General features: G+C 41.3%; 6 protein-coding genes, 2 long non-coding RNA genes and 1 pseudogene across 27 annotated transcripts; 4 read left to right on the forward strand and 5 right to left on the reverse strand.

Moving 5' to 3' along the window:
• Positions 1-4,255: 4,255 nt before the first annotated feature.
• Positions 4,256-108,361, reverse strand: SYCP2L (synaptonemal complex protein 2 like). 3 transcript variants are annotated; one of them, XM_019830249.3, is made up of 32 exons: positions 108,213-108,361; positions 106,089-106,157; positions 104,114-104,251; positions 103,606-103,725; positions 100,530-100,634; positions 99,478-99,502; positions 88,056-88,141; positions 87,850-87,938; positions 85,379-85,413; positions 84,365-84,507; positions 82,039-82,091; positions 81,382-81,427; positions 79,633-79,725; positions 79,475-79,535; positions 74,074-74,219; positions 71,831-71,924; positions 71,222-71,322; positions 70,435-70,492; positions 70,259-70,337; positions 43,243-43,291; positions 41,565-41,712; positions 40,896-40,945; positions 38,182-38,311; positions 37,094-37,167; positions 36,870-36,939; positions 23,056-23,157; positions 21,865-21,971; positions 20,879-20,970; positions 18,764-18,863; positions 18,611-18,669; positions 11,561-11,623; positions 4,650-4,788 (listed from the first exon to the last, which is right to left on the reverse strand). In XM_019830249.3, the coding sequence occupies exons 1-31, from the start codon at positions 108,219-108,221 to the stop codon at positions 11,599-11,601; spliced, it is 2,556 nt and encodes an 851-aa protein (XP_019685808.2). In that variant the 5' UTR covers positions 108,222-108,361; the 3' UTR covers positions 4,650-4,788; positions 11,561-11,598. The 3 variants fall into 3 exon arrangements, with proteins under 3 accessions (XP_044913057.1, XP_044913058.1, XP_019685808.2); XM_045057122.1 differs by lacking the exon at positions 18,611-18,669 and having other exon boundaries at positions 4,256-4,788; XM_045057123.1 differs by lacking the exons at positions 18,611-18,669; positions 85,379-85,413; positions 100,530-100,634; ... (2 more) ...; positions 106,089-106,157; positions 108,213-108,361 and having other exon boundaries at positions 4,256-4,788.
• Positions 74,244-76,216, forward strand: LOC102900987 (annotated as a pseudogene).
• A 3,550-nt stretch (positions 108,362-111,911) lies between the features above and the next one.
• GCM2 (glial cells missing transcription factor 2) lies at positions 111,912-120,918 on the forward strand. Its single transcript, XM_003985808.3, has 5 exons — positions 111,912-112,440; positions 116,495-116,747; positions 116,861-116,973; positions 117,375-117,500; positions 119,158-120,918. The coding sequence occupies exons 1-5, from the start codon at positions 112,351-112,353 to the stop codon at positions 120,091-120,093; spliced, it is 1,518 nt and encodes a 505-aa protein (XP_003985857.1). The 5' UTR covers positions 111,912-112,350; the 3' UTR covers positions 120,094-120,918.
• A 30,912-nt stretch (positions 120,919-151,830) lies between these two features.
• Positions 151,831-218,779, forward strand: MAK (male germ cell associated kinase). 16 transcript variants are annotated; one of them, XM_045057127.1, is made up of 17 exons: positions 152,010-152,123; positions 154,140-154,225; positions 156,637-156,961; positions 165,047-165,101; positions 165,764-165,885; positions 170,255-170,334; positions 173,176-173,308; positions 176,773-176,944; positions 177,928-178,095; positions 181,014-181,319; positions 185,702-185,874; positions 188,737-188,885; positions 193,658-193,789; positions 196,456-196,530; positions 198,997-199,116; positions 200,659-200,882; positions 202,907-203,037. In XM_045057127.1, exons 3-16 carry the CDS (start codon positions 156,861-156,863, stop codon positions 200,865-200,867), a joined length of 1,995 nt encoding a protein of 664 aa, XP_044913062.1. In that variant the 5' UTR covers positions 152,010-152,123; positions 154,140-154,225; positions 156,637-156,860; the 3' UTR covers positions 200,868-200,882; positions 202,907-203,037. The 16 variants fall into 16 exon arrangements, with proteins under 16 accessions (XP_019685811.2, XP_044913059.1, XP_044913064.1 ...); XM_019830252.2 differs by lacking the exons at positions 152,010-152,123; positions 154,140-154,225; positions 200,659-200,882 and adding exons at positions 151,831-151,961; positions 200,431-200,460 and having other exon boundaries at positions 202,907-204,458; XM_045057124.1 differs by lacking the exons at positions 152,010-152,123; positions 154,140-154,225 and adding an exon at positions 151,831-151,961.
• Positions 157,642-159,301, reverse strand: LOC123385304. 2 transcript variants are annotated; one of them, XR_006597572.1, is made up of 2 exons: positions 158,580-159,301; positions 157,642-157,885 (listed from the first exon to the last, which is right to left on the reverse strand). It is a non-coding gene; the product is annotated as an uncharacterized LOC123385304 (long non-coding RNA). The 2 variants fall into 2 exon arrangements; XR_006597571.1 differs by having other exon boundaries at positions 158,576-159,301.
• On the reverse strand, positions 175,514-181,098 carry LOC123385305. The gene is made up of 3 exons (XR_006597573.1): positions 180,961-181,098; positions 177,429-177,434; positions 175,514-175,524 (listed from the first exon to the last, which is right to left on the reverse strand). It is a non-coding gene; the product is annotated as an uncharacterized LOC123385305 (long non-coding RNA).
• A 1,862-nt stretch (positions 218,780-220,641) lies between the features above and the next one.
• Positions 220,642-227,795, reverse strand: LOC101094418 (transmembrane protein 14C). The gene is made up of 6 exons (XM_003985812.4): positions 227,660-227,795; positions 226,600-226,667; positions 226,205-226,281; positions 225,262-225,363; positions 222,087-222,174; positions 220,642-221,142 (listed from the first exon to the last, which is right to left on the reverse strand). Exons 2-6 carry the CDS (start codon positions 226,620-226,622, stop codon positions 221,088-221,090), a joined length of 345 nt encoding a protein of 114 aa, XP_003985861.1. The 5' UTR covers positions 226,623-226,667; positions 227,660-227,795; the 3' UTR covers positions 220,642-221,087.
• Positions 227,796-235,176: 7,381 nt separating this feature from the next.
• PAK1IP1 (PAK1 interacting protein 1) lies at positions 235,177-247,739 on the reverse strand. Of its 2 annotated transcripts, none has more exons than XM_003985813.6 (10): positions 247,581-247,739; positions 245,165-245,330; positions 241,553-241,673; positions 241,403-241,477; positions 240,817-240,869; positions 240,261-240,406; positions 240,069-240,166; positions 237,626-237,725; positions 236,521-236,641; positions 235,177-236,139 (listed from the first exon to the last, which is right to left on the reverse strand). In XM_003985813.6, exons 1-10 carry the CDS (start codon positions 247,662-247,664, stop codon positions 235,940-235,942), a joined length of 1,164 nt encoding a protein of 387 aa, XP_003985862.2. In that variant the 5' UTR covers positions 247,665-247,739; the 3' UTR covers positions 235,177-235,939. The 2 variants fall into 2 exon arrangements, with proteins under 2 accessions (XP_003985862.2, XP_023109457.2); XM_023253689.2 differs by lacking the exon at positions 247,581-247,739 and adding an exon at positions 247,488-247,541.
• A 4,970-nt stretch (positions 247,740-252,709) lies between these two features.
• CB2H6orf52 (chromosome B2 C6orf52 homolog) lies at positions 252,710-261,612 on the forward strand. The gene is made up of 4 exons (XM_003985816.4): positions 252,710-252,945; positions 253,162-253,339; positions 257,796-257,841; positions 261,256-261,612. The coding sequence occupies exons 1-4, from the start codon at positions 252,875-252,877 to the stop codon at positions 261,402-261,404; spliced, it is 444 nt and encodes a 147-aa protein (XP_003985865.2). The 5' UTR covers positions 252,710-252,874; the 3' UTR covers positions 261,405-261,612.
• The last annotated feature ends 26,746 nt before the right edge of the window (positions 261,613-288,358 follow it).

Raw genomic sequence — 288,358 nt, forward strand, 5'->3', positions numbered from 1 at the left:
AGATAAAGTTTCCCAGACAAACAAAAGATAAAGTAGTTTCTTACCATTAAATCAGCTTTACAAGAAATGTTAAAAGGACTTCTTTAAGTGGAAAAGAAGTGGCCATAATTAGACATACATAAAAGAGGAATAAAAAGATGTGAAATGTGACAACATATACTTAAAATGTGGAGAAGCAAGTAAAAAGAGAAGGGGGAATCTTTTTGTTTTTAAGAATGTGTTTGAACTCAAATGACCATCAAATTAACATGGAATGCCATTTAGTTAGGATGTAAATGGTAACCTCATGGTTACCATAAACCCCAAACATATGATAGACACACACAAAATAGAAAGAAAGCCAAATAAAACACTATAGATATTCCTCGATCACAAAGAGAGTAAAAGAAGAAAGAAGAACTACAAAAATAACCAGAAAACAATTTTTAAATGACAATAGGTACATACCTATCAATAATTACTTTAAATGTAAATGGCCTAAATGCTCCAATCAAAAGACAGAGTGGTGGAATAGAAATAAAAAAACAAAAAACACACAAGACCCATCTATACACTGCCTACAAGAGGTTCAGCTCAGATGTAAAGACACATACAAACTGAAAGTGAAGGGATGGAAAAACATTCCATATGCAAATGGAACTGATCAAAAAGCCAGGGTAGCAATACTTATGTTAGACAAAATAGGCTTTAAAACAAAGATTTTAACAAGAGACAAAGAAAGCCATTACACAATGATAAAGGGATCAGTCCAACAGGAGAATATAGTAACTGTAAATATCTATGCACCTACCACTGGAGCATCTAAATACATGAAGCAAATGTTAATGGACATAAAGAGATAAATTGATGATGATACAAAAGTAGGGGACTTTAATACTCTGCTCACATCAATGGATAGATAATCTAGACAGAAAATCAATGAAGAAACAATGTCTTTGAATGACACATTGGACCAGATAGATACAACAGATATATACAGAACATCCAACCCCAAAACAATAGAATCCACATTCTTTTCATGTGCACATGAAACATTCTGAAAAATAGATCACATGTTAGGCCGTAAAACGAGCCTCAATAAATTTAAGAAGACTTAAATCAAACCATGTATCTTTTCTGACCACCACAGTGTGAATCTAGTAATAATTCACAAGAAAAAAAAACTGGAAAAAATACAAACACATGGAGACGAAACAACATGATACTAAACAACCAATGAGCCAATGAAACAAAGAAGAAATTAAAAAAAAAAAAACCACATGGAAACAAATGAAAATGGAAACATAATAGTCCAAAATCTCTGGGGCACAGCAAAAGCAGTTCAAAGAGCAAAGTATATGGCAGTACAGGCCTACCCCAAGAAACAAGAAAAATTTCAAATAATCTGATCTTAAGCCTAAGAAATTAGAAAAAGAACAACAAAGTCTGGGGTAAGCAGAAGAAAGGAAATAATAAAGATCAGAGCAGAAATAAATGACATAGACACTTAAAAAAGAAAATCAGTAAAACAAACAGCTGGTCCTTTCAGAAGATCAACAAAATTCACAAATTCTTAGCCAAACAAATCAAGAAAAAAAAGATAAAGGACCCAAATAAAATCAGAAATGAAAGAGGAAAAGTAACAACTCACATCACATAAATACAAAAAAAATTATAAGAGATTACTGTGATAAGATACATTCCAACAAACTGGACAACCTAAAAGAAATGGATAAATTCTTAGATATATGTAATCTTCCAAAACTGAACCAGGAAGAAATATAAAATCTGAATAGACTGATTACAGGTAATGAAATTAAATCAGTTATTTAAAAACTACCAAAAAAAAAAAAAAAAGTCCAGGATCAGATGGATTCACAATCGAATTCTATCAAATATGTAAAGAAGATTTAATACCTATGTGCCTCAAACAACTCCAAAAAAATAGAAGAGGAAGGAAAACTTCCAAATATATTCTGTAAGACCAGTATTACTGTGATACCAAAATCAATGACACCACAAAAAAGAAAACTACAAGCCAATATCTCTAATGAACACAGATGCAAAAATCCTCAACAAAATACGAGCAAGCCACATACAACAAAAAAATTATTCATCGCAATCAGGTGGAATTTAGTTCTGGGATGCAAGGATGGTACAACATTCCCCAATTAGTCAACATCATACACCATATCAACAAAGCAAAGAATAAAAAAATCGATAATCCTCTCAGTAGATGCAGAAAAGCATTTGACAAGGTTTAACATTCATTCATGATAAAAACTCAACAAAATGAGGTTAGAGGGAACATACGTCAACATAATAAGGGCTATAAATGACAAACCCACAGCTAACATCATCTTCAGTGGTGAAAAATTGAGAGCTTTCCTTCTAACGTCAGGAACAAAACAAGGATGTACACTCCCCCTTTTTAGTTAACATAATCCTGGAAGTCCTAGCCAAAGGATCAGCCAAAACAAAGAAATAAAAGGCATCCATACTGGTAAAGAAGTTAAATTATAACTATTTGCAGATGACATGATACCATACATAGAAATGAATTCAGTGAAATGGTAGGATACAACATTTATACCCAGAAATTTGTAGCATTTCTGGAAATTAACAACAAAGTTGAAATTCTTTTAAATACCATTTACAATTGGACCACAAAGAACACCCAGAAATAAACTTAGCCAAAGAGGTGAAAGACCTATATTCTGAAAACTATAAAACACTGATGAAAGAAATTGAAGATGACACAAATGGAAAGATATTCCATACTCATAGAAGAATTAATATTGTCAAAATATCCACATTACCCAAAGCAATCTACAGATTCAATGCAATCTTTATCAAGATACCACAGCATTTTTCACAGAACGAGCACAAATAATATTAAAATCTGTATGGAACCAGGGGCACCTGGGTGGCTCAGTTGGCTGGGGACTGACTTCAGCTCAGGTCATGATCTCACAGTTCGGGAGTTCGAGCCCCGCGTCGGGCTCCGTGCTGACAGCTCAGAGCCTGGAGCCTGCTTCGGATTCCGTGTCTCCCCCTCTCTCTGCCCCTCCCCTGCTCACCCTCTGTGTCTCTCCGTCTCTCAGTAATAAATAAACGTTAAAAAAAAAAAAAAAAAACCTCTTCCTTACCTACCATGTTCATTTGTCATTCTCATAAAGTCCTTCTAATCAAGCCAGTAAAAGTGCTTCCATTTGGGTCTGGACAAACTTTTTTTCAAAAATTTTTAACGTTTATTATCGAGAGACAGAGCATGAACAGAGGAGGGGCAGAGAGAGGAGACACAGAATGCGAAGCAGGCTCCAGGCTCCCAGCTTGTCAGCACAGAGCCCGACACGAGGCTGGAACTCACAAACTGGGAGATGGTGACCTGAGCTGAAGTTGAACTCTCAACCGACTGAGCCACCCAGGTGCCCCTGGGCCTACACAAACTTAATTTCCACTAATACTCCATAGTATTACAGGCTCGGACCATTCCTGCATTTCTCTGCCTGTTCCAGGATTCACGTTAGTCCCTCTGTGCTAACCCTAGAGAAACCCACCCTATCCTTCAAGATCTCATAATGGCACTTTTCCTCCAGGAAAAGCTGATACCCCAACAAAAATGACCTCTCCCTCCTCACAACCCTGCTTGTGCCCAGTTTACACTTCACTTAGGACCCTTGTCACACACAACCTTGAGATTTTTCAGTTACCTGGTGTCTTAAGACTAACTTCTTACTAGCTAAGATCATGCCTTACCCATCCTACCCTGGGAGCTGACCGAAGGCTTTGGAGGGAACAGCTCTCAGATATATGTTTACCAGTTACCAAAAGTCATATACATTCTTTAGCTGTTGTTCACTGAAGATGGTCAATGTAATGGCACTGAAATCCACAAAACTCCAGGTCACCAGGAACTGTAAGCCCTAAACTGGATATCCCCACATGAGATGAAGTGAATTAGATCCTATGGACTTAACTAAAAAGTGTTCTTATACTCTTTTATAAAGCTTACAATAATATACTAAACCATAGCTCATTAAAAAATTCTAAAGAAAAAAGATGACCATTAAATTGAGGCTGTAAACATTTGTTTTGGCAGACTAAATTTACACAGCACATAAGATATTATGTCACGATCATATAAGTTAACTGTTTTCAGTCCGTAGTCTTTAACTGCACTCATCCAATTATGAACAGAGTTCGTTTGTAGATGGCCTCAAATTACATAGGTTTTATTTTTCCAAAATAAATTCACTCAACTGTGCATGCAAACTTCACGCATTCAGACTTTATTAGAGCACTTAGGAATTGTCACATAGGCATCTCTCCTCCGCTAAAGCTGGCCGTTTTGTTTAAGTGCCAAAGAAACTAGAATATTTGCAGATGCAATGAAATAATAAGTATTTCAAAATACAACACTGTTTTCATCTGAGCTATTTGCATCACAAATTAAATTTTCCCTCTAGGAGACAGACCAAACAGCAGGTATACAGATGCTAAGATTTTTCCCCCACAGAACTCGAGGACACCTCAAATAAAAGACTGATTTTACTTTAAAATCATTAAAAAAAAAAGCAACACCCCAAGTTAGTAAACATCCTAAGCTTATTTTCTGACCAAATTTTGATACAGAACACTAACATTTATGACAACTGGACAATAACACAACTACAAACTACCAATGTATCCTGTCCTATTTCCAATTCTGCAGTTCTCAGGGATGCCATTTGGAGCAGAGCAAAATGAAGAAGCCAGGGCCACCGCTGTGTGACCCAAGCCAGCTTTGTCGTCTTCAGGTGGCTCAGACTGGTGGGGGAAAAAAAAAAAAAAAAGAACAGCAATTAGTTGAGCCTGAACTACCCAGCTCTTGGTCCCTCAGAACTCGGTGAGCCAACATGAATGTCACTCTGTTTTATCAGCTACGTCCCTAACTCAGATATCCAGCAAAGTTCTGTCTTCCATGGCCACTGGAAGCTAAAGTCAGTTCATTGCGGGAGAACTGGCCGGAGTCAAAAATCACCCTGCAAAAATGTCTCGAACGTGTGACGCTTCGAGGATGTGCCCGCCATCTCTCAACAGTCCAGCACAGCAAGTTATTTTTTTCCTCCCGTGTTGAAGAAAAGACCAGTATTTCTTGGGTGGAATACCAAAGGCAGTGGCTGGGCTGGCTTTCGAGGCCATGCTGTGTGCAAAATGCATGTTTGTTAATACACAGATTGGGACTGAGCCCAACGTGATGCTCATAAAACAAGATGTAGGTAAGAGCTGATATCAACGAGGGAACTGATTTTCCCGTCCTAAAGCGTCCTAGGCGCAGGCTCCTCTGCAAAGAATGGCAGACAGAATCACCTGTGTGATTTAAGTTATTTCTCTTTTTTCTGTGTTCAGCTCGGGTAATTTGACTTGGGCATGATAGACAGTACTAGATACCTACCCAACATCTGTTCTCCCTTTCTTATTTACAGAACCCCACTTGTTAGGAAGACAGTAACAGTTAAATTCTCCCCCAACTCCCTTTCAACCAGGGTGGGCTACTGACCCAGTCAGTGAGATGGAGACAGACTTCTGTTGGTTTGGGCTCCCACGAAAACAGTTTTCTTAATTTAGAAAAAAAACGGAAGGGGAAGGTAGATTTTCCTGGCACACGTCTTTGACCTTTCACATTTCACCTATTCTCGTCCTTCCTACCTGGAGTGTAGAAGAGATACCCAGAAGTAGAGTGGACACTCTGTCGAGCCCAAAGCCATATGAAGGATGGCTGAGCAGGAAACTAAAGGGACCTGGGTCTCTGATGGCTCTGTTACCGCGTCACCGGCCCTGGATAGCCTCCCTCCCTCTGGGCTGCCGCTTACAGGGAAAAAATAAAACCCCTATTTGGTGTAGCTGCTGCAGCCTGATTCCTGTTACATGTGACCAACTGTAACACGTACATTTAATTCACATTTGATCCAGTTCTCCAGCAGAGCTGGGAATTAGGCCAATATTCTTAGCCCAGATTTGTCTTTTTCCTATATCCTCTTTTAGTGCTATTTTGATGTGAAGATTTGTTATTTTTGTTTCTCTAAATTTTGGGGGGCCTTCCCCAATTTTTTCCTGATAATTCAAGTGATTCAAGATATAGGCCAAGTGATTCAAGATACAGGTAAAAGGATGATCACTACAAAATTATTTGTAATAATAATTTAAAATAACCTGGATGTGCATCAATGGGGAATCAAATGTATAAGTTGTAGCAGGTCCACAACCTAGAATATTTTATAGTTATTAAAAAATAATTCTGGACTTGGAAAAGAATCCTTTTATTGCTCAGAGAACGAACAAAAATACACATAATATTTAGTATAACATTTATGTTACTTAAAGACATACACATGTACACTTATACAGACATTTGTATACATTCTTCTATAAGTATTGACAAAGTGTCTGGAAGAACATATACCAAACTATAAAGAGGTGGTTACTTCTAGATCACAGGTAAGAAGGAGGGTTAAGGAAAGGGGGAAAAAATAACTCTTTATAAATGTTATGCTGTTTGAGTTTATTCCACGAAAGTAATTCGTATCCGGGACTAAAGTCGAAAAATACAGAAGTAATCTAATATAAGAAGATTCACCTAAAATGTCACTACACAGAAATACCCCAGTTTGGGTGCATATCTTCTAGAATCTAGACCTCTCACTGTGTACACATGCACGTACATATGCGCAAACTCTCTTGTCACACCATCCTCCTTGTTATCTCATTGGTCAACTGGTTCTTCTCTTCTTCTCGCTTCATCTCCCTGGAGCAGCCCAAGAGCTTTGTCCTGGCCCTTCTCTCTACGCTCAGTCCCTAAGTCAGTTCAGCCAGTCTTATGCTCAGCCTTCAGCCATGAGTTTCAGTCTCAAATATCCAATCACCCACTAGACAACTCCATTCAGATGCTGAAATCACACACTGAATAGATGTTCCCAATTAAACTTTTAATATCTATCCACAACCTCCCCTTTGCCCTCCCAGCAAAACCAGACCTTTCCCAGTCTTCTCTATCTCATTAAACGACACCAATCTTTACCAGGCTGCTCAAACCCCAACTCTGGATGTGGTCCTTTTCCCCTCCCACCACATCTAACTCATCAGCCAGCCTTCCAGCTCCCTCTCTGCTGCCTGCGTCATCCAATCCCCCATCCCAACACACAGAGGGCATTAAGAGGAGTCCTTTACTGGGGCGCCTGGGTGGCGCAGTCAGTTAAGCGTCCGACTTCAGCCAGGTCACGATCTCGCGGTCCATGAGTTCGAGCCCCGCATCAGGCTCTGGGCTGATGGCTCAGAGCCTGGAGCCTGTTTCCGATTCTGTGTCTCCCTCTCTCTCTGCCCCTCCCCCGTTCATGCTCTGTCTCTCTCTGTCCCAAAAAATAATAAATAAACGTTGAAAAAAAATTAAAATCCTGTTCCCCTTCCATAGCCCATGACGTGACCACTGCCATCACACAACCTCATACTACTCTGCCTCACTCCTGTTGTTTGGCCCCCACCGGAACATACCAAGCTGCATATGGCCTCAGACATCCATCTCGGCCATTCCCTCTTAAATGCCCTTCCCTGCTCTCCCCACAGCTGGCTCCCTCCCACCTTCCAAGTTAGCTCAAATGTCACTTCCTTAAGAGAAGTTTGACTGGACTCTTTCCACACCGAATCAGTCTCTTTCATCACACTTTTTTTCTTCTTACCACTGTCACGAATTTTTATCTATTTACTCTTCACTCTCTGTCTATCCTACTAAAATGTACCCTCTAGACGGTCAAGGACCTCTTGGGTATCATTCTAACCCCAGCATTGAAGACAATACTTGGCACCTAATAGATGCAGCAGTTTGTGGAGTGAATGAACATAATACACCCTCATCGAACATTTAAAACAAGTGGGATCTGGGGCGCCTGGGTGGCTCAGTCAGTTGAGCATCCGACTCTTGATTTTGGCTCAGGTCATGATCTCACAGTTCAGGAGGTGGAGCCCCACTTGGGGCTTTGTGCTGACAGCACAGAGCCAGCTTGGGATTTTTTTTCTCTCCCTCTCTATTTCAGAATAAATAAATAAACTTTAAAAAAATAAAACTAAAAAACCAAATGGGATCACGTGATATACAATGCTTTTCAAGAGGCTTTTAACTTTTTACTCACGATCAAGTGTCTTCCCGAATCAATTAATCTAATCTAATTCTTTTCAGTGGCAACGCGACATATCATGTAAGTGTATCGATCTATTTAACCAAGCTCCAGCTAGGCATTCAGGCACTTTCCAACAGCTCCTCATCAGAACTGTTATACATACTACTCTACATATCCTTGCGTAGTCCAATTTAATCTTTAAGAGAGTTCTCTGGATCCCAAAGGAGTTCTTAAAAATCAACCACTTTTTTTTTTTGATAACTACTATACTCTAAGATATATGGAATTACATTCTTAATGAATATATTTTCATTATATGGTCTACTTAGGGAATCTACCTTAGACCTCTAAATTGAAATTTTCAAGTCGATAACTGTATAAAAAGCCCCATTATTAAATGCTGTGGGAAAGAAGCAAACAGTATTCAAAGAACCCAACCGGGTGAGAGGGTTGCTATCTTTAAAGCGACTGCATCCAAGAACAGGATAGTTCATAGTTGTTCAACACATTCCGTATTTGTTTACTCCGTGAGCCTCCCAATTCTTCCAGAAAGCTCACAGGGTGGTAGCCCCACGAGCTGCTGGGCCATCTAGAGAAGCATTAGGGCTCATAGTAATACTTCTATAAACTTCTTCCTTGAAAAATCTCTCCAAATCCATCCCATCCTGTCTCCAATCCTCGGCCTTCCCAATATCCTCGGCCTCTTCTTGAAAGAAAATGTCTCCCTCCCTTCTCCTTCTCACTAAAATGTGGTTGACTTCTGAGGGTGCCACCTTCCCCAACACCCTCTCTCAATTAAAAGTTTTCTTGTCGTTGCTGTTGTTCTTTTTAACTCTGTTATCCCATTACTTCCTGGCCAGGCAGAGAAACAGGTATTCTCCTTGCTCCAAAATGCCAAATATAGGAATTGCTCTCCTGCAGACACTTCTCTGCTGCTTACGCCAACCATCTGAATTATCACCCGTCACCCATCATCTTGGCCCCTCTGTTCACTTGGCCCTGCTTCCTGTCAAGCCTTAGTAGTTACTGCAACTCCGTCATGAGGGACCCACCTTCACTCTCTGGCTTCTCAGTTCTTTCACTTCCTCACCTCGTATAGGATTTTCTTCCATTTCACCATAGCTACACTCTCTCGGATGTTATCATTACAGAAATCTTGATTCATAACATCCCGTTTTCTAACTGCATTTTTCGGGCCTCTCCCAGCCACCTGCGCTCCTTCCCTCACTGTCCTAACTTTTGATCCCACTGAAACTGTCAATCCATTGGCACGATTTATGGACGGAATGTCTGTAGCACCCCCACTCCATCCAATTGCTGAAACTCCCCCCATCCCCGCCATGTGATGGTGTTAGGAAGCAGAGCCTCGGGGAGGTAATCAGGATGAAATGAGGTCAGGAGGAGAGCCCTCACAAGTGGATTAGTGCTCTTAGAAGAATCAGGACAGAGTTTGCATTCTCTGCTCTCCACCTTGTGAGAACGGACATCTTTATGTTACTGAGTCTCCCCATCTATTGGTCCAGAAATTAGTAATAATGCATTTAGAGTTTCTCCATTAAGCATGATACTGGCTTCTGGACTGATTTATCATACTACAGAGTATCTCATCACTACTCTTTTATGTGGGCTTATACAAATTCAGACACAGATGTAGACTTTTTTCAAACACCTTTTGAAATCTATGAAAGAGAGTCACAACGATTTTTCTCCCTAGGTCTATCAGCAATCAATGTATTGATAGATTCCCTAATATCACACCATCTTTGTATTGCTGGAATAAATCTCCCTTGATCGTGACACATTATTCCTTTCATAAGGTGCTAAATGGTGTTTGCCGATATTTTGCTTAGAATTTTGCCTTAATTATTTTGAGGGAGATTTGTTCTATGGTTCTCTGTGTAATTCTTGTTGGATTTTAGTATCGTCACACAAGGTTCATTTAAAAATTGGGTAATTTTTAGTCTTCTGTGTGCTGGAACAGTACTAACGTTACCCTTTAGTACCATTTAGTCAACAGCACCGGAGTTATCCTTTCCTGAAGGATAGAAGAACTTCGTGCACAATCTGAACCATACACATCTCCATGGTAGTTCTTTTTGACTCTCCACTTCTTCTATGAATAGTTCCCATCCCTGCAGGAGTCCATTTTGTTAAATTGTAGTTTCCTGGAAAATTGCCCATGATTCCAAGTCCTCATCAAAACCAGTTAACACATGAACAAATAAACTCTAGTCCCTGCTTGAGCCACACATTCCTTCCACCCCAGATCTCCCCCATCTCCCTAACTGGCAACGCCATCCATCCAACTGCTAGAAAACAGAATCCCAGGAGTCATCCTTACTTTATGCATCACTTCCATCTATCAATGATTTATAAACCCTGGCCCCAAAAGGTACCTGGTGTCTCCCCATTTCTCACCGTCTCCAAAGCCCCTCCATCCAGTTCAGCTCCTCTCCTCTATTCTCACTTCCCCAGTCAATTCTTAACAAGGCAGCTAGGATGGGATTCTTAAAATATAAATCAGATCACAGTACCCTCACCCCCAATGCCTTTGCTCGAACCCACCCATATTTCCCTTCACCTGTAGTACGAAATTCAAGCTCCTCAGCCTGTTCAGTGAGGCCCTGACCTCAATGAGACTCAGTCATGCTCCCAGCTTCCTTTCAAGTAACTGTCCCCTCAAACACCACTGAGCTAAGAACTTTCAGTTTTTCAAATATGTCATGTTCTCCCCTACCCAATCCTGTTGCCTTAAACTGTTCCTATGTCTGGTTCCTTCCTATTCTTTTTTTTTTTTTAATGTTAGTTTTGAGGGAGAGACAGAACATGAATGGGGAAGGGTCAGAGAAAGAGGGAGACACAGAACCTGAAGCAGGCTCCAGGTTCTGAGCTGTCAGCACAGAGCCTGACACGAGGCTCGAACCCACAAACCGTGAGAACATGAGCTGAGCTGAAGTGGGATGCTTAACCGACTGAGCCACCCAGGCTCCCCTGGTTCCTTCCTATTCTTGAAACCCTATCTTAAATGTCACTTCCCCACAGAGACCTTTGATGACCATCCTATCTGAAACTGCACACCCTTGCTCTCGGCCACAGCACTTGTATCCCTCAAAAGCACTTTGTAAACTTGTGCTTAGTTTATTTGCTCACTTGTCTCTTTCTTTCTTCAAGGAATTTATTTGCAATGGGGGCAGGAACATATCTGTGTGTTACCAATTGTAGCTCCATGTTTAGCCTGTTGCCCGATGCAGAGCAAGCACTCAATTATAAATATTTGTTCAATGAAAGACCAGATCCAAAAGGATAATTTCTAGCATGGAAAATATCATGAAAGAGGAGAAAGCTTCTTGGAGCCCAGAGCGTTAGAACATCTTTCACTGCTTACTTTCCCCCATTCCAATTCCATCGAAGCAATCCTTTGCACCTACCCCAGGAATGCAGTCGTCATACAGGACTCTGGCTTTCCTCATGAAGACTGATCTGGATTGAGCCTGGAAAAAATGGATCCATCTCATTATATTTGGCCAATTTAAGACTATACACAAACGTACATACATACATCATAAGGTTATTTCATAGATCGTTACATTCCTGGATGTCAGCTGAGGAGAATCAATGGCCAATCCAGAATACCATTCTAAGTAATTGATATTTTCACTTGATCCTATTTCATGCACTGCATCTGTCAACACCACTAGCCCGAAACACAGGTAGAGGGATCTCATGACAACCATTCAAAGTATTAATCCCTACTTCCTTGTAGCACTGTGCTAGGGGCTGAAATAATCTAGTCTGAGGAACGGCCTTCTCCTTTCCCTAGCAAAATATGTGAAAACCATCACTGATGCACAAACATGCCAAGAGGGCAGCCACTGGGTACCCATCAGATCCAGATACTTGATCTTGACCAAGTCCAGCCTGGTGCCCAGTAAGCACCCAGCATGAGCTAAGAGCATCATTATCATCTCTCCTCTACAAGCCACGGGGTGGTTTCCTTAGGTGACTGGAAGAGTGGAGAGCAAAGGCAAAACCCTGGGAGATGTGTATTTTGGAGGGATTTTTTTTTTTTTTTGAGTATTCTAAAGTCATACAAAGGGCCTATTGTCAAGGGAGGTGAAAGCAAATTGTAACTATTCCTACAATGTAATCTGTATGAACTGAAAAGACAGTTGTCTACAAGCTGAGGTTTAGTCAAAATAAGTGAATTCTCCAGGTTTCAGAAATCTAGGGGGTATAATCTTCTCTACTTCTTAATCTAGTATTGCTTTATATCAGCAGTTCTCAAAGTCTGAACCTTTGGGACCCCCTAAAGGACCCCTTAAGTTGGAGACCCCTAAGCTTCCAAAGGTTCCGTGAGTCCAAAACTACTTTGGTAATAATGATAAGTAATAATAAGACATCATTTGCTTTTTTTCATTCTTTCTCGCACAAATATACAGTGTCTTCCAGAGGCTACAAGATATGTGATATCACGGCAGACTGAACTGAGAAGCAGATATGAGAATACAGCTATCTTCGGTGAAGCCTGATATTAAAGAAATTTGCAAACACAACCCAGTGCTGTTCTTCTCACGTTTGTCTTGAAAAATCTGGTTATTTTTCATAAAAATATATTACTCATATCAATATGTAAAGTTTGTTATTTTTTTCATTAGTCATTGTATTTTTTTTTTATTTTTTTTAATGTTTATTTATTTTTGAGACAGAGAGAGACAGAGCATGAACGGGGGAGGGTCAGAGAGAGAGAGGGAGACACAGAATCCCAAGCAGGCTCCAGGCTCTGAGCTGTCAGCACAGAGCCTGACGCGGGGCTCGAACCCACAGAGTGTGAAATCATGTCCTGAGCTGAAGTCGGACGCCCAACCAGCTGAGCCACCCAGGCGCCCCAGTCATTGTATTTTTACAAACCAGTCTTTTGAATACATTCAGCCGTGAGTGAAAAAAACTCATTATCATATGAATTGTGAGCTACATATATCATGACAAGACTTTTGGAGAGTGAACCCAGGATAAACCCATACCAATAAAACAAAAACCACTAAAAAAAAAAAAAAGAAAAACAACAAAAACAACAACAAAAACCTCCCGAACATAATATATAATATATATACATATTAATTTAACATAAAAATATTATTGGAAATTATGTATTATCCTGAGTTATTTATGTCAAATTCTATTTTTTAAATGTTTTTCTTTCACATTTTTAAGGTATAATTGATACACAATGTAACATTAGTTACAGGTGTATACAACACAGTGGCTTTAACAACGCTGTAGGTTATGCTATGCTCACCATAGTGCGGCTACCATCTGTCACCATACGATGCTACTAAAATACCACGGACTGTATTTCCTGTTGTACCTTTCATCCCCATGACTTATTCCTTCCATAACTGGGAGCAGGTGTCTCCCACTCCCCTTCACATATTTTGACCGCTCCCCCATACCCCTACCTACCCCCATACCTCTGACAGCCACCAGTTTGTTCTCCGGACTTAGGAGTTCTTTGATTTGTTTTGTTTTTTAGATTCCACATACAAGTGAAATATGGTATCTGTCTTTCTCTGTCTGGCTTATTTCACTTGGAATACCCCCTAGGTCCCTCCGTGTTTTCATACATGGGAGATTTCATTGTCTTTATGGCCGAGTAACAATCCGTTGTGCGTGTATATGCATATACACACATACACCCCCATCTTTACCCATCCGTCTGTTGATGGACATCTAGGCTGCTTCCGGATCTTGGCTACTGTAAATAATAGGGGTGCATGTATCCTTTTGAACTTGTGGTTTTGTTTTCATTAAATACCCCGTCGCAGAATTTCGGGATCATATATTTCCATTTTAAATTTTGTTGAGAAAGCTCCAAACTGTTTCCCACAGTGACTGCATCAGTTTACATTCCTACCAACAAGGGTTCCTTTTTTTCTCATCCTCACCAACATCTATCATTTCTTGTTTTTTTGATACCAGCCATTTTGACAGGTAGAAGGTGATAACTCATTGTGATTTAGAATTGCATTAACGATTAGTGATGTTGAGTATCTTTTTATCTGTCTGCTGGCCATCTGTACGTCTTCTTAGAAGAAATTTCTATTCGGGTCCTCTGCCTATCTTTTAATTGGAACATTTGGCTTTTTGGTATGGAGCTATCTACGCCCTTCGTATATTTTGGATATTAACCCCTTAACAGATATATCATTTGCAAATATCTTCTCCCATTCAGTAGGTCGCCTTACATTATGTTGATGGTTTCTTTTGCTGTGCAAAACCTTTCTATTTTGATGTAGTCTCAATAGTTTATTTTTGCTTTTGTTTCCCTCACCTGAGGAGACACAGGGTTGTGTCAAAGAGATTTCCGCCTATGTGTTCTTTCAAGAGTTGTATGGTTTCAGGTCTCACAAGGGATTAAGTCTCTAATCCATTTTGGGTTTATTCATATGCATGGTGTAAGAATGTGGTCCAGTTTTTCCAGCACCACTTATTGAAGAGATGGTCTTTTCCCTAGTGTATATTCTTGTCTTTTTTGTCATATATTAATTGACCATAAAAGCATGGATTGATCTATGGGTCTATCTTTGTGCCAGTACCATACTGTTTTGAATACCATAGCTTTGTAATATAGTTTGACACTAGGATTGTGACACCTCCACCTTTGTTCTTCTTTCTTAAGATTGCTTTGACTATTCAGGGTCTCTTGTACTTCCGGATATATTTTAGGATTATTTGTTCTAGTTCTGTGAAAAATGCCGTTGGTATTTTGCTAGGGATTATATTGAATCTGTAGGTTGGGGTAGTATGCACATTTTACAAATGCTAATTCTTCCCGTCCATAAGTATGTATATAGTTCCATTTGTGTCCTCTTCAATTTTTTTCATCAAGATTTTATAGTTTTCAGAGTACAGGTCTTTTCTCCACTTCTTTGGTTAAGTTTATTCTTAGGGATCTTATTCTTGGTGATGTAATTGTAAATGAGATTGTTTTCTTACTTTCTCTTTCTGCTGCTTCATTATTAGTGTAAATATATGTAACAGATTTCTGTATATTAATTTTATATTCTGTGACTTTATTGTATTTATAGGTTCTAATAGTGTTTTGATGGGATCTTTAGGATTTTCTGGATATAGTATCATGTCATCTACAAATAGTGACAGTTCTACTTTTTCCTCCCCAATGTGGTGACTTTTACTTCTTTTTCTTCTCCTATTGCTGTGTAAGACTTTCATTACTATGCTGAATAAAAGCGGTGAGTGGGGACAACCTTATCTTGTTCCTGATCTTAGAGAAAAAGTTTTCCATTCTTTACTATTGAGCATGATGTTAGATGTGGGTTTGACATATATGACCTTTATTACGTTGAAGTAGGTTCCTCTAAACCCACCTCATTGGAAGTTTTTATCAGTAACAGAATTAGAATTCTGTCAAATGCTTTTATACTGTATCTACTGAGATGATATGATTGTTATCCTTCATTTTATTAATACAGCGTATCATGTGGATTAATTTGTGGATATGGAACCATCCTTGAGTCTCTAGAATAAATCCCACTTGATCTTGGAGGATGATCCTTTTAATGTATGGTTGAATGCAGTTAACTAATATTTTCCTGAGGAGTTTCGCATCTATGTTGATCAGGAATATCGGCCTGTAGTTTTCTTGTTTTGTAATATCTTTGCCTAATTTTGGTATCACAATAATGCTGGCCTTGTTGAATGTATTTGGAAGCTTTTCTTTCTCTTCCATTTTCTGGAATAATTTAAGAATGGTATTAATTTTTTTTTTTAATGTTGTTGGAACTCACCTGTAAATCCATATGGTCCTGGACTTATGTTTGTTGGGGCTCTTTTCACACACAGTGTTATATTCATTTCAGGTGTACAATGTAGTGATTCAACAATTCCATATATTACTCAGCACTCATCAAGTGTGTTCTTAATCCCCTTCACCTATTTTGCCCATCCCCCCACCCACCCACCCCCTCCCATAACCATCTGTTTGTTCTATGTTTGTTTTTTGGTTTGTCTCTTATTTTTTCCTTTTGTGTGTTCTGTTTCTCAAATCCCACATATGAGTGAAATCATATGGTATTTGTTTTTCTCTGCCTCATATTTTGCTTAGCAGTATACTCTAGATCTATCCATGTTATTGTAAGTGGCAAGATTTCATTTTTTTATTAAGGTCGCTTCCATAAAGTAGCTATTATAAATAATGTGGCAACACATGTAGGGGTGTGTGTATGCCTTTGAATTCGTGTTTTTATTTTTGGGGTAAATACCCAGTAATCCAACTAGTGGATCATGGGGTGGTTTTATTTTTAATTTTTGGACGAACCTCCTTACTGTCTTCCACAGTAGCTGCACTAGTTTGCATTCCCACCAAAAGTGCACGAGGGTTCTTATTTCTCCACAGTCTCATCAATTATTGTTGTTGTGTTTTTTATTTTAGTCATTCTGACAGGTATGAGGTGATATCTCATTGTAGTTTTGATTTGCACATCCATGATGACTGATGTTGAGCATCTTTTCATGTGTCTGTTGGCCATCTGGATGTTTTCTTTGGAAGAATGTTCGTGTCTTCTGCACATTTTTAAACTGGATTCTTCGGTTTGGGGTGTTGAGCTGTATACATTCTTTATATTTTTTGGATACTAACCCTTTATCAGATATGTCATTTTCAAATATCTTCCACTATTCAGTAGGTTGTCTTTTAGTTTTATTGGCTGTTGCCTTCACTGTGCAGAAGCTTTTAATTTTGCTGTAGTCCCAATAGTTTATGTCTGCTTTTGTTTCCCTTGTTTCAGGAGACATATCTACAGATGTTGTTATGGCCAATGTCAGAAATTACTGCTTGTGCTTTCTCCTAGGATTTTTATGGTTTCAGATCTCATATTTAGGTCCTTACTCCATTTTTTGTTTGTTTTTGTGTATGGTGTAAGAAAGTGGTCCAGCTTCATTATTTTGCATGTAAGTGTCGAATAGAATGTCTTTTTCCCGTTGTATATTCTTTCCTGCTTTGTCAAAGATTAACTGACCATATAATTGTGCATTCCCCCCATTCCAAAACCAGATAAAGACCCACAAAAAAATGAAAACTACAGGCTAATATCTCTGATGAGCACAGATGCAAAAATCCTCAACAAAATTAGCAAACGTAATCCAGCAATACGTTAAAAAAAAGCATTCCTCATGACTGAATGAGATTTATTCCTGGGATACACAGATGGTTCAATATTTGCAAACCAGTCAATGTGATACATCACATCAATAAGAGAAAGGATAAGAACCATATGATCATTTCAATAGATGCAGAAAAAGCATTTGACAAAGTACAACATCCATTCACGATAAAGCCCCTCAATAAAGTAGGTTTATACAAAACCTCGGAACAAGGTTTATACAAAACTCAGGAACAAGACAAGGATGTCCACTCTCACCACTGTTATTTAACATAGTACTGGATGTCCTAGCCACAGCAATCAGACAAGAGAAAGTAATAAAAGGCATCCAAATTGGTAAAGAAGAAGTTAAACTCTTTCTGTTTGCAGATGACATGATACTATATACAGAAAACCCTAACGACTCCACCAAAAAACTATCAGGTAAACGTATTCAGTAAAGTTGCAGGATACGAAATCAATGTTCAGAAATCTGTTGCATTTCTATACACCAATAATGAAGCGGCAGAAAGAGAAATTAAGAAAACAATCTCATTTACAATTGCACCTAAAATAATAAAGTACCTAGGAATAAGCTTAACCAAAGAGGTGAAAGATCTGTACTCTGAAAACTAGAAAATGTTGATGAAAGAAATTGAAGAGACACAAAGAGATATTCGATGCTCATGGATTGGAAGAACAAATACTGGTTTTTAAATTTTTTTTGATGTTTATTTTTGAGAGAGAGACAGGCAGAGACAGAGTGTGAGTGGGGGAGGGGCAGAGAGAGAGGGAGACACAGAATCTGAAGCAGGCTCCGGGCTCTGAGCTGTCAGTACAGAGCCCGACGTGGGGCTCGAACTCATGAGCCCTGCGATCATGATCTGAGCTGAAGTCAAATGCTTAACCGACTAAGCCACCCAGGGACCCCAAGAACAAATACTGTTAAAATCTCCATACTGCCCAAAGAATATATATAGAGAGAATATATCCTACGATACCACAATTCACTATATATCTAAGTGTTTTTCTCAGGATGGACTCAAGTTTTTAAAATTATTGCTTAAAAGAAAACAAACTGGATCAAAAACACGGACATTTGTATGATCCTGCTTATGCTTTTCAAAATTGACACTTCTAGAATGCCCTAAGCCACACTCTCTGCTCAGGGAGTGCCACAAAAGTAGTTGGTTTGAAAGGATGCTGCTACGTAGCTGCTTCCGTGCAGTTTCACCCACATCGATCGCCCATACTACAGCCAGCGCACTACCCTCATTCTTCAACTAAGATACTTCTAGAAGGAATACTTTGAAAAAATACCTCAGCACTTGCAGATCACAGAATGATTTCAGGGCATCAGACTGTTTCCCCCAAAATTCCTAGAATTGAACAAAAGTTTTAAGTATTTGGCCGTTACTCTACTCTGGAACAGATCCTCGTAAGTCACAGAGGATATTCAAGAAAAGGACTTACCAGGGCATCCTTCTCAAGGTGTTTCAGAGCCTGAATATCCTTCTCAAGATTGCTCAGCTCTTGAAGGACAAAACTGTGAAACTTCTCTAGTTTATCCAGTCTGATAAAAGTAAAAAGCACCAGATTTCATTGGGACTGCTTGAATAGGACAAAAGACAATCCTCTTATTGCAAGGATACTTATTCTTCTCCAGACGTTTGTTTTAAGGACACATAACTCAGGGCACCCGGGTGGCTCAGTAGGGTGAGCGTCCAACTCTTGATTTCAGCTCAGGTCATGATCTCACTATTTGTGAGTTCGAGCCCCACGTCAGGCTCCAGGCTGACAGAGCAGAGCCTACTTGGGATGCTCTCTCTGTCTCTCCCCAACTTGTGCACACTCTCTCTGTCCCCTCCCCCCCAACTCTCCCACCCCTGCGCTCAAAATAAATAAACTTTAAAAAAAAAGAACACCTGTCTCCTCTTCCCTCACTGCCTGACCATCCTCATCCCTTAGTTCTGCAAACTTTGATTTAGCCTTTCAACAGAAGACTGGAGAAAGCTAGTATTACAGAGCAAAGAAGAGATAACTCCAGGGAAAAGGACATGGAGGCCAGAGCTGTCCTGGAAGCTACTAGACCACCAATCATGGCTCCCCATCGCTTCTTACCTTCCATTTTCTCCCCTTTCTCTTGCCTTAAGCTGGTCCTGAAGGCTGAAATTGGCTAATAGACTCGTCTCTCCTCTACATGTTAGTTCTAAAGTTTCCAACAGTTGCTCTTCTAATGACCCCATAAACTGCTTTTTTCCCTTGTTTATGGTCTGTCTTCTCCATTAGGCTGGAAGTTCTATGAAGGCAAGAAGCTCCCAAAGCTTGTCACTGCTCTCCTGCACTTAGACGGGACCTGGCACCTGGTGCCACTCAGCGTGCATTTGCCGAATGAAAAATGCATGCACATATAACCCCTAAAAGACAATGGGAGTTCTAGAAGTCCAAAGTCCTTCATGGGCTTGTTTTGAGAACCAAATGACATTGCATGTAAGCAAGTTTGAAAAACATCATAAATTTCTAGTCACATTACATTTTCTGCCCTAAGAAACATCCTCCTTCAGTTAAGCAAACCGACCCGCCATTGTTTTCTTCCTCTCCTTCGTTCACAGGTCATTCTCTTCAACAAGGAACGATCTCTATACATACCTTGCTTATACCATTCAAACCTTTGTTTCCAAAACCTCACTACAGAAGCACTTCCGTTGTAATGGCTCTGGATTAACTCTAATCACTACAGAATCCCATCTCCACTCACCTTTCCTAACCTTCACGTCTCTCTGAAATCTTACGCCTTTGTCGTTCTTGCTCTATGGTCATCAAGATATGTTTGTACACGTGTGCGTGTGCGTGTGTGTGTGTGTGTGTGTGTGTGTGTGTATGCATGAGTGCACAGCACTTTTTATTGTGGCCATATATGTAACATAAAATTTACCGTTTTAACCATTTCTAATTCAGTGGCAGTAAGTGCATTCACAACGTTGTGCAACTGTCACCACCATCCGTCTCTAGAACTTTTCCCTCATCCCAACAGAAACTCCGTTCTGATTAAATAAGAATTCGATCCCCACTCCCTCACCCTCTGGTAATCTCTACTCTGCTTTCCTTCTCTATGAATTTGCCTCTTTTAGGTACTTCCTACAAGTGAAATTGTGTAAGACTGGTCCTTTTGGATCCGGCTTATTTCACTGAGCATAATGTCCTCGAGGTTCATCCATATTGAAGCACGTGTCAGAATTTCATCCCTTAGGGCTGAATAATATTCCACTACATGTATTTAACACATAGCACTTATCCAGCATTTTTACATAGATGTCCGTGCTTCCTCTGTCTTCACAACCGGATTATAAATTTTTTGAAAAGAGTGTTTTAGGATCATACAATGGGAGACCATGAAGAGGCTTCAAGAAGGCTTTAACCCGTCATGTTATGAAGGAGGAAGGAGAAACCTAGGAAGGTTAGGTGAGGGAGCAAACCTCACACATCTGCTCAAGCTTCGGCTCCTCGTGACCCCAGCACAGTGGTCATGACACAAAAGCTTGTGAGCGATCCCACTTTCACAAACTTGTTCTGAAGCCCAACACTTACCTGCATTGGTGTATCTGGTTTAAAAGTTGGATTAAGCAATCTGGTGCTTGCTTTGCATTTTTTGAATCAAGCGGACTCCCTTTGTACCTAAGCTAAACCATAACAACAACAGCAAAAAGATCACATTTGAGTTAACCATAACTACATAAATTCAGTTCAGGTGTTGCGTGGAAAAGACGTTGTATAGCAAACGTTACTGCTAAACGATTGTGATGAGACACCATGCTATACGCGTTCTATGCATTACTTCAGGGTCAGTGCCAATAAAGAACAATAAGCTAAAATAGGAAAACCTATAGTCTCCCTGTCACAATGTATATTGAATATTATGAACAAATTGCCATTATAAGCGACCTTACATTGGTATTGAAGAAAATATAAGACTGTGGAGGCTTCCCATGTTAGTTAAATGAATGTATGTCAGGGTAAGAGATTCTTCCCAAATGTGCAAAGAAATAACTCTTTAGGGATTTAGGAACAATAGGACATCAAAGGAGGGAACTGAAATTCTTCCAGAGTTCATCCTGCAGACAAGATTACGGGATGGCCTACGTGCACATCGCTCAAAGATACACCACCACTCAGCTGACCATCTACCCAAAGCCCACCTCCGCCCTTATCCCAGATGCCTCTCTCATCCAGATGGTCCCCCGCTCCCCTCTCCTCCCGTCTATCATTATGACCGAATCATTGCTTCTGGTAGTTCAGTTGTCTGAGAACACTACCAATGAAACCAAACCACGAGTCTGATTTCCATAGACGTGCATCTGGTCCCACCGTAGCAAATGCACAGGTAATAGCAGTCTCATAAATACAAGCCATAATTCACAAAGGCACTGAAATCAGTGACCATGGCTAAGGCAAACGTACCTCCCCAAAAGAGTGCGGAGAACCCTCACACATGAAGGATATCAACAGTACTGATGGATAACAGGAACTTGTTAAACTCGTAACAAGCTAGCTTTTCATTTTTAGTGGAAAATTACCTCAGTTTTTCTTCTCAGGTCTCTAGTGAAGGTTTCGAGGGTTGCAATAATAGCAGAACCGTCTGAGTTCTCCGGCGCAACTGCTGGGGACGGAGTGGAAATGCCTTCTGAACAATAAAGAGAGAACATCGGGTAAAACGAACACAGTGCTCGAGGTAGATGTGCTCAGTCTATCAGCTGCTCAGAGGAGGACGGGCAGCGAAGAAGCACAGATATGAGTCGCAGAAGTCCCACGGGGGCCTGGCCGTGACTGCAGCCTGGCCAACTCTGGCCGACAAGGCCAGCTTGATCCGAGAGTCCTCGTCGTGAGCACTTCATGCCGCTTCCCACCGAACCTCACTCAAGTGCTCACCTCCTCCAAACTCTCCCAGAATTTTAAATCAGAGCAACTCTGCCTAAGCAGCAGGCAGAGAGAGGTGTTGTAAGAGGTTTTAAAGAGGATGTGATGGGTGGGACATTTCTATGGGGCAACACTGGCATGATGGCTTCCGGGCGCCCCAAGTTTTAGGAGGGCTCGCGAGGGCTCCGGCACTATTAAGGGACTGGCAGGTTGTAGCTCATTTCAGCCTCACAAAAGCCATGTCAAATGGGCTCCGTTGTTCCCCATATTGAACAGAGGGGTCCAGTAACTTGTGCAAGCTCACACCAACAGTGCCAGGAGTGGAACCCAAAACAAAAGGCTCCAAGAGAGCCAATTGGGAAGACCAGAGGCACTTAACCACCAAACTCTAGTATCTCTGGGCTTCCCAGTCTGCTCTCTTGGAGCGTTTCGTTTTGAAATATGGTGGCCTCACTTACGCAGAAGGCCATCCTTCACTGGGGTAGAGTGGATATCTCTAACACAAAAACCGAGCTAATAGCTACCAACTAAAGCAGCGACCCATAATTTTAGGAGCTTTAGGCCCTGAAAATTGCCATCAAGAAGAGTAAAGAGGCAGACATCAACCTGCTAGAAGGACTAGAACATGCTAGAAGTACTTGCTTTGATCTCTAATTTGTGCAACAATTTACTTGTCTTTGAAAGGACAAAATGCTCCAAAATGCTTTGAAAGGACAAAATGCTTGTCTTTGAAAGGCAAAAGCCACTGTGATCTTCAAACCGTAACCCCCTTGGAGTGCGTGCAGGAGCATTCAGTGCTCACAAATCTGTCCCATTCTTGCTTGAATGGCTGGCCGGGCACGTAATGTCACCTGCTAAGCCCGTTTCTTCCGTCACCGAGGAGGGGGATTCCGGAGCATCGCCTTCTTCCAGTTTTGACTGTTTGGACTTAGCGAAACTGCCTCCTGATAGGTCTAAAAGCAAGCACAGCACATTAACGATGGCACACCCGTTCCTTCTGTCCCAAATTTTATCTCGTCCTCTTCTTACCAGTTAATACCCAACCTTGGTGAGCAGCCAGCGACACTTGTTTCCTGTGACTCATTACTTACCGGTGACAGCACCGGCATCAAAGCAGGACGCGTACTGATGCCAGAAAGAGGACACATGGGAACAGGCACCCCTTCGACGAGCCCTGTAACATTTAGGAACGGCCCGCTTAGCAAGCGACAGGCTGATCCAAATGAAAAGCAGCAGTGGTTAGCATCAAAAGCGCTGCCAGGGCTCAGGCTGAACGGGGAGGTAGCAAGGTAATCTGAGCAGATGGGCCTTCAGAAGCTCATCAGATGGCCCCGCGGAGCGCGCCACCTGCTGGCGACGCTGGAGCTTTACTGCCGCGCTGAGTGTCGCCTCCTAGAGGAGGTCATCTTGGCTGCTCACCAGCTGCCGTGACTCTGAGACCTTCAGCTTCTGAGATGTAAATATAGATCCTCTTTTCAATTTGGCAATTACTCGGTATTTTCTATCTGATGTCCGCTTTCATCCCACACATGTCCTTGCTCCATCTGAGCCCTCCCAGTCTTAGCAGTGGCACCACCCCTGTCAACAGAACCCTCGAATCAGGCTCAACTCCTGTGTTTCCTTACCATCCACGTCTCCTCCATCATCGAGGTCCTGCATACAGAACGAACCCATCCCTCTTTCTACATTCCCACACCGTGACCCTGGTCCAAGGCCATCCTCCCCGGAGGACCTCATCAGTCTCATGCCTCCAACGGTATTGCCTCCCAAATCTCTCTCCTCCCTGAGCTCCACGAAGCAGCAAACTTGTGTTTCCAACTGCTTGGTCAACCACTCCATCTCAAAACCCACTCTATTCTATTCTTCCCATCCCAAGCGCTTTCTTCCCCACCGTGCACTTAGCCCCGCTTAGCTGTGAAGTCATGTGGCTTTGCCCCTTCTCCTCACTGTTTTTCCCCTCTGAAGTGGAAAAATCCAGATTCATTACTCAATAAATACTGTATGTAACGAGATGTACGATATGGTGCTGTAGGGGAGAAGCAAAGACACGAATTTCTCTTTCCGTGCTCTGCTTCTATACGTGGTCTCCCTGGGGGGGGGGCCTCAGACACCCCACGCATGTTCTCATCTCAAGGTCTTTGGTTCTTGCTGCTCCTCGGACTTGAATCCTTTCCCTCATGGATCTGCCCTGAGCTTTCCTCTGGGCGACCGACGTAAAGTTTCAGTACAACCCCCCAGCTTTGAAATCTCTTTCCATGTTTTTCCTAGCCTCTATCACAACGTAACACAGTGCGTGTTTTACTTTTCTTGTATATTACCTGCCCTCCCCGCCCCTCCTCCCAACACACAGACACACTGGAAGGTAAGCTCCACTGAAAGCGGGCATGTTGTCTTTTTTTTTTTTTTTTTTTTTTTCCCCATCAGAATAACACTTAGCAAAGTGCCTGGTCTGTAGCGGACACTCAGGAGATGTTCATTGAATGCGTAAATAAGCGAATGCCAAAAATATCTAAGTTCCTACAAAAAAAAACCAAAAAGATGTAAGATACCTTAGGAGTTCCTAAGACGGCAACGGAGGGAGACCCGGAACTCCCTCCTTCATAGACACACACACATTTCCAGAGCAATTCCTTCTAAAGAATGGTGGGCTGACTAAACAGCTTTTGCACAGCAAGAGAGAGGGAGACACGGCAATGAAGGGACTCCCCTCTGCAGTGGGGAGGGAAAGTACTAAGGGAAGGGGAACAGATTTGTCTGCTCCGGGGCACAGAATAAAAGCTGTGGTTTAAAAGGGCAACTAGAATATAAAAGATCTAGCCTTAGGAACCTGCCAAACGAGGGGGGACAGGGCTGCTGAAACTCACTCTGGATCAGAGGGGCTGGTGAGCGCCATGGTTTATGTTCCCCTTCTACCTTGATAGCACAGATGGAAGCGGGGTTGGGTTGCCAGAGCTGACCTACCTCCACACCAGCCGCAGCCCCAGCCCTCCCATCAAGGGGGTGCCAGTGGAGCACACAGCAGACACCCCTGATCAGCAGGCACTACAGCTCTGGCGGTCTCACCAAGACGCAAAACGCCCTGGAACACTCCAGGCCTGCACCACTTCACCTCCAGACAACTTGCCGGGGCACCTCCCTCAACTTCTCCCCCTCACGGAGAGTCCCGAAACCTCCGGGCCCTTGCCTGCTTCGGCTCCGGCTGCCCCAACAGAGTACCTTCTGCGTGGAGGCACCCAGGACACCCCAGTCTGCACCCACTTCGGTTTCAACTATCCTGCCGGGGTGGCCCTCTACTTACAACGCCTGAGGATGTAGAGAAAAAGGAACCCTCTTGCACTGTGGGTGAGAAGGCAAACTGGTGCAGCCCCTGTGGACAACAGTATGGAGTTCTTCAAAAAGTTAAAAACAGAACTACCTGATGATCCCGTGATAGCACTATTGGGTATTTACCACCAAAATACAAAAACACTAATTCAAAGGGATACATGCACCCTTATGTTTATAGTCAAATTATGGAATCAACCCAAGTGCCCATCAATTGATGAATGGCTAACGAAGAGATGATGTACACACACACAGACACACACACACACACACACACACACACGCACAATGGAATATTAGCCATAAAAAAGATCAGCCATAAAAAAGAATGAAATCTTGCCTTTTGCAATGACATGGATGGAGTTAGAGAATACAATGCTAAGCAAAATAAATCAGGCAGAGAAAGACAAATTTCATATGATTTCACTCATATGTGGAATTTAAGAAACAAAGGAGTAAAGACAAAAAAAAAGAAAGACAAACTAAAAAACAGACTCCTAACTATAGAGAACAAACTGGGGCACCTGGGTAGCTTAGTTGGGTAAGCATCCAGCTGTTGATTTCAGCTCAGGCCATGCTCCCAGGTTCATGGGATTGAGCCCCACCATTAGGAGGCTTTGTGCTCACAACAGACAGCCTGCTTGGGATTCTCTCGCTCCCTCTCTCTCTGCCCTTCCCCTGCTCACATGCACTCTCTCTCAAAATAAATAAACTTAAAAAAAGGAGAACATCCATAATGTTTACCTCTGTTTATATTGAGCAGTTTTGGTATTACAGGTATAATTATTTTATATTATCTATCAGCAGATTTCTCATCAGATAATTTGCAGGCCAAGAAAAATGGAATGCTATGTATAAAGTGCTGAAAGAAAAAAAAGGCCAACCATGAATACTTGACCTAGAAAAGTTGTCCTTCAGAAAATGGAGAGAGAGATTAAGACGCTCCCAGACAATTAAAAGCTAAGGGAGCTTATCACCACAAGATCTGCCTTACAAGAAATGCTGAAAGTAGTTCATCAAGACAAAAATGAAAGGATACTAATTAGTAACATGAGAACATGTGAAAATATGTCACACTTTCAAGTATGTATATAGTCAATATCAGAATACTGTAATATGGTGGTATGTTAATCACTTAACTCTAGTACAAAGAATGAAAATATCGGAAATAACTATACCCATAATGTAATGTGTGCCCAATAGGAACAGAGATAAATTCTGATGACAAAAACATAAAATTTGGGGGAATTTGTATGGAATAAAACTTAAGTTGTTACCAGCTTGAAATAGACTATTAGATATCTAAGACCTTATATGTAAGCCTCATAGTAATGACAAAGCAAAACCTATACAAAAGGGAATATACAAGCATCACCAATTCACAAAAGAGAGGAAGAGATTAACAAAGGAACTACAAAGCAGCCAGAGAACAATAAGATGACATTAGGAATTCCTTACCTATCAATGGCTAAATGTAAATAGACCGATTTAAAAAATGGGCAGAGGATCTGAATACACATTTTTCCAAAGAAGACATCCAGATGGCCAACAGACACATGAAAAGATGCTCAACATCAGTCATCGTCAGGGACATGCAAATCAAAACCACAATGAATTATCACCACACCTGTTAGATTGGCTAAAATCAGGGAAACAAGAAACAAGTGTCAACAAGCAGATGGACAAAAAGGAATCCTCATGCACTGTTGGTGAGAATGTAAACTGGTACAGCCACTGTGGAACCAGTATGGAGGTTCCTCAAAACATTAAAAATAGAAATACCATAGGATCCAATAATTCCATTACTGAGGGGCATTTACCCAAAGAAAATAAACTGGAAGAGATCTATGTACCCCTATGTTTATTGCAGCATTATTTACAACAGCCAAGAAATGAAAGCAACCTAAGTGTCCATCAATAGACAAATGATAAGGAAGGTACGAGGTGTGTGCATATTATATGTGGAATTCAAGAAACACAGCAGATGAACATAGGGGACGGGAAGCAAAGATAAGATAAAAACAGAGGGAGACAAACCATAAGAGACTCTTAAATGGAACAAACCGAGCGTTGCTGGAGGGGTCGGGGGATGGGTTAAACGGATGATGGGCATTAAGGAGGGCACTTGTGGGGATGAACACTGGGTGTTATATGTAAGTGATGAATCGCTAAATTCATCTTCTGAAATCATTATTACACTATATGTTAGCTAATTTGGATTTAAATTAAAAAATAAAAAATACAATATATAAAGAAGTTATAAAACTCAACACCCCCCCAAACAAATAATCCAATTAAAAATGGGCAGAAGAATCCCCGCACTCAGCCAGCAAGGAAACAGAAGACCAAACCCTCCAGCTATGTGGAACTGAATTCAGCCAACAACCTGAATGAGCTTTCAAGTGGATTTTCCTCCAGAACCTCATCCTCTGGCACCTTGTTCGGCCTTGGGAAACCCAGAGCAGAGAACCCAAGGCAGCCCCCACCCTCCTGATCTACAGAACTGTAAGATAATAGATCTGGATGGTTCCAAGCATGTATTTGATCTGAGTTGTTTTAAGTTTGTGGTAACTTGTTATGGTAGCAATAAAAACCTTATGTGTAGAAGACTAAAAAAAAAAAAATTTTTTAAATAGGCCAAAGAAATGAACAGATATTTCTCTGAAGAAATACAGATGGTCAACACACACATGAAAGATTCTCAACATCACTCATCAGAGAAATGCAAACCGAAACTACAATGAGGTATCACCTAACACCTGTCACAATCGCTACAATCAATAACACAAGAAACAAGCGTTGGCGAAGATATGGAGAAAAAGGAACCCTCTTGCACTGTTGGTGGGAACATAAATTGGTGCCGCCACTATGGAAAACAGTATGGAGGTTCCCCCAAAAGTTATAAATACATACATACGTACATACAAACATACATACACATACACATAAATAAAAGGGAGGCCTGGGTGGTTAAGTCAGTTGAGTGCCCAACTCTTGATTTCGTCTCAGGTCATGTTCCCGGGGTCGTGGGATCAAGCCCCACATCAGGCTCTGCACTGAGCATGAAACCTGCTTGGGATTCTATCTCTCTTTCCCTCTGCCCCTCTCTCCTGATTGCACACACTCTCTAAAATAAAATAATAATAGTTAAAAATAGAGCTACCCTACAATCCAGTAACTACACTACTGGGTATTTGTGAAAAAATACAGAAACACTAATTCGAAAGGGGTACATGCAAAAAAAAAAAAAGAGAGAGAGAGAGAGAAGGCCAAATGAAGAAATCTACTCTTAACTATAGAGAACAAACACGGTGGCCAGAGGGGAGGTGGGTATGGGGATGCATGAAATGGGTGATGGTGCACTTGTCACGATGAGCACTGGGTAATGTATGGAAGTGTTGAATCATTATATTGTCCATGTGAAACTAACATAACACTGTATGTTAACTATACAGGAATTTAAAATAAAAAAGTTCTATTAAACACTTTTGATTAAAAAATAAAATGAAAATCATATCAAATGTCATTTCCAACTATAATGGTATAAAACTAGAAATCAATTACATCAAATAAGGAAAAATAGAAAAAACAAACACATAGAAGCTAATAACATGCTATTAAACAACCAATGGCTCCATATAGAAATCAAAGAAAAATTCAAATAATGCTTGGCGACAAATAAAAATGAAAACACAAGGATCTAAAATTTTTGCATTGCAGCAAAAGCAGTTCTAAAGGGGAAGTTTATAGTGACATAGATCTACCTAAAAAAACAACAAAAATCTCAAATAAAGAGTGAAAGATTACACCTAAAGAAACTAGAAAAAATAAAGACCAAAGTAAACAGAAAAGGAAGATTAGAGCAAATATAAATGAAGTACAAGCAAAATTTAAAAGCTCATTGAAACCTAGAATTGGTTCCTTGAAAAGACAAATTGATAAACTGTGAGCAAGACACATCAAAAAACTTGAAAAATATGGAAAAAGAAACCCCTACTGACACCACAGAGATTAAAACAAATTATAAAGGGATACTATAAAAGGTTCTATGAAAACAAATTGGGCAAACCAGGAGATGGGTAATGCCCAGAAATACAAAATTGAGCAAAATTGAGTGAGGAAGAGAGAAAATCTGAAGAGATTGATTACAAGTAAGGAGATCAAACAAGTAGCCCAAAACTTCCCAACAAGCTAAACTTTATGACTACATGACTTTACTGGTAAACTCTGTCAAAGAATATTAATCCTTGAGGTGCCTGGGTGGCTCAATAGGTTAAGCACCGGACTCTTGATTTCAGCTCAGGTCATGATCTCACTATTGTGAGACTGAGCTCCATATTGGACTCCAAGCTGAGCAGGAAGCCTCCCTGGGATTCTCTCTCTGCCTCTCTCTCTCCCTCTGCTCCTCTCTTGCTTGCGGTCTCTCCCTCTCTCTCAAAATAAACAAACATTTGGAAAAGGAAAGAATATAAATCCTCCTCTCAAACACTTCCCCCAAAACAGAAGAGGAGAGCACATTTCCAAATTCATTTTATGAGGCCAGTGCTACTATAATATCAAAACCAGAAAAAGAGGCCACAAGAAAATTATAGGCCAGTGTACTTGATGAACATAGATGCAAAACTTCTTAGCATCGTATTACCAAACCGCATTTACCAACTCATTAAAATGATCATCATGATCAAGCACGATTTATTCCAGGGATGCAACAGTTCAATATCTGTGAACCAACAGGATACGTAACATTCACAAGAGGAAGGATCAAAACCATATGGTCATCTCAACAGGTGCGGAAAAAGCATTTGACAAAATACAACATCCATTCATGTTAAAAAGTCTCAACAAAGTTAGTTTGGAGGAACATACCTCACATCACAAAGGCCGGTCATGAAAAACCCACTGTTAACATCACACTCAATGGTGAAAAAGTGAACACTTTTTCTCTAAGATCAGGAATGAGACATGGATGTCTACTCCTACCACTTTCATTCAACCCCGCACCGGAAGCCCTAGCAGTCGCAACTGACAAGGAAAAGAAATAAAAGCCTCCATACTGGTAAGGAATAAAACTCTACTCACAGATGGCATCAAAGATACTAGGTATATAGAAAACCCAACAAAGCCTCTACCAAATATGCTCAGAATGACTAGATTTAGCACAGTTTCCAGAAATGGAATATATGCAAATCTTCTGCATTTATTATACACTCATAAAGTAGAAGAGAAATTAATAAATCAATCCCATCTATAATTATACCACAAAGAACTTACCTAGTAAAACAAACGTAACCAAGGAGGTGAAAGACCTGTACACTGAGAACTGTAAGACATCGATGGGAGAAATTAAAGACAACATAAATGCCAAGATATGCCATGTTCATGGACTGGAAGAATTAATATTTGTTAAAATGTCCATACTACCCAAAGCAATCTATAGATTCAGTGTAATCCCTATCCACACAGCAACAGCATTGTTCACACATCTCAGAACAAATAATCCTAAAGTTGATATGGAACCACACAAGACTGCAAAGCCAAAGCAATCATGAGAAAGAAGAACAAAACTGGAGGTATCGCAACAAGGTACAAATCACTATCTTTAAGAGATACTTTCACTCTCATGTTCACTGCAGCATTATTAACAATAGCCAATGGAAATAATGAAAGTGTCCATCAGCAGATGAATGGACAAGGAATATGTGGCATATATACACTATGGGATATCATTCAGTGATTAAAAGATGGAAATCCTGGCATTTGTGACAATATGGTTGGAACCTGAAGGCACTATGCTAAGTAAGCCAGATAGAGAAAGTATTGTATGATCTCTATCGCTATATGATGATGCATGTATAATCTAAAAAACCGAACTCCTCAGAAGATGAATTGTTGGTTTCCAATAGTGGGGGTAGGGAGGAAATGGATGAAGTTGGCCAAATGGTATATACTTCATGGTCAAATGAGGTTATAAGATGAATATGTTTGGGGAATGTAATGTATAGCATGATGACTACAGTTAGCAATACTGCACTGAATATTTGAAAGTAGCTAAAAGAGTAGATCTTAAAAAAATTCTCACACACAAAAAAACTATTTGAAGTAACCTATGTATTGACCTTATTGTGGTAATCCTTTTGCAACATATACATATATCATATTGTATACCTTATTCATTATTTGTCAACTAAATCTCAATAAAGCCGGAAAATAAGATTTATAGAAGCATAAAAGTTCCTTGAACAACTATGTCAACCTTAAAGAAGAGTCAAGAGGATCAACTCTCCCTATTAGATAGCAAGATGTGCTATGAAATTAGAGTAATAAAAAAAAGATAGTATTAGTGTGATAATCCAGACAGACCTATGAAAAGCTAAAGAGCTCCCAGAGATTGACCTACATTTATATGGGAACTTAATATTTGACAGAAAGCATTTTAACACCAGGGGAACAATAAAAATTATTTAGAGGTGACACAAAAGACTTAAAATCACTAAATGATTTTAACATCTGGATCATTACTAAAGCCATATGAAACTAAGAAATCCACCTGGATAAGAGATTTCAGTGTGTAAGACAGAAGTCTAAAATTAAAAGAAAATTAAAAGAGTATCTTGGTTATCTAGGGAAACAGATAAGCATTACCAAAGGGGGGGGGGAGAGAAAGCAAACAAACCCAAATAATTGGGTTACATTAAAGTTGAGCAAACCTGCCCTGTAAAGAAACTTAACACAATTTTAGTAGGCAGACAATAGATTGGAAGATGTTTGCAATACTACAAACAGATACAAAAAGATAAAGCAAAAGAGATTGACATCTAGAATATTCAAGCAGCTACTTTAAAAAAAGACAAGACAGAAACCTCAATGAAAAAGAGTGCAAGAGATATCAAAAGGAATTTACAGAAGAAGAAATCCCAAAGACACACAAGCATATAAAGAGATATGTAGCTTAGTTATCAGAGAAATGGAAATGTAAAACAATGAAATATCAGGTTGCCCTATTAGACTGACAAAACTTGGAAAGCTGCATAATGCCAACTATTAGTGGGGGTACAGAAATTTAGAAACACTTTGCACTTCTTGTGGGAATTTATAATCATACCATTCAGGAGAGCAATTAATCTCATTAGGGTGCATAAGAAGATACACATAATGGTGTCCATTACTTTTGGTGATGACATGGAATTAAAAGTCATTGGTATCCATTACAGAGAGAGGATAGGCAAAGTGTAGTAGATACATAACAGGAGTACTACAGCAATGAACATAGATCTTAAAAACTGCTGAGTAAAATAAGAAATGAGATATAACAATACCATTTACATAAAATTACATGCATTTACTTTACTATTTTATAAGAACACATATAAACAAAAGTTGAGTATTCAACATTTTACAAGGTGAGGGAAATGGGGAGATATTGGTCAAAGGGTACAAACTTCCAATGATAAGATTAAGAAATTCCGGGGATCTAATGTACAGCATGGTGATTTTAGTTAGCAATATACAGCATGGTGATCTCAGGTCAGATTTTAGTGTTATATACTTGAAAGTTGCTAAGAGAGTAGGTCTTAATTGTTCTCACCACAAAAAAGAAAATGGTAAACGCTCTGATGGTAATCATTTTCCAATATATAAGTGTATCAAATCAATGTGTATTCTACCCAGTGAAAATTTATTCAAGAATAAGAGGCATTTTCATACAAGCAAAAATTGAGACATTCATTCCTACAAGCAGACCTTCACAAAAGATGTATTTTAGGCAGAAAGAGGTCCCCAAAAATGTGGAAGTGTAAGACACAGGAAAAATGTAAGCAAAATGGTAAATATATAGGTGTATAAACATGGACATTACTACATAAAACAATATCTTAAGGTTTAAAATTAAAATAAAGGACACTACCACATGTTGTGGTTGGGGCAGGCTAATGGGATTCAAGAGTCTTAAGTTCCTATACATAATCTAGGAGGAAAATAATGTTATTGATTAGACTTTAAAAAGTATGTATGTTATGATTTCTAAGTTAACCAGTAAATGAAAAGAAATAGAGTATATAAATGATTAGAAGGAGAAATAGAATTAAGAATAAAATACATAAAATGCTTAAGCAAAATGAGAAACACTCAAGCAAAATAATATGAGAAACAAACAAAATGTTTGGGTCACACAGAAAGTACAAAATAAATTGGTAGATACAACCCAAATACAGGAGTATTACATTAAATGTAAATGGACTAAATACTCCAGTAAAAATACATACTATTATATGAGGGCTGGGGGAGTCCAATTATAGGCTGCTTACAAAGGATATCTGTAACATGAGTATATATATATATATATGTTACGCATAAAAGGATAAAAAACTTATACCATGCCAATGCTTAACAAAAGAAAGAAACTTCAAGACAAAAACATTACTGAAGATAAAGGCAGTCACTTTGTAATAAAAATTTCAGTATATTATGTGGATACACCATTTTATATTCATAAGAACCTAAATATATTTTATACAAAGCAAAATTGAATAGAACCAGAAAGAGAAATTGGTGAGTCCACAAACATAATGAGAGGTTTTGACATACTACTCTCAACAACTGATAGAACAATTAGACTGAAAAAAATTAGTAAGAATATAAAATTTGAAGAACATAGTTAAGAAAAGTGGCTTAATGGATGTACATTTGTATAGATATTACAGTAACTGTGAAATATACTCTCTTAACAAGTTAGCTTTTTAAAAAGGTTGACATATACTGTGTCAGAAAGTATATCTCAAAATTTCAAAGGATTAAGTTATACAGACTCTAGCCACAATGTGTCCTCTAGCCACAATGCACACAAACCAGAAAAGAGTAACAGAGTCATAGCTAAAAAAAAAAAAAAATCCCCTGCCATTGTGATTTAGGAAATACACATCCAGAGCACCTGGGTGGCTCAATTGGTTAAAACATCTGACTCCTGATTTCAATTCAGGTCATGACCCCACAGTTTGTGATTAGAGCCTGAGTCAGACTCTGCACTGACAACATGGAGACTGCTTAGGATTTTCTCTCTCCCTCTCTCTTTGCCCCTCCCCTGCTCATGTACATTCTTTCTCTCTCTGTCTCAAAATAAATAAACTTAAAAAAAAAGAAAAGAAAAGAAATACATTTCCAGGTAATCTTTGGGTCAAAGAAAAAAATTTTAAAAATAGAAAATACTTCAAAGTGATAATGTATGTTACAATGTGTGGCACTCACCTATAATGATAAGAAATGTACACCATTAAAAATATAGAACGTAGGAAATCATGTATGAGACTATCTTTGACTTTTTGGTAGGGAAGAATTTCTCAAGACTAAAAAGTGCTAACCATAGAGAAAAGATTAATAAATTAGAATTCATCAAAATTAAAAACTTTATCCGAAAAACCAGCCATAAAAACCTACAGTGAGAGCATCACAAAAAGAGAAGGTGCAAACCACATAGTGGAAGAAGACATTTACAAGACCTATAACCAAGTCCTCAACATATGAAGAGTTCCTAGGAAGAGATATAAAAAGACCATCCTTTAGACAAGTGGGCAAGACATTTTAGACACTTCACAAAAGAGGAAATTCAAATGGCTAACATACAAGATGATGCTTAATCTTATTCGGGGATATTCAAATGAAAACTTCAACGTGTGTACATACATAAACACACACAGAAATTTTAAAATCCCAAGGGTTGGGTAACATGAAGCAACACAACTCTTGTACACAGCTGATGAGAAAGCAAATTGATACAACCAGTTTGGAAAACTGGTTTGGCACATCTTCAATAGTTAAAGATATATAAACTCTGTGGTCTACCAATTCTTTTCCCAAAAATATACCTAGAGAACATTTTACACATAGGTACCAGGAGAAACGTGTGCAATTCTGCACGGTGGCATTATTTAGAAACAACCCAAACTGTAAACAATCCAAATGTCCCACCGCCCTAGGACAGATGAAATATGCTCTATTCATATAACCGAATGCTATGCTGTGATTAAAATGAATACGCTTTCACCCACACCCATCAGCATGAATAGATTTTACAAATGATATTCACCAGAAGCAGGCCACATGAAATTTACACAGTATGACCCCACTTGTTTGTATTTTACGTGAGATAAAACTACACTACATAGGGGCGCCTGGGTGGCGCAGTCGGTTAAGCGTCCGACTTCAGCCAGGTCACGATCTTGCGGTCCGTGAGTTCGAGCCCCGCGTCAGGCTCTGGGCTGATGGCTCAGAGCCTGGAGCCTGTTTCTGATTCTGTGTCTCCCTCTCTCTCTGCCCCTCCCCTGCTCATGCTCTGTCTCTCTCTGTCCCAAAAGTAAATAAACGGTGAAAAAAAAAATTTTTTTTTAATTAAAAAAAAAAACTACACTACATATTATTTAGGGATGCATACCAAGAAAGAATAATAAAGAAAAGCAACAGAAACCTTTTCACGAAAGTCAGGACTGTCATGATCTCTTCAAGGGATGGAGGGAAGTAACAGAACATGATCCAGTGTGGAAGGATGCTAGGTCAGCGACAATATTCTAGTTCTCGCTCTGGGTTGTGGTTACACACATGTTCGCTTTAGAACCATTCTTTAAACTGTGCACATATTTCACATTCTCTTCTGAAGGTAGGATATGTATCACAATGTAGAAATGAAAAAAAAAAAGAAAGCACTGGAATCCAACACAAAATTCAGGCTAATGGGCTCCCATGAAGGGGGAAAGGGCAGGGATGGATTTGGGGTGGCGCCTACCAAGATTGTGAGACAGCAATGTTCTTTTTCTTAACCTGGATGTTGATTCACAGATGTTTGTTGTGTTGACATACCGCACATAATATATGCTACGTATAGTATATAGCCATTTGAATCTTCCGGATACCTCATTTAAAATGTAAGGAGAAAACAAACTATTCAGGAACATCATCAACAGTGGCTAGGTACTATCCTAATTCACAGCACTGTGAACAGGCCTGCCTGAAAACCTTATCATAAACTGTAAGTGACCAACTCACTTGGGAGTGGAAAGAACCCCTGGACCAGATCCTTAGCAAAGTGCCCCCACTGAGGCCTCCTTTGAGGATGGAGAAGAGGTAGCTGGCCCCAAGCTATATGCTTCTTGAAACTTCTTGGTCCTGAACAAACCACCCCCCGCCCCCGTCTCTCCTTGACCTTCATGCACTTTTTGAGCAGGTAAGCAGATCACAGTGCTCTCTCCAACACTCTGTAGAGTGATTTTTCTCTGCTGCAATTAGAATAACAGCCCAGCCTGTCAAAAGCAAATTAATTTTGCTTTATTCTGCAAAGATTTTAGTGTTCTCTCACCTCTGTCTTCCAAGTTTTGCAGCTTATGTTTGAACCCAGTACTTTTCGTCAACGATTCTTGGTCCACCGTCTCAAAAAAAAAAAAAAAAAAAAAAGAAAAGGCCATAAATGTCTATTAAAATAAGAAACAAATGGTGCTACATCATCCCTTAAGAAGGAATAAGTACATTATGCAAGCATAATATTAGTTCTGGAAAACCAGTTGAATAACAATTAAATAGTACCTTAGATACATTTTCTTCAACTTCTGAGTGCTCCAAGGAAGACAGATCGCTCAGTGGGTGGGGACTTTGAAGTTCTGAGTGTTAGAACAGTTTCAAGGGAATAAACAAGCTTAGAAGCAACTTCAGGTAATAAACGTCAGTCTCTATATTAAATATGACCATCCAAAAAATCGTACTAAATGAAAACAAACAAACAAAAAAAACTTGCACCTTTCAGGGCATGTATGGTTATTAGGTTTGTAGATCTGTAGATAAAATCAAGAGCCTCAACTAAATCAGCCCCTTTCATAGCTGCCCACCACCTGGCCCCAAATATACAGGCAAGGCTCCTACTACCTCAAGTTTGTGACCTTTCTTCCTCCTCTCATAGTTCCACTTCCTTATTTCCTCTTACTCTCTAACAGTATATTTTTCTTTTTCTCTTCTCCTTACTCCTTTCCTCCCGGTGGCGGCCAAGCTAAGAGGTTGTCAGTCACGTCCTCACGGACTGCTATCATGTGCTTGGCAACGTGCTAAGCTGCAGAATTGATCAAGCAGAACAAACCAAAATCCCTAGCCTTACAAAAGATGTGAATAGTTTTTCATAAAACACAGTGGAGGTTAAGATACACCTAGCGGAACAAAGGTTGGCAAACTGGCCCCTCAAGTCAAATCCAGTCTACCACCTGGTTTTATAAAGTTTTACGGAAACACAGCCATGCCCGTTGGTTTACATCTCGTCTGTGGTTCATCTGGGGCTACAACTGCCGAGCTGAACAGTTGCAACAGAAACTATAGGGGCCAAAAAGCAAAAAAAAAAAAAAAAAAAAAAAAAATTTACTATCTGGTTCTTTACGGAAAAAGTCTACCAATCCCTGTTACAAGTCATCACCTAAGTTTTTGTGCTTCTTTAAAGATGAACACAAGCTAATCTCAAATGTTAAAGCAAAATTAAAACAATATCCTCTGTTTTTTGCTAATGAGGAAATTAAGGAAAAGATAGTATTTGTACTTTTAACAGATATTCAAAACAATTTTTTGTTCAGTTCTAAGTATTTTTCCTAAAATATAAGTTTTTTTTCTATGTAAATCAACAGAAAATCAGGTACCTGCTTTCTGGGCAGAATCTTCAGGAGTTAAAAGGGCAGAACCACTCGGAAATTTTGTTCCAGAAATTTTTGGAGGTATGGAATTATTTTGGTTGGAGGTATCTTTCCATAGCGGTATTAGAAGTTTAGCCTAAAATATAGTACCTTTTTAAGAGTGTTAACATTCATAACCCCTCAAAATAGTTTTTAGAAACTCCAATACATTTCTAATAACTTTTAACATAATTTAAGGGGGCACCTGGGTCATGATCTCATGGTTTGTGGGTTCAAGCCCCGTGTTGGGCTCTGTGCTGGCAATGTGGAGCCTGCTTGGGATTCTCTCTCTCTCCTTCTCTCTTTACCCGTTTCCCCACTTGCTCTCTCTCAAAATATATAAACAAACTTAAAAAATAAAAAAAAAAAAATTAAATGCTCTAAGTGTTGGATTTGCTCCATTTGAAAATAAACACTAAGACCATAAGATCCTAGAATTGGAAGCACATGGTCATATATCAATTCATAATTCTAACTCAAAGATAAGTCTAATCAAAGTTCTCAAAGTAGGGAACACAGCATCGGCAGCACCCCAGAACTTGACAGAAATGCAAATTCCAGAGCCCCATCTATTATTTACTCAGTCAGCAACAATGGGATGGAACCTAGCAATCTGCATTTAAACAAGCCTTCTTGGTCATTCTGATGATCCCTGCAGTTTGAGAACCACGTCTTATAAATAAAGTTTTATTGAAACGCAACACGCCCATTCACTTTAGGTATTGTTCATGGCCGCTTTCACGCTATGGTGGAAGAGATGTATAGTCACCACAGAAAATATTTACAATCTTCTGTGTCTAGAATGTTAACAACATTTACATCTAACCCTTCACAGAAAAAGTTTGCTGATTCCTGCCCTAAATTATCCTCTTATACTCCAACACAGAGAAATGAATTTTGGATGCTAATATTTGTACAAACTCAGTAACGCCCTTGCCGGAAAATAAACAGACTTCCTGTCAGTTGCAGAGCTTAAATGTATGGATTCTCAAAGCTTTGATGTTTGAGGTTATTTCTTTTTTTTTTTTTTTCAACGTTTATTTATTTTTGGGACAGAGAGAGACAGAGCATGAACGGGGGAGGGGCAGAGAGAGAGGGAGACACAGAATCGGAAACAGGCTCCAGGCTCTGAGCCATCAGCCCAGAGCCCGACTCGGGGCTCGAACTCACGGACCGCGAGATCGTGACCTGGCTGAAGTTGGACGCTTAACCGACTGCGCCACCCAGGCGCCCCTGAGGTTATTTCAAACAAAAGCTGTACGTACTTTAAATTTTTCTTTTGGCCTATTGCTAACGGATAACTCCTATTAGTTTGAACTATTCAAACAAATATTTAGGTCCTCACTCTGGCTCACAGGTTTAAACTATGAACTATCTTCGTCGGTATAGAACAGGACAGTCCCTTAGATTCACAGAGGACAGTGGATGGAAGGGGGCAGGTGGGGACAGATAACTAGCTGTGATGGGATTACTAAGCACATTAGATTTCTGCACGGGTGGGCACGGTGCTGCTGATGCCCTGAGAATCCCAGAAGCCGCCCCCTTAGAAAACTCACATACGTGGCACTATATGTGTAGCCTATATAGTTCATTTGACAAAGAACAAAAACCAACTATTTAGAGGAGTAATTCAGCTATGAACAGGAAAAATTGGCTTTGAATTTGTCTGGACAACACTAGTGTCCAATTTTTTTTTTAAACGTTTATTTATTCTTAGAGAGACAGAGCATGAGCGGGGGAGGGGCAGAGAAAGAGGGAGACACAGATTCTGAGGCAGGCTCCAGGCTCTGGGCTGTCAGCTCAGAACCTAATGCAGGGCTCAAACTCACGAACTGCGAGATCATGACCTGAGCTGAAGCCAGATACTTCACTGACTGAGCCAACCACATGCCCCAGGGTCCAATATTTTTAACTATGTTATTTTGTTATTTTTTTAACGTTTATTTTTGAGAGACCGAAAGAAAGAGAGAGAGACAGACTGTGAGAGGGGTGGCAGGGAGGGGAGGAGCAGAGAGAGGGAGCCACAGAATCAGAAGCAGGCTTCAGGCTCCAAGCTGTCAGCACAGAGCCCGACACGGGACTGGAACTCACAAGCTGTGAGATCATGACCTGAGCCGAAGTCAAGACGCTTAACCGACTGAGCCACCCGGGTGCCCTCTTAACTATGTTACTTTAAAACAAGAATAACCAAAGTGAATTCAGAAACTTTGAGGGTTTATTCAATATTTATGTAAGCCTGAAGTCATTTCAACCACTTACAAAGATTTAAATGTTTAAGTCATTAAAAGCTTTAGAAATAACAGCCACCTGAAAACCAAGGGAAGAATTAAACCAAGAAGTTTATTTCAAAGTGTTAATTCAGAGAGCATATATTTACAGGAAGTCAGGATAGCCCAGATTTTAGCATCATTTGTAATAAACATCTTTCAACAAATTTGGCAACAATGAAGAAAGATCCTTAACTGTTTACCCAAGATTCACGCTAAATAACCATTTATAAGACCTTGCAATTTCTATTGACAGCGATTTATGTACCAACAAACTACTGGTTATTCTCCTATTCCTGAAAGAAGATTTTTTTTTTTTTTTTGAGAAATAAATGACATTTAACCCTAAACAGATTGAACTGTTTCATGCTAATGCCCTAGGGGCACATGGCAGCCCAGATCAAATTTACTTACTTCGTCCTTCTCATGGTCACTGCCGCTGCTGGGAGGGGAAAATGGCAAAACTAAAAGAAAAGAAGTGTACAACGGGGAAGTTTGCTTATGAGACATACAAAAATTCATTTCTCCCTCTCTCCCGGTTATACATGCCCATACTAGAAGTGATTCCCACATTCTGAAGCGTGCTCACATGTGTAGCTCTTAAGATCCCTTTGTAATATCCACCTTGTTCCTGAGACCTCACCCCCCGACATGAATTTTATGCTCCAGACCCTACCTCTGATGCTGTCCTCACGTCAATTTGTCCTCATAATTTTACCTCATTTAAACCATTTCCTCTTCTGCACACCTCTCTGAGTGCTGGTCTTTCCCAAGGATTAGCTCAAATCCCACCTGCCTCTTCCTTGAAGCTTCTCCTAGCTCCTTCTTCTAGCTCATGTTAGATGATCCTTATCTGAACTCCTGCCCCATTTATCTGCAGCTCATATTTAATTATCGGTCAATTCTACATTCTCTCGTATGGTTTCGTGGACGTACATGTTGGCCTTTCCAACGTAATCATAGCAAGGAAGGGAGGGCACATAATCAGTTTGTCTTTGGTACCCTCCCTCCTTCCGTCACATAACTGAAAAATGCCCGATTTATTTGAAAAACGACTTGAAAGAAGACACGGACCAAACTCACTTCTCACACTACTTCTAATTCTCGTCTTTTTTCTCCCGGAATACGGTCTTAGGGATTTCCTTTTTTGGTTACTGGTCCAAGATAGTTCACTGGTCCCAGTACTCGAATCCTGATCACTCTCTGAGAAGAGGTGTTTCCTGTAATTAAACTTTCACAAGCACAGATGAGAAATGAGCACTATTCACAGGGTGTTAGTGTCCTTTATGTACAATTTAAACGTATCGCTACAGGGTCAGACAAAAGACCGGTAACTCCTTCTAGAAGACTGCGCTCTCCTGTAGTGTAAAGGCAGAGAAGTAAGGAGAGGGGAGAAAAAGAACAGGTTTCATCAGTCAGTTCTCAACCAAACTGCTGTTGTGAGGGATGGGAGTCCTCTCTCATCAAAAATAGTTGCAACTGAAGAGACCACAGGTGACTGTTCAGAAGCTGACATACCTGAATATCATCCCAACACTTTTAACTTCAAAATATTATTGCAAGTGACAGAAGAATTTATAAAAATACTTTTTGCAATGACAAGCATTTCATTTAGAGTACCTAAAGTCAAACAAGGGAGTAATTTCTATTTAAACCTCAAAGTATTTTTGAAAGTAAGACTAGCCTGGGGCGCCTGGGTGGCTCAGTTGGTTAAACATCGAACTTCGGCTCAGGTCATGATCTCATGGTCCGTGAGTTCAAGCCCCGGGGCCGGGCTCTGTGCTGACAGCTCAGAGCCCGGAGCCTGCTTCAGATTCTGTGTCTCCTTCTCCGCCCCTCCCCTGCTCAAATCGTGGGGGTGGGAGAGCTTTAAAAATTTCCAGGGCCTAAACATCACCCTAGATCAGTTAAGTCAGAATCTTTGGGGGAAGGGACCCAGGCTCCAATAGTCTCATCAGCTTTCCTAGCGTGTTTCCAGTTCAAAGACTGAGCAGCAGAGAGTGAGGACCATTGCTAAAAGCAAGCCAGATGGAGACTTAACTTGATGAAAGCCCATGATCTCAATTTAAAAAATTTCATTTAATGTTCATTATAGAGTTTTTAAAATGCACTGACTATGGACTTGGAGCAGTGTGCTTCCTGAAATGAGAGACACACAGAAAGGGTGTAAGTTGGTGCAAATAGGAATGAAAAAAAACCACGTTATGGACTCACAGTAAAGAATTTCATTTCAGTTCATCAACACTTCTGATTCAATTCAGGATAAATAAAACAGGTGCTAGAGGGTCCTTAACACTTTTCTCCTACTTAATCTTTTTTAACAAAGCAAGAACTGACTTTCGTTTTAAAAGGGAAATACTTTTTTTATGATAAGTCTCAGATCAATTTAATTAGAGATAATAAGTGACCAGGGCGGGGACACATTTTTTTTTTTTTTTTTTTTTTTTTTTTTTTTTAAATTTTTTTTTTTTTCAACATTTATTTATTTTTGGGACAGAGAGAGAGACACAGCATGAACGGGGGAGGGGCAGAGAGAGAGGGAGACACAGATACAGAAACAGGCTCCAGGCTCTGAGCCATCAGCCCAGAGCCCGACGCGGGGCTCGAACTCACGGACCGCGAGATCGTGACCTGGCTGAAGTCGGACGCTTAACCGACTGCGCCACCCAGGCGCCCCACGGGGACACATTTTGAAGACGACTTGCAAATAACTGAAATTTTGAAAGTGACTGCCTTAAGACAAGTAAAGTTACTCCATTACCGACATCCTTGTTTCTGGCTTTCTCTCCGCCTCGGAAGCAGAATCTGCCCTAAAACAAAATAGGTCAGATGAACAGAACTGTATCAACACTGCCTTCTCCCTCCCTTCACTGCCCAGCCCAGACATTTTTCCCCCCTTTCTGTGCCCTTTGTCTGATTGTGAGCCCAGTGTGTGGGAGGTACCCCCCACCCCCAATCCTGCAGACCGACTTCTTATCTTATAACCCATTTCTATAGATTCTCTACCAGACAACAACTGGTTCTTTAAAGCAAAGGAATCTTTGTTGGACTCTTCTCTGCCAGGCATACAGAGAACTGGGAAGGCCAAGTTAAAACCAGCAGGGAAGCAGGGAGGTGTGGCAATGCTGCAGAATGGCATTTCCTGCCCGGCTCTTCCTTAGAATCAACAAGGAAGCTCAACAAGAAAGCTCTTCCCAATAATTAGTGAATATTGAACAATTTCTCATATACCTGCTGGCCATTTATGGTCTTCGGAGAAGTGTCTATTCAAGTCCTTTGCCCGCTTTTTAAATTGGGCTGATTTTATGGCTATTGAGTTGTAGGAGTTCCTTAGGTATTTTGGTAATTAACTCCTTATTGGATATATGCTGTGATTTAAAAAAAACAACCACACCCAAAAGATAACAAGTGTTGGTGAAAATGCGGAGAAATTGGAACACTTACAAATTGTTTGTAGGAGCGTAAAATGGTATAGCCACCATGGAAAACAATATAGAAATCCCTCAAAAAATTAAAAGTAGAACTATCGTATGATCCAGCAATTGTATTTCCGGGTATACACCCAAAAGAATTAAAATCAAGAGCTTGACGAGATACTGGCAATCCCATATTCATTTACGTATTACTTACAATAGTCAAGTTATGGAGACAATATGGATAAAATGTGGTATTATATACATTACTTACAGACAGACACACACAAATACTATTCAGTATTAAAAGAAAATCCTGAAATATGTAACAACATGGATAAACTTGGAAGGCATTTTGATAAAATAAGCCAGCCGCAAAAGGACAAATAGAGCATGCTTCTACTTCTAGAATATCTAACGTGATATCTACATATCTGATATTTTAGATATCCGATATCTAAAATAGTCAAACAATAGAAACAATAGAGAGGTTACTGAAAGGAGCTGGAGAGAGAAATATGGAGTTATTTTTCAATAGGTATAATGTTGTGTAAGACGCAGGATAAGTTTTAGAGATCCATTGTTTCACACTGTGCCTACAGTTAACAATACTGTGCTCTGCACTTAAAAATGTGTCAAGATGGTAGAACTCACGCTAAGTGTTTTTGTCATAATGAAAACCAAAATCAAAGACAAACGAAAAAGCTAACGCACCATATTTCTGGGTAACCATTGATCCACTTTCTGCCTCTATAAATTAGTTGGCATTTTCTAGTATCTTATATGAATGGAATCATACAACGTGTACTCTTTTTTGTCTGGCTTCTTTCATTTGGCATGATTATTTGGAGATTATTCAGTTGTGTGTATCAACTTTTTATTTCTTTTTATTTCTGAGTAGTTCGTCATATGGATGTACTATAATCTGTTTATGCACTCATCTGTTGATGGGCATTTGGGTTGTTTCCAGTTCAGGATAATTACAAATAAAGCTGCTCTAAACACTCATTTGTGTGGACATATGCTGTTCCTTCTCTTGGGTAGACGGCTAGGAGTGGAGTAGCGAGACTGTAAGACACGTACATATTTAACATTTTAAAAAACTACCAGCAGTGTATAAAGTTCCAGTTGTTCTTCATCCTCACCAACACTTGGCATAGTCTGTATTTCTCATTTTAATCACTGTACTACATGTGTGCTAGTATCTCATAATTTTAATCTTGATTTCCCTAATAGCTAATGACATTGAACAAGTACTTATCTATCATCTGTAGATCTTCCTTACTGAAGTGACTGTTCAAATCTTTTGCCTATATTTTTACCGGGTTGTAGTTTTGTTATTGAATTTTGAGAGTACTTAACATATTTTGGGTACAAGTCCTTTAATAAGGACAGGTTTTACCAGTTTTTTCTGCAAGTGTGTATCCTTTCCCTTCATTCTCCTAGATTTTTTTTTGAAAGTTTTAAATTTTGATTAAGTTCAATTTATCGATTTGTTTTTTTATGGCCCGCACTTTGGTGTTATATCTAAAAAATCTTTGCCTAATGGAAGGTCACAAAGATGTTTTCTTATGCTTTCTTTCAGTTAGGTTTTTACATTTGGATTTATGATTGATTTTTAGTTATTTGTGTGTGTGTGTGTGTGTGTGTGTGTGTGTGTGTGTGTGTGTGTGTGTGTTGGAATGTAAAGACCAAATACCATCGATCTTGTTGCATATACAGAGAGTCAATGGTTCTAGCACCATTTGTTGGAAAAAGTGATTTCTCCACTGAATTGTCTTTGCATTTTTGTCACATGGCAGTTGTCCATATAGGCATAGGAAGACTTCCCGCTCTGTTCCACTTATCTATCTACCTTTATGGCAACAACATACTCTCTTGATTACTGTTAGCTTTATACAAAGTCTTGAAATACATAATATATTAGTCACTTTGTATTTCTTTTTGAAATTTGTTCTGGGAGTTACAGGTTCTTTAAATTCCCATCTGAAATCTAAAAATACCTTGCCAATTTCTAAAAACAAAAACACAAATCTCTGCTGGGATTTGAACTGGGTTTGTATGAAACCTATTAGAGATCAATTTGAGAAAAATTGGCATCTTATCAACATTCAGGCTATCCCATGATGAGAGAGAGTTATCTCTCTCCATTTATTCAGATCTTCCTTAATAGCTCTTAGCAATACCTTGTACTCTTCAGTGTAAAAGTCTTGCAAATCTTTTGCCAAATTAATCCTTATCTATGTCATTTTTAATACTATTGTAAATGGTGATGCTAAAAAGTTTGATTGTTGCTAGCATACAGAAAGAAACTTGATTTTTTATATCAATCTTGTATGCTTCAATTTTGTTACATTTACTTATTAGTCCTTTAATAATTAATTTCCACCAGGGGCTCGCTCCTTGGGTTGCTCAGTCGGTTAAGCATCTGACTTTGGCTCAGGTCATGATTTCATGATTTGTGAGTTTGAGTGCCATGTCTGGCTCTGTGCTCACAGCTTCGAGCCTGGAGCCTGCTTCAGATTCTGTGTCTCCCTCGCTCTTTGCCCCTCCCCCACTTGTGCTATGTCTGTCTCTGTCTCTCAAAAATAATAATCAACATAAAAAGAATAATTTCCACAAAGTTGCAGGATACAAAATGAACACAGAGACGTCAGTTGTGTTTCTATACACCAATAAAGAACAATCTGCAAAGGAAATGAAGAAAATAATTCCATTTACAACAGCATCAAAAACAAATTATTTAGGCATAGACTCAAGGAGGTGAAAAATGGAAAGATATCCCATGTTCATGGATTAGAATACAATATTATTAAGATGCCAATACTACACAACGCATTCTACAAATTCAATACGATCCTTATAGAAATCCTAATTTTTTCAGAAAGAAGAGAACCCATCCTAATTGTCATATGATATCCCAAAGAACTCAGAAATGCAAAAAAAAAAAAAAAAAAAAAGTCTTGGAAAACAAGAACAAAACTGAATACGTCACACTCCCTGATTTCAAAACTTACTACAAAATGACAGTCACAACACTGCGGTGCTGCCACGAAGACAGACATACAGACCAATAATAGAAGGGAGTGCACAGAAAAAAAACTTTCTCACATATGGCCGAATGATTTTTTGACAAAGATACCAAAACTATTCAACGGGGGAAAGAATAATTTCTTCAACAAATGGTGTTGAGAAGCCTAGAAATTCACATTCAAAAGAATGAAGCTGGACCTTCTACAAATACAAAAAGAAACTCAAAATAGATCCAAGACTGAAACATAATCATTGAAACAATAAACCTCCTAACAGAGAAAAACTTAAATGACGTTGGACCTTGCCGGCAACGATTTCTTAAGTATGACACCAATAACATAGCCAACAAAAGAAAAAAATACATTGGACTTTATCAAATTAAAAACTTCTGTGCACCAAGATATATAATCAACGAAGTGAAAAAATAGCCCATAGAGTGGAATATTTTCAGATCACATATTTGATACAGTTAATATCTAAAATATGCAAAGAACTCCTACAACTCAACAATAAATAAGCAAATTTAATTACTTGGCCATTTCTCCAAGTAACATATGCAAGTGGCCAATAAGCACATGAAAAGAATCTCAACATCAGTAATTATAAAAGCAACTCAAACCCCCAGAAAGATACTGTCTTATGTGCATTAGCACGACTATTATCAAAAACAACGGTGTTGGCCAGGAGGTGGAGAAATTCACACCCTTGTGCACTGTTAGTAGGAATATAAAATGATGCAGTTGTTCCGGAGAATCTCAAAAAATTAAAACGAGACTGTTTGACATAAATTCCACTTCTGGATACATGCAAAAGAATTGAAGGTAGGAATTCAAACAGATATTCAAACACCCATGTTCATAGCAGCATTATTCACAATAGCTAAAAGGCGGAAGCCACCCAAGTGTCCACTGAAGGATAAATGGATAAGCAAAATGTGGTATGTGTGTATATTCAATCTTCAAAAGAAAGGAAATTCTAACAAAAGTTACAACACGAATGGATCTTGAAAACATTATGCTAAGTGAAATAAGCCAGACACAAAAGGACAAATTTATATGGTATACCTAGGCTAGTCATATTCAGACTAGGGGATGGGGGAGGGGGAAATTGGGAGCTATAGTTTAATGGTACAGAGTTATATTACAAAAAGAAAAAAAAAACAGACCAATATTCCTGATGAACATAGATTCAAAAGTCCTCAAAAAAAATATCAGCAAACTGAATTCAGTAACACATGAAAAGGATCGTTCACCACAATCAAGTGGTATTTATTTCAGGAATGCAAGGATGGTACAATAGCCACAAATCAATCACCGTGATACACACATTAACAAAATGAAGGGTAAAAGTAATATGATGATCTCAAAAAATGCGGAAAAAAACATCTGACAAAATTCTACATCCATTTGTAATAAAAACTCTCAACGTAAGTTTAAAGAGAACATACCTCAACGTAATAAAACCACATATGACAAACCCACAGCTAATATCCTACTCCACGGTGAAAGGCCAAAAGCTTTTACTCTAAGATCAGCGACAATAAGGATGCCTACTATCATCGCTTTTACTCAACATAGTACTGGAAGGCCTAGCTGCAGCAGACAAGAAATAAACACAAATTCATGAGGAAGAAGGAAAACTGTCACTATTCGGGGCACCTGGGTGGCTCAGTTGGTTGAGCACCCGACTTCAGCTCAGGTCATGATCTCACAGCTCGTGAGTTCAAGCCCTGTGTCAGACTCTGTGCTGACAGCTTGAAGCCTGGTGCCTGCTTTAGAATCTGTACCTCCCTCTCTCTCTCTCTCTGCCCCAACACACTCACATTCTCTGTCTCAAAAATAAATAAAACATTAAAAAAAAAAACCTGTCACTATTTGCAGATAGCATAATTCTGTGTATAGAAACCATAAAGACTCCACCAAAAAACTATTAGAATAAATGAATTCAGTAAAGTTGCAGATACAAAGTGTACAAAAATCTGTTGCATTCTTATACACCAATAATGAACTACCAGGGAAGTTGTTAAAACAACCCATATAAAATTACACCAAAAAAAACACCTTAAATTTAACCAAAGTAGTGCAAGACCTATACTCTGAGAACTGTAGAATGTTAATGAAAGCTAATGAAAATGATATAAATAATGGAAAGATATACTGTGCTCATGAATTGGAATAATACTGTTAAAATGTCCATGCTATCCAAAGCAATCTACAGATTCAATACAACTTCCATCAAAATACCAGAGTATTTTTAACTGGAATAATTTGTATGGAACCCCAAAAGACCCCCAATATCCAAAGCAACCTTGAGAAAAAAAGAAGGAAAATGGCAGTATCCCAGTCCCAAATTTCAAATTATATTACAAAGCTTTAGTAATCAAAACAGTATGGTACTGGCCCAGATACAGACACACAGATCAATAGAACAGACAGTCCAGAAATAAACCCACAGTTATATGGTCAAGTAATCTACAGCAAAGGAGTAAAGAACACACTATGGGGAAAAGACAATCTCTTCAATACGTGGTGTTGAGAAAAATGGACAGGTACATGCAAAAGAATGAAACTGGACCACTTTCTTACACCATACAAAAAAATAAACTCAAGTGGAACAAAGGCCTAAACAGAAGAACTGCAACCATAAAACTCCTAGAAGGAAATAGGCAGTAAACCCATGGACATCAGCTATAACAATATTTTTCTTGGTCTTCTCAGGCAAGGGCAACAAAAGCCAAAAACAAACCATTGGGACTACACCAAAATAAAAAGCTTTTGCCCAGCAAGGGAAACCATTGACAAAAGGAAAAGACAACCTACTTAATGAAAGAAGATACATGTAACTGATTTATCGGGTAAGGAGTTAATAACCAAAATATATGAAGCACTGATATAAGTCAACACCAAAAAGACAAGTAATTCTAAAATGTGTGGAGGACCTGAATAGACCTTTCCCAAAGATGACATAAAGATGACCAACAAACACATGCAGAGATGCCACTAATCAGGGAAATGCAAATCAAAACCACAGTGAGATATCACCTCACACCTGTTGGAAATGCAAGTATCAAACAAGAAATAACAAGTGTTGGTGAGGATGTAGAGAAAAGGTAGGAATGTAAATTGGTGCAGCCATTATGGAAAACAGTATGCCGTTTCCTCAAAATTAAAAATAGAAATACCGTACAACCCAGCAATTCGACTTCCAGGTATTTACCTGAATAAAACAAAGACATAATTTGAAAGACACATGTGCCCTGTGTTTACTGCAGCACTATTTACAATAGCAAAGATATGGAAGCAACCTTCGTGTCCGCTGACAGATTAAAAAAATAAAGAAGATATGGTACAATATGCAATGGAATATTACTCAGCCATAAAACGATTAAATCTTCCCATTTGTGATGGATGGAACTCGAGGGTATTCTGCTAAGTGAAAGAAGTCAGAGAAAGAGAAATACTATGTGATTTATATAACGTATCCAATTTATACATAAACATATATAATTGTTGAATCACTAGGACGTACAACTGAAATACTGCATGTCAACTATACCAAAAATGGGTAAAGAGTTTGTTTTGCAAGATAAAGAGTTCCATGGATTGACTAGTGGGGATGGTTGTACAAAGTACATGTACTTAATGCTACTGAAGTATACACTAAAAATTATCTCAACCATTTCTTTGTTCTGCATATTCGAAATTTTTTTTAATTTTATGTTAAAACTTATTAGTTCACAAGAGGACACCTGGGCTGCTTCCATCGTTTGGCTATTGTAAATAACTTCCATAAACATACGGGTGCATAGATAACTTTGAATTAGTGTTTTTGTGTTTTTGGAAAATACCAGGTGGGTGATTGCTTGATCATAGGATAGTTTTATTTTTAACATTCATCCATTCATCTGTTGATGAACACTTGGTTTCCATATCCTGGCTATTGTAAATAGTGGTACAATAATCATACGGGTGCATATATCTTTTCAAATTAGTGTTTTTGTTTTCTTCAGGTAAATAACCAGTAATGGGATTACTGGATCATATAGTATTTCAGTTTTAATTTTTTTGAGGAAACTTTATACCGTTTTCCACAACGGCTGTACCAGTTAGCATTCCCACCAACAATGCAAGAGGTTCCCTTTTTCTCCACATCCTCAACAACACCTGCTGTTTGTGTTTTTGATTTCAGCCATTATGACAGGTATGAGGTAATATCTCATTTTGGTTTTGATTCGCATTTTTCTGATGAATGATGTTGAGCATATTTTCATGTGTCTGTTGGCCATCCAGAGGTCTTCTTTGGAGGAATGTCTGTTCATGGCACCTGCCCATTTTTAAATGGGATTGTTTCTTGGGTGTTGAAGTTTATCAGTTCTTTATATATTTTGGATACTAACCCTTTATTGGATACGTTATTTGCAAATATCTTCTCCCATTCTGTAGGTTATCATTTGGTTTTGTTGAACATTTCACCACACACTAACTTTATCTTGCAGTAGTCCCAATGGTTTATTTTTACTCCATAGTTCTCTTGCCTCTAGAGGCGACAAACAGAAATTTTCCTAAGGCTAATGTCATATTGCTCTCTGTGTTCTCTTCTAGATGTTTTTGGTTTCAGGTCTCACATTTAGGTCTTGAATTTATTTTTAATTTATTTTTGTATATGGTGAAAGAAAGTGGTCCAGTTTCATGCTTTTGCAAGTGGCTGTCCAGTTTTCCCAACACTATTTGTTGAAGAGACTGTCCTCTTCCCACTGTATATCCATTTCTCTTTTGTCAAAGATTAAATGACCACATAATTGTGGGTTTATTTCTGGGTTTTGTTCTATTCCATTGATCTGAGTCAATTTTTATGCCAGCACCATACTGTTTTTATCACTACTGTTTTGTAATATAACCTGAAGTCTGAAATCGTGATACCTCCAGTTTTGTTATGTTTTAAGATTGCTTTGGATATTCACTATCTTTTATGGTTTCATACAAATTATAGAATTGTTTTAGCTCCATTAAAAATGCCATGGGCATTTTAATTGGGATTGCATTAAGTGTATAGATTGCTTTCGGTAGTATAGACGTTTTTAACAATATTTGTCCTTCTAACCCATGTGCATGGAATGTCTTTCCATTTCTTGGCATCAACTTGAAATTTTTTATAAGTGTTTTATAGTTTTCAGAGTACAGGTTTTTCACCTCTTTGGTTAAGTTTATTCCTGCCTATTTTAGTGTTTTTGGTGTAGTCGTCAATGGGGTTGTTTTCTTAATTTCACTTTCTCCTGCTTCATTATCACTATAAAAGAATGCAACAGATTTCTGCATATTGACTTTACATTTATCAGCTCTAGTAGTTTTTGGTGGAAACTATAGGGTTTTCTATATCTAGTATCATTTATTTTTTCATCATTATAAATGTATTTTTTGTTTTATTTATTTTTAAATTTATATCCCAGTTAGTTAGCATATAGAATAAACGCACTTTTCGATAGGGGATGGGGATTAAAGAGTACACCTATTTCCCCCATCTCCTCTCTGGTAACCATCAGTTTGGGGAGTTGGCTAGGAAGATAGTAGAGTAGGAAGACCTTAAGTTCATCTTGTCCCGTGGATACAAGGGGACAAGAACCATGTCAGAATAAACCCCCAAAACAACTCCAAGACTGACAGAACAAACTACACAACTAAAGGTAGGGAAGAGGCCACATCAAAGGTAGGAAAGGCAAAGACAAGTTCTGGGAGTAAAATGGACAGTGGCCATCTGCAGCAGGAATAGGACCAATGTTGCAGAGAAGGGCAGAAAACGGACTTCGGCACTGGGCAGCCCACAAATAGGGAGGACAGATCTCTGTAACATTTGCCTTTGAAAGTAAGAAACTGAATTTATAAGTTTGTAAAATCAGCCAGACTTAAAGCCTGGAATTTTAAAAATTGGCAAGCTTTGATCTGGGGGAGCCCAGATGACATTAGAGAGACAGCATTAAAGAGACGACAGGAGGAAAAGCCTGTGTATATACAGCTAGAACTAGGAATATGAATAATGCTGGGGGCAGGTGGGAGGGTGATTTGCTCATTTCAGGGAGCAGCCTAGAGGGACAGGGATCATGAGGGTACCCTTCCAACAACAAGGGAGCTGGCAGATGCTATTTCCCTCCCTCATGCCCCAGCATAAACAATGGTCACCTAAGTGGCCCTGGCACTCCTTATTTAACTTGCTTGCACCAAACCACAATATCCCATACCCCCAACCCCACATACTTCAGTGCATCAGCCCTTCTGAGTCACTCTGGTCTCAGCCCCATCGCGACAGACCCCTTTCCCCAGAAGACCAGCACAAACACCGCCAATACCACATCTCCTGACTCCCACATTTTGTGGGAATTCAGTTCCAGTAGCGGCATGGGTGGGTCTCATTTTGCAAGCAGACCACCAAACACCTTGCTGGCCCACATTAGGGCAGGAGAGATCTGCAGAGATCTGGACTAAAGGTAAAAGAGGCCAAGATTCAATAGCAGAGCATATGCAAAACAAATAAGAGACAATCCCTGAAGTCCCAGTCCCTGGGGAACAAGGGACACTGTAGTACAGGGCACTACAGAACAGAACCTCCTAAGAACAAGAGAAGTAGCTGACTTTTCTAACACATAGAAATAGACACAGAGTCAGACGAAGTAAGAGAAACATCTCCCAAGTGAAAGAATAGGACCAAAACCAAGAGACCAAAGCAAAACAGACAGAAGTAATATGCCTGATAGAGAATTTAATGTAATGATCATAAAGATACTCACAGGACTTGAGAGTGGAGAACATCGGTAAGACCCTTAACACAGAGACTAAAAAGAACAGAGATGAACAACTCAATAAATGAAATTTGAAAAATATACTTGATGGAATAAATAACAGTCTAGATGCAGCAGAAAATGAATTAATGACCTGAAAGACAGAATAGAAAGTCTAAGCTGAATGAAAAACAACTATGCAAAATGAGAATAGACTTAGGGAACTCTGACTCCATCAAGCATAGTAACATTCATATTATGGCAATCCCAGAAGAGAGAAAAGGGAGCAGAAATTTGAAGAGATCATGTCTGGAAACTTCCCTAATCAAGGAAAGGAAACAGATATCCAGATCCAGGAGGTACAGAGATTCCATCCTAAGTTCAACCCAAGATCCCTCCCAAAAATTCAATCACCTAAAATTCACAACAAGATGCATATTAATTAAAGTGACCAAAAGTAGCTATAAAGAAAAAATTTAAAGCAGCAAGAGAGAATTGGGGTAGAGACAAAGAGGAGCTAAGATGGTGGAGAATTAGGGGGACCCTGGCTATCCTTGTCCCTCAAACACAGCTGTATTGAGGTCAGATTACTTGGGACACCCAGGAAATAGATCTGTGAAGTGGCAGAAGGATCTCCACAGTTCGAGGGAGATAGCTTGGCAGGAGTGAGGTATGTGATGTGAATTGGGCAAAAGAAAATGGCAGAGCCATGGAGGGGAGGGAATCCTTTCTATGGAGAGATAAAAGGGAGAGCAAGTGAAGGAGGCATTGAGAAAGTGTGGCATATAGTTACCACAGGAGGAAAACCTCTCTGGACCATGGACTGGGGAGCAAGAAGTGCTAATGTCCTAGTTCATTTTTGCAAACATCTTTTGGAGATCAAACTCTGAGGTTTCGGAAGTGTGTGACTCTCCAGAGTGGAGCCATGGTGCGTGTTGGTAAGGAGGGAGCTGGCCATGGAGTGCATAGCGTGGAATAGAGAACTCTGGGGCACACTGGGAGAGAACAGTCCCCTTCCTGGAGTACCTTTGGGAGACTGTTTATTGGCTCCCCAAAGACAGAAGACCCTGCAGGTGTCAGCCAAAGTCCTTTCATCAGCAGCGTGGAGAGGCTCCACTCAGGAGAGGAATGGATCCATGCCAAGTCCTTTAAAACTTTGGGTTTTGAATCCCCGATGTGTGCCAAAGAGGAAGTACAGGATCGTTGTGATGCAGGGCAAGGTGACTGCCCTTGCTATTCTGGGAGGGCTACCAGAACAGTGGGGGTTGAGAGCCCTGGTCTAGGGATGAGAGAGTGGGGTGGCACAATTTTCCTTCTCAAAACCAAAAAGGTGGTACTTCAGGGAGGAGCACAGTGGACCCCAGCGGAGGCAGGATCCACTTACATCAAACCCTGCCCCTCCATGTCTGGCAACTGCTTATTTACGGGGGCGAGATGGACACTGAGCCAACATAGCCAACTTCCTCTTCAGACTAACACAGCGAGCATCCCTAGGCACCAACAGACAGCTGTTTCTTTTTTCCTCATTTTTTTCTTTTGCAATCAGGCTCATAGTTTGATTTGTTTTTTGTCATCTTATCTTTTTTTTTTTTTCTTGGACCGGGCTTTTTTATTATTTTCTTTTTCCTTATCTCTTTTTTTTCCCTTTCTTTTCCTTGAAATCAGCCTTAAAGTTTTTTGATTCCCTTTTTGTTGTTGTTCCCTTCCCTTCTCTCTTTTTATGGGATTAGGCCTCCCCACCTCACCGCCATTTTTTTCCCAGGGTTATTTCAATAAATAAAAGTACACTTAATTAAAAGTCCAAACACCCTACCAATGCAAACAAGGAGAAACTCTGCAGAGGACTGACCAGTGGGATAGAGCAGCCAAAAGCCAACAGCAGAGTGCATGCAACATACAACAGAAACACTTCCTGGAATGCTAGGCCCTGAACAGCATATAACCCCTTTCTAATATAGTAGTACTCTCAGGTGCAGGACACATAACAAGCTTTTAAAACACAAAAGACATAAGCTTAGTCAAAGTGACAAGATAGAAGAATTCTCCCCCAAAGAAAGGTCAAGAAATCATAACCAGGGACTTACTGTTAGAAGTTAGAACAACAGTCATAAGACTAATAGCTGGGCTTGAATAGAGCATAGAAGCCACCAGAGAAACCCCTTCTGCAGACATCAAAGATGTAAGGACTAGTCAGGATGAATTGAAAAAAAAAAAAAAAGCTATGGCTGAGATGTAAAACAAACTCGATACAGTGACGGCGAGGATGGAAGAAACAGAAGAGAGAATAGTTGAAATAGAAGATAAAACTATGGAAAATAATGAAGCTGGAAAAAAAAAAGAGGGAAAGGAAGTTACTAGATCATGAGGGGAGACTTACAGAACCAAGGGATTCCACGAAATGAAACAGTATCTGTATCATAAGAGTCCCAGAAGAAGAGCCAGAAAGAGGGGTAGAAGATTTATTTGAACAAATTATAGCTGAGAACTTCCCTAATCTGGGGAAGGAAGCAGGCATTCAAGTCCAAGAGGCACAGAGAACAGCCTTCAAATCAACGGACCAGGTCAACACCACAACATAGCATAGTGAAACTTGCAAAATCTAAGGATAGAGAATTCTGAAAGCAGCTAAGGACAAAAGGTCCTTAACCTACAAGGGTAGACACACAAGGGTAGTAGCAGACCTGTACACTGAAACTTGACAGGTCAGAAGGGAGTGGCAGGAAATATTCAGTGTGAACAGGAAAAATGTGCAGCCAAGAATCCTAACCCAGCAAGACTGTCATTCAGAATAATAAAGGCTTTCCCAGAAAAACAAAACCTAAAGGAGTTTGTAAACACTAAACCAGCCCTGCAAGAGATCCTAAGGGGGACTCTGAGTGGAAAGCAGAAAAGACTACAAAGGACCAGAAAACATCACCACAAACATGAGATCTACAGACAACACAATGGCACTAAATTCATATCTTCTAATCACTCTGAATGCAAATGGACTAAATGCCCCAGTCAAAAGACACAGGGTAGCAGAATGGATTAAAAAAACAAGATCCATCTTGCTGCCCACAAGAGACTATTTTAGACCTGAGGACACCTGCAGATTGAAAGTGAGAGGATGGAGAACCATGTATCATGTTAATCGATGTCAAAAGAAAGCTGGAGTAGCCATACTTACATCAGACAAACTAGATTTTAAAATGAAGATTGTGGGGCGCCTGGGTGGCGCAGTCGGTTAAGCGCCCGACTTCAGCCAGGTCACGATCTCGCGGTCCGTGAGTTCGAGCCCCGCGTCGGGCTCTGGGCTGACGGCTCAGAGCCTGGAGCCTGTTTCCGATTCTGTGTCTCCCTCTCTCTCTGCCCCTCCCCCGTTCATGCTCTGTCTCTCTCTGTCCCAAAAATAAATAAACGTTGAAAAAAAAAAATCTTTAAAATGAAGATTGTAACAAGAGATAAAGAAGGGCATCATATCATAATTAAGAAGTCTATTCATCAAACAGAGCTAACAATTGTAAATAGTACTCCCAACTTGGTTTATATATTTGGGTGCTTCCAGTTAATCACAAACATAAACTGATTGATAAAGATACCATAATTGTAGGAGACTTTAATACTGTACTTACAACAATGGACAGATCATCTTAGCAGAAATTAATAAGGAAACAATGGCTCTGATGACACATTGAACCAGATAGACTTGACTGAAATATTCAGAACATTTCATCTTAAAGCAGCAAGAATACATATTCTTCTCATGTGCACTGAGAAAATTCTCCAGAATACATCACATATTGGGTCACAAATCATCCCTCAACAGGTACAAGAAGACTGAGATCATACCATGCAGGTTTTCAGACCACAATGCTATGAAACTTGAAATCAGCCACAAGAAAAAAATTTGGAAAGCCCTCAAAGATATGGAGATTAAAGAACATCCTACTAAAGAATGAGTGGGTTAACCAGCAACTTAAAGAAACTAAAAAATACATGGAAGCAAATGAAAATGAAAACATGACAGTCCAAAACCTTTAGGATGCAGCAAAGGCAGTCCTAAGAGGAAAATACATGGCAATTCAGGCCTATCTCAAGAAGCAAAAAGGTCCCAAACTATACAACCTAACCTTATACCTAAAAGGGCAGCAAATAAAGTCCAAAGCCAGCAGAATAAAGGAAATAAATATTAGAGTAGAAATAAATGATACAGAATAAAACAAAAAAAAGGTCAGTAGAACAGATGAACTAAGAGCTGGTTCTTTGAGAGAATAAATAAAATTGATAATCCCCTAGCTAGAGTCCTCAAAAGGAGAGAGGACCTAAATAGATCAAATCACAAATGAAAGCAGAGATCACAACCAAAACCACAGAAATGCCAACAATTATAAGACAATACTATGAAAAATTATATGCCAACAAACTGGACAACCTGGAATGGATGAATTCCTAGACACTCTCATACTACCAGAACTCAACCAGGAAGAACTAGAAAATTTGAACAGGCCCATAACCAGCAAAGAAATTGAATCGGTTATCAAAGGTCTCCCAACAATTAAGAGTCCTGGGCCAGATGGCTTCCCAAGGGAATTCTACCAGACATTTAAAGAAGAGACCTATTCTTCTCAAATTGTTACAAAAAATACAAATAGAAGGAAAGTTTCCAAACTCATTCTATGAAGCCAACGTTACCTTGATTCCAAAAATCAGAAAAAGACCTCACTAGAAAGAATTACAGGCCAATATCCCTGATGAACCTGGACGCAAAAATTCTCAACAAGATAGTAGCAAATCGAATTCAACAGTACATTAAAAGAATTACTCACCATAATCAAGTGGGATTCATTCTTGGTCTTCAGGGCTGGTTCAACGTTTGCAAGTCAATCAACATGATACACCATATTAATAGAAGAAAGGATAAGAACCATACGATCCTGTAGATGCAGAGAAAGCATTTGACAAAATACAGCATCCTTTCTTGAGAAAAACCCTCAAGAAAGTAGGGATAGAAGGAATATAACCTAACATCATAAAAACCAATATGAAAACAGTTAACATCATCCTCAATGGAGAAAAACTGAGAGCTTTCCCCTCAAAATCAGGAACATGACAGGGAGGTCTACTCTTACCACTGTTGTTCAATATAGGACTGCAAGTCCTAGCCTCAGCAATCAGACAACAAAAAGAAATAAAAGGCATCCACACTGGCAAGAAAGAAGTCAAACTTTCACTCTTTGCAAATGAGACGATACTCTACATGGAAAATCTAAAAGACTCCACCCAAAAACTGCTAGAGCTGACACATGAATTCAACAAAGTCACAGGATATAAAATCACTGTATAGAAACTGGTTGATTTCTATACACCAATAATGAAGCAACAGAAAGACATATCGAGGAGTCAATCCCATTTACAATTGCACCAAAAACATAAGACACCTAGGAATAAACCTAACCAAAGAGGTAAAAGACCTGTGTGCTCAAAACTATAGAAAGCTTATGAAGGAAACTGAAGAAGATACAAAGAAATGGAAAAATATTCCGTGCTCATGGATTGAAAGAACAAATATTATTAAAATGTCAATACTCCCCAAAGCAATCTACACATTGAGTGCAATCCCTGTTGAAGTAACACCAGCATTCTCCACAGAGCTAGAACAAACAATCCAAAAATTTGTATTCAGGGAAAGACCTGAATAGCCAAAGTAATGCTGAAAAAGAAGACCAAAACCTGGAGGCATCACAATTCCAGACTTTAAGCTGTATTGCAAAGCTATCGTTATCAAGATAGTATGGTATTGGCATTGAAACAGACACATAGATCAATGAAATAGAGAACCCAGAAATGGACCCACAAATATATGGCCAACTAATCTTTGACAAAGCAGGAACGAGTATCTAATGTAGAAGATGACAGTTCCTTTAACAATGGTTCTGGGAGAACTGGACAACGACATGAAGAATGAAACTGGCCCACTTTCTTATTCCATACATAACAATAAATTCAAAATGGATGTGAGACAGGAAACCATCAAAATCCTACAGGAAAAAACAGTCAACAACATCTTTGACCTCAGCCACAGCAACTTGTTACTTGACAGGTCTCTGGAGGCAAGGAAAATAAAAGCAAAAATGAACTATGGGGACCTCAAGATAAAAGCTCTGCACAGCAAAGGAAACAATCAACAAAACTAAAAGGCAAATGATGGAATGGGAGAAGAATATTTGCAAATGACATATCAGATAAAGGGTTAGTATCCAAAAATCTATAAACTACTTACCAAACTCAACACCGGAAAAACAAATAATCCAGTGAAGAAATGGGCAGAAGACATCAAAGGCTGCTTTTCCAAAGAAGACCTCCAGATGGCTAACAGACACACAAAAAGATGCTCAATGTCACTCATCATCAGGGAAATACAAATCAAAATCACAATGAAATACCACCTCACATCTGTCAGAAAGGCTAAAATTAATAACTCAGGAAACAACAGATGTTGGCAAGGATGTGGAGAGGGGGGAACACTTTTGCTCCGTTGGTGGGACTGCAAACTGGTGTAGCTACTCTGGAAAACAGTGTGGAGGTTCCTCAAAAAATTAAAAATAGAACTACCCTATGACCCAGGAATTGCACTACTAGGTATTTATCCAAAGGATACAAAAATGCTGATTTGAAAGGGTACGTGCACCCCAGTGTTTATAGCAACACTATCAGCAATAGCCAAATTATTGAAAGAGCCCAAATGTCCACTAACTGATGAATGGACAAAGAAGATGTGGTATGTATGTATGTATGTATGTACACACACACACACACACACACACACACACACACACACACACTGGAATACTACTTGGTGATGAAAAAAGAATGAAATCTTGCCATTTGCAACAATATGGATGGAACTAGAAGGTATTATGCTAAGTGAAATAAGCCAGTCAAAGAAAGAGATATCATATGATTTCACTCATATGTGGAATTTGAGAAACTCAACAGATGAACACAGAGGAAGGGGAAAAAAATAAGATAAAGGGAAAAAAACAGGAAAAGGAAAAAACAGAGGGAGGCAAACCATAAGAGGCAAACCATCTCTTATGTGTCATATGTAAGAGATGAATCACTGGGTTCTATTCCTGAAGCCAAGACTACACTGTATGTTAACTAGCTTGAAATTAAATTTAAAAAACAAACAGTAAAAAAAATCACAATAAATTAAAAATTCATATGTAAGCTGTACGATATAGGCTAACACGTAGAATTGGAGACCTTGAAGGACAGGAAAAAGCGAATAAGACTAAATCTTTCAAGAAGTAATGGCTAAAATTTCCAACATTTAATAAAAAAAAAAACAAAAACCTATAAGCCAACATATCCAAGAAGCTCAACAACCCCTAAGCTCAAGAAACATGAAAACAAAAACAAAAAACTCTACCAAGACACATCACAATGAAATTGTTTAAAATTATTAATAAAGAGAAAATCTGAAAAGCACTATCAGGGAAAAACATCACCTTACACATAAGGGAATAAATAAGAATTATAACGGACTTCTCATCAGAAACAATCAAGTGAGAAAACAGTGCAGCAGCATCTTTAAATTATTGGAATAAAAAACTCAGCCTAGAATTCTATATCCAGTGAAAATATCTTTCAAAAACAAAGTTGAAGCAGACTTTATCAGACATGTAAAAATTGTAAGAATTCATCAGCAACAGACCTGCACAAAAGTATTGAAAATCTTTAAAGGGAAATAATAACAGATCAAAATTTCTACCTGTACAAAGGAATGAAGAGCAGAACTAGTTAGTATGTGACAAAACATAAATTCTTACTTTTAAAGTTTTTACAAATTATAACAATTAGAAATAATAAAATTAGAAGTTTATAGCCTATGTAGAAGTAAATTGCATGATAAAAGTAGCAAAAACTCAAGTCATGTTTAAGGGCTGATGTGTAAAGCAATATAATATTCCCTGAAGATTGAGGATGGTAAGTTAAATGTGTATATAGATCATAAACTATTAAAAACCACCAAAGTTATACCAAATAAACTGACAAAGGAGATAAAATGGAGTCATTAAACATACTCCATTTATCTAAAACACATCAGGAAAAGTGGAACAAAAAACAGACATGACAAATAGAAAACAAATAGCAAGGTAACAGAATACAAATACAACCATATAATCATATGAAATGTAAATGGTTTATCCCAATTAAAGAACAGACCATCATACTGAGATAAATAGCAAAGCACAACCAAATCCTGCCTATAATAAAGCCGCCTTAAATATACAGACCCAAAGAGGTTTAAAGCACAATGATAGGAAAAGATTTGCCATACTTACACTAATAAAAATAAAGCACACTAACATCATACTAAATAGTTCTCAGAACAAAGAATATTGCCAGAGGTAATTCTGACATATTTGGCCAACTAATATTTGAAAAGGGGGCCAAGAACACTCAATGAGGAAACAGTCTCTTCAATAAGTGATGCGGGGAAACTGGATAACCACATGCAAAAGAATTAAATTGGACCCCTTTCTTCCAATATTCAAATATTAATTCAAATGGATTAAAGACTTAAGTGTAAGACTTGAGACCACATGTCTCCTAGAAAAACACACACACACACACACACACACACACACACACACACAGGAAGAAAGCTTCTTGACATTGGTCTTTGCAACAGTTTTTTGTACGGAACACCAAAAGCAACAAAAGCAAATATTTAAAAACTGGGACTACATCAAACTAAAAGTCTTCTGCACTGCAAAAGAAACACAAAATAAAAAATGCGGTTTACAGAAAGGAAGGAAGTATTTGCAAATCCTGTTCTGGTAAGGAGTTGATATCCAAAATACATGAAGAACTCCTAAAACTCAATAACAGAAAAAAACAAGCAACCTCATTTAAAAATAAGGCAGGGGATTTGAGGAGAAATTTTTCCAGAGAAGATATTCAAGTGGTAAATATGTATATGCAAAGGTGCTCAACACCACTACTCAGGGAAAGAAAAATCAAAACCACAAGGAGGTATTACCTCGCACCTGTTAGAACTCCTATCAAAAAGACAAGAGAGTACAAGTGTTGGTGAGGATGCGGAAGAAAGAAAACCCTGGTGCCCTATTAGTGGAAATGTAAACTGATACAGCCACTATGGAAGACTGAACAGCTAGTATGGAGGTTTCCAAAAAATTAAAAATAGAACTACTATACGATCCAACAATTCCACTTCTGGATATATATCCAAAGGAAATAAAATCACTGCGGAAGCGATATCTGCACCCTCGTGTGCATTATAGTGTTATTGACAATACCATATGGAAACAACCTGCCTTTTGACAGATGAACAGATAAAGAAGATGTGGGACACTATTCAGCCATAAAAATGTAAATCCTGCTATTTGTAATGACACAGACGGACCTTGAAGACATGCGAAGTGAAATAAGTCAAAGAGAGACAAATACTATAGTATGTTATTCATATATGGAATAAAAAAAATCAACTTAAAATTGCAACACTAATGCCCATTTATAGATGAGGAAAAATGTGGTGTAAATATACACTGGAGTATCACTCAACCATAAAAAAATAAAATCTTGCCATTTACAACATCATGGATGAACCTAGAGGGTATACGGCTAAGTGAAGGAAGTCAGAGAAAGACAAATACTGTATGATTGCAACGCGTAGGTTGAATTTAATAAAGGAAACAAAAAAACAGACTCTTAAATATAAAGAGCTGGTTGTTGCCTGAGGGGAGGTGGGGAGGAGGAGGAGTGAAAAAGATAAAGGGGGTTCAGAGTGTGGTTATCTTGATGAGCACTAAGAAATGTACATAATTGTTGAATCATTATACAGTACTCCCAAACCTACCCTAACCCTGTATATTAATTATACTTGAATGAAAACAAAAGTAAATAAAAACGCACTCAAACCCAGAGAAAACAAAGAACAGTTTTGTGGTCACCAGAGGTGGAAGTTGGGAGGGTGGGCGTGGTCAAAAGTGGAGGAAAGTGGTCCAAAGTTTTCAACTTCCAGTTAGAAGATAAACACCGGGGTTGTAATGTACATGATGGCTATGGTTAATGCTGCTACATGGCATGTTTGAAAGTTGCTAAGGGTAGACCATAGAAGTTCTCATCACAAGGAAAAGGCAGTTATAATTTTACGAGGAGCTGGATGTTAAATAAAATTCTATCAGGTGGATTATGAAAAATATTAAGTTGGTTTAGTAAGGTTGCAGGATCTAAGATCGATATACACAAATCAACTGTGTTTCTATAGGATAGGCAACCAGAAATTGAAATTTTAAAAGAACATAAAAGTATGGAAAACGTATATATTTTTCTAAATTTACCCCTGATTTATAGGTTTAAGACTATAAAACATTACTGAGCAAAATTTAAAAAGTCCTACATAGGGGCGCCTGGGTGGCTCAGTCGGGTAAGCGTCCGACTTCAGCTCAGGTCATGATCTCGCAGCCTGAGTTCGAGCCCCGCATCGGGCCCTGTGCTGACAGCTCAGAGCCTGGAGTCTGCCTTGGATTCTGTGTCTCCCTCTCTCTGCCCCTCTCATGCTCTGTCTCTCTCACTCTCAAAATTGAGTAAATGTTAAAAAAATTTTTTTAAATGGAAAGTCCTATATCACTGAAGACATACACCAGATTTGAGACCATGAAAAGTCTTACAATGTCAATTCTCCCCAAATTGATCTACAAATTTAATACAATCCCAGTCAAAATCTATAAGACTGTTTTTGTAAAACTGATAAAATTTATACGGAAATGAAAGGGACTTAGTCAAAACAACTTTAAAAAGTTGGAAGACTAACCCTACCTCATTTCAAAATGAGATATAGTTAAGATAGTAAAGCTACAGTAATTCGGATGATATGTAAAGTCTGATCGACAGATCAATGTTACAGAATATAGGCATCACTTGCTTCATTGCACTTGGATTTATTCCCCTTCACAGATACTCTGGGCTTTTGTTGTTTTTACAAATTTAAAGTTTGGGGCAACCCTGTAATCAAGCAAGTCTCTCAGTACCATTCTTCCAATGGTATTTGCTCTTTTAGGTCTTTGTGTAACATTTTGGTAATTCTTGCGATATTTCGAACTTTTTCATTGTATTTGTTATTGGTGATCTGTGAGCTTTGAGGTTACTATCATGATTGTTTTCGGGCACCACAACCCATGCCACAACCATCTGCTTCCACATCTCTCTTCAGGCTACCCTGAGACACAATATTGAAATTAGGCCAACTAATAACCCTACAATGGCTTCTAAGTGTTCAAGTAAAAGAAAGAGCTGTATGTCTTCCACTTTAAATCAAAAGCTATAAATGATTAGCGGTGCCTGGGTGGCTCAGTCAGTTACATGTCCGACTCTTGATTTAGGCTCGGGTCATGATCTCATGGTTTGTGAGATTGAGTCCCTCATGGGACTCTGCACTGACAGTGCAGAGGGTGCTTGGGATTCTCTCTCCCCCTCTCTCTCGGCTCCTCTCCCACTCATATGCAGAGGCACACTTTCTCTCCCTCAAAGCTTTAAAAAGCTAGAAATGATTAAACTTTCTCAGGAAGCCATGTTGAAAGTGCTAGGCCTCTTGCAGCAGTCAGCCAAATTGTGAATGCAAAGGAAAAGTCGTAAATTAGAAGTGCTATTCCAGTGATCAGTGATTTAAAAAGATAAAAATACAAATAATAAAGCAAAACAGCCTAATTGCTTATCTAGAGAAAGTTTTAGTGGTCTGGATAGAAGATCAAGCCAGCCAGAACCTTCCCTTCAGCCTTCCCTGAAGGCTAAGAGGTGAGGAAGCTGCAGGAGAAAAGCTGGAATCTATCAGAAGTTGGTTCATGAGGTTTAAGGAAAGAAACCATCTCCCTAACATAAAAGTGTAAGGTCAGGCAGCAAGGGCTGATACAGAGGCTGCAGCAAGATCCAGAAGATCTAGCTAAGGTAATTACTGAAGGTGGCTACACTAAACAGATCTTCAGGGCAGACAAAACAGACTTCAATTGGAAGTAGATGCCATCTAGGACTTCCATAGCTAGAGAAGTCAATGCCTGGGTTCAAAGGACAGGTTGGGTCTCTGGTTAGGGAGTAATGTAGCTGCTGACTTTAACTTAAAGGCAATGCCCATTTACCATTCCCAAATCCCAAAAGCCCTTAAGAATTATGCTAGATCTACTCTGTATGTGCTCTATAAATGGAACAACAAAGCCTGGATGAGAGCACATCTGTTCACAACATGGCTCACTGAAAATTTTAAGCTCGCCACTGAGAACTGCTACTCAGAAGAAAAGATTCCTTTCAAAAGATTTAATACTCACTGGCAATGTACTTGGTCACCCAAGAGCTCTGGTGGAGATATACAACAAGATGAATGTTATTTCATGCCTGTTAACGACATCTATCCTGCAGCCCATGGATCAAGTAGTCATTCAAGTTTCAAGCCTTATTTAAGAATATATGGGGAGCCTGGGTGGCTCCGTGGGTTGAGCGTCCCACTTTGGCTCAGGTCATGATCTCACAGTTCGTGGGTTTGAGCCCCGCATCGGGCTCTGTGCTGACAGCTAGGAGCCTGGAGCCTGCTTTGCATTCTGTGTCTGCTCCTTCCCTGCTCACATGTTGTCTCCTCTCTCATAAGTGAATGAATGAATGAATGAATGAATTTCATAAGGTTATTGCTGCCATGGACAGGGATTTCTCTGATGGATCTGGGAAATCAGTTGAAAACCTCCTAGAAAGGATTCACCATTCCAGATGCCAGTAAGAATATTCATGATTCATAGGAAGAGGTTAAAATATCAACATGAACAGGATTTGGGGAGAAGTTGATTCCAACCCTCACGGATGACTTTGAAGGGGGTCAAGATTCCAGTGGAGAAGTAACTGCAGGTGAGGTGGAAACAGCCAGAGAACTAGAAGTGGAGCCTCAAGATGCACTGAATTGCTGCAACCTCATGATCAAACTTGGACAAGGTGTTGATCTTCGTGGATGAGGAAAGAAAGTGGTTTCTTGGGATGGAATCTATTCATGGTGAAGAGGTTGTGACGATGGTTATGGTGGCAGCAAAAGATTTAGAACATTTCATATACTTAGTTGATAAAGCAGCAGCAGGGTTTGAGAAGATGGGCTCCAATTTGGAGGGAAGTTCACTGTGGGTAAAATGCTATGAAAGAGCATCTTCTACTACAGAGAAATTGCTCATAAAACGAAGTATCAATTAACGTGGGAAACGTCACCGTTGCCTTATTTGAAGACACTGCCACAGCCACCCCACTTTCAGCAGCCACCAACATGGAGGCAAGAGCCTTTCCCAGCAAAATAACTCCCTGAAAGCTCAGAGAGCATTTTTTTTTTTTTAGGAATAACGTTTTAAATTAAGATATATACAGTGTTTGTCCAGACATGATGCTATTGCACGCTTTATAGTTTAATGTAATCATAACCTCCATATACATCAGGAAACCAAAAATTCATTTGACTTGCTTTATTGCAACACTCACTTTATTGTGGCGATCTGGAACTGAACGTGCAACACGCATGCTGGTGCACGGTCTAGAAAGAGCTACACATATATGTTTTTTTTATTCCTTCAAAGTTTCCAGGAAAATTCAACGGAAGTAGTAATTGTTTCAATAAATGATCTGGAATAACTGGACAGCCATATGAAAGAAAGGAGAAGGCAGGGAGGGAAAAGGAGAAAGAAATTTCAACCCTTACTTCACACAATATATAAAAATTAACAGAAAATGGTTCATAACTGAAATAAGATCTAAAACTGTAAAACTCCTAGAAGAAAATGTAGGGAAACATATGACTGAGCATGATTTGCCTACAATTGTTTAAGCAGGTCACAAAAATAGCATGAAGTATAAAAGAAAAAAATCAATTGGGCTTAATAAAAATTAAGAACTTTTTCTCTTGGGGCGCCTGGGTGGCTCCATCGGTTAAGCATCCAACTTCAGCTCAGGTCATGATCTCACAGTCCATGAGTTCGAGCCCCGCGTTGGGCTCTGTGCTGACAGCTCAGAGCCTGGAGCCTGCTTCTGATTCTGTGTCTCCCTCTCTCTCTGCCCTTCCCCCATTCATGCTCTCTCTCTGTCTCAAAAATAAATAAACATTAAAAAAATTAAAAGAACTTTTTCTCTTTAAAGACACTGTTCTATTTAAGCCAAAACTTTCTAGGGATATGCCCTTGAGTCATTCTGGTGTCTTCCTTTAGCAAAGGGAGGTAAAAATAATACATTCCTTTAGGGATATTCCTTAGGGTGAAGACTAACCTATGGAAGTGAATGCCTTTAGTAAATGCATTTAGCATTTAGTCTAAAATCTAAGCTGTATTAGCTATGTACCAGCAGGCCTGAAATAAATACGCATGGAAATTTCAAAAAGACATAAAAATAAAAAGGAAGCCACATACAGAAAATAAACACAAAGCATAGTTGATCAAGGACTTACGACTTGTATGTAGAATATACAAAGAACACTTAAAATTTTTTTTAAGTTTATTCATTCTGAGAGAGGGAGCGAGCGAGTGAGCGAACGAGCAGGGGAGGGGTGCAGAGAAGGGGAGAGAGAATCCCAAGCAGGCTCCGCACTGTCAATACAGAGCTCAACGTGGGGCTTGGAGCCACAAACTGGGGCTCCAACCCACAAACCATGCGATCACGACCTAAGCCAAAGTTGAGTCCAACACTTGAAATGAGCCACCCAGGCACCCCTATAAAGAGAACTTTCTGGTCAAGAAAGCAAATAACCCATTTTTAATAGTATAGGATTTAAAGATGTATTACCCAAGAACATACAGAAAGATAGATAATAAACCCATGAACGGATGTTCGACACCATTAGTCATTACAGAAATGCAAATCAGAACCACAATGAAATACCATTACACTCCCACTGGAATGGCTAAGATTAAAAAGATTAACATTACTGGGACACCTGGGTGGCTCAAGGTTAAGCATGTGACTCTTGATTTCGGCTCAGGTCATGATCTCACAGTTCATGGGTTCAAGCCCTGCACTGGGCTCCACACTGTCAGCTTGGGATTCTCTCTCTCCCTTTCTCTCTGCCCCCCCACCCCCGCCACTTGCACATGTGCTCTCAGAATATATAATTAAAAAAAAAAAAAAAAAGACTAACATGACCAAGTACTAGCAAGAATGTGAGCAATTAGAACTCTCAAAGACCTTTGGGAGTGTTCGATAGTTTAACTATCTTAGAAAAACTGTTTTGGCAGCTTTTTAAAAGTTAAATGTACGCCAACCATGATCGAGTCATTCCATTCCTATGTATTTACTCCAGAGAAAATATATATCCGTACAAAGACTTATCATTGATTCCAAGTGCTTTACTTATAACACAAAACTGGGAACTCAAATGGCCGTCAACAGGCGACTGGATGAATGCATCGTGGTATATCCGTGAAGGAACTATGACTTGGCAACATGAAAGCGAACTATTGATACACACAATGTGGATAAATCTCAAAATAATTATGCTGAATGAGAGAAGCTGGGAGAAAAGAGTGCGTACTTTTTAAAATATTTATTTTTGAGAGAGAGCAAACGTCACGGGGGGAGGCACAGAGAGAAGGGGACAGAGGATCCAAAGCAGGCTCAGTGCTGACAGCAGAGAGCCTGATGTGGGGCACGAACTCACAAACCATGAGATCATGACCTGAACCAAACAAAGTCAGACGCTCAACCACTGAGCCACCAGGCACCTAAGAGTGCCTGTTCTTTGATTCCATTGATAGATTTCTTAAAACGCAATCTCTTCTATCCTGGCAAAAAGCAGATCAGTGATTGCAAGGGGCAGGTGAGGGGGATGGAAAGGGAAGAAGGATTTCAAAGGGGCAAGAGTATCTTGGAGATGATGGCTCTGTTCATTATCTTGATTGCAGTGATGGTCCCAGTGTAGACATATGTCAAAAGTCAAATTCCACACTTTAAATACGTAGTTTATTTAATTCCAATGATCTCAATAAAGCTATAAAAAGTATTTGTCCTATGACCCATTTTTCATAGGCCTATATGGAAAAGTGACAAATTAATGGCCAGATGGATACACGTTTCCTGGGCTGGGAATATTCAGTGTTTTGCCGCAGAAAAAGACATCACCAAGCATATCACTGGGGGTATAATGGTAGAGATCTATAGGTCAGGAGAATAATCCAGCACTGCTCAAATCATTATGTGGAAAACTGCACACAATACTCTCTCCTTGCATGGGGTGTGGTCAGATGCAGAAAAGATGGAGAGCCCAGGCCATTGACGTATATATTAACTAGTCACCCTAATAGCAATCAACATGGTTTATTAATTTTGAAAATCGCGGGGCACCTGGGGGGCTCAGTCCTTTAAATGTCCGACTTCGGCTCAGGTCACGATCTCATGGTTCGTGGGTTCGAGCCCTGCGTCGGGCTCCGTGCTGACTGCTCAGAGCCTGGAGCCTGCTTCCGATTCTGTGCCTCCCTCTCTCTCTCTGCCCCTCCCATTTGTGCACATGCGCTCTCAAAAATAAACAAACATTAAAAAAAAAAGTCACATACCTAGATTTGTCATTTAATTTAGGATCCTGAATTTTTACTGATGGTTCTTGTAAATCTGAAGATTCATATTTTGAAGTAACTTCCAATCATGAAAATTAAAAACAAAAATTAAGCTTTTCAAGTAAACACTTAAGAATAATACTCAAAAGCCTTAGGAGACATTTAAAAAATCTGACCTTGTTGCACATCATCCGGTTTCAATTTTTCAGGTGAACCATCTCCTGTATTTGTTTGCTGTAGAAAAAAATAGTTACGGTGCCTTTGAAGTCCCTCTTTTGAAATGCTCTTGGAGCCACTTTACACATCCACAGAAAAGCATTTCCACTAAATAATGAAATGCCAGGCTTTTCATTCACTAGACTTTGCTCCTAATGACTGCTGACTGCTCCAAAGAATTGATATTCACTCTTAGGCAAAGATTTGCCACTCGCAAAAACACGATCATTACGCTTCTATATAATCTCCATGTAATCAAATATAAACAAAATGGGGACTGGACTGAATACCTGTACATGCCAAGAGGTGTGTTAGGATGAAAATAAAATGTATGCCTAGCATCCAGGAGGGCTATAGTACGAACCAGCTATTACCCCCATTTTATAGCTGAGAAGCCTCAGACTCCGTGATGTTAATTTCCCCAGGTTCCTGTATCTAGTCAGGGAAAACCAGGTCCGACTCCAAACATTAGACTCTTTTCCCTATAATCTTTTCCCTACAATCTCAGTCTCTGTGAGAAAACGAGGCAGAGGCAGCCAAGTCACACGCTCCTCTGGAGAGCCAAGTTGCATGGAAGCAGAGAACCCATGAACAAAATAATCTAAAGGAGAGGAGTGCCCCCCCCTCAAAAGGGGGAGATCCATTGGTCAGGAAAAAAATGGACTACAAGCCAGGAGAGATGCCTTCCACCTGTCAGCATCCTGGTGGACCCAGTTCAAAACTTTGTGCCCAGCATCCCATACTCACGACAGGTTCATTAGACTGATCATTTATGGGGACAGCTGTTGGGCAGTGGTCATCTCCAGCACTCATTACCTCTGCCAGCTTGGTGGATTCTTCTGTCTGGTCTATACACATAGAGAAAAGAGCATTAAAAGTGGAAACAATAACCATATGCCATGGTGACCACATTCTCCCATCGTTCTTCATGGGAACCCATGCTGACAGTACATCGCCATCTATTCGTAAGAGCTGGTAATCACATCCTGTCTCAAATCTCCAGTCCGAAATCTATCTGCACTTTGAGAAAGAAACAGCTTTGGGATGGGACTCCTAATAGATACAGGATCTATGCAGGGTCAGCTTTGGGGGTGGCCGGGCCTTTCCATGCCCCCATATTCCGCCTCCAGCCACCCCTATCATATTTTCTCCTTTTTCCATTTCCATTGACCCACAAGAGAATGTATCAGACTGGAAAAATAATATAAGATGTTAGCAACTTTTCTTTCTCTGTAGGTACAATGGAACATTTATTACTCTTATAGGACCACAGGTTTTCAGTGACCTCTGCCAAGTAAGGTTTTATTGTTGTCTTTATAGGGAATTCAGGGTAAGAAATTTTATTTCCCAGTATACCTGTCTCTCTTTCATGACTGCTAGGAATGTCCGTGTCCGCTTTCTCAAATTTACCAGAAAGTTCGGAGGAGCTTCTTTTCTGGTCAGGCAACATCTGAAATGCAAGCCAAAATCCACATGACCTTTAAAAGGACTAAACTCTTAAAAATTTAAGGAAAAGCTAAGGCTCAGAACACAGCAAAGTGATAAATTCAAAGTTAGTCTTTGGTTTGTCCTCTTTTGAAGGATAATGTTACTGTTTCCACCTCTCTGACCCCCTTCCCTCCAGGACTAGCCCTGGCTGACCACTTCCCTTCTTTCACTCACTCCATCCTCGTGTCTTCACAGCCTGCAGTGAGTTCCCAACTGTGGGATTTCTCCAACCCCCACTCCTTCCTCACAAGGGCCTCACGGTCTAGGAACTGCAGCTTAATCACAGGAAAACCTTAGTTCTACCCCGAAACATTTTCTTCACTTCGGGAGACATGGAAATACATACAATTCTGAAGTTTTTCTTTTTTTTTTTTTAATGTTTATTTTAAGAGAGAGAAAATGAATGGGAGAGGGGCAGAGAGAAAGTGAGAGAGAGAATCCCAAGCAGGCTCCACACTGTCAGCGCAGAGCCCGATGTGGGGCTTGAACCCACAAACCGGGGACAGCATGACCTGAGCTGAAATCAAGAGTCAGATGCTTAACGGACTGAGCCACCCAGGAGCCCCCTGAGGTTTTTCACCGAATAAAGGCAAACCTCTAATGTTGAGGCAGAAAGGAAGGGAGGCTCAGAAGACTAATTCACCAAAGCAAAGTCATTTTGGTTTTCGACTGACCCTTAACCTGTCAGCAGGTCATAAGAAGAGTCATAAGATCTGACTCACAGAAGACTGTAAGACTCCACTCCAACCGGCAGTAAAAGGCGGAGGCCATTGTTAAAATTGGTCCCTATAGGTAATCTCACGACCCTAGAAAAATGGAAAAAACTTACTTCCCAGTGTAAATAATAAACCCAAAGCTTCACAGCCCCTCCCTGTAGAGTTAGGTAATTTTAAAAACATAAAACCCTTTTCCAGAGGCAAAGCGGGGTCCCTTTTCCTCATCTTGGAGGAGGGGCCACTACTTTGTCCGTGAAGTAGCTCTTTTCTTATTTCTAGGTTTAACAAATCTTTGTCCCTTTCTCTAAATGGTTTTCTCTTGAATTCTTTCTCCCATAAAGCCAAGAACCCTCTTGGTGAGGGTCTATACACCCTCTCTGTGGGGGCCTTAGCCTATGTAGCCTCAGTGTTAGGCCAATTCATATGTAATATGTTATAGGAGGTAATTTTTCAGTAAATGATTCTCTTTCTCTCGTCCTCACCCATGAAATGGTCTTTTCACAGGGTGAGTCTTTGGGAACACTACCACAGAGCACTTAACAGTATTTGAGAGGTCTTCATATGCAACTCAGTGCCAAAAGCAAATGGGCCTAAGTCTTCCCCCCGCCCCCCGACTTCTTAATTCAACCTCCTATCAGCCATTACCATAATATCGTAGGTCTCGTCACTAATTTCTTTGCTCTGCCTATCATCTGTGATAGAGAAAATCTTTGTGATCTTTGCTGTGTGTCAACAGGAAACATCACAGTCAATGATCTGGAGGCCGTATCAGTCTAGAAGAGGTATAAACCATTTCGGCATTAGACCAGGAGATAAAATTTCAGAACTCCCTAAGAGACATGATTTCTAGCGATTCCCCTCGGTCCTCAAGGAGGGGAGAGAGAAGGAAATACTAAGAAGCCCACAGCAAGTATCCTCAGAACTTCAGGAAGAATGTGGCGAGGTGGTAATGTTATCCTAGAAGATTTTTAAGTGTTCACAATAAGTGGAGTAAAAGCATTTTGAGGCACAAAAGGGTTTTGTGTCCTACGTGTGCTTGTTACAGAATATTCCAAAGATCAAGCTATCTGGCTTGAGCAGATGTTCACATCAAAACCCAACAAGAAAGTTAAAGACATAAAAACATGCTAAAACAGGGGCGCCTGGGTGGCTCAGTTGGTTGAGCAACCAACTTCAGCTCAGGTCATGGTTTCACAGTTTGTGAGTTCGAGCCCCGCGTCGGGCTCTGTGCTGACAGCTCAGAGCCTGAAGCCTGCTTCGGATTCTGTGTCTCCCTCTCTCTCTGCCCCTTCCCCACTCACACTCTGTCTCTCTCTCTCTCTCAAAATAAAATAAAAACATTAAAAAAACATGCTAAAACATTTCCAAACGATCCAAAAGAATTAAGTTTGCCACCTGTTTGTCTTCTCCTAAAGCTTTGATAGAAGCTTGTGAGATGTTGAATTGCAAATCAAAATGGATTTCTATTTTCATCACTTCTTTGTTGCTGATATTCAAAGGCTTCTTCAGGTAAATGATAAGCATCTTCACATTTCCAGTTTCTAACAAAAAAACAAAGTATACAAATGCATATCAACACACTGAAAGGTTTTAAGATTTTAGAATTGTAAACAACCGCACTGGGATATTTGTCAACTGCTCAGATTTGTCTGCAATAAGAAGTTGAAAAGAAATTGTGTTAAAGTTACTTTGAAGTCATTTTCATTAGAAGCACATTTGTGTGTTTACACATACAAATACACACAGTATGATTATGTAGTTAATCCTGCAAAGACAGGAAGTTACTTGTCTTAGCAGCCAAGCAATGGAGATGGTTTTGGCTTCTAAAATTTGATCTGATTTTTTTAATTTTTAAGATTTATTTATTTTTGAGACAGAGCACAAGCAGGAAAGGGTGGTGGGATGTGGGGGGGGGGGGGGGTTGTGGTGGTGGCAGACACAAGATCCGAAGTGGGCTCTACACTGACAGAAGCAAGCCTGATGCAGGGCTTGAACTTACAAACTGTGAGATCATGACCTGAGCCAAAGTCGGAAGCTGACTTTCCCCAACACCTTCATATGTAACTAGTCACTCTTTACCACCCCAGTGCTGCTCTTTCTGCATACGGGTCCTGTCCTTGTGCTTCAACAAAATCACCTTCTTGCACCAAAGAGGTTTTCAAGAATTCTTTCTTGGCCATCAGCTCCGAACCCCACCATCACCCCAAAACCTCATCACCTATAAATAAACCTAACCAAAGGGGTGAAAGACCTATAAACTCTGAAACCCTGATGAGACACTGAGCCCCCTATGTAAGCATATACCAGCTCCTGCGTCTGGATCGAGACCTCCTGTGGGCTGGGAGATGGTGGTACAGGGCCCGTTCCACATCCCTGCTCCTGGGGCAGCAAGAGGCCGGGCGTCTTAAGTGGGGGTGCCCTCATCCCGAGGCATGCTGCACCACTGGCCCAGGCCTGCTGTGGCTTCTGGCAGTGCTCACCTAGTTCTCGAGGCCTACTGCAACAGAGAGAAAGGAGACAGGGAGCAGGCAGCGCTGCCTCCCAGGGCACAGTGGAGGAGGCTGAGACCATCCAGCTCCTGAACACAGCCAAGCTGAGCATCACCAAAGATGAGCCAGAAAGGGCTGAGCTAATTTAACATGACACTCATCTTGCCTAGCAGACCAATAATGGAAAGGCCATCACTTACACTTCCGATTTGATGGCCAACTTAGCATTTATATGGGGTCAGCTTGAAAATGCTGAAAAGCTTTTTAAAGCAATAATGAGTTACCTGCTTGGAAGGGACATACAATAGGAAAACAATGCAATAATTCACATCTCTCTAAAGCTGACCGGTATCTATGCTGCTCAAGATAGCCAGCACGAGCCAATTCCCATCTGTGAATTCTACATGTCAACTCTAGAGGGAAAAACCGAAAGAGGAAAGGAATTAGCAGAAGACGTTTTGTCGGCAAAAGAGAAAGCCAACACCCACCTCCTCCTTGGCATGTGTTTAGACACCTATACTTGCTACCTTCTATTCTCCAAGCAGAGAACAGAAGATGTATGAAATAGAACAGGTTTGAAAAAGCTTTGCAGATTTCTGAAGAGATACTAGGAGGAAGACACCCATAGACCGTCATGCTGTTGAGTGCCATGGCTACCACCCTGGATGCACAGGGCCACTTCCATAGGCCTGTGTTTATGTGCAACGGGCATCAGATCCGGTGAGACAGAACATCCTGAGCTGCTCAGGAATCCATGCTGCTCAGGAATCTAGCTGCAATTCTGATACACAGAGAAGGATACGCATAAGCAAAAGAGATCTTCCAGGAAACACTAAAGCAAGCAGAACTGAAAAGAGAGGAGGTTTCCATACAGCACCTCAGGGAAGAGTTGGCTGAGCTGTGAAGAAAAAGTAGACCTTTTAACTTAATTTTATGAAGCACTAACTCCCTTTCTATTGTAGAGAATTTTCAGCAACAGCTATTATGTCAGTCTCAGTGGCACCCAAACCATTGACTTAAATCTTTTTTCCTTGATATTCAAGTGTCATCAACTTACCTATGGTGAAGGACTAGTTGTAGACACTACCTCTTTTGTTTTTTAAAAAGGAACAACAACTTTTAGCCCTGGCTGATTTTGACTTCTAAGGACAGATAAGTGATGCTTTCAGTTGTAACCTATGGTTAGGTGCTAGCTGTGCTGGTCTAACTATAGGTGGAGATGGGCCAGTTTTCCCTTGGGATGGGTGTGTGGTGATACCCCCTCCCAAGCATCTCTATCCTAACACTTTGGTCTGTTGATTTGCCACCCTTTATTTTATCAATATCTGGCTGATCACAGCTATGTCTCATGGCAAAGGGGGATTATGGGGAGTTTTTTTATTTGAAAAATAAGAAATGGTGAGTTTTCTTATTTCACGAAGCCCAGTGTGGGATCTAATGCATAATGGACCCAAAGTATTATCTTGGTTTACACCAGTGTCCAGCATGAAGTTTCAAAGTAGGAATTAGGACCTTGAAAATATGGCCATTTCATTATAAATGAAAGGGACTATCTGTTTTTATATCTGATTCTATACAACTATGAAAAAGGGGAGAAAGGAATGCTACAAACTCCTGTCAATGCTATTTGAGCACTCCATTTCTTCTGCAACCTAGGTCCCTGAACAGACTCATCTGAGGAGCTCTTAAAGACACACATGCCCAGGCTGCACCCCCAAACCTTCTGTCTCAGGGTAGGGCCTTACAAATTTAACATGCAAAATATCCGCAGTAATTCTGATAGGTACTGCTGGTACCAATCTGGATCCTCGTCCTGGCCTTTTGAGTTTGGGTCTCAATATCCTCATCTGTAAAGTAGGGATGGAGATGGTAGCCATGGGAGAACATATTTAATCATCTGACCTTAAGTGAATAGACTACTGTGTTGAAAGATCTTTATCACACTGCTTCAAAAGTATATACATACAAGATAGGCAGATGGAGGTCTTTACCTTAGCAGTCTGGAAAAGAGCTCTTTGCCTAGCGGAATGGCAATTTTATAAGCACCATAAGGGAACACTGTTATTGCTGGTAAGCTTTTGGGGGTAAGGATGTGAATGGGAATGATAAACAGATATTTTTGTTTCTTGTGTACATACTGCAAGAATCCTTTCACGGTACTCTCAAAAAAAAAAATCACTGATTAAAGAAATTGAAAAAAAGAAATTGAAGATGACAAAGAAATGGGAAGACCTTCTATACTCATGGATTGGAAGAACAAATACTGTTAAAATATCCATACTACGTAAAGCAAACTACAAAGTTAACACAATCCCTATCAAAATACCAACAGCATTTTTCACAGAGCTAGAACAAACAATGCTAAGATTTATATGGAACCACAGAAGACCCCAAACAGTCAAAGCAGCCTTGAAAAAGAAAAGCAAAGCCAGAGGCATCACAATTCCAGACTTCAAGTTGTGTTACAAAGCTGTAGTGATCAAAACAATATGGTACCAGCACAAAAAAAGACACATAGATCAATGAAACAGAATAGAAAACTCAGAAATGAGCCCACAACATGGTCAATTATGTTAATTATATGGTCAATTGATTACGTTAATTGAATGGTTAATTAATCTTCAACGAAGCAGGAAATATCCAATGGGAAAAAGACACTCTTCAACAATTGGTATTGGGGAAACTGGACTGCTTTCAAAATGAATTCAAGGCCTAATGTGAAACCTGAAACCATAATAATGCTAGAAAAGAGCCCAGGCAGTAAGATCTCTGACATCAGCCATCCCAACATTTTTTTAGGTCTTCTGATGGCAAGGGAAACAACAAAACTTTTGCACAGAGAAGAAAACAATCAACAAAATTAAAAGGCAACCTATGGAATGGGAGACGATATTTGCAAATGACCTATCTGATCAAGGGTTAGTATCCAAAATATATAAAGAACTGATACAGCTCAGCACCCACAAAACAAATAATGCAATTAATAACTGGGCAGAAGATGTGAACAGACATTTCTCCAAAGAAGACCTACAGATGGCCAATAGACACATGAAAAGATGGTCAACATCACTCATCAGGGAAATGCAAGTCAAAAGCACAATGACGTATCACCTCACACCCGTCAACATGGCTAAAATCAACACAAGAAACAAGTATTGGCAAGGATGTGGAGAAAGAGGAATTCTCTTGCACTGTTGGTGGGAATGCAAAGTGGTGCAGCCAGTATGGAAAACAGTATGGAGGTTCCTCAAAAAGTTAAAAATTGGATTATCATACGATCTAGTAATTCGACTGTGTGTTTACCCAAAGAATACAAAAACATTAATTCAACAAGATATATGCACCTTAGGTTTGTTGCAGCATTATGTACAATAGCAAATTATTGAAGTAGCCCAAATGTCCATTGATACATGAAGAGATGATATGGCCCCCACTCAAAAAGGGTAACTCCTGATTTCATGCCCCTCAACATTACTTACCAACCTAGAAGAAAGAAAATATAAGTGGATATGCCTACATGAACTCATCAATAATTACTATAAATCTTCTGGGGGAAGGACGGCAGGTACTACCACCTTTTTTTTTTTTTTAATTGTGGTATAAAACATGTACCATGTAAACCATGCTAGTTCATAGCACTAGTATGCTAGTTCATAGCATTAAATTTATTCACATTGTCATACAATAGATTTCCAGAACTTCCTCCTTCCCACAGTGCCTGAAAACCACCATTCTACTTCCTGTCTCTATCAATTTCATTTTTCTAGATACCCTATAAAGTGGAATCATACAATATTTGTCTTTTAGTGACTGGCCTATTCATTTAGCATACTGTCCTGAAGGTTCATCCATGTTGTGGCATGTGTCAGACTTCTTCTAAAAGCTGAATAGTACTCCATCATATATATACATACACACACACTTTTTTTTATTCATCTGTAGATGGACATTTTGGTCGCTTCCACCTCTTGGCTATTGTGAATAATGCTGCAATGAACACCGGTATGCAAATAGCTCAAGTCCTGCTTTCATTTCTTCTGGATATGTACCTAGAAGTGAAATTGCTGGCTCATATGGTGATTCTATTTTTAAGGTTTTCAAAAACTGTAACTATTTTTACAATGAGAAAACCAGGCACGTAACCAAATCCTAAAATCACAGAGTGAAAGAGTCACCAACCCCATACCTCTGCATCCTGGCCCTGAACATAGTGTTCCTTCCACCACGCTATACCATTTCCCTTCCACCTCAAAGAATAGTCTGCTCTAGAATCAGAACTAAATGTGGGGTAGAATTCATCATCTTACCTATTATGCTGAAATTAATCACTGCTTCCTTCAAAATTCTTACTGAGTCCCACAGAGCACTCTTGGAAAAAAATAAGTTAAATTCATGAGCACATAATATACCTGCATATGAACGATTTCTAAGCACTTAGGTTTAAATAGGATTCAAATGCAGTTACCTTAGTATTGTCTATATAAAAAGTTACACTCTGACTTCCGAGGTTGAAATCAATCCAAAATTTCTCTAGTTTTTCATCATTTGGTTTTCTCATCTATAATACATAATTAAGGCATAAATTGTATAGATACCATGTTAAAGGGTCAGATGAAAATTATTCCACTAAAAACAACTTCTGCTCTTCATAGAAAAAACACTACCCTAATATTATAGTATGTCTTGATGGTCTTAATCTTTTCTGCAAAATGAGAGGTAGGTCTCAACTTTATACAACTAAGCTATTTCTTCAGGGGGCGGGGGACACAACCACTATCCTTAGCTTAACATTTAAAAGATGTTTAAATGTGTCTGAGGACTCTATCCACACAAGTTTCCCACCTCCCCACCTCCCCACCCCCCCCCTCGGTGAGAATCATGAGAAAATAGTCATATGTTGAAGCAGTAACAATCCATACTGCAGATGCATGGAAATTTCTAGAGAAGGAGGTATTATGATCAAATATAAGTGATTATTTGCTATCCAACTTAATATATCCATTAAAGTAGAGCTAAGACTTAAGTTCAAATTACCTTCATTTTAACTGATTACTACAAGAACATTTTTTTAAAAAAGCTTCTAACAGTATGACCTTTAGAGAAACAGTGTATGTGTCCTTCTCTGGCTTTCAGTTTCCACATAGGTACCTTTCTGAAGGCACGTTACCAATGCCTTTATTTCCTCTCAGCTGTTTTCTAGACCTATCAGGAAATATATAAAGAGTTTTTATTCCTTAACAATGGAAAAAACACTAGACTTATTACTCTACCACTTGCTTTTCCAAAAATGGCATTTCTTAGACATCTTTCCATCATAGGTGCTTACTTTTTAACAGCCATAGAGTTGAATGAAAGTTTTAAACTATGATGTATGTTACTGGAAGCCAGTTTAGGGCCCTGATTGAAACTGATGAAAATTTAGAAGTGAAAAAAAAAAGAAAAAATTGAAGAACCACCAAGCAGATGTTGGAACCTTCAGATAACCAGGAAGAAAAAGAATGAAGATAAAGGAATCAAAGAAGCTACTAAAATCAGGGAGAGAGATCCTAGGGAGGAGAAACTTGTGGTATAGTCATGCATTAAAGGCTTAGCTCCCAGAGGCCAAGAAAGGGGCTCTGAACCCAAAACAGAGAAATGGTTAATTAGGATATTTTGAAGACGAGATCCAGGAAACATCAACAGAGTCAAGGTTCAGAGATCTTATCTCTGAAGATTTTATCCCCAGTGGAGGTGCTATAGGTGGATATTGTTCCTTTAGGAAGCAAAGAAGGTGGTGAAAAGAGACCTTACCCTTAGACTATAAAGTACAAGGTAGAATGATCTAGAAAAAACAGAGTGCTCCCAATTTCTGTGGATAAAATGGGCAATATCAATTGGATGGAAAAAAGGGAATTGCCCTTTTCCCTACAATCTAGGCATGAACAATGGTACTCATTAACAGGGTAAAATAAAGCCAGATTCCTCTGATTGACTTCATGAACACAGCATCAACCCTAAAATTCCTGCATCTAGTAGTAACAGTAGGGTCCTTAAACGTATTAGCAATGCATCCCAGTTACGGTCGGATAGGATACAGGAGAAAGAAGACTTCAGAGTTGCGGCCTCTAGACGTAAACTTCCTTCTTTAAAAAGCCCTTCTGTGTGGGGAGAGCAGTTTGGCCGAACTATGGGTTACATTATATACCACTCCCAGGGCCCCCAGAGGTAAACTTACCTCATGCTCATCAGCAAAAGCAGCAATACACGGGAAGGAATAGACCCTGCAAAACACTTCACAATTAAAATGCAAAATAAAACGTGGCTGGAGCCTCAATACAACCCACAGATGTTCTGTAACAAGAATTTGTAACTAGGGTGGGCAATTAAGTCGCTTAGCACAAAGTACGGACAAGGGTCTCAAGCCTGCAAATGGATACTACTATGAGTAGGTTTCCAGTCTCCATCTGGCAGTCTATAAGTCAGGTTTATCGGTACTAGATCTCAGCCCAGTTGTGTGGCAAGATTCTCAATGGTAGGAGTGAATTCAGAAAATTCTCATCAAGGACTTTGTCTGTGAAATAAATTTATCTCCAGTGCCTCAAACCTTCAGGAAGTCACTTTTCATAAAATCTTCTGGACATGTTAAAAAATGTTCCAAGTTATAAGTAAATGTGCTCAAATGCTGATAGAGATAAACACATACAAATGAATCACTAGGGAGAAGGGATCTAATCTTCTGATGTTTCTATTCAATGCATAATCCATTAGTGATCAATAAGTCATGTATCCTATATTCTCTCCTGAAATAAAACAGATCCTAGATTTTTCTTTAGTATTAGACATTTTCAGAAAACAACTACTCAATAAAATAACACCCAGAGAAATATCTTACCTTCTTTCATCACCAAGTCTGTCGTTTAGGTGATTGAGAAATCGTCTACTATCCTTCAAAGGAAATAATGCAAACTTTAATTAAAAAAAAAAAAACCAGAGGTCTTAAATACTATTTTTGCCAGCATGAAGAAGCTAGTGTTTGCTTTGAAACTCCCAGGACCCAGTAACATCAAGGTTTCACCAAGATTCATTATTACAGTTTAATTAAAACAATGCTTCGTGGGGCGCCTGGGTGGCACAGTCGGTTAAGCGTCCGACTTCAGCCAGGTCACGATCTCGCGGTCCGTGAGTTCGAGCCCCGCGTCAGGCTCTGGGCTGATGGCTCAGAGCCTGGAGCCTGTTTCCGATTCTGTGTCTCCCTCTCTCTCTGCCCCTCACCCGTTCATGCTCTGTCTCTCTCTGCCCCAAAAATAAATAAACGTTGAAAAAAAAAATTTTTAAAAAAAAAGAAAAAAGAAAAACAATGCTTCGTGTTATAAAGAGGCAGCTTCAGACCCAAATTCTGGAAGGAACCCCCAGCCAGCAGATTTTCAGCAGAGGAATGCTTTAAGTCTCCAAAAGTTATAGGCACGATTACATTTCATTGGGTTAAGAGAAAGAGAAATACATTTAACTAGTGACCTAGATTCGTTTCGCTAACGCACCGGGCGTCCATCTTGCTAACATCTGCCCAGCTCAAGCCAACCACAAATCCATAAACTTGTCAACTTGGAGTTTATCTGGGTGTGTTACCCGCTGCCATTTTTCCTTATGAGGAGTTCTCTAGCCTATTCCTTCCTAGTTTCTCTTTCCTGATACAAGTTCAGAGAATAAGGATTATTTTTTAAAGTTCTCCCGACCCGAAGCTAGTAGAAAGGTAAACTTGTTGCCTCCAAAATACTAAAGCTGAACAGACACTGACCCAGGCTTTTGTCCCTTTTCTTAGCAAGGACTGGCTGTTGTAGTACATCCTCACACTTTACACATTTATTCAGCACTAAGTAGACAGCAGTAATGTAAGTCTGGACCTCAAAGTAGCTCAATTAAGAAGTGCATGGCTCTGTGGGGAAGAGGTTTTGAGAAACCCTACCTTTGACCGATTTTCACAAAAATTCCCTGCAGAGGAGAGAATGACACAGAGGAAAAAGGAAACTAGCATCTGAATGCCCACCACATCCCCGGCACTTTTGGTTTCTCTCATTCAGTGCTCACAATTTTAAGGTGGCTTTTATTCCCATTTCACAGATAACAACCCTAAGCCTTCATAAGTCAACTACCTGACATGATGTGTGCATTTTTGTAAGCCAGGGAGGTAGTACTCAGACCCGAGGCTCATGGGCTTTCCATCTAGATCAAATGGAAAACTGGCTAGACAACTACTGTGTATCTGGCAACAGGCTCAAAGTTAAATGTATTTTCAATAAGATATTTAAGAGTTCAGATTTAATAAAATTCTAGTTACATAGCAGTGTGGACTAGAAAGGCTTGGTTCAATGCTTTCATGGTTGTTAAGAATTTTACTTTTTCCCCAAGGGCCTACCCCTCATTTTAAGAGTGTTTTGAGGGGCGCCTGGGTGGCACAGTCGGTTAAGCGTCCGACTTCAGCCAGGTCACGATCTCGCGGTCTGTGAGTTCGAGCCCCGCGTCAGGCACTGGGCTGATGGCTCAGAGCCTGGAGCTTGTTTCTGATTCTGTGTCTCCCTCTCTCTCTGCCCCTCCCTCGTTCATGCTCTGTCTCTCTCTGTCCCAAAAATAAATAAACGTTGAAAAAAAAAATTATAAAAAAAAAAAAAGTGTTTTGAAAGAAGAGGGACAATATTTTAGCTATTTTAAGATGTGGGTGAATATGCAGCCAAGCTAGGAGCTATTTTTGAGCTACTCAAGGATATAACCACGGTGAGCCAGACTGCGTGGAAAGCACTGAAAATTCTTATTCCTCGAAACTGTAGAGCACCCCATGCCAATTTCAGCCTTCCCTCATCTTCCCAGCTGCTCCATGCAAGACTGAAATGCACATTTCTTTCTTCTACAGCTCTGACCACCATCTGAGGGTCGCTAAAATGGCTCCCTACTCCATGTTTTCTCTAACTGGATCCATCCCATTCGCATTGTTCTGTGTCCAGTACAAGTCACCTATAAAGCAGCCTTCTCTGTATGTCCAGATTTGGCCCACAAATCTGGTGTTCACGTGGTCCTCAAATCATTTCACAGAGATGGAGAACAGGAAGCTTAAGAATGGCAAGTTAATCACATTTGAAGAAAAACTCCTCCCCTGAGCCCAATGCTCAGGAAAACAGTGTGAGGATGCATTGATTAAATGGAATTCTGATGACCAAGAATCGCACCGTCTCAAATTCTCGATCCTTAATTTCTTTGAAAGCTTCAGCAATGATGTCATCTTCAAACCACTGATGGACAAGGTCCCCCCTGGATTTTTTCAAGGTCAGTCTACACAATGCTTCAGAAAGAGCAACCTGCTGGTCATAATCTAGAGATGAAAAGCATGATAGACCTAGATCATTCCGGGATGGGCACAAAGCAAAAAACAAAAACAAAAACAAAAACAAAAAAACAAAAAAAGGTTCTCCAAATTAGCACTGTTGTAAGAAATTCCATCTTGGAAGACTAACATTATATGCTATAAGCATTATAATGTAACCTGGATCATTATTTAAATTCAATATTTAAACATCAGGAGGAAATCTAAATAAGCTACCATATAACAATTAAAAAAATCTTTGCATTTTATATTTTAGAAGTATTAAAATATTAAGAAGCAGCTCCTCAAACAGCCTTAAAAAATGTTACTACAAAAATAAAAGCCCAAGATAAATTGTGGTATTTCACAACTGATAAAAATATATATGTTTCCATTTCGAATAATTTTAAAAGTCACATCGCAGCTGGATGTACACAACACGAAGACATTTACAGAATGCTTTTAAAATTTGTAAAATAATATATGTTGCTTATGAATCCATAAAATAAAGGTATAAAAACCTACTTTTGAATGAAAACCAAATCTAAGTCAAGGATTGTCTCTACCAATGGAGAGAATGGGATCAGGGACAGGTACACAGGGGGCTCTACATGGAACTCTGATTCTACATAAAAAAGATTAAGTAAATGTAGCAAAATAAAAATCTGACTTTGGTTGGTTGGTTGGTTGAATGAGTATTCGTGAATTATTCTTTATGGCTTTTAGCATGTTAAAACCTTTCACAATAAATTACAAATAAAATGCTAATTCTTATTTTCAGCTTGACCGAAATTTATTATCCACAGTTCCAAGATGCTCATAAAGCCCCAAGTGGCCAATATGTAACACTCTAACATTTAAAATTCTGAACACTTCTTACCACCCACAGTCAAGATTGTCCTTGCAAGGTCTTTCCTGAAACATTTAAATAAATTAACATTTTACTGAAGTGAATGAACATACATAAAACTTTACTATTTTGACATTAACATTTAAAATCAAGATGTAGATTTTTGAAATTATTTCAAATTCAGCATCAAAATTTCTGAAATGTCAAAAATACATTTTTATGGAAACACAGTTTATATATTGACTTAGATGCACTTTTTAAAAGAAGCGAGAGTTGTTATAGATTCTGAGCTTCTATTCCTCCTTCTATAAAATGAATTCAATTGGATGATGTCTGAAGATTTACCAAATGCTAAGAGTCTGCAATTTTATAATCACCCCATCAACGTGTGAGGATATATTTCTTATATAATCTGTTTAAAAAATACAGTTGACACCTGGAAAAAAATGGTACTGCAAGTACTAAATCTTTCTAATGAGCTTTTTTTTTTATATAAACATTTATTTGTTTTTGAGACAGAGAGAGACAGAGCATGAACGGGGGGAGGGTCAGAGAGAGGGAGACACAGAATCTGAAACAGGCTCCAGGCTCTGAGCCATCAGCACAGAGCCTGATGCGGGGCTTGAACTCACAAACCGCAAGATCATGACCTGAGCTGAAGTCAGACACTCAACCGACTGAGCCACCCAGGCGCCCCATCTAATGAGCTTTTGAACTACTTTTAAAAACGGACAAATGGAGAGGGGCACCTGGGTGGCTCAGTCGGTTAAGTGTCAGACTCTTGATTTCAGCTCAGGTGGTAATCTCACAGCTTGGGAGTTTGAGCCCCACCTCGGGCTCAGAGCTGACAGCCTGAAGCTTGGTTGTGATTCCCTGCCTCTCTCTCCTCGCTGTCTCTCAAAAATAGAGAAGCATTAAAAAACTGACAAATGTAGGGGCGCCTGGGTGGCGCAGTCGGTTAAGCGTCCGACTTCAGCCAGGTCACGATCTCGCGGTCCATGAGTTCGAGCCCCGCATCAGGCTCTGGGCTGATGGCTCGGAGCCTGGAGCCTGTTTCCGACTCTGTGTCTCTCTCTCTCTGCCCCTCCCCCGTTCATGCTCTGTCTCTTTCTGTCCCAAAAATAAAAAACGTTGAAAAAAAATTTAAAAAAAAAATAAAAATAAAATAAAAATAAAAAACTGACAAATGTATCCCCTTTATTAGATGTAATGGGGTTAACTGGTTGAATTATAATAGACCCCCATATTATATCTTCCTTTAACAATTTCAGTTAATTAAATATCAACAAATATGATGTGGATCTTTCTTATCTGAAATAACACCCGTTTTAAATAGACTGGCCAAGAAATATTTTAGTTCAGTTTCTCATAAACAGATCGATTAAAAAGAAAATTAAAAAGAGGCCTTAAGATAGGACCACTGCTTTGTGTTTGCAGCCTTTATATTTGACCTGAAGTCCAGAGCATTCCAGACTTTCTAGCACATACAAACAATAAGGCGGGACCATAGGATTAGTTTGAAAACTTAGGAAAAAAGGATCAGGGCAGCTGTTCTCCAAATCTAAATATATCGCTGAGAATAGCGATTAAACTAATGTAGTTGAATTTTTTTTTTTTTTTTTTTTTTTTTTTTTAGGAAATAGTAGATACCCTGCAACCTGCATGCACTAGTTATCGGACAAACGTGATAGAGGTGGGCTCATGGTCACCGATAACCTCATTTGGGCCTACAATATGGCAAACTTGGTTGCCCTTCATCTCACCAGTCACGGCTGCATGTCACAGGAATGAGGGTGTGCCGCACGAGGTCAGTGATGCTGGTTAGTAGCGGTTAGCACGGTCACGGATACAGGTTCACATTTTAGAATAGGGTACTCGTTTTGCCCTTTCCGCAGCCACACAGTACAACCTTACCCCCAAATGTCAGTGTCCCAAGAACTACAGGATTGTAACAGAGTCAAAAAAATTAAGAATCCATTGATTTCATTGTTGAAAAACAATATAAACCCCATGCTTTACTGGCGTAGCTCAAAGTCGGTAGCCTTTGAGCATTTGCTCTTTACCAGATAATAGGCTCATCACTGCCAATGGTTTGCCGGATTCGACCTGTATAAAAACTGTCAGTCAAGGCTCCACTTTGCAGGTGAGCAAACAAAGGGGGCAAAACCAGGATTTGAAGCCCCACAGTCTGGCTCCAGAGTCTGCACCCTGAACACGTGAGTCACTAATTCACATTCCCAGTGGGGAAAAAATGGTCTATAGCCCAAGAAAGCACTTCAGCTCACAAACCTGATAAACATATTACTAAAAAAGAAAAGCCTAGCAAAGTCCAGTCCTCCTTCACTACTTAGCATAGTGCCTGATACAGGGTAGGTGCACAAAGCATTTACTGAAAAGAAGCAATAAAGTCGTCAAGTCTAAGGAGAACAAAGGTTGAGGTAGTACAATCCAGAGAGGTTTTGCCCTTCCGTCATTCCATCATCGAGTACAACCTCACTTACATAAGACGACACGGGCCTTCCAACAAGGGGAGTTGTTTTCTCTCTTTCCGAGGCACAGCATGCAAAATGGAGTTCAAAGTCTTCAGAGCCTGTTTGGAGTTGGAGAAAGTATTCACGGGGAAGACACGAACATGGAGAGCTGGGCACAACCTTCTCTAAGGTCTCTAGAGCAACGGTTAACAACCGATTTGTTACTCGCAACTCACCTCCTGTTGAATCAAATGACTTGCAGTCTTTTCTGTCACCAGAAATCCTAAGGTAAATATGAAGGAACTCAGCATCTGAATTTTTCCTGAAATCACAATTTTAAAAGAATCAAACTGACGCGAAGACAAATAAGGAGACTCCCACACAACAGGAAGAGGGAAAGACTGGAAAAGCCATGAGGGCAGTAAACACGTTAGGAATTAAAACAGCCTGGGCAATAAAACCTGGACAAAACGCACCGGCATTGCATAGACTCTCATTCAGCAAAACAGCAGCATCCACGAAGTGTGACTGTGTGGGATTATCCTATCTCAAGCAAAGCTACTTTTTTTGGTCCAGACTGAGGGACAAATATACAAAGGGCAGCTCCTACACACAGTTTTCTGTTGTTGCTTACGTTTGTGCATTTTTTTTTAAACGTTTATTTATTTTTGAGACAGAGAGAGAGCACGAACAGGGGAGGGACAGAGAGAGAGGGAGACACAGAATCTGAAACAGGCTCCAGGCTCTGAGCTGTCAGCACAGAGCCCGACGCGGGGCTCGAACTCACGGACCGCGAGATCGTGACCCGAGCCGAAGTCGGCCGCTTAACCGGCTGAGCCACCCAGGCACCCCACGTTTGTGCATTTTTTAAAAATAGATATTTGTAATGTCTTATTCAAACAGAAGGTTTTTAATAAAATGTTGGCCTCTATGAAATAGCACAATCATAGAAATTTCAACAGCTACTTATGTCAGTGCATGGTAAAATGAGTATGTGGTTATCCTTCATGCTTATTAAACTAGATTTGTGATTTCATTTATGCACATCAAGATATAAAATGATGGTGGTAGTTTACAAGCTTCTGATAAGTGCAAAAATTTATGGTAAGGTGATCGCATTACTTTGCTAGGTTCGAATGTGCAATTTTGATGTATGTATTATTGTAGGTAATATACTCAACCCCCATATAATTCATGAAACTATAGAAACCCAAACCAGAAAATAGAGAGTCCTCTTTCATCAAAAAAACAAACAAAAACAAACAAACAAACCCACAAAAAAACAAAAAACACACAAAAAAACAAAAACCAAAAAACAAACAAACAAAAACAAAAATCAGGGGCGTCTGGGTGGCTCAGTTGGTTGAGCAGTTGAGCACCCGACTTCGGCTCGGCTCAGGTGGTGATCTCACAGTTTGTGGGTTCGAGCTCCGCGTCGGGCTCTATGCTGACAGCGGAGAGCCTGAAACGGTCATAGATTCTGTCTCTGTCTCTCTCTCTGCCCTTCCCCAGCTCGCTCATGCACTTGCCCGCTCTCGCACGTGCTCTCTCTCTCAAAAATTAAAAAAAAAAAAAAAAAAAAAAAAGCAAGCCAGATGGATACTGCTAGATGATCTTTGGGAACCAGAAATTTCGCTAATGGCTGAGCCAACAACTTGCCTGCCAGCTTAAAACTTGAGATTTCAGATGGACAGCAGGGATCCTAAAGACCTTTATGTACCAGGTTAATTAGCAAATACCAGATGCCAATCTTTTCCTTTAAATAGTAAAGAGAAACTGACAAACGCAGCACTACAAAAAAGGAAGGAGGGGGCACTGCCATCAGGCAGCAGAAGAGGGACTTTCAAAAAAGTGCTGACTTCAGGAAACAAAAATTTAGGAAGCATCTTGTCACAAAAAACTTCAAAGCACAGGAAAGAGAGGCCCCACCCTCAAAGAGCCAGCATAATAAATAACCTGGCCTGAGACACGACAGTGTGAAAAGCACCTGGGGGGAGGGGACTATATGTTGAAGGGACTTACTTACTAATCTCAGAATGTGTGGTAGAGGGGCAGGTATCTTTAGGAAACTTCTCCAAGAATAAAAATGCCGGCGGGCACCATTTCTCTCCCCACTCCCAGCTTACACAGCTGGACACGTACGGGAGCCAGCAGCGACCCTCTCAATCTTGCTAGCACCCCATGCCCCACCCCCAAAGCTCCCTTACAGACCTGCTCCATCCAACCCGCCTGCCTCAGCAGCCATCCCTACAAAGTGGGTCCTGCCCCAACACCAGGCAGGCAGCCCCAGTGGGGACCAGCACCACTCCAAAGTGTGTACTGCCCTGGGGAGAAGAGGAGATAATCTCGCACACCAGTTCGCCCCCGTTTCCAGCAGCTAAACTGTCCAGCTGGTCACGCAGAAAGCAAGCCGTGACTGCAGCAAGGACGCTGATTGCAGATACCTAGTCTGACTACCAGCCCATCCACCAATAAAAGCCCTGTGAGCCACATGGGGAGAAAGCCCAGTCATCTGATAGACCCACACAGAGAGGCTAATTGCCGACAGCTAGCCTGACTGCTGATCCTGCCGATCTAGGAGCCCAGGGGCCTTGCACAGGCCCCTTATCACCGCATGGACCAAACCCTGCCCAGTGTGCCCACGGTAGGCAAAATGGGTCGTTGCCGCTGACCGGGCTACAAGCAAACACAGCTAGACACAACAGTAACTCAGCCCATCACTCGTAGGGTTGTCTAGGAGACACCCCTGGATTGTCTGGTTCTGATGACCGAGGGACACAGCCCTACAGGGAACCACTGAACCTCTTCCACACAAAGCAACTGCTTTCGTCAGGAGGAGATGTAGCGGTCTTCCCTAACACATAGAAACAGACGAAATGAGTCAGTATTCCAAACGAAAGAACAGGACAAAAATCACAACACAAGAGCTGGAAGAAACAGATAAGCACTAAAGAATTCTAAGCAATGGTCACAAAGATACTCACTGGACTTGCGAGAAGAGTGGATGAACTCAGGGAGAAGGTCAGCAAAAGACAGAAAATATAAAACAGTCAGAGATGAAGGATCCAGTGACTGGAAAAACAAAACAAGATTTAAAAAAACCACTCGAGGGAATCAGCAGCATATTAGAGGAGACAAGAGAACAGCTCACGGATCTGGAAAACAAGGTCATGGAAAAGAGCCAAGCTGAACAGCAAAAAGTAAAAAAAAAAAAAAATGAAAATAGGTAAGGGAACTCATCAAGCGTAATAGCAGTCACATTATTGGGATCCCAGAAGGAGAGAAGAAAGGGGCAGAAAACTTATTTGAAGAAATACATGGAAAGTTCCCTAAACTGGGGAAGAAAACCGACATCCAGATCCAGGAAGCACAGGGAACTCCTAACAAGATGAACTCAAGGAGGTCTACACCAAGACACATAATAACTAAAAATAGCAAAAATAAGAATTCGGAAAGCAGTAAAGGAAAACAACTACATACAAGGGAAACCGCATGAGGCTATCAGCTTATTTTTTTTTTTTTTTTTTAGCAGAAACTTTGCGGGCCAGCAGGGAAAGGGATGATACATTCAAAGTGATGATAGGAAAAAAAATTTATAACCAAGAATACTCTACCTCGCAATGTTATCATTCAGAATAGAAAAGGGGTTTCCTAGACCAACAAAAGCTAAATGTGTTCACCACCCCTAAACCAGCCTTACAAGAATTACAGGGAATTATTTGGGTGGAAAAGAAAGGCTAGAACTAAAAGCAAATTACAACAGGAAAAAAAGTCACAGGTAAAAACAGACCTTTTATTAAGGTAGTATATTCATCACTTATAAAGCCAGTATGGAAGTTCACACACAGAAGTAATAAAGTTTGTCATATCTCAAAAAACAGTCAAGGATATGCAAGATAAAAATATGACATCACGTACATAAAACAGGGGTGGGGGAGTAAAAATTTCGTGCTTTTAGAATGCATTCAAACTTAAGTGACTGTCAACTTAATAAAGACTGCCATACATACAAGATGACATAAACCTAATGGTAACCACAAATCAAAAACCTCTAACAGATACACTTGGGTTCCTTTCTCTTTTTTATGTATGGATAACTCTAGAGAAAGCCTTCAAACCACAAGGAAAGAAGCCAGAAGAAACAGAGCTACCAAAACAACCCGAAAACAACGAACAAAATGCCAACACATACCTCGCAAATTACGTTAAATGTAAATGGACTATTTCCATCATGGAGAAGATGGCAGAGTAACAGAACCCTAAGGCGACCTCATCCCACAGTACAACTTGATCATACTCAACAGCATAGATAATCCAGAAAACCACCCAAAGACTGGCACAACAAACACCATAAGTAAAAGGTATAGAAGAGGCCTTACTGAAGAGGGTGGGAAGGGCAAAGAGGCAGTGGGAAACAAAACAGATCACAGCCATCCACATTGGGGTGGGGGGGCCGGAAGTAGAGAGGAGAGAGAAACATACTGTTGCACTAGGGATCCCACACCAGGAAGACAAGTCCCCATAACAACTGGCTTGGGAGCAAAGGGGATAAATTTTGTGAGCCTTATGACCAGTGGGACTTAAAGCCTGGAGTTATAAAAACCAGTGGACTCTGTTCTGGGAGAGCCTAGAAGGCCCTAGAAAGCTGAGTCTCCATCCTTAAAGAGACAGTACAAAAAGTCCATGGAGTTATAGCATAGAAGTAGCAGTTTGAAAAACTCCTGAGAAATACAGGAAAGAGTAGTTTATTTATTTTGGAGCATGTCCTGGAATGGCAGGGGTTGATGAGGGTCTCTCCAGGCATAAAGGAGCTGGAAGGTACCATCTTCCTCCTCCACTCCCACCCCCCCCCCCCCCCACCGAATAAACACACAGCTACCTGAAGGAACCAGCACAGCACCAGCATTCACTACCTAACTTGCTTACACCACACCCTGCCCCCTGCCAGGCTTGCCTCAGTCCCAGTGCTGCAGGTCCCCTCCCACAAAAGATTGGCACAAACCTTGCCAACACCACGACTCCCAACCTAAATGTTTTGTGGGGCCTTGGTCCTGGTGGTGGTGGTGGGAAGCCCGGCAGAAGCTGGAGGCACACCTTGTTAAAATTGCACACCCTGCCCACTTTGCACACTTTGTGGATCTGCCCAGGCCACCCAAGTCCCAGCAGCAGCTGCTAGTTTCATTTCATAAATAATTTGGCACACACCTGGTTAAAACTGCAGGACCCATCCTGGCGGGGTACCAAACACCGCCCACAACAAAGAGAGCCTCTGCAGATAACTGTACCGAAGGAAAAAGTAGACAGGACACAACAGCAGGCCACACACAACACATACAGTGACAATCCCTGAAGCATCAGGTTCTGGTAAACAGGGGACACTGCACTGCAAGGCAATACAGGACCTTTTCTTCACAAGGCCATTACTTTCAAGATCAGAAGACATAGCGGACTTTCCTAACACAGAGAAACAGACACAGAATTGGACAAAATGAGGGGACCAAGGAATGTTCCAAATGAAAGAACAGGAAAAACCACAGCAAGAGACATAAGCAAAATGAAATAAATAATATGCCTGATAGAGAATTTAAAGTCGCCATCATAAAGATACTCCATGTACTTAAGAATGGAGGACATCAGGGAGGCCCTTAACAAAGAGATAGAGAACCAATCAGAGATGAACACAATAAATGAAATTGAAAATACACTAGATGGAATAAACAGCAGGCTAGAGAAAGGAGGGGAGTGAATTAGTGAGCTGGAGGACAGAGCAATGGAGAGTAGTCAAGAAGAACAGGTGAGAAAGTTATGCAAAATGAGAATAGACAGATTGAGGGAACTCAGCAACTTCATCAAACATTAACATACATATTATAGGAATCCCAGAAGGAGAAGAGAGGAAAGGGGGCAGAAAACCTATTTGAAGAAACAATAGCTGAAAATTTCCCCAATCTGGGGCAGGAAACAGATCCAGATCCAGGAGGCACAGAGAGCTCCCAAGAAAATTAACCTGAGGGGATTTACACCAAGACCTACAATAATCAAAATGGCAAAAAAAAAAAAAAAAAAAAAAAAAAAAAAAAAAAAAAAAAAAGTAATGATCAAGAGAATTTTAAAAGCAACAAGTGAAAAGTTACATATTTAAAAAAAAAAAACCCATAAGGCTATAAGCTGATCTTTCAGCAGAAATTTTGCAGGCCAGAAAAGAGTGGTAGGATATATTCAAAGTGCTGAAGGATAAAATTTGCAGCCAACAATACTCTACCCAGCAAGGCTAGCATTCAGAATAGAAAGAGAGATAGAGTTTGCCCAAACAAAAGTTAAAGGAGTTAATGACCACTAAATCTTCCCTACAAGAAATGATAAAGGGGACTCTGAATAGAAAGCAAAGACTAGGAGTAATAAAAGGAGGAAATAGAAAAACAGTAAAAATAAGCGTATCTGTAAAAATCAGTCAAGGGACTTACAAAATAAAAGGATGTAAAGTAGGACTCATATCTAAAACACGGGTTGCAGGAAGAGGAATAAAGAATGGGTTCAAAATTGAGCAACCATCAACTTAAAATAGACCACTATATGACGAAGATGTTATACACAAAACTAATGGAAACCACAAGTCAAAAACTAGAAATAGATAGATTCCTTTCTCTTTATTTTGGCCTAAGTGTATCACTAAAGAAAGCCAACTAATTGTGAGAACAGAAGAAAGGAACACAGGAAAACTACAAAAAACACCATAAAGTAAAAAAATGGCAATAAATACATACCTATCAATTACTTCGAATGTAAATGGACAACACACTCCAATGAAAAGGCACAGGGTGATAGAATGGAAAAAAGAAAAAAACAAAAACAAGACCCATCTATATGCGGTCTACAAGAGACTCATTTCAGACCTAAAGACACCTGCAGAGGGGATGGAGAAACATTTATCATGCAAATGGATGTGAAAAGAAAGCCAGGGTGCCGATACTTGTATAGGAAAAAGATAGACTTTAAAACAAAGACTATAACAAGAGACAAAGAAGGACACCTTATAATCTTATCTCCTTGTTGGATGGTCTCCTTTATAACAATTGTAAATATTTATATATTCAACATAGAAGCACCCAAATACATAAAACAATCCATAGAAAATATAAAAGAATCAATAGTAATGCAATAGTAGGGGACTTAATGCCCCACTTACATCAATAGACAGATCATCAAAACAGAAAATTAACAAGGAAAGAGTAGCTTTGAATGACACACTGGACTAGCTGGACTTAACGGATATATATATTCAGAATATTCTGTCCTAAAACGGAATACACATTCTTTTCAAGTACACATGGAACATACTCCAGAATAGATCACATATTAGGCCACAAAACAACAAATACAAAAGAGACTGAAATCATACCATGCATCTTTTCTGAACACAACACTATGAAACTAGAAATCAGCCACAAAAAATCTGGAAAGAGAATACATGGAAGTTAAATAACGTGCTACTCAACAATGAATGGGTCAATAAATTAAAGAAGAAATAAAAGACAAAGGAAAGTGAACACAATGGTCCAAAATCTTTGGGATGCAGCAAAAGCTCTTCTAAGAGGGAAGTTTCTTTTTTAAGAATTTTTTTTTCAACATTTATTTATTTTTGGGACAGAGAGGGACAGAGCATGAACGGGGGAGGGGCAGAGAGAGAGGGAGACACAGAATCGGAAACAGGCTCCAGGCTCTGAGCCATCAGCCCAGAGCCCGACGCAGGGCTCGAACTCACGGACCGCGAGATCGTGACCTGGCTGAAGTCGGACGCTTAACCGACTGCGCCACCCAGGTGCCCCGGAAGAACATTTTTTAAATGTCCATAGTATCCAAAGCTATCTAAACATTTAATGCAATCCCTATCAAAATATCTACATCATTTCTAAGTGATGTAGATATTTAGGAACAATCCTAAAATGTGTAGGTAACCAAAGACCCCAAATAGCTTGTGTAGGTAACCACAGAAGACCCCAAATAGCTAAAGCAATCTTGAAAAAGGAAAAGCTGGATGTATCACAATCCCAATTTTCAAGTTATACTACAAAGCTGTAGTAAACAAATCAGTATGGTACTGGCACAAAAATAGACCTAAGATCAACAGAATAGAAAACATAGAAACAAATCCATGATTACAAAGTTATTTAATCTTTGACGAAGGAGATAAGAATATGCAATGGGAAAAAGACAGTCTAGTAACAAATGGCATTGGGGAAACTGGACAGCCATATGCAAATGAAACTAGACCACTTTCACCATATACAAAAATAAACTCAATGGCCTCAAGACCTAAATGTGAGACCTGAAACCATTAAAACCCTAGAACAGAGCACAGGTGGTAAGATCTCTGATGTCAGCCATAACATTTTTTCTAAACAGATCTTCTGAGGCAAGGGAAATAAAAGCAAAAATAAACGGCTGGGACTTCCATCAGAATAAAAAGGTTCTGCACAGTGAAGGAAACAACCAATGAAACTATAAGATAACCTACTGAATGGGAGAAGACACTTGTAAATGACCTATCCCCAACAAGGGTTAGTGTCTAAAATATATGGAGAATTTGAACACCAAAGAAATAATTCAATTAAAAAAGTAGGAAGACATGAACAGACATTTCTCCTAAGACAACATACAGATGGCCAACCGACACATGAAAAGACGCTCAACATCACTCATCAGGGAAATGCAAATCAGCACCATAATACGCTATCACCTCACACCTGTCAGAATGGCTAAACTTAGCACAAAACAAGTGTTGGTAAGGATGTGGAGAAAAAGGAACTCTCTTGCCCTATTGGTGAATATGGACTGGTATAGCCACTGTGGAACACAGTATGGAGATTCCTCAAAAAATTAAAAATAGAACTACCCTATGATCCAGTAATCACACTACCTAGGTATTTACCCAAAGAATCCAAAAACCCACTAATTTGAAAGGATATATACACCCCTATGTTTACAGTAGCATTATTTACAATAACCACTTAATAGAAATAGCCTGTGTCCATCAATAGATAAATGGATAAAGACATGGCATATATACAGTGGAATATTACTCAGCCATAAGAAAGAAGTCTTACCATTTGCAACAACATGGATGGATCTACAGAGCATAATGCTAAGCAAAATAAGTCAGAGAAAGACAAATACCAGATGACCTCACTCATATGTGGAATTTAAGAAACAAACAAGGGAGGAAAAGACAAACCCAGATAATGAACTGGTAACTGTAGAGAACAAACAGATGGATACCAGAGAGGAAGTGGGTGGGGGAATGGGTGAAATAAGTGGAGTAGGGGCACACTTATGATGAATACTAAGTCATGTATAAAATTGTTGAATCACTATATTGTACTAATCTATTGAAACTAATATGTTAACTATACTGGAATTATTTTTTAAAAAAATTTTTTTAACGTTTATTTATTATTGAAAGACAGAGTCAGAGCATGGGCGGGGAGGGGCAGAAGGAGAGGGAGACACAGAATCCGAAGCAGGCTCCAGGCTCTGAGCTGTCAGCACAGAGCCCGACGTGGGGCTCCAATTCACAAACGCGAGATCATGACCTGAGCCAAAGTCGGATGCTCAACTGACTGAGCCACCCAGGCACCCCTGGAATTACTTTAATAAAAGGCAGAAAGAAACTGGAAATCAGAAAACATATTAGAAAAAATGAATTTGTAAATTTTCAGGCTCAAAAAAAAGTCAATATATAGAAATTTGTTCCTATACACTAATAATGAACTAGAAGAAAACACAAATTGAGAAAACAATCCTATTTATAATTTCCATTTTTTAAATACCTAGGAGTTAATTTAACTAAGGCGATAGACCTGTACTCTGAAAACTAAGACAGAAATGAAAAAAACTGAAGACACAAATAAGTAGAAAGATATAATTGAAAAAATATTGTTAAAATGTTCATACTACGCAAAGTGATCTAAAACTTCAATGCAATTCCTATAAAAATACCAGTGGTATTTTTCACAGAACTAGAAAAAAATAGTCTTAAAATTTGTATGGGACCAAAGAAAGACCCCAAACAGCCAAAGCAATCTTGAGAAAGAAGAACAAAGATGGAGGCATCATGCTTCCAGGTTTCAAACTATATCACAAAGCTACAGTAATCAAAGCTGTGTGGTACAAGCCCAAGAAATAGATACATAGAGCAATGGAACAGAAGAGAGAACGCAGGATAAACCCATGCTTATCTAGTCAATCTACACCCAAGGAGGCAAGAATATCCAATGTGGATGTTCCTGGGGATGTGGAGAGAAGGGAACCCTTGTGTACGATTGGTGAAAATCTAAATTGGTGAAACCACTGTGGAAAACAGTATGAAGATTCCTCAAAAAAAAAAAAAAAAAAAACCTAAAAATAGGAATACCGTAAGGTCCAGTAATTTCACTACTAGGTCTTTACTCAAAAAAAAAAAAAAAAAAAAAAAATTAGAACACTAATTTGAAAAGATACACGCACCTCTATGTTTATAGCAGGATTATTTATAAGAGCCAAGATCAGGAAGCAACTCAAGTGTCCAACAGTAGATGAATGGATAAAAAGGGTATGATACACACTATGGAATATTATCTAAAAAGGAGATCTTGCCATTTACAACAACATGGATGGATATACAGCATATTATGTTAAGTGAAATAAGTCAGAGAAAGACAAGTACTGTAGGATTTCACTTCTATGTGGAATCTAAAAAACAAACAAACAAATGAAGAAACAAACAAGCAAAAAGACTCTTAAGTACAAAGAATAAACGGGTGGTCGCCAGAAGGGAGGGGAGTTGGGAAGGTGAAGTGGGGAGGCAGACAAAATAAAGGGGATTGAGAGTTACAAACTCCCAGTTACAAGTGACAGAGAGTCACAAGCACAGCTTTGTAAAAGTGCTGACAACGCTAATTCCATCTCTGGCCTCCATCTTGTCCACATCTACACCACGACCTCGCTCAAGGCTACGTGTTGCATGCCCTGAGGAGATTAACGTGCCCCGTGACCGGAACGCAGGAAGTCTTTCTCTGACCTTCCCTGAAGTGGCGCACAGAAGACCCCACTTCAGATAACCACCCTGTGACCACACCACCATGCCCCTCACCCTATAGAAGCTGGGGATTAAAGTCTGGACTTGGCGGCTAATAGCCACATAGCTCAGGGATCGTTTGTCTGCCCAGTCCCCCCTGGTAAGTTACTCTGAATAAAACTATGTAAACAGGATGGAGTGGTTTGCTTTGTTTTTTGGTCTTAGAGTACCTTCTCGGTCTGGAGGAGATCCTCAATAACATTACAATAATGGTGTAGGACGCCAGAGAGACTATACTCATCACAGAGAGCATCAAATAAGGTACGTGACTGTCAAATCACTATGTTGTACACCTGAAATTATGTCAGCTGTATTTCTATTAAAAATAGGTATTTAAAATATTTAAAACTAAATAAAAGGCAGACAGAGACATACTTTACAACAAAATCTCTGCATTGCAATATGGCTACCATTAGATGGTCAATACATCCATGTACTTAAACCTATTGTACTTTTATAGGTCATTTAGGCAAATATTTACTTACTGTATGCCAGAATATTTTACTAATGAAAGATAGTCAATCAGTGGCAAATAATATACTTACCTTTACTACTACTTCTGGAAATAACCTAGTAAAAAAAGAAAAGGCTTATATTATGTTTCAGAAGCATTATTAACTGTAACTTTAATCCATTAATGCTGATATTTCTCTAACAGGCGGGACTTGACTTTAAATACAGTAGAAAAAAGTTTAGGGGTGCCTGGATGGCTCAGTGGGTTAAGTGTCTGACTCTTGATTTCGGCTCAGGTTATGATCTCATGGTTCACGAGCCCAAGCCCCACATCAGGGTCTCCGCTGTCAGTGCAGAGCCTGCTTCAGATCCTCTGTCACCTCCCTCTCCCTCTGCCCTTCCTCCACTTGTGTGCTCGCACTCTCTCAAAATAAATAAACTTAAAAGTTTAGAGAAATCCGGGGTGCCTGGGTGGCTCAGTCAGTTAAATGTCTAACGATGGTTCAGGTCATGATCTCATGGTTCCTGAGTTTGAGCTCCACATCAGGCTCTGGGCCATGGAGCCTGCTTCAGATTCTGTGTCTCTCTCTCTTTCTGCCCCTCCCCTGTTCTCTCTCTCTTAGAAAATGAATAAAACATTAAAAAAAATTTTTTAAAGTTTAGAGAAATCCTATTTGACCTTCAGGCACTATTAAAATCAGCATATCATCTTTAAACAGGTAAATAATGTGTATATGAAAATAAATCATTTTTCTTCCATAGCATTGGTTACATAGTTTCTATTTCATATAATATTTTTTTAATGTTTATTTATTTTTGAGACAGAGAGAGACAGAGCATGAACGGGGGAGGGTCAAAGAGAGGGAGACACAGAATCCGAAGCAGGCTCCAGGCTCTGAGCAGTCAGCACAGAGCCCGACACGGGGCTCAAACTCATGGAGTGTGAGATTGTGACCTGAGCTGAAGTCGGATGCTTAACCAACTGAGCCACCCAGGTGCCCCAATTTCATGTAATATTTTAAATACAAAATAGGAGTCTTAGTAAAACCCACATCTAAGAAAACACAAGTTTTATAAATAACTTGAAGATTCCTGCAAATTACCAATGGTATCTGTTCAGTGACAAATCCACCCAAATCCTTACCAAGGCTGTGTCAAAGAAGTCTTCTATCACATTAATCAGGGATGGGTCAGACACTGGATCTGCCATGGTCAGAAATTCTATTGTTCTTTCAAACCAGGAAACCATGTACACAAGAGAAGAAACACAGTTTCAACCTTCTAAGACTCAAACTTCTAGGCCTTATTCAATACTGTCTCATAATTCCAGTAAAAACTAGAGCAAAATAGTTTAAGGCTTTTCTAGGACATTTTGATTCGACCTGGCTCTAAGACCTCCGTCTAGAACTCTCCAGAATGAAGACCTATTGTTACAGCGTGGCACTAAGAAGCTCTCAGATACCAGCAAGAGTTGGAGATTTGGCCAAGAGGGATGCCAGGAAGCCATAGATGGGGGGCTAGTGATTAAAGATTAAGAGATAAATGAGCCTCCCCACACAGGAGCAATTCTTGTCTTGAAAGCTGTAGAAAATGTACTATCAAAGGAGACACAGAATTCGGAACGTGCTAGAGAAGTACGTTAATACAGTAACTATGCCTCAAGCCTTTCTTTTGTCAAAAGCGTCCAGCCAATTGGAGATTTGTTTTTCTACAGGAACGTATATGCAAGTTCATATTAAGCTGCTAGGATTGGTAGGATTTAAGATAAACTCCTACAACATTGATTCAAAGAAGTGAAGGCCATCTTTGGACCACTTTTTTTTTTTTTTTTTGCTTAGAAAAAAGAACAACAACAACAAAATCCTGTGGGCATAGTTTGAAATCCTCAACTGAACGTGGAGTAGGAGGAGTTTGTGATGAAAAACGCTTACAGGAGTGAGGCCTTGGAAACTTCGTCCACTTGGCAGCCAAGAACCCAAAGCACCCCCAGCTGGGGACCATGGACATAGCAATCAGGTCCCAACCTTGACCGCACATTAGGAAAACCTGGGAGGCTTTGAAACACCCTGATGCCTGGGACCCCTCACAGACCCAGGAAATCAGAATTGCTGGTGGTGGGACACAGACAGTGCTCGTTAAAGCTTTCCAGGTGATTCTAACGTACAGCCAGGTTGGAGGGCCCCTGCTGTGCCCCCAGCGACGCTCCTTTTATCTCACATCAAGCAAAGATTTGCATTAAACTGAATCATCCACCTGCTGGGGCACATTTGTCTCTGATAGCCTGAAAAGTGTCCCCTCTACACAATGAAATTCACCGCTAATGCCACATTTCCCCCTTCCTATATTCATAGGCAGAATTTTATGCTTTTAAGTGCATTTTTGTCACCACTCCACTTACCAACCCAAATCGTATCCCCCGCCCAAGCCCACAAAATACATTGAGTATAGGTAAAGAGATGTGAGGGAAACGCCATAGTATTTGATTGAGACTTGCTACCAGAAGTCACTCTCTGGACCCATTATGTGCCATGATCATACATGGTCTAACAGATTCACCAGTTGCCCCCACAGCTGTGTGATTACCAGAAACACGAGACAAAATGGTTATTTACAGAGGTAATAGCTAGTATTCATTATGCACACGGTATAGAACAAGTTGCTTAATCCTCCTGGATCCTAGGGTACAGGACTAAACAGGTTCCTTTCCATGGGAAATTCTTATTCTAGAGAAATAACTTCCCAGTATATTTTGTGCTGACCTGCAAACATAATTGGCTTTAGAAGTCCAGAATCTAGTATCCCAGCCCCTTTGATCATACCAATGTATTTTCCTTGACCAACACCTACATGAAACAAAACATGCTTTAGAATGTGTCTAAGTTACGACTCAGAAATTTCCATCACCAATTAGAAATTTCCATATTCCACTGGAATTCGGATTTCAAAAACTCCAGTGGAGACTTATTTGATTGGACTCTTTAAATCTTGGAAGGGTATTTTAAAATCTAAATAGGAAATTCAGGTTGGGGTAGATCTTAACTCATCCCCCTGCCTCCGCCCCCCCCCCCAAAAAAAAACCCATCGGCCCGTGGTTCCAAGTTACCCGTGGGACATCCTGCTCCATTTCCTTTCAAGTTTTACCTAGTTTTCCTCATTTCCTGTTATCTGCACTGGTAAGTGTAGGAGGGAATTAGGTAGCACTACATGCAAAATGAAATATATACAATTTGCCTAAGCATAATCCTTAGATCTATCCCCCCCCCCCCCCCCCCCGTAAGCGCTTTTAAAGTCCCTGAGAGGAGTTAAGAAAAGCCTGGTCTGGTCTTTACTTGGTCTCCACCAAGAGATCTTTATTCCTTCCCACAGAGAGAATTTACAGTAAAGAAAAAAAAAAACAAAAAACAAAAAACAGAGCAATCTCCCTGAGCCAATCTGGCTTTAATAAACTTCAGGTACTAGAGTCCAGGGGGTGGGAGAAAAAAAAAAAATCAAAGATTTTAGAGCCAGCCAGATCACCCTCTTGCCCCTCTACCTTCCCTTACCTCCTCACCAACAAATCGAACATCTAACAGCTGCAGAATCTCATCTCATAAAAGAAGGGAGAGGCACCAAGAGATTTCCTAGTCTGTGTTGCTTCCAGCAACATAATAATATAAAGGCACTCATAATAGTACCCGCTGGTTAACCCCTAAGAACCAGGATAAAATTTCACACCTGCAGGACTTAGAACGAACAAAAAAATGTGTTTGCTCTTTGTGTTTTCAGACTCAACTGAGATCTCTGAAGTTGGAAAAGTGGGCTATGGCGAGCGGAAGTATTTGATCCTTTATCCGGGTCCAATGTGGTTACTAATTCTACTAAAATAGTTATAGAGCCTTTGGGGGGGGGGGGGTTGGGGGGGATGGAGAATAGCTTACTCCCTGCTCATCCTGTATTTCCAAGTTCAGTTCACCAATTTAAACATGTTATTACAGCAACTGGCTTGTCAAGGGGAGTAGAGAGTATGACCGACTCATTCCTGCACACTCCCCAAGTGCCCTGCCCAGCACATACATCAGGAAACCTATGCAGAATTTTTGATGGATACAGGCAGTACGCACATCATTATCAATTTCGGCTCAAATTTGATTTCAAAGGAACAGAAAACACCAAACTAGATAACGGATTTCACACCCATTTAAATTACCCAAAGCCACACAAGATCAAAACAGGACACTTATCTTTGGGATCAGTCCCTGCTGAATTAGCAAAGGCTCATCTTCTTTGACACCATCAATGCAGAATCGCTGAATACATTTCAGCAACAGCGAAACATACTGAAATTCCTTTTTATCCAGTTCCTGGGTATTAGACCACACAAAGATAAAGCCTTACAATGCAAGTTAAGGGAATAGATCCTAAGCGGTCTCATCACAAGGAGATTTTTAAATTTTACTTAAGTTATCTCGCCACCCAACGTGGGGCTAGAACTCACAACCCCTTTTCTGACTGAGCCAGCCAGGTGCCCCTCATCACAAGGAAATTTTATCTATTTTGTATCTACAGGAGATGACAGATGTTACATGCATTATAAAATGATTACCACAACAAGCCCAGTCATTGTACCATACAGCTTAGACTTACATAATGTGCGTCAATTATAGCTCAATGGGGGGGGGGGGGGGAGGGGGGGGAAAGCCTTACAAATAACTACACATTGTTGTTCCACCCACAAAACAACTTACTTGCCTTAGTTATTGACCTATGAAGATGGTAGAATACAAGATGATTGTATTTTTGAGGACTGTGGCTTGCTCCCTCTTGAAAATAGTCTTTTATTTTCTGAAATCCTTTATCATGGAAGGCATCAATAATAAGCGATTGAAGCTGGAAAGTTGATAGTTTGCAAATTATTCCCTCCCCCAAGAACATTTCATAGCAACATTTCTAGCATTATCAATAGTAATTCAGTGTGAAATTTAGAGGGCAAATATAGATCGTTATTTCTTGAACAGTAAATCATTGAGCCAATGGTTGAGTTTGCCGGTTTAAGATAGCAGTTTGCAAAATGTGGTTCCCGGACCACCAGCAGCATGGGCTTCACCTGGGGACTTACTAGTAATCAGAAACTCTAGGGTAGAAGCCTTCATGCATGCTAACTCTGAGAGCCACTGACTTAAGGAGAATTATACTTAAGTACAGGTATCTGCAGAAGAGACTTTATCCTGAGTCATGTTAGAAATTCTAAAACACTAAAAAATTCAAACCTATTAAAAGCAACATAAATGATCAGAATACAAGAAAATGAACTCAACAATTATAGATGGAAGTCGACTAAGGATGCAAATTGTCATAATGAATGCAATTCTTCTTCTGCCTGAACATTAGGAAGATATACTTCTAAATACAAATATTTGAAGAGACACTTCCTTAAATGTCTGTACTATAAAGATATGATTTTTTTCATTTAGTTCAGTCCAATCCTACATGCTAAATTACCAATATACAAGATCATTTTAATTTTTTTAAATGTCCACTTATTTTTGAGAGAGAGACAGAGTGTAAGCAGGGGAGGAGCAGAGAGAGAGAGGGAGACACAGAATCTGAAGCAGGCTCCAGACTCTGAGCCATCAGCACAGAGCCCAACGCAGGGCTCGAACCCACAAACTGTGAGATTGTGACCTGAGCCAAAGCCAGACGCTCAACCGACTGAGCCACCCAGGCGCCCCTACAATATTATTTTAATAAGGAAGCAGTTTAGTGCATATGGCCCAAATTCCACTTATTCTCACTACTGACAAATGGAAAGCTAGCATTTGAAATTAAACGTGCCAACAGCACATTTACAAGTGAACATTTTTGTGCCAGCTGTGTTGAGTGTTCTGCAGATGTTCCCATTTAATCCTTACCACCACCCGGAGAGAACAGATTCCTTATCTGGGGGTAGCAGCAAGGCTGGGAGAGCTTAAGAACTTGCACGAGATCACTCAGCTGAGATTTACAGTCAGATTCTCAGACTCAGAAACTTAGACTTCTGCCTGCTTAAAACTCCACCTGGCTTCTCTGTGCTCAGTATAAATCCAAACCCTTTGCCTTGGTCTCTAGGGCTCTGCATGATTTGGTCGGTCAACTTTTCTCTTTTTTTTAATCTGTCAACTTCTGCCTGACTTCCCTATTAAGAAGTCCTAAAAAATAAAATTGTGCCTTGCCTCAGGGCCTTTGCACAAGAAGCCTGGACCGCTCCCCCCACCACTTTCTACCTGGCTGGCTCCTTATCCTCTAATCTCATCTTTGCAGATCACCATTTTTATTCCTATCTTTTGGGACTTTATCTCAAGTAAGGCAAGTGCCTCTCTCCACATGATACTCTCTTCCTTTTCTTCCTACTCCTTCCCTTTGGTCGGTAACCTGTTTCTTTGGCTTTCTGCCAGGCTGTAAGCTCCCTGCGGACAGGAATTGTTTGTTTTGTTCAATACCGTCTACCTAGACTAGTACCTGGCCCAAGATAGATTAGACTAAGTACTGGTAGGACAGTGGAAAGCATGGTGATAAACTGAATGTGGAAGGTGAGGGAAGGAGAAGGAGCAAGGTTTCTCTGCCTCTTGACCTTGAGCTTGGCTAGAGCAACTGGAGAAACCGATTGCGGGGACAGCCCGGCACACTGAACTAGAAAGAGCACACCTGCACACCCTCCCCCACCCGCGGAAAGAAGCTTGATCTTTACGTAGAAAGCATCCGGGGCAATTCTGCTCCCATCTTCTTCCTGAAGGGACTGCAAAGGATCGTCCTCTTCCTGTGTGCAATAAAAATATTGTTTAAAAAAATGTTTCAAAGAAATGCATTTTCAAGTTTCCATAAAATACTTTTATTTTTAAATGTTTTTATTTCTTTGGGGCGGGGGGGGGGCGGGAGAGACAGAACGTAAGTGGGGAAGAGGGAGAGGGAGACACAGAATCTGAAGCAGGCTCCAAGCTGTCAGCACAGAACCTGACCCAGGGGGCTTGAACTTGTGAACTAGGAGATAATGACCTGAGCCAAAGTCCCCTGCTGGCAGCTTAACTGAGTCACCCACCCACACACCCCTATAAGAGGCTCTTAAATACTGAGAATAGAGGGTTGTGGGAGGGGAGTGGGGGAATGGGGAAAATGGGTGATAGGCATTAGGGAGGGCACTTGTGAGGAGCACGGGGCATTGTATGTAAGTGATGAATCACTGGGTTCTACTCCTGAAACCAACACTACATTGTATGTTAACTTTAACTTAAAGGACTTTAAAAAATAAAAGAAACAAAGCTTCATGTTGTCATCCTGAACAAAAACTTTGTTCCCCATGCCATTGATGACGGGTCTAAAGTAAATTACTACTTAAAAATAATCTCTCCAACCTTCCTTAGTGCCGTCTATGACACATACAGACTATCACAAGAAACAAAACAAACATTGTTGGAATAAGCAGTCACACAAAATAAGCAAATTAGAGTGACAACGATGAAACAGAAGGCTTCGGATTAATGAACTATTTGTAGAATGGGAGTTCGTAAATAGAGGTTTGGAAAGTGGGTTTCAAGCCCAATCAGGAGTTTAAGCGTTAGGTTTCTGACTTGCACGAATTTTAAGTCTTCCTCTAGGACTTTTACCGCAACTCCAAGGATCAAACATCAACCACTACCACAAGAGAATTCACCAAACATAGAGGATTGTTACACTTCTCTTCAAGGGCAATCCGCGTCCACCACCTTGGTTTTCACCCCACGTTGTGCTACATTACGTAACAGCATCTCCTCTGCTCACCGCATCCCAACAATTAATTAAAAGTACAATACACAAAAAAACATCCTTTAATGTCTTCTCAAGAGGTTTTTTAATTATTTTAAATTTTTTTATGTTTTCTTTTGAGAGACAGAGTGCGAGGAGGGGAGGGGGAGAGAGAGAGAGAGACAGACAGACAGAGAGACAGAATCTGAAGAAGGCTCCAGGCTCTGAGCTGTCAGCACAGAGCCCGACCTGGGGCTCGAACTCACGAACCGTGAGAGAGATTATGATCTGCCAGAAGTCCAACGCTTAACGGACTGAGCCCCAAGCGCCCTTAAAGTGGTTTTGTTTTTTGTTTTTTTAAAGTATAGCTTGGGCGCGCAGTCCTACTTCTATATGGACTTGACCAAACTCCTTGAAGGTCAGCATACTTTGCAATATTATCGTCATTATTTACAGATATGAAAAACTGGGTAAATTCAAAGTCCCAAATCCAGACTTGTTTATTTTTTTCACCAGCAGTGTATTCGGTGAAACGCACGTTGAGAGGTAGGAACGCTGGAGGGACAAATCCACCCCCCAAGTCCGGGGCCGCGGGCGTCTTAGGGACCTTTATCTACAGTTCAGGTAGCCTGAAGTCCCAGCGCTTGGGACCATAAGTCTGGGGCCCACATGGGTGAAGGTCACTGCATGGTCTACGCAGCAAGAGGGGAAATGGGCTGGGAAAACATCCAGGGCAAATTGAGAAGAGCCATCTCATTGCCTTCCAAACATTAATCCTCTAGTCTCCCCTTCACTGGGCAAGGGACCAGAGGTTTCTATCCTGCCCGGCCGCCTCACTGAAAGCTCCCAATAAACTGCCCAGCAAACCCAAGGAGGTTGAAACGCTCAAGCCAGCCCGCACCCCCAGGCTATCTCCCCAGCGTCCAGCGCGTTTCCCGGCGGCGTCCGGGGTGTTAGCCGGTGCCGCGTCTCTGGGCGACCACGCCAGCCTCTGCAACCCCAGCCCAATGGAGCGTGCGCCCTTGCGCCCGCCTGGAACCGCGGAGAGGGCGCGGGGACCACAGGGGGCCCGGGCCCGCCCAGGGTCACTCACCGCCAGCATCCCGAGGCTCCCGGCCCGTGGCGCGCCTCGCCGCTGGGCCGCCTTCAGCCCCCTCCTGCGGTTCTTCAACCCGAAGCCAGGGCGGGCTGGGCAGCGCTGCGGTGAGGACCCGCGCAGCCCCGCCGCGTTTGGATTCCGATCCTCGCCGGGAACGCTAATCAAAGAACCCGCACCTGAAACTCACTAACATCGTTACTTGCGAGTAACTAGCAATCGTCGCTGGCCTGACGACCATTGGCGAAATTCTAAACTGCTGGATTTCCCCTTTGCGGAAAGGGTTTCCTCTCCACCTTCAGCGGCTGGTTGGGCTGTCTTTGGTCCATTGATATTGATATGGACTAAAGGTGGCCTTTCCCCACTGGAAGCTGATTTGCGCCTGCAAGGGTGACAATTTTCCCGGTATCACAAAAGAAGGTGTTGTGCCTTTTTGAACACGACGGTGTAGTCGGTCAAAAACCAAACGAAACAAAACCAAAAAAGGCAAACAAATGTTTTCATCCAGTCTGCTTGTTTTCTACTTGCTTTAAGGCGACAAGAGTGGGTACCAACGGCCAGGTTTCAGCCACTAGGTAGCCTAGCCTGTTTGCGCGAACACCCTTGGCAAAAGGAAGTTGGACTGGCGTTTTCTTAAAAACAAACAAACAAACAAACAAAAAAACAAACAAACAAAAAAAAACGACCAAACGACCCCTCAGATCCAAACGTTCCTTGTGTAAAAATCTATTTGTGTTTTAATTACAAGCTACGAATATTTCGTGCCACGACATTTACAGAAGATACTTTTTTGCATCCAAGCAAGACCTGATAGAACCCGAATCTGTGTCAAAGCCCGGTCTGTCCATGCGGTGCGTTCAAAATGATACTTATTTCAGAGATCTTGATAGCTGTTCCCTGACAAACAGGATGTAAATATAGTTACACTAATTTACCGATTTTAATCTAAGCCTAGCAAATGCAAAGCCTTCTTCCTTTGCTTTTGAATTAGTGGGCTTTTACTCTACCAAAATTGTAATCAAGGAAGAGCCAGCTGTGACAATAAAGTGTTCTGAACCAATAAAAATACGAATGCAGTAAAAAAAAAAATTCAAGGATGGTAACAAAAATAACCAAAATACAGTTTAAGTGCATTTTATTTTAGAGAATAAAATAAGAATATGATAGACAACATAATAAAATTAGTTTTCTTAACATTAGGCAAAATCTTTATAATCAATCATTTACAGAATTTGAGGGGGGGGGAATATTCATCCTTCCAAACTACATGGTTGTTGTGGAATTTTCAGGAGAAATGTGAGACAATACAATAAACAACACCACTAATTATTTATTTTTATATTTTCACTTTGACTAACTTCTTTTGCTAACCTATTTTATTTACAGAGACATAATTTTAGAGCAACTTGAAATATACGCTTTACTTTTTCTCAAACTATGATGGAGACTCTATGACATTTCTTTGGACACCAGAATCCATTTAGAAAAAAAGCATGTGATTAGTTGATTTGGCTTTAACGTTGAAAATCATATTTGTTTGTATTTTTAAAGGGTAAAGACTCTCCAGGAACATTCTAAGATTAGAGAGACAAGAACAATTCTAAAAAATGTTTACAGTAAGACCTGGAATTAACTTCTATGTAGTCTCAGAGGTGATTTTAAATTAGTTTGTTTTTTTTAAAAGGTTTATTTATTTTTGAGAGAGAGAGAGCGTGAGCTGGGGAGGGGCAGAGAGAGAAGGGGGACACAGAATCCGAAGCAGGCTCCAGGCTCTGACCCATCAGCACAGAGCCCGACGCGGGGCTCGAACTCACGGACCGAGAGATCATGACCTGAGCCGAAGTCAGACGCTTAACCGACTGAGCCACCCAGGAGCCCCTAAGTTAGTCTTGAAGCTGTGTTTAAATATTTTAAAGTATACGTATCTTAGCCTATCACAATTAACGGACTATTTGTAAAAGAAAAGTATGAATAACCTTAACGTTTGGAAGACAAACGACATAAAGCGCAACTGAATGCCAACCTTTTGGCAGTAGGTTAATATGATGAAAACCTGCGGACGAAATCCCTGGGGGAAGAGTGGACACGCTCTCGGTTTCCTCCCCGATCCTCGTGGCGACTACCTGAGAGTGATATTAATCGGAAAGAGAACTCGAGAGGCGGGGAGAGACTGGGGGGTGGACGAGTGAGTCACTTTCTTCTGCGTGGACTTTTGCCTCTGCTTGTGGGAGAGAATCCAGCTTGGAACTAGAGAAAGAAGAAAGTTCTTCTGCGTGGACTTTTGCCTCTGCTTGTGGGAGAGAATCCAGCTTGGAACTAGAGAAAGAAGAAAGTTCGTGAAACTGCCCAAAGCTGGCATTTTCCGTCACGGGCGTTGTCCGCGGTCAGGGGCTGGTGGCCCCGAAAAGCATCTCACCACGGAATTGACTTTCCGAACAAACCTGACTGTGCCCTTGACCGGGAGGTAAGAAGACCGCGAGCGTGCACAGTTATCTGGCGCAGGTTGTGAGCTTAGCGCGCATCGGCTTTGTTCTGTCTTTGGCCAGAGGAAGACACTGGTCCGGCAAGAGGTGGTGGCCTGCGCGCTCCCGGCGCGTCCCACGCAGCATCAGTGAGCGCGCCCCGAGCGCGCAGGGCGATGCCTGGGTCTAGGGCGCTCGGGCCTCGGGGTTCCGACGGATATAGGTCGGAGAATCCCCCTCTAACAGTGATTGGCCTTCGGGGGCGGCTCTTCTCTGGATAGGGCTGGGAACCGAAGTGTGCCGCCTGCAGAAAAAGGCTCCGAGAGTAAATTCCGGAGACCGTCTTCTCTCGCTGCCCAGCGTGGCCAAAGAGCGAAGTAAGCCATTTCAATCGGTTTCTTTTGTTGGGCGCCTCCAGGTACCAGAATCACCCTACGGAGGCGGAAGAACAGATGAAGACGACGTGTCTCGGTCCTGGGGAATCCACAGCGTCCTGGGCCCGTCACCGGGCTTCAGCATTCTCCAGAAAACGTCCCCAGATGGAATGGGGGTAGTTCTACAATACCAGTAAAGACGTTCTTTAAAACGTTGTTTTCCGGTGGATGGCGACTAAGAACTGAGAGTCCCCATCCCCTGTTTAAGCAGATAAGGAAACTACGCTCAGAGAGAGCCTAGACGAGAGAAGGAGAGAGAGAGGGAGACAGAAGGCGAGAGCGTGCGCCCGAGAGCGCCAGAGCGAGCTAAGTGTCCTGCAGGAGCTTAAGCTCCCGGGGCCCGCAGAGACCACCATCCTCCTCCCCGTCCAGCTACCTTTAGCCCGTCTTTCCCTAAGGCTCTCCGGGCTCACTTTCCGGGACTCTTGTCCCACCAGGCCACGTCCCTGCGCAGTCCCTCCGAAGCATAAGGACACCTTAGGCCCGCGAGCTCACGGGGACCTTCGGCATTCCTTCGGACGCCACACCACTACTCCCTAAAAACGAGCACGGACTCCCGGACGCTCACAACAGCTACGACAAAGCGCGAGACCTGGAGCGCGCGAGCCAAAGGCTAGCTGGCGTGGGCGCAGTTACCCAGACAGCAAAGGTCTTAAATAAGGTGCCCGGGAATTGAGTATCGGTTCTCAGAGGACTTGTCTGGAAAGCGTCTGTCTCAAAACCTTCCATCTAAACCCAATCCGAAACCGTAGAGGCGAGGCGAGGTGGGGGGTGGGGGGGGGGAGATTTCAACTTAAAAGAGACATTCCAACTTCCCACCTGCACCCTCGCCCCTTGACATCTTGACTTCCCTTTCCCCGAGGGCTCGGGTCCACCTGCCCCTCCGTTCCTAGTTCTGTCCGGGAGGCGGTGACCCGCCTTGCAGGTGCCGGGAGCGGGAGCGTGGCAGCTGACGAGGAGCTGGGAAAGGCGGAGCAGGGGGAGGTGTGTCTTTATAAATACGCGGGCAGCGGTCAGGCGCGCGCGCCGCGATCCGAGTGGAGACTTTTCAGCACCGCGGCTGAGAACAGGGCTCTTACCCCGCGGTCACCACTTCCGGATTTCTCAATAAATTTCTCTCTGTCTCTCTCTGTCTCTACCCAATTCATTTTTTAAGAGGAAAACATCACCTTGCACATCTCTAGATTTTTCTTCTGTTTTTCAGGATCGTTGGCGGAGAGCGCAGGCGAGGTGGGGCAGATGCTGGCGGAGGCAGGGCAGAAGGAGGACGCCGTGTGCTCCTACGGAATGAAGCTCAGTTGGGATATCAACGATCCGCAGATGCCTCAGGTGCGGGAAACCGGTGTGGGCGCGCATGTGGCTCTGGCCATCCACAAAAGGGCTGGTGGCGTTCAAGTTCTTGTAGGGACCGAGGAGAGACTCCCCCTCCCACCCCCACATCTCCCGAGAGTCCTCAATGGTTAGAGGGACCCCACAAAGGGCAGAGCTGGCTTTAGTGATCTGCCTTCTCCCAGCTCTTCCCTCGCGCTTATTTGAAACACACCCATAGCCCTGAGACTGTCAGGCCCTGGGTTCCCAGTCATCTGACGACAGCAGGATGCCTGTCTCTCACTTTCCCTCATCCCAGATAGAAATCAGGTGATTCTTTCTTGATCCGTTCTTTGAAATTCATGAGAAGGGTAGCAGAGAGTCTCAACAAATGCGGATTCCATCGCTTCTCACGCAACAAAACTGTAAGATAATCAGGGTGGCTCGAATCTTAAACAAATAGCACGACTTGGGTGATTTATTCAGACGCCGTGGCTGCCTGCATGGTCATGCTAACCAGACCATAGGTGCACAGAGAGACTCTGGAATCCAGATTTTGGACATAACTTCTGAGCTTACTTTTCTAATGACAAGGAAATCACCTTCTGTTAGGGTGGATTTGTTTTGTTTGTTTTGTTTTAATGGAACAAAGTAGTTTAGGGTCAAGTCCAGGGAACGAGCTGGGCAGTTACTGACTTGGGGCAAAAGCTGAGGAAATGCCTTTGAAGTCTTGGGTTTAGGTAGAAGGAAAGCGGAGTAGCTTCCCAAGAATTTGCAAAGGTGGACTTCTAGCAATGTTGTGGCGTAGGGGTAAGAGACATGGTGTTTATTCAACATCTATGATCTGCCATATTGATATTCAGATGGATAGCAATTCATTAGCAAAGTCAAGTAGCCTCTCCAAGAGATCAGCGCTTTTTTGGATGTATATATGTATAGTAATTCAGGGTTTTTTTTTTAATGTTTATTTTTGAGAGAGAGAGAGAGAGAGCAAGTGGGGGAGGACAGAGAGAGAGAGGGAGACACAGAATCCAAAGCAGGCTCCAGGCTCCCAGCTGTCAGCCCAGAGCCCAACGCATGGCTCGAATTCATGAACCATGAGATCATGACCTGAGCCGAAGTCAGATGCTTAACTGACTGAGCCACCCAGGTGCCCCTGTAGTAACTCGTTTTAAAGCCTGCTACCTTACAGTTAACTGGCACCATTTGTGTGAAAGTGGACCATGGCATGGCAAAGACACCTCATTCTCACTGACTTCCATCCGGAAATCTTCATAGGAAAAAAAAAAAATAGAATCTTGCATTTCAGAAAAGAGCCACTTCCAAATAATGGGAAGATGGTTCCTCTTTCAAGCATTTTCTAGACTTGCGATGCAAATGTGAATTATTTTTCCTTTGGGAGACTGGTTCTTAAGCAGGGCATGCATGTAACCTCTTAAAAGGGCAGGTGCACTGGGAAGTAGAAGTGGAGAAACAGGATCCTGGCCCTGCTCTGGCTAACTGAAGGGGCAAGAGTGACATTGGCTGGATGACCTTGAGATAGTTCCTGAATTTGCCTGAGTTTCAGGCTAAGACGATCTGTCATCAGGTGGTGGAACTAGATAACAATCTTAAACTGTCATCCACATTTCCTGTCAAGTTCAGTGTGTGCATGCTCAACTGCGTGTGCACATGTGCTGACACATTTGAACAAATGCAACTCAATCCTGGAGTCCTCTGTTCTTGTTGTGATTTTAAAACATGGTCTCTGCGGCTTCATTTTCAGTGTCACCGCTTTGGTAGCTGGCATGAGACGGTGGGGGGGGGGCATGATTCTCTATCCCTACGGGGGGACGCTGATGGAATCCTCTCTTCTGGAAAATTGTCTATTTTACTAACATCCTTAGATTGAAGTGTTCACTTTAAAAACAAAGATATTAGCATTTAGATATTAGAGTTGATAGTACATCATTATATATTTCATTTGTGACTTCCCTTAAGTCAGTGTATTAATTTATGTCAATTGCGATATTTCTGAGAAAAGATAAATGATGCTTATTTGTAATAACGATGATTTCGACAATATCCCTGTGGTTTTAGAACCCACTGGAACCCAAAACTGCCCATTTATTTATTACTGTTGAAATGTTATAATACTAACGATGTAGCCAAGTCAGAATTGTCGGACCGAGAATAGCTTTTGCTCTGCAAATGTTAGATCTCGTTACTTTGGGGTGGTGGGAGAGACAGAAGGTGCAAATGGCTTATTACTATGATAATACTCTTCCAGCCTCTACCCTGCGGCTGAAGCCAGTCGGGTCTGGCTGCCACAGATCTGTTTAAATACGAGTAATGCCACTGTAGAAGGTTATCTCTCTAACATTGGCTTCCTTATCTGCAAAATAAGAGTATGGATACCCGTCATGGAAGGTTGTTGTAAGGATCATCGATACTTCGTAACGTGGCTTTGTGGGCCATACTGTCTCTGTGCCAAATACCCAATTCTGCCATATACAAAAAATAGCCCTAGACAATACGTAGACATATGTGCGTGGCCATGTCCCAATACAACTCTCTTTATGGATCTTGATATTTGAATTTTATATAATTTTCTTTTTTTGGGAGGAGAAGGAAGAAGAGAGAGAGAGAGAGAGGGGAAGAGTTGGAGCAAGCCAGGAAGGGCAGAGGGGGATGGGGAGAGAAAGAATTTCAGGCAGACTCCATGCCAAGCACAGAGCTCGACAGGGCTCCATGTGAGATCATGACCAGAGCCAAAATCAAGAGTCTGACACTTAACCCACTGAGCCACCCAAGCACCCCTGAGTTTTCTATAGTTTTCATGTGTCACAAAATATAATTCTTTGGATTTCCCCCCAACCATTAAAAAATATAAAAATCCTTCTTAGCTTGTGAGTCGTGTACCAAAATAAGTGATAAGCTGGATTTGGCCAAGGGCTCCAAGTGTGCCGACCCCTGCCCCAGACAGGACCTGGTAAATACTAAGTGCTTGGTAAAGGGCAATCTTATATACAACTTCTGTGCGAAAAAGACATTACAGTATCCATACCATGTATCATGGGCAAAGACCACCAACCACGAATACCGAAGCAGTGCTCAGTATTTTATTTTTTTATTGTTTTACGGTTTCAGGAGTAGAATTTAACAATTCATCACTTACATATAACACCCAGCGCTCATCCCAATAAGTGCCCCCCTTAATGCCCATCACACATTTAGCTCACCCCCTACCCCCACCCTTCCAGCAACCCTCAGTTTGCTTTCTGTATTTAAGAGTCTCTTATGGTTTGCCTCCCCCTCCGTTTTTATCTTAGTTTTCCTTCCCTTCCCCTCTGTTCATCTGTTTTGTTTCTTAAATTCCACATATGAGTGAAATCATGTATTTCTCTCTCTCTGACCGATTTTGCTTAGTGCTCAGTATTTATCTAAATTTTTTTAATGTTTATTTATTTTTGAGAGAGACAGAGCACAGTGGGGGAGGGGCAGAGAGAGAGGGAGTCACAGACTCCGAAGCAGGTTCCAGGCTCTGAGCTGTCAGCACAGACCCCAAAGCAGGGCTCAAGTTCATGAACCGTGAGATCCTGACCTGAGCGGAAGTCTGATGCTTACCTGACCGAGCCACCCAAGCACCCCAAAATGTCTTCATTTTTAATTTAACATTTAAAGATACCCGGAAGTGGTATACCAGGATGGTAAGGCAAAGAGGCTCTGTAATCAAACTGTTAGGGCTAAAATCCTAGAGCCACGTCTTACTAGCTGTGTGACCTGGGGCACGGCAAATAACCTCTCTGGTCTCCGTGTACTATTGGCTTAAATTGGGACAATAAAAGTACCTGCTGTCGTGTGGGTTCTGAAAGGCCAGATGAACTAGTACATGGACAGCATTTAAAGCATAATCGATGAACAGCCAGTCGACAGAACGGCAGGTGACATTGTGTGATAGCAGTTTCCGTGGTTTCTGACATCTCTGGAAGGGAAAGGGGCCCTTCTTCACGCTACCGTGCTCGGGACAAATGCAAAGCGTGGCGTGTCAGGTGCGGCCTGGACCAACTCCACGGCCCCTCCCTCCCCTTTCCAGGAGCCGGCCCACTTCGACCACTTCTGCGAATGGCCCGACGGCTATGTGCGCTTCATCTACCGCAGCGACGAGAAGAAGGCCCAGCGCCACCTGAGCGGCTGGGCCATGCGCAACACCAACAACCACAACGGCCACATCCTCAAGAAGTCGTGCCTGGGTGTGGTGGTGTGCGCCCGGGCCTGCGCCCTCCCCGACGGCTCCCGCCTGCAGCTGCGGCCCGCCATCTGCGACAAGGCGCGGCTTAAGCAACAGAGTGAGGGCCTTGTGGCCGCGAGATCCCTTTTCCCGACACCTGTGCCCCGGCCTCCTTCCAGAGCGGCCCGAGTCCGAGTTGCTATTAATCTTTCGCTCCCTCTGGCTTTGCAGAGAAAGCGTGCCCCAACTGCCACTCGGCTTTGGAGCTGATCCCCTGTCGAGGGCACAGCGGGTACCCTGTAACCAACTTCTGGAGGCTTGATGGCAACGCGATATTTTTTCAAGTAGGTGGGGGAAGGGGGGGGGGGGTGTTCCAATGTGCGGTGGATTTTTTTTCATCCTGCTTAGGGACCCGACCACCTGCCATGTGCCTTAGAAACTCGGGACTAACCCAAATGCAGCGCCGTGGCCAGAAGTCGGTGCTGGGGAAATGAGCTCACCTTGTGTGTGCTCTTTAAGGGCTCTAAGCCAAATTGTAGTTATAGCTGAGTTAATACGGTGAAAGGATTGCTAAGTAACCTTTTAAGATTTCTGTTACTGACGCCGCTCAATAGTTTTTTCCTCTGTCGTTTTGAGAAAACAAAAAACAACTCGCGATCTTGGGAAAGGCGCAGTCAATTTTTGACAAACACAGCAAGCTTCCTTCCAAGGAACAAACGTATGATTTGTTTCCTTACTGATGCAGGCCAAGGGAGTCCACGATCACCCAAGACCGGAGAGCAAATCAGAGACGGAAGCTAGAAGAAGTGCCATCAAGAGACAAATGGCCTCTTTTTACCAACCCCAGAAAAAGAGAATTCGAGAACCAGAGGTAATGGGGAGCTGCCATTACGCTGTAGTCTGTGTTCATTGTCATCAGAAAATACACTGATTGTGTAAAACATGAATGTCATAAATTAATTAGAAAGGTTTGATTTTATGTGAAAATTATATGTCCCACAAAATGTCATTGAGTCACCATTTTGGATAGGGTTTCTTTTCTTTTTTAAGTTTACTTATTATTTACTTTGGGAGAGGGAGAGAGAGAGGGAGGGAGGGGCCGAGAACAAAGGAGAGAGAGAGAGAGATTGAGAGAGAGAGAGGGAGAGAGAGAGAGAGGGAGAGAGAGAATTCCAAGCAGGCTCCACACTGTCCGTGCAGAGCCCGATTCGGGGCTTGAACTCACAAACCATGAGATCATGACCAGAGCTGAAGTTGGATGCTTAACCGACAGAGCCACCCAGACACCCCTTTTCAGACAGGGTTTCTAATTTCTTCTTCTAAAAAAAAAAAAAAAAAAAAGCAAACCATTTCTACTGTCAATGATACAATGAGGGTGTGTGCGGACATCTGTATACAAGGGCAGTTACCCATTTTTAATAACGAGAGAAACATGTACATACCAACAGCGAGTTAACAGCACATCCTTGAGAGGGTAGGGTCCTTGGCCTTATTTACATAGAACAGATAAAATTTCTTGGGGCAAAGTGATCCAGTTTGGCTTTTCAACCAAAGCATGCCAAGCAGACACGTTAGTCTGGGGGTAGGAGAAAGTGATGTTTGAGCACTTTCTATGTGCCAGGCACACAGGGTAAGAGCTTTCACACACGAAATGGTCACAAAAGCCTAAAGAGAAGGTTATTTTTGAGCCCCGTTTATTTTTTTGCAGTTTTGCCCATTCTACCTTTGGTTAGAACGTATCTTTCCCGTACTAACTTTTAATTTTATTTGTCCAATTAGAGTTATCTGCAATTCTCAGCACTTGCAAGGTAGGGGTAAGAGGCTCTGGGAGGCTAAAAGTTTCTATTTATGCACAAAGACACAAGATCAACTGTGCTAACTTTATTTTTTCTTCTTCAACTGTCTTAATTCTTTTTTTTTTTTTTTAATTTTAATTAGGCATCTGAAGCTCGGAGAGGTTAAGTAACTTGTTCAACTCATGAGGGACAGAGGCAGGCTTTGAACCCAGGTCTGTGTCTCTATGATTATAAACATAGGATGAGGAAACACAGAACCGTCTACCACTCAGACCCACCCTTCCCAACTACCCATGAACCCTCTTCATTCAGCAGGCTATTCATGCCCGAGCAAGCTTAAGTTCTACAGCCCTTGGACCGTGTGCCCAAATCACGTACCTGAGCAGTGCTATAACACAGCACAGAACCCACTAATTGGAAGTGGTTTTTTTAATGGTTTTATTTTTATTTTTGAGAGAGAGAAAGAGAGAGAGAGCAGAGGAGGGGCAGAGAGAGAAGGGGACAGAGGTTCAGAAGCAGGCTTTGTGCTGATAGCAGAGAGCCCGATATGGGGCTCAAACTCACAAACCATGAGATCGTGACCTGAGCTGAAGTCAGATGCTTAACGGACTGAGCCACCCAGGCGCCCCTGGAATTTGTTTTTATTCGGTGGTTGGCTACTCTTATAGATGAGCTTGCCCATGTAATTTACATTTTTATTTACAAATAAAAATTTATATCATTTTTTTTTAGGTGGGGGAGAATCAAGACAACAGTGGACACTTCAACAACATATCTTCCTTGGAAGATTCAGAAGACTTTGATATAATTACTGACACCGGCTTCCCTATTCCAGCACAGCCTTGCTTTTCCTTCCCGAGCTCAGATGCTTACAGAGCTACCTGTGACCTTGCCACCTTTCAAGCGGACATAATGCCACCCTTTCAGAAATATCCAAACCCAAGAATCTATTTGCCTAGGGCACCTTGCAGCTACGAATTGGCAGGTCCTAGTTACACAAATCCAAACACACATCCCACCCTTTGTAAAAATTCCAGCAATCTCCCGAATGACACGGACTGGGTCCATCTAAATGCACTGCAATATAATGTCAACTCATACAGCAGCCTTGAGAGAAGCTTTGATTTCGCCAGTAAACAACATGGCTGGAAACCAGCTCTTGGAAAACCTGGCCTTGGGGAGAGGACGGACCATGGACAGTTCCAGGCCGCGTCCACTCACCCTTATTGTAACACGGAGCTTCCCTGTCGGTACCTCACGACTCCCTCCGCAGGTGCTCCAGCACTACAGACTGTGATCACCACGACCACCAAAGTGTCCTACCAGGCCTACCAGCCCCCTGCTCTGAAATACTGTGACAACATAAAGGAAGTTAAGAGCCTTTCGGGGTGTAACTATGCTTCTGAAAACATCCCCGTGTCCATCTACCCGGAAGGTTTGGACTTGCCGACCACAGCGGCCAGGGCCTCTCCGGCAGGGCCGCTGCCTTTGAAAATTCCAGGTGATTGCAGAGCCATGAGACCCACTTTGGCTTTTCCTCAAGAGTCGGCTCCCTCCGGGACAGACGGAGCAGAGACTTGGGACGTGTGTCCACCTAGGTTGGGGTCGGCAATCAGTTATTCGGATGGGGTTAGTCCATTCTTTAGCTATGGCAGTGAGGACTTTTGAACCACAGTCCTGGGCACGACATAGTATTGGTGTCCATGCAGGCAGGAAACGTGGACTAGGAACTATCTCTTGTTGAGTTGGGAGATTGACCTAGGAGACACATACAATAATAAAAATGTTGATCAGTTGAGAAAATTATGGGTTGGGGGTTTTTAGAAAGTATAGGGAAATTTTGCACAGCATTTTAAAGCCCATCACATGACATAGAATTAGGTCTGAAATGTGACTCTCCCAAATGAACCTACAAGCAAACTGGATACCATGATGATCAATGAGCTAAATTCACTGGAGGAGAAGCCAAGAATCCTGGTTCTCCTTCTAAGCCTTTCCCAGTTGACCATAGAGAGTTTCACAAATCCTTCTCTGGCCTTAGAAGTTGTCAGAATAGCGTCAGGAAGAAATATTTACAATCTTCTCTCCTGAGTCACTTTGTAAGTGCTAAGTAGAAATTTTATAATCTATTAAAAGAGCTTCAGGAAATACATTTGATCATTTTATCCCAAGTATATATCTACTGCTTTAAAAAAAAATCTACAGTATTGCAGTGATAAGATGCCATTGTTTTTAAGAGAATCTTCTTTTGCAGTATCATCGGAATACCTTTTCTTGACATTGATGAATGTTTTCATTGCAGACGCAACCTAACGGTGATGTGTAGTTAATGGATTATTATTGTGCTAAAATATGTTTTTTTTCCTGATTCGGTTTCAGAATTAGAACTGAGATGTTTTGTTCAAACACAGATTTACTGTTCATTTGTTACTCCTCATAAATGTCATTGATAATGTTCAATTAAATGTAATAAAGGAGTTTTAAAGTAATGTAGCTGATGCTTGTGCAATTTTGAAATAGAAATAGGAAAAAAAATGTTCATATTATGACCTGGGAAGACAGTTGTTATAATATATAAAACCATATTCATTTTATTTGACAGTTTTATAGTTTATTTCATTTTATTTTTTATACCTTTGCCTCCCTTCACCCATTTTGCTCACCCCCACTGTTGGCAACCAAAAATACGTTCTCTGTATCTATGAACTCTGTTTTTTATTTTTTACATTTCGCATGTAAGTGAGATCATATGGTATTGGCTTTTCCCTGTCTGACTTCTTTCACTTAGCATAATGCCTCAAGGTTCATTTATGTTGTCACAAATAGCAAGACTTCGTTCCTTTTTATGGTTGAATGATATTCAATCATATCTATATACCACATTTTCTTTATCCATTCATCCATAGGAAGACAAGTACTTCAATTGTTTCCATGTCTTGGCTATTATAAATGATGCTACAATGAACATGGGGGTGCATATAGCTTTTCAAATCAGTGTTTGTCTTTTCTTAGGATAGATACCCAGCAGAGGAATTGCTGGATCACATGGTAGTTCTATCTTTAATTTTTTGAGGAACCTCCATACTGTTTCCCGCAGTGGCTGCACCAATTTACATTCCCACCAACAATGCACAAGGGTTCCCTTTTCTTTACATCCTCGCCTACACTTATTATTTCTCATCTTCTTAATAATAGCCATTCTAACAGATGTGAAATGATATCTCATTGTGGTTTTGATTTACATTTCCCTGATGATGAGTGGTGCTGAGCATCTTTTCATGTACCTGTTGGTCATCTGTGTGTCTTCTTTAAAAATGTCTCTTCAGGGGCGCCTGGGTGGCTTGGTCGGTTAAGCGTCTGACTTCAGCTCAGGTCATGATCTCATGGTCCGTGAGTTCAAGCCCCGCGTCGGGCTCTGTGCTGACAGCTCAGAGCCTGGACCCTGTTTCAGATTCTGTGTCTTCCTCTCTCTCTGCCCCTCCCCTGTTCATGCTCTGTCTCTCTCTGTTTCAAAAATAAATAAACGTTAAAAAAATTTAAAAAAAATAAAATAAAATAAAAATGTCTCTTCAGATCCTCTGCCCATTTTTAAATTGGATTGTTTCTTTTGCTATTGACTTGTATGAACTTTTTATGTATTTCGGGTATTAACCCCTTGTTAGAGATATGATTTGTAAATATTCTCTCCCATTCAGTAAGTTGCCTCATGTTGATGATTTCCTTTGCTGTGCAAAAGCCTTTCAGTTTGATGTCATTTCACTTGCTTATTTTTGCTTTCGTTGCCTTTGCTCTTGGTGTCAAATCCAAAAAATCATCACCAAGATCAATCAATGTCAGGGAGTTTATTGCCTTTGTTTTCTTCTAGGAATTTTACAGTTTCAGGTCTTATACTTAAGTTCTTAATTCAAGTGAGTTAACTTTTGTGTATGGTATAAGACAGTGGTCCAGTTTCATTCTTTTGCATGTGGTTGTCCAGTTTTCCCAGCATCATTTGTTGGAGAGACTGTTCTTTCCCCATTGTGTATTCTTGCCTCCTTCATTGTAAATTAATTGACCTTTTATATATGGATTTATTTCTGGGCTTTCTATTCATTTCATTGATTTATGTGTCTGTTTTTATGCCAATAGCATATTGTTAGCTACGAACAGCTTCGAAATATAGTTTGAAATCAGAGATCAGAATGCCTTCAGCTTTGTTCTTTTTTTCTCAAGATTGCCTTGGCTGTTTGGGGATCTTTTGTGGTTCCAGACAAATTTTAGAATTGTTTTTTCTATTTCTGTGGAAAACGCCATTGGAATATTGATAGGAATTTTTGCATTGAATCTGTAGATTGCCTTGAGTAATATGAATGTTTTGATAATATGAATTCTTCCAATCCATGAACATGGGATATCTATTTATTTATGTCTTCTTCAGTTTCTTTCATTAATATCTTATGGTTTTCAGTGTGTGGGTCAGGTCTTTCACTTTCTCAGATAAATTTATTTCTATGTATTCCAGTAGTTTACTTTAGAAAGAACTATTTGCTGTGCTAATAACAGAAAACCAATTCAAAATATTCAGAATGCACACACACACACACACACACACACACACATTTTTGCATAGCTCCCAATACTTACTAAAATCATTCAGTTTTCAAATTAATACAAAGTACCTCCATTTTTTTTTGAGAATGGAGTATTCTCGTTGCATAGAATACTCAATTTGCATCACTAAATCTCAGTATGTCAGATAGATACCATTTTAAATTATTGAGTGTTATATATGTATTTTACCACCCCAATAAATACATGGAGTACTAACCTCAAGATTAAATAAAGATGAGTACACTCCTGTGATTCCCTAGTCAACTCTTTCTTCGGTCCACAACTTCCCTCTGGGAGACGCAACCCTGACCACACGTTAGAATCTCCCGGGCAGCTTGAGTGGTTCTAGTATGCAGGGTGCACCCCAGACCAATTAAGTCAGAATCTCCAGGGCTGACACCCAGCCAGTATACGTTAAAGCTTCTCAGATGATTTCAACGTGCAACCAGGGTCTCTAATTTGCCAGAATAGTATTGGAAACCTCTTTAGTGTAAGCCGGTCCAGGAAGCTCAACACAATATGGTCTCATGGAGGCTTGAAAGGAAGACAGTATTCTCAGTGTAATTAATCTCTATCATCTCTGACTTTTCCCTGGATGCCGTTATTGTGTTCATTTAATGGAAAAGGGAGGAAATTGACAGGAGTTATGTCATTTCACTTGCTTATTTTCACTGTAAAATACAATTAAAAATTGGATTTTGAAGGTGACAAAATTAGATATAGTACCCTGCCTATAAGTCAAAGCATGAGCTCATTCATTCATTCATTCATACATTCAACAAATATTTATTGAACTCCACTAGGCATCAGTGATGTGCAAGTATTACATATGTTCAGTGAGTGAAATAGAAGCCTCTGCCCTCTTGGAGCATGTGGGCTGGTGGGCTACACAGACATTCAGGAAGCAAGCACACAATGTACCTACAGATGGGGAGGGCCGTGAAGGAGAAAACGATCCATATGAGGACACAGAGAATAAGAAAATGGAAGCGAAACCCATTGGGATAAGTGGTGAGGGGAGAGCTCCCTGCAGTATGGAGTCAAGAACCAAAGGGTAAGGGACGCCTGGGTGGCTTGGTCGGTTGACCGTCCGACTTTGGCTCATGTCATGATCTCACGGTCTGTGAGTTCGAGCCCCATATTGGGCTTTGTGCTGACAGTTCAGAGCCTGGAGCCTGTTTCAGATTCTGTGTCTCCCTCTCTCTCTGACCCTCCCCTGCTCATGCGCTGTCTCTCTCTGTCTCAAAAATAAATAAACGTTAAAAAAAAAACTTAAAAAAAAAAAAAGAACCAAAGGGTAAGAAAAGGCTGTCCAGGTCGATGGGTGGGGAAGAGGCTGCGGATGAGAAGTAGCAAGTGCAAAGGCTCTGAGGCAGCAGAGCGTATGTGGTCTCAGAAGGCCTAGTCAAAGGGACAAGAGGACACACAGTATCAGATGGGTTGGAAGGGAAAGCAGGGTCCAGGTTCTTGAAGTCCAAAACAAGGAATTGACATTTTATTCCCAAAGCAGAGGTGAACCGGGGATGAATTATAAGCAGAAAAATGACACGATCCAATTCATGTTTTGAGACGATCATGTTTAGACAGGGGGCTGAAGTGGGGTTCAAGAGGCCAGGAGATTATTGCAAGTTATTCAGGCATGACAGAATGATGGCTCGAATTAAGAGGTAGTGGCGGAGATAAAAGGAAGTGGACAGACGCAAAATGCAAGTCGGAGGTAGAATCAATGGAAGTCACTTACGGTGTGGACGTGAGATAGTAAGGAAAAGGGAAAAAAATCAAGAACAACTCTCGTTTTCCAGGTTCAACAAACCGAGTGGCTGGTGGTGCCATTCTCCGAATAGTGGCAGCTGAGAAAAAAACCAGTTAGGATCAGTCCATGCTTGTGAGTCATCTGAGTTATCAGATGAATATAACACTGTAGCTCCGTGGGGAGATCAGAGCTACAGATAAAACCCAGGAAATCCTAAGTCTAAAGCTGCTTTATCATAGCTCAGCCTTGTAAGGCAGCCTGGAGTTGTGCTATCCAATATGGTAGCTGCTGGCGATATGTCGTGATAGAAATTAATCAAATGAAATAAAAAATTCAGGGGCACCTGGGTGGCTCAGTCGGTTGAGCATCCAACTTTGGCTCAGGTCATGATCTCGTGGCTGGTGAGTTTGAGCCCCGTGCGAGGCTCTGTGCTGACAGCTCAGAGCCTGGAGCCTGCTTCAGATTCTGTCTCTATCTCTCTTTGTCCCTCCCCTGTTTGCACACTATCTCTCTGTCTCTGTATCAAAGATAAATAAACACTCAAACATTTTTAAATAAAAATTGAATTCCTCGGTCATAACTAGCCTCATTTCCTCAGCCACCCACGTGTGGGTAGTGGCTGCTGCATTGATAAGTGATATAGAATATTTTCATCCTCACAGAAATTTCTATCGGATGGTGTTGGTATAGAAGGAGAAGAAAGGGGAACCTGGTATGGAGCCATAAGGAATTTCCAATTTTTTTAAAAAAAAATGTTTTTAATGTTTATATTTATTTTTGAGATAGAGCATGAGCAGAGGAGGGGCAGAGAGAGAGAGGGAAACACAGAATCCGAAGCAGGCTGCAGGCTCTGGGCTGTCAGCACAGAGCCCAACATGGGGCTCAAACCCACGAACCATGAGATCATGACCTGAGCCAAAGTCGGACGCTCAACCAACTGAGCCACCCAGGCGCCCCAGGAATTCCCCATTTGTAGTTAGAATACAAGAGGAGCTGACAGAGGCATGAGGATTAGTGGTCAGGTAGGTAGAAAACCAGGACAGAGAAGGGGGTCACAGAAGCCAAAGCTCTTTCAAAAGCTGGAGGGAGGTCAACATCGCTGGAAGCTGCTGAGAAGTGGAGGACGAAAAAGTGTCTGTTGGATCTGGCAACATGGAAATCATTGGTGGCCATGACAAAAGCCATTTCTCTGGTGTGATGGGGCTTTGTGAGGTGGATCGGAATGGGCCGAGAGCCAATGAGTTGCAAGGTGTCGGACACACATCTATTCCATGGATTGTGTAAAGTTGATATCACAGTGTAAATAAAAGCCGATGTGCTTGATTAAAAACTACGTGGATAGCTTCAAATTCCTTCCAGGGAAATTTGCCTTGGTGAGAGGGTTGCTAGAGCTAGCAAATAATATACAGGATTCCCTGTTAAACTTGAAATAAGTAAGTAAAGTTTGAGTAAAAATACATCCCAAACATTGCATGGACCTACGAGAAATATTCACTGTTTATCTAAAATTCAAGCTTAACTGGGTATCCTTCATCTGGCACTCCTACTTGGTTCGGATGTTATAATTTCACTGTTCAAAATACGGTAAGTGACACCTGATGAACTAGGAGATTCAAAATGTCTTTACAGAAAATGATTTGGTTGCCGAACTTCTACGGGGAAATACTATTTATTTTAACGAAGTAGTCTACTTAATGGGAGAGAATATATTTTTATAATCCTTTAAAGCATAAATATCATAGATAAACTTAATAAATGTTTCGAAAGCAAAAAACCACCCTTTAACATTTCTATTTACAACCAGAGGTCCTACCACTAACTTCTTCAGCTGACAGTCACCATATTGATTCATATTTCCAGGCCACTTGGTTAAAGCAACAACAACAACAACAAAATTCTTCATATCTGACATCGGTAATGGATTTTCCATGAATCAGCCCATTAGAGCTTCTGATCCACACTCAGACAGCTGAGCCACCCATATAACTTTGTGTTTTATGGTTTGATAAATCTTTTGAAACATGAGGCATTCTGGGGCTGTGGGTGTGGGGAGAAGAGGCTGAAGAAGCCCCTCCGTGGCTTCAGCCACCTGTGACTCTCTGACTGATGTGCCCAAAGGCCACTACTGAGTAAAAATGCCACCTGGCTGCCTATGGAGGCCTCTGCATGTGGAAAATAAACATTCTCTTTTCTAATGCTTCTTACGGGGGAGGTTTTGAAAACCCCACTTGAAAAAGGCTTCTGCCCTCAGATGGCTTGTTTAATAGACTATATTACTGATCCAGGTTTCCATAAGCCATCTGAATTCCTTCTCTTAGCTACTCTAAGCACTATGCTTTTAAAGATCTTTTCTGGCTATTGTCAAGATGTAGCAATAAAACCCCTTAATTCAAGGGCACCCAGAACTGCGACACCAGAAAGGGATGTATAGAAGTCATCTCTTGAGGTCTCTGACTTCAGGCTCGACTGCTGGCCTCGCGGGCTTCTGAACCAATCTATTTCTGCTTGGGGTCTTACTATCCTTATTGCAAGAATATCACAATCGCCGCGGGACTCCAAGAGAGCCCTGTAAAATACAGGTACAACCTTATGTTTTGATTTTGTGATTAAAAAAAAAATCAAGTTCATCTTAGAGAATATATCTGCAAAAGTGATTGAAAGAATTGTGACATATTCAACAGAATATTCCTGAAGATGCTATTATGAACATAAAATGAAATAAGCCCACCAAAATTTTGCAGAAATCTTCAAAACTTACACACACACATACACACACACACATCCCAATCAATAGTAATTGTTGTAAACTTTATACATTGTTTAAAAAACAAAACAAACGCAGAGAACTGGCCTTTGGGGAAATTGGCTTTCAGCGAATGTCCTTCCTGAAGAAATTCACTCCTGTCCATCCTACCATCTTGCACTGGACATCCACTGGGGACCACCCCCTCCCCCATTTGAACCTGAGACACTTGAGACCTTGTCTTGCAAAAGAAGAGAAAGGACAGGAGAACACAAAGTCTGACCGTGGTCAGTCTGGAAGTGGAGGAGAGCCTCTAGGCCACGCTGTTAGACTTGGTGAAAGGGATCTCAGCCCACGGCTTGCCTGCCGGTGTCTTACACAACTTCAGTAAGACAGGTCTCCTCTACTCCCAGGTGGACCAGATGTGCCTGGGGCATTTTGTGCTGTTGGAGAGTAAGTGCTTGAACAAGCAAACAAACCCCAAACAACAAATGAGATCCCCTAACAATGGGATCCTGTCAAAAGGGCACAAGAGTCAACTGAAAGAGGGCCCAATGGTCAAAGCTGGCACAATTTAAAAAAAACATTTTTTTGAATTATATTATTTTGAATTATAATCCAAAATGTTTTTAAAAATCCATGAGGCCATCCTGATATAAATAAGAAGAATAAGAAACTAACAAACAGGGGAGAAGAGACAAATGTCCCATACGGAATAATTCCAAATAATTCATTTAGGCACTCCTCCCTCAAGAAGATGGACCATAACTCCCCAATCTTTAAATGTGGGCTCTGCATTGTGATTTCCTTCCAAAGAATACTATAGAAAAAAGGGAGGAAAGAGTGACTTTACAGGGGAAAAGTCTGACAAACTTTCCCTCAGTGAGGTGATCAAGGCCAACATCAACAGTGATAAGTCATGTTGATAGTACGGGCCCTTGATGTGATGTGATGAAAATGGCCCTTCACCTCTGGGGATTTCCTCCCCTCCAAAACCAGAATCCCAATGTAATCGTGAGAAAAGCCACAGATTGGGGGGGCATTCCACAAAATACCTGGCCAACCCTCAAAACTGTCAAGGTCATCAAAGCAAGGAAAGTTTGAAAGGTCCACCATCTGGAAGAGTCTAACAAGAAAAGACCACTAACAGTAATATGGTATCCCGGATGAAATCCTGGAGAAGAACGGGACACTAGGTAGAAATTAAGGAAGTCTGAATAAAGTATGACTTTAGTTAACAATAACGTATCAATCATTGTAACAAAGATACCACGTGAATGTAAGATGTTAATAATAGAGGAAACTGGGTGCTGGCATACATGAACTCTTTACTAGTTTCTCAATAATTTTCTGTAACGCTAAAAAAATAATGTCTATATAAAGTAAAAAATAAACATTTCTCCTTCCTGGATCCCATCTTTAACAGCAGAATCTCATGCACAAAGTGATGACAGAGCAGAGCCTTTCACTAGGAAGGCAAAAATATCCTTCTATGTGTCTAAAACCTTAGTGTTTCCCACTTCGATGTATGTTCGAAGGCATTTTCCCATCTAGGATTTTGATCAGACTGGTGCACTGGACTAAATTTAGCAAGATGAAATTGAATGTGATAAAGGTCTTACCCTGCTCTTTTGGGGTCTTAAAAAAACCAAACACATACAGCTGGGAATTGATGGGTCATCAGCAGCCCCTGTGGAGAGAACTCCGGAGTTTAGTGGACACTGTGAGTCTACACTGTAATGTAGCAAGGCTCAGACAGCAGCTTGTGAAGCAGACGGGAGTATGGCTGGACAAGGTGTAGCCATGGTCACGGATATTTCCAACGAGCCACTATTGTCCTGATCATCCTGCTTGTTAGGGCATTCCTTTTCCTTGTCACAGACCTAGGTGGATGTTGATTTCATGCCCCAGACATGCCCAATTTGTGTGTAGGCATGCCAAACAATCAAAATATCATTCCCCAGCTGGCAGCATTTGCTATCAAAAAAGCCAGAGCAACGTTAGAGGACATCAACAGATTACACACTCAAGAAAACAGCTAACATTCATCAAATGATTATTCTATACCAGGCACTATACTTTTCACATATGCTCCAATTTTATCCTCTGTCAAAAGATGTGACCACCATTCAATGCCTGAAACAAAATGTTGAAATTATTGCTGAACAGGGGAGCGCTGTACTTATAAAATGCAGTGTCTCTGAGTAAAGCAGACAGCTGCACTCATACGGGGTTTGAGCAAACGTCAAGTTCAGGGATCATGCGTGTGCGCAAGCAGGGGCCTTAGGGATGAGTTGGTATTTGGGCCTGGAAATGGAGTTATTCAAGTAAGACAGTTGTTGGTTGGCTGACCTTCAGAAGTATGGTCATTGCTGGGAGGCTGCTGCTAATTGGCTGTTTTTAAGAAGCGTTGCTCTGTCACCGGTTGGCTTTCTGTTACTGTAGCAAGTTGTCATTGATCAATTATGATGGGTTTAAACCTGGTTCTGGTGATTACCTGTTTCTAAAGCCAAAGAACAACTGTTTCTTTCTTTAAAGTAGACTATCTTTTTATTCTCCCACCACAAGATACCATGAGGTAGTTACTATCGTCATCCAGAGATTTAAGAAACTGAGCCTGAAAGAAGTTAATTAACTTGTTTAAGTCATAAAATTATTAAGTTAAATCCAGCTCTCTCTATTGCCAAGGCTCTATTCTTAGGGACTACTAAGGTGTGCACGGACTGATACTGGAGCTAGGATACAGTGGAAATAATTCTGCTCAACCTTGTTCTCATCACACCTCGTGCATATTAGGGAAGGTGTTAGTAACCTGGAGCATATTCAGAAAATAATGAGGAGGATGAGAAAAATGAAAATAGTTTGTCGTTCGGTGTATTAGTCAGGATTCTTCAGAGAAACAGAACCAATAGGTACATTTCTAGATATATATGAGAGAGAGATTGAGAGAGAAAGAGAAGGAGAGAGAGAAAGAGAGAAAGAGAGAGGGAGAGAGAGAGCTTTTAGGAAATTGGCAGACATGATTGTGGGGGCTGGCAAGTCATAAATCTGTCAAATGGGCCCACAGGCTTGAAATTCTGGCAAGAGCTGATGTTGCGGTTGTCTTAAGCCCAAATTCCACGGGGCAGCAGGCTAGAAGCTCAGGCAGGGTTTCTGCGTTGCAGTCTTGAGGCCAACTTGCACCTCCAGGCAACCTTCCTCTTTTCTCTTAAGTCCTTCTTCTGACTGGATGAGGCCCATCCACCTGACAGAGGGTAATGTGCCTTACTCAAAGTCCACTGATTTAATGTTAACCGCATCTATAGATATCTTCACAGAAACATCTAGAATAATGGTGGACCACGGGGGACCACAGCCCAGCCAAGTTACCTCATAAAATTAATCATCACACTTGATAAAGGGACACTTAGTTTCAAGGGACCAAGAATATTTAGCTAGAAGACTCAGACGGGACATGGTAAAGTCTAGAGATACTTAGACGTAAGCTCACGCAGAGATGGGATTAAGTACTACATGCAGAGATGGGATTAAGTATGTGAAGTTTGGGGGCATGATCTTCAGACAACACTGCAAAGAGTGAGCATAAAGAAAGGACCCTGCCAGTGCTCACACAGCTGTTTAGGGGCTGGTGTTTGGACCCAGCATTTCTGTACACTGCAAAGATGGAGTAGGCAGTTCCTTTTGTGGAACGACTTGAGGGCGACAGCTCCCTCCCCTCGGGGGTACCTGGAATCTCTCCTCCATGCTTGTGGACAAATGTCCTAAGTTACTTGGAAGACATGTATGGGAACATACGAAATATATGTTCTATAATCTGAAATAGTGACGGTGGGACAGAAAACAGGATGCGTCTAGAAGTTTCCGCAGAAGCAACCCATCGAAGGTAAAGAAGAAAAGAGTGGAGAAAAATGCATCAGATTAAGCAAAGCATTTTGTTATCATAGAGCCTTTTCCATGGGCCTTGGAATCCATGAATCAAGCTAAGCCCTATGAATACGGGACTCAGCACATCCTTAGAAGGAAGATACGAGGGGAGACTCCAACGTTCCAAATATCAATTTCCATCCCACATCCCCTGTTTTGCGTTCCTTCATGACTCATTCGGGACAAAAATTTCGTTCAAACTTACCAACTGCCTACCCATAAAACACAGCTTAGATTCCTCACACTCTGAAGTTTGGATTTATGTTGACAAAATTTAATTAGCATATTTTAAGATTATATACGATTAGGCATTTAAAAAAACTAAAACACATTTTATATGGAGAAGAAAAGAGGACTGATAATACTCAAAGTTAATAATAAAGGCCTTGTCTACTCATCAAAATGGTGCGTTTACCATGGTAATCTGTAATTCGCACTCTGCCAGTAGCTATCTGGGAATTAATGGCATTCTTCTACACTCTGCACCGCTGGTGGAAAATACTGGGGGTTCACCTGTCAGCGATGGCCAAGAGACGCTGGAGGTTTGGTTCTCTGGTGAGAAAGTTGTCTCGAGTCTGTGAAATGTTTGATGAGGCATTTGCTGAGCTTGAAGGGAGTAGCAGGTGGTGAGAGAATAACAAATGCTATCAGTGACCTGTATCAGTTGTGCAAAGGCCAGGAAAATAATTTCAAGGTGATTTCTCAGGTATTTGTAAGAGATTAGACATCAAAAATGGCTGCTGGCTGAGAAGATCATGCACTTCACCTTGAATTTCTTGATTAGTCTTTGGGCTGTAGAGATAGCCCAAAACACAGAAATACGTCTACTTTAAATAATCCAGCAAAGAATGGGAAGATCTCATTTGGGCTCCCCTAATTACCCCTTCTTTAAATTGTGCTTCAAGGGAAATTCTAAAGTAAGGAATCAATTCTAAAATGTAGAAATGGAGTAAGGAATGAAATGTCCATGTTTTATCGGACATTTGTAATGGCAGGCTACCCTCCTACACTGTAGGATTCAACAGACAACAGGGATATTTGTGAAGTAGGAATGCTTTCTACGAGTTACATTCATACCTTTTTTGGTCCCTAAACAATTCTGGTATCATAACCTGTTAGAGTCTACTCCCCACTCCCACACAATCAGCTATGGAATCACAGACCCTTCATGCCAGGAAATACAGAAGCTCCCAGGAAGGGGTCTATATAAGTCAGAGTTTTCCAGAGACACAGAACCACTAGGATATACATCTATATGTATGTGTGTGTGCATATATATATATACTGTATACACACACACACACACACACACACATTTATTTTAAGGAATTGCCTTGAGTGATGGTGAGCACCGGCAAGTCTGAAATCTGTAGAGTGGGCTGACAGCTGAGAGGCTGGAAACTCAGTGGGATTCGATGCTGTGGTCTTGAGGGAGAATTCCTTCTTCCCAGAAAAACCTGTTTTTGCTTTTAAAGCCTTCAGCTGATTCGTTGAGACTCACCCACATCTTGGAGAATAATCTCCTTCAAAAGCTAACTGATTGGAAATGTTAGTAACATCTACAAACTGCCTTCATGGCACATCCAGGTTAGTGTTTGGCTAAACAGCTGGGCACCAGAGCCTAACCCAGTGGACACACACATCTGAACCGTCACAGGGTCATTGGCTGTGGGTCCTCCAACATCCACGCTTGTATGACGGCGTGGAATGACCTTCCCTGAGATACTTACATGGCTGGCTCTTCTGTTCATTTCAGTCTCATCTCATATGTCATCTTCACAGGGGTTTCCATGACCACCCCATCTCTTCTTGCCTGGATCCCTTCCCACCTCCCTTCTTTCTATCACCATGCCCTGTTTTCTTTTCTTTTCTTTGTGGAGTTCTTTGTTTTTTCTTATTGTTTCTTTCTTAAAAAATTTGTTTACGTTGATTTTTTTTTTGAGAGAAAGAGACAGAGCATAAGTAGGGAAGGGGCAGAGAGAGAGGGAGACACAGAATCGGAAGCAGGCTCCAGGTTCTGAGCTGTCAGCACAGAGCCCAACATGGGGCTCGAACTCATGAACCGGGAGATCGTGACCTGAGCTGAAGTCGGACACTCAACCGACTGAGCCACCCAGGCGCCCCAAAATGAGATTTTTTTTTAACGTTTATTCATCAGAGAAAGAGAGAGAGAGAGAGACGGAGCTCAAGCAGGGGTGGGCAGAGAGAGAGACAGAAGCCAAAACAGGCTCCAGGCTCTGAGCTGTCAGCACAGAGCCCGACAGAGGCTCAGATCCATGAACCCTGATATCCTGACCTGAGCCTAAGTCGGACACTCAACCAACTGAGCCACCCAGGTGCCCCTTTTCTTATTGCTTCTTATGTCCCATCAGAATATAAGTTCTATGACAGCAGGACTCTGACTATCACATTCATCACTTGCTTATGTCAAAAACAGTACTGGCATAGAGCAGGCATTCAGTGAACATCTTAGAATTAATCAATACAGCCAATGAGGCACATAACTCATTCCATTGTTAAATAGCTAATTTATAAGAAACTTACAAAAAAATTGTTACTTATGCTAAGCTAAAATCACCATTCTATGAAAAGCTATTCACTTGTCCTAGACTTATCTTTCGGACCACCCAAATACTGTTTTTCATTCTATATCTTTAAGCATTTGGATACAGTTGTGGGTTTGTTTGTTGTTGTTGGGGTTTTGGGGGGGGTGTGGCTCTTATTAATTGCTTCTTATCCAGGCTACGTGCCTTCAACACCTCCTATATTATGGTTTCCAGAGTCTACCCTAATTTGTCTGTATCCAACAGAAAGATCTCTATCTTTTTAAAAAAAAAATTTTTTTTTAATGTTTATTTATTTTTGGGACAGAGAGAGACAGAGCATGAACGGGGGAGGGCCAGAGAGAGAGGGAGACACAGAATCGGAAACAGGCTCCAGGCTCCGAGCCATCAGCCCAGAGCCTGACACGGGGCTCGAACCCACGGACCGCGAGATCGTGACCTGAGCCGAAGTCAGACGTTTAACCGACTAAGCCACCCAGGCGCCCCAAGATCTCTATCTTAAGGCAAGCCTGCCAGAATGGAACACACTACTCCAGGTACCAAAAATGCCACGTTGGAGACCCGAATGTTATAACCCTATTAATTTGATTGAACAGATAATGATCATTTCTAGGAGCCGTATCACCCTCCTATATACACAGAAAATGCCTCTTTATGGTTACCAGAAATTTGCTGAACACCTGTCTGTGCTGAGCAGAGTAGATTGTGAGGCATCTGTGAGGTGCCTGGGTGGCTCAGTCGGTTAAGCGTCTGACTTTGCCTCAAGTCATGATCTCGTGGTTCGTGTGTTCAAACCCTGCATCAGCCTCTCTGCTATTAGTGCAGAGCCTGCTTCGGATCCTCTGTCCCCTTCTCTCTCTGCCGCTCCCCTGCTTACGCTCTCTCTCTCTCTCTCAAAAACAAACATTAAATATATATATATGTATATACACACATTTTGTATCTGTCTCAAGAAGTTTATAATCCAAGAAGAAAAAAACTATTTCACATAATCAAAATCAGAGTTGGAAGAAAGTTTCAAGGGCATCTAGGCACTTCCTCTCCGTTGATGGAAAAGGCAGTGGGGCCCCAGAGCAGTGATGAAATGATAACGAACAAGACGGAACAGAATGTGATTGAGTGATCATCAATCACGTGGTGCAGACAATAAGAACAATAAAAGAAATTCAGAGGGTAAGAAAATCAGTAGCCCTTTGAGTTGCTGGTAAGAGCCTCACAGAAGAAGGAAGCCTGGGCCTTGGGGTATGGAGCGAATTTGACAGATGAAGGACAGAGACGGCCATTAGGAAAACTGGGCTTCTCAGAGACCACAAGACAAGACAGAGCATGGCATGTTCTTGAGACAAATTCACAAGAATAGATGGTATTTATATAAAATACTAATATATTATATAATATACAATTAATGAAATTATAAAAATTGACTTTGTAAATGTAAAATTAAAGTTTTATGGAAAGCCTACAGAGTAAGGAAAGTCCTAGCAAACACCAGATAATATGAACTAAAGTTTATGGGTAATTCTAATGTAAGTATCAAGAAGATGCTGTGAATAGTAATAACTAACCACACATCAAAAATGCATATAGCATTGTTTCCTTCTCAAACCGTAAAAGTACTAGAGCCTAGGAATAGTCTAGTGAACATGGTAGAAAAATATTAGTGTTTAGAAAAGAAGAAACTGATCCACAGAAAAGAATTTGGGTTCTCTAAGTTGTCTTCTGGCTTTATTCTCTATATTTGTCATAGCACAGTCTGAAAAAAGAGAAAAACAGAGAGGAGAGGAGGAAGGAAGGACAGAGGGAAGGAGGGAGAAAGAAAAGAAAGAAGGAAATAAAGAAAGAAGAAAAGAAAGAAAGGAAAGAAGGAAGGAATACAAGGAAAATCTTGTGTTTCTAGAAGTGGTGATTGCGCAACATCTCGAATATATTAAATGCCACTGAACTGTTCACTTTAAAATGGTTAATGTATATTCTGTAAATATCAACTCAATTTTTTAAAAAATCGATTTTACTAATTCAGAGGAAGTGATATAATAATATGGAAATAGAGATGCCCAAGAATCCTTCTCTTACTGGTTTATAGAAAACAACGTCTATGTTTACTCATTGGATTCAGATGATTCAGGAGTCACACTGTACTTGAACTTGGGGTAGAGCAACCTAGGGTTATGGAAATACCTCTGGAAAACAACTGTGTATAATTATTGCCTTTTACTAAGTCATATGATCACTCTGAATGTACTTTCTGCCTCAGTAGAATCTGGAGATAGAATTGTACTATTGGAAGGATCAGCTATGGCAATGCTTTGTATATTTATTCAACAAATAAGTCTGGAGCTCCTAGCGTGTGCCAGACATTGCCTTGACACTAGAGATAGAACGGAGGACAGCTAGCTCAAATCCTTGCCCTCACTGAGTTTGCATTCCAGTTATGGAGGTTGATGATACACAGGACCTCAGTAAGAAATTATCCAGTATGGCATATATTACTAAGTGCTAAGTAAGAAAACAGAGCCGACAAGGGAGATTGGGAAGCATGTGTTGGTAGGAGGTATGCACGTTTAGATGGAGAGGGCATTAAGAACGAGCCCTTTGAGTTAAAAATCAGAAGAAATTGCAAAGCTGGCCACGTAGATATATGAGGTAAGAGCATCACCGCAGAGAAAACAGTGGCTGTTCAGCATGTTTGGAATGGCCATTTTTCTGTACCTAGATAAGTAAGGGGATAATAGTACAAGTAACATAGGGCCTTGAAAGTCTTCATAAAAACTGTGACATAGGAAAACATTGGAGGGTTTTGAGCGGAGGGTTTTAACCTAATATGTGTTTTATCAGAATTGCTCTGGTTGATACGTTGGGAATAGATTGATGAGGGGTAAGTGTAGAAGCAGGGAAGCAGGTTAGAAGGTTATTTCAATAATATGGGTGAGAAATTATGGCGGTTTGGACCACGATTACGGGTCCCAGGGGTGGTAAGACATGATCGAGTTCAGGACATATCACAAATTAAAGCCTATGAATTTTGCAAATGCGAAGAGTAAGAGAGAGAAGATTTGAGCATGACACATCAAATAATTAATCTGCTAGCTAAAATCATGGGGTTGCCATTAGCTGAGATGGGGAAGGCAGAAGGAGGAGCACTTTGGGGAAATGGCGGAAGGAGAGAGTATGAGGAGCTCAGTTTTGAACATGTTAATTTCAAGCTTTTTGATTTCTAAGGGAAGTATTGGGTAGGCAGTTGGTTATATGAGCCTAGAGTTCAGGATAGAGGCACAGGCTGGATATAAAAATTTGGGAATCATCAGCATATTGTGATACAAGGCATTTATAGACTGTAAAATGCTATTCCAATATACAGCATTGTGACTTAGCAATTCCTCGTGAATATAACACAACAGCAATCATTACCCCACCAACCCCTCTGTTCGGATCACCAAAGATATTTTTTAGAAGATACTGCTTTAAAAGAACACAATTTTTTTTCTTTCTGGAAAATAGGGTATATGCAAGGGGTAATTTTTTCTTGTTCTACTTCCCAGCTACTTTATTGCTGGTTTTAAATGCTAAGAAGTTGAAAGGTTCCTAATTGACTTGAGGCTTGCCAAGTATTATCAACTGGAAGTTCTGAGACGGCCATGTAATGGCATCCTCTTCAAGAATGCTTATCTTCCTAGGGACCGAGAAGCTCAAATGTGAAATGCACAGTCTTAAAGGAGCATGAAGCTGCTAGATCAGCCATTGTCTTGATAGCAATCATGTACTGAAGGATATACTGCCAATCTGTGATAAGAAATATGCTGGTAGTTAAAAACATACACACTTTAGAACACTCTATCCCATGAAAAGAATTGAATGAAACCTCTACTGGGCTTTAACCACTGAAAAGACAATGATTTGAGGATGAAACAACACATGGGAAACATGAGGATGAGAATATATGGGAGAATTCCAAGAATACTGATTCTATTCAATCACTGAAATCTTGATGCTATGTTGAGAATCAGAATACATATTTGCTTTTACATAACCTACATGTCAGTTCATAAAAGTCCAAAGAGAAGTATTTGGGCGTCAATAAAATACAATCCTGTTGTGAAGTTTTTGAAGTATCAATATGTCAAAGTAAATTCTTGAATTTCTAGTTCTAGAAATGGTAGAGTGGCTTGTGTTGGACTAACTCTTGGTAAACAGGTCTAAACTCTGGGAAAATATCAAATTTCATTATTTGAAGGCCCTGGAAACTCAACAGATTTAGGTAGATATTGGAGGGCATTTGACCCTTGAGAGAAAGGAACCACACTGGCTGTGGTTCATGCTTATACAACTCCTCTCCTGAGAGCTCACCATAGTCCACAGGATGAGGAACATCTAGAGGTAGAGCATAACATTGCAATGTTTTTGGCTTTTCAGAGGATGGAGTCTGGGGCTGACAAAGCAGTTGGGGGCTGCTTCCTTATTTTACAAGACTCTAGGGACAGAGTCCTGGAAAATGGGGACCGAGTCTTGGAAAATAAGGAGCCACGGAGACGATGCCCCAAATCTGTATATAAACTCACTTTAAATTCTTGCCTGAACCCTGAGCTGTACTTGCCTAGACGAGACACCAAGTAGACCAACATAAAATGACAGCTGGAAAGAGGAATGAGTCCTCTGCTATCCAGTCAGAAGGGTCTGGTCAACACTGCAGGCTTTCCACCAAAGCCCTAGAAGGGCCACAGGGAGTAAAGGTTATATCCTAGTTCTAAAGAATTTACCCTAAAACAAATGGCAAAACTAAAATAAACCCATCTTTAAAAGTGTAATACCAAGCATTCCCAAGTCCATGGTAATTAGTCGGCAATGTAATTGACTATGTAAAACAAAAGTCGACATTCTAGGGGCGCCTGGGTGGCTTGGTCAGTTAAGCGTCCGACTTCAGCTCAGGTCATGATCTCACGGTCCGTGAGTTCGAGCCCCGCGTTGGGGTCTGTGCTGACAGCTCAGAGCCTGGAGCCTGCTTCGGATTCTGTGTCTCCCTCTCTCTCTGCCCTTCCCCCATTCATGCTCTGTCTCTCTCTGCCTCAAAAATAAATAAACCTTAAAAAAAAAAGTCGACATTCTATTAGGTTTCCTAAAACAGGTGAAAAACACACAGAGACATATTCAAAAAGTTTGGTGAATCTCAGAAAGGACAAATATGAAGAAAACCATATCTGGGCTCATGACTGACAAATAGCTGAAAAATTTTTAAAAAGGTCTTAAAATCCTCAGATAAAAATTGAAGGAAAATTGTCAATGTAGTTTCTAACATCTCATCAGAAATAATAAAGGACAGAATAATGTCTGCAAAATTATAAGAGGCCAAAAAAAATGTGCCATCCCAGAATTCTATATCCAGCACAAATGTTTTTCAAAAATGAAAGCACACATCCTACAGGCACCAAAAGGATAATAAGGAAATATGAACAACCAAGAGCCAGGAAATTATACAACTAGGATGAAATGAGAAAATTTCTTGGGAAACAAACTTACCAAAACTAACGCAAAGGGAAAAAAATTTATGAATTCCTCTATGTTTATTAAAGAAGATGAACTTGTAATTAGAAACCGTCTCACAAAGAAAACTCCAGGCCTTGGGGATTTCGCTGATGAAGAGTATCAAACTTCTAAAGAAGAAATAAAACCAGTCTATTCCAATGTTTTCAGGAAACAACAGAGGAAGGAACATTTCCTAGCTGTTTTCATGAGCCTAGCGTGGCCACAATATGATAATTTGACAACACACTGCAAGAAAAAAATTTCAGGCCGATATCCCTTATGACCATAATTGAAAAATCCTTCCCCAAATATTATTAAATTGAATCCAGCAATGTATAAAAAGCGTAACACATCACTTTCAAGTAAAGCATTATCCCCGTTTAAGTTTGATTTAACATTGAAAAAATTGATGTATGCTGGATATCCACCTGGGGGAAAAAATGAATCGCAACCCCCACAACACACTGTGCATGAAAACTAATTAGTGATGTAGTAGAGACCTAAATGTAAGAGCTAAAACAATAAAGCTTCAAGAAGAAAACACAAGAGAATATCTTTGTGACTTTGCAGTGGGTAAATATTTCTGAAAACACAAAGAGCACTAGCTGCTAAAGCAAAAAATGATAAATAGGGCATCATCAAAATCTGAAACCTCTGCTCATCAAAGGACACTGTTAAGGAAATGAAAAAGCAAGCCACAAAGAGAAAATATCTGCAAAATGTGTATATGACAAAGAACCTATATGTAGAATATGTAAAGAACTCAAGCTGATCAGTAACAAGACAGCGCAATAAAAAAATTGCCAAGAAACTGGAATCCGTGCTTCACAAAAGAAAACCTGTGAATGGCCAGTATATACATGAAAAGATGTATTCGTTGTCACATCAGCCCCCACATCAGGCTCCACTCTAAGCATGAAGCCTGCTTAAGATTCTCTCTCTCCCTCTGTCCCTTTTCCCCCTTTTGCTTCCTCTCTCTCTAAAAACTAAAAAAAAAAAATAAAAATTTTTTTAATGATCTTTCTAAAGCAAGTGAAACCCACTGATCATACTCAATGATATTCCTCCTCCAACATTTCCCATTTGACTTCAAGCATAAATTAAATCCGTATTTACAAAGTGAAGGTGGAAATGAAGCCATTGTTGATATAATTCAGGTGGCCCCAAAGTTAAAAATCTGGAACTGCGTTTGTCAGGGTGGGGAAGTGGGGAGCTGTTGAATTGTTTACCGTCTCCGATTCTAATAAAAACAAAAGCAACACATTTTCCAAACTCTCATTTCTCGTAAGTAAATGTTTGTGGGCCACCTTTGCTTTATGTTGTAATTATCTTTAGCTAGCAGAAGCAGGGTAGGCTTAGCTCAGCCGCAAATATTTCCAGGATTCAAATTCTAAACATACTTCAGCTTACTCTAAGATGGTTCACTAAGAAGCCAGACAACATAAAGAATCCCTTAGAATCGGTATTTTGACATCCTCACTGCATTTGGCAATGTGACAGAAGCCATTACATTTTTTTTTCGACATTTTATTACAAAATGGGGGGTTTGTGTTAGATGATTGTTTCCAGCTATAAGCTAACGTAAGTGTTCACGTTTAAGGTAGGCTAGGCTAAGCTATGATGTTCGGTAGGCTAGGTGTACTAAATGCATTTTGGACATAAGATATTTTCAGCTTATGATGGGTTGATCAGGATGTAACCCCATGTTGAGGAATAGCTATAGAATATTAGAAAATGAAAGTTCATGGCATATTTTAAAGTCACATTGGTGGCAATTGTTTAAATGTACTATATTTGCCTTTATAGAAACTTTAGATTTACATTAATACTTGAAGCTATGCAATTATAATATTAACATGAATTTACAACTAAAGCGTGTTATAATTTAAATAATTGATTTTTACAAATTGCTTCATATAAGAACCTAGGCAAAATTACATATCTTTTTCCATTTTAAGTCTTCCGAGCAAAGTGTAAGAGTGTAATATTTTCCTAGTAATTTAAAATTTTTTCATTATTATTTTTTCCCGATCTTATTCATTTTTTTAAATATAAGTCATTGTCAAATTGGTTTCCATACTACACCCAGTGTTCATCCCAACAAGTGCTCTTCTCAATGCCCATCGCCCACTTTCCCCTCTCCCCAGCCCCCCCTCAACTCTCAGTAAGTTCTCAGTATCCAAGAGTCTTATGGTTTGCCTCCCTCTCTCTCTGTAACTTTTTTTCCCCTTTCCCCTCTCCCATGGTCTTCTGTTAAGTTTCTCAAGATCCACATATGAGTGAAAACATATGATATCTGTCTTTCTCTGACTGACTTATTTCACTTAGCACAATACCCTCCAGTTCCATCCACATTGCTGCAAATGGCCAGATTTCACTCTTTCTCATTGCCAAGTAGTATTCCATTGTATATATAAGCCACATCTTCTTTATCCATCCATCAGCTGATGGACATTTAGGCTCTTTCCATAATTTGGCGATTGTTGAAAGTGCTGCTATAAACATTGGGGTACAAGTGCTCCTATGCATCAAGCACTCCTGTATCCCTTGGGTAAAATCTTAGCAGTGCTATTGCTGGGTCATAGGGTAGATCTATTTTTAATTTTTTGAGGAACCTCCACACTGTTTTCCAGAGCAGCTGCACCAGTTTGTATTTCCACCAACAGTGCAAGAGGGTTCCCGTTTCTCCACATCCTCGCCAGCATGTATAGTCTCCTGATTTGTTCATTTTGGCCACTCTGACTGGAGTGAGGTGGTATCTGAGTGTGGTTTTGGTTTGTATTTCCCTGATGAGGAGCGACGTTGAGCATCTTTTCATGTGCCTGTTGGCCATCTGGATGTCTTCTTTAGAGCAGTGTCTATTCGTGTTTTCTGCCCATTTCTTCACTGGATTATTTGTTTTTCGGGTGTGGACTTTGGTGAGTTCTTTATAGATTTTAGATACTAACGCTTTATCTGATATGTCATTTGCAAATATCTTTTCCCATTCCGTTGGTTGCCTTGGAGTTTTGTTGATTGTTTCCTTTGCAGTGCAGAAGCTTTTTATGTCGATGAGGTCCCAATAGTTCATTTTTGCTTTTAGTTCCCTTGCCTTTAGAGATGGGTTGAGTAAGAAATTGCTGCGGCTGAGGTCAGAGAGGTTTTTTTTCCTGCTTTCTCCTCTAGGGTTTTGATGGTTTCCTGTCTCACATTCAGGTCCTTTATCCATTTTGAGTTTATTTTTGTGAATGGTGTAAGCAAGTGGTCTAGTTTCATTCTTCTACACGTAAGCCATTACATTTTGAAAGCTAATTTTATTTTTTTCTAAAAGTATTTTTTCCTTTATATAATATATACACAAAATACATATATTTTATATATATGTAGTGAGAGAATATATCATATATGCTATGTACATTGTGTACATTGTATTATATATTATATTTTATTATAGATAATAGTATAAAATATTAATGTATTAATATTTTATATATATAATAAGCTTACCAGTCCCTGAGCTACCCTGTCCTATGTCTGATTCCCACTACCCTGAAGCAACCATTGTCAAATCTTCCAAGTATTTCTTCTGGCATTACCATATTTCTAAACCACAGGTTTATACTGCTATTTCTTCCTTCTACCATTTTCCTGGGAGTTTTTTCCTCTTTCCTGTGTTAGATCCTCTTATTCCAGGATCCTATACCTCCTTTTCTGATTTATCTCTCTTTTCAGTGGCTCACATTTTTGAGCAGCCTGAAAAAGGATGCATAGGAGGGTTCTTTAGGAGAAAGAAGACATATCTCAAACTAGAGTGTCAACTTCAAGGTGGAAATCAATTTTTCCTGACATTTTGAAGACATTGATGTCTTTTGTTTGCTTGGATATTTTCCCAGTTTCCAGCATCAGCTGTCACTGTGATTTCTGATCATATGTGTGTGACCTGTTTGTTTGTTTTTTTTTAATGTTTATTTTGAGAGACAGAGACAGAGACAGAGAGACAGAGAATCCCAAGCAGGCTCTGCCCTGGGCACAAAGCCCCATGTGGGGCATGCATGCAAGTGGGGGAGGGGCAGAGAGAGAGATTGAGAGAGAGAGAGAGAGATTGAGAGAGAGAGAGAGAATCCCAAGCAGAGAGCCTGATGTGGGACTCAAACCCACAAACCATGAGATCATGACCTGAGCTGAAGTTGGACGCTTAACCCACTGAGCCACCCAGGTGCCCTGTGACCTGTTTTTGTGTTTGTTTGGTTTTGGTTTTTTATCTCACAGAAACTTTTAGAACCTTCCATTTGTCACTAGTTTTTTGTTTTGTTTTGTTTTTTGAAATTTCACAGTGATGTATCTTCATGTCCCTACTCCCAAATCTTTTACTGGGCATTTGCTGGGCTCTTCCAATGTGAAAACAAGTGTCCTTCAATTCCGTATAATTTTGCATTATTTCTTCGATCTTTGATCCTGTTTCCTCTTTTCTTTCTTCTCCACATTCATTGATCAAATGAGAGACTTGATCCTTTTATTTTCTAATCCTTTCTCTCCTGTGTATTTTATGTTTGAACTATATGTTGTTTTGTTCTGATTCCCAGGAGTTTTTCTTAATGTATCTTCCACCATTTTATTAATTTCTGCTTATCTTAGTTTCATTTTCTAAGAGTTCTTTGTTTTCTGATTATTACTTTTTATAGAATCATCTTTGTTTCATAGACGCATCACTTTCCATTTGCGTCTTGGAGAATATTAGTCATTTGGTTTGTTTTGCTTATGTTTGTTTTTTTTGTTTGTTTTTTTAACGTTCTTTGTGTTCTTTTTCTTTCTTCTGAATCAGATAATTCCGTCAAGTTTCTCACATTCCTTGGTTGGGTGGCACTTGTGAACTAGGTGATTTAACTATCAGGATCTGCAGGATTTCTTCTTGTTCCAATCCACTTTCCCAGAGAGTAATGTTCTCATCTATTACCTATGGCATAAGGCAGAGGCCATTTTTCTGGAAACCCAGCAAAGAAAGTGGCCTAAGGTCTCCTTCCTGAGAATCCAAGTAACTCTCTTAATCTGCCTAGGTCAACAGGTGCAGTGTCCCGCCTTCGACTGTCCGAGGGAGGGGCGGTCTCTAGTTGGGAGCTAGAGAATAAGATCTAAGGGTCTTTTACAGATTTTCTTTTCTTTTTTTATTTTAATTTTTTAAAATTTTATTTACTTATTTGGAGAGAGAGAGAAAGAGAGAGGGAGAGAAGGAGAGAGACAGAGAATCCCAAGGAGGCTCTTCCCTGTCAGCACACAGCCCAGTGTGGAGCTCTAACTTTTGAGCTAGTAGATCATGACCAGAGCCAAAACCAAGATCCAGATGCTTAACCTACTAAGCCACCCAGGTGCCCCTCTTTTACGGATCTTCAGCCAATCCTCCTTTCTTCAGCCCCACTCCAACCACTTTCTGGGGTCCCTCGAAACATCTGATGGCTGAACTTCATCTGAATTTGGCAGTGTAAATCAGCTTTCTGCTGCTTTGACAGTCTTTGAAGTTACAGCTTTCCCTGGAACGGGTGAACGTTTATCCTCAGGAAAAAGTACTTTACTTTTCTTGATTCATCCAAGATTTAGGCTTTGTGAGATTGTTCACAAGTAAACAAAAAATAAGCATGAGTTGTTAAAATCCCAAGTGGGTTGGGTTAAGTCTAACTTTTCATTCATAACTGAACAAACTCTTTTCTGTTAAAAAACAAAACAAAACTGTAAGTCTTGACAAATAAACACATATAAAAATAAATACCTCTAAAATCTCCTTATGAAGTTGATTGAAAACTATACTTACCAATCAAAGACTTGTGCGGTGTTTTTATTTTTTTTTATTTTTTATTTTTTAAATTTTTTTAACATTTATTTATTTTTGAGACAGAGAGAGACAGAGCATGAATGGGGGGAGGGCCAGAGAGAGAGGGAGACACAGAATCTGAAGCAGGCTCCAGGCTCTGAGCTGTCGGCACAGAGCCTGATGCGGGGCTCGAACTCATGGATCACGAGATCGTGACCTGAGCGAAGTCGGACGCTCAACCGACTGAGCCACCCAGGCGCCCCGCGGTGTTTTTAAAACATGAAGCTTAAATTTACTTCCTGTGCCTAAAAAAAAAACCTGCATTGGTTTCTTGACTTCTTTTTTTTTTTTAACATAATCTACCCCCCTAAATGTGACCCAAATCAAGAAGTATGCATTTTTAAAAAAACCAAAGACGCTGGGAATGAAATTTGGAATGTCAGTAGTCACTTGTCTTGATGATGTCCTGCTAGTATTTTTAAATTTTTATTTCAGAGGTTTTTTTCAACCTCATTTGGGGGCAGGAAGTTGATGATATATCATCTTACGATAAAATCTTCTAAGTCAGTGAATAAAACATATAAACAAAGTTGCTGGACCTAAAAACATATTGATAAAGATCTGTTCCACAAATCCATTTGACAGAAAGCAAACATACTTGAAGTGATATAATTTATTACTTCCTCCACAGCCTCTAGACTTATTCGTGAAAGAAACAAAGTGAACTGAATAGTCTGGCTAAACATCGTGCAGTCAAGCGGCTGCTTCTTGACAGGCCGGATCTCAGGTTCCCATTCCTGCCCTGTGGCCCTGAGAGACAGCTAGGGTCATCCACAGGTTGTTTTGTGACTAAAGTTCCAATCAAGTGTTTGGGGCTTAATGTCTTTTGATATCCTAGATGTGGGCCCTCCCTGGCCACTCCTGGGACCTCCCAGAGGTAGGTGCACTTAGCCAAGTGCACCTGATGGCACTTAGCCAAGATGCTGTTGTATATCGTTGAATGACACCGATGCCCTTGCTCTGGTAAAAAGCTACAGGCTGTGAACACAGGGAAAAATCAACACATCCACACATATTCTTGCTATAGTGGAAAATCTGCTTACATGGTGATATAGAGCGGTCTTCTTTGTTTAGAGTGGAAACTCTTTGCTTGACGAACTGGTTTCTTCAGTGATACCAGCTTTTTTGTGTAATAAAATTTTTGCTTTAAAAACGAAGTGGAAAGAAATCCAGCAAAATATTAAACAGCAATACTTATTTTCTCCTTTTAAGCTGGCCCCGAGTTTTCCAATTGGTTTATATTTGAGAAAGCGAACATAAATGTTATCTTTTTTTAAGATAAAATTTTAAGTGCTTCTAATGCAAAGCAGTTGCTCAGGAAAACAAATCCAAGAAACAATTTGTTAGGAATATCTCTACAAAAACGTAACTGAATCAAACCTAAAAGATGTAGCACTTACCAAACAGTACGCTCTTCTGGAAAACTGCAAATTCCTTTTTAAGAACATGAACTGCTCCAGGACAGAATCTGTATCTTTCATTCATTCATTCATTCATTCATTCATTCAACAAATGTTTACTGAGCAGGTACTACGTGCCAGGCACCCTTCCAGATGTTAGAGAAACAACAATGAACACATCACATGAAATCCCTGCCCTGTGAAGATTATAATCTGGCAGGGATGGAGGGCAAAACAAGCAATAGGCACAGTGAATAATTAATTATATCATATATTGCAAGGTGGTAATGTGCTATGAAGAAAAATAAAGCGAGTGGGGTCATTCTTAAAATTATGACCATGTAGAATTTGCTTTGACTTTCGTTAAAATTTGACCATGATCTTATACAGTTGATAAGTTTCTTTAGAAAATAATTTCATTCAAACCTAAATCATTTGAGGTTAGCTGGATCGGAGTTGGGAGCTGAGAAAAAAGCTAAACAGGACAGCGTGGTAAGAAGCGTATTGAATCAGGAATGTTCTGATCCCTTTGTCATTCGTTGAACTTCAGGGCTACACACGTGGCATTGAGATTGAGGGAGGGCTCGAATAGGGGGGCTGGATGTCCCCGCACTCTGAATTCCAGGGTGACAGGGGGAAAGCAAGGAAAGATGGAGCAGCTAACTTCAAATACTGGCAGGGTCAACATGTGAGAGACAAAGTAAGTCTTCTCTATGGTCCTGTATAATTAAGGAATGCTTTCAACTGAAAATGGAAGTGAAAAATCAAGTGAGCAAGCAATATGAGGAATTTTCTGGCTCTTACAGTTGAAAAGACCAAGAATAGATTCAGGGATAGCTTTCTGCAGGTGCTCAAATGTTGTTGTCTGGAAATGGTCTCATTCCCTCTCATCTCTGCATTCGACTGTGTTCATTTTCAGCAAGGACACGCAGCAAAGATGGCCCCCAGCCAGTCTGGGCCCTCGTTTTATGCTCAGGATGCATCGTAGAAAGGGTACCTTTTCCCCCAGTATCTCAGAATCATGTGCCCATCTACGTAAGCCAATCTCTAAGACTGAGTGGCTTCACATGACATCCCGGAAGTTGAACCACAGTGACAAAAGGATCAAGGTGTCTCCCCAGGGGGATATCGAGGGATACCTGACAGGAAGGAGTAAATGCTAGATAGGCAAAAACAAGGGATCCACTGCAGATCATTCCGGGTAAAATTCAGAGTATGGTCAGGAACTACAAAGTAACATGTTGCCATTCAATAAAAGGACAATGTAAAGCATTGGAACCATCCCAAATTGAGATTGCAGGAGATAGTGAGTTCTGTCATAGGAAGTTCAAAGACTTGCATTTCTAAGGTTGCTAAGGTTTCAATCAATCTACTGAATCAATCAATCAATGGATCACTTTGTTATTGGACACTGCAAAGTCTCCCTGTCTCTACTGCTGTTGCCCTTGTCCATTCTACCATCGTATCTTAGCCATTCAAGGGCAAATGCCTCCTGACGAGCTAGCATCCCTACTCCCCGCTTGCCCCCCTACGATTCATTCCCCAGAGAGCAGCCAGAGGAAATACCCATTTACTCACTCAACAAATATTTATTGAACACCTGGTGTGTGACAGGGACTGCTTAAGGGACAAATCCATCGTTGGCCAAATACATAAATCTCTGTCTTCAGGGAGCTTCTGTTCCAGTGGGAGAGGGAGAAAGAAAACAACATAAGCCAGTAAAATGTATATTAAATGGTAAGAGATGCTAAAAAGAAAAAATAAAGCAAAGTGCATGGAGTATTAGCAGTGACGTAGTTGGGATGGTCCGGGAGCACTTCATGGAGAAAGTGATTTTGTTTTTAAGTTTTTAAATATTTATTCATTTATTTTGAAAGAGAGAGAGATGATGATGATGATATGATGATGATGATGATGATGTTAATTGTAAGGGCCATGATAGATATTAAGGACTGACTAGTATGAGCTGGGCAGTATTTGAGTTCCTCTAACAACTTTCAAAGTGATGCATCATTAGCCCATTTCACAGAAAAACAAAACAAAACAAAACATGGAGTATCAGAGATCCTACATACTTTGCCCAGAGAAAAATAATAACCATTGTCAGTTAGAGGTGGTAGACAGATTAAAACAAGAGTCTGCATACCTTCAACCAAACCAGGCGTCTCCACTGAAATATTCATCCCTGACGCCACCAGCAAATTCTAAATAACAATTCTAATGAACACATTTTATTCCGTCAGCAAGATGTATCCTAAAGTATCAGAAAAGCCTAACTAAGAAAGGTTACTTTTTTTGGTCTGGGAATTCTTAAAATTTTTTTCCGTATAAATTAATGGTAATTGTGTCTTTGTTTTATGCCGTTTCGGCTTAACTTTTCAGGGGAACACTCTCCTTTTGTATAGCAGGGGAAACCTGTATTGTGGGTCATATTTTCAACTCCAAAAATTATTATTACTTATTATGAATAACTGTTATTTTACACGGAGAATGCTTTTACATTTATACATGCGTCAGTTTCTTCGCTCATATCTTCTTTTTGCAGCTGAGACACAGAATCGGAAGCAGACTCCAGGCTCCCAGCGGTCAGCACAGAACCCCACGCGGGGCATGAACCCAGGAACTGTGAGATCACGACCTGAGCCGAAGTCTGACGCCCAACCACCTGAGCCACCCCGGTGCCCCTGTGGATTCATGTCTTTAATCAGTTGTAGAAAATACTCAGCCATGATTTTGCAAAAGTTGCCTCTCTTCTAATCTCTTTATTCTCTTACTTCTTAGACTCTAGTTAGATATATATTAGGCTATCTTGGCCTTTCCATCCTATCTCAGTCTGTCATTAAAATCTCCTTTCTCATCTCTTTGTGCTTCATTCTGAGTGGTTTCTGCAGAGTTCCATAATTCTTTCTTTGGTTCTAACATGCTGTTAGAACCAACTTGTTTGTTTGTTTTTTTTTAAGTATGTTATTAATAGTTATGTTTATTTTTAACTATTTTTTTCTAATATTCCGGCTCAATTTTTTGTTCATTTTTGTGATTCTGTATGCTTTCTTGTATGCTTTGCCTGCATAGCTATTCTATACTCAAGCTGATATCTCCAATGTCCGAAATCCTCGAAAGCCTAAATATATTATTGCTTTTTTTTTTTGCTAATGTGCATTTAAGGAGCTCCGTTTTTCATGTGGCTATTGGCTGGTATTTTTGTGAAAAACCTGGACGCCTAAACTGAAGATGCTTTCTCCAGAGAAGGTTCATGTCTATTTCTTCTGGGATTTAGATGACGCTACTGCCCTGGGACCACTTTGGCCCCTTCCCAGTTTCTCAGGTTGATTTTCTAGTGTCTGGTTCAGCTCAGCCCCATGGCCACTGGTCCACGGCTTCGTCTTCTTGTCGCTGTGCTGAAAGCGAATCTGCCTTCGGGCCAGTTTTGCCTTCACGTGTATTTACTGCTCCTAGTCGAGGATCAGGTACCTCTTAGAAGGAGTTGGGAGTGCTTGGTGATCTTCCATTCTTCCTACTGCAACGATGAGATAAAAGTTGTGTCTTAAGCATGATGGACTTGTTTCAAATCAAGAGGGCTCTTCAGAGGATCTAGTCTACCATCCCGCCCTCTTCTTGTTTTCCTCCTTACTTCTTCCTTTTTTTTTTTAACCTACCTTTTTTCATTCTGAAATATCTTTTTTTTTTTTTTTCCGGGGATCTGCTACTTCTCTGAGTTTTCTTTTTCAGTCCTTCTCACTCCCTCACCTCCATTTCTCTCCCCCACTCTTTCAAGTATGGGGTTTTCCAGAATGCCAATTCTCCTTCCTTCTCAGTTGATCTCATCTACACGCTTGGACTTCAGCTGTACTTCTAGCTCTGACATAACCCTAAATGATACATCTATATTTCAAATTACCCTCTCATAACCCCCATTTGGCTTTTCCTCAAACTCAAAATTTTCAAAACTGCCTTTATGATCTCCCCCATATTCCACCTACAAATCTGCTTCTCTTCCAACGTTTCTCAACTTTTGGACACCACTATCCACCACTCACCGAAGCCAGATGGTCCTGTTAATTTTAACTCCTAAATAGCCCTTGAATTCTCTTTCTCCTCTGTGCTTATCATCACTGCTGTAGTTAGATCTTCATTGTTACTTCCTGATGAGTTGCAATTGCCCCCTTTTCTTTCTCTTGCCTCCAGATTCACTGCTGAAATTTGCCTGACCCAATGCTGCTTTTGTGATCTTTCTGAAATGCAGATATGAATGTGTCACTCATCTGTGGAAGATTCCTCATCGGTTCTCCCAATAATGCATGGTAAATCTTAGGTTTCATAACTGGGCTTGTGAGACCTCCATGATCTAACTTAAAAAGCTTTTTACTTTCCTGCCTATTTTTCTTTAAGCTGCAAGAAGACCATGAGCATATCCATCTTGTTTACTTTGGCTAGTGCCAAGCCCAGGGCTGATAACCTCACAGATAATTACTAAATGGGTACATCACTGCCTCATCTCAATCCATCTGATTCATGGACCCTTTTTCCTAGCCAATCTGGACATTTTTTGCTATAACAACAGTCTGCCTTCCTCGCACAACTGTAGGCTAATTACTATTTACTCATTTATTCACACGTTCATTAGTCCATCTTGGAATTACCACTAACACTGTAACTGATACATAGAAGTTTCTCTGGATGAATAAATGAAAACAAACTTAGAAGTGTGGCCTAGGAGGTAACACATACATGAAGCATTGACTAATATAAAGGACTGTACTCCAAGAGCAACTTTTCCCCCAGGTGGTATATGCATAAACCAATATAAGTACAGGCAACCTGTATCTTTCTCCTGCCCTCTCCAAGTCCGAGAACCAGATTTAATGAATCAAATTCTTTTCTGGAATGAATCCACACAAAACCAAGACAAAATAAAGGGCAAACCAACCTCCTACACAGCACTGAAAAGGTAATCAAGACTTTCCCAAGCCCCAAATACAAATGGCAGAGAGCACTAGCTCACTCAATAGGCGCCCAGGTGCTGACGGAAGCCCCGCCCCAAGGGAGGCGGGGCCTGAAGTGCGGGGCGGGATTTGTTCGGACCGACCACGCCCTCTCTGGGCGGGGCGTAAGCAGGCGGGCCGCGCAGAAGCCCGCGCACCCCCGCGGTTTCCTAGGAGACGAAACACACAAGGCGCCAGAGCTTCACAAGGGAGCCTACGAGGTGAGCGGCCGGTGCGGGCAGGTAATCCCTAGCGGGCGGCGGGGCTGCCACCCTCCGTCCGAGCCCAGCCCCAGCCTGTCCGGCGAGGCCTGCCCGGCATGTCCCCTCCGCGCCCTGTCCTACGAGGGCCAACCTCCGCCGAGAGAAGGGGCCTGGACACTGGTAGGGGGAGGGACGGCGGGGAGGAGGATCCGCGAGCGGGGGTGGAGCGGGAGGGGTCCTTCTGCGTCTGCTGCGATCCGTGCTCCCCAGGCCCCCCGGACCACTTTTCCGCGCTCCTCGACGGCGGGGAAGGTTCGGGGTGGGAGGATGACGGCGGGCATCCGTCGGTCTGAGGGACCCGGCCCCCAAACCTCTCCCTTACTCCCCCCCTCCCCACAACTCCCCCAGTCTCCACCCCCAGTCTGGAGGGGAAACTGCTTTCACGAGTGAGAAGCGGGATCGGGTCTCGGGAAGGCAGCCGAATTGAGTTCCGAACGACTAAAATTAAAAAGGAAGTAGAAAGAAACTGGGTCCAAATTCCGCCCTCATTCGTGCACCCCAAGGGACTCCCAGGTAAAAGCGGGATCCCGGCGCAGGGCCCCAGGACGGACCCCTTTCCCCGCACACCCGCAGGACCCCCGCCCCAGGAGGCTTTAAATCCCTGTTAGCGAAAAAGGACGAGACTCGGCTTAATGAAAACTTTCTTCCTGCAGATTCGATTTTCAAATTTAGGGACAGAGTCGGGGGCGGGGAAGGGGGGAGCAACAAAACTGATTTTAGGGGCTTGTAGTTTCCGTTCTCAAAGGGATTCATTATATTTAAGTGATCATTTTTAATGAGCAGACATCTGTCCCGAGGACAACGAAATTCTCCTAGAGTCAGAGTTATGGGACTTGCTTCATTCAGAAAACTGCTCATTCGGTCAAAGCAGCGGAGGAGGAGCGAGTTACTCTCCAGCCTTTTGGTTTTCCTCTGTGACCCCACCCCCCAGTTCACCGCGGCGACTGGGGAAGGGAGAAACTCCCCCTTCCTCCTCCACCCCCAGGCGGCCACTTAACTGCCCCAGCAAAGCTGGCCTTGGGCAAGGATGCTCGATCTCCGCGTTGGGGTGGTTCTTTGTTTTGTTTAGTTTAATTTGGGAATACCTTGTGAATATTAGCACACGGCACGATTTTTTTTTTTTTAACCCTGGCAGCTTTGTTTTCCCATTGTAAAACTCTCCTTTTAATTTCTGTAAATACGTGTCTTACTTTGAGATCTTTTCTTTTCCTTCCTGTTTTGCTCTTCAAACAAGTTAGCGGTTTTTAAGACGTTATTATTATTTTTTTTAATTTTTTTTTAAATATAAGTAATGCCAGCCTTGGAGTGATAGAATTACAGTAGGTTCTACAAAGACAAGTTGCAGACTTCCAAAGGTTATCTGTTCAGTGATTGGCAGACAAGTTTTACCCTCCATTTGCCCTCTATGTTAATCTTCTTTAATCCTATCTAAATCCCTGTTAGCTGGCAGAAGCTCCTGAGAATACGGCTTAAGTTTACAGTAATTGTACACTTAAATAACAGTACGAAAACTATAATGGGAGAGAAATTATAAGGGTATTTACTTAATGTAGGTCTGTAATTGAGCCTCTAAGTCTTTTTCTTTAAATCAAAATACAAGGTTTGCTTAGCCATAGAAAGTCACTGAATATCATAGCCTTATTGTAAAAAATTCCAAGTTCCTAACAGTTCTGTTAAATAAGGATCGTAGTTGTATTACATTTACTTGTATTCTGCCTCGCTGTGTATATATACATACATATGGAAATATATACACAGTTTAACCCTTGAACAACACAGGGATTAGGGGTGTGAGCCCCCAACAGTCGAAAATTCTAGTATAACTGTTGAATCCCCCAAAACCTAACAGTCCGCTGTTGACAGAAACCTTACTGGTAACATAAAGAGTTAATCAACACATAGGTTGTACGTTATATGTATTGTGTGCTGTATTCTTCCAATAAAGTAAACGAGAGAAAGGAAACCATCATCAAGAAAATCATAAAGAAAATACATTTACAGCACTGTATGGTATTGATCAGAAACGAATCTGCATGTAAGTAGACCTGTGCAGTTGAAACGTGTTCAAGAGTCAACGCTACAGATGGAAATATTCACATACATAAGATGTCGTGTTGATACATCTCTGTCTTGCAGGATTAGTCTTCTATAGATGAACAGAGAAGAATAAATGTAACCTACGGAGAAATATTATTGTGTGTGAACTGGGGACCATAGGCAATGTATGTTTCTTAAGTTATATCTATTGCTTTTGACTAGTAATTCGTTTAGGACCTTACTACGCTACGCCGATGAAAGCAGTTGTTTACGTGCTATCAGTCAGTAGATACATGGGGGAAATTATTTTAAAAAAACAAGAAAAACCTTTCGCCTTGATATCTGTGCCTCTTTCTATCAGGCCATTGTCTTTGTATTTTCAGGGAAGATAAGGGGACAGTTGAAATGGTCAGCCTCTGACTCTGGAGAACTATTTATTTTCCAATTCAAATGACCCAAAGAGGCCTTTCTAAAATTTTATGTAAAGGTTAAGCAGGGCTCAAACTGGACAGAGGCTCTGAGAGCCACCAATCAGACCTTTTGAAAATCGATGTGATAGCCATAATCTTCGTCACTCACCCCATGGCTGGGAAACGGCCAAGTCCCTTGTTCATTCTTCCCTGAATGTAAGCAGACCCTATGGGATAGCCACCTTCACTTGAAATAAACTGTTCCCAGGGCCACCAGGGTGGCTCAGTTGGTTAAGTGTCTGACTCTTGGTTTGTGCTCAGGTCATGATGTCACCATCGGTGAGATCGAGCCCCATGTCGGGCTCCATGCTATCTGCTTGGGATTCTCTCTCTCTCCCTCTCTGTCCCTTGTCCCACGTGCATGTGCTCTGTCTCTCAAAAAAAGAAAAACAACACCCCCCCCCCCCCACAGAACCAAAACAAACAAACAAACAGTGTTTCTAGTGTTTATTTGGAACGTGGTTGGTTAGGCTTGGAATGCAGTTTCTATAGCTTCCATTCCAAAAAACGGTTGGGGTTTCCAGGCCAGTGCAGAAAGTCATCAATGAGTGAATGATCTGTAATGCTAATAACACCGGTGATGGTGGTGGTGGTTGGTCTTAACAGTGGAAGACAAAGGAAAGGAAAGATTAATTCCACTTTTGGGGGTTAAGTCACCGCGAGGGAGAATTTTAACTATTGTTTCTTGCACACTCTCACCTCTGCCCTTCTGTTCCTACCCGGGCAGCTCCCTCTTTCATTCCCTTCTCACGCAATATGTCCTTTTCCAGAATTGCCTACGTTACTTCCTGCCCATCAGACCTTCGGTGCTTGTCCTCAGTGAGGTATTAACATGAAAGAAAAGATGATGCTATCATCCCATTGAATTTCTGAAGTAAGGAATTCATTCTCGTAAGGGAGCTCCACTTAGACGGTCTTCCTCCTGAACTCCTACTTTCTTTTCCTTCACTGTTTCTGGCCTGTTATTTTCCAGTGTCCTTCCGACCATGGGGCCAGATGCAGGCTCGGGGTCTAGTAGGGTAGAGAGCACCACTAGCAATTTCCATTCAGTAGCATCTGGATGTTTTAGGGTAAGGAACTGGGTTAGGAATCTTCAGGTGGAGGTGGGGGTGGGCAGCTTTCATTGTGGGGCAGAGTCTGCGTGGTTTTGAGGCAAAGAGGGGCAGGGGTGGTTCCCTGAGCTGCAACAGTGATTGTAAAAGCCAGTAAGAACGGGTTGTTTAGAAGTTGGGGACCACCCTGCAAAGAACAAACAGCCTCAAGCCTAATGCAGTTACTAGACTGACTCCATCTTGGATTCTCTGATTATAGACACATTATTTTATAGATTACAATCCTACTGATACAATGAATATATTCTCTACGTTGTTACTCAACCAGAAGCGATCAGTCAACTTACAGAGAACACTTTTCCTTAAAATAGAGAGAAGTGTATGTCTTCTTAAATAAGGTAACTAGAAAAGGCGTCAAGCAACATAACATAATGGTATGTTGCTAATGATATGTTGCAACTGCTAATGTTCAGAGAGAGAGGTGGACACAGAATCTGAAACAGGCTCCAGGCTCCAGGCTCTGAGCTGTCAGCACAGACGCGGAGCTTGAACTCACGGACCATGAGATCATGACCTGAGCCGAAGTCAGACGCTCAACCGACTGAGCCACCCAGGCGCCCCAACCATATGGCTTTTCTAAAATGTGCAGATTCCTGGATTCCGAGTACAGCTGGCCCAGGAGTTTCACATAAGGGATCATGGGCCAAGTAAATGTGATGCAAAAACTGATTCAAAGAATGGATATAGAATAGATCGTGATTTTCCAGTGCCTGATTTGGAATAATATAGGTTATATTCAGTAGAAAAGGAATCATACAAATTCAGCCAGTATTTACTGAATATTCATGGGATAAATAACACAGTGCCATGGAAATGAAGATTTCATAAATGAGCATTACCAGTCTGCTTCCGCGAACTCCATTCCACGTAGCACAAAGGACTGACTGACAAATGGTTAGCATACTGGCATACATATTATAATTCTTCCCCATGCTTAGGTTACCAGGAGATGTTTGAAGAGATTCTTCAATGAAAATTCCTTTTATTCATCTTGTTGTTTTCTTTCTTCTATAGGGTGTTCGTAAGAATGAAAGCACCATTTCCTTGCCAGATTCCTTATTCCTGTATTTCATGAACCTACGTAATCTTGGGCAAGAGCCTGTGTTTAACGATGACACAGCTGTCACCAGTGTAGCAACAACAGTCCAAGGGAAAAAGACGAATAAGGAAGCACTTACGTTTATATTCAACAAGGGAGTCGTCTCAGTCAACAACTTCTGTTGCATTATTTTTCCGAGATGAACCGATATACAACCATGAGGCAGCTGGGGGACGGCACGTATGGAAGCGTTCTGATGGGCAAGAGTAACGAATCTGGGGAGCTGGTGGCCATCAAAAGGTACCGTGCGCGACGCGGCCGACTTTGAGCATCCGATCTTCCTTTGCCCTTTCTTTAGAGATAGGCCTAGCTCGGACCCCATGCTTGTTTGGCTAATGCGGACTGCTGTTCTGGAGAAACACTGCCAAACGGGATTCCCCACATTGTTTCAGTTTTCTGGTTTGTCCGGCTACATTAATGATCGAAAAATATAAGTGCTCTGCTTTTTATGCATGAGAAATATGAACTGAAACTGAAGGCAATGTTTGGAAAGTGTTTAGAATTTAAAGTTGAGTACAGAGTAGAGCATATGATTGCTTTAAATTAATAGGCCTTGAAAGATGGTATTCATAGGACCAGTCGAGTTCTGAATGGCGTATGGTACTTTCCTAAGCTTACCAATGAGATAGAATTAACTATTATTAACTTAATCATCTTCTTTTTTTTTTAAGTTTATTTATTGATTTGGTGGGGTGGGGGCAGGGTCAGAGAGAGAGAGAGGATCCCCAGCAGGCTCTTACGCTGTCAGCACAGAGCTGGATGTGGGGCTCGAACCCATGAACCGTGAGATCATGATCTGAACTGAAGTCAAGAGTTGGACGCTCAACCGACTGAGCCACCGAGGCACCCCAACTTACTTACCTTCTTAAGCTATCGTATTTCATATCTATTATACGTAAAAAAGTTACTCCAAAGTTTAGTGATTTAAAACAAGAACAAACCTTTATTAATTCACACTTTGTGTGGGTCAGGAGTTTCGGGGGAGCTTAGCTAGACGGTTCTGGCTCCAGGTGTCTCATGAATCACAGTCATCCGAAGGCTGGACCGGGACCGAGCGTCCACTTCGAAGGTGGCTCACTAGATGAGATTCCTAGGGCTGCTATAAAGAAGGAGCACAGACCGAGTGTCTGAAACAGGAGGTTGCCTTCTTCACAGCTCTGGAGGCTGGAAGTCAGAGATGAAGGCGTCAGCCGAGTTGGTTTCTTCTGTCGCCTCTCTTCTCGGCTCCCAGATGGCCGTGTTCTCCCTGTGTCCTCTCAAGGTGTCCTAATCTCCTTATAAGGACACTAGTAATATCAGATTAGGACCCACCCTAAAGACCTCACGTAACCTTAATTAATTCGTTCAAGTCTGTCTTTTAAATACAATCACACTCAGTTCCTGGGAGTTAGAACTTCAACGTGGATTTGGTGGGGGGAAATGTAGCCAATAAATAGGCTGCTGTAACAAAGCGGAAGCTACAGACTGTGCGGCTGAAATGAGAGAAATGTACAGATTTTCAGTTCTGGAGGCTGGAAGTCTAAGATCAAGGTGTCAGAAGGCTTGGCTCCTTCTGAGGGCCATGAAGGAAGGATCTGTTCGAGGTCCCTCTCGTTGGCTTCTAGATGGCATTTTCTCCCTGTCTGTCTTCCACATGATCTTCCTTCCGTGCATATCTCTGTGTGCAAATTTCCCCCTTTTGTAAGAACACCAGTCACACTGGAATAAGTTCCACCCTAATAACTTCATTTTACCCTCACTGCCACTGTAAAGGCCCGTTTCCAAATCAAGTCACAGTCTGAGGTGCTGGGGGTTAGGACTTCAGCATATGGGTTTGTGTGCAGGGGTGGGCACAGTTTAGCCCAGAACACTCACTCACTGGCTGAGAAGTGGCCTCTTCACGTGGGCCTCCACGGAGGGTTGCTTGAATATTCTCATGACGTGGCCGTCGCCTTCCTTCAGATCGAGTCTTGGAGACCAATTGCCACATCAGCCAAGTGATGGCAATCTGAAATTTAAATGCTTTAACAAATGCTCATCAAGCGTTAAAAACTCTAAAATGTCATGATCTAAAACATTACATGTTTAAGGAAATAGTTTTATAAAATATTGACAGTAGCCATTATTATCAAATAAATGTACAATGTACCATAACTGAAATGAAATATTTACCGAGTGGGCTTAGTAAAATTCAATACCCATTCATGACTGGGGAAAAACAAACAAACAAACAAACAAACAAAAAACAAACAAACAAAAAAAAAAAACTCTTAGCAAATAGGAATAAAAAGAAACTTCCCTAACTTGATAAGACTTATACGCTGCATCATCTTTATGTCAAAATATCAGAAGTATTGCCAGTAGAGTTGGTTTTAAGGCCAGACTGCTTGCCATATTTCTACTAATTAAGATTGCCTAATTAAGATTAGGTGACCTAATTAATGCAATAAGAGAAAAAAAAGGGGGGATAAGTATTAGCCAAAATGAGATGAAATCATCCCTATTTGTAGTTTTTTTTTTTTTTTTTTAAATTTTTTTTTCAACGTTTATTTTTGGGACAGAGAGAGACAGAGCATGAACGGGGGAGGGGCAGAGAGAGAGAGAGACACAGAATCGGAACCAGGCTCCAGGCTCTGAGCCATCAGCCCAGAGCCTGACGCGGGGCTCGAACTCACGGACCGCGAGATCGTGACCTGGCTGAAGTCGGACGCTTAACCGACTGCGCCACCCAGGCGCCCCCCCTATTTGTAGATTAAATAATTGTATGCACTCACACAAATACTTCATTATATGTAAATTTATATATAAAATGTTTTGAAAGACCTGGAAAGCAACACATACAACTCACGAAAGCTGTGGCCTCTGGGAAGTGGGTAAAAAATGAGGACGGAGATGAGGTTCGGTGGAATCATGCAACACTATTACTGGTGTTTTTATTCTACAAAATCCTCATCGTGTCTTGTGGGTGGCAAAATCACGTGTGTGTCTCACGGTCCCAGTTCGTAAAATGGGGAACGAGGCCTCACCTGCGTAGATCTGAGTACAGCCTTGAAAGCACTGAGGCGTCTAAAACTGTAAGAAGTCAAATTCATTTGAGGGCTGAGAAGAGGCCATAAGCATATAATTTAGGAATGCTTTGGGGTTTGAAATAAAAAAAATCCTAACCAAATAACTAAAACAGGCATTTAACTTAACAAGTAACTTAGAGATTTATTTCTCTCACATAATAAAAAGTCTGGAGGTCGGCAGCCCAGGGCTAGTAGCTTGTGCATGCTGTTTTCACAGACCTAAGTTCTGTTGTCTTCAGAAAGCAGGCGCCTCACCTCCATCCAGAAGACCTCTGGTTACTTCTCATTGGCCGGAAGCGTGTCACATAGAGCACCCGGCTATTCGGGAGGGAGGCTGGGAAGCTGAGTACTTCGCTGAGCATTTTGTACCCTGAGCTGTGTTAGTAAAGAGGAAGGAAAGCGCGGCTTTTCGATAGTCAAACCGTGTGCTAGACCGTGTTCCTAACTTAAGTAAGGACACAGCAAAAATGAACGAGAAGGAGGAGGAGTCATGTGGAAGGCTTGAGAAAAAGTTAAATGTCCATTCAGCACATTAATTGTTAAGCTCCCACCGCACTGGTGCTCAGACCGAAATGGGAATGAGATAGATGAGTTACAATGTAAGTGAGGAAAACCAACAGACTGGACAAATTATGACATAAAATATGGTAAGTCTTCTGATGGGGGAATAACGGGTCCTGGGGGAGCACAGAGAAGTGATGCTGGAGAAATATGCTGGAAGCTTCCCGTAGAAAATGAGATCTCAAGAGTGAGGGGAAAAAAAATACCAAGAAAAAGAGGAGGGAGAAGAATGCTCTAAGCAGCAAGGATGATATGTATGATGGCCGGGAGGCAAGAGAATAGGAAGGCTTGCGTGGGCTGCGTAGCTGAAAGAAGGGTAGGTGGCCCGAGTGTAGGTTCTGAGTGCGGCAGAGGAGGGTCATGAGGCTAAAGGGTGAAGTCACAAAGCCAGGGCAGTGAGTTCGTGTAGCTTGACTAGAAGGCGATGAAGGATTTTAAGCAGGAGAGTCGATACGATCCAATACTGCTGTAGAATGGTCCCTTTGGCAAAAGAGCGGATACTTGATCAAAGAGGTCAAGGCTGGACATGAGGTGACCAGTCAGGAGGCTGGTGTAGTCCTCGTGGTTAGAGGTGGTGGTGACCTGATCTAGGAAGATAGCATTGGGTATGGACAGAAGTGGAAGCACTCAAGAGACATTCAGGAGCCAGGCTCTGTAGAAACTGGTGACTGGGCATGGCGGAAAGGAGGAAAGCACGTGGAAGAGTCCGGGCTCACTCCTGGGCTTCTTGCTGAAATGCCTAGTGGTGGTGCCATTCTCCATGACAGGGGAAATCACAGGCTTAGCGGTAAAGCTGGGTTCACTTGTGGACATAATAGCTTTAAGGCGCCTATAGGTAACTGAATATTTGCATTCAAAACAGGTCTGGGCTAGGGGCACCTGGATGGCTCAGTCAGTTGAGCGTCTAACTTCAGCTCAGATCATGATCTCATGGTCTGGGAATTCAAGCCCTGTGTCGGGCTTTGTGCTGACAGCTCAGAGCCTGGATCCTTCTTCAGATTCTGTGTCTCCCTCTCTCTCTGACCCTCCCCCGTTCATGCTTTCTCAAAAATAAATAAACGTTAAGAAAAAATTTTACATCTTATTGGCTAGAAATGGATCACATGTATTATGGATCACCTTGTATTATCTGCTGCCATTTAAGAAAAAAAAATGGTGCAACACCATTCATTCTCGTGGTTAGCAGTAAGATCCTCTTATCTCATTAAATGTAAAGTATTTATTAAACTCTCTACTTTTTAAGGACTTGAAAGGCAATTCTATTTCTGAGGGTCTCCTGTTTGTGGGATAGTTCCTCATGAGCCCATCTGTGAGCACAGAAATTCATCCATTCATGTAGTAAATATTTATTGAGCACTTACTGTATGCCAAAAAACTGCTCTAGGCATGTGGGGGTGTCCCCAAGGAGCTTACATTTGAGGAGAGGGGAGGACTCAAGGTGGCTCAGTCGGTTTAGCATCCAACTCTTGGTTTTGGCTCAGGTCATAATATCACGGTTTGTGAGTTCAAGCCCCACATCAGGCTCTGTGCTGACAGTGCAGAGCCTGCTTGGGATTCTCGTCTCTCTCCCTCTCTCAGCCTCTCCCCTGCTTGCATGTGCTCTCTCTCTCTCTCAAAATAAATAACCTTTAAAAAAAAGATGATTAGTTGGGAATAGATGATTAGATGGGCATAGCACCTTAATGAGTATAAATGAAATTCTGATTCACTAAAGATATTTTAGAAATAATAGCAGTGATGCCATTCATGTCTTATTGTCGCTGATCACAGATATTGGCAAAAACAAGACCATCCAGTATTTACTGAGTGCTGAACTAAGCAGTTTACAATAACCTTTTCATAGGCAGTGGTTTCTACTTTGCAGCTACAGAACTTGAGGCACAGAATCGTCAATGGGCCATCTGTACAAGGTCACACGATCCGTAAGCCACTGAGCAAGGATCTGAATCCAGCAGGGCAATGCCACAGCCCACGTTCTTAAAAAAATTTTTTTTTCATTTTATTTATTTTAGAGAGAGAGAGACAAAGACAGAGACAGAGAGAGAGAGAGAGAGTTCACGAGCAAGGGAGAGGGGCAGAGAGAGAGGGAGAGAGAATCTTAAGCAGGGTGTACGTTCAGTACAGACCCTGATGTGGGTTCAGTCCTACAACCCTGGGATCATGACCTGAGTCAGAATCAAGAGTCTGACGCTCAACCGACCTAGCCACCCAGATACCCCACGGGCCACATTCTTAGCTACCATGGCGTGCTGCATTCATTTACTCATTTCCTTACCCTTGTGTATGACACTCTTCTAAGGGCTCTGAATAATTCCTACAGGAATTAGTTTAATCAATAAAGACGACTTAAGCTTCCTGAGAATCTTCTAGAACATATCAGTAGGAGATTATACTACTAAATGAAAGCAGCAAGGCATATAGGGTCTTTATTGTCATAATCCAGCCTTGTAATTTCTATACACGAGGAAACTTTTTTTTAGAACGTGAATCCTCTTTTTTCTCGTGTCCCATTTTGCACGGTGACTAAAAATCTGTTCATATAAAAATACAACTTCTACCTGCGGTGTATATAGTGGAATTATTTTGTTGCCTTTATTACTTTATTACTTCTGGTATATTTATCCCTAATGGTAACACTGGGATGGAAGAGGGAAAGTAAAGAACAAAATTGAAGAAAGCTATTTCTGGGCAACCTACTGAATGGGAGAAGATATTTGCAAATAGTATATCTGATGAGGAATTAATACCCAAAATATATAAAGAACTGATACAACTCAACACCAAAAAAACCAATCCAAATAAAAAATGGACAGGGGACCTGAATAGACGTTTTTCCAAAGAAGAAATACAGATGGCCAACAGACACACGAAAAGATGCTCAACATCACTAATCATCGGGGAAATACAAATCAAATCCACAATGAGATACCACCTCACATTTGTCAGAATGGTTCAAATGAAAATGACAAGTAATAAGTGTTGGTGAGGATGTGGAGAAAATGGAACCCTTGTGCACTGTTGGGTGGGAATGTAAACTGGTGCAGGCACTGTGGAAAGCAGTATGGAGGTTCCTCAAAAAATTAAAAATAGAGGGGCACCTGGGTGGCTCGGTTGGTTAAGCGTCCGACTTCGGCTCAGGTCATGATCTCACGGTCCGTGAGTTCGAGCCCCGCGTCGGGCTTTGTGCTGACAGCTCAGAGCCTGGAGCCCGTTTCAGATTGTGTCTCCCTCTCTCTCTGCCCCTCTCCTGTTCATGCTCTGTCTCTCTCTGTCTCAAAAATAAATAATTGTTAAAAAAAAAATTAAAAAAAATTAAAAATAGAAATACCATACGACTTAGGAATTCTATTACAGGGTATTTACCCCACAAAAATGAAAAACACTAATTTGAAAAGATACGTGCACCCCTGTGTTTACCACAGAATCATTTATAATAATCAAGATATGAAAGCAACCCGTGTCCCTTGATAGATGAATGGATAAAGAAGATGTGGTATATATGTATGTGTGGGTGTGTGATAATTATAGATATATATATATATAACTTATATATATAATTTATATATAGTATATAATTTATATATATAATTTGTATATAGTATATAATATATATTTTATATAGATGTATAAATATTATATATTAGATATAATTTTATATGTTATTGTATTTTATATAATATATATTATATTTTATATAAGTATATATTATTATATTTATGTATTTTATATATAATTTATATATTTTGTATAATAACTTATATATAAGTATACATGAATATACTTATATACTTATATACATATACTTACACTCACATAAATTTATATAAATTATATATATAAAGTGATAATTATACACACACATACACACACACACAGAGGAATATTACTCAGCCATTAAAAAGAATGAAATCTTGTGATTTGCAATGACGCGGATGGAGCTAGAGAGTACTATGCTAAGCGAAATAAGTCAGAGAAAGACAAATGCCATATGATTTCACGCATATGTGGAAATTTTTTAAAGTACAGCAAAGGGAATAGTCAATAATACTGTAGTTACATTGTATGGTGACAGATGGGGACACTTATGGTGAGCATTTCATAATGTACATAATTTTCGAATCACTATGTTACATACCTGAAACCAATACCACATTGTATGTCAACTATACTTCAAGAATAAAAATTAAGAACAAAATCTTTTTGAAAAGAAAGCTATTTCTAAGGTTTGGTTACTTTTGAATCTTTATTGACTTGAATCACTTAACTTTATGGGCTTCCTGTTTAAAGCTGGGGTAATGATACAGAATTTGTCAGATCAAATTATTTTACTACATTTGCTCCCAAAATTTATGACTTCCTTCCCCTCTCCACCTCAGTGTTTCATATTTATCTGTTAAGTTCTAGAAAGAGATTTGGAAGAGGCTCTGTTAGAAAAACACAATCAACTGATTAGAGACATGCGAGAATTCACCCAGAAAGGAAAATTAATGGTAATACTTTCACCATTGTGTTTAAAGCAGAATTTCAGGTATGACGTAAGTGTGAACCTGTACCAAACAGCCTTGAGATATACAGAAGGGAGGTGACTCCCTTTTAAGGAGGAGGAAGAGAGAGATCATAGCTTGCCCAAAATGGAAACTAGAGTAAGAAAGCCAACGGTGTTATTGGTGTTGGAAATCCTGTCCCTGTACACTAAACTTGTCTTATTTTATTTCAGGATGAAGAGAAAGTTCTATTCTTGGGATGAATGTATGAACTTGAGAGAAGTTAAGGTAAAAAGCCTACGGATGGAAAGAACCCAAGGAGGCCTTAACTCTGCCTCACCCTGTCCCATTTCTGAAGCTGCTAAAGGGGTTGTTCTGTTCTTTGTAGGAAGCAGTCCAAAGATAACTGTATTTCTTATGTTTTTTTATTTTTATCTTCCTACGTAAAGTAATTTCTCATTCCCCATCCAAATGTCAGTGGAGAGCAGAAAATAACTCTACCCTCATATTTGAAAGTATACACTCTCACTTTTAAAAGAGAGATTTCCTTCCTGCTGTCAAAGGAAAGACAACTTTTAACAACTACAAACCATTTCTTTCTACGTTATGCTGTATGACCTGGATACATTTTTGGAGACATTTGTATGGAATGTCACACAGTTAAGTCAGAAAAAAGTTAAACCTGGTGAATAGACGGGAGAGACAAAAGTGACAGATTGAAACGTTTGGTGGGTAACATCGACTGTTTATGTTGGCCCTTCCATTCCTTACTGGAAACAATCACTGCTTACTTTAACTTAGTCATGTAAAATCTTGTAGACACTGAAACTTAATTCATTAATGAGTTCAGAAGATCACTTAAGGTAATTATCATAGGTAGCACTGGTGAGGTTTTGCCAACTTCTATAACTTGGCTTTAAGAATTTTTTTGCGTATTTGCTGTGCTGCAGTCTCTGAAGAAGCTTAACCACGCCAACGTGATCAAACTGAAGGAAGTTATCAGAGAAAATGATCATCTCTATTTTATATTTGAATATATGAAAGAAAACCTCTATCAATTAATGAAAGACAGGTATGTCTTTATTTTACAAAAACCATAATTTTTTCCCTGTTACCTCCTCTCTGAGTTCCTTGGATCCCTTCAACACGTCACACTTTACAGCATGAAGGGTTGGTCACCCCGAGAGGGAATCTAAACTAATTAGCTGATATCCTCATAACGCGAAGAAGAACCAGCTATGACACAGCCACCATTTTTCTGGTGTCATCTCGTAAAAGTCAAGGTAGGGGCACCTGGGCGACTCAGTCAGTGAAGCGTCTGACTCTTGACTTCGGCTCAGGTCCGGAGCTCATGGTTCATGAGATCGAGCCCTGTGTCGGACTCTGTGCTGACAGCATAGAGCCTGCTTGGGATTCTGTCTCTCCCTCTCTCTCTGCCTCTCCCCGACTCATGTGCTCTCTCTCTCTCTCTCTGTAAAATAAGTACACATTTTTTTTAAAGCAGGTAAAATAGACATTAATCTCCCACATGTGACCAGTAGCTACCAGCAAAATATTTACCTCCCCGAGCTCGTGACACATGACTGAAGCTCTCTCTCTTCACACGTTTAGAAATTAAAATGAGGATTTCTTTGGAAATCAAGTCTTATCATTCACTTAAATGTTCTAATAAATAAACTTACTAGATCCCCTCATGAAACCTGCTTCCTTCCTCCCTTCTTTCATGAACCTTTCACAAAGTGCCGGAGAGAGTAACGAAGCAATGAAAATTTTCTCAATTTTGTCCAAGGCCAGTTTTATTACCGAGCATTCAACTGTAGACAGGTTTTGTTTCAAAAAGTATAGATAGTGTGTGTGTTTATATGAAATATTTATCTTGATTGTTTTTTTTTTAAGTTTATTTATTTGCTGCGCTGACAGTGGAGAGCCCACACGGGGCTCAATCTCACCAACCATGAGATCACGACCTGAGCGGAAATCAAGAGTCAGATGCTTCACCAACCGAGCCACCCAGGCACCCCCATTTTACCCGCTTTTAAAGCCAGAGGTGTTCAGCAAAAGATCCTATAATACTTTATAAACACACTTCCCAGTGGAATGCTGATTGCTATCTCTGTATCTCTTTCATACACACATACATACCCACTCAAAGTAATCCTTAAGGATGGTGAGTGGATTTTTCTTTTTCTTTTTTTTTTTTCAACGTTTTTTATTTATTTTTGGGACAGAGAGAGACAGAGCATGAACGGGGGAGGGGCAGAGAGAGAGGGAGACACAGAATCGGAAACAGGCTCCAGGCTCTGAGCCATCAGCCCAGAGCCCGACGCGGGGCTCGAACTCACGGACTGCGAGATCGTGACCTGGCTGAAGTCGGACGCTTAGCCGACTGTGCCACCCTGGCGCCCCTATTTAAAAGAAATAACTATCAGGGGGAGAATACATTAATTATACTATATCATACTGATGAGATTATTTTGTGGTCATTAAAAGTGATAATTATAATGAATATGAAAATGCCTATGAATGGATAATAAAACAAATAAAAATTATAATTATGTAACATTGAAACGTAATATAAAAGTTATACATGTAAATGGATTCGTATTGGACCAGAATACTGAAAAATCAAAATAGTTTTTTAATCAGGTGATGATGGATAGTCCTAAATGTTTGGCTTCTAATAACCGTACTCTTTAAAATGTATGAAATGATATATTGAGATATAGTTGTGGGAGAAAAAGATATATTTAAAAAAATTTTTTTTTAATTTTTTTTTGATGTTTATTTATTTTTGAGACAGAGAGAGACAGAGCATGAACAGGGGAGGGTCAGAGAGAGAGGTGGACACAGAATCTGAAGCAGGCTCCAGGCTCTGAGCTGTCAGCACAGAGCCTGACGCGGAGCTTGAACTCACGGACCGTGAGATCATGACCTGAGCCGAAGTCGGACGCTTAACCGACTGAGCCACCCAGGCGCCCCTAAAAAAAATTTTTTAATGTTTATTTATTTCTGAGACGGAGAGAGAGCATGAGTGGGGGAGGGGCAGAGAGAGAGGGAGACACAGAATCCGAAGCAGGCTCCAGGCTCTTAAGCCGTCAGCACAGAGCCCCACACGGGGCTCAAACTCACAGACCACCCGAAGTCAGACACTCAACCTACTGAGCCACCCAGGCGCCCGAAAAAGATATTTTTAAAAAAAGATATTAAGTAAATATAAATATTTAAAATGTTATACTTTCATCTGATTTTAAAAATATATAAATCTGTGCTGAGTGGATAATACGATAGCAAAGGAACAATAAAAATAGTCAAGTTTGGAATTTCATGATTTAGTTCTGATTTAGTTCATGATTTCTAAATTAAGTGGAAATAAAAATGATACTGTTTGATGATTATTCAATGTAAAAGGGATAAATTTAACAACAGTTGTACATGGCAAAGAGCTATTTGAGGCTAAGTGGCTTTCTTACACTTTGTTTTTGGTAGCTTAACTTCCTGAAGCGTTATTTTGAGGATCAAGATTAATTTAAAAGCCTTTTTTATTCACGTAATCTTTTTTCTATTTTAACTGAAGGCCAATATATATAAACCTTTGCTCTGATGCTATAACTGTACCTTTAATTTATAGCATTCATCATATAAACTGTTGGCAAGGATAAAAATATTTCGTTTTTTTTAAAATGTATTTTAAAAATATTTCAATAATATGGGGCTGGCTCAGTTGGAAAGACATGTGACTCTTAATCCTAGGGTCGTGAGTTCAAGCCCCATGTTGGGTGTACAGATTACTAACATAAATAAATAAATAAATAAATAAATAAATAAATTACTTAAAAAATATTTCAATAATATATGATCAATAGTATTTTCAAGCTTTATATAAGATCAGTGTGTATCTTTCTCTATTGTGTGTTTTCAGCCCATTTGGTGAGATATTTTAGAACATTACATAAGCATATAATATAGTTAACAATGTAATATTCAGAAATAGGCCATTTTCCATATGTTGAGAGCATTTTGAATAAACATTCGAATCCAGGGGCGCCTGGGTGGCTCAGTCAAACGTTAAGCGTCAGACTTGGGCCCAGGTCATGATCTCACGGTTTATGAGTTTGAGCCCCACGTCGGGCTTGTGCTGACAGCTCAGAACCTGGAGCCTGCTTCAGCTTCTGTGTTTCCCTCTCTCTCAGCCCATCCCCCACTCGCTCTCTGTCTCTCTCTGTCTCTGTCTCTGTCTCTCTCTCTCTCTCTCTCTCAAAAATAAACATAAAAAAAAAACCCACTCTAACCCAATCAATCATGCTGTGATAAAGATGTTAGAAAATGTTGAAATTATGATGAGCTTTAAAAGCTTAAAATGATTACTTCTAAAACACTGCTTGGTTTCAGGGTCAAAGAGAATTAATTCATGTTAACAACTAATATGTTTCAGTCTTAATTTAGGCTTTATTAGGGTCTTTATGTAAATACCATATAAAGCTGCACCGTCCAATACTGTAGCTAGTAGTCACATGTGGCTCTCGAACTCCTGAAACGTGGCTCGTCTGGACTGAGATGTTCTTTAAAGGTAAAATAAAAATACACACCAGACTTTGAAAACTTGGTCCAAAAAAAAAAGTAAATTCATTAATAATTTTTATATTGACTACATGTTGAAATGATACCTGGTATAGATACTAAATGAAATATTGTTAAAAATTAATTTCACCTGTGTCATTTGTTTTAATGTGGCTACTAGAAAAAAAGTAAACACATAAGTGTTTCTCATTTGTGGCTCTTAATATATTTTTCCATTGGACAGTACCAGTAGGCAATACAGAACTGAAGCAGTTATGCCCCTAAAACTCTTAAAGCCTCTATCACACAGATTTGCACACCTGGCTTACTTGACTATTAGGAGTTTTCCAATTTACTTTGCTTCTCTTGGGACAGTTTAAAATTTAGCTATTGGGGGCGCCTGGGTGGCGCAGTCGGTTAAGCGTCCGACTTCAGCCAGGTCACGATCTCGCGGTCCGTGAGTTCGAGCCCCGTGTCGGGCTCTGGGCTGATGGCTCAGAGCCTGGAGCTTGTTTCCGATTCTGTGTCTCCCTCTCTCTCTGCCCCTCCCCCGTTCATGCTCTGTCTCTCTCTGTCTCAAAAATAAATAAATGTTAAAAAAATTTAAAAAAATAAAATAAAATAAAATTTAGCTATTGAATATTCGTGCAGATACATTCATTACTGGGTTTGAGTTTCTACCGAACATCAACACAAACAAAAATTCTAATGGTCACGTTTCAAATTTACAACCTTTCAACAACTATAGAGCTACCTTTAACCAGTATCATGAGGCTAACAGGGGCTCCGAGGGAGGAAGAACATCTCCTTTCTTGTTTGTTTTGGTTGGTTGGTTAACAGAGTTACACGACTGTTTGACTGTTTATTTGTTCGTGTCTTCACAGAGACAAGCTGTTCCCTGAGTCAGTCATCAGAAATATTATGTATCAAATATTACAAGGACTGGCATTCATCCATAAACATGGTAGGTTTAAATTTCATTTCCCTGCCTCTTTAGATGACTGTCAAGGTCACGAGGTCACGTACAGGAATTTTACATAAACTGTTAAATAACGTTCTATTGAGTAACTACAACTTTGGAGTATGTGCCTCCTATATGCAATGGTATTTCTGTAATCTCTAACTATCTTCCTCCAGAGCAGAATTTGTTAACACTTTGATCATCAGCTGTTAGTCCCAGTTACAATAAACCCATCCTATAATCGCCTGCCCTGATTTTACCTTGGAAATGAAAACAAAGCAAACAAAATGCCCTTCTTTTGGAAAAGATCGGAATGCTTTGATCACATGACTCCTTATTAACGTTTAAATAGTTTAAAGCGCCCATGCTGTGGTGTTTTATAGTTTTCCTTAGTATTTATATTTGGTTGTTTCTGTTCTTTGTGTTTCATATTGTTGCCGGTTCTGTTCTTTGAATGAAATTAAGGAAAGTGCTTGGTCTTATTTTTATGAATCTCTCATTTATGTGATCTTCATTTATAGTCTTTTATATACCTATCAAACCAAAGTAATTAGTCCAAAAAGTTAACATAATCAGTATGAAAGATTTTAGCGAACATTTGTTTAGAATCACTAGATGTTCCGATATTAAATTGGAAGGGTTTGTGCTAGACCGCCGCTGCGTTCTGAACGGAGGCGTTTGGAAATCACCAGCATCAGTCTCCTTTCACGTTTCATCCCATAGTTTATATGAGAAGATATGAAAGGAGAAACTCTCCCCTTTAACTGTTACACGAGATAATTTAATGTCTAAAAATGCTATCTAAGGGCACCTGGGTGGCTCAGTCGCTGAGTCAGCTGACTCTTGATTTCGGTGCGGGTCATGGATTCACGGTTCGTGGGATGAAGCCTCGCATCAGGATCTGTGCTGATAGAGCAGAGCCTGCTTGGGATTTCCTCTCTCCCTGTCTCTCTTCCCCTCTCCCACTCACGTGAGCACACATTCTCTCTCTGTCTCTCAAAATAAATAAACATTTAAATAAATAGATAAAAATGCTATTTATGTATTCCACATAAGCATTGTCAGAACATTCCTGAATCCCACTTTTTGGTCCTTTAAACGTCTAAAACCTACGGTAACATACTACAACCCACTGGTAAAAGCCAGTCATTTATTAATTACATGGAAATAGAGGACATATGCTATTTTAACTGTTCATAATGGATTTTCCATCTTCAGACCATTTTGTAATACTGACCAGCATGGTAACTCGTGATATTTGCCTGAGTTAATTTATGCCAGTAGAAACCAATGTGCGGAAAAATCAAAAGCGTTATGAGTTATTTGATTTTTGGAAAGACTGTTGTGATTTACTGATATTTTTTAGGTTAGGAATAAAATTGGTTTAGATTCCTTGGGTCTATAGGAGGAACTCCCAGCCACGTCAGAGCATAAGAGATTGCAGGAAGAAGTTGGCTTGGGGGTTGACGAATTAAAAGTAAAGAACACGAATGATGTGCAGTTGGCTCCACAACTGATGACAGTGACTGGGGACGCCAGACTCCAAGAACAATAGATATTTTTACAGAAGCTACATTATTCTTGCTACAGTGGACAAGCATCTCAGATGTACTACTTTGAGCAAACATTTTTAACACAGCGGCTGTCCCAACATAACACTAATATTTTAGTTAAAATAGGACCACGTTACCAATACCCTTATATTAGTGAGGATGGGGAAAACCTCAACTGTACAAATATGTAATTGGTTTGATTCTCTACGATTTTACGGATTATGTCAGTCGACTCACCACCACCTGTGTTCCTGTTCTTGTCTCTGCGGTAAAAAAAAAAAAAAAAAAAAAAAAAAAAGTGCAGTGTATTTCCCTTGGAAGTTTGTGAAATGGATCTCGACAGCTATTTTGAGTAAGAAGTACCAGATGACACTGGGTACAAAACTGGTGTGATGTCACCAATGTAGAGCCCGCACTGGCTTAGAAGGAATTAGAAAAGTTTAGGCTTAAAACTCGGCTTAAAAAGTTCAGGCTGAAGCTACGTGAAACCCGCTCCCACAATGATCACCTACAGCGGATCCTACAAGGGACCAGGCCCCCTCTTGACTCTCCCGCCTCGCAAGGTCAATGGAATACAGGCCACCCGTGTGTCACCGGCGTGCTTTAGATGGCCCTTAGAAATGTACGAAGAGGGTTTTCATGTCCTTCTTCCTGGGTTTTCTGCCTCGCGTTCACTGATCTGCCTTTCAGCTTCAGTCACCATTTATTTTACATACTGAACTGGTAAATAACCATTATAATTATTGGGCTTTTCAATAAAGCAGCTACCAGGGGAGAACTGAGCTGGTAAATAACACAACTGCAAATGAAAGAATTGGCTAAAGTGGGTGCAGTTGCGTTTTCGTTTAATGGCCTTTTCAAATAAGTGACGTCAGCCTGAATATGCAGCTTTCCTCGGGCTTTGATTAGGCTCCTCCTCTTCTGCCCTCCCCCTCCTCATCTGCTGCACAGCAGTGACCATAATACGTCCTTAAGGTGGTTGTGCAAATTAATGGAGATAATTATAATGTGGCCAGTGTCTAGCTCAGTGCTTGAACTTACCGGATTCACAAATAGAAAAATGTGTTAAGTGGGAATTTTTAATGACCTTAGGTACAGTGGGAACTTTCTTGCCAATTTATTTTGAACGCAGGGTGCCTGCCACCATCACCTTTTAGAGAATAGTTAGGGTTTATTTTTTTCCTAAGTTCACACTCCTAATTACAACAGAGAAGTTCACTTATATTTTGTTTAGGTTTCAAGTATGTTTAAACGTGATGATCAATTATTGTTTTCCCTCTCTGTTCCCAAGGTTTTTTTCATAGGGATATGAAACCAGAAAACTTGCTTTGTATGGGCCCAGAACTTGTGAAAATTGCTGATTTTGGACTTGCAAGGGAATTAAGATCACAGCCACCATATACTGATTATGTATCTACCCGATGGTGAGTAGTTTCATGCAATTCTGTAGAGGTTTATGTCTGTGTTGAAGTTTTACCACAGAAGATCGTTACATTGCTTTCTGGAGGTTCCATACCGAGTATTTAAAACAAAATATAAAACTGACTTTTGCATTCTGTGGAGAAAGAAGGATTGGGTCATGACTATTCTGAAGGAAAAAGGATTTCATTAATTGATTCATTCATTTGACAAACATTTGTTGAGCACGTACTATGTGCTAGATTCTATCTCAGGCACGGGGAACACGGAAGTGAACATCACAGGAAAAAAAATCTCTGTCTCATGATGTTTACATGACATCCAATAAACAAATAAAAACATCATGGGGGGGCGGGGCGCCTGGGTGGCTCAGTTGGTTAACCATCCAAGTTCAGCTCAGGTCACGATCTCACAGTTCGTGAGTTCGAGCCCTGCGTCGGGCTCTGTGCTGACGGCTCAGAGCCTGGAGCCCGCTTTGGATTCTATGTCTCCCTCTCTCTCTGCTCCTCCCCCGCTCACACTCTGTCTCTCTGTCTCAAAAACAAACTTAAAAAAAAAACAAAACCCTGGGGCGCCTGGGTGGCGCAGTCGGTTAAGCGTCCGACTTCAGCCAGGTCACGATCTCGCGGTCCGTTGAGTTCGAGCCCCGAGTCAGGCTCTGGGCTGATGACTCAGAGCCTGGAGCCTGTTTCCGGTTCTGTGTCTCCTTCTCTCTCTGCCCCTCCCCCGTTCATGCTCTGTCTCTCTCTGTCCCAAATAAATAAACGTTGGGAAAAAAAAATTAAAAAAAAAAAAACCCAAAAACCAAGAAACATCATGCATTACCAACAGGAAGACATGCACATCCTCATCAGAAGACATGTAATAGTCCCAAACTGCAAGCTACCCAAACGTCCATCAGGAGCAGCGGAATATATTCACCCAGTAGAATGCTTTACAGCAATGAGAATGAAAAGCCTACAGCCACACACAACAGTACGACTGAGTCTCACAGATACAATGCGGAGAGCAAGAGGCCAAACAGGAAAAAAGTACATATGGTAGGATTCCACTTATATAAAGTGAAACCCAATGTATGCTGTCAGCAGTCAGGGTAGCAGTTACGTGAATAGTGACAGTGAGTGCGGGAGAGGGACCTCCTGGGATGCTGACAACGCTCAGTTTTTCTTGAACTTGGTGCTGTGTTCTATTTGTGGAAATCCATCAAGCTGCCCTCTTACAATACGTGCACTTTTCTGTGTGTGTGTGTGTGTGTGTGTGTGTGTGTGTGTGTGTGTTACATTCCAGGAAAAAGAAGCATATTGGTAAATCAGGTGGTGATACATTATTATGGAGAAAAATAAAATATGGAGAGGGACGGGGAGTTGGGTGGGTAGGGGAAGGACAGGGCATGTTGCTATTGTAAAGAGAGGCTCTCGCCGAGAAGGAGAGGCCAGGGCAAGAAGGAGATTTCACGCAGACAAAATGCTGAGCGCAAAGGCCTTGAGACGGGAGCGCCATGCGTGAATTCTGCCAAGAGCAGAATGAACAGGGACGACTGTAGGAGGAAATGAGGCGAGAGAGGGTATGGAGTGGCCAGACCTCATGGGTCCTTACAGGTCATTGTAAGGACTGTGGTGGCTTGTTAATCCGGGCGGTTGAACTGGGGAGCCCCCGGAGGGTATTGAGAAGAGGTGTGATATGATCTGACATGCCTTCGAAGTACCACTCTCACTGCTGTATTAAAAACAGGTTTCCGAGGAGCTAGGGAAGAAGCAGGGAGACCAGGCAGGAGACTGTTACAGTAATTCTGGCAGGAAGTGACAGTGGCTTGGATCTGGTGGCCACGGAGGTGGTATTTTTAAAGCAGCGCAACCGTGACTTCCTGGTGAATCAGATGTGGGGTGTCAGATAAAGGAGTCAGAGACTTTCAGGTTGTTTTTTTTCTTTTTTTCTTGAGCAACTGGAAGATTGGAGTCAGCACTAATTGATATGGGGGAACCTCAGTTGTGTTTTGGGTTGAGTATCTGTTTTCATCTGGGTAAATTTAGGTTCCATACTGAAACGGAATGAAATTGAGACTTGTTTTCAGCATCCAAACTTGGCAAAACATTCAAAACAATGAATTTTATCTCACAAAAAGCTCAAGGCATAGTAACAAGCATTGGCAAGGACGCAGAGAGACCGGATCCCTCACACATCACGGTGTGAGCGTGAAATGGTGCAAAAGAGTCAGTGGTTCCTCAGGGGTTAAACATCCAGTTACTACGTGATCCAGCAACTCCACACACATTTCTCTGGTATGTAGCCCAGGGAAATGGAAACACACATCCACACAGAAACTTACACATGCATGTTCACAACGGCACTACTTATAATAGCCCCAAATTGGAAACAACCCAAGTGCCCGTCCACTGGTGAGTGGATAAATAAGGTATACTAGGGCCATATCATGGAATGCGATTCGGCAGGAAGAAGAATGAAATACTGATACGTGCCACAGCATGGACGAACCTTGACAACATGCTAAGTGAAAGAGGCCAGTCACCAAGGACCAGAAAGCGTGTGGTTCCACTGGTAAAGCTAGAGCACTGGGAATACAGGGTTTTGGGGGAGGTATGGGGTTTCTTTGGGGGGCAATGAAAATGGTCAAAGTTGATTGTGATGATGGATTACACACTCCACGAATATACTTAAAGCCCCTGAGTCATACGCTTTTAAATGGAGAGTTGTATGTTATGACATTATGTGAATTATATCTCAATAAACCTGTCAAAGAAAGGTACTCGGGATAGAAGCAAAAAAAAAACAAAAAAACAAAACAAAAACACACACACACACACACACTGTGACACATTTGGGCTGAAAAATCTACACATTTCAATATGGAAAAAAAGAAGTGAGAAGTGAGAATATTTCCTACCAGGTAGCTTTGCTCTCGTAAATAGTGTATTTTTCTCCATGAAAATACATGTTAGTTAAGGGAATGGAATCAGTTGAAGGAATCAGCACTTTCAACCTGATAAGTAAAAAGAAGGAAAAAAACCCCACACTACTTAGGGACAATCTTTGCTAATCTTTTGTTTTCTATCCTTCATATAAATATAGCATGGATACAGTGCTTGGTAAAATTATACAACTGTTCTCATTCAGAATGTATCTGCTTCCCTTCAGAGCCCTTCTCCCCGCCACCCCCCAACCGTGTCTTACAGCATTTATTTCCATATTTATTCATTTGAGTTCCTATCTTAGGCCACTTGGACACTTCATTTAAATTTGTCTCCAGCTCCACCAACTGTTTGTGGTCAGGGAAGATATGTTACGTCCAACGTAACCCCAACACATTGTATAAATGCCGGATGCACAGAAAGCACTTCATGACGATCCCTTGGTTGAAATGCGTGACCAAACAGAATAGAACCTTACTGCCACGCCATCTTTGAACCCACAGTCAAATTGGCCTCTTTTCTTTTGTTTTCTATTTTCATAGGTATCGTGCTCCTGAAGTTTTATTAAGATCTTCGGTTTATAGCTCTCCCATTGATGTGTGGGCTGTAGGGAGTATAATGGCCGAACTGTATACATTAAGACCACTTTTCCCAGGGACAAGTGAGGTCGATGAAATCTTTAAGATTTGCCAAGTTTTAGGGACTCCCAAAAAAGTGAGTACTCTCGTCCTTAAGTTGTTATAACTTTTGGTTATTTATAACTTTTACTTTGGCTATCTGGTATCTTTCATTTTCAAATAGGCTTATGTTTTAATGGTTATTTGTTCTTATAATCCTTTTTTTTTTAATTGGGTGGGATGAGAAGCCAGAGTCCCCACCAGACTAAAGAAGAAAAGATTCTTGCCTTTAAGAACTTAAGGGAATACTCTATATTTAGCATTGCTGACTGCACAGATATCCTTGCTTAGACTCTCCTACTTGCTCTCTGAATGTTCATTGGCATCGCCTCATTAATCCCAGGTGTCCTGGACCATTTTCGCTTAAGCTTTTCGTGTTTCTTTCTATGTACCTCTGCCCTGGACATGTGATGTCTTGAACCGACTACTTTTCAATTAACTATTGCATTCAGCTAGACCTTACTTTCTGATACGTACTTAATAAATATGTATCATTATCATTACATCCTAATTGTATTCACATGTGCCTTGTAGTTAACATCAGACAAGTAAACAGTTATTAGAGATTTACTACAATTTGTCATTTCCCAGCTATGTGCAGTTTTTAACACTGGATGGGATGTATATAACATATAATAAGGGTCTTTGGGATGATCAGCCGCTTTGTGTATCAGTTGTCCTTGTTTATTCAAAGTCACCTGGATATCATCCTCAAGGTCCAAACACCAGACAAGAGTTGGATATTCTGAAATTTATAGAAGTGCCTTCTCATTTTTTCCTAACAGTTCTATATTCCTTCTATACTCTCCGTAGCACTGAATTGTATACGTGGTCTGGTGTTTCATTCTTTCATCTATTTATGGTAGTCAACACTAACATTTTCATACGCCAGTGATTTTATATTATTTCTGTGTTTTTAAATTGATTACTAAAAACCATTTTTCTTTTCTTTTCTTTTCTTTTTTTTTTTTTTTTTTTTTTTCCTGTCCCGTCCCACCCACTTATATATTCCCTAAATAGAGTGACTGGCCAGAAGGGTACCAGCTTGCATCCTCTATGAATTTCCGCTTTCCCCAGTGTGTTCCTATAAACTTAAAAACTCTTATTCCCAACGCCAGTAATGAAGCTATTCAGCTAATGACTGAAATGTTAAATTGGGATCCAAAGAAGCGACCGACAGCAAGCCAGGTAAGATGAATCCCCTGGTACGGTGTTTGTTCCCTTCCTTCCTTCCTTCCTTCCTTCCTTCCTTCCTTCCTTCCTTCCTTCCCCCATTCCCTTCCCTTTCCTTCCCTTCCCTTCCCTTCCCTTCCCTTCCCTTCCCTTCCCTTTTTGTTTTGAGGGTTTACAATACCCGGAATATTTTCATTTACAAAGACAAGTCTATTCTCAACCAGGGTTTTACCAAGAGAAGTAAGCCCAAAACCCTAAGGCATCCAATATGTCATGAATTAATTTCTAGGCCTACAAGATGCCTGGGAGAATTGAGAAGACAGCCACAACAATGATGTTCTGTGTCTGGTGGTTCAAATGAGGTTGAGGCTGAGAGAGATCAATTTCTCTAATGATAAAAATTCAGGGGGTGCCTGGTGGCTCAGTCAGTTCAGCATCCGACTTTGGCTCAGGTCATGATCTCACTGTTTGTGAGTTTGAGCCCCGCGTCGGGCTCTGTGCTGACAGCTCAGAGCCTGGAGCCTGCTTAGGATTCTGTCTCTCTCTCTCTCTTCCCTTCCCCCGCTCATGGTCTGTCTCTCTTTCTCTCTCTCTCTCTCTCAAAAATAAATAAACATTAAAAAATATATTTAAAAAAAATTCAGGCATGTGACAGAGAATTAGGAAGAAACTCATCACTGGTAGTAGAGAGGCATCTCTTCAGCTAGGAAACAGATTTTCTGTGCTCTCCTGTGGTTTAGAGGCGGGTCCTTGTTCACTCCACACAACAGTGTCATCCCTCCATAGGACTAGAATATTGTTCACTCTGCAGCCCCCACCAGAGGGCAGCAGGTGGTACCCTCGCTTGGCTCCTCTGTGACTAGCCCTTCTACATCCTACAGGTGTTTTCTGGAGTCGCAGTCTTGAAAATGCCATGGTTGTGTTTGCAAAGGGCTTAGATTTAAAAAATCTAAGCTTTAGCGTATACTTATTGTTATTTAAATATAAATTCAGTATTAAAATTGCCAAAACAGGGGCACCTGGGTGGCTCAGTCGATTGAGCGTCCACCTCTGGATTTGGCTCAGGTCATGATCCCAGGGTCGTGGGATCGAGCCCCGCTTTGGGCTCCACAATGAGCATGGAGCCTGCTTAAGATCCTCTATCTCTCCTTCTCTCTCTCTCTACCCCTCTCGCGGCTCGCACTCTCTCTCTCTAAAATAAGAAAAAAAAAAAATTGAATTACCAAAACATTATTTCAGAAATAAGGTTGAGAAATGTTCTCGAAAGGTGAACTGGAAGAACAAATGGGAAAGAATAGTCAAGACAGGTTTGAATAAGTAATTGGAGGACAGTGGTGGGGCAGACAGCTTGTCCTATCAAATATTAAAACAATCTGTAAAGTGACAGTAATTACAACAGTGAAGGTACTAGCATACGAATGGGCAGACAGCTCCGAGTTGCAAAAGCTGTAAGTCAGCAGAGGGTACATATGGCATCACAAATTGGGGGGGGGAGGGGTACCATCACTGGGACAATTAGTTAATTCTTTGGAAAAAAGTAAATTTAGGTTATTTCTCACCATACTTCTCAATTTTTCAAGTAAATCACAGAAGGTTTAAATAATAAGAAGGACAAACGAAACTATTAAGAACTAGAGAAATTATAGGTGAGTATCTGATCTCAGGCTAAGAAATAGAGGAGAATAAAAGTAATAGAAGAAGCCACAAAGGGAAAACTCAGATTTTTTTATTCCATCATGATAAATGCACTCCTTAATCCCCTTCACTGATTTCCCCCTATTTCCTCCCTCCCCTCCGGGTGACCAACAGTTTGTTCTGTGTAGGGAAAGCTCAGATTTGATCACATAAAATTAAAATTTTCTCTTATAAAAATCTTAAGATTAGAAGGCAAATAGCAACAAATCTTTTTAACAAATGTGGCAGTGTATTTTCTAATGTTTCTAAATATTGGTTACTTTTGTAATAAAAATGCAATAAAACTCTTTAACTCTTACCTAAAAAAGAAGAATGGGCATGAGACATGTTAAAAAGTCACAGAAAGGGGTGCCTGGGTGACTCAGTCAGTTAAGCATTCTACTCTTGGTTTCAGCTCAGGTCATGATCTCATGGTTTGATAGATCGAGCTCCACATCAGGCTCTATGCTGGCAGCGTGGAGCCTGCTTGGGATTCTCTCTCTCTCTCTCTCTCTCTCTCTCTCTCTCTCTCCTCTCTCCTCTCTCCTCTCTCCTCTCTCCTCTCTCCTCTCTCCTCTCTCTCTCTGCCCCTCCCTTGTTCAGGCACACACTCTCTCTCAAAATAAATTACATTTTTTTTTAAAAAATCACAGAAAAAGAGGGGCACCTGGGTGGCTCAGTCGGTTGAGTGTCCGACTTTGGCTCAGGTCATGATCTTGTAGTTCATGAGTTCGAGCCCCGCATGGAGCCTGGAGTCTGTTTCTGGTTCTGTGTCTCCCTGTCTCTCTGCCCCATCCCCACTCATGCTCTCTCTTTCTCTCTCTCTCTCTCTCTCTCTCTCTCTCTCTCTCTCTCTCTCTCTCTCAAAAATAAACATTAAAAAATTTTTAATAAAAAAAATCAAAGAAAAAGAAATAAAAATTACCAAAAATATTTTTTTGATGTTCCCCCCCCTTGTTCCCCATGGTAAAATGCAAAAACAAAAAACAAAAAACAAAACCTTTGAAAAGCTATTTCTCTAAGTAATGGAAAACAGTTTTGCAACATAGTATATCAAGAACCTTAAAAACAATCAGAAAGTTGGATGAAGATTTCTGCACACAGACGTTAAAAGCTAATTAAAAACTTTCCATTGGCACTATAAACCTGAATGTTTCCGAGGGAACATTTCAAGTTTAAACATCATTAAAATAGACTGTTTGCTACAATTACGTGTCGGTGAGACCGTTTTCCATTTCTTGTTTCCCTGCTTTTTGTAGGCCCTGAAACACCCGTATTTTCAAGTTGGTCAAGTATTGGGCCCTTCCTCGCATCATCTGGAATCAAAACAATCTTTACACAGTAAGCAGGTGCAACCACCAGAGCCGAAGCCATCTTTAGATGATCTAGAACCTGAGCCTCTGCCGGACATAAACGAGCAGACTGTCAGACAGCCGCAGCCGAAGAACAGCCACCAGCCACTGCGGTCCATCCAGCCGCCACAGAACACGAGTGTCCTGCACGCGCCAAAGCAGCAGAAACAGCCACAGACGCTATTTCCAAGCATCGTCAAAAACATGCCGGCCGTAAGTAGCCCGTGAAGATCCTTTATATGCAGTAGTTTGGTGCGGTTAGGCTTTTGTTTTCTAGGCATTCCTAAAAATGCTAGAAATGTTTGTTTATTTTTGAGAGAGAGAGAGAGAGAGAGAGAGAGAGAGAGACAGAGAGCGCGCGCACACACAAGTGGGGAAGGCAAAGACAGAGAGAGAGAGAGAGAGAGAGGGAGACACAGAGTCCGAAGCAGGCTCCAGGCTCTGAGCTGTCAGCACAGAGCCTGACGCGGGGCTCGAACTCAGGAACAATGAGATCATGACCTGAACTGAAGTTGGACGCTTACCTGACTGAGCCACCCAGGCGCCCCCTAAAAAAAATTTTTTTTAAGATGTAAAATATGATTCTATGTTAAAGTCCTTGCTTCCTCTGGCCGGGGCTTAGCATGAGATAACTTAAAATTCTAATATGGTTTATGAAAAGAAAAACTACCAAAACTAATGTAATAAAGTTTTGATGTTACAGACTTTAACAGTTACTTACAGAAGAACTGAAAGCATTTAATAGAATATGGGACTCAAGAGAGCTGACCCTAAAATCTTAAGGATTTTAACAGTAATTTTATACTGGTTTTAAATACTATTGAACATGAACAGATTTTTTTTTTTTTTAAGTGTCAGGCATAGTATAAAAACTTCCTCTTCCGACTTCGGTTGTTTGGTCGGTTCAGGGAGCTCGTCATGTGCCACATTACTGGCTCCTCAAGATGTATACTCCCAAATGCACTGCGTTATGGGCATTGTAGGACTGATCTGAGAGAAAACTGCCTAGTTCCTTATTCATTCCTGCCACCCCTATAGAAGCAAGCCCTGCTCGCAAAGCCCTGACGTATTCTAACATACAATTAATTATGTGTATCTTATGTGTATTGTTTATTATCTGGCTCTTCCTACTGGAATGTAAGTTTCATGAGGTCAGGGATGTTGTCTGTTTTGTTTATCAGTACAGGCCCCAAACCCAGAATGGTGCCTGGCACACGGTAAATTCTCAAATATCTGTTGAACAAATGAGTGAATAATTGTCCACGTTATTTCTGTTCAGCACCCCCAGGGTCCTGAGGAATCCACATCACCTTTGGGGCATTTCTGACTATTAGAAAGTTCTTCCTTATACTGAGCTAAACTCTGGTCTTCTTTAGCTTTTAATAAAAGTTCATCACTCTTTGAGAAAAGGCAGCCATTCAGATACTTGAAAATAGCCCTTATACTGCCTGCCCTTTTCTCTAGGAGAAACATCCCCGGTCCCCCCATGTGCTCCGCACATGACATCATTCACCAATGACTGAGTAATCCTTGGTTCCTGGGTAGGAAGGAGCTGTTGAGTCCCCCTTACCATCCTGCTTCCCCGTTAGAATGAGGCTGCCAGAACCAGTGGTGAACAGCAGGCAGGGAGTATAAACCATGGTGAATCACCTCCAACATCCCAGAACCAGAGGTCCATCCACTCATGCCACCAAAGATTACATTTTTGTTTTTTTCTTGGAAGGCCCATCAAATGTTGACTCATACTGAGAGGAAAAGAAAAAGAATATTTACTGAGTATCTACTAAGTGCCATGTACTATGCCCAGCCCTGGTATGCACTAAGTTAAAGTACCCAATACCCTAGCCCTATACCTTCATGATGAACAGAATGGCAGTGAGCCCTTGGGCAGGCCACTAGGACTTTCTTCTAGATGGACATTGATCCACTGGCAGCACTCTTGGTCAGAGTACCGAACTACGTACTTAGTCTGCTATAACAAAATGCCATAGACTGGGTGGCTCTAAGCCAGAAATTTATTTTATCACAGTTCTAGATGCTGGGAAGTCCAAGATCAGAGCGTTAGCCAATGTGATTCCTAGGGAGGGCCTTCTTCCTGGTTTGTGGATGTCACCTTCTTGCTTTGTCCTCACACGGCAGAGAGAGAAAGCAGGCTCTCTGGAGTCTCTTTCATAAGGGCACTAATCCCCAGTTACCTTCCAAAGGCCACTTGTCCAAATACCATCACATTAGACGTGGGTTATAAATTGGGGGGGGGGGGGGTCCAGCAGTACTGACCCTGCCTTGTTGTCCTTTTGTCGCTTCACGGATAGCCTCAAAGACCCTGTCACCCATTTTGTCGAAGGCCACGCAGACTACATACGTTGTGTGCTTCTTATAAAAAATGGTTGCCTACGTGGTCTGCCACTCCTTTCCCTTGATGCTCAAAAACTTTCCCTTTAGCAACTGATTTTCGAATCTTTGTCCTCATCCTATACCAAACGTATTAAAGTGGAGTTGGCAAAACTCCACCTTCTACGTTACAAAAATTACGTACATTTGCCCCTTTCCGGTCTTCTCAGGCATACGACTTGATGTTACTGACACTGTTCAGAAGCACACAGACTCAGCACCCTAAAAAACCATTCCACCAAAACCAGAGCCTCAAACTCAGCTAAGTGTAACCTTTGATCAGCTCTGCTTATCTGGGACCTGATAGCTTTTTATTCTCCTTAGTCTAGAGCTCATTCTCCCTGGCAAAGAAAACAATAACAGAAGTTGGCAAATACCGTTTTCGTCATGGGCCATCACTGTGACACCACGGGCTCCAAGCAATGGTATATCCATTCTTTCAACATTGTGCTCCAGAGATAACTGTATTTGCTGACCTTGCTTCCAAATTCCCTAATTTTCAATTGCCTTTTGGACTCCTCGGTTCACAAACCCCAAAAACACCCCAAATAAATTTGAATAAAACCACTCTCTGATCCAAGCCAAGTCTTCCTCCTCGTTCCTTATTTCTGTTGACAGGGCCCCCATCCTGAAATGATTCCTGCCTTTCCTTCTCTGCATCCATTAGGATTACACTCAGTGACTTACGACGGGAACCCGGCCACTGAGGCTCCAACAGTAATGGGTTGTTTTCCCACATGACAAGAAGCCAGGGGTGGGCCAAACCAGGGCTGCGGCAGCTTGTAGAAGGAACCAGACCGCTTCTGCCTTCCTGTTGTACCATGCTTAGCAAGCGGCTTTCCTTCCTATGGCCACAACATGGCTGCTGTCCCTTTGGGATGGCATCTGCATTCTAGAAGAGGGAAGAGTGATGGGGCCCCTGGGTGGCTCAGGCCGCTAAGCGTCCGACTTCCGCTCGGGTCATGATCTCACAGTTTGTGAGTTCGAGCCCCACGTCGGGCTCTGTGCTGGCAGCTCAGAGCCTGGAGCCTGCTTCGGATTCTGTGTCTCCCTCTCTCTCTCCCTCTGTCCCTTCCCCGCTTGAGCTCGCTCTCTCTCTCTCTCAAAAATAAATAGACATAAAAAAAAAAAAAAAAAACCACCGGCATGTCATGCTAGCTGTCCCAGAAATCCCTCTAGTAGACTTCCGCTGACAACTCATTGGCTAGATTGTGTCACATGGCTACAAACAGCTGCAAAGGCAGCTGGGACTTCAGGTATTGAAGCACACTGCTGCGCCACGTGCTGCCACACTCTTCTCTCGCATCTGTTCACATAGATGCAAAGTCCAGGCCTTTAATTCCTTGTTAAGAGCACACGTGTTCTTTCCCGAGCATTCCAACGACTAGGAATCTGTTGCCCTTGCCACTGCATGCCAGTATAACTGCAAAGGCCTCCTATCTGAAGAGTCTGGCCTTCGGGAATGCTGCCTGTATCTCCTCACTTGTTAGCTCAAAAAACACCCAGTGTTTTCCACTGCTCACAGGAGAGCTGCAGCTCATTAGGCAGACGCTGGACGGCCTTCAGACCCCAGCATCAGTCTGTCCTTGCAACCCTGCCTTTCACTACTTCTAGCACCAACTCTCTGCCTTGATAAGCACCAACCACCCTTCCTTCCCAGAACACACTCTGGCACTTTTCTATCAGCAAGTCACCCTCTTTCCCTCTTCCAAACTCTGGAACAACAACAATAATAGTAATAACAATCGTACCACCTCAGTGACTCTCATCACGCGTTAGGCCCTAACCTAAGGACTTCCGATGTATTTTACTATTCAATTCAGAAACACTAATTAGATAAGCATTGCATATCACCATTTAAGGAGGAGGAAACCGAGCCTTTGAAACGTTCAGTCACTTGCCCAAAGAGACAGTCACACACATGGCAGTTTTCCAAATTATACAGCGATGAGCAGTTCTGATCCTTAAGTATTCGAGTCCTCCCCCAACCCAATGTCAGAGATCTCTCCTTCCTCGGAACCCCTATCCTGTTTTTAGCACGTGTTACCTATTTTTGCTAACACTTTTCAACGTGTGTACGTGTTATCTTAACGATATGGAAGGCCCCTCGAGATCAGGTACTCTTAGTATAAGGTAGAGTAGCTTGTGCACAAAAGGCATTCAGCAAATGATTAGAGATGATGATGACTGATTTTCCACCACAGAAGCCAAATGGTACCCTGGGGCACAAAAGTGCTAGGAGGCGCTGGGGTCAGACGGTGTTCAAGTCTGGAGACAGCTGGGAAGAGTATGAGGATTACGATCTTGGAGCCTCCTATTCCAAGCGGCCGAGCATGGGTGTATTCAAAGAAAAGAGGAAAAAAGATACCCCATTCCGGTAAGATTTCACATCCCTCAGGAAAATCTATTTTTATCATGTATCAACTTTATGTCACTCAGGACGTACAAATGCAGGGAGACATTAAAGGCAATAAGTAGCTTAATATCGTTCTCTTCCATAAACCCCAAATCTGTACACGTACCTCTGGGAAGGTAAGAGTCTTGGCTTCTCACGGTAAAGATGCTCAGTATTAATGGCTGAGTGCTGCAGGCACGTGGAGGGAAGGGCTCTTGTTAAGTTTTGAGCGTACCCTGATGAAATACGGTCCCACGATTCCCATCTGAAATCCACATGCCTATTTGAAGAAAGCAAAGCACAACCTACAGAGGCAATGATTTCTTCCCATGGCGTTCATATTTGTTTGTTTGCTATTCTAAACCTTTGGGATCACTTCCTAAACTTTTCCTGGAAGTTTAACGTCTCCAGCAGCCCCCTGTCTTTCTCTAAGCCCAGTATTCACGAGTGCACTATTCACCTTTGAGGTGAGGGTGGGTTAAACGTTGTGAACCAATGTGTGGGGAAATACTGTCTTTCTCTCTCCCTCTTTCTCTCTCTCTCTCTCTCTCTCTGGAATAAAAGAATAGGGAGAAAAACATATTGGCAGGAGGCAGGGAATTTTATCTAATAGCTATCTGGCATTCCCTTGGGGTCCACATATCTCTGAAGGTACATGGAGATTCTGTGAGGGGGACCTATGCTTGGATAATCCTCAGTCAATACGTTTCTAGTTTCTCAAATTCCATAGGGACCCTTCCCTAAAATACATGAACTTGAGAATAAACCTGCTTAATCCCCCTGTGGAAAGTCACACCTCTTAGCATTTTCATATGTGAGCGGCAGGAAGGCCAAACAACTTTTGAGATGCTAAGCAAAAGGAGAAGTCACACGACCAACACCTTCCACTTGGAAGGCTTTGTTGTCCTATAGTATTTCTCTTCAAGGGAAAAGCCCACATTAGAAATAGGGAATTTTAGCCTATTTGGAAAGCACGTGTTGGAAAGCACGGAGATTCAGAACCACTAAAGCACCAGGACCCAGTGATGCTTATTCTTTTAAGTGTACCAGAATGTTCTGTGAAACTGTCTGATTTTTCAAAACCTACAGATATACATTGTACATAATTTGTTGAAGATTCAGAGTGTTTACGGAATAAGGGTATGGAATAAGGGAATAAGTTAAGACTTATTTTATCAAGTCGTACCATGAAATACTCCAATTACAGTCAATCCTCATAATATTTCACTTTATAAATTATTTACTGTTTTCCACCTATTGTTAACAAGAAACAAGAAATAAAATGATTTAATTTACGATGGGAAATTATAGATGTCAGCTTAAAGATGTCAACATCCTAAAGACGTGTAGAGAGCTATATAATGCCTTTTTTTAAAAATAATTCTTCGTGTCTGCGTTGGCCTACTCTGTAGATGACTTGAAAACTTTTTTTTTTAACCCATGACGTTCTAATTCCAGCTGAATTTTATCACGTACTTTTAGGGGTAGAAGAGATTTGAATCCAAACCTATAGATCGAGTTTGTAGTCCACATACTTAATTCTGGCAAGGAAATGATTCCTTTTCTCTTGAAATTCGTTCGAAAAACTGTATGACAATCAATTTTTAATGTATTTCTTCTATTTTTTATTTTTTGGTATCTTCAAATGGCTTTATACGATTTAGACATAACAATAATGATTAAGATACTTCCATTTATTAAGCGCCTACCTAAATTTTAATTTGTAATCTTCATACTCCAGTACAACTATCTGCAGAGTAGACTGCTGAGAGTCAGATAGGTTGAAGGGACAGGTTGCCTAAAGTCAGACGAGGCCTAATCCCAAACTAGACCTCTGTCTCTTTTTTTGCACCACACTATTTCTTAAGCAATAAGAGCTCAAACACTCGGCGCACTGAATGGACCCTGCTGTTGTCTGCTCAGTTCCTCTGGCGGCCTAGGCTTCCTCATAAAGAATACAAAAGACCCAATGCTAAAGTGTGCAACTTTTACTGATGAGGTGGTCTCTTTTAAAGTCAACAAAAGCAAGATGTTTATACTTGCGCGCACGCTCGGTAGACGTTTACTAAATGCAGAGATGTATTAAGCCACGGCAGGAACAGGATGTGGTGTGTCTGCAGCCCATCAAACGTATAGCGGCAGAAATAAGACCTTCGAGTCAGCATGACATCAGAGCAGAGCGTGCACGGAGTGCTGCTAACGAAGGAGCTGCAAAGAGCTCAAAAGTCCTGTTTAGGGGCAGCAGAGCACTTCGAGCAGAGGAGGCTTTCTGGAATGAGCGGTCTCGAAAGTGGGGCGAATCTCAGCGGTTGGCATGACTACAATGGGCTGAGCCAAAGGGAAAGGAGGCAGGAACGGGTGGGGCCGTTTCGAATGAAAGGGGCCCCCTGCCTGTGTCTAGAACTACCCCTGAGCGGGTGGGGGCAGCCAGCAGCTCAGAGGGCCAGCCAGGCCAGCGTCCGCCTCCGAAGGGGACCCAGACGGCCTTACTGATCAGACGTTACGTGAGTAGGCAGGGACGGTGGCCACGACGGTCCTCCCACAGGATAAACCCACCACCGCAGCCGGGGCTGGGGAGCCAGAAACATTATACGCAGGCAGTTTGCTGCTCGGCGATAAAGCTTTCTGTCACATCATGGCTGGTATCAGAAATGATTCCAGAGGCTGCCTGATACCTTTCGGGGGAGAAGTCGGGAGCGTCAGCAAAAGGACTCTGATGGGAACCGTGTTGAGTGGGGTGGCTTTGCCCGGTTTGAAGAGACGCGCAGGGGGCGGGTGGGGGACGCAGTAGCTGCCGTCGTCTCATGTTTCAAGTAGTGATGCCACCTTCTGTGGACTTTCAAGGCTTCCAGAGTCGGTGCCCTCAGCCTCGCACCACTCAGCAGGGGAAAACAAGAGCTTACCCGCTGCCGGTTCCCAGAAATCGGATTCTGAACTGTCGACTGCTTCCACCGCTAAGCAGTACTACTTGAAGCAATCCAGATACCTTCCAGGTGAGCAGAGAACATACAACGTTAATGCTAACTAGGGGAGGGGTCAGGCTTAAGCGTCCTGGAATATTTGCAGAAAGGGCACCACTGAAACAGCGCTCTCTGCCGGCTCAGCCTGGTCAGTGCTTGTTCCCAAGTACTTTCTGGGTCCCCTGCCTCGGGGAAGTCTGCTCAAGAAATGCCTGGCAACCAAAAAGATGAGAATAGGCTTCAAAAAAAAAAAAAAAATACCTCCCTCTCCCGCCAAAGCTCTGCCTTTACAAGCGCTAAGTTTTATTAAAACAATTCTGCACCCCCGCGACACCGTTTTATAAAATGTAGCATTTTACACTGTTTCCTAAATGATCGGGATTGTGTTCTTGAAAGATCATTGTGGGTAGAGCATACTAGGGGCTCAAGAGGCCACTGCACGTGTCTGGAACGAGAGGGTGATGGCTTGTTCCAGAACGGTGAACGTGGACACAGAAATGGGTAAAATCTCCCATGTATTTGAGCAGTGGAAAGACAGGACTTGCTGACAGATGGGCACGGGTGGTGGTAAAGAACGGAGGAATCAGTGTTGTCCCTGGGGGGGGGGGGGTGACTTTACCCGAGAAAGGGGGAGATCAGGAGGGGACGGATGTGCGTAACTAGGGTATCTCGGGAGTTGGGGTCGGGATGTCTAGTGAACATCTGAGTTGATCTATCTAGGAGACGACTCAATATATGAATCCAGAGCTTAGGAGAAAGATCTAGACAGATGGTGGGTAGTTTATGTCACGCCTGCAGGTAGCATTTTCTCCTCAAAGTCCACTTTAAAAAGAAAAGTTTAAATTCAACCTAGCCTAAAAGGGAATCAATTTTTAAGTGACCATATATCTATACAGATTTATCTTTAGTCCAAAAAGAGGGAAAGATGAAGAGCTGAGAAAAGAAGTTTTAGGTGGAGGGAAAGACACTGGCTTCTCTGAATAGAACACCAGGCCGCACATTTAGATTTTACAAGAGCTTAGGAGAGAGTGAGGAGGGGTGAGGTGGGGAGAGCCAGCAGTATTCCGGTAAGACAGCGCCGTGAGGGCAGGGGAAGGAATTTTGGGTTTATTCCAGCTCCGAAGGAGGCCTTTGGGGGGAACCTTGGGAGGTGAGTGGTGACATGTGACATACATGTTAAAAAGACTGTGTAAAGGGTGGATCACACAGGGCAAGACCAGAAGCAGGGAGGCCAGCTGGAAGCCACTGTGGTCCCCCAGGGAAACGAGGATGATGACTGAGAGGGAGCAGGGCTCCTGATAGATTTTGGAAATGGTCTTGCTGATGGATGTTGTAGAAAAGAAAAAGACAAAAGCCAGTTTGTGGCTTGAATCCTAGGTGGATGGTGGTGCTATGCTCTGAGATGGGGAAGACCGACGGGGAACAGGATTGGGCGGGAAAGAGGTGGTCAGGCTTGCATGCGGGCGGTTAGAGTCGAGATGCTTGTGAAACATTTCCCGGAAAGAGTTTGCTGCTTAGCGGTTATGAGAAGGGACAGAAATGCCTAATTAAACTGAACAGTGGGGAGGTCCCTGAAGGACCTGAAACTTGGCGAGCAGTTTCAGTCTGGAATGGTGAGGGAGAACGAGGCTGGAGTGGGCTGCAAAGTGATGAGAGGTGAGAAGTTAGTGACTGAACAGGTAGACAACTCTGGAGATGCTACGCTGTGACATTTTGGTGTTGATACCATGGGGAGTTCCGATCCTGCTGCAAAAGCAGGGATGTAACAAAATTCCCAGAAGACAGATTCATGGGGGATATTTTCCCCTGTTTAAACATAAATCAATCCTATAGCAAATCGATATTTTCTTATCTGTACAAGGGAGCCCTCTGGCGGTGGGAAAGGCAACTGTAAGTTTTTATCAGGATAAATGGATCCAAAGCACTCTGTTTTCATAGTTCTGCTCCCTAATGTGGTTTTCTGGGACATATTTCAGGATACCTGAAACTGGTCTGGTCATTTCCTTTTTAACTAGAAAGATCTATCAGATCCTGCAAATTACTGTGGGTCAGAAGCATGGCTATAATTGAGACCTTAAATAGACTTGAAATTAGAACTGCTTGAAATCTAAACTTGAGTCTTCCTGTTCCCCTGTTGGCATTTTTTTGCCTTGAAGATGCCTCTCTAGAGCTGGATGAGATTTGAAACTAGAATTGAGCTCAGTTCAGTCACTCAGACAAACATTTACTGAGCTCCTGTCATGAGCCAGCAATGACTGCAGAGGATAGAAACCGAAATAAGAAATGATGCTTGACATTTACGATCCATAGTTATTTTTATAATTAAGTATCTTTAGGAATTAAAAAAAAAAAAAAGAATATGTTTGGGGGCTTTTTTTTTTTTTTTTTTACCATAAAGCCAAGCATAAAAGCATCAATTGATTCTTAAGCGTCAATCTTTAGGATCATGGGAGCTCTAGAAATGTACCATATACTTTCAGGGCAGCATGGCATTATTCTACAAGACTTGGCAGATCTGTGACATTGGCCTGCAGGGAGAGGGACGCAAGAGTCCTAGTTATTGACCTGCTACTGACCAGCTGTTTACTGGAGCAAGACTTTGAGACTGTTTTCTGTTACTTACAGTGGGACTGCACTCACCTCTCCGCTCACCCTGTAAGCCTTAGGTACTTAATTATCGCGTAAGGGAGTGGCACAGTGTGCGATGGAAGTGAAAACCATCTCTGGGGGTGCCCTCTGGTCTCACTCCCTGCTCCCAGGACTGGGCTCTCTGGCACAAACCGATGCCACCTCGCAGGCGGGGAGGGCCGCTCCTTCTCAACACTTTTGAAACCCTGCTCCTTCTCAAGTCCGTTTAGCGCCTCTGTCCTTCCTTCCACCCTGTGTATTCAACGTGCTGTGTTATTTCTACACTTGCCTTTCCCACTGCATTTTAAATTTCTTAACCTGGCACACAAATCCCTACTTGATTTGACCCCTGCCCCCTTCTCCAGCTTTATTTTGTGCCAGTCCCACTTCTTTCTCCCTCCATGGAATGTCTCGGGGTTCCTTCCCATCTTGGGTCCCCAGCCTACACTGTGGCCTCTCCCAGGAGCACAGCTCCCACCCCCTCCCGAGTCCTAATCAGATTCACATTTCAGCTTAAAATTACTTTTTTTAAAGAAAGACTGGTGGGACTTTTAAAGTTTCTTCTGTTATTTGCCTGCCCTCTCAGCACCAGATTCCTTTAAACAATTTATATACCATTAATTACCTATTTGTGACTGTTAATGTTTCCCTTCCCTTAGATTATTAAGACCCAAAAGGGTAGATACTATTTTGTTCACCACTCTTTGTCCAATGCCATACACAACGCCTGCCTTGTGACAGGTGCTCAGTAGATATGTGTTCACTGATTTACTTTCCTCTGAGGCAAGGGGTGATGGTATATTCATTTCTACCTCTGCCTATCAGTGTTTGGTATATAGAAGGTGCCCAGTAAAAGCTTGTAAACTAATATGTAAATGACTCCACATTCTAGATTGTGTCAATTTCCAAGAAATCTGGAATGTTCAAAAAGACAAAATTGAAGCAATTGTTTTGCTAATGGATATATTTACTTAAAAAAAAAAAACAAAAACAAAAAACTAGGGATATCCGAAGGCTAACTGGATTAACAAAATAATTTAACTGCTCAGGGCCCATTCTTTGTTGAACTACATTTATGAAAACTGCTCATTTAAGGAGATTAGTTTTTTCCCCCCTACCTTGCCTTGTCTTTGGGGGTAAAGGATTTTCTTGTATTGACTTCTTCGTATGAATTATTGTTACCTTTTTAGTAAGTGCATCTTCTTTACTGTCAGGCAAGTGCCTTCTACTGGTAGGTCTTTTATCAGAATCCGAAATCCATAAGGAGCTCTATGCGATAAGAAAGGCAAATTATTTACATGGAGGAGTGTTTCATTAGAGTACTGATGACTGGTAACTTTGAGGCTCAGTACAGAGTAGCCTGGCCTTTTTATGGCTTCAAAACAAGGGATATTATTATATGTCTCATAAATGTGAAACCTTGCTGAGGAGTTCACTCTCTGAAGAGCCAGAGCTCATCCCGTCCGGAAAGAGGTGCTAACTTCCTACGTTAATGGTAGTCCTTGGTGAGGATTTCTCTTGTATTTGCTAAAGAAAACACATGTACGACCCAGAGACGCAGACTGTGTGATGTCTTGACCTTCTCGTAAGTTGCATCCAATTTATTATCAGTGAAAAGAAGTCAAGTTCAGGAAGTTTTCAAATCTCTTAAGAATAAGTTAAAACACCACCCTTTGACCATTAGTACCAAAGTCTAAAGTTGCCTCCACATTTCACAGATTTCAGAAAATCGTAAAGAGTTTAGATTTTATTATTGTCTAATATGCAATAAGTTTCGGAGATCTTTGCACACACACCACATGCAAGCTCTCAATTCTCCTGGCTACACTAAGTGTTCCTCAAGGGTCTGGCGCATATCCATGTATTTTTAAGTACGTACTTAAAACAAGTCAGTTTGAAGAAAATTTTTGTACCACCTCAATTTTTATAAGACATTGAGCCAGAGATGTCCAATGTTCAATGATTATTACTTGTATTATAGAAAATACCTTGTGTTTGCAAAACACACTGTGAGGATTCCACATTATTGAAGGAACTGCTACACTGTGACATAAATTTATTTCCATTCGCCTCCAACTTATTTCTAGTCTTCATTTGTATGCATTATGTATTTATCTGTCAAGTTAATGAGCACACCCTAACTTTTCAAATGACTACTTTGATTTTGTTCTTCTAAGGTGTAAATCCCAAGAATGTGTCCTTGGTAGCCAGTGGAAAGGATATAAACCCATATACTTGGAGTAATCAGTTATTTCCTAAGTCATTGGGACCCATGGGGGCAGAACTTGCTTCCAAAAGGAGTAACGCAGGTAAAGTAAAAACACACTTAAAGTATAAATTTACATTGCTTTCCTTCTGCAGGTTTTGACTTCTAACTGTATTGCAGCTGCCTTCTTCCAACTGAGATAACCTTGGGGGGCACGCCAAAGTTTTTGAACTGGTACTTGAGCACAGGTGGTTTTAAATTTTTTTTTTTCAACGTTTATTTATTTTTGGGACAGAGAGAGACAGAGCATGAACGGGCGAGGGGCAGAGAGAGAGGGAGACACAGAATCGGAAGCAGGCTCCAGGCTCTGAGCCATCAGCCCAGAGCTCGACGCGGGGCTCGAACTCACGGACCGCGAGATCGTGACCTGGCTGAAGTCGGACGCTCAACCGACTGCGCCACCCAGGCACCCCGAGCACAGGTGGTTTTAAGGCAGTCATGTGCCAGATGTCGACTTCCATGTGGATTCTTCCCTAAAATGGATCTCCCTGAGCTGTGTCTCTATTCTCTTACTTTACAAAAGACAAACTGCCTGTTTACTATGGTTGTTTCCTTTTTCCCCAAAGTGTAAAAATATCATCTATACCTGGGGTGCCAATCCAAGAGACAGTTTCGTAAGTTGCGAACAATGTTGAGAGAGCGAGTAATTGTGATAACTGGGGAACAAGTCCTGTTGAAGTCAAGTGGTTTCCAAATTTTGTGGTAACCTTCACAAAACTGAAGAGCCTGATTGAATTATTAGCTGACAGATAGTCAAAACTCGTTTTTAAAATCACTGTATGAGTTTTGGTCTAGAACTCTGAATAGAATTCACAGAATGTGGTGACAAAGCTGTAATAAAACACCTTTCATTCCCAGCTATCTGTTTATGTTAAACAAGGTTTCTCAGTGCTTACATTTCCAAAAAGGAACAGAAAAAAGGAACGGAATCGGTCCTGAAACCTGATTTTAGCAATAAGCAACATTCATTTGTGGACACGCGGACAGCTTGAATAAGCTGCCGTCTTTCTCAGTGAGATGAATTTCCCCCCAAAATAATGCCTTTTAATGTTTAGTAATCAAAATTTATACTACTCAGCTTTTTTGATTAACTACATACAATGAATTGTCATAATTATAACTAACCTAATCCAGGAAAAAAGTATTTTAACATACCTATGGTTATAAAAAATTTTTTAAAGGTTTCAATTTATACATACTTTGGAGTGGTCAATTTAAAGACTTTTAAGCCTAAACTTATATTTGTTTTTCTTAACCTAAAATTATACTTGGATAAAATTTGGGCTTTGACATGAATAAAAATAAAATTTTAGAGAGAAATGAGATTAATGTGAAATTTCCAGCTGTTAAAAAGGAATATGTTCATGTATTTTGTAAGTCAGTATTACTTACAAATATGTTCATGTATTTTGTAAGTCAGTATTACTTACAAAATCACCAATATTACAAAATCACCACGGTATTGGGGCACCTGGGAGGTTCAGCTGGTGAAGCATCTGACTTGGGCTCAGGTCATGATCTCACCATCCATGAGTTGAAGCCCTACACTGGGCTCCATGCTGACAGCTCAGAGCCAGGAGCCTGCTTCAGATTCTGTGTCTTCCTCTCTCTCTGCCCCTCCCCCACTTGCACGTGCTCTCTCAAAAATAAACAAACATTAAAAACAAATTTCTTTAAATCACCATGGTACTTAGATTCCATTGGTTATGGTTAAAGGAGAGATGGAATAGTTTTATTTTTAAATGTCTATAATTATAATATGCCACAAAGGACAACTTTTGGAACTATAAAACTTATGCTGAATGATCTTACATATCATTTGAAAATGTGTAAAGAAGTAAAGCATTCTTTTTAAAAAATAGATAGATAGTTTTCTGGTATTGGACCCAAAAACCACCTGAGGATCACTATGGTAATCTACTGGGATATTCTTTTTTATTTTTTTTATTTTTTTAAAATGTTTTTATTTATTATTTTTTTTAATGTTTATTTATTTTTGAGACACAACGTGAGTGGGTTAGGGGCAGAGACAGAGGGAGACACAGAATCCGAAGCAGGTTCCAGGCTCTGAGCTGTCTGCACAGAGCCCGACGCGGGGCTCGAACTCATGAGCTGTGAGATCATGACCTGAGCCGAAGTCAGACGCTCAACCAACTGAGCCACCCAGGCACCCCATGCTTTTATTTATTTTTGAGACAGAGACAGAGCATGAGCAGGGGAGGGGCAGACAGGGAGACACAGAATCTGAAGCAGGCTCCAGGCTCTGAGCTGTCAGCACAGAGCCCGACGCGGGGCTCAAACTCACGGACCGTGAGATCACGGCCTGAGCTGAAGTCGGATGCTCAGCCGACTGAGCCACCCAGGCGCCCCATCTACTGGGATATTCTGATGTGACGTTAATCTTAACACTGTGGACATTTTAAGTGTCAAACACTGCAGCACTGTAATTCACTTATTTTTGCCAGTATTTTAAAATAATATCCACCAAACCAATACAAATGAGTTATGGTTAAATACAACTTTGAGTCTCGGGGGAATCTATACTTGGCTGGCATCAGATGAAAGCTGAGACCACACGTGAGAATGCTTTCTCATGCTAAGGGTTCTTCCTGATCTTTTCATTAATCATCTAATCAATCCATTTTTTTCTCTGCTTTTCCTAAAACATTCTTATTATTCATTCTTTCTTTCTACCTGCCTTCTCTTCAGAGGAAAGCATAATTAAACCAATCGAAAAACTATCATGTAATGAAAGTTTTCCTGAAAAATTAGAGGACCCACAAGGTAATTTCTGGGCATTCTAGATGAGTACAACTTGTTCTTTGAATACCTTGTCCACTTTTCTTTTCCACATTTGCTCTGCATCCTGCCATACAAGGCCACTATGAAGGCCAAGGTCACCTTCTTTGAGAAGTCAGACGAGGACTAGGAGAAAGAGAAGCAATCCACATCATCAGAAACACCAGTCTTCAGTAGTTGGAATTCTAAGACTAACATGCTCTCAGGAAGTTCTATGCTCATCTTCTTAAACTAATTATGACAATTTATATAAGTGAAGCAAATCTACTGAAAAGAATTAAAAGATTTCCTTATTTTGTAATCGGTATTCCTGCAAAACTTCTTTTTAAGTTCTGAAACTCATTTTTGAAGTGTTAACAATCATTTAAAATTAAAAGCTAACCAGGTTAATAGAGGCGGTAGATTTCCTAGGGGTTCAAGGTCGCTGGTGTCAACAGTGCTATTGACTCCAGCCTAAAGATCTGCAGCTCACAAGGCACTTCGAAACTACGTAGCCAAAGTAATTTAAGAAAATTTCCTTTTCTGTGCATTTTTCCGTCGCAACTTCTTCTTGTAATAGTAAGATGCAGCCTATTAACTATTCGGCACACGACTTTTAGAATCGGACATGTCCCCATACTATCACTCAGTAGGCCTTGTGACTGTGGACAAGTTCCTTAGGCTCCCTACGTCGGTTTCCCCACCTACAAAATGGAGGAAATAATATTTACCAATGTATTATTATATAACCATACCTAGGATTTTTGTCACAGTAAGCATTTAGTAAGTGTCTGCTCTGGTGAGAAGGAGGAGACCAAGAGCAATGTTCTGAAGCTGCTGCTGAACGTGATCACTGCCTTGAACTTTCTTTCAAAAATCTTTCAAAGTAGAGGGCTGACTGCTGATTCTGAACGGGCACTCGAGGGAGGCGATCATGCTTATATTCAGTAGTGTTAAAACTGTATAAGCTGATAACGTGCTCACTGTGTAAAATCCTATTTCTACGACAACGCTGCTGTTTGACGTTTGTTGGTTCAAGAGCAGACACTTACTGGGAGCCTACTATGCACAGCGCTGTGACAGACTCAGGGACGAGAAGTTCAGAGTCCAGACTTGCGAACAAGTAACACTGTGAAAAATGCTTCAGTCATAGCTGCCAAGCAAGCAGTTCTTGAAACCACCACCATGATCTGAGCCCCGTTTCACCTCCTTGCTGACACACCTGTCTCCTCTCCTGCACGGCTAGGCTCTCGAAGGAGAAATTGCATCCATTTCTTCCCTTATTTCCAGTTTGCTCTTCAACTCACTGTCCTTTGTCCTCAGATGGCTTCAGGCCACTGAAACAGCTCCTGCCAGGTCCTGACGTTATCCTAGTGGCCAGATCCCAAGGGTGGTGTAAATCCCATCAGACCTCTGCCTCTCTGGCCTCCCTCCTCTCTCTGCACACTGTAACCTCTTGGCTATTCAGACCCTGCTCCTCCCATCACCTACCCTCCCTACTCCCTCTTCTCCACGGGGTCCTTTTCTGTCCCTTCCCTCAATGCTGGAGCTCCCTGGGGTTCCATTCTGGATCTTTGCACATCCACAGTCCCTCTGAGCTGGCTCCTCCAAGCCCATAGCCCATAATTGCCATACCTTGATAATTCCAAATCTCCAGGCCTGCTCAACACTACAACTCAAATATCCCATGGCCATCATGTCTTTCCAACAAACCTGATTCTCCTGTACTGCTGTTCTTAGTCACCTAAGATACAAACTTAGGGGTTTATATTCCTCTTTCCCTCCCCCTCCTACCCCATATGCCCACTCCATTCTCTTCTCCATTGCCTCTGTGACTCCCTGAATTCAGATCCTCATACTTACTCATTTCAGCTATAGCAATGACCTCCTGTCTTCTGCCTCTACATTTCCCTCCTTCAGCCCCTCACTCTACTGCCCCCAGGTTGATCATTCACTAATAGCGATGAGGATGACGATGATGACAGCTGACGTTTATTGAACACCGGATTCTATGCTAAGTGCTTTGCCTACATCTCATTCAATCCCTACAACAACCCTATGAGAGTAGGTGCGGTCATGATAGTGATTTTACAGAACGAAGACAAAGCACAGAGAGCAGTGCAGGGATGGGGGCTTCCTGGCAGGAGACATACTCTCAGGGTAAGAGTGGAGTCATAAAAAAAAAAAAAAAAAAAAAACCCAAACAGCCTTGGGTTCACATTCTAACCTGGTCACTTACCGTGATAATTTAAGCAAGTTCTGAGAGCCACAAGGTGTGGGTAAAATATACCTCCCAAAGGGTTGTTATACGGACTGAATAGGATGATCTCTAAAGCCATAGTACAGTGCTTGAAATAGAGTCAGTCCTCAAAAAATAGAATCTAGAATTAGTAGGCGTGTAGTATTCAAGTTACTCTCGGGTGCTGTAAAATTTTCACCTTCTGACTATGAAACTTTATGATACATCACTAGGAAGTCTTGGAAGTTATGCTACTTACAATCAGTCAGGATACATTCCTTCCTTTCTCAAAAAAGAAGTGGGGTCAGCTGGCCAGAGGATACACTTAGCACCTCTTGGTGCAACAACTACAGGTAAGAACAACTTTAGAGTTTTTAAGATTTCTGACCAGAAAGGAGCTTTTTCTAAGTTTATACACTTTGCCCAAGCGGAGATTTTTAAATTAGTCTCACTCACCTTGTTAACACAGTTCTAATGATTTTTGGCAAAATACCCCTTCTTCTGAAGGTGCGGTCTGCGAGTCTCTTGTAAGAGCTGCCTTAACAAAGTGGTGACTTGTAGGCATACGGATTATGCTATTGAACCTGCACAAGACTGGATGAGGTAGACCTTTTACAGAGGAGGAAAGTGACATCAAGTAATGGACCGAGGGTCACCCAGCTCCTAAGTGGTGGAGCTGGGAGAGGAGCCGGTTTGTGAAATTCGAGAACATGCTGTGTGACCCAACGGGATGTAAAGAAGGTGCATTTTTCAGAGCTGCCCGCCCGGTCGGTACCTGGCACAGGGTGGGGGCTTCATACACACAGACATGCTGTTCGTGTATCACTCCACAGGCAGTTCCTGTGCAGGGTGAAGGGAGCCGTGGCAGAACTTTCCCACCCTGGCTCTGGCTTTGCACCGGTAGTAGATGGTGGAGGCTTGGCTTATTCCCCCGCCCTCCGGTTATGACCAAGTAGGCTGTGTGCCCTGTGGTGGCGTGGTGGTGATTCTGTACTTGAGCTTGACCACGTCTGACTATGAAGGCTCTCAAAACAACTCTAAAATAGAAGTCCTCAGGAAGGCACTTAAACATTAAGGCAGACAGTCAGAAGTTGGGAAGATAGGGAGTTGTATAAATTCCCTCCGAACTTCAAACTCCTGATTAGAGTTCACACCCTAAAGTTCTCTGAAGTCCAACCTCTAAAGTTCACACTGTTGGAGCTAAAACCGCGAGAAGCACGGGACTTCTGTAATTTATGATTTCGTACCACAGTAGCACTGCTCAAACAGTACTTAGTTACCTTATCTGTGAAAAGCATCCCTTCATTATCTCTCTGCTGAAACAAAATATGTAAGTAAACACATTATACACAGCAAGGGATATTTTTTTTTTTTTTGAAGCCTCAGGTATTTTAAGCCAGCCTGACAATGAGTCAGCAGCCATGGCTTAGTAGCAATTTTTAGAAGAGGAGAAAATCAAAATGTTTCAAACTGGTTTGTTATCTAAGTGTCTGCTCTTAGAAAGTGAAAGTGGGCATTTCAGAAAACGATTTTTGCAAGATATTGAAGGCCTTTGTATATTAAGCATTCTGTCAGATTAGCATGCATGTTCCTGTTTTCTTTTCTTATTTTTTTTAAGTAAATGCTTTCTCATAACTTTTCATCTCTTCATTTCCTCTGCTCATCAGATGTTCCTACAGATGGTGATAGGAGGAAAGGTAAAAAAAAGAAGTAAATATTAATCATCCTCAAGTGGTCAATGCCAATCCTTAGGAAAACACTGTTCTGTAAGAGATGTGTCTTTCAGTACTCCCACTGGTGTGAGAGTTGCCCACAAAAGAATAAAACCAGGTCATTACCGTATTTCCTCGACTATTTCCCCTTCTCTCATAGCCTTCCTCTCTGCTCTTCCCCAGCCTCGCCCCCAGGATTAAATGAGAAGAAAAATCGAATTATTTTCTTCCAGCTTCCCCATGTAATCTCTCACCCCAAACTTCCCAACACCTCCTCCCCGACTCCCTGCCTTGTGGTAACAAGGACTATGAGGAGTGACTTCTTCCCTCCATGGCCGGCCGCCCTTTTCAAGGGCAGGGAGGGCCCTGTTCTAAGTGAGCTATGTTCATGAACTCTACTCCAGAAGGTACTATTATTACGGTCTTCATTTTACACGGGTTTTACTTCTTGCTAAAGGTTACATAATCAGGGCACGGATCACAGGCAAACATCTTTCCTTTGGCAAATATTTTCTGCAGGAAGTTAAATGCCCTTGATAGGACACGTGCTGTTTTTAAAAAGAGGGCACAGCAAGCGTGAGAGGGCTGCCTGCCCCACTCTAAGGAGGTGCGGGGCAAGGTCCGGCTGACACAAAAGTGTTTCTTGCCTTGCCCCCGGATCTCAGCTCCTCTGGCAGCTGCTGAGTTCTTCACCAAGGGTGCTTGAGTCCTGAAATTATTATTTCTCAGAAAGGAAATCTTGGCAAAATGATTCCCTCTTCAGCAGTTTTAAAAACGTTTTCCTGGACATGGTTTCCCTCAAATGCATTCAGGACCTGACGTAGCTAGGTCATGAGCTGGGAAAAAAATTCTGTTACTCCCCAAATCCCTCATGTTGCAACACCAGAGGCTCGCCCAACTGTTAGCTGAAGACTGCGTCCCCTCTCCTGTCCCCTCTCCCGTCTCTGAAATCACTCACCAGGGGACTCTCTGCCTCTCTCTCCTCCTCGCTCCACTCCCTCCCTCTCACCTGCTCTCTCCTCCACCCACAGGCCCGTTAGGTCTGCAGCCTTCACAAATTTAACAGACTGGTGTGTGTCCACACTCCCGTGGGATAGAACAAAAGGGCTGTTCCTGGAAAACCTGGTTAACTGTTTAACCAGTTCTTCCTTCACAGTTCAGGGTTAACTGGCTATTAACCCACCTTGTCAGGTCGCTTTCTATGGGCTTGAACCTGGAGAATTTTAAACCTGGTCAGGGCAGGATGATAGGACCAGGTGACTATCCCCAGGGCAGTTCCTCACTTAATGCTTTATTCCCATTAAGCTGAGGTCAGCAGCACACTGGACCCACGTGCTCCCATAATTTCCCCTCCACTCCCAGTTTTACAGAGAAAGTTTAAGGAAAAAAAAAAAAAAAAAACAGGGAAACCATGCAAGTGAATACAGTATGGGTAGTGTTCAGTGTGCAAAATTGTCAGACTCGTCTCAAAATTGACACTTAGTTTAATTCAAGAGTGTCAGCCACCACACAGTGTGAAACGATACTTAAATCCCAAATTGAAGGATCAAACATCCCTCTTCAGATAGAACATCTATGATGCTCAGCCGTAAATATGAAGTGAGGGCAGGAGAAGGAAGGACTGGAGAAGAGTCCAGTCATTAAAGTTCTCTGCAAAATGATTTACTGCTCTGTCATTTGAGATGTTTAAGCAATTTTAGCTTGTAAGCTGTTCAGATAACAAATATTTAACAAATCAAAATTTCACAAATATTTAATCAGCCAAATTTATGAATAAAGCAGACCCTACGATGAACGGTTTGGGATCTTAGGACTGGCTCACCTTTTAAAGGAATTCTGTTATCGCCCTTCATTTTCCCAATTAAAAAAAGGAAGTTTCTTGCTTCTAAAAACCACATTTTCATGGTTAAAAGAAATCTACTATGGGATCCCATCTGTGGAGCTCCATGAAGCCCAAGCTTTATAGGATTCACAATTACAAATAAAGTTTCCATAGTGGGTATTATGCTCGAGTATTATTCAGATGTAACCATTGTGGGATTTTTACAAAGTCACTAATAACACTGTGGGTTACTGCCTGTTCAACCTGAACCAAGAATTTTCTTGGTCATCCTAATTCATGTTGCCAACCTAAGTGTGATAGGCATTTGAGTGAACCCACAAAAGCAGCAGCAGTAGTCAGAACTGTAAACCAGAAATACTGGCTCTTGAGCTACTGAGAATTCTCTGTGAACATCACAGCACACTAGAATTTTTCGTTTTACTATTAAAAAAAAAACAAAAAAACAAAAAAACCCTTAGAGACCACAGAACTAATCTTTTAAAGATAAATTCAAAACTCCCCCATGAAATGAGAAGACTTAAACTGCCTTATTTTCAATTTGACAATCCAATGAATAAAGTTCTAACTTCCAATTCTGATTTCTTCCAGAATACACCTGGAACACAAAACCCGGTCGGGGGCAGTTTTCAGGACCTACTTACAATCCTACGGCCAAGAATCTTAACATTGTGAACCGTGTGCAGCCGGTTCCCTCAGTGCACGGAAGGACAGACTGGGTGGCCAAATATGGCGGCCACCGGTAGGAGAATGGTGCAAAGCCCCACAGCATTCTCCATAGAGTCCATGCAAGTCCCCAGACCCTGGGAAATGTGTACAGATGTCTATTTCTACTGAGTTCTGGAAGCAATATGAAGTAGTGGATACTCTGCAAAGCAAAAATCATCTCCTACTATTTTCTTTCTTTCCTACAAATGAAATCCAATTTCTTAGCATCAATTGCCCACAGCGCTGACACGCGTACGGGTAGGACTTTACAAAGTATTGAATAAACTATTTGCCAAAGTATCAAGTGTTTGATCTACCAATTAATAGTTACTAAGTATAAGACACTTTTTTAAAAAGACCTCCTGAAAGTGTTTAGAATGTTTTCGTTTTCATCTGTTATTTGCCTAAATTAATATTTTGATTGGCCTCAGAGGTGTTTTTGTTTTGCTTGGTTTTGGGTTTTTTGTTTTTTTTTTAATGGCAACCTCGGTGGTCTGTCAACCAGAGCTCGTATTTGGCTAAGGCTCTATCTTACCAGTTTGGCAATGGCAGAGAATGCTGATTTATCATCTGGTTTTCTACTCTGAAATTATGGAAGCAGTGGTAATTCTTGAGCAGGGCATCTTTCTTCGGAATAAATTTATCTTTAACATAAAGATTTCAAAATTATGACACCCGATGTTAGTGGAGAAAGAGTCTATTGTTTGACTTTGACCAACACAGCTCCTGTGAATTCGTGGTGACTATCAACCTCAATGGCTTAATGACTCCCAGATCAACCAAGGTTCTCATCTTTACATCATTAAGAGAGTTCTTGAAACTGTGATGTTTGCTCATCACACTTTCAAAATACCTTGTTTCCATGTTCCTACCAGACACAAAGATGAGGTGCGCCAGCTTTCGCCCAAACCAAACTCTTGCTACGCTGCAGATCGCTGACCTGGCTCCGACCTTGATATTTACTCTCAAGAGCAAATGCAATTCAGTTGCTATAGCAGTGATTCACTTAGTACAATTTTTTTTTCTTAGTTCTGTTTCTAAACTGGTACTTAAAAGAGACATCCTGAACTTGGGACTATATTTAAATTTGCCATTTTATGGACTGAACATTAATACTGTATATTCTTTTTAAAGAATAATACTGTTACCAACTGTAATTTTTATGTGTTTTTTGACTTTGTAACAAATGCTAATGTAATTGGCATCATCTTGTGGACATTATCCAAAGACATCATAAAATAATAGTAATACGGTATTTTTGTATAGAAGATTCAGCTCACCTTGTTGAAAACTGTTAAAATCTGAAGAGTAATTTATGATGATGGTAATGGCTATATCTATTTGTACAGTTTTAATTAGTGTCTCAAAGCTAAAAAATTATTTTGTGTTGCTGGAAGATTTTACACTTGATAGATATTAAAATTAATATAGTTAACTGGTGTGTTTTCTTTACACTTTTAAACTTTATACTTCTACTCTGAGGCCTATCTGTTCTTTTAATTATAGACTTTTGTTTTTCTAGCAATTTTAGGTTTATGGAAAAATTAATTGGGAAGTACAGAGTTTCCATATACCCCTCCTTAAGGGCCCCTCCCCAATTTTCCCTATTAACACTTTGCATTAGTGAGGGACATTTGCTGTAACTGATGAGCCAGTATGAGTACATTAAGTCCTTCGTTTATACTAGGGTTTCACACTTTGTGTTGTCTATTCTCTGGGTTTTGACAAAATACATAATGGCATATATCGACCGTGACAGTATCATAGAGATTAGTTTCACTGCCATAAAAAATCCCATGTTCCACCTAGTCATCCTTCTCCACTGCCTCTTCGCCCCGCCAAACCTCTGACAAACACAAATCTTTTTATGGTCTCCACTGTGCTCCTTTTTTTTTTTTTTTTTAATTTTTTTTTTTCCTCAACGTTTTTATTTATTTTTGGGATAGAGAGAGACAGAGCATGAACAGGGGAGGGGCATAGAGAGAGGGAGACACAGAATCAGAAACAGGCTCCAGGCTCCGAGCCATCAGCCCAGAGCCTGACGCGGGGCTCGAACTCCCGGACCGCGAGATCGTGACCTGGCTGAAGTCGGACGCTTAACCGACTGTGCCACCCAGGCGCCCCTCCACTGTGCTCCTTTTCCAGAATTGTCATGTAGTTGGAATCATACAGTATGTGGCCTTTTCCGACTGCCTTCTTTCAAAATTTAAGTTTCCTCCATGTCTGTTCTTAGCTTATCTCATGTCTGTTTACTGCTAGCTAATATTTCATTTTATATATGCATCACAGTTTATCCATTCACCCACTGAAGATCATCTTGTTTTCAAGGATGAGCAATTATGAATAAAGCTGCCAGAAACATTCATTACATACTTTTGTGTGGGCATCAGTTCTCACCTCATCTGCATAAATTCAAGAGGCATAATTACTGGATTATCTGGTAGGAATATATTTAGTTTTGTAAAAAAGCAGCAGGCTACTTCCAAGGTGGCTGCACCATTTTGCATTCCCAGCAGCAGTGAATGAGAGTTCCTACTGCTCCACATACTCACCACCACTTGGTGTTGGCAGGTTGTCTGTTCTAGATTTTGGCCATTCTTATAAGTGTGCAGCAGTATGTCATTTTAATTTGCAGTTCCCTGACAACACAGGATGTGGGCTATCTTTTCATATGTTTATTTTCCAGCTGTATATCTCCTTTTATGAAGTATTATTCAGATCTTCTACACATTTAAACACTGGATTATTTATTTTCTTTGTTTTGTTATTGAGAGAGAGAAAGAGAAAGAGAGAGAGAAAGAGAGAGAGAGAGAGAGAGAGAGAGAGTGCGCGCGCGCATGAGTGGGGGAGGGGCAGAGAGAGATGGAGAGAGAGAATCCCAAGTAGGCTCATCACTGCCAACACAGAGCCTGATGTGGGGCTTGAACTCATGAAACCGCGAGATCATGACCTGAGCTGAAACCAAGAGCTGGGTGCCTAACCAACTGAGCCACACAGGTGCCCCTTCTTACTGTTGAGTTTTAAGAGTTCTTTGTATATTTTGGATAACAGACTTTTATCAGATTATGTCTTTTGCAAGTATTTCCTCCCAGTCATTGGCTTATCTTTTCATTCTCTTAACAGTGTCTTGTGTACTGCAGAAATTTTTAATTTCAATGAAACGCAACTTGTCATTTTTTTCTTTCATGGATTATAATTCTGGTGTTGTATGTAATAAATCATCACCAAACCCTAGGTCACCTATGATTTTCTCTTGTTAGCTTTGGGAGTTTTATAGTTTTATATTTTACATTTATATCTGTGACCTATTTCACGTTTGTTAGGTCTATGTCTAAATTTTCTTTCCATTTTTTGCATGTTTATCTCCAGTTGTTCCAGCACCATTTCTTGGAAGAAACTATCCTTTCGCCACTGAACTGCCTTTGCTAGTTCATCAAAGATCAGTTGACTTTATTTCTGGGCTTTCTATTCTGTCCGATTGATCTATATCTATTCTTCCACCTATACCACAGTGTCTTGATTACTATAGCTTTACAGAAGATTTAAGTCAGGTTAACATCAGTCCTCCAACTTTGTTCTTCTCCTTCAATTTTATGTTGGCTACTTTGGGTCTCTTACCTCTCCATATAAACCAGAGTCAGGTGCCAACATCCCATAGAATAATTTACTGGGATTTTGGTTGTGTTGGACTGGATCTAGACCAAGTTGGAAAGAACTGACACCTTGACAATATTCTCTTCTTGTAGTGCATGGACCATCTCTATTTATTGTCATCTTGACATCTTTCATCAGTGTTTTGTAGTTTTCCTAATATAGATCTTATAAATATTTGTTAGATTTATTCCTAAGCATTTCTTCTTTAGCGTCAATATAAATGGTATTGTATTTTAATTTCAAATTTAAATTGTTCATTGCTCATATATAAGAAGGCAAATGACTCTGTGTATTAACTTTGTACCTAATACCTTTTATTACCATTTATTAAGTCCAAGAGCTTCTTTGTTAATTCTTTGAGATTTTCTACATAGACAATCATGTGATCTGCAAACAAAGTTTTCTTTCTTTCTTCCCAGTTTATCTTTTATTTTCTTTTCTTGTCTTATTGTACTACAAGGACTTCCAGTAAAATGTTGAATAGGTGAGGCAAGAGTGAACATCCCTGTCTTGTTCCTGATCTTAGTGGGAAAACATCTAGTTTCTTCCCATTAAGTACGATGTTAGCAGATGTTGTTTATCAAACTGAAGAAGTCTTCTACTCCTAGTTTGCTGAGTTTTATCAGGAATGAGTTTTAGACTTTGTCAAATGCTTTTCCTGCATCTATTGCTATCATCATTGGTTATATATATGATTTTTGCTCTGTAGCTTGTTGATGTGATGGATTACATTAATTGCTTTTCGAATGCTGAATCAGCTCTGTATATCTGGAATAAATTCCACTTGGTCATAATATGTAATTCCTTTTATACACGGTTGGATTCAATTTGCTAATATCTGGTTGAGGATTACTATATCTATGCTTATATTTTATATTACATATATAAAAGGACACTATAGAGACTAAACAAAGAAACTCAATGCTGAGACAACTGAATGGTTTATATATATAAAATATAGGCACATGTATAGATACAGATAGAGTGAGAGAGAATGTACCTAATGTTAACAAGTGAATTAAAATTAGGTAGAGGTTATGTGAGTAATTATGAATATTAATGAAACTTTTCTGTAGATTTGAAATTTTTCCAAATAAAACTTAAAACAAGATAAATATACGAAGCAAGATTTATCATAAATACAAGAAGAAACGGATATAAAAACAATCAGAGTAGCACGCCTGGGTGGCTCAGTCAGTCTAGCGTCTGACTCTTGACTTGAGCTCAGGTCATGATCTCACGATTGTGAGATCAGTCCTGCATTGGGCTTGTGCTGAGCATGGAGCCTGCTTAAACTTCTAGCTCTCGCTCTCCCTCTGCCCCTCCCCCACTCACACATGCATGTGTGCACTCTCAAAACAAAAACAAAAACAAAAACAACCGAGTCAGAGTAAGAGGCTTATTTCTCAACAGATCTAGAAGCCTAAAATAAGTAAATAAGTATTTGGATAATACAGTAAACAAACTTTATCTGATATACATACCATATAGAGATACTTCAACCAATAAGGAAAAAATTCATGCACTTCTCGAATATATATAGCATTCACAAAAAGTTGACCTTATATTAGATCACAAAGAAAATTACAATCTCCCAAATAAAGAAATACATAAGCCACATTTTTCCCACATTTTAATAAAACTAGACTATAATAATAAAAGGGTATATGTCTCCAAATTTTATCCACTTAAAAATGTATTAAAAATATCATTCTAAACAATGATTCAAAAAGGAAAAGTAAAAAACACTCTTTAAAAATGAACAACATGCCTCTAAAACTTGCAAAATTCAGCCAAAACAGATCTCAGAGAAAAAAAGTATACAATGGATCCATTTATGAAAAAAACAAAAACAAAAACAAAATAAAACTAGGAACACTGAAAATATGCTGAATTTGAGCATTTAGCTTAAGAAATTAGAAAAAATAACAAACGAAAAATTAAAAAGATTAAAGATATAATTATAATCAAATAAAAGATTTCACCCCAGTAGCAACAAGCATATCTAGCATCCAGATCTTGATTTCTGATACCATTGTCCAGTCTGGAGAAATGGCTGATTCTAGTGCTGAGCATGAAATACACAAGATGATACTGGAGGATCTAACAGTGCTAGAAAGGAACAAAGTTCTAAAAAAACAAAAGCAAAAGCAAGCAAGCAAAAGAAGCCTATGTTGACGGGCTATGTCAAAGGGACACAGCAGCCAAATGAAAGAGCTCCCGACGGCCAAAACTGCAACAATTTGAGAAAGAAAATTAATAAAGAAATACTGTATTATAACCCAAAGTGGGAAATACATATCCTTGAGTCCATACTGATATAAATAAGTGAATACTTAAGTAGGGGAGAAGAGACAAATCTCCCAAACAGCAGAATTCAAAGTCATTTATGTAGATACTCTGCCCTCAAGGAGGTAGAGTACAACTCCCAATCCTTAAGTACAGAGTATGTATAGTGACTTCCTTTCAAAGAGTACAGTAGGGGAAGGGGGAAAAAAGGAGTAACTTCACAGTGGACAAGCCTGACAATACTACCTCAAGCCAGATGATCAAAGTCAAAATCAACAATAATACTATATCCATATATGTGACCTTAACAGGATGTGATGAAAATGGTACTTGACCTCTGTGGCCTTCCTCCTAAAATTTTAGAATTCCAGTCTAACCGTAAGGAAAACGCTAGACAAATTCTAACAAAAGAGCATTCTATAAAATACTTGATCAAAACTATCACAGTCATCAAAAACAAGACAAATCTGAAACAATCATAGGCCACAGGAGCATAAGAAGACATGATAACTAAATGTAACATGCGGTCCTAGGTGAGATTCTGTAATAGACAAGCAATATTAGTTTAAAAACTTAGAAAATCTGAACAAAATATGGACTTTAATTAATGTACCAACATTGACTCATTAGTTGTAACAAATGTATCATGCTAACATAACAAGGAAAACTGGATGGGGGGTGGGGTATATGGGAACTCTGTACTATCTTCTCAAAATGGTCCTAAAAAATCAAGATTGGATCAGTCTATATTTTCAGCAAATATTTACTAAGTGCCCATTACGTACTAAAGTGTAGCATATACGATGGTGACAAAAGGGTCATTTGTCCTGATCACATTAAATAAGCAGGCATAAAACTGTATATTGGCAAATTATTATAGGTGTTAAGAAAAAGAAAAGGACATTCGTGAGACTAAAGAAGAAATCTAAATGTTGAGAGAGAACCGAACGGTTTTAAGTCTAGGAATCTAAATATACTTGAAATATACTTCTGCCTCCTGGCAGAAGAGAAAGAATTGTTGGGCCAAATCATGAAAACAAAGAGTTCTACTAGAAGATTAAAAGATGGTGAGGCTTAGACTTCAGTATTAGCAATTGTATGGGAGAGAGCAGAGTATGACTGTTAACAGAAAGTTGCTGGATTTTAGTGTTTATCTTGTTTCTTGCTGCTTTATAGAACTTTCTCATTAATTTATTATGTTTTGAATTGTTTCTCTTGGATTTTCTAGATAGACATATATTAACCATTTAAAATGTTTAATTTCTTTTTCCACTATTAATTTAGACCTCATTTATTTCTCATAGTTTTACTGCTTTATCTAATGTCTCCAGAACAATGTTGATCTTGTCAGTAACTCCAAGTATGTTATTTCTAACTTAAAAAAAATTTAATGTTTATTTTTTCTGAGAGAAAGAGAGAGAGAGAGAGAGAGAGAGAGAGAGAGAGAGAGAGAGAGAGAGACTACAAGCAGCGGAGGGGCAGAGAGACAGAGGGAGACACAGAATCCAAAGCAGGCTCCAGGCTCTGAGCTGTCAGCACAGACCCCGATGTGGGGCTCGAACTCACAAACTGTGAGATCATGACCTGAGCCGAAGTTGGGACACTTAACCGACTGAGCCACTCAGGCATCCCATAGTATTTCTAACTTTAACATAAAGCCATAGGACTAGATAAATGGTAGCTAATAAAACCTAACGCAGGTAATGTGAGTGGATCAGCAGAGGCATTTATAGTAGTGTCAATTCATTTTGTTCAGATTGCTACCTAATTTAAAAAAGTTACCATTCATCAAAACTCTACAGTATCCAACAATAATCTTAATAGAAATACAAGGAACTAAAGGAATATATGAAGACATTAAAAAAACGAAATTAACAACCAGAAAACAATGAACAAAATGGCAGTAAGTCCACATCTATCAATAATTTCTTTAAATATAAATGGCCTAAATGCTGCAATCAAAAGACACAGGGTGGCTGAATGGGTAAAAAACAAAACCCACCTATATGCTGCCTACAAGAGACTCATTTCAGATCTAAAGACACACACAGACTGAAAGTGGAGAGATGGAAAACATTTTCCACGCAAATGGAAACAAAAAGCTAGAGTAGCAATACTCATCAGACAAAACTGATTTCTAGGGATCCCTGGGTGGCTCAGTCGGTTAAGTGTCCAACTCTTGATTTCAGCTCAGGTCATGATCTCATGGTTTGTGAGATTGATTGAGCCCCGTGTCGGGCTCTGCACTAATGGCTTGGAGCCTGGTTGGGATTCTCTCTCTCCCTGTCTCTCTCTGCCCCTTCCTTGCTTGTGTGTGCACGTGCACTCTCTCTCTCAAAATAAATAAGCATTAAAAGCAACAACAACGAAAAAAAACCCTGACTTCTAAAAGAAAGACTGAAACAAAAGACAAAGAAAGAAATTACAAAATGATAAAAGGGTCAATCCAAGAAGAAGATAAAACACTTCCAAATATTTGCATACCCAACACAGGAGTACCTAAATTTATAAAACAAATATTAACTGACATAAAGAGGAAAATTGACAATAATACAGTAATAACAGCAAACTTTAATACCCCACTTACCTTAATGGACAGATTATTGAGACAAAAATATCAGTAAGGAAACACTGGCATTAAACAACACAGCACACCAGATAGACTTGTTAGATACATACAGAGCATTTCATCCCCAAAATGCAGAATACACCTTTTCAAGTGCACAGTGAACATTCTCCAGGATCACATTAGGCCACAAAATAAGTCTCAATAAATTTAAGAAGACTGAAATCATATCAAGCATTTTTTCCAAGTACAACAGTATGAAACTAGAAATCAATTACAAAAGTAAAACTGAAAAAAAAAAACACACAACACATGGAGACTAAATAATATGCTACTAAACAACCAATAGATCAACAAAAAACTCAAAGAGAAAAATCAAAAAATATCTTGAGACAAATGAAAATAGAAACAAGACTTTCCAAAATCTATGGGACACAGTAAAAGCAGTTCTAGAAGAAAAGTTTATAGCAATGAGCAATAAACATTTCAAATAACTAACTTTACATCTAAAGGAACTAGAGAAAGAACAACAAAATCAGCAATAATAAAGCCCAGAGTTAGTAAAAGGAGGGAAATGATAAAGATCAGAATGGAAATAGATGAAATAGAGACAAAAAAGAAAGGCTCAATGAAACCAAAAGCTGGTTCTCTGAAAAGATAAAATCGATAAACCTGTAGCCAGATTCATCAAGAAAATATGAGAGAGGGACCAACTAAATAAAATCAGAAATGGAAGAGAAATTACAACTGACACTAAAGAAATACAAAAGATGGTAAGAGACTGCTACAATTATACACCAACACACTGGAAAGCCTAGAAAAAAATGAATTACCAGAAACACATAACCTTCCAAGACTGATAATGAATAAAGAGAAAATATGAATAGATCAATTACAAATAATGAAATCAAAACAATTAAAAAAACCACCCAAAACAAAAATCCAGGACCAGACAGCTTCACAGATGAATCCTGCCAAACATTTAAAGAGGAGTTAGTAACTATCCTTATCAAATTATCCCAAAACAGTGAAGAGGAAGGAACACTTCCAAACTCATTTTATGAAGCTAGCATTACTTACTACCTAAATGAGACAAAAACACTACAAAAAAAGAAATTTGTAGGCTAATAGCCCATATGAACAAAGATAAATAAGTCCTCAAAAAATATCAGCAAACCAAATTCCTTAATACAAAGGATCACACACCATGATCAAGTGGGAGTTTTGCCAGGAATGCAAGGATGGTTCAACATCTTCAAGTCAATCAACATGATACACCACATTAATAAAACAAAGGATAAAAATCATATGATCATCTCAATAGGTATCAGAAAAACCATGTGACAAAATTCAACATCCATTCATGATAAAAATTCTCAATAAAGTGGGTACAAAAGGAATGTATCTCAACATAGAAGGTCCATATATGACAACCCACAGCTAATACCGTGTTCAACAGCAAAAAGCTGAAAGCTTCTCTAAGATAAGGAACAAGACAAGAATGCCCACTCTTGCCACTTTTATTCAACATAGTACTGAAGTACTAGTCACAGCCATTAGATAAGAAAAAGAAATACAGGCATCCAAGTTGGAAAAATAGAAGCAAAATTATCACTATTTGCAGATGACATGATAACATATATAGAAAACCCTAAAGACTCCACGAAAAAACTATTCAAATAAATGAATTCAGTAAAGTTGCAGAATCCAAAATTAACACACAAAAATCAACTGTACTTTTATATACTAATAATGAGTTATCAGAAAGAAGCTTTAAAAAACAACACCCCTGGGGCACCTGTGGTTAAGTGTCCCACTTTGGCTCAGGTCATGCTCTCATGGTTCGTGGGCTCAAGCCCCACATCAGGGTCTGTGCTGACAGCTCAGAGCCTGGAGCCTGCTTCAGATTCTGTGTCTCGCTCTCTCTCTGCCCTTCCCCACTTGTGCTTTCTCTCTCTCTCTCTCTCTCTCTCTCTCTCTCTCTCTCTCTCTCTCAAAATAAATGTTAAAAAAAAATTTAAAAACAACAACAAAACACAACCCTCTTTACCACTGCATCAAAAAGAACAAAGCACCTAGGAATAAAACCCAAGAGATGAAAGACCTGTACTCTGAAAACTGTATGATATTGATGAAAGAAACCGAAAATGACACATATAAATGAAAAAATATACTGGGCTCATGGGTTGGAAGAATTACATTGTTAAAATGTCCTTACTACCCAAAGCAATCTTACAGATTCAGTGCAATCCCCATCAAAATGTTAAATGCATTTTCACAGAACTAGAACAAAGAATCCTAATATTTATATGAAACGACAAAAGACCCTCAACAGCCAAGCAATCTTGAGAAGAACAAATCTGAAGGCATCATGTTCCCTGATTTCAAACTATTCTACAAAGCTATAGTAAACTAAACAGTATGGTACTGGCACAAAACAAACACAAAGATCAATGGAACGGAACAGAAAGCCAGAAATAAGCCCACACATATATGGTCAATCTATGACAAAGGAGGCAAGAACAAGCAATGAGTAAAGGACATATTCTTCAAAAAATTGTGCTGGGGAAACTGGACGGCCACATGCAAAAGATAAAGCTAGACTACTATCTTGTACCATATACAAAAATAAATTCAAGATAGATTAAAGACAAACACAATACTTGAAACCACAAAACTCCTAGAAGAAAACCTAGGCAGTAAGCTCTTTGACATCAGTGTTAGCAATATTTTTTGGACCAGTTTCCTATGCAAGGGCAACAAAAGCTAACAAATAAATGGGATTACATCAAACTTAAAAGCTTTTGCACAGCGAAGGAAACCAACAAAATGAAATGGCAACCTAATGATGGAAGATATCTGCAAATCATGTATCTGATTAAGGTGTTAATATCTAAAGTATATAAAAAACTTACACAGCTTAATATCAAAACAACAAATAACCCGATTAAAAAAGAGCACAACTTGCATTGACATTTTTCCAAAGTTATACATACATGTCTGCCAGACACATGAAAAGATGCTCCACATCAATAATCATCAAGGAAATGCAAATCAAAATCACAATGAAATATCCCACACCATCTCACACACACATGGCTAGTATCAAAAACAAAAAAATAACAAGTGTTGGCGAAGATGTGGGAAAAAGGAAACTCTTGAGCACTGCTGGTGGGAATGTAAACTGGTTGCAGCCACTGTATAAAAGAATACGGAGGTTCCTCAAAAAATTAAAAATAGAACTACAATACGATCCTGCAATTCTACTTCTGGGCACTGACACAAAAACACCAATCTAAAGAGATACATGCACCCATATTTTCATGGCAGCATTATTTACAATAGCTAATGGGAGCAACTTAAGTGTCTATTGAGAAATTAATAAAGAAGATGTGGCATGTGTGTGTGTGTGTGTGTGTGTGTGTGTGTGTGTATACACAATAGACTATTACTAAGCCATAAAAAACAACGAGATACTTGACATTTGTGGCAACATGGATGGACCACGAGAATATTATGCTAAGTAAAAAAAGTCAGAGAAAGACAAATACCACACTATCTCACTTGCATGCGAAACCTAAAAACCACAAAGAACAAAACACAGACAGACCAGGGACACCTGCGTGGCTCAGTTGGTTAAGCACCCGACTCTTGATTTCAGCTCAGGTCATCATCTCACAGTTTGTAAGATGGAGCCCCACTTTGGGCTCTGCACTGGGTGTGTAGCCTGCTTGGGATTCTCTGACTCTCCCTCTGCCCTTCCCCACTCACATGCACTCTCTCTCAAAAACATTAATTAATTGGAAAACAAACAAACAAACCAACCAGACTGGGGCACCTGAGTGGCTCAGTCAGTTAAGCATCCAACTTCAGTTCAGGTCATGATCTCATGGTTCATGAGTTTGAGCCCCCCAACAGGCTCTTTGCTGTCAGTACAGAGCCCACTTCAAATCCTCTGTCCCGCTCTCTGCCCCTCCTCCCACTCATTCTCTCTTTCTCAAAATAAAAAACTTAAAAAAAAAAATCTTAAAAAAATAAATAAATAAAAACAGACTGAGATACAGGAAACAAACTGGAAGTTACTGAAGGGGTGGGGTCCTGGTGGGGGGGGGGGGAGGTGAAATAAGTGAAGGAGATTCAGTGGTACAAACTTCCAATTACAAAATAAGCCATGGGATGTAATGTACAGCTAGGGAATATAGTGAATAATACTGTAATAACTTTGTATGGTGATAGATGATAACTACTTACAAGGATCATTTAATAATGTATAAAAATATCACATCACTATGATATACACCTGAAATTAATAGAATATTATATACTAATTAAACTTCAAGGAAAAAAATTAAATGGACAAGCAATGTTCTTGGGCTGAAGAATAAATATTTTAAAGTTTTCAATTCCTCCAAAATTTACCAATAATTTAGTGCAATCATACCAATAATCCCAAGTAAATTTTAAAAATAAAGAGGTAATTCTAGGGGCACCTGGCTGGCTCAGTCAGAAGAGCATGTGACTCTTGATTATGAGGTCATGAGCTCGAACCCCATGTTGGGTGTAGAGATTACTCGAAACTAAAATCTTTTTTAAAAAAAGCTAATTCCAGATTTATCTGGAAAAATTATATATTAATATGTCAAAGAAAATCTGAAGAGGAACAAAGACAGACGTGCACTACCAAGTATCAAAATATATATAAATCTATAGTGATGAATATAATTTGGCACTGAGACAGAGATAAGTAAATCTATGAAAGATACTAGAAACAGAATCAGTCTCAAATATGGAAATTCAATACAAGGTAAAGGTGGCATTTCAAAGCAACGAGAGAAGGATATATCACCTGAATAACCAATATTGAGGGTAATGTGTTTTTTTGGAGAACAGAATTCAGAAAGATCCCTAATTTGAAACATCACACAAAAGTAAATTCTAAGGGCAACAAAAATAGAAACCTAAGAAATAAAACTATGGAAGTAACAAATGAAAATAAGAACAAGCTTTTTTTTCAAAAATTTTTAAACATTTATTCATTTTTGAGAGAAAGAGAGCTTCAGCAGGGGAGGGGCAGAGAGAGAGAGAGAGAGAGAGAGACAGAATCTGAAGCAGACTCCTGGCTCTAAGCTGTCAACACAGAGCCTGATGCGGGGCTTGAATCAACGAACCATGAGATCATGACCTGAGCCAAAGTCGGACGCTTAACCGACTGAGCCACCCGGGTGCTCCCAAAACAAGAACAAGCTTTTTTAGATATAGAGTCACACGCCAAGAGAAAAAGAAACAAAAACAGGAACAAAAAACAGAAAGAGCAGCTCACAGAAAAAATACATTATCACTGGTCAATAAACATGAAAAAATGTTTAATAACTCATTAATAATTTAAACAATTAGATATTTTTGGCTTGGATCAAGGGGTTGGCAAACTATGGCTAGTGAGTCAAATTTGGTCCATTGTGCCCGTTTTTATGCAGCCAGCATGCTAACAATAGTTTTGTTTTCAATCAAAATAGCACGGCTGAAAAAAATAAGATTACTATTTCATGATATATGAAAATCATATGAAATCCAAATTTCAGGGTCTATAAACAGCCATGTTCGTTTACATACGGTTTCTGGCGGGTCTTACTCTACAATGGCAGAACTGGGTAGCTAGGGCAGAGACAGTATGGCCCACAAAGCCTAAAATATTTACTATCTGGCCATTTGCAGATTCCTAATTTAACTTGCCAAAGCTTAAAATTCTCACAAGACATGACATTAGCAAATACGGGGAAACAAAATCTTACAACCATTGTTGTTCCAACTCTTCTGAGGACAATTAAAATTTTAAATGCTCATCTGCTTGGACTCAGCTTTTAGAGATGTCACCTATATACATTCATTTGCATGGTGTACTGTGATTTAGATGGTAATGTACCTTGGCTCAGCATGAACAGCAAAAGACTTTTTTAAACAAAGTACTTTTCTATCAGCAGGGGAAAGGTGAACTAGGTAGGTCTCTATGTCCAGATAGGAAAAGCTTTGTTAAACATAGTCCAGTGCAGCAAAGAGTGTAGTATTTCTGCTGTGCGCTGATTTACGTCAACCATAAGCAAAAAAGGATACATTTATATGATAATATAACACAGGAAATAATAATCTATCCAGGGAATTCCTGGGCCAATAAATAAGGCATAACAATGGTTACCCCTTACACTGAGAGATTAAGGGTCTGAGATGAGAAAAAGACAATTTTACAGTTTACCTTTCTGTCTTGAATGCATTTTTTTCAATGTTTATTTATTTTTGAGAGAGACAGAGACAGAGTGCAAGCTGGGGAGGGCCAGAGAGAGAGCCACACACAGAATCCAAAGCAGGCTCCAGGCTCTGAGCTGGGCTCAAACTCACAAACTGCAAAATCATGACCTGAGCCGAAGTCAGCCACTTAACCCACGGAGCCACCCAGGTGCCCTACATCCATTTTTTATCACAAGCATTATTTTGCTTCAATTTTAAATAACTTTGTTAACTACCTAATACCTAATTTTTATAATTTTGGAGAAAGGGCTTTATAAAGCAAAGTAACAGATCTGAATATGCAAAAATGTACAGACACTATAAACAAAGCTAAACAATAATAGCCTGGGGGGAAAACACAATACACAACAAAGGATTAGTACCCATCAAAAATAGAGAGCTTCCACAAATAAGAAGCAAAACTAAAAAAAAAAAAAAAAAAAAAATGAAGACAAAAATGGTTTCAGTCCAAATTATTTGGCCTAGGATACCAAGGTCATCTAGATATGACCTCTGCCTTTCAGTCTCATGTCCTGCTGTCCTGGTCATAACCACACGACTTGTTGTTGCCCAACTGTGCCAGATAGCGTCATGCCCCTGAGGCACTGTGCATATTTTCCCTTCCTGCAACATTTGTCAGTCCTTGTTTATGAATTCCTCATTTTTCAAGGCGCGGCTCAACCATCATCTCTTCTAGAGTCCTTCGACAGAACTGACCATTCCCTTTTTTTGTGCTCTGGCTGCAGTATCCATCTACCTCTATTAAGCATTTATTCCTATTACTGCCTCTGGTGGTTTAGATTTCAGTCTTCTCCACTAGATTCCAAGAAGGCAAGTCATCACTTGTTCTTTTCCTTCTAGGACCCAGCACAATCTTAGGACAGGAAGTACCGGGGAAACTCTGCAAGGAAGGGGCAACAGAAACTTGGCAAGGACACTACCTGGGCGGCTAGGCATTGAAGACCATCCCACCCACCCTCTAACCCCAGTCTGTGGACAGCCTTAAACCTTTCGGAGCTGACCACTGGGATCAGTTATACGGGGATCTACTGTGGACCTAAATAAATTCCCACCTCCAGGGACCCCTGTTTTCAGAGTTTGATGCTAGAACTGAAGGTGACCAAAATCGGTGCCTTTGGAAACACTCCACAACCGATGAACAACTGAGGCCAACACGGTGATTCAAAATCCTACTTATGAAAGCCTGGACGGATGGCAGCTTTGGGTGCCCCATGCACATGTCACTGGCATACATGTATATGTGGCTGGGCTCGGATGGAGAAGACAGAAAATATAGATGAGGATTACTAAATGAATCTAACCATATTTCAAGAAGCTATTTATCAAAATGATCATAGAAAGGCTAGCTTGGAACCCAAAATGTGTCTGATGAATAAATACAGAATGAGTATTGGGGGGTTTTTTTGTTTGTGTGTTTTTTGTTTTTTTTTTTTTTTAGGATAATCTTTTTTCTGTGCTTCTGCTCTTATACTTCATAGGATTCAAACACCTGGGGAACAAGTCCACCTGGCCCTCACATAGCAGGGTTTTGGGGAAAAAAGCACTGAAGATGAAGGTTAGCTCTCTGAACATATACAATACACACACCGCTCTTTGCTGCTCAAGAGAACACCCAGGTCTGACCTTTGTAACACTAACTACAAACAGTTGTTTCTTTTCTCCCCAACACATTTCCATAAAAATCCATTCTTAAAATATCAAAAACATAATACAATGTTCTACCTACCTGATTTTATCTGTTTTCCCTTTAGACCATAAAAGACTAATGTTTGAGAACAGTTCATAATAATCTGATCCACCAGGGCATGAAATCCTATCACACACCAATGAACTATTTGTAAATGGATTTGTCTTTATAATTTAAAGCATGAATTTGGTAGCACTACAGGATAAAAGGCAATTACTGACTATGCCAGGAATTAATGGGGCACTGTAATTTAATCAATGTATTTGCAAGTATGTGACATCAAGCAACAACCCCTTCCGATCTATGAGTAGTTATTAATAGCAGCCTGCAAGAAAAGGACCTGAAGTCTCAGTAGACCAAAAGCGTAATGAGTCACTGCTGTGACGGGGCTGTCCAAAAATCTTATCTTGACCCCAGCTGCATTAACAGAAATGCAGAGTCTCAGACACGGTACCTTGGTCGCACCCAACTTGTGCAGAGCTCCAGGCATTACGACTGAAGAGCAGGCCCAGGCAGAAATGTCAAAACCATGTCACATAAAACGAGAATGAGAAAACCAGGACTCCTTTCAAAGAGTTTAAGGAGACACATGATACTGACCAGTAAGTGCCTGAATTACACTATAAATACAACCAACAGCAGTTAGGGAGGAGGGAAGCCGCAAATATCCCTTTTCTTTAGAAAGAGGGGGAAGCTAAAGTAAGAAGGACCAGATGGAGTTAATTCTCAATGCTGAAAAAAGGAAAGTGAAGTGAAAATGTGTCAGTACCCAGTTAATGTGTGTAGAGACCGAATTAGATAACTCAAGTTTCCCACAGGTCTTTTCATTTCACATTTATAGGTTAGCTAATTAAACACAATTTCATTTTTTTCTTTTTCATTCTGTTGCTGTTGTTACACAGTCCTAACCTTAGAAATCCTCACTAAAGATCACTTTTAAAACAAGCTTCGATGCAATGTACAATCAAATCATACACAGCTTTCCTTGGTTCTTAAATTATTCAAAATACATAATTACTAAATAAAACATTAACAGAACACTTCCACGTTCCCATAGCTTCCTGCCATTCACATCCCAGTCTATGTTCTAGACAACTCTGGCAACGAAGACACCATAGAAAATATTATTTATGGTAAATTTTATTTTCATTGATATTTCATTTGACATAATTTCAAAGTAGGTCTGTGCTCTAAGATGAGCCAAAAAACAGAAACCCTAAAGCTCGTAAGAGATGTTTTTCACACTGTTCTGAGTAGGGCATGGGGCTTGGGGGGTCCCCAAAGTTGATACCTAACGTTTTACCCTTTGAGGCTTTACCTAGAGACACAGAAAGAAGAGAGAACATCAACACACAAGAATCAAACTGTAATAAGGAGCTCTTGGGTTACAAACTACCACCTCTTTAAGGCTGTAGTGAAGTGAACGATTTCTTCTGCAAAGTTCAATGTCATTTTTTTTTTTTAAGTAAAATGTCAGAATATGTGAAAATGCTGCACTTGTTTCTCTTAATACACTGATATTGGAGAAGTTTTTAAAATCTTCATGAGTCCAAGCTGGGACATGACTACTACTGATGGGGTCTATTCAACACACTAATTCCAAGTTTGGCGACCATCAGCAAACTGTTCAAAAGAAACACATAAACAAAAACACATCAGGTAAAGAACACAACAGGTACTCGACTGTTGTTTTTTTTTTTTTTTAAGAAACTAAGACTACAGGCCCTTCGCAACTACGTGAGGAGACGCCGAGGCCGAGCAGGCAGAGGTGGAGCCTTCATTCTTGGAAACACGAAAGAAATAACATGCCAAGGGGCAGTCTTGCCCTGCACCCGCCTCAAAATGGTACGTGTGAGTTGGGAGTTCCTGATCTCACAGCCAATAATTCAAAGAGATGAGCAAACTGCAGGCTGAAAGACCAAGGTCTCTCCGGGGTCACCGAGCTAGTTAATGGTAGATTTCCGGTCTCCCAGGTAGATTTCCAGTCTCCCGGTTTACTGCTCTTGACCTTGGTGTACACGGACTATAAAGCATTATGCCTGACAGCATAACTATGACTGAAGTCAGGTTAGTGATCTTCTTTCGAACCATTTTTTAAAATTCTGTCCTCAGAGTATCTTTATCACACGTAAGGAAAACGTTTTTAAAAACAATCTGGTCTGAGTTTTGTAACTCAAGTTAGCCAGCAGGACTCAATCAAAAGTCCCTTTTAACAAAATGGTCAGTGATAAAGGACACCCACACGTCTAAGAAATCTGGAACGCACGCTCAAAGTCGCAGAAAGAGCCGCTGTCAGGGCTCTGCCTGAAGCTCCTTCTGACGTAGGCAGGAGCCAGGACGGACCAGATTGCAAACGTGACAGCAAAGCCATGAACTTACTTACTTCATTTTGACATCACATCAACTACTGTTTTCGCAGCCTCTCCTATTTGTGTGTAAATTAAATCATTCCGGTTGATGTCCAGCATCAGGTATACCAACACAAGTAAATTCTGGAATGTACGGCGTATCTGGGGCCCTAAACTCAACTCCATCCCAGTGACGAACGGCAAGGGAACAGAAAATACCTGGCACCCGCGATTAAGCCCGCAGGCAGAAATTTCCCAGAGTGGTAGAATCGCATCCCCATAATGCCAGCTAAGGTTCCGGATGTAGCTGAGGGGAAAGACAGAAAGAATCGAATATCATTACATCTTCTATACGGGAGAACCAATGTCCCACCCACCTTTCAAGGGCCAGATCCCCTCTCATACCATCTCCTCCACGCTGGGGGAGAGCTGGGGGTGCTTCGTGGCCACCCGCGCCCTGTAGGACTAAGTACAAAGACTGGAATATAAGGCCCTCACCATCTGGGCCAAACCTGCCTTTCCAGCGTCACTACCCACCATTCTTCCGCCATAGTTTTCTCCACATTTGCGGTAGGTCTTCTTCTATTCCCTGTTGATGTATTTACCTTAACTGTATGCACTGCTAGTCAGCATGTGAAGACCTATTACATGTATTCCCATGTACTCACTGCACTAGGTGCCGGAGGGCAAAACTACCATCATAAAAGGCCTCTAAGAGGGTCCCGCCTATTCGGGAAAATGAGGAAAGGATTTGCTGAGGAAATGAAGACCAAAAAGCCAAGATCTGAAAAGGAGCGAAGAGCTAAAAGGGGGAAGAAAGCACATTCCAAGAGAGGGGATAACAGTGGTGGGGCCTTGTGGTGAGAGGGAACCGAAGGCTCAACTGTGGCCAGTGAGGAAGAGGGGCCAGAGCACAGAGCCCTGACAGCCATACTGAGGACTATGTTCTTCAGCCCAAGAGCAATGAGAAGCCATCAAAGCATACCAAGCAGAGGGATACATGAACATAAGAGGACTGTAAAATCAGAACTCGAGCTGCTCCATGGAGAACAATCCGGAGGGAAACCAGAGCATGTCGGGATACCACTGAAGAACTCCCTCAAGAATGCAGGCCAGATAAGGGGTACTGGGATGAGAACGGTGGCCATGGAGACACAGAAGGAGACACTTCAGGATATGGGCTGAAGGTAGTGCAAATAGGACTGACTGCTGAAGGAGACGGAAAGATGGGAGGAGGACAAGATCCAAATGGATGGAAAACACCGGCACCAAACACATCTGTAAGGACATGAGGTTACGTTTGGGCAGATGCCTGGAGACAAGATTTCAAGCACACAACCTTTACTTATGAGTAAAGCTTGGAGGAGTGATGCCTTTCTGAATCAATTTTCCGTTTCAATGGTAATTTAAGGCCTAGACCCCAATAACACTGTCAAGCAAGACGGTATAAAGAAGATATGGGGCGCCTGGGTGGCTCAATCGGTTAAGCATCTGACTTCGGCTCAGGTCATGATCTCAAGGTCCCAGAGTTCAAGCCCCGCATCGGGCTCTGTGCTGACAGCTCAGAGCCTGGGGCCTGCTTCGGACTCTGTGTCTCCCTCTCTCTCTGCCCCTCCCCCGCTCATGCTCTATCTCTGTCTTAAAAATAAACATTAAAAAAATTAAAAACAAACAAAAAAAATATACAAAGAGCCAGGTCTTAAGAACTTAAATATTTAATGGCCAAGAAGAAAGATGGGTCAACAAAAGAGAACGAGAAAATAAGAAGGAAAACAGGAGAGTGGAAAATGGCTTGGTCTACTATGCTGAGAAAGCTAAAAGGCCAACTAGAATGAGGATTAAAAAATGTACAGTCGGGTTGCCTGGGTGGCTCAGTTGGTTAAACATCTGAGTCTTGATCCCAGATCAGGTCACGATCCCAGGGTCATGGGATTGAACCCCGCGTCGGGCTCCACACTGAGCGTGGAGCTTGCTTGGGATTCGCTCTCTTGCTCTCTCTCTCTTGCCCTTCCCCAGCTCAGGCACATGCTCTAAGAAATAAATAAACATTAAAAGTATATACACTGGATTTTGAAAATCCAGGTCACTGACAGGCTCAGGGAAAGCTATTTCCATGGACAAAGGACACAAAAAGGGGGGTCAAGAATGTGAGAGGCGAAGAAGTAAAAACAGGGAGTAGAACAGATTGTTTTAGGGAAGTTGCTGAAGGGGAAGAAGAAGGGCAGGCAACTGGAGAAGGAAGCGGGGTCACGAGAGGTCCTTTCTTTTTTAATGGGTAAGAGAGGACATCTTTGAACATGAGTGGGAGGGATCCACCCGCAGGGAGGAACACAAATAAGAGATGACATCTCTGGCAGCATAACACCCCAAGAAGGTGGGGAGAAGAGACCCAAAGCGTGGGTGGAGGGACTGGCCTTTGAGAGAGAAACAGCACAGTGGAAGGCCTGGGTGATGATGGCATGCTGGAGCCTCCGTGTGATGACTGTTGTTTTCCTTCACGTAGGCAGCGAGGGCAGTTGCTGAGAGCAGGAGTAGAATCAGACACGAGGATAAAGGAAGCCTGAAAGTCATTCAGGAGCTTGAGCGAGGGAGCTGGGAGGCAGAGCTGAGAGCGGGGTGCCTCCTCCTTCCACGGGCATGCCCCAAATCAGCCGCCGCGACCTGCCTTCCCAACCCGTGCCGACTTGTACGAGCCACTCGGTCAACACACTTGTTCTCCCCACCACTCTTCTAAGGGCCGGCACCGCACGTGTTCCCACTCTGCGTATCTGGGGAGACGGCGAGATGTCCACGCTCCCAGCAGAATGGCTGATGTGTGGGGAGAGCTCAGTGAAAATGCACCCCAGGCCACGCTGATAAGAAGTGATCTTCCTCCCCGGTGCTGCTGTGCGGGCTGCTCACGGGGCACTTCAGCAGCCCCGCAGTCACCCCAACAGCGTCAGTCAATGTAAAGGCTCCTCGAAGGCAAGGCCTATGCCAGACATTCAGCTTAGTTTTAAAGGGCTAACACGTGATTTGCAAAGGCAAACAAACGCACTATTGAGGCAAACCTCACCCAGGCACGTGATCCTCCAGTAACGGTCAAGCACACGCTCTTCAGTGGGCAGACATAATGATTACGAGACGTCTACTTGCCTCGTACAAGCTTAATACTAATTCTGTTGGCTAGACCTAAACTGGAGGCATGAAAACCTTTCCGTATTCCGTACATAGAAAGTAAACAGAAATCAGCACCACTCTCCCCACTCCCAATTTTAAAACTTCCCCAGCACTTGGGCAGAAGTAGTAAAACTGTCTTCATGTGAAGATCCTGCCACATGCCACCGAACCAGAGCCTTTGGGTAGAATGTTCTGGATACATAACTGTACCAGAGAGACAGGGAAGCAGACGTACCTAGGAAAACCCAAATGTTCCTCGGATCCTGAGACAGCTGATAGGCACCCAGGCCTGCTAAACTTCCGAAAAGAAGGCCAGCAGCCAGTGACGGGACGCTACCTGCAGAGAAGCAAACAGTCCTGCATTATAACGTCAGACACTCATTAACAGAAGTCACCAGATTTCCTTTCCCTCCAGGGGAAAACAGCCAAGAGAACTTCTCTCAACACAGCTCATAACCAAGGAGCTCTCAAGCAGGAAAATGTGTTGCGGCGTTTGCTATTTTACGGAGAAGTCGGGGTAACGTCACATTATTCCTCTCCTTTTTAATATACAGACACTTGCATCTGGGGAGCAAAGAAGGGCTCCTAACCAGGCCTGATGAACCTGTCAAGCGTTGGAACTGTCCACAGGCAGAACCTCAGGCAAATCCCCAAAGGAGAAGGAAATAGGGGCAGTGAATTAAAACAAAACAAAACCTGGAGAGTAAGAATTCTGCTGTGTGTGTGTGTGTGTGTGTGTGTGTGTGTGTGTGTGTGTGTGTTGGGGTGGGGAATGCAGGCTAGGAAAGAGGTAGAAACAGCAGGTTTGCTGATAGAACTATGCCTGATGAGAAAAGAGGTTTCTGCCTACTCCAAAGAGCACAGAGATAATAACACCCTGGGGTCAAGGCAGATGTGTGGTAGTCGACGATAATAACAATCTACTACCACTCCTGCCCGGCATCTTAGATAAAGACACCAAGAACAAGGGAGTAGACAAGAAGCTTGACTTAGGTCAGCCAGATAATGGGAAAGCAAGTGCAGGGGCAGCTACGGGACTGAAAAGGAGCCTGCACTCCAGCTAGAGGGCTTCAAGCAAACCTGACTCAAACAAGACTGAACTCTGGAGACCCCGGGGACTCACTCTTTACCAGCAACAACGTGAAGATCTTAAGAGGTCAGGTAGCTACAAACCATACCTGCTTTTGCATAGCCAATGATCCCACCAGAAGCAACCAGTGCTGCATAGCCAAAGCCAATCCAGTGTAAAGGCACTCTGAAAATGAAAGAGTAAGAAACCAGTGCCAACCATGTCTAAAAAATAAAAACCACAATCACAGGATGGGACTAAAACGTCATCATTCCAGAACAGTCATATCACTGTACAAATGAAAATAAATCCTAGAGGTTAGAGGACTTGCCTGGAGTCAGTGACGGAGCCGGGACTCAAACTCAGGTTCCCGGCCTACATGACCAATGCTCCGATTCCCCAGGCTGTCCGGCACTCTACGCTCAGTGCACTTTTCAGATCAGGAAAGAAGCTCTGGTTTTGAGAAGTTCTTGGCTATTCTACTCCCCTTCACTGTGTACTTACAGCGGGCCAGAGTCCTTCTGCATCGTTCTCTTTCACTCCAACCAGACAGAAGAGTACACCTGCTGCACCTGGGAACGAGGGACTGGATCAGAGGTGGTAAACAGCACGTCTCTCTAGCAGTCAGAAAGAAGTGGATCCTAGTTCCAGCTCCACTCCTTGGCAGCTAAGAAGGAATGGACAAGCTCCCATCCTCTCTAAGCCTCAGTTTCCTTCATTGTACCATGAGGATAATGGTACAAATTTCCTACAGCTGCTGGGGCATTAAACAAAATAATAAGTAAAAGTGCTCAGCCGCTAGTAAATGCTGAGCAGATACCAACCATTATGGTAATAACCTCCATTCCAATAGCACAGGACTACAGCAAACAGCAAAATTCACGGACCAGCTCTGTCCAGGTGATAAGTTTACCTTTTCATCAGCTAACCAAATTATTACTGAATCGGAAACTAAGTATCTCCTGTAACCTTAATTCGACTATTTCAGTTACCCCTTTCCACTCCTGCCCAAAGAACTGAATTATTTCAAAACTCAGCATGTGCAAAACTTTCAGACAGCTATTTAATTTTGCACCCAACTCCTAACTCTTGTTAGACTGGGGACGGTGAGGGGGGTAAAATACAGGAAAGTCCAAGTCACAATTAACGTGGAACACTTCGCTCTTGGCAAAGAAATGCATCTGGTATGGTTTAACTTGAAAGCAATACAACCTTTTGTTTAAATTTTCAATTGTCGGGCAGGGGCTACTTGGAATTGTGCCAGTCATTAATTGCAAGTAGCACTCAGCGAGATTTTCAAGCAGCAAGAGCAATAAAACCCCCAGGAAACTAATCACCGCTACGCTACACTGGTAAGCACTGGCCTCCAGAGCTCAGGGGTTCTGCAAGATTCACGACTACTTTAAGGAAAGCAGAAAATGCACGACTAGAAAGGAAACTGTGACGCAGCCTAAAGCCCCTGCCTGGATCTGGGGGACAACGAGTAGGCGGCAGCAAAGCCTCTTATATAACCCCAAACAAGTCAAAATGATATAAAACAGTAATTAATTCCCAAGCACCGAACCTCTTTCCCCTACGACTGCACCTGTCGACCGCGGGGTAGCAACGGCGAGGCGTGGGAGTCCGGGCCCCGCCGGAAACGTCGCGACGCCCTCTGCGTCCCGAGGGCAAGGCGGGCCGAGGGGTGGGGAGGAGCATGGGGCGGGGCTTGAGGGGGAGGTGTCGCGGCGCGCGCATGCGTTCCAGGAACGGGAGATGCCTGGGGCGGGGCTTGAGAGGAAGCGTCCAGGCGGAGCGCTCTGCGTCCGGGAGGTGGGGCGGAGAGTCGCGGCGCGAGCCCGGAGTCCCTACGCCGGTGTTCCAATCGTCGCTCCGGCCGTGCTGACCGGCCTTCGAAGCTCGGCTCGCCAGCAGCCCGCCTGAAACCCAGAATTTGAGTCGGGTCTTCGCAAGTGGCTTCGCGAGCTGGGCCAGGTTTTCCTGGTGTAAACCAAAGGCATGCCATCCGGGAGGATTCTCCCTGCCGAATCACGGTTTTTGCCTGCCATGGTTAAGAACTACTTTCTTCCTGCAGAGCTGGTGGCCACAAGCCAGACAATAATGTGGCTTTATTATTTATCTGAGAAGCAACTTAAAGGGAGAGGATAAGTGAAATATAATTTCCTACTACCGCAGTATGCGCCAGTGTCCACGAAACATCATCTCCACTCCCTCTCCAGAGCTGCCTCTCATCCCTGCGTTTCCTGCGCGACCACTCAATCGCTGTAAACCAGAATTTGGGTGTTATCCTTGACGTCTCTCTCCCCTTCATCCCCTGTAAGGATCAACGTAGATAAATCTTATAAATACAGTCTTCAGTGAAAAAAGGAGATCGCAGCTCCCACATCTTCCAAAACAAAAACTTGTCACTTGCAACATCTCTTAACCTTTCAGATACCCAAACTGAACCCTGTGGTTACCATCGCTGATTCTTACCAGCCAAAGCAGATAAGGACTAAGAAGAACCATTGGTAATTCTAGTAAGCCAGATCCTCACCAAATTACTGGAAGACTCCGCTTAACCCACAACGGGACCTATCTTAACCACCTCGGAATGGACGTACGGATGCACTCCTCCCGATACAGGTGTATACGTAAACCTTAGTTATCACCACCATGATCTTACCTCTGCCCTTTAGACTTAAATTGAACCACAGAGAATTAAGTTAATTACCTACAACTGTAGTACTTAGTAGAGCTGTTATTTGAAGTAAGGTCTTTCAAAACCTACACCCTCACCTTTATGTTGTATTGCCTCGACATTCCTCAACCCGTAGCACACCCCAGTTCTCTGTGTGTAGTCCCAAAATTTATTGTCAAATACATTGGCTCTCTGCTCTGTTTCAGTTAGTTACAGAGTAAACCAAATTAACGATTTGTTTTCAGTAATGTTTCTCATTGGCATTAACATATTTTAGGAGATAGCTCAGTTCTCAGCTAGGAACCCCTGAGCCACAAATGTGTCAATGGAGTGTGACCAAGATCGTGTGAGGGAGAAGTTTTTAGTCCTCTGGTCACTGGGGCTTCTTAACAGGTTGTTTCTGTTTGTTTCTTTCACAGAGGCCTAGGGTCCAGACCATGTTTGGTAGACAGACAAACGTAGCCACACACATAACCAGAGCAGTAAAGTCCGTCGGCCAAAACAGAAGAGCTTGTGAAGAAGAAGGAATAGTGCCTCAGTTTCAGCATTATTTGACCCTTTTTGGAACCTCATTCATGTGTGACTTCACACTAAGAAATCCCAAAACAAAAATGTCAAAAACAAATTCCGGGTTGCAGTGTTTCACCTGACGTCTACTGAGGATCTACAATACCAGTGTCTAGGTGTTCAGGATGTATTTTGTAGCTTTGAAGAGGACCATCATCCATCAATAAAACCTTTCCCCAGGAAATTGATGACTGAGGTTATGAAAAAATATTGCCTGCGTTCTCAACCCACCCTATCTGCCACATGCTTCTGGGACCTCATTTATCAGAAAGAAAACATGTGGCGTGTTCATTGTAAGCCAGACACTGCATGAAGTGCTTTCCGTAGATGAACTCATTTAATCTTCATACCAACCCTTGGACTAAAGACTCTTATCATCTCTTGCTTTCAAACACAAGAGGAGAAAGAGGTTACCTAATAGGGACATGGCCACTGGCCTTAATAAATGGCAGAGCTGCCCTAACTCCTTTCCTCTGTTCTCAATACAGTGGCCAGAGCACTCCTGTTATGAGTCAGTTGTGTCATCCTTACGCTCAAATCCCTCCAATGGCCCCCTTTCTTGCGCCCACCTCTGAACACCTGCACGTGCTGCTTCATCAGCCCAGAGCTTCTCCCCGGATCATCTCCCAGCTCACTTCCTCACCTCCTTTGTCTTCATTCAAAGGTCACCTGCTCAGTGAGGCCTTCCCGGATTATCTGGGTTAAAACTGCGATCCCTCCGCAGTTCCCTCCACGGCTTATTTTTCTCCATGACGCTTACCTCCACATACTGTATGCTGTAAAACTTACTGACTGCACAATCATCCTCCCACCCAGCACGTACGTTCTTTGAGAAGGATGTTTATGCGGCGCTTGGAACGGTGCTTGGCACACAACGGCTGCTCAGTGAGCATGGACTGAGTGAGCACAGATGTGGAGTAAGAGAGGCTGGTCTGCAGAGAGAAGCGCGAAGACAACACGTGCAGTTGGAGACAAGATGGAGAGATCGCCCCGACTGCACCCTCTCCCCTTCTGAGCTCTGGTTCTCTTCTGTCCGATGCACCTGTGTCTTTGTTAAAACTCCAGCCCCGGGCCCTCTGTTTAGAATAGCCAGAGCAGCGGGGCGCCTGAGTGGCTCAGTCGGTTGAGCGTCCGACTTCAGCTCAGGTCACGATCTCGCGGTCCGTGAGTTCGAGCCCCGCGTCGGGCTCTGGGCTGACGGCTCAGAGCCTGGAGCCTGCTTCTGATTCTGTGTCTCCCTCTCTCTCTGCCCCTCCCCCGTTCATGCTCTGTCACTCTCTGTCTCAAAAATAAATAAAACGTTTAAAAAAAATAAAAAAATATATAAAAAAATTAAAAAAAATGAAAAAAGAGGAAAGAAAAAAAAAAAGAATAAATAAAAAAAAGAATAGCCAGAGCAGCTTTTTGTGTCTCGCAGCTAAGTCTCTCTTAGCTGAGACAGCACCCCATTTCCTCTGCCAGAAATGCCCTTTTATCCTTGTCTAAAAACTCACATCTCATTTTTTTTTATTAAAGTCCTCAGTCAAGCGGCCCCTGACCATCCCAGGCCATTACAGGTGTTCTGGGAAAGGGAGGTGAATGCCAAAAGACCGCCAAAGACCAAAGGAGCCGCTAGACCAAACAAAAAGGCCGACAAGTCTAGCTTGACAAGAAATGGCCCCTTAGTAGGGGGCTCGTGGACGGAGTGTTCCTTTGGCTACCGCAAGACAAGTAGGTCTCTTGGATCCCACTCGCCCGAAGACTTGCTTTTCGAGTGCCAGGGGCAGGGAGTATGATAGGAAAAGATAGGATTCAGTAGGCAGAGAGGGAAAAGTGAGACCAGAGGTCCCTGGGTGTGGAAACACATATTTTGGAACAATGCTGGGAGCATCTGACCACAGAAAAACTCCCTCCGGCGTACGGTTCCTCTTAAGAATGTAATAGGCACCACCTCCTCCCTCTCAGGTTCCCCTCAGGAATTTCACAAAAGACCTATAAAAGTAGGTCTTTTGTGAAAGACAGACCATAAAAGGTATACCCACAAGGAATGATATGGCCACATAGCACCCCTCGTACAATGGAATCGAGCCAATCAGGAATGGACAACCCAGCACCTAGAGTTCTCTCGCCAATAAGGGGAGGACCTAAGAAGGAACCCGGGGGAAGGGAAGGGAGGGCTGACCAGAATTATAAAACAAAGATCCTTACCTATTGTTGTGGGTATTCACCTCCAAATGCCCCCCAGTCTAGAAAGAGACATTTCATACTATTTTTTTTAACTTTTTTTAACTTTTATTTTTGAGGGACAGAGCGTGAGCAGGGGAGGGGCAGAGAGAGAGGGAGACACAGAATCCGAAGCAGGCTCCAGGCTCCGAGCCGTCAGTACAGAGCCGGATGCGGGGCTCAAATTCACAAACTGCGAGATCATGACCTGAGCCACCCAGGCGCCCCCTAGTCTTACTTTCTAATCTTATACGCGAATAAACTTTTGCCTGCTGCTCATTTTGTGTCCACTTCTTCATTCTTCAAAGCGTCGAGACAACAAACCCCAGGGTATTGAGGCAAAAAAAAAATCCTGCAACAGAGTATGTGCTGAGGGACCACTCAAGAGGAGGATGTTAAAGACTAGGTATGTTTCTCAAATTCCACATGAGTGAAATCATATCTTTGCCTTTCTGACTTATTTCACTTACAAACATAGGCGAAAGGAAGAAAAAAAATAAAAACAGAGGGAGTCAAACCATAAGACACTTTTAAATACGGAGAACAAACAGGGTTGCTTGGGGATGTTGGGAAGATGGGCTAAATGGGCGATGGACAAGAAGAAGGGCACTTGTGATGAGCACTGAGTGTTACTGTAAGTGATGAATCACTAAATTCTACTCCTGAAACCATTATTATACTGTATGTTAACTAACTTGGATTTAAATTTTAAGTAACTGGGTGCCTGGGCGGCTCAGTCAGTTAAACGTCCAACTCTTGATTTAGGCTCAGGTCATAATCTCACGATTCATGGATTCGAGCCCCACGCTGGGCTCTGCGCTGACCCTGTTTGGGATTCTCTCTGCCCTTCCCCTGCTCACACACTCTCTCTCTTAAAATCAGTAAACTTAAGCTTAAAAAAAAAATAGGTATGTGTCAGTCATATTTGCAGGGCAGATCAAGGATGTTATGCACCGAGGGCATACTTAAGGGTGTGGTTCAACAAAAGGAAAGAAGGGAGGGGTGCTCAAAAAGGTTTCAGGCTACAGGAGAGTCATCCAGGCAGATCTGTTCACGTAATGTGTAATTATTTACCAACTTTCCTTTAGGCTGGGATCACACTTTTCCTTTCAGCCCCCAGAATCTAGGGTAGCGCCTGGCACAGGGCTAGTGAACAAAGGAGGGGGAGATATAGGTGACATGGTGCATTCTGAATTGGGAAAGAGTGAACCTGGGAGGAGAATCTGCTCAGACACAAGTATCAAAGTGGATAATTCGACATGTAGATGGCCAAGACTATGGGCAGACTGTACATAGAGGGGAAGGACAGGTAGATCAACAGAACAGAACAGAGAGCCCAGAAATAGACCACCACAAATACAGATGACTTTTGAACAGCTCAGTTATGGGCCCTGACCCTTCAGGCAGTCAAAAAATCTGCATATTAACTTTTGTCCCTCCTCAAAGTTAATTAAAAGTCTACTGCTGACCAGAAGCCTTACTGATAACACAGTTGATTAACACATATTTTGTATGTTATATGTGAATTATATACGTGCTCTTACAATAAAGCTAGAGAAAAGAACATGCTAAGAAAACACAAGAGAAAATGCATTTACAATACTGTATTTATTGAAAAAAAATCGGTAAATGGACCCATACAGTTCAAACCCACATTGTCCAAGAGTCAACTGTACAACCGATTTTTGACAAAGGAGCAGAGACAATACTACAAAACAAAAATAGTCTCTTCAACAAATGGTGAACTGAACATCTATGTGTAAAAAAAAAAAAAAAAAAAAAAAAAAATCTAGACACAGACCTAACATCTTTCACAAAACTTAGCTCAGGATGGACCACAGACCTAAATGGAAAATGCAAAACTGTAAAACTCCCATAAAGAAACTTAAGAGAAAACTTAGATGACATTCGGGGATGGTGAAGCCTTTTTAGATACATCAAAAATATGACCCGTGAAAGAAATAATTGATTAGCTAGGCTTCATTAAAATTAAAAACTTCTGCAAAAGATAATATTATCAAGAGAATAAGAAGACAAGCTACTCACAGGGAAAAAAATATTTTCAAAGACACATCTGATAAAGGATTGCTATCCAAAATACAAATAACTCGTGTGTGTGTGTGTGTGTACATACATACGCACAATTTTTATTTATTTTTGAGACAGAAACAGAGCATGAGTGGAGGAGGGTCAGAGAGAGAGGGAGACACAGAATCTGAAGCAGACTCTAGGCTGTCAGCACAGAGCCTGATGCGGGACTAGAACCCACGAACTGTGAGACCATGACCTGAGCTGAAGTCGGACACTTAACCAACTGAGCCACCCAGACGCCCCTAAAGTACAAAGAACTCTTAAAACTCAATAGTAAGGAAACTATTTAACTAAAAAATAGGCCAAGTAGCTTGACGCTTTACCAAAGGTATCCAGATGGCACATAAGCATAGGAAAAGCTCCACGTAGGTCCTCAGGGAAATGCAAATTAAAATAACGAGATCCCACTAGACACAAGATTGGCCAAGATCCAGAACACTGACAAATGTTCTGGACTGAAAAATGGTACAGCTACTTTGGAAGACAGGATGGCCGTTTCTCACAAACCTACACATACACTCACCATACAGTCCATCAGTCACACTACTTAGTATTTACCCAAAGGAGTTGAAAACACATCCACCCCAAAACTTGCAAATGTTTATGGCAAGTTCGTAACTGCCAAAACTTGGGAGGCAACCAAGATGTCCTCCAGCAGTAATGAGTGGTAATGTGTGGCACACACAATGGAATACTATTGAGCATTAAAAAGAAATGAGCTATTAAGCTATTAAAAGACACAGAAGAGACTTAAATGCATATTCCTAAGTGAAAGAAGCCAATCTGAAAAGGATACAGTACTGTAGGATTCTAAGTACGTGCCATTCTGGACAAGGCAAAACTATGGAGGCCATAAAAAGATCAGTGATCGTGGAAGGTTGGGTAGGGGAGAGATGAACAGGCAGAACACAAGAGTTGTTGCAGAGCAGTGGAAATGCTCTGTGGATTACAATAGGTCATTCTTCCAAACCCATCCAGTGTTCAACACCAAGAGTGATCCCCAAGGTAAGCCATGAACTTTGGGTGAATCGAACACGTCAGTGTAGGTTCATCCCTGGTAAAAAGTGTACCATTCTAATGAGTGATGTGGATATCGGGTGTGGCTGTGCATGGTAGAGGCAGCGGGTACAGGGGAAATCTCTGCACCTTCTCCCTTTTGTTATAAACAAACCTCAAACTGCTCTAAAAAATATTAAATATTTAAACAAAAACATAATAAAAAACCCAAATCTATATTCATCTTTGTTTTTAGGCCTGAAGTTAACGAGGAGGTAGCCTGAAATGTCAGACACGGATTCTGGCTCACTTCCTAGATGATTTCCTCCTGTGAAGTGAGTGGCAATTCCAGTGCCCAAATGCTTGATGTTTTAATTTGCCTGAACAGGAGGGATTCCCCTGTCAGCCTTAGGTATTTGACATCTGGTCAGCTAATTCACATCTATGGATCCTCTATTAATGTGTCTTTTCAAAATACCCAGGAATCTACTGGGGGGGGGGGGGGGGCAAGGAAGAGAGAGATGACAAGATTATAATTAACAGGCTGAATTTAAGATTATCTTTATTGGATTAACTAAATGACTGTTTTTGTTGGCCTGAAACAGATGGGGGAAAAAAAACAACATACCCTGAAAATGTCATTTTCCAAACCTTCAATTATCTTCTCATCCACAGCGTGGAAGCAGAGTAGTCTGATGAGGTTTGGCAATCTAAGAACCTTCTTAAGGACATAGCCCTGAATTTAAGCATACACTTTATGCATACATATTTTACGTGTCCATGAGTTTTGAATTGGTCTTAATATATACTTACTGGTATGAAAATCTTTTTATACCTTGGTTATGAAAAGGATCAAAATCTGCATTAAAAGTACTAGAATCATCTGAAGAAGCCAAAGGAAGGCTAAGTTTTATTCTTCCCCCATTTAGGAGAAAAATCTGAAAAACAACTTTTTTACCCATCTCTGGTAAGGAATGTGTTCAAAACTGTGCATATTTTAAACTAAATATTTTAAGATCTTTATTTGCTTTATACAATGGTAAAAATTATATATTACACATTAACATACTATATATCACAATATATAATATATAATAGAACACTGCCTACCAAAAATTGTTTTACCATTGTTAAAAATAAAAATAGAAAACATCTAAATGTGTTTGTCTGTTTTTTTAAGCTGTACATCTTCTCCAAAAGAAGAAATTTCTAGCTTTTACTCGTGGAGGGAAGGCAGGCACATTTGAAAAGAATGATTCCATCTAATAAGTTTTTCTCATAGAAGGAATGTGGGATTGACTGTATCACTCATATTTTCTTTTTTTTCTTCTTTTTTTCCAACATTTCTACCATTTTCCTCTTCTTGGTTGACACCAGGCTATTTCCTTTCGTTGGCTTATTACTGTCATCAGTTAAACCACATTTCTTCGTATTAGCTTTGGACTCCCTTTCTTCTTCCTGCACTATATTGCCAGCTTCCTCTTTGATTTTGGACTCTTCTTTACTTACTAAAACACAAGAGACAGTGCATTTATTTATTTATTTTATTTTTAATATTTTATTTACATTTGAGAGACAGAAACAGAGCACAAGCAAGGGAGGGGCAGAGAAGGAGGGACACAGAACTCGAAGCAAGCTCCAGGCTCTGAGCTGTCAGCACAGAGCCTGACACGGGGCTCGAACTCATGAATCGTGAGATCATGACCTGAGCCGAAGTCGGATGCTTAACCGACTGAGCCACCCAGATGCCCCGAGACAGTGCATTGAAAGACTGCTTTTTCCTTCTTGAAATAAACACAACCTGAAGATGAAGTGAAGTTATCTGAATGTCCTCCACCTCAACAATTCAAGAGCTAACAAATTACTAAAAAACAATCACTTTCACTTACCAGAAGGCTCTGCAGCCGGAGGAAGGCTTTCTTTTGTGTCTGTCACTCTGTCTAGCCACACTCCAAGGCATGTCAGCCTGGCATTAGTTTTTACTTCACAGAGTAAAGATGGAGGAACTTTCTAAAACAGAAGAAAGAACAATTCTTAACATAGGGGAATTTTAAATACTTTTCTTTTTCCATAATCAAGTGAACTTAACTTTTTTTCAAAGGGTTTATTTTAAAGTAATCTCTACACCCAACGTGAGGCTCAAACTTACAACCCCAAGACCAAGAGTCGCATTCTCTACTGACTCAGGCACCCCTGAGTGAACTTAATTTAAAACTTACTATATTTTCTTGAGAATAAAATACACTGTTTGGAAGAATTCCATTATCTTGATCCATGTTTGGTCTGACTATGCCCTTCGCAAGGCACTTTCTGAATATTCAGAAATTGTAAATTCACCAAGGAAAAGGATCGTGTCTCGTTCATTTCTAGGTTTTAACAAAGAATCCTGCACAAAGCACACACTTGACAAACTACATTTGTAGAATGGGTTTATAAGAGAACCAAGCAAAACAAGTAAAAACAAGAAAATCTGTTAAGAGTGAGACCACTAAAGGGATTTAATTTTCCACTTATCTGGTTCAAAACTATTCTAAGATTACTGATCAGGAATTTTTGAGTTTTTAGTAATGGCAGTATTTTTTTTTAAATAGGCTCCACACCCAACATGCGGCTTAAACTCACAACCCTGAGATCAAGAGTCACGTGTTTACCGACCAGCCAGGCACCCCAGTAATGGCAGCATTTTTATCTAACAAAATCTTACAGAGAACACCAATCTACACACAAAAGAGAAGAAAGCAGCATTTCTCTGATTGAAAAAGCACGAGTTCTCGAATCCTGCCAGCTGAGACTCAAAACACCAACCCCCACCGTGGCTCTTGGAACCCTAACTTTAAAACTATGAGTATCAATCATGTGTGGAAGAGATCTCAGGTTTTTTAAAAGATCTCTGCCTTATGACCTTTGGAAAATATTCCACCTCACTTAACTCAAAACAATACCGATAGTAAAGACTTGCATTAAAGCGCATTCACATTGTGCTAAGACACCAACCTTATTCTGCTTAAGCTTCCACATTTTGACGAAACCATCACTTGATGCTGTAACAATAACATGATGCTCTGGAATTTCAAAACTGAACATGTCCTTTATCCTAAAATAGAAATATTAACACCATAAAGGATCCTTTCTCCCAGATAGTACAATACCATTGTAGAGCTTCTACGCACATAATCTCTCGATTTTTCAATGTTTCAAGTGCTTCCAAACTGCTCAAGGAACAGTGCTAAAATAGAACTGTGCTTCACATCCCCATCAGTCAGTGCGCCATTTTCAGGGTCTAAGTTCTAAGATAAAGTGGATTATTAACCATATGTTAAAACGATGAAAAGATGATCATGATAACCATAAGTAATTAGGTTATCACAAATGACATAAAGATACTTAAAGTCCTTCACCTCAAGATACTCCAAGTTCAGTATGAAGAGCCAAGTAAGACAATGGAAACGAACCACGGGCTTCCTCCTACGCACCCGCTTCTACCCCCCCTCCAATGCCACCACCCTAACCTAAGCCACTACCCCTGTTCTTCTGGATTCCCAGGGAGCCTAACTGGTCTCTCTGCTTCCATTTTTGCTAACAATTTTTTAAAACTATCAATCAAATCATGTTAGTCCCAGGCTTAAAATCCTACAAAACTAGGATCTTTTTTAAAATAACACAGGATAAGGGTGTCTGGGTGGATCTCGCGGTTCGTGGTTTCAAGCCCCATGTCGGGCTCTGTGCTGACAGCTCAGAGCCTGGAGCCTGCTTCGGATTCTGTGTCTCCCTCTCTCTGCCCCTCCCCCAATCATGGCTTTGGCTCTTTCTCTCTCTCTCTCAAAAATAGACATTAAAATAAATTTTTTTTTTAAAGTTTATTTATTTTTGAGACAGAGAGAGACAGAGCATGAATGGGGGAGGGTCAGAGAGAGAGGGAGACACAGAATCCGAAACAGGCTCCAGGCTCTGAGCTGTCAGCACAGAGCCCGACGCGGGGCTCGAACTCACGGACCGTGAGATCGTGACCTGAGCTGAAGCCAGTGCTCAACCGACTGAGCCACCCAGGCGCCCCCAAAAATTTTTTTTTAAATAACACAGGAGAGGAGGAAGGGTATGGGGGTATATATAAAGCATGTCTGGCCATAAACTGACAACTGCTGAAGCTGGGTGGTGGGTCTATGGGGGTTGCTTCTTTAAACTGGTCTATTGGCCTTTACATTTTTCCACAGTAGGAAACAAAAAATCTACAAAGGCCCTTAGCTAAAATCTAAACTCTTCACCAGTCTACAAGGCCATGTACCATTTGGCTCACTCTGATCTAGTCACAACGTTCTTCCATCTCTTGTTAAAATATATCCAGCTCTTTCCTCCCTCAGGTGACTGCGTGCCATCGCTCGTCTCTTCAGAAACGGCTCCCTTTTACCCCTCTCAAGTCCTACCCCCTCCCCCTTTCTGGATCAAACTGTGCAAGTTATGTCTGTTATTCTTAAAGCACACATTTCTATTCCTGTTCTAATTACCTGCTTACTTGTTCATCGTCTGTCTGTTGCTCTACGACTAGAGCCACTAAATGCAACTTCTTGTCTTTTCCATTCATCATTAAATACTAAGTGCAGTTCTTAATGGATGCTCAATGAATACTTGTTAAATGAATAAACAGCCAAATATCCTAAGTGTTAGCTTAAGTGTACTAGTGTTATTAAGTACCTTTGACATGGCCTTGAATGAACACTTCCTAATGCAGGGGAAAACCAGGGCCTGTACACTGCAGTATTTGAGTATTCCCAAGAGATTTCTTAAAAACTGTTATTTGGAAAGTAAAAACTAGGGCTTACTTAAGACATAAAAGGACAAGTAAATGAAGCACATTAAAGTAGAACAGTGCATTATCACCCTTCCCAAAATTGCAGTAGAGAAAGCAGAGGCAGACAGGACTGGGTTTGGATCCCAGCTCCAGCACCCAACAGTGGGGTAACCTTGGCCAAGTCACTTAGCCTTTACTCTGAACAGCAGTGTCTACCCACAGAGATACAGTGAGCAGTGACAGGTAAGAAAGACTGGCATAAAACAGAAGTCATTGCTGTCACATATTTCTCCTGCAGGAAAACAAGTAGTGTGCACAGGGAGAAGTGGAAAAGAGGAATAAAATAAAAGGCAAGAGAGATCCTGGCAAAGCTCAAGATCTTTTTTTTGTTCCTCTTCAAATATGACTGATTTTAGGCCCCAAGCCTAGTATTATTGGAAAAACATCTTGTGCAAATCACTAGTCCTGATGACAACTTCCCTACTTTTGCACTAAGGCCAAGACATTTCTACCATCCTCTCAGACTCCAGAAATCATATATATGTAGGAATGCACCCTACCTTACGAAACTATTGCATACATGACACTTACTGGAGACTCTACACTTACATACACACATACACATAGGGACTGGCAAGGGAAAAAAAATACCTGTTATCATGAGCTTTAAATTCACAGAGACACATTAGTGAATCACAGTCAAAAAACCTTACAACTTCTTCATCTCCAGCCACTGCAAGGACAGACTCCTAGAAGAGAGAAAAAGAATACCCGGAATGTCATCAACAATTGCAACCATCATCATATACACTAAGATTCCACCACTGATTTCTCATCACTTACTGAAAGAAACGTAACAGAAGATATTCTCTTTTCATTTGTGATGGTGCCACTAACGGATGCAGTGTCAAGTTGATAGATATCTATTTTATTCAGCATAACAACTACGTATTTCTCTCCTCTTGGGGACCATTCCACTATGTGAGCATCTGCAAGTTAAAAAAAAAAAAAAAAAAAAAAGCTTTTTTTTATTTCATAAACAATGATCAGAGTAATAACAAAAATAGCAAATAGCTGTACCATGCATTTCACATCCACTGTCCTATTTACCCTTCATAAGAAATTTTGATGCATATTTTGCAAGTTAAGGTTTAGAAAATAAACTGGATTAAAGAATCATCAAAGGTCGGAGAGCTGGTAGGTGACACAGTCACAACAAGAATCCCAATCTAAAATGGGAAAAAAAAGAAAATGGGAAAAGTAACCCAAAGCATTGCTCTAAGAGGTAACCACCATCATGCAGGGGAAACAAAGGTGAGCACACACGCACACAAGAATGTGTGTGTCTACATTCATATTCCATCAAATTATAAAAAACATTCCAAATAAAAGTACTCACTTTGCTTTATGTTTTTTATGAATGCTGATCTTCCTTCCACAAGATTCCATGTTCTGCAAAACAGGAAGCTCACTTATGGCATGGTAACTTTTACTAGGTGTAAAGGTAAGCATAATGAACACTTACTCAAATGACAATTTACTACAGATGCCGCTATTTGGAACTGTCGTGTTTCTTACAACAACACTGGAAATATTTACCATTAAGCAAGATTAATGCATCCATTCCCACACCCCTTTCACCTACTTAAAATGTTTAATATATTTTCAAAAGGTTTCACCTCTTAAAACATTGCTTTTTAGGACCATCCTCTTTGCTTCCCAACTCCGAATGAATGACTGGGATGTAATGTGTATGTCTGAACACAGAGTCTGACCTTTTTTTTCTCTACCGTCATGAAAAGGTTCACTGGCTTTCAGCTTTTCCTTGTACTGCAGTATCTCTAAGTAGCTGACAGCCAGGACACAAGACAGAAGTGTATCTAATTATTGTAGTAAAAAATACCCTGATGGTTAGGTTCCTGCTGTTGTACTTGGAGAACAAAGACCACAACTGAGAAAAGATGCTCTTGGCATTAATGACTTACCTCAATGTCTTATCCGTACCCACAGACAGGGCCAACTTGCCAGATGGGTGAATAGAAAGGAAGGTCACGTGTCCTCTACAAGGAAACCAACAGTTAGCCCCCAACTTGACTGGTACCTGGAGACCACCAATGGGAAAGGGCTAGACTCACTTGTGAGCTTTAATGGACTTCAGGCACTCCCATTTCTTTGCATCCCAGACACAAATGACTCCATCTTCTGCCCCACTGATTAAGTGCCTGTTGCCATAGAATTTCAGGCAAGTTATCGTGCCTGTGGAAAAACCGAAATAGACCAACTTAATGCTCACTTTGAATGCAAACTCCATTTCTGGTTTGAAGGCTATGCTGTGGTAGGTAAAAATCTAACGTCAGCATTAGTGAAATAAACCTTAAAGTCTTAGGTGAAGAAATTAATTTTTTCATATCAGAACATACAATTTCAAGGCTGTGCAAATACTTTCAACAGAATTTCTCTAGTTGTAGATACAGACTAGAGCTAATCAGTTCATTTACTTGCTCTATGGGTAAAGAATCATAAATTTAGGAGATGGCTGGCTAGGATTGTTTGAGCAAAAGTCAAACAAAACCAACTAATAAACCAGCTAATTTGGGAAACAAACCAAGATATACAACCATATGACTTCTTCCTTTCCTTCCCTTTTCTTTGTTTTGGTTTTTGTTTTTGCTTTGTGTGGGTTTTTTTTTTTTTTTTAAGAGGTGGGGGGGGGGGAGAGAGAGAGAGAGAAAACACAAGTGGGAGAGAGGGGCATCAAGCAGGCTCCACGCTTAATGCAGCTGGATGCCAGGACCTGGGATCTTGACCTCAGCCAAAATCAAGAGTTGGAGGCCACCCAGGCACCCTGGCTGCCTCCCTTTCTTTCTTTATTGAAAGAGAAGAGAGGAATGATTATTACTTTCTAATCAGTTAGTTAGCTACCCAATCATCCAGAATCCAATTATTATCACTCCAGAGCTGTTTTCTATTTGATTTCTACAGTTTTCATTCACTGTCCTAAGAATTTATTACAGGGGCACCTGGCTGGCTCAGTTGGTAGAGCAGATGACTCTTGATCTCGGGGTTGTAAGTTTAAGCCCCCACAATGGGTTCAGGGATTACTTAAAAATAAAATCTTTAAAAAAAATAACTAAAAATTTTTTTAAATCTTAAAACACAAAGAATTTATTAACACAATTTTATAAACTGTTCTACTGTTCAACTATGCCTTCTATAATCTCCTTTGCATGATTCACAAAGTTTCCTACAGCTTTTCAACTTCTTCACAAACAACTCCACTCCCCTCTGCCCAAAAATTAAAACCTGAATCTCCCATGAATTTCTTCTACAGCTCTTGAGATAGAGACAAACATGTTCCATACCCTCAAATATTAACCTCGCTGGAAGGAGGTTAAGATGATAGAGGAACCCAGCATTCTTCTGACCCCCAAAAGCAGTCCCTGTATATGGACAACGTATGATACCCTGACCCTCAAATAAAACTCCCTATCCTTTAAAGCTTGTGTCCATCAGCTTACTCTTCCTATAGCTCAGTGGTCAACAAACTACTGTTTCTAGGTTAAATCTGACTGGTGGCCTGTTTTGATAAATGCAGTTTTCCAGAACACAGACTTGCTTGTTCAGTTCCCAAATGTCTATGGCTGTTTTCTGCACTGCAACAGCAGAGCTGAGCAATCAAAACAGAGACCACATGGTCGCAGAGCCTAAATATTTACTATCTTGTCCTTTTCAAATAAGAATATGAACCCTTGGGTCACTGTTGTTCACCTGCCACCTCCTGGTGAGTCCTTTACTTTGTCCTTTATATGGAAAGAGTAAAAGATCTCTGATGAATATAATTTTGCACACCGCCCAGCCCCGTCCCCAAATATATGGGGTAACATACAACCTTATCAAAGTGGGAGTCTTTAGCCACCTTTGCCCGTTTTCTTTTCTATCAACTTATTTCCTACCTTGGTAAAGATCTTATCTATTACCAACTGTTAGATAAACAGGAGTTATACAAAGAATGAAGGAAGTTAGGAACCATACTTCATCCCCATCCAAACTCCTTCTAAGTAAGTCCCATCCTCATTGTGCAACACCTGTACCAATGGCTTTAGGCAGACCAGACTGATTTAAATTATTTCTTCCACACCTAAGGGAGAGAGGACTTTCTTGTAGGAACTGGGAATAGGAGGCAGAATGGAAAAAGAACATATGTTGAACTCACTCAAAGTCTAGCTTCTCTTGAAAAGCAAAAACTTGTCAAAGTAGCTAAGGACCATCTGAGAAAGACACCAAACACTCCAAATTACTGCTAGAAACCAGTGCGTAGCTGTCTTATCTCCCTTTAATAGCAGGAAATCAACAACCTGAGCAGAGCTTCCCCAAACTAAGCACATATCTGATTCTACTATTTTGAGTTCTTCCTTTCCATTTCCCTTCTCCTGGAACACGTGTTAAACCTCATTATTTGTGCCTTGGGAAAATACAATAAAAACAGAATAATGTTCAATACTGGAAAAACACACACCTATTCAGTCTTCCTATTCCTAAATCCTACCACTATCCTGGACAACTTCACCATCAGTGCAGAAAACCCAAGCATGACTGGAGAATCACCAGGCCCTGACCTCCACTCCAGTGACCTTTGCTTCCTCTCTAGTTCAGTCCCTCGCACCTACACCCAGGACATGTTACCACCTAGAGTTGCTCCACATTACAACTCTTGAAGAATCTCTTCCCTGCCTGCAACCTCACCTTTCACCAGCCCCTTCTTGCCCCCTTCATTCACTCCACCTGCTTTTTTATTTCAGAGATCTGCAGGCCCTTAACACCCCATTTTCTCTAGACTGACAACTTAAACCATCTTTCATCAAAATCCTTTGTAAATCAATCCTTCTGTTGCATGGGCACCAGGTAACTTTCTGCTCCCCACAAAAATGTCTGGAGCTTAGTGCAAACGGATGTTACTCGGGCCACAGCCTCCAAGTTCAATCAGGCAGACTCTCACTAGTCCTTCTGCTTGTCCTTGGTCAGCATCTCTCTTGTATGCCAGGTGCCAGCACTTTCCTCAAGCCCACACCGCCCCTCCCTACCATTCAATCCCTAACCTCTTCTTCTCAAGGACCATCCAGGACGTGACCTGTCTAATTCTCCAATCACCTTAACCTCTGTTCTAACCTTCTCGTAATACTGACTTGCTTGCAGGTCCCCATGCACCCAGTGGTTAACGACATGGGCTCCAGACCTAGGTCTGAGTTCCAGTTCCACTGTTTTGCGACTATGGGCAACTCACAAAACATCCTGAGTCTTGGTTTTCTCTTCCAGGAAGCCGAAGATGCAAGTGTACCTTACTGGCAAACTGCTGGGTACGTGGTACTCCCTCAACGAAGTCAGCCATCAGCATGAGGCTGCTACTGTGCTCTGTGCACTTCCTGCTTTGCCTGGGATGCCCTCTCTCCCACCTTGAAAACTTCACCTGGCTAACAACTGGCACTTCTCTTCTAAGATAATTCAGTCAGATGTCATTTTAGGGAACTTTCTGCTTCCTCCCACTCCCCCCAGATGCAGTTAAGTGTCCCCTTTCTGTCTCTCAATATGGACCGTGAAGAACTTAAAAACAAAAGACATGTTTTTTTTCATTTCTGTATTTCCTAGCACAGAATCTACTATGTAATAGGCACTTAATGAATTGTTCAACTCAAGTCAAATTGTCAAGTAATGACGCCTCACCATTGTCTTAAAGGATATAATTTTCTTACCGTTGTGATGCACTAGAGCCCCATGGTCTACCTTCTTTTTCATGTCATATATGTGAATTGTTTCATCTTTGCTCCCAGTGACTACAAAACGACTATTTACAGCCACTGCTGACAAGGAGGCAGTGTGGGCATGGTGAGTGAAGTCAGCCACAGGAGTCCATTTTTGCTGAAGAGTAAAACACGCAATCAGTGTCACAATCACATCACAGTTCTCCGGAAACACATAAGTGGTTCCACAATCCATGAAAACTACCAGTGGATACTTACAAATTGAGAAAAAAACTATTCAAGGATAGCAGACTAAGAAAAACAAAGACCCTGAGAATTAAAAAAGGCAGGCAGCAAGGAGACAGGAAGGCAATCAAGACTCCAAAACAATTATGGAGACCGGATTACTTTAAGGTCCTATTCCAATCCTTAACTCCTTCATATATGTACTTATAGGTGAGACTTCACTATTCATTCATTCAAATGTTCAGATTTGATTTGAATTTATTCGTTCAAATACTAAATGACTACTATGTGCTTGGCATCATTTTGGACAGTTGATATGTAACAGTGAAGAAAAGAAAGCCGTAATTCTAATGTAACTGCCATCCCTGTGGGAGAGACAAACTGTAAATAAATATGGTATCACATAGAGAGGAGTATAAATGACAAGTCTTATGAAGAAAAATAAACGGGATAAACACTGTGTCTCCATTAGTACTAAAATAAGCCCTAGAGAATGACCAATGATGAGATCTCAAGAACTCTATGCTTATTGATATGCAACTTTTGGACCAAATGAGTGAAACTGGTTGAGTGCAAGGAATAAGAGAGCTGAATACACACACACACCTCAAACTGAGGGAGACGCATCAAGAAGTATTAGCAAACTGGGGCACCTGGGTGGCTCAGTCAGTTAAGTGTCCGACTTCGGCTCAGGTCATGATCTCGCGGTTCGTGGGTTCGAGTCCCACATCGGGCTTTGTGCTGACAGCTCAGAGCCTGGCGCCTGCTTGGGATTCTTGTCTCCCTCTCTCTCTGCCCCTCCCCCACTTGCACTCTATCTCTCTCAAAAATAAACATTAAAAGTTTTTTTAAAAAAGGAGTATTAGCAAATCAAACCACGGAGGAAGAATCCATCAGATTTCTTTGAACACACTTAAGATGTGTCATTGCAAATTAATTTCTAAGTAACTACAGCATCAGACAGTCCTTCCATCCATCAGGACCAAGGGAGCCTCTTTTGAGTAAAGGCACAATATTCCTGAGGGGCTGCTATGACCGTAAATCAAAGACAATCTTTGCTTGTGCACTTTACAGAAAGAATGTTGATTATCTGAGCTCTGGTCTGTCTCGGTTTAGAAGCAGCAGCGGGTGGTATAAGAGCTTCATGTTTCAGAGACACCTAGGGACGTGAGTCCCAGGTCTCCCAATATTAGTTGTGTGGCACTGCGCAGGTCACTTAACCTATCTCAACTTCAGGCTCCTTATCTGTAACATGGGGATAACTGTATTTGCCTCAGGAGGCTGCTGGGAAGACCACTACGTGTCTGGAACAATGTAGTGACTTTATTACAAAGAGAACACAATAGCATCATCTTTAAGATTCAAGAGATGGCACCTTCCAGCCAAAAAGATTAATAAGCAGGAGGAGACAAAGTAATTATTCAAGTTATATCCCTCCAGTTTTCTGGTTAATTCAAGACTGACACCTTGGCTTTTTCACAAAGAAGTACTGAAAAGAATGGGTTTCTAGGAGATACTTAGGTTTGCTTAGGGAAAAATACTACTGGATTAAAAGTTAAGAGATCTTATTTCTAATCCTGGGTATGTCCTATCTGTTTGACTAACAGCAATTTACTTAACCTTTCTGCTCACACATCCAGTAAAAATACTTCTATTTTGTTGTAATTTCCTTCCACGCATTTGTCTCCTTTGCCCTTATGTCGGCAAGCTCTCTAGCGCTGTACCCATTCCTTTGGCTTCTTTGCACCTCCACTACCAATTAACGGCTCCGTGGTGAGGGTTCAAAAACACTGAATGAACTGGAGACACTATCAACGAGAGGTTTAACCCGACCCAGATCTAACATTTTGTCAAATTCAAGGACAAAAACTCAGTAAAAGTGAACTGTTCTTTCTTTAAATCCTGAACGCGTACACCGGCTGTCAACGGACTCATTTGCCAGCTTCCTTCCTGCACCGTGGCCAGAATGTCTACTAAACCCAAAAACATGATCTCGTTTTACGAGAATGCCTACTCCAAGTTTTAAAAAGCTAAATTATACGTTTGAGTTTGATTCATCAATTAATCCCTAAGGGATCCGTGTGTTTACCTATGATGATGGTGCTTACCACGGCCGTGCGGGAACCCGACCAGACCTTCCCGCGCGCCTCCTCCCGCGGTCCCTCCCGGCGCGCACTCTTACCTCGTGGTCGCCGCCTGCAGCTGGCTCAGGGCGTACTGCGAACCCAAAAAGGACCTGTTCGTAACAACCAGCGACCAGCTCCATTCAGCAGCACACGTGCCCCTTCAACCAGCGCCGCTCAGCTGAGACAGTGACGAAAGCGGATGCCAGAGCAAGTGGGGTCCTTCCTGCGTCGGCGCTCAAATTACGTCATGGGCGCAGGGCTGTCTTTAGGGCGCCTGCCTCCGTGGGAGGGGTTTCAGCGTTCGAAGATCACGCGGAACTTCCAAAAGGAAAAAAAGAAAGGATGTCACACGAGGAAGTTCTCACGGCGAGGAGAAAAATGTTGGGGGCAAGCAGGCATATTCTAGGTGGCTGTGAGGTGGGCAGGTCTAAAGGGGAATGGGGCGGGACATCCTCTGCGGAAGCCCCTCATTTCCGTGATGTCACGAACAGGGCGGGACCTCTTTCGGTCTGGGCGGGGCCCCTGGCGGTGTCGCGTGCTGAGTGCCGAGCCCGCTGTGCTGTGGGCTGTCAGACCGGGGACAGGAATTGGGTTTCCTTTTTGCGCAGGCAGCATAAGCAAGCGTTTGTCTCTCACGTTCTCTCGTGACAGGGCAGAGAGGGGTCGGCATTCATGGTTAGCGGCTTCTAAAGCAGGCCGCACACCTTTCCTTCTAGCTTGATTGGTTTGTCTGACTTCGGGGTCACATTGGCCAACGTCGCCGCACATCTCGGGGAGGGAGGAGGACGCTTTACCTGAAGTGATAACACGGGCTGCTTGAGGACGAAGTCCGCAGTCATCGTAGGTGAATGTACCAAAAAGAGATCTCCCATTTCACTTTGACCACCCCCCGCCCCGCAGTTTAGGGACCACATGAAACATGCATGAAAGCCAAGATCGCCTTAATTAGCATTTGAAATTCTCATAACGTGTGGAGATTCAGAGGTCTGTTGAAATGACAGCTTTGCACAAATCGGAGTAAATCCTGAAGCGTCATAATTAGTCTCATAAAGGCGAAGGCAGGTGGATTTGACAAGCAGGAATTCGGATGGCATCCTCGGTGTCAGTTCTTCAACCCCCGCTTTAGTGCTGATCCTACAGGATCAGCACTTTGACCCTTTTGTTTTCAAGACTATGTGTTTCTCTGGTATTCTGAACTGTCGCTACGTGTCTAACTCGTGTTTGTTTTAATTTCCGCTGGTTTGGGTCTTGTAGAAATGATTACTCTTTGAATGCTTTGGGTGTCATTGCAACTCAGGGAAGGCTTTGTCTTCTGCAGGCTTTAGCGACTCCACGTGTAAGCGCTCCCCAGGCACTGAAAATGCTGTAGTCAAACTAACCCTCTGTCTCGGAAACACGTGTAGTCATTCACTGTTTTAAACTAATTCCTTCGCTTCGTGCTGATTATCTTCATTATGTTAAAAAAAAAAAAAGTCAAGTTATCTTACTATTTAAGTTATTTAACTATTTACCATCTCTTTCCTGTGTCCACCAGAGACCTACCAAAGTGAGGGGGTTTGAATAGGTGCAGTGGATGTTGGCTGGGCATGGGACAAAGAATGAGTGAATAGGACATTTCTTTGAAGTCTCATGTTTTATCTTGAAAACTGTTAGAAATTGGGGCGCCTGGGTGGCGCAGTCGGTTAAGCATCCGACTTCAGCCAGGTCACGATCTCGCGGTCCGTGAGTTCGAGCCCCGCGTCGGGCTCTGGGCTGATGGCTCAGAGCCTGGAGCCTGTTTCGGATTCTGTGTCTCCCTCTCTCTCTGCCCCTCCCCCGTTCATGCTCTGTCTCTCTCTGTCCCAAAAATAAATAAACGTTGAAAAAAAAAATAAAAAAAAAAAAGAAAACTGTTAGAAATCGTCGGAACCAATTCTCGAGCTCAGAAGACCTTAGAGAAGCATTTATCCAGGTGATCCCGCTCTAGGGCAGTTTATGGATAAGTTCTGAGGGCTCTCCAGCCCTTGAGATTAGATGCACAATTGTTTATGTACATTTTTGAAGGAGAGCATTGATAAAATGTCATTACATTTTCATAAGGATTAGTGCCTCTAAAGTTAAAATGCACTAATCCTGGGGCACCTTGGTGGCTCAGTCAGTTGAGCGGTTGAGCTTCCGACCGGCTCAGGTCATGATCTCGTAGTCTGTGGGTTCGAGCCCTGCGTCAGGCCCTGTGCTAACAGTTCGGAGCCTGGAGCCTGCTTTGGATCCTGTGTCTCGCTCTCTCTCTGTCAAAAGTAAACATTAAAAAAAAATTGTTTTAATGCACTAATCCAGTCTGAGGTTATAAATGTGAAATAGGTCTAGAGAGGTAACTCAAGGTAACTCAAAACCACCCAGCTAAGGGACTGCTAAGGGACTAATAATGCTGCTACTTTTTACATTTCCTTGGGCTCAAACTTTCTCTTTAACAAAGAAGAAAAATAAAGCAGTTTTTCACTGTCTAAAGAAAAACAATGCAAAATTACATACTTGTTCAACTAGATTCGAACTGAGCATACTTCCTGCAAACCTCCTGGTCTCTTTCCAAACACAGGATGCAAAAAACCATTTAATCCTCTTCTTGTAAAAACTGCAGTTGCCAAGAAACAACCAACTGTTAAGAGTTCATTAACACTAGAGCACAACAGGATTTTTTTTTTTTAGTTTTGCTTTTAAATTATTGATCAAAAAGCTTTTTACACTTGACCTGTGTGTTGATTTATTCATTCATTCAACAAATATTTATGGAGTGCCTGGCTTTGTTTGGTTTGCTGAAGAAAAAACAGTTTTTTTGGTGGGGGGGGTGGGTAGTAAGGTGGACATGCTGTGCTAAAAAGCAGGATACAGCAGAGAAAAATCAGCCATGTTAGAAATATGAGAGTCTCATATTTCTGCTCAATTACCCCTCCCCGCCCCCCCCCCCCCCCCCACTTTCTCACTGTGGCAGGCAGCAAGTCTTAACTTTTAGGACTACAGAGGTACATGTGCATATTCCCAGAGGACTTTTTGTCTCCTTTGCACGTAGAAGCCGAGAGTGGGCTACTTCCCCCTGGACACTGGCCAATTGTCTGTCCTGGTATAAATTTGCTTCACCTGCTTCACGGGAATAAGACAGGTGAAATAGGAGGAGTTGGCCTTTGGGGCTTTTAAAGAGCGAAACAGCATTTGTGAACCCTTCCTTGTCGCTGTCATCAACAAAGCCCCTGAGTGTCCCTCTTCTCTGGAGCTTTGCTCCTGGTCCTCTGTCCCCAGCTCCTGCCACGCTGCTGGGGGATTCAGACACGCGTCATTAACTTCTCCCTTCCCCAGCCTCTGTAACCACCTTATTATAAACGTCTAACTTCTGCTTTCTTTTCCAGCGATGGCTTTATCGCTCACCCATTTATAAGGCAACATTCTGATTTTCCTTTTACAAAATCCAGCTCTAAAGAGAAGGAACAAAACACTGATGAAAGTTTTACAAAAAGAATCCTCAACAGATAGGTTTTATTTGAAGGCTAAGCTGCTCTAGCAGTTAGGAATTGTGTTTAACTTCATACAGTAACCTAAATCAAACGTGGCTTAAACAAGACATTTATCTCATAAGTAAAAGAAATCTGGAGGGAGACAATCTAGTGCTGGTACAAGGAGTCCTCAGTCATCAGGCACCCAGACATGTTCTCTCTTTCAGATCCTATATTCCGGTGTATGGCTTCCCCTTTTATGTCACCTCATAGGCCAAAATAGGTGCAGCGTTTGGGTTCCAGCCATCATATCTCTAATCCTAGCACTAGGTCCGGAGAAAGGGTGGAGTACCACACGCCTCCTTCCAGTTAAGCAAACACCCTTGGCCCACACAGCTGTCCTCAATCCTCTTATAATAGTTCTATTTACATCTTATTAGCCAGACTTTGGCCGCTCGGCCACATCTACCTGCGCTTGGGGAACTAGGAAATGTCTTTTAGTGAGGCCTATCTCTGCCCCCCCAAAAAATCAGGGTGCTGTTATTCTCCCCCCTAAATTTTTATTTAACGTTTATTCATTTTTGAGAGACAGGGAGACACAGAATCCGAAGCTCTAGGCTGTGAGCAGTCAGCACAGAGCTTGATGTGGGGCTTGAACCCACGAACCATGAGATCATGACCTGAGCCGAAGTCGCATGCTTAACTGACTGAGCCTCCCAGGTGCCCCTGAGATTTGTTATTAAGGAAGAAAAGGAAACTGAATAGTGGCTGGCACCCAGCAAGGTGAGGCAGAGCTGCTAATCAGTAACCTCTCCCAGGAACCATGGGGACATCTGGAGTGTAGGCCCCACTCTATCACCCTGCTTTGCACAAGTAGCTGTTCAGTAAATAATGGGTGAATAACTGAATGATTTGAATTCATGATTATTATTTTTTACAACACCGGCAAATATAGACTACATCAAGCACTTATTAACAAGCTGCAGGGAAATGGCCAGACCCGAAGTGCCCCTATTTGGACTCAAAAGTTACCTTCTCACATTTGGACACTGTGTAGGCTGGCTACTTAGGCAGAATCTGAGTGAGGCTCTAATCCAAACCTATGGAATCAGAACCTACGTTTTAAACAACGTGCCGAGGTGATTCATATGCACGTTGAAATTTGGGAAGGCATGCTGTATTTGGTGTTTTTAAATAATTTTGAGCCACAGTATTATTTCTTTAAAATGTTTTCCTGTACCCACATTAAGAGGGTAGGTTAGTGTGTGTGTGTGTGTGTGTGTGTGTGTGTGTGTGCGCGCGCGCGCGCGCGCGCGCGCGTTCCTTCTAGGACTTCTTTCTACCGGTTGGTCGGGGTAATGATTTCAACCTGCAGGAGCTATTTAAAAAAAAAAAAAGTCCACTAATTGCTGCTTCCAATAGTTAGCAGATAAGTGAACTGAGGAGGGAAACATCAACGTGCGGTACTTCTTTTACGGTTTTCGTTGTTACAAATGACTCAATAATTGTAGAGGGTGGGATGGAGACTTCAGTGGGTTTCACAGTTGCTCAACACGCACTCCTCTGTGCCCCCGCTGGCTTTCGGCTGCCTTCCCCTGGGCCTGGAGCTGGGAGAGGCCGCTGGCAAGCTTAGAGCCAGCTGCTAGTGTGCAGAAGGCCCCCCAGGTGACCCCTATAGACTCCTACCCCACCCATGCCTTAACCCCATTGTAGCAAAAGTCAAGCAATTCATCACCCAGCAGGAACTGCTCCTATGTTAATTGCTCTCTCTGGCAGTTCGGAGAGAGATTTGCTGGGTGAGAGGCTTTAGCTCCCAGAGCTGGAGTTATTGCCTCCAGCATAAAAACTGTGGATACCAGGTCTCTTTTTGCGAAGTTTCTGGATAAATGGCTGGGCAGGAGAGTTTTGCAGGCTGTGGCATAGCTCAACCAAGTACTTATTACTGGCACTGGCAAAGGTGAGCTGGTCTGTCCTACTCCCAGTGAAAATGAAGGGCGTCCATGCTCTGTTTCTTCCGTGCTTTTTGGCAATTTCCAAACCATCGCTTTGGAAATTGGTGTCCTTAAACAGTTAACGCAGAAATCATCTTTACCTGAGCCTCCTGGGAAAGAAGAGTTTTGAGTGATTCTGCCTTGCTTGGTGATGTCATTCTTGTCTCCCCTCCGCTCATTAGGGGGAAGCCCGTGTTCCAGCCCTGCCTGGGTTACCAATCGGGCAGCTGGTTTGAGCAGCAGCACAGCGGTTACTCCCTCTCTGGCTATGACTTCGGCTGTGCAGCAGAGAGAGATGGACACAACCTTGCTGTGCGTGAGACCTCCGGACGCCCAACTGCAAGTCTGGTCACACCTAAGGTACCCCTCCCTGAAATGAATCCCGTGTCGTCCGTGAGCCCAGCATGGAAGTATCTTTTTCCTACCTTCACACCTCCGGATGCTCTCATTCAAATTCCCACAGCCGTGGCTTTTGCTCCCCATTTCAATGCCAGAGAGGAAAAGCTGATGACTTGCCCACAATTTAAGTCATCACTGTCTTCCAAAAACAAAATTATAGGCTGATGAAGTCCGTGCTTAAATTCTTACTGCTAAATTTTAGATTACCACTCATTTGATTTTACTCTTTTTAGAAAAAAAAATGTTTATTTTTGAGAGAGAAGAGAAACAGAGTGTGAGTTGGGGGAGGGGCAGAGAGAGAGGGAGACACAGAATCCGAAGCAGGCTCCAGGCTCTGAGCTGTCGGCACAGAGCCGGACGTGGGGCTCGAGCTCATGAACTGTGAGACCATGAGCTGAGCCAAAGTCAGAGGCTTAACCCACCGAGCCACCCAGGTGCCCCTTGATTTTACTCTTAAACACTTAAAATAGGACTAGAGGTAGTTTTTTGTTTTGTAATAGCAGAAAACATGAACATCCTTTTAAGAGCTGTTCCAGGGGGCATCTGTGTGGCTCAGTCGGTTAAACGCCTGACTTCGGTTCAGGTCATGGTCTCACAGCTCGTGAATTAGGGGCTCTGTGCTGACAGCTCCGTGCCTGGGGCCTGTTTCAAATTTTGTCTGTCTGTCTGTCTCTCTCTCTGCCCTTTCCCCATACTCTGCCTCTCTGTCTCTGTCTCTCTCTCAAGATTAAATAAGCATTTTAAAAAAATTAAAAAGAACTGTTCTAATGTGTTGGTTACTAATGCGAGCTATTTCTGAAATGGCATTGATTTCTGTGTTAGAATAAGAGAAAGCTTCCCCCGTCCTTGTCCCTTTCCTCTTCCCCATTTCCTCCCCAGTTAAAAGAAACCCCTGTTCAAGGGCACCTATGTCCTCTAGATTTTTCCCTTCTACTCTTGCTAAATCAGGGTGATTGGGCTTTATTTCTGTTTGCGGAGAATTGAACAAGAATGAACTTGTGTAGTACATACTGGTTTACTCCTTGCTTCTGCTGGCAGGTGGCATTAGCAGATGTTCCCCTTTAATTTTTTTTTTGAATGTTTATTTTTGAGAGAGAGCGCGCACGCACAAGTGCACAAATGCGCGCAAGCAGGGGAGGAACAAAGAGAGAGGGACAGGGGCGCACTGACAGCACAGAGCCCGGTGAGGGTCTCGAACTCAAGAACCATGAGATTGTGACGTGAGTGGAAGTCAAGACTCAGACATTTAACCAACTGAGCCACCCAGCCTCCCCGAGATGTCCCCCCTTTGAAAGAGCTTTCTTTAAAAGTTGCCCATTTGGACGAGCTGTGATATTAGCTCATCCCTTGGGGGCTAACATTTTAAATGTTCTTAGCACTTCAACAAACGTTTACCGATCTCCAAGCATTTGTCAGAGTGTTCTTTGCCTAAGGATAGATTGCGGGAAGTAGAAGGTCGGGATTAAAGGATGTAACATTGAAAATTTCAGATCGCGAATTACTCACCAAAAAGCCTGCCTACGTTTACACTTCTCATTGCTGTTGTGAGTGTGCTTGCCTCTCCGTGTGCAGTTTACCAACGTGACAGGTGTGGAAGGCGTTTGCCTTCCATTGAGGGCAAATACCTTTTAAGCTGTTGCCTGATGATACCTGCGTTCTGTGACCTCATCGATGTTCTTTGTCTACCTCTCTTTCTGTTAGTTATACCCCCTTTTATCTGACTCTGCAGATGCTTGCCTATTATGGAAATTAGCACTGAGCAAAGTGTTAGTGTTCTCTCCAGTTTGCTTCCTAGTGTTCCTCATGGGATGGCCTGTACCTTTAAACCCAGAGTTGGATTTAATATTTCAACCCTCAGTTTTTAGAACTTACATTTGCTTGGTATCTTTTTTTTTTTTTTTGCCCAAACTTTCATTTTCAATTTTTCAAGTCTGTTTTAGGCGTGCCTTCTTCCAGATAAAATATCTTGTTATATTTCTTGTTTTTTTTTTTTCTTTTTAAACCCAGATCGGGTTTTACCCTGTTAGCAGATGTTTGATGTTGCATCACTTAAAGAAAATTTTGCTATATTACCTGAGGTTTTAGCACATTTTTTTCTTCTACCCCTTCTCTTTTTCGCTAGTTTGGGAGATAGTCTCTGTGTCTTCCTGTGGTTACCCTTATCTTTAAATAGAGAAGTATAGGTTTGACTGCATTATCAACTTCAAAAATGAAAGTATTTCTTGATTTCTGCCCACTCATGAGAAAACAAAATTAACACCAAAGAAAGAAAAGACAGTAAGAAACAACACCACCAAAGGAACAAAGAAACATAAATAAATAAAAACGTTTTTAATGTTTATTTATTTATTTTGAGAGACAGAAATCAGGCGAGCAGAAGAGGGGCAGAGAGAGAGGGACAGAGAGAATCCCAGGCAGGCGCTGTGCCGTTAACACAGAGCTCGACTCGGGGCTCAAATCCCTGAACCCTGAGATCATGACCCAAGCTGAAATCAAGAGTCAGATGCTTAACCCACTGAGCCACCCAGGTGCCCCATAAATAAATAAAATTTTTAAAAGAAATTAACCATTTTTTGTCTCCTTGTCCCCTGCCTCTTTCTTCTCGTTTCTGTTGACACCTGCTGGGATTTTCATCCCAGTCTCCTGTCAAATTATTACCGTAACATGCAGTTTCTTTCTTCTTTTCTTTTCTTTTCTTTTCTTTTCTTTTCTTTTCTTTTCTTTTCTTTTCTTTTTTCTCTTCTCTTCTCTTCTCTTCTCTTCTCTTCTCTTCTCTTCTCTTCTCTTCTCTCTTCTTTTCTCTTCTTTTCTTCCCTCCTTCCTTTCTTAACACGCAGTGTCAAGAATTAGAAATCTATCCACTTTCGTGGCTGTGGTTAGCACACTTGTGCCACCTGCCTGCTTTCCTGGCGGGAGTCCCCAGTTATGAAGCTGTTCAGCAGTATTCACAACGGTGAGGCTTTGCCGTGGGCCTCTTTCACTCCCGAGTGCCCTCGCTTTATTCTTGCCTAAGAAAGGATGACCTCTGCCAGATGTCCCAGCTCTATTGTCCATTTCCCCCTCTGGGGCACGCTGGTGTTCTTAACGCTTGTGTCTCCAGGATAAGAGGTTAGCCTCCCAAGAGCCCTGTGCGTTTTGACATTGTGTCTTTAGATCAGAGGGAGTGGATGTGTTCAAAATGACTCTCAGGTCTTTGGGCTCCTTCAGCACAATGGTCCCACACTCCCACCAGCAGAGTTAGCACTCTGCTAGCAGAACACTAGCAAAACCACTAGCAAAAGTTACTAGATGTGCCCTTCTTCAAGAACAGCAGGTACTTACTGCCCTCACACCAGAGAGACCCTCACACCAAGTGACCCTCACACCAGAGAGAATGCTCTGTCTCCATGGAGCACCTGCTCCCTGCATCCTGGTCAGGTGAGATCCAGTTACCTGAGCACACGTTGCAAAGGAGGAAATGTGAGGTTACTCGGGCATTGTGTTATGAGAAAGGCCTCCTTTAAGCCCAGATTCTGGCTGTCTTAGCTGTTTCTAAATAGGAAAAAATACACCAATGGTGAGATTAAACTTATGGTAACTACATAATTTATTTTCCAAACCAGGACCTATTTCAGAGTGAAAGGGAGGGATGCTTTCTGACAGATTGAAAAGAAGAGACAGTGGTTCTTTGGTTTTCAGTATAAACTTGTTCTTCTTAGCAAGGGAGGCTTCATGAAGTTCATTGGGTCCCAGGAGCTACCTGGGCTATTCCTGGATGGCTTGGTTCCTCGGAACAGCTGTACATCTTTAACAGAAACACTTCCCAACAGGTGCCTATGGAGAGGAGTCATAGAAACTTACCCTGTCCCAGGAGAGCCAATAGGGTCTGGGTTAACCAAACAAGTTTTAGTTGGGGAGTGCTTCTCGAATTTACTTCTCTCATTGACTGGTTAGCTCTTCTATAGTCTCTGTTATCTGCTTAAGCACCTATTGTCCTGGCCCTTAGCTGAGCTGTGGGGTCCGGGTGTGATTAGAAGGCTCTAGGGAGAATGTGCTCGTGAAGATTTTACAAGTCATCATCTGGAAATAGGGGGAGAGGTCCAGACAGAGAGTTGGGCATTTAGTGCAGGGACCGTGGAGTCTGGATGCCAGGGTCCCTGGTGTCTAGTTCCTAGCCCAGGCCCTAGGATGCCAGTTGGTTCCAGAAGCTTCAGGGAATGCTCCTCCTTTGTGACTTTTCATCTGTTGACTCAGAGTACCTATTTCATAACTGTGGTCATTATTACTTAAAGATTCTTCAAATCAAAGTTCAAAACAAATTTGATCTAAAGGGAGTTCAGTGTCTTAGATGTTATTTTTGACAGTGAGTGTTTTCTTTAAAAGCGTGTGTTGATAGTAAATCTTTATTTTTTTTCTTAACATACTGATTTCCTTGTAGGAAAGCACGGCTCTGGCAGAAAAGCAAGATGAAAACCCACTGGAAGGTAACGTAAACCCTGTGTTGCCATGGTTGAAAACAAAACTAATCCATTCCCAAGGTTACTCATTACTCAACTGGCTTGAAACCGAGAGATTCTACTGGAAAATTCCTACGTAGGTTGCGTAAGCCATTTTCTTCAGCAGTTCATCTGGTTTTTGGAAATTGTTTCTGTGGGAAGCTTGAGCTAAACCACCTGTTTGGGTCTTTCTGAAGGACTAGGAAATGGGGGCATTTCCAAACAATAAAAAGACAATAAATTGTTTTTAAGATCAGTTTCCTCCATAAGTTTAAACTTTGGGATTAGTAATGCTTTAATTTTGATTTTTAAGGGGATAAGTAGGAGGTGATCACTGTGACTTTGGCTTCCTAACTTCCCTCAGGGTTATTGGTTCCTGGGGGACCTCACGGGCCCAGTCTGTAGGGTTAGGCAGTGCTCCTTGTAGTTCCTGATCTATTTTGAAAGAAAGAACGTGCAGGGGCACGAAATGCCCAGAGCAGAACCCTATTATTAATCGAGGAAGGGGAGAAAATGTGTGGCTTGTTTTACTTAAGTTACAGGCAAGAAAAATAGAAGAGACCCTCAGAACACCTTTGCCAGTTTCTTACCACCTGCCTGTGTTATCACATGGCCATCTGGTGGGTTCCTCCACCCCCAGGGGACCCCCAGCAGACCAACCCCCGCCCCCCCACTGCCTCGTGACTGCAGCAAAGGTGAGAACAGCTGACTTTGTAGTCCCAGTGACTAATACAAAGTCAGCAAGTCAACAGGTGCTCAGTTTGCAAATGAAATGAAACTGACGTTTAAAAGAAATCTTTAAATGCTATGGGGAGTTCTAGTTTTATCCAAATACATTTGATTGAAATGTGAATAAAAGGTACGCATTCCATCTCTCAGGGGAATTTCATTCTGGTTAAAGCCTGAATCCATTCTCCCTGCCTTCTCCAGTCCTGCGGACCGGTATAAAAATTACAGAGAAAGACCCACAATAAGTGTGCTTTCTGGATGCAGACGGCCTGGGTTCAAATCTCCCTGACAAGCTCTGTAATTCCAGGCAAATTCCCCTCTAGGACATCAGGGCCCCATCTGTGGAATGGGATGTGAAAACGAACCTCCTACAAAGTGTGACAATGGCTCTAAACTGTTTTTAAGTGTCTTAACTTCATCTGGCAGATAATAGCAATTTTGGTGGTTAGTATAAGCTCTTCGTAGAGCAGGGGGAGTTCTGTCCAGGGCAAATGTGATTTAAACACAAATCCAACCACATAGAGAGTTTTAAATTTTCTAGTAGCCAAATTAAAAAAAACAACTAAAAAGGAACATGAAATTAATTTCAATGCTTGAAATATTTCAGGTATATTAGGTTACATTTAAACATGTAATTAATATAAAAATAAGTGGAATTTAAAAAATCTTTTTTTTAATTAATTTATTTTTTTACATTTGTTTATTTTTGAGAGACAGAGGGAGACAGAGCACAAGTGGGGGAGGGGCAGAGAGAGAAGGAGACACAGAATCCAAAGGAGGCTCCAGGCTCTGAGCTGTCGGCACAGAGCCTGATGCAGGGCTCGAACTCACGGACTGTGAGATTATGACCTGAGCCAAAGTCGGATGCTCAACCGACTGAGCCACCCAGGCACCCCAGGAATTTAAAAAGCTTAATACCAAGTTTTTGCAATGCAGTGCATATTTACATCACCTCTCTGATAAGGACTAACCTCATTTCCAGTGCTCAATAACCACATGTGGATAGGGGCTGCTGGATTAGTTTGGTCTAGAGGTCCACCAGGCTTAGGGAAGTTGTATTCATTTGTCTTTTATGGGCTTCTTCTACCACTAGGGTCAATGTCACTGGAAGGGCCTAAATCATTAATCTGGGGTTCATAGCTGACCATACTGTATCTGTTTCTAGGCCACAGGTTAGAGGACAGGCAGTACTTATATGGATGTGGTCCTGACACCTTTCCTGTGACCAGGAACCTAAGTCAGGAGCCTTTTCACAAACACCTGCCCATAACGGTGAAGGAAAGAACCCTGGGGCATGACCTTAAGAAAGAGAATTTCAGAAAGCTCAGAAAAAAAAAAAAATCTAATTTTATGACCAGATGCTCTCAAGGGAAAGATAAAAAGGGAGGGGAAGCTCTAAACAATAAGAATCAGACAACACAGTCACGAATGACTCCAGGGAAGAAAAGTGGGAAGTAGCTCATGAAACTTACATGATGCTTTAGGCCTATGATGACGGTTGATAATCTTGGTTCTAAAATAAGCACAGAAGGATGTTAGTCAGCTCAGGCTGCTGTAACAAAATACCACAGACGGGGTGGCTTGAATAACATTTATTTTTCATAGTTCTGGACACTGAGAAGTCCAATATCAAGGTACTAGCTGCTTCAGTGCCTGGTGAGGGCTCTCTTCCTGGCTTGCAGACGGCCACCTTCCTTCTCATTATGTCCTCATATGGTGGGGGAAACATAGAACACCATCACTGGTGTCCTTTCTTATAAGGGCACTAATCCCATCAGACTAGGGCCCGACCCTTATGACCTCATCCAGCCCTGATTGTCTCCCAAAGGCCTCGTCTCCAAAATACCATCGCATTGGAAGTAAGTGTCTCAAAGAATTTTAGGGGGCACAAATATTTAGTCCAGGACAGGCATACAAATACAAATGAATAGTGTGGTCCCTTATGAGTATTAGGAAGTAAAAATTATGGTCCTGAATGAGCTAAGGCTTGCAAACATTACAGAGGAACACAGCAAGGGCTGCTTCAATTACATTCAGTACAAGGAGAGGAAAAAACGGATGGCATTCAGCACCTCGGAAACCTGACAACTTGGAATGAATATCTAGGTCTGCCGCTTTCATGGTAACTTAACACCACCTCACCATAGGGTTCCAGGTTTCAGAGAAGGAAGCCTGTGCCCCCCTCTGTTTCTGAATGGGCTGCTATAAACAATTTATTCACTTACGTCAATCTGCTAATTAAGCAAATAAAGCAACATGTTTATTGTTTCAAAGCCCCGTTCTGCGGATTTAGTCCTGGCTCGCTGGTGTCCTGTCCACCCAGGTGCTCGTGCTGGAAACTTAGGGCTCATCCTTGACCCTCCCTTTCTCTTTTGCCCCAAATTGAACCCATTTCCAAATACTGTCCATCCATCTCCAAAACATCTCTTTATCCGCCCATTTTCTCCATCTCTTCCACCCCGGGGATGCTGGTTGAGCCTGGTCATGCTACTTTCCCAGCTCCCATTTGTATTTTCAAATCTTCTTGAAAGGAAACGTGCAGTTTAAAAACTCTAACGTGAAACGTCTGCAATATTTTCCTGCTGATGTTTTTATGAAACTCATTTCAAGCCATTTCTAATATATGTCCTGTAACACTTTTTTTTTTTCCATATGCGTTATTGGCTTCTGCAGATCCAGATCTTCATTTGAATATTGAAGAACTGAACAAGGAGTTTATGGTGAAAAGCGAGGAACTCTATGACTCTCTCATGAGTTGCCACTGGCAGCCTTTGGATACGGTTCATTCTAAAATCCCAGATGAGACCCCCAAAGAAGCATGATGCTCATTAAGCTACCCAGCTGTCAGATCAATTGCATCTTGTTTTGTTGGGGTTTTTGTTTGTTTGTTTGCTTTTGTTTTTGTTTTGCTAAGACAAAAAGAATTCTGCCAGGAATGTACTCGATGCTATACGTAAATACAAATCTCCAGGACTTAAATGTGACTGACGTGATAGAACGTAATGTAAATAAACTTTACCAGCACGTCCATTTCTGGAAGTGTGTTCTATTAAATAAGTGCCAGAGGAGGTCACATAACTATCATGGTAGAGTAAGCTGCACTGTAAGACATTTGAAAATAGGTTTGGAGCCCCTGGGTGGCTCAGTCAGTTAAGAAACTGACTCTTGAATTCAGCTCAGGTCACAGTCTCACAGTTCACGAGTTCGAGTCCACATTGGGCTCTGCACTGGCAGCATGGAGCCTGCTTAGGATTCTCTCTTCCCTCTCTCACTCTCTGTCTCCCAAAATAAATAAACTTTTTTTTTTTTTTAATGACATTTGAAAATAGGTTTAATAAGAGGTGGGCCTCTGGTTGGGGCATTAGTGGATAGATGTGTAAATGGGTAAAGGGTGTGGAATCCCATAATCTGGCTTGATGGCAATTGATGGCCGGAAGTTAGCGGGAGAATGATTATGCTTGAAAATGTGGGGGCCGCTCTGTAATTGAAGCTCCGTTTGGTGGGGCAATATATATTATGACATGCAGAAGTTGGTGACATTTGATTCAGAAGATCTAGATTTAGAAGAAGATAGTGAAGGATAAAGTGAAAGCATCAGCATAAATGCACGTGGTGAACAGTCTCCCGTCCTGTGGCTGGAATAGTCCAGACTGCCACTGCTTTCCTTCTGCTGGTCACTATTAATCCTGTGAAAGGATAAACATCCAGCCCAAGCACGAGGATGTCTTTACATTCTCTAATACCAAGTGGAGCGAGGGTAACTTGGGAGGTAGCAAATGCTGGGTCGTGGGGCAGAGAAAGCAAGAACGGCCTGATACCTCCGTTGGAGATGAACAGATTCTTCCGAATTTTCAAATTAGCAATGATGGGGACAAAGTGTAGTGTGAGCAGCAAAGGACCCCTCTCGTGATTGTAACCAGACAGTGGCAAAGGGAGTGTGAAAAGCAACGATTGCTGCCAACTGGAACAAATTCCGACCTCAAGAAGGGGCAGGAGCTCTAATTCTAAAAGAGAGAAAGAGGAACAAAAAGCTCTTCCCAGAGCATCAACATTGTTTACATAAATACCAGAGGTTGGTGTAGTTAGCTGCCTCTACTAAAGTTCTGGGTAAACAGTGATCGTCAGTCACTGGTTGGTGTGGTCAGACCTGTTCAGTCCTTCTGCTGAGGGTTAACAGTCAGTCATCTAACTGGTTGTGATAACCCCCATTGGGCCTATTTTGTGGATCAGTGTGGGCCATAGGTAATCAACAGTGGACTTTGCAGTTCTGTTCGTGGTTATTGTGTCCAAGCAGATGAGCCCCTGAGAGCAAGGGTAGGCGATATTTCCGTGCTGCAAGTAGAGAGAGAAGAAAACCGAAGATGGACACTTGTGCTCCATTCTTAGAGATGACTGCTTGGAAAAATGTCTGAATTTCGGGTGCTGCTATGTTTTGCTCTAGGAAGAACAAGAAAACCAGGGGGCCGGTGGGATGGAATCCCCGGTGTCTGATGAGGCAAGGTTAGGATTGTGTGGACCTACGGACCCTTGCCTCTCATTAAGTAGCCTTCATGGAGATGGGGACTGGGAAGATTAGGCTCCTTCTTGTGATGCAAGAGGGAGGAGGTGCTGAGAGCTGACTAGGGGGTGGGCATCTGGCGGTATACACTGATCCTTGTGGGGTGCTTTGAGACCCAATGGAATGCTTCGGCTTTCCCTGAGTGAACTCCATTAGGGTTTCAGCAGCAGAAGCCACAGCCCAGCAGGAGTCCCGTAGTTACCGAGATGTGATCTGTCTTCAAAACCCGAGGGAGAGGGGATGTGGCTGGCCTCACTACCTCCTTTCTCCACTGTACCTTCTATAAACAGGCTTCTGACTCAATCTGCATGTTGTACAGTCGGCACTTGGTTTTGTCAGTCAACTTATCTTTTCTCGGAAATCTTTTTCTGACTCAAATCTTGGGATTCTGGTGACGTCTTTCCTGTCCTTGGTGACCCTTCCTTTTGATCACAACTGATGAGTGTTCTATCCCTGGGCTCTAATGCAGCCTAAGCCACAGTACCTGCCTCAGCTGATTGGCCAGAGTGATCTCACGACCCTGTTCAATCCATCAGATCTTTCCTCGAATTTCTGAAGACACTCAGTCCTTCTCTGGTGGTGAAGTCAGGAGAGATAGGGCCCAGGAGCTGCTGTAGCAATGTCTCCTACTGTGGGATACGGTGAATTTACAGAGAGAAGCAGATAGAAGGGCTGGCAGGAGAGAGTCAGGTGCTGTGTATTCTCTCACTTTTCTTTTTTGCACACTATTGTTTTCAGGAATCCCTACATTTCCGATGCAATTCCCTTGTTGGTTCAGCTTCCTTCATTGCAACCCAAAGTGTCTGAATTTAATCAAGTTCTTAATTTGGTCATCCCATGTGGGCAGGTTAGAAAGACTTGGGTGGCGGTCTCTATTTCCATTCTGCTAGTTAACAACCTCCCAAGACACATGCTCTGTCTACATTTTTCTCAGGATGTGTTCATCCACTTCCTGTACCAGAAGCCCACACATATGTTTGCAGCACAGACCTTTCTTTTGAGCTTCACATTAAGCACATCTTACCGCTTACTTGATTACTCACCTTGTGTGCCGACAGGCGTGCTGAAACGACCAGATGTGTAAAGGATTGTTCTTTTACCCATGTTAAGAAACGTCACATTCAATCAAACGGTGCTTACACTCATGCACTTCCCGTGGAGGGATTTAGACATGGGAGAGGGGAGATGGATGGCTTCATGAATTTACTGCTGTTACTGGAGGGTAAGTTTCGGGCTTTCAGCTCTAGAGAAAGGTAGAGACTGGGGTTACGGGGTGGCAAAGCTCCCATCCACTCTAGTGAAGATCTGGCCCAGGTTGGGGGGGGGGTGGGAACTGACCTCTCTGACGTGGCTGCCCTCACAGGTGCTGGAACAGAACACTTTTTGCAGCAGGTTTAATTTTCTTTTTTGGGGGAGGGGGTGGTAAAATACACATAACATAAAATTTACTGTCATACTCATTTTTTTTTTATTTTTTTTAACGTTTATTTATTTTTGAGATAGAGAGAGAGACAGAGCATGAACGGGGGAGGGTCAGAGAGAGGGAGACACAGAATCCGAAACAAACTCCAGGCTCTGAGCTGTCAGCACAGAGCCCGACGTGGGGCTCGAACTCACGGACCGCAAGATCATGACCTGAGCCGAAGACGGCCGCCCAACCGACTAAGCCACCCAGGCGCCCCTGTCATACTCATTTTTAACTGTGCAATTAGGTGATATTAAGTACATTCACCTTGACACACTACCATGACCACCATTGGTCTCCAGAACTCTTTTCAACCTGCAAAACTTAAAACTCAGTACGTCAATACTACGTCCACAATTCTTGCTTCTCCACTCCTGGCAACCACCATTCTACTTTGTGTCTCTATGGATTTGCCTATTCTGGCTATTTCATATAAATGGAATCATATAATACGTGACCTTTTGTATCTGGCTTATTTTCCTTAGCATAATGCCCTCGAGGTTCATCCACGTTGTTGCAAATGGCAAGATCTCATCCTTTTTCATGGCTGTGCAATATTCCATTGTGCGTATACACCACAGTTTGTTTCTGCCTTCATCCGTCAGTGGACGTTCTTGGTTTGCTTCCACCTTTCAGCCATTGCAAATAATGCTGATATGAATGTCCCAGGTTTTGAAGGCAAAGCAGTGTCTGGGAATTACATTCTCTTATGACGACACCTGGGAGAAATAGGTCTGAGCTCCGAGTAATAGGGCTCTTGGCCATCAGTGTTCTCAGCTCACTAGCACACTCCCCAAATGCCATCTGGCCATGGAAGGACCCAGAGGATCACCACCTCAAGGGCCAGTTCCACTGTCTTCTTTCTTCCTGGTGACCAATTCTTCTGCTAAGAAGTAAGACCAATTTTCACAAAGCTCTCAAAATTCTCCTAGGACCTTTCTCCTAGGATAACAAGGCTCTTGGCCTATACTTCTTTTTTTAATTTTTTTATGTTTATTTATTTCTGAGACAGAGAGAGACAGAGCATGAGTGGGGAAGGGGCAGAGAGAGAGGGAGACACAGAATCGGAAGCAGGCTCCAGGCTCTGAGCTGTTAGCACAGAGCCTAATGTGGGGCTTGAACTCACAATCTGTGAGATCATGACCTGAGCCGAAGTCGGTCACTCAACCGACTGAGCCACCCAGGTGCCCCATCTTGGCCTGTACTTCTATGACTATCCAGTCACCTAGTGATTTTTGACACAACCAGAAAGATCTGCTTTGCTTTACGATGACTTTCTATCCATGTATGAAATAGTTGGACCCTCCTCTCATGAAGATGGGGAAAGGCACCCAATTTTATCTCCTTCATTGGGACAACCCACAAAATACATAGTGACTTTGGTTAAATGGGTTAGATTTATAGTTAAACACTAGGAAGAAGCCACTTGTGACTAGGTACCAAGTGCAGAAGATTGAAATTTGTTGTAATGTTACCTGCCTTGGGAGTGACCTTGAGGATATTGTTACTGCAAGTTCACAGGCTGGCCACAGGTCTGCAATGTGTCGTAGGGCAAGATCTATGATGAAAATAGAGCACATATTCCAAAATGAGAGTTACTGTTTCTAATTGCAATATAGTAAAACCTTGGTTTGCGAGCATAATTCATTCGGGAAACATGCTTGTAATCTAAAGCACTTGTATATCAAAGCGAATTTCAAGAACCATTGTGATCATGTGACACCCGGCATCACGTACTACTCATATGGCAAGACATCAAGTACTACTCATATGGCTCATTTATCAAGTTAAAATTTGTTAGAAATGTTTGTCTTGCAGAGTGCTCACAGAACAAGTTACTCACAATTGAAGGTTTTACTGTATATTATTATTTGTAGCATATTCTTTAAGAAACAAAACAGATGGGGGGCACCTGAGTGGCTCAGTCAGTTGGGCGTCCGACTTTAGCCTAAGTCACGATCTCGCGGTTCGTGGGTTTGAGCCCCAAGTCGGGCTCTATGCTGACAGCTCGGATTCTGTGTCTCCCTCTGTCCCTGCCCCTCCCCTGCTAATGCTCTGTCTCTGTCTCTGAAAAAATAAATAAACGTTAAAAAATTAAAAAAAAAAAAAAGAAACAAAACAGAGGAACCTAGGGAAAGGGAAGGAAAAAATAAGATAAAAAGAGAGAGGGAAGCAAACCATAAGAGGCTCTTAAATACAGAGAAAAAACTGAGGGTTGCTGGAGGGGAGGTTCATGGGGGGATGGGCTAAATGGGTGTGGGCATTAAGGAGGGGACTTGCTGGGCTGAGCACTGGCTGTTATACATAAGTGATGAATCACTGGGTTCTACTCCTGAAACCAATGCTACACTGTATGTTAACTAACTGGAATTTAAAGAAATAAATTTTTGAAAAAGTAGCTCATAATTTGGGAGCAAATACCAATCTGGCTCCACTGGGACTTCAACTTGATTTAGGGCTCTCTCTTGAATCCTCACTTCTAGGCATTCCTATGGATATGACTCCAATCCAAACTTGTTAACAAACTTGCTGGAAGATTTGCAGATCCACTTTAAGTCACCAGGTCCATAGACACTCATATCTTGGTAACAGTGACCATGCATGAACACAAAATCAAGACACACGCAGTAAAATGGTAACCAAAACAAAAACATCTTACATTTCTGAAAAAGAAGGCATTTTAGATTCTTTGGACTCGCTAAAATGAGTAAATTTATCATACAAGATATGCTTTTTCTTCATTTTCAATGAACAGGTCATTGCAAGTGAATCTATCAACTGCATTTGTTTGCGTGAGCAGCAGGGGTGAATCTGAAATAGAATTATGTGGAGAACGCAAGTTTCAAATTGAGAAGTCGCAGAAATTTATAGCACTAATTTATTCAATAAACACGTATTATATTATACATTACACTTTAGATTTGCAAGATGAGTCAGGCATCTGATCTACCTGGAAAGGCTCATCAGCTGAAGAAACTTCCCAAACGGCTAAAATATAAGATAAAATGTAATGCATGCCCCAGAGATGTACAGAGTGCTGTGGGAGTTCTAATGGGATCCCACAGTGTAGAAATAAATCTCGATGGGAGGTAGTCGATCTTATTTTGTTTTCTATTGTCTCAGATTGTACCTTAGTTTCAACTAACCATCTTTGTATAGTTCAGGTAGCAAGGGTTTGGGTGATTCGATGTTCATTGTGAGGGGACTTCCTTAAAGTTATCAGTGCTTTGTGGCCCCTACGACCGTGCTTTATGACGGCACAATAGTTATGCCGTGTGTATAGTTGGAAGTTTCGGAAGTGAAGGGCTTCCCTTCTCCCAGTGGATCTGAGGTCATTACATCCTTTCCAAAGAAGCTACTCTTCTTCTTGTAGTCCCTTCTTGTCAAGTACCTCCTCTGTCCAAGGTAGAACTTTGGAGGAACTTTAGAAGCCATACATTGCCCTCTTCCTCCCCACAACTGTCCACCTTGACAGAAACCTAGGGTATCCCAGAGGTGATGCTGCTAGCCCCTTGGGAAGTCTGATCTCAAAATGTCCTGTGCTCCTCTAGCCTTTTTTCATCTCTCTTACTCCTTTAGCTGCCATCCTACCCTGCGGTGAAACTCACCTGAAGGGCTCCCAGGTTCTGACCACACAATGGCAGGCGGAGACAGTCCAGAGTTGGGAGGCATGGGGCTCAGATGCTCTTGTCCCTTGTCAAAGGACTCTAACGAGAAGGTAGGGAAGCATTGGAAGCAGAGGCATGCCGTGCTTGGATTTGGGGCTTTTAAAAAGACTCTGGCAACAGTGGAAAGGAAGAATTTAAAGGCTAAAGATGGCTTTGCCTGACAACCAAGTGGGGAATTCACGGGCACAACAGAAAAGCATGAGGGAAAATGGCTACAGGAAGGAACTGGTTGGGCTAAGAGAAAGGGGAAAGGTTATCAAGGCTCAGGAGTTTCACTGGAACAGCAGGTGTAGTAATAGAAGTGAAACAAGGCTCACAAGTGATACCAGTTGGCACAGGGAGTGGAAAACACTGGATTAATTTTGCTTCTTAATGAGATGCAGTCATGGGAAGAAGTGTGGGCACACCAAAACATCCACACGTTTCCGGTACGGCTCATTTCGGAGCCCGAAATGGAAAGTTAGCATGAGGAAGGTGACATGAGTTGTCTCCTCCAAGTGACAGGCGTATGCTGTGTTCCAGAGCGCTATTTCCCAAACTGTGATCTATGGAACGCCAGAGTTCAGAGAAAGACATTAAAAAGTTACTTGAGGCATCTGGCTGGCTCAGTTGGTGGTGTACGTGGCTCTGGATCTCAGGGTTGTGAGTCGAGCCCCACGTTAGGTGTAGACTGCTTAAAAATAAAACCTTAAAAGAAAAAAAAAAAAAAAGATGAACTACCAAAGAAGGGAGTGGTAGTTCTGTGGCCAGATAAGTTCAAGAAATACTGTAATATTACTCCTCATACCAGCAGGTGAAAGGCTCTGAGCGTTTCCTGAATGGATTGGACCGTAGAACCCCTTTACCCATCACATCTTTGCAGGGCCTGGTGTTGTAAAGAGCGTTATGCTGTAAATTAAACATTTAGTGTACTGAAAATGTGTTCTGCCGACCTGTGCTGGTCCTCCGACTCCTCGCCGATCTGCAGCAAGATTAACCCAGAAACTGAGCAGGTACAGAAACTTTTATAGCAATCTAATATTGCTGCAGCATTTCTAATAACTTATTCATTATCTTTTACAAAGACATCGCTCCACAACTGATTGGAGCGAAAAAAACTGGCTTTTCGTCACAGATTATTTTATTTTATTTTATTTTATTTTATTTTATTTTATTTTATTTTATTTTATAAGAAGTACTTTTAGGGGCGCCTGGGTGGCGCAGTCGGTTAAGCATCCGACTTCAGCCAGGTCACGATCTCGCGGTCCGGGAGTTCGAGCCCCGAGTCGGGCTCTGGGCTGATGATGGCTCAGAGCCTGGAGCCTGTTTCCGATTCTGTGTCTCCCTCTCTCTCTCTGCCCCTCCCCCGTTCATGCTCTGTCTCTCTCTGTCCCAAAAATAAATAAACGTTGAAAAAAAAATTTAAAAAAAAAAGTACTTTTAAAGGAGCAATGGCTGGAGATGTCGTTCTCACAAACATTTTGATTTCATGGATCAGAACAAAAATTTTTAAGTGAAATCTGTATATAATGGCCACCTCTTGGTTTTATTATTTTAGTGATTTCCATCATCCACTCCCATCATTTCATTTTTAAATATGGCATCTGAATGTCAAAACAAAAGAGGAAGAACTTACTTTCAAAGAAAGGACAGCACTTTAAACCTAAGAAATCCAGCTTTAGAAAACACTTGCTACGCTTTGTTTTTCTTCTTATTTTGCCAAGGACCAGTGAGACTTTGTCACCCAGCTGTGAAAACCACTGACTGAGAAAAATGAGTTATTGGGTTCTGGCACAGAGAGGAAGGGGAAGGGTGTGGGGAGGAAGGGCTTTCCACAGACTGTTCCTTTGAACGTGACTGAGAACAAAACCAGAGAGGACCTCTATTGTGTTTCACAAATAGGAGGTCATTTTCCTATTTGTATAGCCATTAAGGGGGATGCCCGAGCAGAGAAGACTATATATACCAAAGAATTTTATAAATGGTCCTGCATCAAACAAATATGTACATGAGTGGGGAAGGCTCGTCAAATGTTAGCATTTACAGCGATCTCCTAGTACAAGGGATTTCTGGGGTTTATGTTGTTATTACTACAAAAAAACCCCTAGATTTTAGGGGAAGCACGTTATAGTGACAAAATCCTACACTCCAAGTTAGGATGGCCACGTTCTGTTCCTGGTTCCGCCTCTCACCGGCGAGTCATTTAGTCTCTTGGTTTCCAAATCGATAAAATGAGGAAGTTTAGAGGATTTCCAAAGATCCTGAGAGTCCTAAAACTCTAAAGCTCTAAGATAAGAGAGGGGAAAATGGGGGATGGGCACTTGTTGGGATGAGCCCTGGGTGTTGTATGTAAGTGATGAATCACGAGAATCTACCCCCCAAACCAAGAGCCCACTGTACTCGCTGTTGGTTAGCCAATTTGACAATAAATTATATTTAAAAAACATAAATAAATCTCTGAGATGAAATAGTTACTGCGGATCTGCTGGCATGTTTTCAGAGCTGTTCATTCTTGACCACTTGCTCTGTGACCCAGACACAATTATTCTAGCTAGAGTCTATCATTCTAAACGCCTTTACATCCCCTGTGGGGCGCCTGTGTGGCTCAGTTGCTTAAGCGTCCAACTCTTGGTTTCAGATCAGGTCATGATCTCAGGGTTCATGGGATCGAGCCCGAAGTCAGGCTCTGCACCGACAGCCCAGGACCTGCTTGGGATTCTCTCTCTCCCCCTCCCTCTCTGCCCCTCTGCCCGCTAGCACGTGTGCTCTCTCAAAATAAATAAATAAACCTTAGGGGCGCCTGGGCGGCTCAGTCGGTTGAGCGTCCGACTTCGGCTCAGGTCGTGATCTCATAGTTCGTGATCTCATAGTTCATGAGTTCAAGCCCCGCTTTGGGCTCTGTGCTGACAGCTCCGAGCCTGGAACCTGCTTCCGATTCTGTGTCTCTCTCTCTCTCTGCCCCATCCCCACTCATGCTCTCTCTCTCTCTCTCTTAAAAATAAATAAAACATTAAAGAAAAATTTTAAAAAAATAAAATAAAATAAACTTTAAAGGAAAAAAAAAAAAGCAGACAAACCAACTAACCCCGAACCACTCTCTTCCTGGTCCACGTCTGTTCATCTTTTACTTAAGGAGATATGGAAATTTAATACATTAGAGATTTCATTTTTTATTATTTTTTAAAGTTTATTTATTTATTTTGAGAGAGAGACAGAGTGTACGTGCACAAGTGCAAGTGAGGGTGGGGCAGAGACAGAGGGAGAGAGAGAATCCCAAGCAGGCATGGAGCCTGATGCAGGGCTTGAACTCATGAACTGTGAGATCATGACCTGAGCCGAAATCAAAGGGCAGATGCTTAACCAACGGAGTCACCCAGGTGCCCCGAGATTTCATTTTTTTAAATGTAATATGTCAGTAGCATTTTAATAAATATGACTTAATATATACAACAGGGATTCAAACACATAAGCCACTTAGTTGGATTTCTCATGAAACAATGAAGGAAGATTTTAGCAATGACAGCAGTTCTCGAAGGTGAACATGCATCAGAATATCACCTGGCCAGCGAATTAAACACACATGACTTTCCTCATACCCCTTAGGGCTTCTGATTGTATAAAATCTAGGCTCGAACCTGAGAATTTGCATTTCCAGCAAGTTCCCAGGTGGTGCTGATGCTTCTCCAGGGACCATACATAATCTAAGAATTGCTGAGGTACAAAAAACCCTACATCTCGATGAATTCTTATAATACATGTCGTACACGCTTATTCTGTAGAGGAAAAGAAATGATCCCAACAATACGCCCCCCACCCAAACTGGAAACACATCATCTTTCGAAGACAGAGAAGGAGTTGGGGAGATTGGGGCCTGTCAGGTTCCCTTTTAACTAGAGAGTTTCACACAAAATACTAAATCTGCCACTTGACCGTCTCCTTCCTCCCTCCTGGTTATTTCCATGGCAGCATCTGTGGAGTGGTCTGGACTCAACTCCCCTCACACCCTCCTCTTCTTTTGGAAACTGTCTGTTGATGTCATTTGTGCAATTTTCCATGGAGACAGTCCTCTCGTTGATTCATAACTGCCCTCTTCATATAAACAGAGAATATTAAATCTTTGTCAGTCACATATGCTGAAACTACTTTTCCCACTTTGCCTTTTTTTTTTAAGTTGATTCATTTATTTTTTGTGGGGGAGGAACAGAGAGCGAGGGAGAGAGAGAATCCCGAGCGGGATCTGCACTGTCAGCAGGGAACTGGATGTGGGGCTCAATCCCACAAACCCGTGGGTTCAGCTCATGACCTGAGCTGAAATCAAGAGTCAGATGCTTAATGACTGAGCCACCCAGGTGCCCCTCCCACCTTGCCTTTTATAGTGAACATTTCGTGTTCCGATTATTTACGGACACTTCAGGTTAGGAAGACCGTCCCCCATTATGTTTCTTAGAAATAGTCCAAGAAAGCAAGTGAATTTCTTATGTTTCTGTTTGCTAATTTGGCCAACTTTGCAAACTCTCTTTTTATTTCGAAGGCAGTTCACTTAGCCAAGTAAGATGTACTAACGTCCATCTTTTTAGGAAGTCACATAAAGTTGGGATGAAATCAGTAGGTTCCCGGTAACTCAGAGATTGCCCAGCCCTCTGATCAGTTCCAAGATAACCATTTGGTCGGCCTCGGCTCTGATTGAAAAAAAAAAAAAGAGTATTCAGCGGATGGTGTGTAAAGGAGTCCAAGACCTTGAAGAAGAGAGAATTTGTATCATGGTATCTGGTGTGTTGTGATAGTTTACTAACGTTTGACTAGAAGGAAGGCTATTGACAGCATTTCTGCATTTAGTCCCTGCATGTTACCACTGTCGGTGAAGGAATTCCTGGTCTTTCTGAAAGCTCCCTAGGCTACACAGCCCCCAGGTCTAGGGAAGATGAAATTAGTTTGTCTCTTATTGGCTCCTCCATTTGTGGTCACCATTTGTGTCCACCATTACCAGAATGGAAGGGCCTAGATCTGGGCTTCATAAGTGACTGTCCTGTGTCTGTTTTCTAGGCCACGGGTTACAGGAGAGAGAATTCTCATAAGCATGACCAGGAACATGCAGAATCAGGGGCCTTTTAGCAAACAGCGGCCCATGACAATGAAGGAAAGAACCCTGGGGCACGACTTTAGGATAGAAAATTTCAGAAAGTTCAGGAAAAAAAAAAAAATAGAAGCATCTAATTTTATCACTGGAAGCTCTCCAAGGAAAGATGATTCAAAAGGAGAGGGGAAGTTGTAAAGAACAAAAATCGGACAACACAGCCATGAAACGCTCCCGTGAAGAAAAGTGAGAAGTAGTTTATTAAACTTATATGAAGACCATTTGATGATCCTGGTTCTAAAATGATAGATATAGGGGTGCCTGGGTGGCTCACTCAGTTAAGTGTCCGACTCTGGATTTTGGCTCAGATCATGATCTCACAGTTTCGTGAGTTTGAGCCCCACATCGCTGTCAGCGCGAAGCCTGCTTGGGATTCTCTGTCTCCCTCTCTCTCTGCCCCTCCCCCACTCATGTTCTCTCCGTCTCAAAATGAATAAATAAGCGTACAAATATTTTTAAAAAATGATAGCTATAGAAGGACATGCAAATAAAAATGAATTGTGTGAGCCCATGTAAGCACTTGGAAAACAAATTGTGATCCTGAATGAACTAAGGCTTGTAAACATTTGAAAAAAACCCAGAAAGGTCTTTAATTATGTTTAGTTCAAGGACAGAAAGAAAGGAGTAGATTGAGCCTAAGAAGCCAATGACTTCAGAACAGCCAACACAATCTTGAAAAAGAAAAAAAATTAGAGGACTTATACTTCCTATTTCAAAAGTTACTGCAGGGGTGCCTGGGTGGCGCAGTCGGTTAAGCGTCAGACTTCAGCCAGGTCGCGATCTCGCGGTCTGTGAGTTCGAGCCCCGCCGTCAGGCTCTGGGCTGATGGCTCGGAGCCTGGAGCCTGTTTCCGATTCTGTGTCTCCCTCTCTCTCTCTGCCCCTCCCCCATTCATGCTCTGTCTCTCTCTGTCCCAAAAATAAATAAAAAACGTTGAAAAAAAAATTTAAAAACTTACTACAAAGTGATAGTAATCAAGACTATGTGGCAGTGTCCCAGAGCAGACAGATCAACAGAAAAGAATCGCCAGTCTGGAAATCAACCCTTATAATTGTGGTCATTTAATTTCCAACGAGGTTGCCGTGAAAATTTGATACAAAGCAATAATCTTGTTTTATTTAATTTTTAAAAATGTTCTTTTAATAGTTATTTATTATTGAGAGACAGAGCATGAGCAGGGGAGGAGCAGAGAGAGAGGGGGAGACACAGAAGCCGAAGCAGGCACCGGGCTCTGAGCTGTCGGCACAGAGCCCAACGCGGGGCTCGAACCCACAAACCACGAGACTATGGCCTGAGCCAGAGTCAGACGCTTAACCAACTGTGCCACCCAGGCACCCTGGAATAATCTTTTTTTTTTTTTTTACAAATGATACTAGAATAACCTAATATCTACATGTAAAAAATTGAATTCAGACTCTTGCCTCACATCATTAACACAAATGAAGTCATTTCCTAACGATATTTTATACCTTCCTGGTCAAAGGCAAAATCCAAAAGATTCTTTTTTTTTTTTTTTAATGTTTATTTATTTTTGAGAGAGAGAGAGAGAGAGAGAGAGAGAGAGAGAGAGAGAGAAACAGACAGAGCACAAGCCGGCAAGGGGCAGAGAGAGGGAGACAGAATCGGAAGCAGTCTCCAGGCTCTGAGCTGTCAGCATGGAGCCCCACGCCAGGCTCAAACCCACGAACCATGAGATCATGACTTGAGCTGAAGTTGGACGCTCAGCTGACTCAGCCACCCAGGTGCCCCCAAATCCTAAAAGATCCTATATAGAGAAGGAGAGAGGACAGATTACCTATAAAGATAAAGGTCTCATTGGTAACACATTCCTCTTTATTGACACTTGCTGCTGAAGGTGATCAAAGCAAAGCTCCAAGGGAAATTATTTTAAATTCAGAATTATCTATGCAACTAATCTATCATTCAAGAGTGCAATCAGCCCAGTAACTCAGATAGTTTATACCACTTTCAGAACCTTTATTTAAAAGTTATCCAAGGATATACTCCAATTCAATAAAACATTAATCTAAGACAGAAATGGGGGCCCTGGCTGGCCCAGCCAGAGGAGCGTGCAATTCTTGGTCTCAGGGTCGTGAGTTCAAGCCCCAGTTTGGGCGTAGAGATTACTAAAAGTAAAGAGATTAATCCACTTGAAAAAATAAGAGAGAAAATAGCATATAAGGAAAAATAGCAGAGAAATTAGTTACACTCACAGTTAAGTCTAAGTCGCTGTTGAGGACACTGCTTTGAGGCTAGGGGCAATTGGGAAGAAAATGTTCGTAGAAAATAGTAGAGATTGGATAAGCATTGCGGACACTCCCCTCCCGCCCTGAATCCCACCCACGACAGAAAAGATCTCTCTCTTTCTTAGAAAAGACCCATACTTTTAGACTTAATCAGTTATTGACAACACTGGAAAAGAATAGGGGTAACATCAGGGCGTCCTCTGGAAGACAGAGAGCAGTAAATCGTGTTCAAAGCTTATAGGAGCCATGCGTTCTGGTCGGGGTAGGAAGGGTCCTGGGACGGCCAGGCACAGAAACAGCAGGAGTGCCCAAGAGGAAGAAGGTAGGGCTCTGGGCAAATGTCAGTGTCACTGGCTGGAAAACTAAATTTTGAGGAAACTGAGAAGTAAGTCCTCTCTCTCACCTTCCACCTATGCTAAGCAACGGGAAAGAGGCACTTGCCTCAGGTTGGAGGAACGAGGGGACAATCGGAAAAAGAGTCGGCAAACCATGGTCCATGAGCAAACCCTCCTGGGGCTATCTTGTATTTGCTGTGAGCTCGCTATGGTGGTTTTGTTTTTTTGGTTTTTTGGTTTTTTGGTTTTTTTACATTTTACGTTTTTATATTTAAAACTTTTTTTTTTAAAGCAAAGAATACATGGCAGAGACCATATCCAGCCTGCAAAGCCTAAAATATTTACTATCAGCAACTTTACAGAAAAAGTTTGTTGGCCTTTGGTGTAAATGTCCGGGAAAAGGAAGTTGTGCTGTATTTGAATAACCCGTGGTGCTTATGGGGAGTAGGAGGCAGGAGAACAAGAAATCTTAAAAATAAAGAAGCAGACATACTAACGAATATCAAAAAAAAATTAAAGAAAACAGACACACGAAGGAGAATCCCCAGATTGAATAAACAGAAGCACTAGCACCTAAGAAAAGCAGTTAGTAAAGAAAAGACAACTAAAATAGAACTAAAACACAGACATCCAGTTTGGGGTTCTTCTAGTTGCAAATTAATACCAGGGGCAGCTTTAAAGTTCTGATAAGAATGCCACTGTGGGGCGTCTGTCTAGGTGGCTCAGTGGGTTAAGCGTCCGACTTTGGCTGGGGTCTTGATCTCACAGTTTGTGAGTTCAAGCCCCGCCTCTGGCTCTGTGCTGACAGCTCAGAGCCTGGAGCCTGCTTCGGATTCTGTGTCTGCCCCCCCCCCCCCCCCCCCCCCCCCCCCGCTCACGCTCTGACTCTCTCAATAATAAATAAATGTTTAAAAAAAATTTAAAAAAGAATCCTGCTGTGGTTTTTATTGGAACTGCATAGAATTTAGAAATTAATCGGGGAGAGTTGCCATCCTTAAAATATGGAGTCTTTCAATCCATGAAAATTGTGTATCACTCCATTTTAAAGTTTTTAATAAAATGTGGCGCACCTGGGTGGCTCAGTTGGTTGAGTGTCCGACTCTTGGTTTTGGCTCAGGTCATGATCTTGCAGCTTGTGGGTTTGAGCCCCAGTTGGGTTCTCTCTCTGTCCCTCTCTCTGCCCCTCCCCTAATCCCTCTCCCCTCTCAAGATAACTAAATAAACTTTTTAAAATATAAAGTTTTTAATAAAATGTATAAATTTATCTATTAAGGCCTTGGACATTTTTTGTTAGATTTATCCTTAATGCCTTAGTGTGTTATCATTGCTCTGAATATTCTTTGCTTGTATATATGAACACCATTCACTTACACGTAATGCTTTTATATACAACAAATTACTGATGTTGCCTATGGATCCAAAAAGTTTCTTTTTTTTTTTTTTTTTTGGCAGATTCTTAGGCTACATACGTCACATCTTCATTATCTATTCATCCATCAATGAACGCTTAGGTTGTTTCCATATCTTAGCTACTATGAATAATGCTACCGTAAACATGGGAGGGCAGATATCTCTCTGATGCCCGGTTTTCATTGCTTCTGAACGTATACCCAGAAGTGGAATTCCTGGACCGTATGGTAGATCTATTTTTAATTTTTTGAAGAACCTCCAAATTGATTTCCATAATGGTTGAACAAATTTACATTCCCATCAGCAGTGTAGATGGGTTTCCTTTTCTCCACCTCCTCCCCAGCACTAAGCTCCTCTTTCTCATAATAGCCATTCTGACAGGTGGGAGGTGATATCCCATTGTGGTTTTGATTTGCATTGCCCTGAGGGGCAGTGATGTTGAGTGTCTTTTCATGTACCCACTGGCCATTATGTGCGGCTGATCTAGAGTAACTCTTGTGTCTCTCTGAATACGATCAGGAACTTTGTGGAGTCCTATGGACCTTGTAGTTAACTGTAGTGTAAGAGCCTGACATAAGCTTTTTGATTGTGAAGTAAGTGGCTGACATTAAGCTTTTATTCCTGGGACATCCATTTCAAAAGGCGTCCATATTGGATATTGCCATATATTGCCAGTTGCATGACACAATTAATGGCAAAACAACCAGATGAGGAAACTGGCTGCCCCCGTTCATGAAGTTCCTTCTTTCAGAAAGCCCTTGGATAACCTAGATAACTGACCTCCTGAGTCACCCTGCTTCTCCCTTCCTGTACCCTAATTCCTGCTCCTATAACTTTAAATTAGCTAATAAAGACGGAACCCACAAAACCCTAGGAAACGCAGCACCTGCGTCCTCCGCGTGTGTGTGTATGTCTCTCCTTCTCTTTCCATGACCTTGCTCGGATGTACCATGCACTCTCCAGAACCTGTGAGTGATAAATCTTGTTCTTCACCATTTGCGGGGACACGGATGGAGCTAGAGAGTATAATGCCACGCGATGTATGTGTACTCACTATATTGTCCACCTGAAACTAATATAACACTGTATGTCACTGACTGGAATTAAAATAAAAACTTAAGAAAAATCTTGTTCCTCCACGTTCCCCAATGATTTTTTTTTTTTTCTGAAGTGCGTCCTGCAATTAGAAGAATCACAAGGGCCAGTCCAGCCATAACATTGGCCCTGTGGGTAATACAGTAGAGCAAGTGCCTGAGGCATTGCCAGCCAAGAGCATCATGATCAACAGGCTGGGACCCACACCACATTCACGTTTATTACAAATGTGGCCTCACATCTTCCCGAGCATCCTTGTTCTAGTCTGCCTTGTTCTAGTTGTGAAATATTGCCGTGTAAATTTTTTCCTACGTCTCACATCAGATTAAGATTACTAGCACATACTGAATTTAAGATTTTAAACATTTTATTATATTAGCTATATTCAATACATAAATATATTAAATATAATCCAATCACTAATAAAGAAGAGCTAGAAATACACTACTTATTCAAATACTTATCCTACTCATTCACATGTTAGTATTGTCTGTAAGGGAAACAGTCATTCAACAGTGAGCATCTAACGCAATCAGGTGTAAAGAATTTAGGGCAGCGAATAAATCTTCTAGAAAGATTTCCACTCTGGATATGAAGAGAAATAGACAGTAAGTATATAATGGGATAAATCCAATCGCAGAGGAATAAAAGCTGATGAGTATTCTGACTCTCTGGGAGAGTCAGAGGGATGAACCTGTGTTCCTAGTTCTATTTGTTTCAAGCCTACTCAACATTCTCCATTCTGGAACCTTCTCTGGCTAGGGCAGTGTGTTATGCACAGAGAAGAATCCGATACAAGAAATGCTCCTTGTTTAGAAACCAACTGGAATGTGGGGATCATTGAAAAGGGAAGAATGCGAAATATCTCAGAACATTTTGTCTGGAAGATGAATAAATAAGGAAGAGCAATTTGGGGGGGGGGAGGAGTGTGGGTGGATTCTCCTGGGGATACGTTTATGGGGCAGTTAAAGGAAGTGAATCTTCCTGAAGTCACTTGTGTATTTTTACACCCCTAAAGTGGAGATATTTAGACATTGTATATATCCTGATTCCGTGCAAGAGGCACCCCTTGCCCTCCCAGCCGATCAAATCGTAATTTAATCAAGATTTTAGCTCTAATTTCCAGTCTGTAAGAAATGCATGGGATAGACGAATTAAAAATGAAACAAGGAAGTAATCAGTCAAATCTAGAATGTGGGATGTTCTACATGACTGAAGATCTGTTCTAGAAAAAAGTAACTTAAAAGAGCTTTGAGACATCATAAATTCAATTCAGAGAGTGAAACTTGCTCAGATCCTTATTTCAACAAACAAATAGTATAAATTTTTTTTAGACAGGAAATTTGACTTTGAATTGGGTATTCAATTACACTAGAGAATTAGTACTAATTTTGTTATATGTGTTAATGGTGTTCTCTTGAGTAAGAAAACGGTCTCTTTTTTCTTTTAAGAACCACACTGAAGTTTTTAGAGTTGCAAAAGACATACTAGCTTGGGATTTGCTTCCAAACATGGAAGGTTAAAGAAAATTGTGGTGGGCAGTAATTGAATCAAGTATAGATAGCATTATATGGATGATTCTTAAAGCTGATTGATAGGATTCTGGGGTTTGTCATACTCTATATTCAAAGTATGTTTGGACACTTTTCTCTTTTTTTTAATGTTAATTTTTAAGAGAGAGAGAGTGAGGAAGGGGCAGACACACACACACACACACACACACACACACACACACAGAATCTGAAGCAGGTTCCAGGCTCTGAGCTGTCAACACAGAGCCCGACATGGGGCTTGAACTCACGAACCATAAGATCGTGACCTGAGCCAAAGTCGGACACTTAACCGACTGAGCCACCCAGGTGCCCCCGTTGGGACACTTTCCTATTGAAACATTAAAAATAAATTACACCAGAAAAAAGGCTGGATATGGAGCTGAGGGGAGAGGTGGGGCTAGTCATAGAAACACAGGGTGTGGAGGAGGGAGCGCCTGGGTGGCTCAGTCGGTTAAGCGTCCAACTTGAGCTCAGGTCAGGATCTCACTGTTTGTGAGTTCTAGCCCCGAAGAGGGCTCCGTGCTGACAGCTCAGAGCCTGGAGCCTGCTTTAGATTCAGTGTCTCCCTCTCTCTTCCCCTCTCCCGCTCCCGCTCTGTCTCTGTCTCTCAACAATAGATAAACATTAAGAAGAAATACAGAGTAGGGTTACACCAATTTGAGTGAACAGCTACAGTGTTATAGTAGCAGTCAGGGGCGACTCTGAAGGATAGTGCTAATGGGAAATTCTCCAACAGGCAGAACTTGGAGTACATTTGGTAGTTCGCTTTGTCTGAAAGGAGAGATGGCCGGAAGTATGGATCTGTACTCACTACACGGGCAGTAGCATATCTGGGCTGGATGTTAGGGACTTGGGAGAAATAGGATTGAAGATTGGTGACAAAGAAGTCTGGGGACGAATGGATGGGTCTGTCAGAATGGGAAACGACTATGAAGACATTTGTGTCTTCTGTGAATGCTCACCAAACCGCATGCACTGCAGAGGAGGCTCTCAATTATCAGGTGAAGCAAATGATACATTCTGTGTACATTAGCCAGCCACTTTCCCCCATCACCCAATCCTTTCTCATTGGGCCCATGAAAAGAGTGGCTCTGGTGGTGGGGATGGGAGCTAAGTATGGGCTCAACAATACGGACTTTCCATTACCAAGGCTGACCTGAATGCCTAATCTACTGACGGCAGGGACCAACACGGAGCCCTGAAATGGTACTATTGTCTACGGGGCCAGTCAGCTATCAGGTGTCAGGTTGATTGCACTGGACCTCTTTCATCACTGGGCGTAGCCCTCACCAGAATAAACCTACAATCTGAATATGGAATATGGATTTGCCTTCCCTGCCCATAATGCTTCATCTAGCACCACAATCCCCGAACTCATAGGATGACTTCTCTATCACCATGTCATTTTGTACAAAGATCAAGGAACTCATTTTGAGGCAAAGGAGGTTCGGCTATTTGCCTATGTCCATGGAATTAACTGGTCTTGCCACATACCTCCTCAAGTCCAAGTGGCTGGCCTAATTCAAATTTGTAATGGCTTTCTGAAAACTCAGTGCCAGCTCCTCTTGAGACGCAAAATCCTGGAAGATTTCTCTCTGAATAGGGTTCTCTCATAGAGGATGCCATATATACTTTGAATCAGAGACTATATGGTGGTCTTCTCCTTAGCCGGAATACGTGGGTTTGGGAAATCGAGGACTGAATCCCACAGTATTTTCACTTCTTATCCTGACAACTTTGACTTCTGTGATTTGGAAGTCTTGGTTTCTAAGGCAGAATGCTCCCTCTAAGGGACACAACAATGGTTCCATTGAATTCAGAGAGGAGATTTCCACTTGGTCTTTCTGAACTCCTTATGCCACTGAACCAATAGGGAGAAAAAAATCACTCTAAAAGAAAAAAAAAAAAAAGCATCAGTCTACTAGGGGGGGATGATTACAAAGGTAATTGCATTGCACTACCCAGTGTGGGCAAGGTGGACACTTCTGGGAACCAAGGCAGTTCTCTGGGGATCACCTCTTAACGTTTCCATGCCCAATAATAAATGTTAATGGAAAACTGCAGCAACCAAAAAAAAAAAAAAAAAAAAGGCAAGATGATAAAATTTCAGGACGGAAGATTTGGATCACTCCACCAGGTAAAGAACCCTGAGCACCTGAAGTTCTAGCTCAAAGCACGAGAGATATAGAATCGGTAGTGGAAGGAGAAAGTCATAGCTATAATGTGTAAACTGGTGACTGATTAAAAAGTGAGGATTGTAGTTGAGGATGAATGTAAAATGGTATAGTCACTATGGAAAAGAATATGGAGTTTCCTCAAAAATGTTAAAAACAGAATTATTGTATAATCCAGCCATCCCAACTGTGGGTACACATTCAAAATAATTAAAAGTAGGACCTTAAAGATGTATTTCCATACCGTTGTTTTTTCAGCATTATTATTCTTACTAGCCAAAAGGTGGAGGCAATTCGCATTTCCATCAGTGGAGGAATGGATAAAGAGCATGTGGTCTATACATACAGTGGAATATTATATGGTCTTTGAAAAGCAGATCCTGTCACATGCTACAACATGGATGATGGAACATGAGGGCATTATGCTAAGTGAAATAAGCCAGTCACAAAAGGGCAAACACTGTATTATTCTACTTGGATGAGGTATCTCCAAATAGTCAACTCATAGAAACAGAAAATAAAATGTTGGTTGCCAGGAGCTAGCAGGAGGGAAAACGGAGAGTTGTTGTTCAATGGGTATAGAGTTTCAGTTTTACAGGGTGAAACAGTTCTAGAGCTCGGTTTCACAATACTGTGAATATACTTAACACAATCGAACTGTACACTTAAAAATGGTTAGGATGGTAAATTTTATGTTATGTGTTTTTAAACGCAATTTAAATAAATGATAGAAACATTGAGGACTATGGTAGCTTTGCATGTTTTCCCATTGCTTATGTTTATCTGTATATATTAACCATTTTTTCCTCATTCTTCCCATTATTATTATGTATATATATATATTTTTAAATTTTTTTAACGTTTATTTATTTTTGAGACAGAGAGAGACAGAGCATGAACGGGGGAGGGTCAGAGAGAGGGAGACACAGAATCTGAAACAGGCTCCAGGCTCTGAGCTGTCTGCACAGAGCCTGACGCAGGCTCGAACTCAGGGGCCGTGAGATCATGACCTGAGCCGAAGTCGGAGCCGAAGTCGGACGCTCAACCGACTGAGCCACCCAGGCGCCCCTATTAGGTATATATTTTTATACATACAAGTCATTGAAGGTCAACTTTACAATGTTTTCCTTAGGCAGTGGAATATTCAGTGCGACGTGAATGGAGCCAGTGATGGATACAATAGCTGTTTTGACTTTGCGTCTCCCAATTTTGGAGAAGCGTGAGGTCCTCTTACTTACCCAAGGGGTAGCCAGATCTTGTTGGGTGAAAACATAGAGTTGTTTCGTTGCATGGAGAAGTTCAAACGTGTGTAGAAAAAAATTACCTCTAAGCTCCAAATGTATCCTTTTTGATGCTGGAACTGGATCCTCATTTTCTCTTATCGTTTAGCTAATTCAGCAATAAGTGAAGACTTGAGTGATTCACATAAGAATATTAAGGATGTTTTCCTTCATAGATGTGTGTGTGTGTGGGGGGGGGTGGGGTATGAGGGTGTGTTCCAATCCGTTAACACTGGCACGTATAGCCAGAAAGACTAAACAGATGGACTCCGGATGAGTGAAGTGTTACTATACATCGACAGTGAGTTTTCAGTCTCCACCCATCGATATAAACACTGAAGCTTCTCCTCCCAGCAGTCATGGCCCCTAAATGCACTGCTTCATTTTAAGTATTGTTGTTCACATTTATTAACAATACACAAATCATCCCTTGAATACATACAACAAATACCTGCAGAGCTAAACAGGATATTTTTAATGTCTTTTTATTTATTTTTGACAGAGCACAAGCAGGAGAGGGGCAGAGAGAGACAGAGGGACAGAGGATCCAAAGCAGGCTCTGCGCTGACAGCAGTGAACCTGAAGTGGGGCTCGAACTCACACGCCTCGAGAGCGTGACCTGAGCTGAAGTCGGTTGCTCAACGGACTGAGTCACCAGGTGCCCCAGGATATTGTTAACAAAGGAAAAGAATCACAACTTAGTGTACACATCTTTATACAAGCTATCGAAGAATGTATACCGGCCATTTTAATCACGTGATTGAGAACTAGCAAGCTATAGTTGGAAATATTCTTTTTTTTTTTTTTTTTTAATTTAAATTCAAGTTAGTTGACATGCCCTGTAGCCCTGGCTTCAGGAGTAGAACCAAGTGATTCATCTCTTACATTGACACCCAAGGCTCACCCTGAAAAGTGCCCTCCTCAATGCCAATCACCCCTTCAGCCCATCCCCCCATGCGCCTCCCCTCCAGCAGCCCCCCAGTTTGTTCTCCGCATTGAAGAGTCTCTTATGGTTTGCCTCCCTCTCTGTTTTTATCTTCTTTTTTCCTTCTCTTCCACTATGTTCATCTATTGTGTTTCTCAAATTCTACATATGAGTGAAATCGCATAATGTACCACTTTAAATTTGCCTTTCTGGGGCACCTGGCTGGCTCAGTTGGGAGAGCATGCAACTTTTGATCACGTGGTCATGAGTTCGAGCCCCACATTAGATGTAGAGATTACTTAAATAAACTATAACATAAAATAAAATAAAATAAAATAAAATAAAATAAAACAAACCTCCCTTTCTTCTCCGTAGCAGATTCCTTAATAAATAGCACCTTGAGCAGATTCCAGAACTTCCAGGTCACCTTCGGTTATTGAAAAATCCATTCCCTGAAAACTGGTGCAGCCACTCTGGAAAACAGTACGGAGGTTTCTCAAAAAACTAGGTATTGTGCTAAGCGAAGTTAGTCAGTCAGAGAAAGACAAATATCCTATGACTTCAGTCATATGAGGACTTTAAGAGACAAAACAGATGAACATAAGGGAAGGGAAGTAAAAATAATATAAAAACTAGGAGGGGGACAAAACGGAAGAGACTCTTAAATATAGAGAACAGAGGGTTGCTGGAGGGGTTGTGGGAGGGGGTTGGGCTACATGGGTAAGGGGCGTTGAGGAAGGCACTTGTTTGGGATGAGCTCTGGGTGTTACACATAGGGGAGGAATCCCTGGAATCTACTCCTGAAGTCACTGTTGCACTATATGCTAACTAACTTGGACGTAAATTTAAAAATTAATTAATTAAAAAATAAATAAAATAAAATAAAATATAATTTAAAAAAAGAAAGAAAGAAAGAAAAAGAAAACTCCATTCCCTTTAAAGCTATAACCTCATTCCAATCTAAAGCTTTCCTTACCTTGTCACTGACCAAACTCCTGGATCGAGGGAGGCTGAAGCATGGTGGGAGGCAAGGTCTTGTTCTTTGAGCCCCCTTCACTCTTTCGTCACCTCTGAGTGTGTGGTTTGATGGGGATGAGAGGACACGTCATCTTGCCTGTCTCTTCTTGGGAACAGATCACCTCTGAGTGTGTGGTTTGATGGGGTTGAGAGGACACGTCATCTTGCCTGTCTCTTCTTGGGAACAGATGAGTGTCTCGTACTGATCTGCCTGCTGATGTGGCCTTTTGTTGGCTGTGGCTTTCTCTGTTTTTCATTCCAACTGGTTATGGATACCCTACTTCATGGCGGGTCACCAGACACTCTATCTCTGCAGCATCGTGTGTATTCTTGGGAAAGCCTACAAGCCTGCCTATTGACCGGGTTCTCTGATGTGAGAGGTCTGGTCCCTCCTCAAAAGGAGTCTTTGGGCAAAGATGCAAATCCTCTTAGATAAAATTAGGGCAAAACCAATCAAGCTCAGTTTTGTTCCATCACAACCCCTGGAACTAAGGGAATATTACATGTCGTTGTCACCAGATGGTTGCTCATTCCTCGGTTTCACTATCTCTTGCTGCCCTGCCAATTCTCTCCCGTTCTTTTCCTTGTTTCCTTCTCTTCCTTCTTTTCCTTTCATTCCTGAAGTGCAGAGCCATAAGTTCACTCCTTGGGCAAAGATCTAACTAGAGTAGGAGATGCCAGTCTTCCCTTTGTTCACACCTTGTATTTTCAAGTGATTCTCTTCTCTTCCTCATTTTGCATGGGAGTAGGAGGTGGGGGGCAACCACAGCAGTCCCGTCGGGCTGATAATTCACATTTATGATGATACTCTTTCTCCCTCATCAGTCTTAGCCTGATATTAGGGAGGAGGGAATGTGTATATCTGGAGTCCACAAATTACAGCCCATGGGACAAATCAGGCCCACTGCCTGTTTCTGTAAATAAAGTTTTATTGGAACACAGCCACATTCATCTATTGTCTATAGTTGCTTCTGCACTACAAGGCAGAGTTGAGTATTTTTTACAGATACCATACCCACAAAGCCTAAACTATTACCTCTCTTGCTCTTCACAGGAAAAGATTACTGACCTCTGGGTTAGAGAATCACGGTTGATTGTAGTAAGACTAATTTCGCTGGGCACCTGGGTGGCTCAGTCGGCTAAGCATCCGAACTCTTGATTTCGGCTCAGGTCGTGATCTCTCAGTTGTGAGATTGAGCCCTGCATCAGGCTCCAAGCTGAATGTGGAGCCTGCTTGGGATTCTCTCTTTCCCTGTCTCTCTATCTCTGCCCCTCCCTCGCTCTCATGCGCACTGGAGCTCTCTCTCAAAAAAATAAAATTAAATTAAAATAAACGTTTTAGAAAAAGAAATAAACATTTTAGGAGCGTCTGGGTGGCTGAGTCAGTTAAGTGTCCCACTTGGGCTCAGGTCATGATTTCACAGTTCGTGAGTTTGAGCCCCGCATCAGGCTCTGTGCTGACAACTCAGAGCCTGGAGCCTGCTTCTGATTCTATCTACCTCTCTCTCTGCCCCTCCCCAGCTCGTGCTCTGTCTCTCTGTCTCTCTCTCAAAAATAACATTAAAAAAAAAGTTTTTTTTAAGAAAAATAAACACTAAAAAAAAGAAAAATACTGTTTCTGCCATCTCTTAAGAATCTCTTATGGAGATTTATGACTCTAATTGTATGAAACTTAACACCCCTTTGACCTCTCTCCATTCCATGGACAAGAGCCTAATCCTATTTAATATTTTGTTACAATTGCTTAGACACACACACGTACACACACAAACACACATTCCCCATTTGAAGTTTGACTCTTTGCTTGATAATTTAGTCTTTGGAACATAGACTTAAAGTCACCAAATAATATTACTTGAATTTTTTTCAAGATTTAATTTTTAAGTAATCTCTGCACCCGTTGTGGACTCAGACTCACAACCCTGAGATCAAGAGTCACAGGCTCTACCAACAGAGACAGCCAGGCTCCCCTAGTTGAATTATTTATAGCCAAGATTCAATGTGACTTTCAGAGACAGAGAGAAATAGAATTATTTCTTACTCTATCCCTCAAGAAACTTATGTTTGAGATCTCTGAATAACAAAGAATTAGCTAGCCCCCGACTTTGTTGATTTTCTTTACAGTATAGTGTTTCCTATTTAATTAATTTCTGCTACCTTTATAATTTGTTTTTCTACTTTCTTGGGTTTATTCGGTGTTCATTGTCTACTTCCTTTTTTTTTTTTTTTAGTTCTATTTATTTATTTTGAGAGAGAGAGAGAGGCAGACAGAGAAGGAGAAAGAGAATCCCAAGCAGGCTCTGTATTGTCAACACGGAACCCGATACAGGGCTTGGATTCATGAACCGTGAGATCATGACCTGAGCCAAAATCAAGAGCAGAGAGCTTAACCAACTGAGCCACCCAGGCGCCCCTGAACTCTTGCTTTTAAGGATGAGTCCAGGACCCTCATGCAGTTCCCATTTAAGATTTTTTATTTTGGTTTTGTTTTGGGTTTTCTGCAGCTTAGCTATGGTGTCTCTGGGTGTAGATTACTATTTGCCAAATTTCATTGACTTTAAAGTTCACTTTTTTCCTCCATGTTTTAATATTTCTGAAATCAGGATACATCTTCCAACTAAAGGCCTTTTACAATAAGCTGCTGGTCAGACAGCCATCATGGTATGATTGTCATTGCCACATGGGCAAGCATGGGTTAAGCTTGGGTGACTTCAGGGCTTCCATAACCAATCTCTTTGGACTTTGACTTTTGTCCCCCAGCCCAGGCTTCAGCAAACTGTGGTTCACAGGCTGGCTGCCTATTTTTGTAGGCAAACTGTACAAAACACTGTAAAGTTTTATTGGATCTGTTTTTGTACAAGCAAACTGTAAAAAACGTTGTAAAATTTTATTGGAACACAGCCACGCTTATTTGTTTACATATTTTTTATGACCACT

This window comes from Felis catus, chromosome B2 (genome assembly GCF_018350175.1).
Source record: "Felis catus isolate Fca126 chromosome B2, F.catus_Fca126_mat1.0, whole genome shotgun sequence".
Classification (NCBI taxonomy): Eukaryota; Metazoa; Chordata; class Mammalia; order Carnivora; family Felidae; genus Felis; species Felis catus.

Bases quoted from the DNA above. Each gene is read 5' to 3' on its own strand.
- MAK (XM_045057124.1), top strand. From the start codon at position 156,861: ATGAACCGATATACAACCATGAGGCAGCTGGGGGACGGCACGTATGGA. The intron at 165,886-170,254 runs GTATGTCTTTAT...GTGTCTTCACAG, and splicing joins TATCAATTAATGAAAGACAG to AGACAAGCTGTTCCCTGAGT. The intron at 170,335-173,175 runs GTAGGTTTAAAT...TCTGTTCCCAAG, and splicing joins GGCATTCATCCATAAACATG to GTTTTTTTCATAGGGATATG.
- LOC101094418 (XM_003985812.4), bottom strand. From the start codon at position 226,622: ATGCAGAAGGACTCTGGCCCGCT. The intron at 225,364-226,204 runs GTATGGTTTGTA...GCTTCTCTGCAG, and splicing joins CATTGGCTATGCAAAAGCAG to GTAGCGTCCCGTCACTGGCT. The intron at 222,175-225,261 runs GTACGTCTGCTT...CTTTCCCCTCAG, and splicing joins GAACATTTGGGTTTTCCTAG to CTACATCCGGAACCTTAGCT.
- PAK1IP1 (XM_003985813.6), bottom strand. From the start codon at position 247,664: ATGGAGCTGGTCGCTGGTTGTTACGAACAGGTCCTTTTTGGGTTCGCA. The intron at 245,331-247,580 runs GTAAGAGTGCGC...TTTACTCTTCAG, and splicing joins CTGCAGGCGGCGACCACGAG to CAAAAATGGACTCCTGTGGC. The intron at 237,726-240,068 runs GTATTTTTTTTC...TTTCTATTTTAG, and splicing joins TTTAAAGCTCATGATAACAG to GATAAAGGACATGTTCAGTT.
- SYCP2L (XM_045057122.1), bottom strand. The intron at 37,168-38,181 runs GTACCTGATTTT...TCTAACACTCAG, and splicing joins AGATTCTGCCCAGAAAGCAG to AACTTCAAAGTCCCCACCCA. The intron at 11,624-18,763 runs GTAAGTCCTTTT...CATTTTTTCCAG, and splicing joins ACCTTGAGAAGGATGCCCTG to GCTCAATCCAGATCAGTCTT.
- GCM2 (XM_003985808.3), top strand. From the start codon at position 112,351: ATGCTGGCGGAGGCAGGGCAGAAGGAGGACGCCGTGTGCTCCTACGGA. The intron at 116,974-117,374 runs GTAGGTGGGGGA...TTACTGATGCAG, and splicing joins GCAACGCGATATTTTTTCAA to GCCAAGGGAGTCCACGATCA. The intron at 117,501-119,157 runs GTAATGGGGAGC...ATTTTTTTTTAG, and splicing joins AGAGAATTCGAGAACCAGAG to GTGGGGGAGAATCAAGACAA.
- CB2H6orf52 (XM_003985816.4), top strand. From the start codon at position 252,875: ATGGCTGGGCAGGAGAGTTTTGCAGGCTGTGGCATAGCTCAACCAAGT. The intron at 253,340-257,795 runs GTACCCCTCCCT...ATTTCCTTGTAG, and splicing joins CAAGTCTGGTCACACCTAAG to GAAAGCACGGCTCTGGCAGA. The intron at 257,842-261,255 runs GTAACGTAAACC...TGGCTTCTGCAG, and splicing joins AGATGAAAACCCACTGGAAG to ATCCAGATCTTCATTTGAAT.